Consider the following 237,704-nt stretch of genomic DNA (forward strand, 5'->3'; position numbering starts at 1 on the left):
CAAGAAGAGACATAGATCACGCCTTCAGTCAAACTAAACCAAAAATCTATAACACTCTAAGATCTTCAAATCATGATGACTGCCCTGTGGTTTATCTCTCTGCTCTGTTGTTTTAGCCCCTCCTTCCTCTCTCTGTCCTCTCATCAGTGTCCACTCCTTGACGCACACAAACATGGCTGAGTTGATTGTTGGCAGCGGCGGCCAACAAAGTCCTGTGTTAACACACTGGCTCGCACGCTGGCTCATCATGGGCTGTTAATTCATTGACTGATGGCGTCATTTAGCACCATCCATCCATCCACAAGCCATCCGTCACTGCTCTCTCCATCTGTCCTTACGTTCCCTCCATCCTTTTCCTCCCTCTGTACTCTGTCTTTTACTGCAGAGTGGAGGAACTACCAGGGCAGAGGTAACATTACCATCACAACAGCACCAGTATTTTTTTCACCTGCCACCCCCAACTCCTCCACGCGCTTTGCCACTATTATTCCCCTTTTCATTCTCAAGTATTTCTTTATCCTCCTCTGCTTTGACAATAGATCATTCACTCTCTCTCTCTCTTTTCACTCCTCCTGCTGTTGGCTGGGCATCTCGTAGACTTGTAGAGCCACTCTGGTGTCTGGCTGCATTGCTGTCTTTGTGTACAACAAGCCTTCACTACACTAATCTTTGGCTCGCACTCCATAGGGGCCCGTTAACAACACATGCCTGCTTGCATGCAATGCTGCTGTGAATAGAGGAGATTACACTCACATTAACACTGTGAGCTAAGACACTGGCTGGCTGGCAGGCTTTCAGCACTTAGCAAACACAGCCAGTTTCTATCCCACAGCTACAGTATTCATAAATGCTTTGTCTGAAAAAGTGCTTACTCTAGGTGAGACGGTGTGAAATGACAAGTGTTAAAAATGCTGAACACTGACTTGTTGGCATTAATGTTCGAAGACAGTTGAATATTCCTAACTTTGTTGTGTATATCAAGGAACTGAGCGGGGTAAAGATGTGAGGTCATTACCTCTGCCAAGGATATGTTTCCAGTTTTGTTAGATTGTCTGCAAGATATCTTAAAAAACTTTGATGGCTATGAAAATGTGAGAAAATGTAATAAAAATAGCTTTGGTAGAAAAATCTGTTGCAATCTAAACACTTTTTTACTAACTTGCACTGAGTCTTGAGCACAATCAGCAGCTTATTTGTAATTTTTCTCTTCAGTTTCCATTTGTAGAATTATTGCCTGAGAACCCCTGTTAATGTAATGTGGTGTTCAATGTCCTCTGGCAGCAGGAAACACAATTCTTCATTAAAAGTTTTAGATATAAAATGTGGGCGAAAACTGATTTGCTCATTTTATAATGTAATTTTTTTTTTGTGAAAATCTGTGAACTACAAAAATACCTTTGGCACCGGCTGAGGCACAAGTTATTAGTTTTGGTACAGATCTGCTTCAGCATGCAGATCCAGGAGTCCCCCTTTTCATATATGAATACTGATGTGTATCCAGATGAAGATACAGAGTTAAAATGTGCTTTTAAAATACATTTTCTGTTATTACAATTAGAGGTATACATGCCTTCACAGTTTATGCTTGGACAGGGCAGAGCCAAAAGGACAGGGTTTTTTCAATTTCTCCACAACATGAGCAAAATGTGACTATACAAAGATATTAACCTGCTAAGCCTTTGTCTGATTATTTTCAAAATGTACATGTCTCTCCCAGAAATTATGGTTTGGTCATTACATTTATTTTCTAATCCCACCTTATCCTATGAATGATCACGGGGAGTAAATACAGCATAAAGGTGGTGTATGTCTCAGACACGTGGCTGGTCTATCACAGGGCTGACATTAGTGTCTTAGTAGATGGTTACTCTATTCATATTTTTTCCAAGCCCAATCAGCAGATTGAGGACGTCCCTACTTTCCACTTCAGCCAGTCATTTTTTTCACAACCTCTTTGAGACAATTTTCTTGTTGCTGTCAAACTTTAGGAGTGCTTTTGCTTTTTGCTGCTGCCACTGCTTGACAGTGTTTAAAAAGAGGATCAAGCTCAATGCAGCAGAACCAGATATGTTGTCTTTTTTTATTCCATGCACTCGTCCTCCTTGTCAGTCGGATATTTGGCTGTGTTATGCTTTTAGCAGCTAATGTAGCCTTGCACCGCTAGCCTCAAGCAGAGATGAGTAGCAGGCTGCAGAGGTCTGGTGAGCTCACTTCTTTCTAACTCCACATCCCCGGGTTTTTATATAGTTTTTAAAATTTGTTGTCTTCAGTCCTTGAAACTTGAGGACGTTTAGCGGATTTCACACAGCATCATCTGGAGACATAAAAGACTTACATACACAATTTAAAATAAATATAACTATAATTAATTATAATTATAAATAAATAACTTCTAATCATCACATACTTTACTCAGATAAACTACCTTTCAACACACAGGTAATTTGGAACTGTGAGTTAACTTAACCGCCCTGTGTTTGGACTGTAGGAGGAAACGAACACAAAAAGTACCCTCTTGCTGTAGGGCTGCAGTGTTAACCACTGTCAAACATAATTGTTAGTGATACACACTCTGTTTACCGGGGTGATTTGGATGCTTTGATGACGTTAAATGCAGCGATTTTGTCTTAGATTGGAGTTAATGAACTCATGCACTTGATTAATTATTGAAGAGTAAAAAAAAAAATCTACTGAAAGATTTCAGTCTCAAGAGACAAACAGAAATCCTGCCGTCTTTTCATGGCCGTGGTACCAAAGCGAGGGCATGTCTGGAGCCCCCTCATGCGATCTTAATCCACCCTGGCACTTCTCATAATGGTTTTAATGTTTATGTTGTTCCACAGCAGACAGCCTCACTAACTTTGTTACAGCAGGACAATCCATTACAGGACAGAGCTGGGTGTGATTATTTATGCACACTTAAGCCTGAGTGTGTCGGTGTGTAATTCACTGTAAGCAGGCTTCATTGGAATTGCAAATCAATGCCCCAGCACGCTTTACCTCAACTCCCTTTGGAACTATCCCTCCATCTCTGAAACCACCCTTTTTTTTATCCCCTTCCCCTCCCACCATGCATCCCCCTCTCCATGTCTATCTGTTCCCAGCCTATATTGGGTAGTTTGTCTTCCAACTCCTGTCTGGCCTGAAAAACCAGCCAGCACTTGTTCCCGGGCACTGGGCCAAGGCCAGTCTGGACAGGGTGAGGAGAAAAAATGGAGGAAAAGAGGGATGGGGGGAGGTAAAAGGTCCACCACCCTGGAAGTTGATTCTGATCTTATGTTTTGTCTCTGCAACAGGTAGCACATAGCTACTTCTCTGATCTTTGCAGATGATCTGTCAGTGTCACTGCTAGTGACAAGAGGGGGTGGCATGATACAGTAAGTGGTGGGAGGAAGAATGGAGGTTCCTTTAAGTGCTCTACTGGTATGCGATCCCTTGTGGTTATGCATTGATGCAACATGGTTTACAGTTAAAATGTCCCTCTTTCTCCTCTCTTTGATCATTCTATTTTATTGAAAAGACATCTTGCTTTCAAGGTCTCTTTTCCCATTTCAATGAGTGTGCAGACTGCAGCAGAAAAAGCAAAATGCCAAAAATAAGGAGAAAGGGGAGAGGAAGAGGCGGAGGGTGATTTAAGGGCAGAAAGGGGAAAATGCAAAAAGGGATAAAAGAGGAATAAAAAGGGAAGATTTGGCATGTTTCAAACAAGGGAAGAGTAGGAGGAGACGCAAAGAAGTACCCGGGGAAAACTGTCTCCTCCTCCCCTCCATCACTTTTTCAACTCTGGATCTCTGTCACCCTCCTCCCTTCCTCTCATCCTCTTTTCCTCTCCTCTAACAGAGTGTATCCTTCAGGCTTCTTCGCTCCGATCTCCTCACCACCCGCTGTATTAGAGGAACCTTTTACTGCTGCCTGGGCCGAATCAGTCACACTCGCTTCCCTCGCTCTCTGCTTCTCACACACATTTCCTTCCCTCCTTCTCTTTCTCTCTCTCTCTCTCTCTTGCTCTCTCTCTCTCTCTCTCTCTCTCTCACATCCAGAGATTCTCCTCAGTCTTCCTCTTTTCTCAAACACTTTCTTCTCCCCCATTCTCCAATTCCCATCTCTTTCTTCACACTACATTCTCTCCGATCTTTTCCACATCATTCTTTTCCCCTCCTTTTTCGCTGTGACATGCCACTCTTTCGTTCACAATATGCCACATCTCTCTGTCTGTCCTCGCTATCTCTCCGTTTATCCCTCCTTAGCCTCTATTTACTCTTTCAATCCATCTTGGCCTGAAGATATGTCCAGACGATCCCACTCTTGTTATCACTCCCTTGCTTCCTCACTCTGTCTCATCTACCTTCATACCTCCCTCTCCTCCCTTCCTCCCTTTCAGATTTTTTCTGCAATTTCCTTCCATTTCTTCCCATTCGTTCTCTCTCTCCTTGTTGCGCTGAGCTCCACCATATCCCTGACACTCTTTTACCCTCGTTTTCGGTTCCGTTTTTACCTCCTCCGTCTTGTCACCTTCTTCCCCTCTCCTCTCTGCTGTTACTCACTTTTTTTTCCTATCAGCGAGTCAGGCCTCGGGTCCCAGAACCAAATGAGATTTGGAGGCCGAGGTCTGTATGCCCCCCACCCCCCCACCCTTCCCTCAGATTGGAGTTAGTTACTATAGGCTGCATGCAGGTATAAACCATTTACACTTCCTAGCACTTCTTACCCAGCTGCACACTCAAAGGAGGGAGGGAAGATTCTCTTTCTCTCATACTTTTCACCTCTCTCAATTGTTTCCCCTCAGTCATTCTCTCCTGCATTTCTCTCTTCTGCTTTGTGTTATTGTCTGCATCTCATCTCATCTCTCAGATGCTGAGAGAAACATTTTCACACCTAGTCATGTCAATGCAAAATTTCCATTTGTAGTTGATGCATTGATGATGCATCCTAATATTCACATATACTGGCCATTTCCACTTCAACATATTTTTTAAACTCCTCAGTAAGATATGAGATGTGGTCAATAATTTTGTATTCTGGAATTTTAGACAACACATATTCAGCTATGCTTCCACTGGATATCTGAATGGTTAAGGCATATAGCACAACCTCAAAGTCCCTGGTTTGACTCCATCCAAGGATGCTTGTTGCATGTCATACTCCTCCGTTTCCCCCATCATTTCCTTTCTGCCTCTGCTATCAAATAAAGGCAAAAATGCTCACAGGAAAAAAACTGTCTTATTCATTTATTTTATTTCTGAAATATTATCTTTCTACCTTAAAGCTGCATTCATTGTCTTCAGCTACACACAGAACAAGCTGAAAGCGCAAAACTGCCACATTACCGCCATGTGAAATTGTCCAACAAGTCCTCCAACCAAAGCAACGAAAGGTCACTTGTTTGTTCTCTCAGGTATGACCCATAGGAGTGTGCCGCAGCTTCGTTATCATGGTCACAATAATAAACCTGCTGTTAACACTGTGTCTCAGTTTGGTTAGGTTTAGGCATAAAAACTACATGGTTTTGTTAAGGAAAAGATCATGGTTTAGGTAAAATCATTGGTTGTAGACAGTTTAAGACGGTTCACCACTGGGTTCAAACAGGAGCTGATCAGCACTCACTCTCTGTCAAAGTCCTGAAGTTTGTTCATTCTGACCCCTTCATCTGCGCCAACCTCCTCCCAACACAGACTTTATTGCTCCTTATATTATGTCATCTACTTGTTCCCCTCATAATTTCTATGGCCATTAGATGTCACTTAATAACACAGTGTAACTATGAGTTGTATTAAGCTATGGGCTTGTTTTTTACAGGAGGACAGTCTCCAGCAAACAGTTGCTCATTTGCACATCCAACAGGCACCGATCAACATTATCATTCAAAGATGTCATCATCACTTACCTGCAATCTGATATTCACTTGGCTTTTAGCTCTGTTTTTGTCTTTGCCAGCTCCTGAGAAAAATATTTAGTCCTTTTGTTGCTAAAGGCCACACTGTTCACCAGCTAGCTGCTAACTTGTCAGCTGTTTCCACAAGCCATTTGTTTCAATGGATTTATCAGAGCATTTTCTGCTAAAGACAACTGCCTGCTGCAGCTGGAAAACAACTAGCTCAAAGATGCTAAAATCCTCCACAATGGAGGGTTAGGGCAGAGTCAGATGTTAATACTCTGTGGGTTTGTTACAAACAAGCAACATCTTTACACATGGTGACTTGATCCATTGTGAATATACATTAGCTACAGTATCTAGACCCCATCACTTTTGCATACTTTATTCAATTTTAAATGGATCCCCATTGCCATTTTTGCCCATAAATAAACACTAAATAACCCACAATGACAAAGTGAACATGTTTTTAGAAATGTTTGCAAATTTAAAAAAAAAAAACAAACAATTGTAAATGCGCTTTTGGGAGCAATTACAGCTTTGAGTCTTCTTGGGTTTCTACAGTTTCTACAAGTTTTGTGCACCTGAATTTGGCTAGCTTATCCCATTCATGATGGCTCTTTTTAATCTGTATCACATTGGATTGGAGTCTGAGAACTGCCATCTTCAGGTCTCTCCACAGATGTTCTATAGGGTATCAGTCTGAAATTTTGGCTGGGCCACTCAAGGACAATCAGAGGCTTGTCCTGACGGCACTTCGTTGTTGTCTTGACTGTATGTTTTGGATCATGATTGTGCTGAAAGCTGAAACGTCACCCAAGGTTCAGTTTGTGTGGACTCTGGACCAAATTTTCTTCAAGCACCCCTCTGTATTTGGCTGCATTCACCCTTCCTTCAGTTCTGATCAGTCTCCCTGTCCCTCTTGCTGAGAAACACCCCCATAAATATAATGTTGTTACCACCATGCTTCGCTATATGGATGGTTTTAGCCAGGTGCCAGTTAGCCAGGCATAGTGAAGGGTTCAGTATTTCTTATCAGACCAGAGAATCTTTCTCTCTCTCACAGCCCTTTAAATGCTGTTCGGTAAACTCCAAGAGGGTTGTCATATGCCCTTTACTCAGACGCTTTTTTTGCCCTAAAGGTCTGACTGATGGAGTCTGAGATTTTTCTCCTTCTGGCAAGTTTTCCCATCTCTGCAAATGACTTCTGAAGCTCTGTTAGCGTGACCATTGGGTTCTTGATCACCTCCCTGATGAAGGCCCTCTTACCGAGCTACAGAGTTCTGGTGGTTCCACATTTCTTCCATTTGGGAGCGCTCAAAGCTCTTTATGTAAATGGTTTATAACCTTGCCCTGATCTATACCTATAGCCGCAATCCTATTGGGGAGGTCTACAGAGAGCAAGAAGGATGCATGTGTCCAACATCCTTAGTGCTCAAGAGAGCAAAGCTATAAATGATATCTTGCGTATTTCAGGATACATTTTGTTGCCTCTGGTGTATTGGAAAACTGGTCCTCTTACCGTCACTGATGTTTTCAGTGCTTCTACAGTTGATTTCAGAAAAATTGAGAAAACATTTTTTACATATTTTAATTTACTTAAACATAAGCAATACACTTAAAGGGTTTTAGTGGCAGCCCCTTAAAGACAAGGGCTTCTTACTGTAGCTGCCATGCGGTCATAAGGATGAATCAAAGCTGAATTTGAGATACCAGTTTCACTAACAACAGTCTCAGTGGACCACAATTCAAAGCTTCCATCTTTGTGTCATGATAATAATGTTGTTGTAATGTTATTGTGTTTGCACATCAAAGCACAGAATACATTACCAATTTGTCCTCTAATATTAGCCTCAGTAGAATACAATGCACCGTATCCACACACCATGTTGGGTTTAATCTGTGGTCATTTGTCATTGCCACGCAGACGAGACCTAGATCTGTAGCTATAGCTGCATGCACATTACTGCTAACCAGGGTCGTTGCATGTCATTGCAAAACAATGTGATATTTACACTGTAGAGTCAACATTGCAGATGATCTGGTATCTGGTCATGCAGTCCTTTCTTTCAGTGACCTTGAAATTAAGAGATAATAAAATAGCTTATGTTCTAAAATCTTCCAAGCATCTGTGTGGCAAAGAAGTGGCTACAACTCCTGCTCACTCTTTTCTTTCCTACAGTGCTAGAGCTGTGTAAAACCCAGGAGGAATGCAAGGTCACAGAGCCAGGTCAGATGGCAAATACAGGTTTTTCCAAGCTCATGCTTCTGTGTAAAAGAGGTATTTGGGCAACTTGGGTGAATGTCAGAACAACAAAATGTGTACACACTTCTTTTTTGTGTATTTAATTGAACTATTTTGACCTCCTGGCCTATGATCTAGATTTTTAGTATCTGTATTTATTTGTGTGCATGGGGTTGGCTGTGTTGTAATGGTTGCTTTCTGAATGGCTCAGTAACTGCTCCTTTTGATCAGTGTTGGTGGCGCCAGTAAAATGGTAGCTCTCCACTGAGTGGAGTCTAAATTGGTGAAGGGGTAACAGCAGTTAGCTTCTGCCCTCTGCCTCCACCCAGAAGGATCCTTGAGCCAACTGAGTGCTAACCATGGATGACAGGCCATGGTGGAGGGGTGTTTGATGGGGAACAACTAAATCTGTATCCATATTGGCCTATTAAGGTCAGAAGGAATTCTGGGACGAGAAAGGCTTTTTTGCTCTGCTGGGTATTCATCCCTGTATTGAAAACAGCAATGCTTGCTGCATGTACCTGTAACAGCTAGAGGTGCATCAACAACTATTTTTAGTGGTGTGTAACCAGAGTGACACACTAACAGGGACATACAAAAGACACCTATCTCTCTCCATTGTGCTTTCACCACTCCTCAGTCCGTAGACGTTTTTTCTGTTGGCTAAATGTGAACATACACTGCAGTCATAGTTTATGAAAGCTTTTGTAAATACTAAGATTTACTAATGCACAGGAAATTATGCATTTCCTGTTGCCGCTTAGAATAAAGAGGGTGCTGGGTATTATGACTTTAAAAGGAATAGTCTAGCATGTTTTGTTGAGTGTTAGATAAGAGGCTCAATACTGATCTTGTATGTTTGTTGAACACGAGCCTGTAGCCAGCGGGCAGTTAGTTTAGAGTAAAGAGTGAAAGCAGGAGCCTGTCTCCATCCAAAAAAAATGCTTACCAGCATCTCTGAAACTCACAAATTAACAACTACCTTGCAGTGTCACAGTGAAGATAAGACTCAAGAGTCAGTGGCACAGGCAAGAAATTGTTCCATAAACTCAGAAATTATTGTTTTTATATTTCTGATTTCTACAGATTAAACAAAGGTACAGGTAGTTTTTTTTTATTTTTTATTTGGATTATTATTGTTTTGGCATTTTTGAAGAAGAGTGGGACAGGAGAGAAGGCAAGAAAGAGGAGTATGGGGGACATGCAACAAGGCTTCAGTCAGAATCAAAGCATGGAAAGCATGTGGCATGTGCTGTAACCGTTCAGTTACTAGGCGCTCCCAAGTGGATTTGTTTTAGACTTTTGACAACCAGGCTAGCTGTTTACCCTGGCTTCCAGTCTATATGCTATGCTAAACTAAGCTAACTGGCTGCTGGCTTTTCTGTAGCACCATAATGTACAGATATAAGAGTGGTCTCTCTTCTAACTTACAGCAAGAAAGCAAAGAGGCATATTTCCCAGGCTATTACCGTTTCATCTGTAATTTATATAGTTAGAAACCGTTATGAACAATAGCCATTATATCCTGTAGTTTATTTTATTGGGAGCTATTTACCTGGTTAAGAGAAATACATTGGGGGCTGAGAACAAAATACTACCACTACTTTGTCTGTTGTGCAGTATGTTTAAGCCAGTAAACATGGACATACACCACAAGTGATGAGATGAGTGATTTAAACTCCTACAGTACCAGAATATTTAAACACAGGTGTCCACCAAACAACTGCAGGCCTCACTCCTCTTCCAAGTTAACTTTTTCTCTTTGAGTTTATGTAGCATCAGTGGAAATTTTAAAAAGCCCATAGTACAGTTAAATATTCCCGTTGTCATCTGAAAAATTGTTTTGATGTTTTCCTGCATGAAGAGAAGTGAGAAGTTCCTCATCAGATTCTCATAAACTGGAGTTTAATGAATGGATTTTCTGTCATTCCAGGAAACGATTTTGTTTTAAATGAGACAGTCAAGACCCAAAATGGACAAGATGAAAAAAATAACCCTCTGGCTTTTTTCTTCTTAGCAAAGAAAACAAGCAGTTTTGCTGGTTCACTGTTAAATTATCATTGTTCAAATATAGTAAATGGGAGATTTGACAGCAGCCAGTATTCTCCCAGGTGCTCTCAGGTCCTCTGTGGCCTACACAACCAATTTATGAACATGAGTGGCTGTCCCTGAGACACTGAGGCAACAATATAGTCATACTTTACTACCAGCTATGAAAACTGTAGTGTTACCTTTACCTTGAGAGTCACTTTAGTTGTGAACATAGTGTGAACCTGTCAGTGGCAAAGTAGAGAGTGCATTAGCAGTAATCTGTCACATGTTGCTAGCAATTTCTATGCCACTATTGAGTGCTTTTTCTTTCCTTATCTGTCACTCTGTCCCCCACAATTTTTTTCTTTATTCATCTCTCTTTCTCTCTAAAAGAGAGGAAAGTTATTTGAAAATTATCACTGGGCTCCAGTGATTGAGTGTCAGTGATATTAGATATAAGATGAAGGCACAGTATTAATTCTTCTTGACAGATATTTCTCTATCTGTAATATTGTTTATATCTCTGTGTCTATCTGTCTCCACCTCCCCTGACTTGGCTTCACGCCGTCTCCATTTCCCACCTCTCTGTTGCTCAGCAGGAGGCTGATGCACTGAGCCGGACCCAGCGGGATGCCAACTTTGCCTATTGCCAGCATAACTCATGGCACAGCAGGCCGGCCCTGTGCCACCTCATGCCAGGAGAGCAGATTAGAGCCACTTCACCTCACCCTGCTGGTACGCCAGCTTTACTTCACCTCAGTCCTCTACCCGCGGGTGAAGAGGTGCCAGTCCAGCTGTGCCTAGTCCCCTTAAACACTTGGCTGTGTGCATGTGCAAGTGTGTGTGTGTGTTGGGTGGGGGGCTTGTTGTACTATATTTGCGGGGTCCAAAAACTGGGAGCCCATTATACTTGTGGGGTCCAAAGCTTTGTGGGGACCAAAATGCTGGACCCCACAAGTTTAAACTTCTATTTGAGGGTTGAGAGTTGGTTTTCAGGGTTATGGTTAGAAACGTGTACAAGTGTGTGTGTGTCAAACTTAGTGTATATAGGCAGTCACACTGTGTATCAGTGAGTTTATGAATTTAAGTGACAATTCAATGCAAAGATGTTGTCTCAGAGGCTTTTTGAGCATCGGCACTAATACTGGCTAAAACATCACTGTCAGCTGTCAAAAATCTGCATAGCATTGGCTGTAACCTCCTGTGTCACAGAAAATGTGCAAATGGAAAATCATTCAAGAGACACTTGAACTATCGCTTGATCCAGAAAAAACAAGGGATTTAACAGCCGCTTGAAGGAAAAGGCCCCAGGGTGCGCAATTTTCCACTGCATGCTACATCACCAAGCATTAGCCAGTAAAAACCTTTCAGAAGACCTCAATAACATCCTATCAACTGTTGTTAAAGTAAAAGCTCATCCTTCTAACAAGAGACTTAAACAGACTCAAACATTACTGATACACACGGAGGTACGGTGGTTGTCACGTGGACAGGTGCTTGTGCGTTATATTGGAAGTCAAAGGATGCACTGTTGCTCCCAGACTGGCCAAACACGCAGTAACAAGGGTTATTCTCCCTTTCAGCACTACATCGTTGTCTGAGACAACCTTCAGTGCCCTGTTAACAATAATAACAAAGCCCAAAACAGGCTCAATGTCCACCAGGACTTTAGAGGCTGTCACAACCATCACACCTGACATCGCACCCCTGGTCATAGGTATGTAAGCCCAAGATGATCATTAGTTTATGAATGAACAGACTGACACAGAGTAGGAAATTGTTGACATTGTTGACTTTGGCAAGTCGCAAATATGTTATTACTGAAAATATGTAAAATGTAAGTAAAATGTTCACAGACAATATCAGTTCTTGTAGAACAATATCAACTCTAGTGATGACAGCATTATTAAATTTGTTATTCTTATGTTTACTCTCACAGCAGTTTTTTAAGGTTAGAGAAAGGCTGTGGTCTGGTTTAATTCAGAAAAAGATCAGAGTGACATAATGTGTTTATTTACATTTAACAAAAAAAACAGTCTTTCCTGAACCTCATCCAAATTGCTGTTGCTACCTTAACCTCACCCACAGACATGGTTCAGAATGCAAACCCTGGTCTTTGGTGTGACTGTTGTGTGCTCCTCCTAGTTACTTTGCTGCTGTTAGTAAATGTAGCACTTCATTGCCTCTGGACATAATCCAGCTAGTGATTATTTCCTACATATTTGTCCTCGCAGTTTTGTAGTAAAGAAACATCATTTTCAGGAGACACGGGCTAACAATACAGAGAAGACTTAAAAGTGTGTTCCAGTTTCTCAGAACCACCCCCCGTACAGATGTTTTCAGTGGAAAAACAGCCTGCTCAGAAACACACCAGATTTTGCTTGATTACATCACACACTAATTACCTCAAAATTGAAGTTAAACTAAACTTATGAGACACTAACTTATGAGAGGCCCCAAGGGACATAATTCAGAATTACCATGCATATACATATATGAAACCCTTTTTACATACACAACTGGAACACTCTCACACAAACAACTGAAAACTGAACCTCAAACACACCATTGAAATGCTCTCACAAACACAACTGAAATGCTCTCATACACCCTAGTGAAACCCTAAACACCCTAGAGTGTTTCAGTTTTGTATGTAAGAACTTTTTACTTTTCAGTAAAGATTTTCAGTATATAATGTGAATGAGTTTGGTTTTGTATGTATACATGGTAATTCTGGTAATTATGTCCCTTGGGGCCCCCAATACTAATTAGCGTTACCTTTAGCTATTTTTATTTTTCAAGCTGCTGTCATTTCAGTAACATGCATCAAAATCTACAGAAAATTTCAAAAGCTCTTTCTGTCAGCTGTTGTATAGACTGTGAAACTTCAGTATTACTAAGGCTATAAGAAGATTGGTAACAGCCTGAAACTGAGCTACAGCATAGTGGCCAAGGTCATTGTCACTGACTACTCTAAGTTATATCCAAGCTTCATTTCTTTAGTATTGTCCCTTGAGAAGATATAATAAAATGGTTGCTGAAATGTGAGGGGTGTACTCACTATACTTTGAATAAACTACTTCTTGCAAACACTGTGTATTTTGTATTATGTAAAAAAGATGGTCCAACACTGGGCACAAGCTAATTTTATCTATAAAATCACCAGCTAACATGGCTAACATGTGAACATATTAACTAGCAGGCTGCTGTCACTTACAGCTGCCATGCAGAAGTTGTGGTGTAATTATGGGGTTTCTTAAATGTGTGTTCACATTAATGTGTTTCCAGAGGAGAAAACTGCCATCATGATGGCAGTATAACACATTTAACCACACTGTTTAAAGTAAGGGAATACAGATTCAGGTTTGTCATAAATATTGTTGAATATCAGCACAAAATATTAGAACATTCAGGGTAAATGTGGCAGTTTTGTTGACATATACATAGACACCTCATCATCTCTGTTATGGCTTGGTTAATAGTTTCTAATATATTAAAAAAGAGCACACCCCATTGGTGCTAGCCCAGTTTCACAGCTCAACACTGAGATAAGACCTAGTCCCTGCCCTTCCTGGAAAGAAACTGGTGAAACGTTCAATTACTGGACAAAAGCTGGGAAACAAACAGGAAATTGAGTGCTTACTGTTTTTCCATCCATTGGCAGTTTACTTAATCACACCTGGGACATTGGCTGACCAGCAGAGCAACATTATTAACAGTCACCAAACACCCCTCGTTTATTAAGTTATCCCCTTCCAAATACATTTCTGTTGCTTTATTTAGTTTCCCCTTTCTCCCTTTGTGTTTTATGAGCTGTAGAGAACAATAAAAGCGATGGACAGAGAGGGAGGGAGCTGCGTGCGGAAAGTGACAGAGATAGAACAGGTGAATAGAGGTGAGGAGATAAACAAATGGGGGGATACATTGAGAAAGACAGATACTGGGAGGTAGAAGCAAAGACGACAGCAAAGTGGGGGACGTGAGGATGAGAAGTGGAGATGGGCAGAGGGAGAGAGACTTATCCAGACTTTCACCTTCTGTTCAATGTACCGCTGGCACTCGGCTGGAAAGAAAGACGATGTAAAAACTAAAAAAGAAAATGAGAAAAACAAAGGAAGGGAAAATGAAAGCACAGATGCAGAAAAGACAGACAGCCACTGACTGAATGAAGAGAAGAGAGGAGACACCAGGTGACAGGTGAATTAGTGGTCAGATGGAGAGGTGGTAGATAAAGGAGGAGAGAGTGATAAAGGAGATGAGAGGTGTGAGGTTTATCAGAGCAGAGGGGAAATTATTCCTCACTAACAAGTAATGAGAGCTCAGGAGAGACAGAGGGATTGGGGAAAAAAAGAGAGAGAGAGCTAAAGAGAGGCTGAGAGGGGATTTAAGAGTTACAGTGTCCAGAGGATTATGATTTGTATCATGGAGGGAGATAAGACTTGAGAAAAAGAGACAGAAAGGGCAGTGAGTGACCAACACATACAAGAACACACAGTGCTTCCATCTTTGTTGATTCCCATGGTGTTTTGCTTGTTTGTTTGGCATGTTCATCAGTGTGTGCAGTTCTGTCACTCTGTTTTTTTTTTTTCTTTGTTGCTCTGTGGCTTTCATCGATAACTGCAGTTGTAGTTGCAGGGGTTTGCCACAAGGGGCAAATGTGAACAAGCTGTTCAAAGGTGAGATTTATGCTTTTTTGGGGGTGTGTTCAACATGTTCAGTTTTACTAAGCTTCAAGGATGAAGACCAAAGGCCAGGTTATGCTAAAAAACAACTAGTTCATGTGACAAGTTGTCCACCGTGTCAGAGGGCAAAAGTGTTTAAAGCTGTTCAGAACAGCTGCATTTCAAGGCAGGGTGAAAAGCCATGAAAATCATTTTAACATGGAAATAACAGCACATATTTTCAGGCATTTATAGTGGTGCACTAGTTTGTGCAGATCAAAAGTTATAGAACTAATGAAGTGAGGAATGAAAATGGAGAGAGAAGGTCAAACTGTGGTTCTTCTCACATTTCTACATACCGCTGTGTGAAGCGGGTGTGAATGTCAGATATTCAATTTCAGAACCAAAAGGTACAAAAATTGTCAGCCTCCCACTCCAACTTGACTCCATGTTTGCTGTGTAAATGTCTCAGGTTCTGATCCATCTGCTTTATTGGTCCATCGTAGCACTACCCCTCTCCTTGTTCTCCCCCTCTTTTTACCTCAACCTGCTTCCCTCCTTTACCTCTGCTCCATTTTATCATTTTCTTTTTTCACGCTGTTTCCATCTTCCCTATCATCCCTTCCCCTGCTCGGCCAGGCTCTGCTCTGCATTGTAAAAAGATTTAAAGACATGCACAGCCAGAGGTGAACGCACAGCACATGCACATAGACACATACACACACACACACACATTCGTTGTTGTTCTTCTGTCTTTCAATTACATTAGCAAATTCACAAAGAATCAGTGAGCATAAATGCACACACAAAAAGACACACACACACATACACACACACTTGAGCAGACCAACAGGCAGAAGTCCACACTGAACCAGTCTGACTAATGTTTTGAGTTTTTTTCCTCCATTATGTGGCCAGAGCCCAGCAAAGTTGTTCACTCATAGTAGCCAGTGCTTGTTTGTCAGTCTAAATTACTCCTCACAACAGTGTGCATTAAAAAAAACTGCACTCTAGTGACTCTTTGTGAACCACTGAAACATACAACTACTGGTCATGCACTATACAGTCTGATGGACACAACATGGATGCTCACACTTAACATAAAAACAGAATCCTCAGTTTTTATGGTTACCAGTGGTTACAACAATGAACAAGTGTTTAAAGTTGTTCAATGATCGTGCTTAAAACAACATTGCCTATTGACTGGAAACAGAATAAACAGTATATCCTGTTTTAAAATACTCTGCTGCACCTGACTTCTTCCTTTGCTCCCATTATAATTACTACTACCTCTGAAAAGACTGATGCTGTCTCACACATAGATGTCACTTAACAATAAAATGAAACTTTGGGTTATAATAAGATGTTTTGACAAACAACCTGTGGGGTTGGGGTTTTATGGGAGGACAGTTTCATTAATGGGGCATAATATTTATTTTTGGAATCCATGGGTTTTTCATGCGGGGGGCATGCATGTTTACTGATGTACTGAGGCTTATCTTGCAGAAATTGTCAATGTCAGTCCACTTAAGAACAGTTCAGAGAAATACTTTGAGATGAGTTACAGGAATTTTGATACATCACTCTAGAAATAAACGAGGTAAGTCGGCCAATCTAGTGGATATCGAGCCCAGTTCTAAAATGACTTGGGGTTGATCAATTCTCACTAAAATCAGGAGTAATCATACAGTGTCTGCCCAGACTTAAAGTCATCAATGCTTCTTTAGCAACCAGACTTCCACTTAAATGAGCTGTATTTCAGAAATGCTCCCAAGAGCTACAAAAACTAAATCAGAGTAAATTTTCCACCTGCACATCATCTCTCTTACTGTTTCCAGTGCATCTGTGAAGACAATGTAAATTACAAAGCATCCATTTTTGAATTTTTTTTTTCATACAATGATATTACAACAAATTTATCATATTGTTCTCAGAATTTAGTTTTTTGTTTTTACATTTTGCCTCTCTATCATCACTCACTCCTACTCCCTTTTGGTTTATTGGTTCTTAAGAAAAGTTCCCACATAGTTAAAGAGCTATTATAAAACCCCACAGCACCCAGTCTTAATGACTGGCTGACTGACATATGCATACAGTACATATACATCCCAGAGCAGTTATATATGTGTAGGCGTGTTTTCTTCAAAGTCACTGAGTACAGGTCTGAAGGATCTGCTTCTGTTTCAAAGTGTACATTTATGGTGTTGATCTACATTGTAAATCGCAAAGGGGGTTTGTCTTGTGTGTATCACATGCAGCTTGTGTTTACCGGGTGACAGAATGTGTAACTTTGTGTTGCGTTATTCAGAATTCCTCAATCCACATGCCTTTACATTCTCAGTTCATATTTACTCCAACATGTTTACACTGATCATCCCTGAAAATCTCTGAGGTAGGCCTCTGCAGATCCATTCTGACACCAGTGTTTTCATAGCATGTGCTGCTCTTGACACACCCATATCAGTAAGGAGAATGAATGAAGTCTCTCTCACGTCATTCTGCCTCTCTCACTCAGTCTCAGTCTAATCTGTTTTCAGTCATGCATGCATCTTCTCATTGTCTTCTAAGTGCACAGGAGCAGAATGACACTCCTCAAACTTCATAGCCAGTTGGCACTGAGTCGATTCCCATTCCAGCCGCATGAACAGCTGATTGCTTCGTGTGTGTTTTCACTTTCTCTCTCTCTCTCTCTCTTTCCCCTCCTCCCTTCCTCCCACTCCAATTTATCTCATTTCCACGCCTCTCTTTCTTTTTGACTCCTCTGTGAACCGTGAGGAAAACACTCGTCCTCATTGCTGGTGGGAATGACAACACTTTTCCCACCAGCCTTATCACTTTTTCTGACCATTAGTGGGAACTCTGCTTTTACTAGAGCAAACGTGTGCGCACACACACACACATACATGGATATGGTTCACTGCGCTTATTCAGACTCATTTTAATTGAAATCATTCAGTCTCATTTGAATAAGTGCACAGTTTGTTCTTTTAAATGAATTCACTCTCACATTTTGTGGAGAGAAAGCAGGTAAAACGTATACCAAAACATGTGCACACCAAATGCAGCCAGCCATCACACACATACACACACCAGTGCTGTTTTCTCTCCTCAGTCAGTCCTGTTTACAGAGAAACTGGTGTAATTATCGAGTTTTACGGCTGTGATTACCACTGGCAAGGACTTGAGGCTGTGATATTAGTACATCTATTCCCATCCTCTCCTCTTTTCTCGCTCTATGGGTCTCCTCTATTCTCCTCGATCGATCTTATTTGGGCCACAGTATGGGCCAAGGCCGGCTGTGAAGCTATATCAACTAAATGACTGGCCATTCTTATTTCTTACATTAGCCATGGTATCAGAGGCAACCCCCTGCTGTGTAAATGCGGTCAACACACATACACATCTGGACACACACACTTGTGCTTCGACAGAGTGGTCCAAACAGGACTGAACACAGTGGCAGTTAATACGCCATCCCACTGGGCGAGTGATACTGGAATTGACTGGGTGTGACAGGGCACTTGCCATCCTCTCTTTGTGTGTGTGTGTGTGTGTGTGTGTGTATGTGTGTGTGTGAGAGTATTTTCTGCTGGGCGTCCATTTTGCGTAAGTGTATCTTTTGAAGGGTTGTCAGTTTGTGTATTTTTATATATGTGATATGTGTCAGAGTGTGTGGCACAGGGATCTTCACACATGTTGATGAGCCTGTTTGTGTGTTCTCTCTGGTCAGCATGTGTGAGTGTGTGTGTGACAGGCGGGGTGTAGGGGGTGCCATTTTAATTTTAATGATGAAGTCAGTGGAGGAGAGATTGTTCTAATTTGCTGTGGCCTCCCCAGTGGCCCGGCATAATGGACTGAAAATGGGCTCCGAATTAATGTTAGGGTCTTCGAAACACAGCCAGGTGGACTGGTCTATAAAAGCCCTACACAACTCAAAACAACATGCACACAACGCACAGCACTCTTTAATCTGAACAGCGCTGCATGAGCTGAATCACTCCATCAGCAGGGATAGGTAAGATATATTTGCTGACATTGTGTTTTAGTTATCATCGTAATCTCAACCAGAACTGAAAACTATCAAAACACCTACTGTAGCTATGACTCAGTGAAGTGTTGCTTATATATATATATATATGTGTGTGTGTGTGTGTGTGTGTGTGTGTGTGTGTGTGTAGAATCCACCACTTATACAATACAATACACTGTGACACTTTCAATTGGAACTGTGTTTTATTAAGGAAATGTTCCTAAGCAACCCAACTTTGATTTCTGGAGGCCACATTTCTACTTAGGGTTTTTTGTTTTTTTCAAAAAATGTGTGTGTGTGTGTGTGTGTGTGTGTGTGTGTGTGTTTTTTTTTTTTTTTTTTTTTTTTTTTTCTTTCAGCAGAACAAAAGTCTCAGTCAATCTCCAATCTCAGTGGTGAATTTCCAGACTGTGACCAGTCTGCTTAAATATAGTTGCTAAGAAAATGTAATTTATGCAGTCTTCTCTTTGCAGGACTGAAATAACAGTTACATTTGGCCATCATAAAGATTTATAATGTAAAAAGTCTACTATTAACAGCCACAACAAAGGCATAGAGACATTGTTTACTTGAAGAGATGGAGAGATCCATCTGCTGAGATTGTCATGGTGAGTTTGTGAGTAAACTAAGCCTACACGAGACTAAAAAAATAAAATAAAACATTGATGCTTTGAAATGTTATTTTTTCAGCTACCGTCACAAATAACAAAATGACCTTTCCCAATAAGAAATGAGGAAGTGCCCCAGCACCCCCACACCACTGGAGTTTGGGTGGTAAACAGCAGGATGTTTCCTTTGTTCCTCACATCATGGTGTGTTTGTTTGCATAATTTCTCCACATTTGCAGGTCCAAGCCAAGATCACCTCAGACATGAAAGATATTTAGTGTGTGTGTGTGTGTGTGTTTGTACTACCAGCTCTCCATGCTTCTCTTCCACTAGCCCCTCACACATACACACACACACACACTCACCAATCTACATTTTGGTCATTTTAGCTGGTGAGTTTTCCCAAAGCAGCTTATTTTTTTCAAGGACACACTTGATCAGATTTTGACCAAACCTATGGGAATGTCACTGCTGGGTTTCAGGATTAGCAAAAATACTGAGTGGTTTAAATGAGGATATTAAATTGCAGGTGATAACAATATATTTGCCACTGATTGGCCCTGGGAGGGATTACATCATAAGACAGGTGAGATGAGCATATTCATGCTTATATTCAGCTGACCAAATTCAGTCAGGCACTTCGATTTCTTGTCTCAGGAAATCTGGTTTGAAGTCTTTAGATAGCAGGATTTCACCACATCTTAAAGTTTAGTGAATCGACTCCCCCGACTTCATCTTGTTGTAGCTCCTTGTTTGCTTCACTGCACCCTGAAAAACACTACAGGGCCCTGTGTCTCAAGGCAAATTAGACTTCTCTCACTTCTAGTCAAAGCAGAGGAACAAAAAGAGAGCAAAGAGACTGACAATGAGAGAGAAACAGCACTGGTGGAGGCGACAAGGATGAAACAGACAAAACAGATTCTACATGTTCTTTATTTTCTGTCTTCTTGTCAGTGGTCTACAGTGTCTTGTGCATCAGTGTACAATTAATCACTTTCACTGTAATTGCAGGGGCTGGATGGGTAGGTAGGTAGAAAAACTGACTCATGATTACTGCTCTCGAGTTAGGTTCACATTGCGATACATGCTACCTCGGAAGAATAGGTATGAAGATCAATGACTAGGAGAAAACAACAAAGATGCACTTACAGAAACACAGAGAAAGCTTCAAGGTTTCTAGTTTCCAGGATTGGGTTGCCCCAGTTAAGTTTGAGTGTAAGGTCCCTCCCAAGGTCATAAGTACTCGCTACTCACGTCACTAAACTGGGTTGCATCATTTACTTAATAAACATCTTAGCTAGTTAAAGCTTAAATAATGTGGAAATCAGTTTCTAAAACTGTTTTCTCATGTGAACTCCAGATAATGTCCAGAGAATCAGATATGGACATTCTCTGATGTTGTCCCGTCACACATACAGCACACAGTCAGAGGATGGGAAAGTGAGAGTGAGACTTAGACTGAGGTTTCAGCGAGGACTGGTGCCTGCAGGTAGAGCGTGCAGGAGACCAGTGCTGCAGGACATCGTACCAACTTGCTCGCTGTGAATTTCTCCAGACAATTACCTACTTCATTCACACATGGGTTCACTCGGACATTACACAGACTGTATACTAAGGATAAAGTTAGCTGGATAAAGTCTGTTTAAAGTCCACTTATACTGATGTGTACATTAGTGTTCACACTTCAGCTCTATCAGGTAATTTCTAGAAAAATTCAGGTTTGCAGTGCATGTGTGAACCATTAGCATTATCATTAACATTAGCCAGCCAATGTAGGCTTTGTCAGTAGTTTAGTTAGTTCTGCAACAGTTGCACTTGGATGTTAATATTCTAAACTACTAATCTATATGAAAACCATTTTCAGCAGTGGAACCCAATTTAACTAAATAAGGATGCATTACTAAATTTGCTAATTTAGTAGTGCACAAAGCTTCACTTACACACAGTTAACACTTACACACATTACACTTTAGATTTAACCATTTTCTCGTCCTTAAAACTTCCCTGTTTACTTGGCCAGAAAAATAATTTGTTTTAGCAGCAAATTCATTCATTCACTGATTCAGTTACCATTCCCAGTCTTTTAACCCACACTTTCCACAACTAACTAAGACAAACAAATATTTTCACAACTAATAAAAATGTGTTACAGCACTAAATAACAGAATATAGAAGCATGCTGTGTCATTTGCCTTTTTTGCCTTAAGAACCAGGCTTTTTAGTCTCCAAAGATAACATATTTGGTGATTTGCCCACAGCACCATCTTCCATCACGGAACAGTTTGTGTGTCTGTGTGTGTGTGAGTGAGGAGCAGTTGTTCTGAGACTCCAATGTCTGGTCTCAGTTCCAAACAGACTCGGCCAAGGAGTCTGCAAGCCAGAAATCTCAGCCTGTGGCCAAGTAATCAATGAACCATTTGTACTGATCATAAGTCCTATCAGGCCCTGCTGATATGCTGATTTCCTGCTATGAGACAAGAAAGACATGCTGGCTTAAAGGAAAGGGATGAAAGAATGATAACACTGCAGCTCAGCCATACTTATTTGATCTTGATTGTTCTGCAGTAACTCTAATTCAGTTTGTCAGTTTGACATTTAGGGCAGGAAATACACAGATACAGGAAGACATGTGGTTAGACAAACACACCACGACAGACAGCTTCATGGGGTGAATACAGCAACATGAGGACCTGTCCAGACTAATGCCATCTAAAGGCTAATGGTCAAAACTGATACAACAGAGGTTAAGCTATCCTGACTTTTAGATGAACATGAGATTATGACCAACCCATTATGCATAACTCATTAGCATCTTTCATTAGCCCCCCCACTTACAATGATTATGGTATTTCTTTTATATGAAAGAGGAACCCACAGAGAATTTGGTTCATTCTCACCGCTCTCACAAGCGTTACCAGTGGCAGTAGCCAGTTTTCAGTGAAGAAACTCTAAAAGCCTACTGTGCACTACCTGCCCAGCACTAAATGGCAAACAAAATTAACAACAACTACTAAACAACAACTAACAAAATTTTAAACTAGCCCGACTGTATCGTCCTCAGGAGTTAGTGAAGACCAAAACAGAGCTAAAAAATGACAGTGACTCCTGCACCTGCATTCACGGGATGAATTGCTAATGCTTTTGCCAAAGGTGATTCACCCATTATTATCACCTTATTAAGTTGATAAATTGCATGTTTCCATATCTAGAAGTTGGTCCCATTGTGATTAAAAGCTGGTAGTGCTAAGTCTCTAATCAGGAAACATTAAACCATTGCAGAAGAGGAGGGTTTAAGGAGAGTAATAGCTACAAGCAATGCAATGCAATGCCATTTTTCAATTATTCAAAGTTTTGTTGTTTCCACTACAGTTCTTTTTTTAATGTAAAATTTGAAAATGTGCTTAAAAACACTAACACTAACTAATAACATTTATAATGGCTCCATCCAGTTCAAGTTTCACAGTAAGCTGTCAGAAAGCATGCACAATACCAGGACCCTGAAACTGAAGCAGCTGTGTGGGATTCAGCCATCATTAATTCTTTTATTTACACCTGTGCTTCTGCTGTGACAAAATGTCCTCTGTGAAAAAGGCCTGTAAAGCAGCAAACACAAAGTACAGTGGGATAATAGACTTAAGCCAAGCCAACCCAACCTCAGAGGGAAAATAAGCAGAGATACAGTACAGAACAGAGTCAGATAGAGCCGGTAAGTGTAGAGGGTGAGGATCCTCAGTATGAAAATGGAAACAGACAGAATCAAAGGTCTGAGAATTTGCAATAAAGTCTTCAACTTCTCCACAGTCTGTTCCACTCCATTATCTGCTAGATCAGCTTTTTCCAGTCCTCAGTCTGCCACTGTGTCCCAATAAAGTAGAGTGGCTGCCTCGCCTGGACTGATCTGACAACACATGGACAGAATCAATCAACACTTCCAATCAAGCCTAATGGAAAACAGTGTTCAGTTAAAACACAACGTAAGGGTGTGGCTGTGTTGCTTCCTGAGTGAGTGTGTGTGTGTGTATTTGCAGGAGCCACAAAGAGAGCAAGACCTCCCTCATCTTGTAAATAGTAATTAACACAAACAGTAATGACCACACTTGCAAGAACTTGTTAACTGAGCAACATTTATTTTAAATTCATAATTTGGAGTGGAGTTTGCATGTTCTCCCTGTGTATGTGTGGGTTCTCTCCGGGTACTCCAGCTTCCTCCCACAGTCCAAAGACATGACATGTTAGGTTAGTTGGTGACACCCATAGGTGTGAATGTGAGTGTGAATAGTTGTTTGCCTGTATGTGTTGGCCCTGTGATGGACTGGTGATCTGTACAGGGTGTACCCCGCTTCTCGCCCAGTGTCTCGCCAGTCCATCACAGGGCCAACACATATAGACAAACAACCATTCACACTCACATTCACACCTACAGGCAATTTAGAGTCATCAATTAACCTAAGCTGCATTTCTTTGGTCTGTGGGAGGAAGCTGGGGTCCCCAGAGAGAACCCACACAAACACAGGGAGAACATGCTCCAGACAGAAGAGCCGGAACCTTCCTGCTGTGAGGCGACAGTGCTTAAACCTTATTTTTAACGTCATTGTATTATTTTGCTATTTGTTTATAATTTTGGTATTTTGATTTGTTTCTATGACTCACTGATAAAACTAAAATTAGCAGAGTTGTAGGACACATTATACACCACCTTTTATAACAGAAATATAGAGCACACTTGTTTCTTGTGCACAGTAAAATATAATTTGCAAATAGAATTCTAAATATACCACCCAAGGTTCACAACATTGTAAATGAACCTATTTATGATTCTTATGTTGATGTTTTTTGTGATTACTGTCCAGAAGCTGCATGTGCCTGGGTCTCAGTAGTGAACTGAAACATTCCATATTTGCAGTGATGTTAGGTAGATTACATGGCTGGTACACAGACAACACAAACAGGTCATTATTCTTTAATTAGCATCACAGTTACCGCCAGCTTCTGCCGACACAGCTGCTGTGTGTCAACAAGCATTTGCACTGCTGATAATGCTACTGCTGTCAAACTGGAGGCCTATTTGTTTCTGAGAAAGCTGACATTTAACTGTCTTGTGTATTTAGTGGTCTTTTTGAATCTCAGTCACTACAAGGTTTAGATTCTAATTTTCAGTTTCAAATTTTCTCATTTAATCCACTGAAATAAGACATAAAGTAAACTTTCAGGTTCTTCTCTTCTCTATGTCTCTGGAGCTCATTTGGTCGCTGTAAAGATATACATAATTGTTGATGCATAGTCAAAATCTTTCTCTCTCTCTCTCTCTCTCTCTCTCTCTCTCTCTCTCTTTTACACACACACACACACACACACACACACACAAACATCATGCCAGGTCTGCAGCTCTCTGCCAGGGCTGTTGTTCACCCCCACAATCAATAAATGTCAGAGAGAAACCTCAGCACTGGCCAGAGGGGCCTCATTCATTTTCACTCACTCACATTCACACATCCTCACTGGCCGTCTTTCTCTCCATCTATCTAAAATTCAAGTTAAGGTATCCTTTAGGACAAATAACATTACAATAAGCATTAAAATACTGCATGCAATGCCATAGCAAAAGTAGCCTAATAATAAACACATGGGAAAACAAGCAAACAAATGTATGGCTAATTTGTGACTCATAATACTACCATTATTATCATTGCTATAATATTAATCTTATCTGCTACTATGATACTAGGGGTCTAGGTTCCAAAGCTGTAACTAATAATTATTTGTCACTGTTACTTAATCTGCTGCTATTTTCTCAATTAAGCAGTTCATCTATAAGATGCCAGAAAATGGTGAAAAATGCTCATCACAATTTCCTAAATCCCAAAGTAAGATCTTCCATTATTTAATTACAGTCCTCAGACTATCATCAGGCAAATTTCATGCATTGAAAGCATAGCCTGCACTCTTTGAATAACATTTTGTAGTATCAGTTGATAATATCAGCTGATTCTGCCATGATGAATTTTATCATTTATTATCAAGAACCAAATAAGATTGAATTTTACCATTTCACCATCTTATTTTACTAGGTCACTTTATCTTGTTTTATTTCCACCATTTTACTTGAAAGAAAAATCCACCAAACATTTTTTCATGTTACTGAGTATTTAGTATTATTTACAGAATAATCTGTTGTATCAAAATTGAGATATTTTCTCGCTAATGTGAAATTGTATCTTATTATGGTTCATATCCACAACTTCATTAATAGCATGTAGTGTTTCATAATAACAAGATAATAGCTCCTAATTTTGAGAAAGTATTTCATAATTATTGGGAAAATTTATCATATTTCTGACTGAAAAACAATTTTTGCATAAACCATAGATTTCTGTTGCTGGGGGGTTATTATTACAGTAAGACAAAGTTTGTTGACAAATTAGATTCACCCATTTTTTGGAATGTGTTTAAAAACTGGTTTTGTCTCAATTCTACCCTACACTGTTTGAGTTAGAGTCTCAGTTGCTGTAGTTTTCAATAACTGATTGGGATATTTTGAGTCACACTATAATTGTGATGTCAGTATGTATTGATTTTTGATACCACTGAGGGTCTTTTGTGCTGTCTCTCCCCCTCAGTTCATTAGTTAAATAAAGGTTTCAGCTGGAGGAGGTCTTCTGCCCCGTATATGTCTGGTTTGTCTGGCTGCTGCACTGTTGAATTTGAGCTGCTCCCCAGGTGAAGCTCAGCTTCTTTCTATGACACCTAGGCCTTTGGAATATTAATATTTCAGTCTTTTGGAGGTTAAAATCCAGGGCAGAAGTGTGGCAGAACATGTCTAACAGAGGCAGGTACTGCTGTAGACATTCTGCTAGAGGAGTCACAACACTCAGAGATGAGTCATGTAGACAGACCGGGGGCTGGTTTTAGATAAATGTTGCACTGTTTTTGTTTGTTGGCCCAGATTACATGACAGATAATGCTGTCTTGCTAATTGGTTAGATTTCATTTTGAGCCTAGAACATGTTACATTTGCAGTACTAAACACTGTCAGTCTTGTCATCAAAAGTCATAAGTAAACCAAACTTTCCATGAAACACCACACTTTTCAAAGACTTGCTTTTCTATGCTATGACTTAATGTTTACTTCCATCCAGTATCAGTTTGTCTCTGTTACCTCTTCTTTGGATCGTTATCTGTATCATCTGGACCACATGTAAACAGCAGCCATCCACAAATTCTAATTCAGAAACAGACTTTTGGAAACAGTGAGGCAGACACCTGTGCTAACTTCTTGACTGGGCCAGTCATGACGAATCCTTCCCTGACTCGTCACAGTCTTATCATGTGACCTATTTCAGCCTCAACTACCAGCGGTTAATGACCATGAGTCTTTGCTAGCAGCTGCTGTTCGACTGCAGAGTAGACTATCTGCTTCCTTTTTATGTCAGCATGTGCATGCCTTGTGTAGGTGAATGGTAATGTGACCCTTAACAGATAAGCGGTACAGATAATGGATGGATAGTGTGGACAGAGATTATTTCTGATAGGATCGCTCATTTGAACTGACATTGCCTTTGTTTAAGATGCTGTTTTAAAATGAAAACATATTAGTGTGGACATAACCTAAGTGTGTTGTGGAAATGAATAATTTCAATTTTGTTTTCTTTAATATCACTACTTACGATGTATGTACTACAAATGTAAAGGTGATTCAGATAATATCTTTTATACAGTTTGTAACAGAATTATGTAGCATTGTGTTATTAACACACTGATCAAATTAGTTATTAGAGTAACAATGTAAGCCTACTGAGGCCCTCTAATAAGGGACTCAAGCATGGTGTATGATGCCTCTCTTTTTCACCCTGAAGTCAGGCAGGTACGTGCACTTAAGTCTCCACAAATCAACACTTTTCCCTGAGCATAGGAGTAGTTTGTCTTCACTCTGGCTCTTTTCTGGATGAAATAATAATTTCATGACAGCCTGAGGGACAGTGACTGACTGTTTCACTGACAGGTTTCTTCAGGAATGATTAAAGGAAATTTTTTATGCTTTGTTGGAATTCATGGAGTTTACCTTCTTAACCACACGAAAATGCAGAAATATGGAGATAAAAGGATGTGAAATATAGATATTGAACTTTTTAAAGGAACCATAAGAGGTAAACCACTTCAGAAGATCTCTTCCATTATTGCTACATACTGTAGCTGCTTAGTTTGCCGCTACAAAGCTGCCTTTTCTCCCAAGGTCATTCTTGATGCTGCTGGCAGATTCTTTCAATGCTGCCTCTGTCTTTTCTTTGATATGTGCCCCCCTCTCACTTCACCTCAGTAGCATCATCATGAACCAGAATCTATATTACTTAAATAATATATAATATACTGGATTTTTTTCTAAACATACAAATGCATGCTTTACCAATATACACATTCAAACATTACATCAATTTTGTCCTCTTTTCAGTTTCTTCATATCTTCTCAAACTGACGTTCATTAAACCCCTGCCCCCAAACAGAAACTGTCCAATCATAGTTTAGCAATAATAAATAGGCACAGAAATACTTGTCAAGCTATGTACATGTTAAAGTGGTACATATAAGGGTATAATAAGAGCAATACTTTGTGTAGTATGAGTAGTGTGTAGTATTTCACCACTGTATGGAAGCCAGTCCTGAACGCTGCTATATCAGGCTGTAGGCTACCATTAGCAGGTGGTTTCATGGACATATTCAGTTTGGTGCAAAAATAATACCTCAGTGGAAAATGCAACATAACCTGAAATGAATACACAGAAACACAAAGCTCATAGTACAATTATATAATTTTCCATGTTTTTTTGTTTTGTTTTGTTTTGCTTTGTTTTTCAGTCATTTGAGGTTTGACAGTTGCTCTTTTAGATACATTATCTAGTTGTGGCCTCTTCCTCTGCAGCAGTGTGATGGCACAATCTGAACCATCGCTAGCTGTTTATCTTGATGCACAAAATTCTTTATATTCACATTGGTGGATGGATGGATGTGTTTTCTGAAGATTTGAATTTGAACTTCAATTGGAGGAAAATTTCACCGTCACATTACTGTTATCTCACGTTAATACACATGCTGTGCAAGAACACAAAGCCTGACAGCTGTAGCAACAGCAACCAAAAGGAGAAAGGCTTCACAAATGTCAACTCTGGCTCTTTTTTCTTTCTTTTTCTTTTCTTTTTTTGGTAGTATTCATGATATTTATCCATTTTAGTTCTTTCTCCATAGTCTGGTTCTCTTCATATCCCTTCCCCCTGCATGAGTATGACACTATCACACTTTCTTAGTCGGTCTATCTCTCTTCCTTTTCCTCTCTTTGGGTCTTTATTGGCATCTCACTCACAGTGATGTTGCTGATACAGAGGACTGACACTACCACTAAAACACTACCACTGTTTTAAGAGACTGAAGGTAAAACAAGCTCATACTCCAACTCATAATCCATTACACCTGAAGTAAAAGCGTAACCTGGCTGCCATGTGTGCCCAGGTTTTGATGATGATGTCATATTCTGGCTGTGGCCACAGTAAGGTAACCCTGCCAGAACTATAAAAATGTCTGGGAAGGACACATCTGTGCAACCACTGCCAGAGGAGACTTCAAGTTATTTCTTTTCCCTCCTCCACTATTTGGAGAGCATACAGCACAGTGACACCAACATTAATTTCCAGATCACAGGAAAGGATGAGTGGATTTTGCAGGTTTCAGATCGACACCAACTTCCAACAGTCCAAATAAATGCCATGATGCACCAAAAGCCAAGTTCGACTGTGATGAACCAAGCTAAAGAAAATATTCATTTCAATTTATAACCCAGTAATCCAATCCACTGCATCATGTGTTTTATGTCCTTTATCTCTTCATTTTATTATTGCATTGTATTGTATATTTTTGTGTTCTCTGCTGCAGGTCAGTTTTCCCTCATGGACAATAAAGTCTTGAACCTTGAAAACCTGTTTTGTTGCTATGTTATTAAGGCACCTAGGCAACAACTCATGGCAGATATTTTCAGGACAGTGTGCTTCCATGTTGTCTTAAAAAATAGCTCTAATTTTCTCTGTATCTGCAATGGTGATTTTATAAGCGCTAAACCATTTACAGACATCAAAGAACAAAGCCACTGTCCCAGCTAACAAAATAATGTGCTGCAGGGCATCCACTGAATGCACCACAAGGATATGAAAATGATTTTTATCAATGTTTTCTTAAATGTGCCAAAACCAAAGGGTACACCACTGATTTAAAAGAACTGGTTCGATTTGACATCAACAGTGGTGGAAAGTAACTGAATATATTTCCTCAAGTGCCATATTTACAATATGTACAATTTTGAGATTCTTGTATTTGACTCATTGTTTCCATTTTATGCTACTTTTTAATTCTACTCCACTACATTTTTGATGGAAATGTTGTACTTAAAAAAACATATGATAAGCTTATAAAGTCCAAAGCAATGTTAAAGATCAGTGGTCTGTGTACATTTAAACCAATTTCACCAGTAGAATGAGAGTAGGGGAAATGAACAAATTCTTGTTTTGTTTGTTTTTTGTTTGTTTAACCAACAAAACACAGAAACAAGAACTTGAATTCTCCTTTCTCAGTTTATATTCAAAAACCAAATATAATGGGATTATTTATTGAGTGACATCCCACACTTAATCCATAGAGTTTAATATGATGTTGGCCCAGCCTTTGCAGCTATAACAGCTTCAACTCTTCTAGGAAGGCTTTCCACAAGGTCTAGGAGTGTCTGTGCAGGCCAGTCAAGTTCTTCCACACCAAACTCACTCATCCATGTCTTTATGGACCTTGCTTTGTGCACTGGTGCGCAGTCATGTTGGAACAGGAAGGGGCCATCCCCAAACTGTTCCCACAAAGTTGTCCAAAATGTCTTGGTATGCTGAAGTATTAAGAGTTCCTTTCACTGGAACTAAGGGGCCGAGCCCAACCTCCGAAAAACGACCCCACACCATATTCCCCCCTCCACCAAACTTTACACTTGGCACAATGCAGTCAGACAAGTACTGTTCTCCTGGCAACTGCCCAACCCAGACTTGTCCTTCAGATTGCCAGACAGAGAAGCATGATTCGTGGTGATGTAAGGCTTGGATGCAGCTGCTCGGCCATGGAAACCCATTCCATGAAACTCTCTACACACTGTTCCTGAGCTAATCTGAAGGCTACGTGAAGTTTGGAGGTCTGTAGCTATTGACTCTGCAGAAAGTTGGTGACCTCTGTGTACTATGCACATCCCAGAACGCTGACCCCGTTCTGGGATTTTACATGGATGGATCAGTGAATACTTTTGGCAATATAGTGTATATATGTGTAAATATAGAGAGAGAGCTGTACAAACTGAGAGATCAGACTAATCTGATATACAGATGCTATACATAATATGATAAATACAGAATCCTGGTGAACAGTCTGTCCTGTTACAAGGAAAACCTATTCTGTCACCAGTGGTCACCTTTCCCAACACAGAGGAGTATCTTTGTACAGTGTGATGGCAGCAGTGATTTCCTGTAGTGTTCTTTGTCACAGCTGAGCTGAGAAGTCTCTTACTGGAAGAGCTCTGCTGTTTGACCAGCAGGTCATGCAGGGGATAGGAGATGTTTTCTATGATGTTCAACAGTTTGTACAATGTCTTCCTCCCTACAATCCACTCCAACAGCTCCAGAAAGGTCTCCAGACAAATACAGCCTATAGGCCTACTTAAAAAAATCACATTAAATCAACAACAGATAAAGAGGCAGGGGGAGGTGGTGTCTGATGATGCTCTGTTCTGAGGCTCTTGAAGCCCGACACCATCAACAGCAGAGACCCAGTCTCTCTTTCCTCACCTGTACAAGCACGACTCCATTCAGCTCACCACTTATGCATTAGAGCTGTTAACAGTGGAATCCACCAGCAACATCTGGACAAAGACTTTGCCTCATGTTTTCAGCTGACCTGCATGATGGAGCCCTGCCAGAGCCCAGTCATCCCAACATCATCCTTCACTGCACACTACTGTAGACAGGCCTACTGTCCATTCATCATTATATTTTCTTATTGAGCATTCCAGGGTCTACTTGCCTCAATGTCTCACCTCTGAAGATAGCATCCCTAAATCTGTCCTCAGACACCCACTGCCCTACCCTGTATTCTTTAGATATGATTTTAAATGAGTTCCCAAAACTTGTCTTATTTTACAGATTTTACCGGTTTCCTAACTGTAAATCATAATGAAGGAAATCAGGTTGTATTCTTGTTTATATGTCTTCTTACATTTGTATTCTCATTTCTCCTGCTGTCAGCAGAAAACAGTATTTGATACCAGCTACGTGTACAAATCCCAAAATCCCATCATATTTTGCTTTTCGTTTTGTTTTTTGTTTTTTTGTTTTTTTCATTTTCTCAGGTATCACTCTAACTGTGAAATTAAGCTCAGACAATGACACGAGTGGTTCCCAAGTTTTTCAGCTTGTCACTCTTACAGAATAATCTAACCTTGCCAGATTTCCAATGTCTAAGAGTTATTAGCAGTTCAACCAGGGAGACATTTCCCCCCTTAACTTCTCAGATGGTTTCAGTGAAATAACTTGTAAGTAAGTTATCCAATGTGTCACAAAAAACAAGCAAACATTAGAGTAAGGTTCAAAAACCCTGGTGCAGAACTTAGTCTTATCCACTTTCTTCTCCCGTTATTTATTTCATCCAACCCAGGTGGGACTAAAATACCAAACACCGGTACATAAAGTAGGTAGTAGGTACAACTAGCTGCATCCTAAAATGTTGCTTACACAATGACACATTGGTATTAACATAATGTTGCAATATATAATAATTTAATGAAAGTTTAAGTCAGATATTATCATGAAATAAAACTTAGGTTTTGATAGAGTCTGCCAATCACGTGCTATTCAAGTTGTTGCACAAGGGATTCATGGGAAATGGCGCATTCTGTTGTATTTTTGAGGAGTGTTTTCTGCCCAAAGAATTTTGGGACCTGTAGTATTACACTGCAACACAGGTATCGCCAAATCAACCAGGACATCATAAGGATTATAACCTTGAGTGGAATGACTTTTCCTTCTATTAGAGGGTTTTTACATTGTTGTATTGATCCGAGTACTCCTGTCATCTCTTCATATTTGTGTTTCAAAGTGTGTGTTTACTCATGCACTCATCCATAAAGTGAATCAGAAAAGGGCCAGTGCAATTCCTGGATTAGATAAGCTTTTAGAGACATGAATTCCAACTCTTTAAAGTCAACTGAATATTTGAAACATCTAGAAGTGGCAACTAGTGGAAAATGACACAAACATAAGCACACACCAAGCAAAACGCCAATCCTCCACCATTCCTTACCCCATTCCTTACCCCATCATCTCACTTCAGCTCACACACAAATATACAGGCACATAATAAAACCCCCTACATACACATGCATCATTCATTTTACCATCAAATAAAAACACAGTCATTGACTTGGCAACAACTGACTCACATATACACACGCACATACACACACTTGCATCATTTCACTCTCAAATGTAAGCGCTCACATGCCACTGGCAGTGCTTCACTGTAAAAAACGCATGCATACTCAAACACACACACATGCACAGTCGCAGTCACACATACATATTGTGGGCAACTGTTGAGTCAGTCAGTGGATTCACTGGTCCGTAGTAATAACAGAGGGGCTGATGGGAAGGCAGCTGAATGTTTAGTGGCTGCAGCAGAGGGCAATCCCAGCATGGCTCCCACTGCCAGCAGCCCTCCACAAACACACTCATTTACACACACACACACACACACACGCTCACACTATCTGCCACCCTTTCCATCAACCCCTCCTGTCCTCCCAGTCCGCAGCGACTGGAACATGACTGTCCATTCTCATCAGGGGAGGGAGGAGGAGGAGGAGTGGACAGAGGAGGAGGAGGTGAGGAGAGACAACAGCTTGATATTCCCCAGAGGGAACATTCAATAGCAAGATTGAGGAACATGAGGAAATTGAAGACATGGATGGGGGAGAACAGGAAATATGATACAGAATGAAACTTCATTTATACTCTGGGATTAATAGCCTGTTAAGGTAATTCATGAGGTCAGAACAAGCAATAAGTATGAGCTACACAAGAGGAGTTCATGTACTATAGCACAATGCACACAGTGCAAACAGTACATCAGTGGGACTATACACAACACAAAATCACTGCCAAACAATTTTGTTTATTCCAAAGCAAACTAAGTACTAAATGACATTGAAAGACAAACTTACACAGGTGTCACCCATTTTGTTTTATTAGATCTCTGCTCAGGTTGAAGTCAGCTATGTTGGCAAGCCATGCTGGAACATAAAAAGTCTACGTAGTTCTGTCCTAACAGACGAAACTACAGGGAGAGTGAGTGAGCACAGTCAATAAAAAACAGTCTGCCCACACAGTCCTGTGAAGAGGTTCAAAATGTTCTAAATATAATATTAACCATGATGTTCATTCATCCAATTACAGATTACATTCCTTACTCTTGTGGTCATGCAAATAATGACTATGCTTTCCAGGTAGTGATGATGTAAGTATCATGGTGCTGTTAAGGATGAGTCACGGTGGATGTTTGAGACATGTCCTGTCCGTCATTGAATAATGTTTTTTTTTAACCACAGAGGAAACTTTAACCAAGTATTTTGGTTGCCTTAATTCAACCAGATAGTTGTTTTGAAACACACTGACAAATTAAAAGAGCAAGAAAATACAGGTCTGTGTTTTCAGATGTGTCAAATAGACAGTACTGGTTTGTGTAATCTAGTTGTTATCCAGCTACATTGTTCACATGGTTGGTTAGCCAGATACTGTAGCTAGTGGCAGGTAAAATAGAGTACCATTAGGCTAAAGTATCATTACTCACCATAACAGTAACTTACTAAGTTAGGCACATTTTAGATCAACCACTACTCTAAAATTTGCCTCTATGCCTCAACAGTATTATGTTTATTTCAGGAGGATATTTCAATAATGTAATTATTGCTCATGCTGATTGATCTTTGAATACTTAACAAACAGCTTATACAAGAAACCTTTTCTAGCCTGAGACTGAACATAGAACTAATGAAGATGTTTGAACTGATGAAGTCACACCTCCCTGCAGAAATGTCTACAGTCTCATAAACCACTGTAATCAAATCCAAAAATAAGATGAGTATAATATATAAATAATAAAATAGAATAAAAGCTAACTGAAACATTAAGTAGACTATGGAAATAAGGATCTCCTTCAAGAGGCAGGGCAGTGTGAATGAGATGAAAAGACAAAAAGAGGCAGAGAGTAAAACGAGGAGTTAAACTGAAGGAGGTGGAAATATAAAAACCTTGGGAGAGGAAAACAAAGGGTGTTGAAACAAATATGGAACATATTCTACTCTGAAAGGTGAGAAGAGTAAGAAAAAGAAACCAGTGGTGTGTGTGTGTGTGTGTGTGTGTGTGTGTGTATGAATGTGTGGGCATGAGTGTGGACATGGTTGTGTGTGTGTGGGTGGGTGTGTAATGAGTAACCATTCAACATCAACTGCATCCTTCAGGCAAAAACTGTATTGACAGGTGTCATCATCAGGGGGCCTAATCTTGTTTGGATTTTTCGCCAGTGGCGTTTGTACCTGTGTTTGTGTGGGGGAGGGGTGTGTGGTGGACAGTCAGACATCTGAGTTTATGGATGATTTTGTGTATGTGTGCATGTGTGGCTGTGCAGATGTTCACAAGTGAAGTTCACTGACTCTGTGTGTGTGTGTGTGTGTGTGTGTGTGTGTGTGTGTGTGTGATGCCTGTGGCGATTCTCCCTGGCTGTGCTAGCCCACAGAGTGCTGTATCTGGATGCGTTTGCATGCAGCAGCAGCAGAGCACTGGACAGTTAATTCTCTGCCTTGGCTCCAAACTAACAGGCGAGCTTCAACAGCAAATCACTAAAGTTCCTCTTTTTAACACTGCTTTCAACTCTTTATGTTGATTTCACACCCAATTAGTCATCAAGAACATTCAAATAATACCTGATCTGAGTTATTGACAAGGGGATCATCAGACAATTAAAAATCAACAGGGGAGCAGTGTAATTAATTATTGGCATTTTGGGATTAATTAAAGTCTGCGAGGGAGATTTTGATCATCGGCACTGACAGTTTGGGTGCTCCACAATCCCTCCTACTGATGCTCAATTTGAAGCCATAAAGACTCACGAAGCACAGCAGGAGGTAAGACTGCAGCCCCCCATGGTTTTGATTGCCTTTTTTCATTTGATTGGGTTGAACTGATATAAATGACAGACACAGAGGAATTCAGAGCAGAGGAAAACACACCCTCAATGAAGCAACACAAATCATAGCACAAACATTTAAACACAGATTACATATTGTGAACATAGACTGTGTACTGATTATGTGTGTATGATTTTAAGGGACTGTGGTATTAGTGCGTGACACTGAGTGCAGTTTGAGGTCTAACGTGACACAACAGCAGTGTTTCCCCTACCATTGTCTTGGCATGGTGGCCCGTGAAAGCGTCAACCGCAGAGGATACAACTCGCCAGGTTAAGTGCAAGCGTCTGTAAAATCATAGATGGACAGACCCCAACCCCAAACATTGGAAAAGTCCACATTAAACTTAGACCACAACATCTGTGTGTTTTTTTACACGCACTATCTGCCAATGGTGGCTTTGCTTTCATGGAGGCTAGTCCTAGTCCTCTCCCCAGTAGAGCTGTATACCGAGCAATGCCCCTGCTGTCAGATGTGTTTGCTCAGTTTTCTTCAAACACAGATCGTCAAACAGCGTCCTTGCACACTTTTCTGGTGTTGGAAATGACACTGTAACGAGTGCACCACCATGAACATCTATAAAGAAAGATTTTCCGAAAGTGTGTACCTTTACACCTCTACTATTACATGCAAAATAGTTCTCAACTCTCAAGTGTGACCATTTCAAACAGGTATAGGTACTTCTTGTTTTAGTCATGGTCAGACAACGCGTTGAAGACTTTTAGATTACCTTAACAGTGAGAGCTTGGAAACCTTAAAAGAGTACTTCACTGATTTTCACATTGCACTCCTGCAATATTGTCAGAATCACGATGGACAAATTCTTCTTCCTTGCCACAACCTGTTGCCAACATTACCCACAATGCAACATGATCACCAACAGTTTGGTCAAAGATTTTGGTGTTTTATGCTCATAGCAGCTAAATAAATAATAATAATGCCTCAAGCAGAGATGGGGAACACACCACAGAGGTCTGTTAAGCTCACTTCTTTCTAACTTTCATTTTCAAACTTGTAATCTCAAGTGACATCACTTGAGGCAAGACTTCACCTGCCTCCCTCTGGAGCCACAAAAGGCTTTATACAACTTTTCCACATTCCCAAGTTCCGCTATGTTAAGCAGGTTTGATGGAAAGTTATTCTAAACCTGAACCATTTATGTACAGACAAGAAAAATCAAAGCAATGTTTGAGAAAAATAATAAGTGGCAGAAAATAGGCAGATTATTTGAATGCACTCCAGTAAATATCAAGATTGAAAACTGGTTTTGCAAAAAAATAAATAAATAAATAAATCTACAGATTGTTGAATAAAAAATGTTACTAGGCCTACGGGCAATTGTAGCAAGCTTTCAGATTTTGGATAAGAACAACTTAAAGCTCTGGGTAGGCTATTAAGTAAAGATAGAATGAATTTGTAGTTATGATTTTAGATCATACTCACAGTGCAGATGTTCTTTGCAGGAATGTAAAGAACAACCTTTTGAAATAATCAAATTTTTAGTGCCAGCACAGGAAGTGCTGTGTAATGAGTCAAAAGGTAAGTAACCTTAACCGTGTTGTGTTTGGTTGCTTAATTCTAACCACACCTTAAACATTTGTTTGCCAAAACCACGATCTGTTGTTATGGCAAACATGGATATGAGCAGATGTTGTCTTTTGCCTTTTTAATTTTCACCATTTCTCTGTCAAACAGCTGCTCTTTCTTAATATAAGTTTGTCACGGTGTACTTTCTAATGGCACAGATGTTTTCATGACAGGTCTGTGGAGTGAGAGCAGGCAATCATTTAAGGTTCCATATACAAATATATACATCTAGGCATTCACTTAATGATAAATACGCTGCGTGTCCCTTCCCACACTCTGTCATACTGTCAGGAGGAAGTGTTACAGCAGGTGATGGGGAATTAGAGAAGCGAGAAAATTGAATACGAGTCTTGAAGGTGGCTCCTCATTATCGAAAAGGCAATTCCAATCCAGCATAATTAAGGCACAACAATGCAATAACTGTCAGCTCATTATGGAGAATAATAAAATTCACATCACAGTGTCACTCTCACAAATGCCAACTTCAGGCGCCAACTGTGATCATGCAGCCAATCCCTCCCTCTTTAACAGAGAAATTACAATGGAGCTTTGGGTGGAGGCCCATCTGCTTAGATTTCTCATCTCAGAGTCCTCTCTGTCACTCTGTGAGGATTGAGTTAGAGGAGAGGATGAAGAGTGTAATTAAAGGGTATTTTCCTAACTCAGAAGAGTACGAAAAAGGGGGAGAGCTTAATGTCATGTAAACTATGTATGCAGTTTATGTGTCTGCATCTACCTTTATCATCATTTATGAAAAGCCTGCAGAGCAAATCATTTTCAAAATGTCTTTTTCATATTCTCACTTTCACAGGTGAAGTAGATACGACAGTGTCAGTGTGACTTTTGACTACATCATTACACTGACTGTGTGTCTGTCTTTAGCCTGGGTATCTCTGTGTGCTTAGGTCTACTCTATGAAAATAAACTTATAAAAGGCTAATCACTTTTCACTTTTAAATACACAGATTTTTCAAAAGGCCTTTGGCTTAAATCATAAGTTCACAATAAGTCTGTCTTAAAGTAATTGTCAAATGTGAATATTTAACAATGTATTCCAAAGTTTATCTGAAGCTAATATGTGGCTTCAGCTGTTTGAGTTGAGTGACAAAATGTCCTCTTTGTTTCACCCAACAGAGTTTCCTGGCTGAGGTGAGGTGGAGGATAGTAACACAAAAATTGATTTTTGCTAAAAAAAGAATGTAACTTTGGAACACACTCACTCGATGCTGCTAACACAGACTGCTGAAGCCTCATGTTAAGTGGGATTTATACTCTGTCCAAACAGCATATTGAATGGTTGCATAGCATCAGAAACCCGGGCACCTTTAATTAGAACAAACGAGTGCAACATGAATGTCTTCCTGGAGGGACAGAGTGAAAATAGCCATTATTTCCATATTTAAATGATATCATGTCTCCCCTCTCTTTATCACAGCTGGGTTTTTTTTTTTATTTCTGTTATTGTGTTCAGAACAGCTACTTTTGATTTTGGATGTGATTAGACAGCACATCTTAAGAATAAGTTATGACAGACCATAAACCAGCCCTTTGCAGCAACTAAACTTTGGAATATATTTTTGCATAAAGCAAGTTCTCAGGACCAGGTCACCTGACCATTGTTTTGTGAACTTATAGTTCAAAGGATAAGTCTGTGATAAGATTAGGGATATTTTTTTTACTGCCATTAAATCCCATAAAAATGCAAAAATCAACAATGAATTGTTCCAACAAAATGGTATTGTGTATACAGCCAAAGCCTGATATATATTATTCCTCTGTGCCATAGAGCTCCACTATTCAAAACACATCAGTGAGCCACTCGTTACACTGGGTGACATGTTCTTTATCATGGTGAATACAAGCGCTGTAGTTTTTATTCCTGCTCTCATAAATACTCACTACAGAACCAAATGTGCATTAATCTGCAACTGAAAATGCCTCCCCACAAATGCACTGTTTACTCCTGTTTGAATAAAATTTGTTAACAGCTACAGCTCTTTACAATTATTTTGCCTCTTTGAAGGGTGAAAGTACAGTATACATCTGTGATCTGTTTTTAGAAAATTGGCTTGGGGCTAGGTGCCACAGACAGGGTGGGGAAGTCAGAAAGCATTGCCAGCCTTGTTCTTCAAACTGATTTTCAGGATTTTGTTTCCACCACACATCTGAAGCACAGTCCTCTTGCAGTGAGCACAGCTCAAGATATGTGTCAGATGACAGGAAATGGGTCCCACAGAAGTAAATATAAAATCAGTGAATGGTTAATAAGTGGTAAAAATATGAATATTTGTTTGCTCTGCAAATGTGTTTTTTTCTGATCTAATGGTCAGCTACATTTTTGTTCAATTGGGTTGCGTGCACTACCACAACGTGTAGCAGCAGTATGGTTTAAATGATTTTGTGTGTGTCCCAAATGAGAGAAATCTGTGCTCTGCAACATAACCATCATCTGCTTACTGTAAAACAGAGAGCGAGGGAGAGAGAGTGAGGGGCAGAGGGAGGGAGACATGATCTCTGGGAGCACATACAATTTAATTATAGCTGCAATCAATCTGATTTACAAGCACACACACACACACACACACACACACACACAATCACAAGTGCAACCAAGTCTGTCGTTTTCTTTAGCATGATTAGAATTTGGGGGGATTCCTCTGATTTCAGAGGTCATAAAAGCACAAACTGAAGCTGCACATACACCTATAAAGACAAGTAACACACACACACACACACACACACACACATACATACATGTACATACATCATATGTCTGCCTTAGGGGAGCAAAAGCAAATAAAATTTGATGGATTGATTGATCAACATACACACACACACACACACACACACACACACACACACACACACACACACAAGTATTGTTCTCAGCAGTAATATAATCTTGCCTCAGCTGCTGGCTTCATCAGACTGATGTAATAGGAAACTGGTATTTATGTTTTTTCAGAAAAGATGGATGGAGTGGAAGGCGAGAGGAGAGTGTGAGGAGGTTACAGCCCTGAACTAACTCTGCTCAGGCCTGAGAAGGGGGGAGAGGGGTGAGAGAAAGAGAGAGGCAGAGGGGGAGATTGGATCAGAAATGGAGGATGGGTAAAGAGTTGTTAAATGGGGGAACAGAGAGAGGGACAGATTATTTATAAAGGGAGAAAGATGGAGAGATTGCCTGAGGAGAGGTGGAAGAAGATGAAGGAAGAGATTGGACAAAGTATAGATTAAACAGATTAGTGAGTGAGGGATTGTTTTTTCTTTTTATTTCTTGTTAGTTTTAGTTGCTGAGAGGAACGGTCAAGTCAGTCTGTGTGTGTGTGTGTAGCCATGAGTGCTGTGTAGCACTGTGATATGGAGTAAGGCTATTACATCCCCCCTGGAGCGAAGTGTAATGTGTAAAGGAATGGAATATTATGTCAATAGGAGCAGAGTGAATGGGACTATTTGTGAAACAGAGACGCAATAATGATAATGAATACATAACGTGCACACTGCCATGATCAGCCAGCTGTGTGTGTGTGTGTGTGTGTGTGTCAGAGAGCTCGATAAAGGTTCTTTAGTCTAGGTAGTTGGCCAGTGGGCAGGAGGAATGATTCCAAGAGCTTTTTAATTTGTTCCAATTAAACAAACTGGCAAAGCACAATAGTAAAATCATTGTGGTTCTTTAAAAGTTCTTTTATTGCTGCTAATTTGGAGCATCTGATACTGCATTAAATGGTTATTATTGAGCTGTAAAAAATTGTTCTGTTCTTTACAGCATTAAAGCATAGGTTAGGATTTTTTGACATCCATCTTAATATAATCCTACCACTTCTGTTGGAAGACTTGTTGGAGGTTGCCATAATTATTCCTCCTGTGCATACTGGCTGTGAAGTGATGCCTTCCTGACACAACTCTAGCAGTCTGATTTAGTCAAATCAAGTGGGTGTCTTCCAAAGAATTTTTGGTAAAAAATTCCTTCCCTGTGTTTCTACTGAGAGTGTGTTCTTGCTAAACTGCCACTACTTATTCTTATCCCCTGTTCACATGTACAGATGTTCTTTGCCAGTAATTTACATATCCAAGTGTGCAGCTTTTTGTTTCCAAAGCCATGGTGCACAATAGTTGTTAACTAAAGTAGTTAACTCTAAATGTTAAGTGTTTCTAGGCATAGTTTTTCTTGTTGTCAGTGTATTATTTGAGATGTTAGATGTTATTTCAATGTTTAGTCCAAAATGAAAGCCATCCTGTGATACTCAAAGTGGTTTTTGTTCATGCAGGCTATAACAAGAATCAGAGAAGTGTTGACAAGCAGTTTGGAACAAAATGCCAGCAATATACCTAAACACAAATAACAAGACAAAAATGCCCATTTTATTTGTCAGACTCATTCAATTGAGGTCTAATATTAGCTTGGACTGACCTTCAAGATGCATTTTTGCAGAAGAAAAGCACCACAGCATTTTTCCCTCACTGCTTATGCGTAGCTGGGTCAGAAAGGGATTGTTTCCTGGTTTACTTTGTACAGTATGCTGTTCTCCTAATTTGCAACTGCAAATGTGATTTGCTAGAAATGTAGCACTGTCAAATTACATTTTTAGTTAACATAATTTAAAAACATTTTTAATAAACATATCTGTAAAACTACAAAATGTATATAATGAATGTACTTTCTATTGAGGTTGAGTTTGGAGAGTACAAATTATTTTCACAACCAGTAACTCTTGTGGCATGTATACTGAATTAAGACGGACGCTGTTCTTCAAAATTGATTTTGCTGAGCTGTCATTAAGGTAATAAAAGATGCTTCTTCCCAGTGGCGTCCACATACTCCCATTTTCTTTTCACCATAAGCATTTTCTCTTAAATAAATCAAAGTAAAGTTGAACATAGCCAGTTGGGATAATTTGCCTCTCTTTCTTGTCGCTGCCTTCTCAACAGCTGGGCTCCAGGGCTAATGCTACTTTAAATAGTTGTATCTTTGTTCAACACAGTCAGCATTTTCTTCTTTCTTGCTCTTATCTTTGGAGTTGCGCCCCTGGCCTTGTTTCATATAGTCTGTTCATTACACCATGTAGTGCTATCGACTGGCTGCCTAACACAACACTGGCAGGGGGAAACCCATTCAGCAAAATGTGGCAGCAAAAACCAGGTAGGTTGCCATGGACACTGTAACTGTCTGTTGTGCAAAACCAATGGAAGTAATTTTTCCAACCACCACAAGGAGGGGTGGTGATAAATCTGTTTTTTGAGATAAAGAGTCTTTAGGGTTTTTACAAAAGCATTATCTCTTTTATGCTGTTTAGTGTTTGACCAGCTTCACTCTCTTCCCCCAGTTCTCCCTCAGTTATAGTCATGGGAAACAAAAATTGCAGAGGCCATGATTTATAACATGGGTACATGATGCTTTGTGTGCCTACAAGGTTTTAATTGAAAAAAACAGATACGTGACTGCAATGTGCTGTTTTGTCACACTGACGTAGGCTTCGAATAAATGACTGAGCCTTATTACTGAAGTATTATTAATTAAGTTCAAGTTACCTGCAGTGAAAACGTAGTTATCGGCAGTATGACTCATTACAGTAACTGAGGAGATCACAAACGAATGATGGCTTGATTCTATTTAGTCATTCCACTGAGCCAGCATGCATAATACCAGGGCCCTGACCCAAACACCTAAATGAAGAGCATTCATTTTTAATGTTATTAATGTCAAACTGTCTGCAATGAGAAAGGTCAATAAAGGTTGATGAAAAGTTTTTTTTTGACAGGACAAATCATTTTTCTAGAAACACCAAAAGAGCTAGAAATCAACAAGCGAGTGAAATAAGTGCCACATCTTGTGTTGACTGGACAGATTTATATATTACTTTATATACATACGCTTTTGTCAACTTTTTGGAAATTAAGTTAAAGGTGCTGCATGTAAGTTTTTGCCATCCCCAACACTAGCATTAACAGCTGTTCACTCACCAAGCATTTCAACCATTGTTGCATTTACAAGACAAGAGGTTAGAATACACTCTCTGGTCAGTGCTACTTCTTCATCCTCTCATGTGTACTGGCTGGTTGGCATGCTAATTTCAGTAGAAGACAAGAAGTGATAGAAGTTGCACTAATGAATTGTTGTTGTTTTTTAATAGAATTTTAACAATGGATCAAATGAGTAATATGAAGGGTATCACTCATAGTTACAAACCCCTATGCACTAATACTTTCAGCACTTTGTTTAATTTCGGCATGCAAACCCCACTCTTGCCTGCCTCATTTTCAGAAATAGCAGACAGCTATTCTTGGTAAACCCAATATACACTACTTGCCCATCTCAAAACAGAAAAGTTAGCAACTAGTCGGGGAGGAAAGTGTTTAAAAAAGTGGAGACCGTCTTATATATTTAATAGATAATTATTGCCACGTGTTGAGTTGTTCTTTTTGAATTGCACCAATGTATAGTAAATGTAATGTTATGGGTTGTTTTGTAGGCTAATGTTGCCAGGATCATGAGTATTTTCATGTCTTCATAGTTAGCCAGGTGATAAAGTGTTAGGCTGCTTAAAGTTTCTAGAGGCTGGTGTAACATATTCTGCTGCCATGGAGAAAATAAATTCAAGACGAGTGAAAACAAGTTCATAGCATCTTCCAGTGTCTTTACTGCAGAAATGAACAATGAGGAAATTTGTCACATTGCCAAGAATTATGGTTGTCACAGATGATGAACTCAAAAATACAGTCCTCCCTCCCTCCACTTTCTTCCTTGCTAACTATAGTGTGTGGCTGTGGTGTAGAGTGGAGGTAGGTTAAGCCCTCGCTCTGGTTTCTCTACTTGTCCCAGCGGGCTCTTTAAGAAGCTCAAGGCTTACACAGCCACGAGCCAGAGAAGAAAACACACAAACTCTCACACACAGGCACACATACACAGGTGCTCAAGGTGGTGATAAGGAGCTACTTAAGGGTACTTGAGTTTTCCCACTTGAACACTTGTTTATAGGCTGTAAGCACACGTAGTCCGGCAGCTGGGTTTGCTGTGCATTCTTCAGAGCAAACAAAACCAACATGAGGGAAACAGAGAGGTGTAAATAAATACACATGTGACTGATTGTTACACACACATATGCTTACGCATGTTTTCGTAGAGAGAGAAATTCTTCTCCTGGCAGTACTTTTACCTCTTCTTTGTCTCCGTCCCTTAATGAAGCGGTGAGCAGCGATCTGGTTGGGCTTTTGTCAGCGGGTGGCTAGAGCTCCACAGACAAATTAAAACCCAATTATGTTTTCATTTCACGCTCTTTTATTGGACCTGATAATAAAAAATTTGGAATAGTGACTCAGGAGGGTAGAGAGAGAGAAAAGGAATGAGGACAGGCGAAGGAGCTGAAGGGAGGAGAATACAGAAAGGACTGTAACTGTTAACTCCTCCCTTATGATTTTCTTCTATATTATACTCTGTGTGTGTGTGTGTCATTTTCTCCTGAAAAATAGCCATAAAACCTGCAAGGACATTAAAATGAGATATTAAAGCCATACAGTCCTACACGCCTATAATGAAAATAATGTATAGTTGTACTTTTATGTGGCCTCCATTGGATGTCATCATTCATGTTGTATATCTGTGTTTCCCAACCTTTTTTGTCTGATGTGCCCTTAAGCTCAGTCAAATGAATTCAAGTACGCCTTCACACACACCACCTGTCTTTTTTTTCAGCTATTTTAACCATCAGCCACTACTTTTTACCCACGACTTAAAGCTACCTATTTCTATTTAATATTATCCTATTTATTCATTACTTTCAGCTATCTTGTTCAACTGTTTATCTAATCAGTTCTAGCTAACTGCTAACTACAACAGTTCCCATAAGAAATTGAAACCTTTGTGATTTTAACAAAGTTAAAACCAAAAAAACAACCATTACTCTATGGACAGAAAAAAAACAAAAGAATTATGAATGAGGAAACTACAACCACAGCAGCGTGGGTATTTCTGTCATCATAACTTGGTTTCGTCCATGTCCATAAAGTTCACTCTCTTCTACTTCATATTTGAACTTTCATATAGTCTTCTCTGTCCTGCTGTTATTACAAACATGTCTGAGCCAAGCTTCACTCACTCATAGATTCCTCCATCAAGCGGTGCTGTTATGGGGAATGGTGTTTGTTAAAGGCTGCAATAAATATTGAATAAACAAAAATACTAGATCACAACCGCTAAATTTCTTATTAGTGTAGTTACAAATATCAGTGGGATTTTTAATCCTGTTTTCTTACTTGTAGGACGGAACCTGGAAGTTTAAATGAATCAATGAACTTATTTGATGATTAAAAATCACACATAACACTACCCTGCAGTCATTATTAAAATCACTAAGGATAAACACACAATAAAGGGTTATATCCGTTGTAATGATAAATAACACTCACCACACTACATGATGAAAAATTTAAACAACAATACAGAGGATGAAGATAGAACAATCAACATATGAATAACAAATAAACAGAGCAGGCAGCAGGTAAGTATATCTTGGTCACAAACTTTAAAATCACTTCAGCTCTCTATTCCACAATCTTCCCACGTAGCCTACTCTCTAGCTACTGCAGACCACTGGTGTACAAGTGCCCCTGGGTTGGCTGTACATTACATGGATGACATGATAAAAAAATGTGCACGCACAAACACACACACACACAGTATAGCATACTCTGTATTGCCATTGTGCAATGTTGAGTGTCTTACGGGGAAAAGCCATCACACACACACACACACACTCACACACTCCTGTTCGCCCTCCAGTACACTATCTGTAGTAATTGATTGATTGGACAAGAGAACACAACAGACACAATTAGTTCAACCGGGTCATCTCGTTAGTAATTCCCTGGGGACCCTGTCAACATGTTAGACACCCACCTCTTCACACACACACACACACACACCATAATTTCTTTCCTTTCCTTCCCATTGCCCCATTTTCATTCCTCCTTCAAGTTCTCTTTTCCAATCAAACTCAAGGCTTTGACTTTTGCCCTTCCCCTGGTTTTGTCACATGCCGCCTCTACCCCCAATCCCCACCTTCGCCCTGTCCATCAATCAATCATCCTACACCTCATCACCCAGCACCTACCCATCCTTACCTCCCTCCCGCTGCTGTCGCTGTAACACTTTTAATTACGGCAAGTTAAAAATTACGAGCCCGGAACACTGAGTCGCTGGCAGGTTGGGTTTAATTGCCTCGTGTTGTAATTCCGGACAGAGGAAGGGGGAGGGCCGGGAGGGTTGGGGGATTGGGTCACACTTGGGTGGCAGAGAGAGGGAGAGCAAGAGCAAGACTGACTTTCAGATGACCTCCTTAATCAATCGACGGCCAATAGTGAAGTAGAGTGCTGCAGCTGTTTCCTCTCTCTCACTCAGTCTTCCCCACCCTATATCCACCAGTATCCCCCAACACACACACACTCCCACAATCCCTCATCTGAATATTGGCAATACAATATGAGGCCTGCATAGAATCTGGTGGAATTTCTCTCCAGCTGATGTGAGTAACCATGTGTCATACATTTCTCCAGTAAGCCCCCATCTTGTTGCTGGTTGACTTGTGCCTCACAGCTCGAAGCTAGTGTTATTATTAAAAAATCGTTAAGTATTTCCTTACTGGCACCTCTCTTGGTGGTCTGCTTAGTAATTAAAATGAAATCTTGGTGGCAGACGCCCTTGGCCACCTTCCCTTCTTGATTCAAGACACAGAAAATCAACACACACACACACACACACCACCTTCTGCTCTATGAACCAGGAATTTATCATGATTTGAGGTGATTTATAGCTCCACCCTCCCTCACGTGGATGGTCACCACTGGAACCACTCAAATATATTAAAATGGAGCACACCCCTCCACCATGGCCCTAAGTGGTATGGTTAGCTAACCTAAACAAGCTCCAGTAGATCTGAAACCACAGACTGCTGCAGCTGGATGACCACTCCACTGCGGCCTGTTCTCTGATGACTCCACCCATCTAATGCTACAGATATATTTTTGTCCTTTGCAGCAAATGTGCATTAAAATGTAGGTCACTGTGGGGCTAAGTGAATGTGTGTGTGCAGATGGGGACAGTGACAGAGATGTAAGTGACGATGGCATCTGACCAAAGGATCCATATAGAGATGACATCACCCTCTAAAGAAAAAAAGAGGAGGAGGAGAAGGAGGAGGAGGGGTTTTTAGCAAACTATGAGCTCAGAATATCAATGTAGGCTCCAACCCTCTCCATCCCTCCACCCTCCTAGCCCTCAGTGTCTATAACTCCTGTGTTGCCAGCCTTTTATCATGGAGCCGTGACACCTGTCCTTTTCCCACCCCTCCCTCATGTTCAGGCATCTTTCTCTCAGAATTCAGCTTGCCAGCTGCTAATCTGGTCTGTGCCTTTTCCAATCATAGCAGTGCCACTTTCCATTCAGCTCCAATCCTTGTTTCCCTTTTTTCCTCGTTTTTTTTTTGTCTGTTTTCTTGTTTCTTTTGCTTTCATTATGTGTGTTAAGCTGACAGAGAAGACATTTGGTCTATTTCACTCACACTCAGATAGGTGCACCTAGTCACATCAAGTCAAAACCGCTTGTTGAACTTGTTAGTTAAACATGAATTCGTCCATTATTTCAAACATTTGATTGTTTCATTTGATTGTTTGTTCCCCCCCTTGGGACAGTTATTTGTTACTTGACCCTATTTTATCTTCAGAGCTCAATAAACTCACCTATGACTGATTATAAAAGCCAAATTGAATGTATGCCCAATTTTCTTGTCATCTTTTTTGCCCAGTAAAATCAAATTGGGAAAGCTTCCACAAGGATAAACTTTACTTTTTATTGTGTGACTTTTCTCATCTCTTCAGTGTGAGAGGACAATAACTCAAGTTATTTAAAAATCAATCTAAAAGATTGACCATGCAAGTTGGGACTACTAAAAACATAGTTGTAATCTGTGTCATGTGAGATGGTGAGATGTGATGCAAGATCATCCACCTGCACCATTCACACACTGTAGCAAGCATCTACAAACCTCAAAAGATGAAAAGAGGGCAATGCTAATTCTGCAAAGTGAGTTTCAAGTTATTACGGCAGCTGTATAGTCTGCTGACATATAAATGACATACAGTATAGTCTGCATTATTTTATGTTGCATTCTGATTGGTTGGTTTGTGAATGTAGGTCGTAGCAGGAGCCACATTGAGGGATTTTGGTTCAAAATTTGAGACACTGTCAGAATTTTGATACAGCCCATCTTTGGTAACTGAAACTCTAAATCACCTGTCGCTCATCCCTTAAAATCATTAAATGAAATGTTATTCCTTGATGCTTCTCCACATCATCTTTGCTTCTTTTTTTTTCAGGTCTCCTTCCTCCACAAAGCTCCATCCCTCTATGAGTTTTCTTTGTCATTTCCTTTTACAACTTCAACTTCATATGAAAATGTGATGCTTTTTAAAACATTAAAATATCATTATCAAATTAATGATGATAGCTTTGTGTAATTACAAGTAAACAATTTAGACCATGATGGGTAGCTTAAATCACTTTAAGAGCTATTCGATGGAAAAATGAAGAATAGAGCAGTCAATGGTGTAAAGGTGTAGAGGCTGGTGGAGGCTGCCAGTCATCTGGAATATGGTCTCATTTGTTAATAGTAATTACAGCAACATCTCAAAGTTAATATGCTGCTGATTTACTGAAGTAAAATGGCTACATGCACATCTTAAAGTTGCTTCCTGTGTTTTTCTTGCCATGTTGTGAGGCATATTTGTTCTTCCTCTTCCTCCTCCACACTCTCATCCACCCCTTCATCTCTCCTTCTCTCCATCATCTCTCTCTGAAGCCGTTGAGCTCTTTCCATCCATCTCTTTCCTTCCAACCATATCTCTCCCCCTCCATGCCTCCCTCCCTCCCCGGCTGTTTGAAGGAGAGCTCTTTGAGGATCCACTGACTTAATTACTGTAATGGGGTTTCTGACACTTGAGACTAAAGAAGTAAAAAAGATGGAGAAGAGAAACTGGGGAGGGGGCAAACGAAGGGACATTATTATTAGTTTTATATAAAGGCCTTGGTCTGTGAGCGTAACAGAAAGTACTCAAAGGCCCACAGAGAGAGACATTCTTTTACAGCAGTTTCTTGGGCTTTTCATCAGTCCTTCATTATTGTGAAAGTTTAATTGCATGTTTGTGCGTGTATGAGTGTGTGTGTGTTTAGGAAAAGAATATACACCTGTGTGTGTAGCTGTGTATTTGTGAGCATTTGCATAGCGGTCCACAGTGTTCAGAAGTGTTCAGAAGAGTCTCTCAGAAAAATTGTTAATTAAGCAATTATTGAACATTGCAGCTGTGACTCATGGGAGATGTTATTTGAGGTTTTTGTTTCGCAGGTTGTTTATGGCTGCAGTTCTTATACTGCAGTTCAAGGATTTTCAAGAGTTCCTTGAGGGGATCAACGGGGATTTGTGCAAACAAGTTTTCTCATTTTAGTTACTTTAGCCAAAGTTAGTTTAACATTTTTGGGGTTCTCTGGGGGAAAAGAACAGATCCGTCAATCCCTAAGTTAATGATTTAATTTTGTCCTTTGCATGATAAAGTGTGAGACACCTGTAGTCAATTAAATGAATCAAAGACACTGACATCAACCAGAAATCTGGTTTGCTGTGTTTGACTGGAAAATAGAATTGACCTATGTTGTCAGCAGCTACACAAGCTGGGGCCTGGACTCAAATGACAGTAGGAGAAAAGGGAAAGCAGGAGGAAGAAAAGGATTTGCACAAGAAAAAAATAGGATAGGAAGAAGAAAGCTGAGAAGGAGGAGGAGGAGTATGGAAGGAATGAGAGCCAAGTTCTTGTCCATCTTCATTATGGTTCATTTCACTTTTTATCTGTCACAGAGACATCTCAGACGTCTGGCTCGATATACTGGCACACACACAAACATGGACGAGCACACAGCTATTTAAATGAGGCTCGATTCAGTTTCAATTTAATTAAACCAGAAAGTAAATTTTACTCTGTATTTTTAAAATGTACAAAACTTTCACCACAAAAAGCTTATTTTAATCTATAATTATACAACTAAGACTGCATTCACTGCCAGTATTAGAAAATGACATATTCTTTCAAACTGCGTTTAAAATTCAGTGAACTGAAGGCAACCTGGCTGCCCACACATACAGATATTTACAGTCACATTACATTTCAGGTGAATATGCTGACACGTGGGTAGAAAATAATTAATTTACTACTCATTAAAATCCCCTTAGGAGAAGATCTTGTGGTAATATGCCTATTAGATTATGCCATGTGTTGTATGAAAAGTTGACATTTAGGGGTGAAGGAGGAAAGCTCGTGGACTGTCTACAACATCAGGGGTTAATCCTCTGAGGAGCATAAATGCAATCAGTAAATATCTTGGGGAAACCACAATGATTTGTTGTGTATAAGAATTCATTTTAGCCTCATAGTGTTACAAGAAGCAAGGTCGCCAAAAATATTTTGATACATCCTCAGAAGAGCAAATATATCTATAGCATGGACTAACCAACAGACCAACTGAACAATCAACTTACCAGTGAGAAAGGATGAGGAAACTGACCTAATACACATGTGATATACATCTTTTTCATGGTGCATTTACTGCTAAAATGTCTGGAAGCAGTGCAGGTCATCATTTGAAATTTGGCGCAGCAGTAATAGTGGAAAACTGAATCTTTATACCTTGCTACTACATTAGGCAATGGAGATTTCAGATGGCAGGCAATGATGACATGTGCAGAACAGTGCAGACTACCAAGACTACAAGTTGTACTCATCAAAATCTAAGACAAATTACTACTTTAAATTGACTATGGACTATTAACATAAATATGCTCTAGCATAATAAGTCTGATATTTCTGACATTTGTGTGTTTGCTATTAACAAAGTTGAGAGGACTGACAAAAGACAGAATTTAATAAAGTAACACCATCCTAGGAGTACAAACCAAAATGCCTCAGAGTTTGAATTCCAGTTTGCATCATGAGGATTTTCAGATAAGCAGGAAATGTGGTTATATTTCACAAAACTATAGCATCAACATAGCATTGCTTTGTTATTTTTTATCAGCTGTTTGTTTGCCAAGAGCAATGCTTGTAATTTCTGTATCCAACATGAGCATGCAACATTGAGCACAAAGATGGTGTCCAAGTACTTTTTGAAGTGAAAAGACACAAAGAGTGATTTAATTTATGAAACAACAACATAAATCTGTTTTATGGCCAACCATTTATGATTGGTAGCTAGCTTACTTCGACAGTTAACTGGAGTTCATTAAATTAGTTGACTAACTTGATGATTCCAGCTACACAGCTGAGACAATATTTGTGTGTTATTTGTGTAGTTCCTTTAAAGACAAAGCAGAATTTGAACTTTCTCCCTAAATTTAATATCTAAATGTAATTTGTCAGCTAGCTGTGTAATACTTAACTCATGCTTTTACACATTATTTATTTCAACTTTGAAGGTACTAGTACTACTGAGTTGCTGAGAAGCTGTGAGAATTCATTTTTATTAAAGGGAATTATATTAATGATTGCAATAAACTGGCCAGTGTTCAGTTAGCTGACTAGCTCACTTAGCTGTTTCTTCTCTGGCAGAAGTTAGCTGGCTACCTACCAAATTAGCTAAGTTAAGGCTAACATTAAATTATTAATTAATAAAGTTATCTATCTATCTATCTATCTAGCTATCTAATAAAACTAGGTGTCCCATTCTCCCACTTCTCTTCTTCTTCTTCACTTCTAACTGATTGAGTACAAAATAGAGTTGTGTCAAATTAAATTATTTTTAGCATAATGCTTTATGTGCTTACTGTCCCATCAGATGCTCTGAATTTAGGCTTCAATAAGAGGCATCAGGATTTAAGGGAATTCTGGTCGTACATTGAAGAAACAATGATGCCAACACCACTAGCATAAAACAGAAGCAACTAGTCTAATATGTTTATGGTAATTACAACAGTTACTGTATATCATGGCTTGGCTGCTCCTCATAAGAACAGAATCACAAGAACACACTCACAAACAGACACACACATCTCTTTAACCCCTCCGGGGGGTAGAATTGGCCGGTCGGATAGCTGAGGTAGGGTGTCGGTGGGGAGGCGAGGAATATAAATGGTGCTCCCAGCTCCCCATTAGTCTGTCTGAGTGGAAGATGGAGGGGGTTGGACACATGGGGGTGGGGTCAGGCTCAGGTGCTGAGCAGACAGGAGAAAACACATCCCCCCATCCTCCTCCCCTCTCCTCTTATCTAAGTTGTTGCACCTTTTAGGCAAGCAACCTCCATCCATCTTCAGTTTGGCTAAACCTGAGAGCTACCTGGAGGCTACCTCTCTAATTCTATTACACCCATCCCCGAGGAGAGTGGAGTATATACCACTGGTCATGCCGGCTAATGTGTTCCTGTGAAATCAGCTCACTTTCTGCTGTATATAATTTAAGTACTATTATCTCTGTCTCTGGCTTAACTTCCTTTGTGAGACGTGTGCTTCATCAGGGACATTGATGAATCAAGTGAACCAGGACAAAAAGGATATTTTTAGACATTCAAAAATAGACTTGTAGTCTGCAGCTCATATAGACTTTTTGATTATTGTCAAGTGGAAGTGTTTGGGGAAGTTAGCACAGATGTGTGTGTTTGCTTGTAGTGCTGTTGTTTGTATATGTTTAAGAGACTGAGAGAGATGGAAAGAGAGTTTCCTTGCCTCTCACCATGGCAGCAGGTGTGCAAATAACCCTAATAAAAAAATGAGGCTGAATCAAAGTGCTCAGGGACCAGAATGCAACTCATCCATACACTCCCTCCCCTCCGACATTGATCCCGCCTCATCTGCTCATTGTCAGCGTCCCGCGGCTGCACAAGGCCCCCCTCCCTCCCTCTCTGGTCTGCTGGGGCACTCGTTATAATTCTGGGTCTGTAGGACGCCAGTGTTGTGGTATAATTTTGCCAAGTGTCCTGCTTCTGTGTGGGCTGACAGCTGAACCCAAATCCACTGCTTCACTGAGCCGGATTATAGGCCAGTGTGCCTAGTTTGCTTCGTTTCCCTCACTGTTGTTACCTGTTAGCAAAATGAGCCCAGGAACGGCTGGGGAAAGTGGGATAAAATGGCCCTGAGCTAAAGGTAAATTAACTGAAGAAGCCATCTATAAGAGGAGGGAATATAACACGCAAAGTGGTTTGCAGTCGAGGTAAATGAAAAGGCGGTCAGTCGGTGATCATTATGAAGCAATCAGTGAGTGAATATTCAAACAACTAACTTCAATTTGGTTAAATGTATGGTGGCATATATTGAAGCACTCTCAAAAGTGTGAGCCTGTAAAGGTGGTGAACTGTATCTGATTTCATTTCACTACATCTGTTATCTTTGTCCTTTAGCTACAACCCTACCACACCCTGTATGAAATGTTAACTGGATCACCTAACTGATGATAAATATCCCATTAGATTATCTAATCATCATCTATATTTTCATTGTCTATCCACTGACTTTGTCTGTCAACTGTTCAGTGCTGGGAAGGTAGAGTTTCACAGAAAACAGAAGAGGCTGATCAGAGCAATGAGACTGAACCAAAATCTGAACTGAACTGAACCAGTTGTAGGGTGTAAAACCAAAACTATGAGCTAAAAATGCTAAAATACTTCATAGAGCTGAGAGACCTTTTAGAGGTGAATGATACACATAATCATTTTTTAAAGTATTTTTTATATGAATAAAGATATTGATAAGTGAAGCTTCAGGTTTACCTCTATATATTCAGTAAAAAAACACATCAGTTAGCCAATAAATGTTATTCTAATTTTCTAACCATTAACCAAAAATTCACCATACTGATGAAGTCACTGCCCTGTCTCCCTTTCCAGACCTTGTCATTCCACACCTGTCCACTAGTTGCCCTCATAGAATTTCCCACCTGACCCTGCTCTTCCTCTAGATTTGGCCCTCATCACCCATAAGCCACTCAAAATGTTACAAGCCATTTTGGCTCTGTAAACCTACCTGTTGCCCAGTGCCTGTATTTTTGACTTGCTGCACCTCCGTCGCCTACTCACCTTCTTAAGCTTGTTGGATTTCTTGCCAATTGTAAAACTGTTGATTTACCACAGATGTCTGCAAACTAACTCTAATACAAACTGCTCATAAGACGTACCTGAACCCTATTATTTAGCTGCTTTTCTTCTGCATTTGTATTTAAAGTTACTTCTGTGTGCCATTATATTAAAACTTAAAATATGTTTCCTTGGCAATCAAGTGCAATTTTTAAAAAATTGGCACCTTCTGTTGAACAGTTTTCTTTTTCATTAATAAGTCAACAAACAAAAGGTCAAAAATAATATATTTATAGTTACTGACTCCAAAATCAGCCAACACTCTCCCTCATCAGTTCTTTCCTCCTCTCACTGAACAGTTGGGGTAATGAAATGGCCAGTTAGTTACTCAACTGATTTACATAATAATATTAGTTGACCTTTTGGTTTGATTAGTTTGGTTTGTGTGACTTTCATGCTACATGGAGATGAATGTTCTCTACAATTCTATAGCTAATGTTTAGGGGTTGTTTACACCACAAGATTTATTAAAATAGACTTTGTGATGTGGTAGAACTGTAAAATGTTGCAGCCGTGTAATATCAATCAGTACAACAGACTCACTCATTTGGGAATGAGTTGATGTTTACCCTCTGAGCTAGTGGGATTGTATGAATTCAATTCCAATCTACTTCCTCAACTCAATAAGAGAGAAACTTACTTTGCCATTAATATCATAAGTGGAATGAATGCACAGTATACCGTAAGCCTGCAGTTGCTTTTAGTTGATGTAGTGTTTTGTTTTGTTTTGTTTTTTTTACCACTGTAAGGATTGGATTTGGATTCGTTTTAATGTGGAGTTCTCTGTGAATGTGCATGAGTCAGCAATGGCTTGTTTTCTTATGAAGTGGGGTTATGTTTGTCAAAAAAGTCAAAAATTTCTAGTCAACATTCTTTCAAAGCAGAACTAACTCAATAACTCAACTAGCTAGAATAAACTGAGTCACTTACACCCACAAATATATTTTTAAATCGTTTAAAAATGTGTATTTGGCTTCATAATCACTCACGCAAATACCAATTAGCAGTACGGCAAATGAAAGTGAAATTAATGAAAATATTTTTAAAAAGCACAGCAAGTGGATGTAAGGATTAACGTCTATTTAACTTGGATGACTGTGTGTGTGTATGTGTGTGTGCTTTACCTTGTTAATGAAGGACCCCCTCCTCTCGCCCTCTCTCTTTCTCTCTCTCTCCTCCACACCACCCCACCCTCCCACCTCCCTCTCTCTCTCCCCTCCATACATCGGAGGCTGTGAGCTGCAGCGGCGGCAGAGAGCGGTGCGGATCCCTGTGTGTGCCGATCTCCGGAGGGGGAACCGGATAATCTGGTCGGACCTTCAGTGGAGTGGATTTCCTGCCATCTACACCCACACTGAGCACAGGCACTTTTACGTTCCCAACGGGGATCCCGATTTACACACCACAGGTAAGCTCTTTTTGCATAAGTTTTCCTGTCACTCTGGGGTTTGTCCACACCTCAAATGAGCGTACTGAACCCGGTCCTCCAACAGCCAGTGTGTTCTGTGGCACGTAGTATGGCACGATAGGCTAAGGGGTTGTAAATCATGATGTGTTTTTAATAATGGAGAGCGAAATAAAACAAGAACTACCACACTTAACTTGGGAGTCACGTCAGCAGCGGACGCTCTGAGGAGAGGTGTCCGCTCGTTTTTTACGCACATGGTCCCTCAGTTATTAGTTCTTTCTTCAGTGTGTCCACATGGACGGGTCTCGAAGTTTTGTCGGTCCATAATAAGATGCTGCTTGTGTTCCAGTTGTTAAAACGGTAAAAAGAGAAGAATGAGATGAGAAAGATTGGATGTGTGGATGCTCAGTCGGTCTGTCGGGCTGAAAATGACTTCAACTGATCATTGACTGCCTTTTTTACTAAATTCTGGATGATGTGTCTCAGTGTTGGGTAACGCTATGTGTTTATGTATTATCATATTCCATAGGTTTATACGTCTTTTTATAATGTGCGGCTCGTTTGAGTCCTTGGCGGTGATTCACCAGGTAAAGTTTATCCAACGTCATCTGAATACGCCATAAGCAAAAACTAAATATAGAAGTAAAAGTAAAAGTAGGGATAACTGATATCCCTGCTTACTTTCCTTCTTTGCGGAGCAGCAGCCTGCTTTGCATCTTTACGCACCACGAGCTTCGCGTCGCCCAAAAGTTTTAATTTACAATGTTCGCTCTCTTTATACCAGCCTCGACACCGCCACCCTGTCTCCCGCTCTTCACTTTCCCAGCTCTCTCCGCCGATGGAGACGCGCGTCTCTCTCCTATAGAGATTTCCATTTAAAATCACAGAAGCTGAATTTTGCTTTGCTCATTGGGAAACTGACACAGGCTGTAGAACATGGTTTAAGACCTTTACCAGGCAGTAAACGCACATATGCATAAAAAGTATGAACTTAGAATTTCTTTACCAAGTCCTCCTTCACAGAAATACTCTAAAGTGAGTAACCATTAAAGCAAAGTAGTTCTAATAAGTAGTTGAGTAAATATTCTAATAGTCTAATATTGCAGCTTTGCCTAAATGGACACGTAAACAGGCGGAAAAACTCAATATTTGACATGTGGCTTGGCATATGTCTCTACTCAGAGAAAGAGTTTTGGGAGTCATTAAGGTTAATAGAGTTACAGTATGTGAGTGCTTTATGCCTGCCAGTCAGTGTGGGTGTGTTTTGGTGTGTTGGTGTATGCAGTGGAGAGAAAGGAGTGAATGAATGAGGGAGTTTTTCGAAGGGTTCTTCTGGCTAATTGTTCTTCAGAGTGACTCCTCTGTTTTAATAATGAAATAAGAATAAAGAGCCCAGTGTGCTCTTTAAAAAGGTCTTTAATATTGCTTGTGTGGGATATTTAATACATACGCAAGAGTGCTTAAATAGTTTTTAATAGCACCACAAAGGGAGCTCTGCTCTGGTACAAGTCTAAGAAGTATCTTCTGGTACTATATAGGACCCTTGAGCTGTGTGTCCAAATCTGTTGCCCATACAAACGCACCATAGCACTCTACTGCAGCCTCTGGCGACTGGTGATAAGGCTCGAGGGGGCTGACTCCCACACTGAACCCTCAGAGTGCCATGAAGCTTTTGGGGCAGGCTCTGTGACCACTTTGATTAGGGGATAATAAACCCATTTATAGAGGGCTTTCAGGTGACGTAACTCGTCTGAGAGGAGATAAAAGTGGAGAGTTTCCCGCTAAGCTCTTATTTCTTGGTACCACCAAATATCATCACAAGCTGCAGTGGAGAAAAGAAGAGTTTGCTTTAAGCAAATTTATGTTAATGGTTGTAGTTTGGCTGTGATGTGATGGTAACATTCAAAGTGTAATCACTTTGGTGGTAGGTTTTGTGGGGAACCAAACTTATCAGTTGCTGAAGGCTTTATAAACTCTGAGAGATGCAGTGTGAGGGTTTAACAGGTTATATATTTGGTTACATACCAGAAGGTGGAATAGTTTTTTTGTTAGTCCTGATTCAGCAGAAAATTATACAGACAGAGTTAGTATTAACGGATATCTTTTATGGTCTTTGTAATGTGCCCTCTGGCAATCGTTGGCAATTTTGCAATTCTGTTGCTAGATGATGTTGACCCCAGGTGACTTTACTTCTCAGTAGCAACAAATCTGGCTGCTTTCTGAGGCCAAGGGGAACAATTTTAATTTGTTGATGTGTTAACTTCCAAAGTACTAAAGCCTGTCACTGCTAAAGCACTGCAAGTCTACAGCAATAATTCAGTACAGCTCATGATGATACTTACAGCTTATGTTTGTATTAAGTATTTAATATGCTCATTTCAGGTCATGTCTACACCAGTAAAATATTCAGTTTACATTTTGTATTATTAGTGAATTGATCATCTCGTACCTCAAATTCTTGGATTTGAAGAGCTGAAATCCACTGACACATTAATTCTTAGAGAAGTATGATCCATCTGCACAGGCTCCGTAACAGTGATGTGAACCTGACCCATCAGAGGCCTCCATTTATCAATGACCCATTGATCTTCACTGAGGATTTATTGTTAGTTGTTACAGAAGCAAGAGGAAGGTCCACCCAGTTTTCAAAGTGTGTAGTTTGCTTTAAGAACAATTTAAGAACTTGTTTTAGCTTGAACTTGCATTCCCTTCACAAATTCAAAAAATGCATTCCCTGAGATTCTCAGCTCCATCTCTGCGCTGTCAGACTGCTTCCAGTGTTTGTCTGTCTAAGACTTTGACGGACTTTATTGTCCGTCTAAGTCTCTCTAAAGCGACATATTTTGGACATGTTCAGACACCATAGCTACATACACAATGCTTGTTTTAACATCTATACAAGCCAGCAATGGTTCACATTTCACTCACAAAGTTTCTTTTTACCAGCTGAAGCTGAAATCTGTGACAGTGACTACAGCGACCCCAAGTCTGAACCTTCACTGACATTTAAGACTGTGGTCCAGAGCCAGTTGAGCTTCTAGCTTACCGTTAGCTTAGCAAGGCTCCAACAGAATCAGCAGGGGCAGAGAGTGACAAGACTGACAGATTTTTATGGGGTCAAGTGGACAGAGTTACTGAATTGTCTCTGGAAAAGGAAATTACTTCTGCCGTAATGAGCACTGGGAAAGAGGATGAGGATCAGATGACAGCTTAAGTGACTGTACAATAAGCTTACTTTCCTCCATTTGGTACTCTCTCTAGGACCCCTGAAGATCCATGGACCACTCTTTGAGAACCCCTACTATAAGTGAAAGTCACTGTCTGTTGCTCATGTGAGAAAATATATGGGAAATGCTTGACAACTGACAAGGCGCTATGCATCACCAGGTGTGTTGATGCAATTTAAGTGTGCATGCATGTGCTTTGTCTGCGTGTGTGTGTGAGAGAGAGAGAGAAAGCGAGAGAGAGTGCGCAGCAGTATTAATATAACTCTCAGATATTAGGCCCTGTCATGTTCGGTAAATAGCCATTCATCATGCATTCCTTTCTGTGTGATGGTACCCACAAGATCCAATCCATTAGCCATGCGCTGGTGTCCACTCTGAATGTGACAGTGTGTGTGTGTGTGTTTGTGTGTGAGTTCTTGCTTATCATAATTTACTATGATGCTTAGGGAGTTCTGACACAGGAGAAAGTGCATGTGCATTTGAAAGAGAGAAATGCATATATTTTGAGGAGTAATTCAATATTATTACATTATAATGACCAGATTTGGTTTCATAGATACAGCATGTTTCTGTCAGTGTGTGTGTGTGTGTGTGTGTGTGTGTGTGTGTAACAAGGCAGAGGATTGATGGATGATACGTTAGACTGATAATGACACTGTACAGAGACACACTATCCTTGACTTTCACCCACTTTTTCCCCTATTCTCTCCCATTTTGGAGCACCTACTCCCCTCTTCACTATACCTCTTATCAATGCACACTGTGTTGTTTGCATATGGAGAGTGTACACAGACATTTGCATGTTGTCACAAACTGCTTTTTTCCAGGTAGCACCCATGAGCCGCACTATGAGGGTGTAATGCAAGAGAGCTTCATGCTATCCCCTACAGTTCCACTATCCAATATGCAAGCACATCAGCCAACCAGTAGACGAGTGACAAGCTAGAGTGCAGGATTACATACAGCATTTTACTGATCATTGAATGCCAGAGTTTTTTATATTATTTATTTTTATTAGATTAATTAAGTCTGCGTTATGTTACTTCAAAACAATAATGTTACTTTGATAAAAATGAATGCAGACTTGTTGTTGATGTTCATTGCGATGGATTAAATAATTAAAACAAGTGTCAAGAGTCTGCTAAGAGAGCGATACCCTGTAGAACTACAAAAACTACTGTGAGTTTCTTTAAGTGACTCCTCATTTTGTTAATCTCTTGTGGTGATGCGATACACGGTCCTGCCAATAGTCTCACAATATTCCACTGATCAACAGGTATTGGTAATATGCCAAGATTTACAGCAATGCACAGGCAAAGACAGAATAAGAAGACTTGTAGCTAGTAAAGTTTTTAAAAAATGCATTCAGATTTCTAAAACACTGCAGGATGGTTAGTAAAATAGCCAGCTGTAACGTAAAGTATCCATGATTTGGAGTAAATGGGCTAAAACATGCAAAACCGCTGGTATGATCCTGATGTTTCTGATGTGCTCAAAACAGATACAGATATGGACAGCAAGGCAGATAATGGAAGCACAGCAGATGTCATGTGCAGATTTTCCATGTTATCATTCATTTTGGGCAGCACAGACCTTCACAGATACATTTTATGTCATGCAGACCCTTATGACTAATGGAAAGTTCAATTCAGGCTTTACTTTCTAAGTTGCTGTGAGATGTGATCAGTAAGAAGCAAAAAATCGTAGCTGGCTGCCATTCCCTTCGAAGTAGTGACTTACACTGCTCCAAGCATTCCTGCGTCACTTTGAACGATCCCTGGAAGTGCCGTTCTGTAAGTGCATCAAGCACCCTCTGCAGTGTGCACTAGATCTTCTCTGCTATGTCAAAATTGTGACACCCCCCAGCTTGAATGTCGTTTTGGGGAAGATAAAGAAGTTGAGAAGGGAGCCAAATCCAGCAAGTACAGTGGACGGGGAGCAATAGATTTGCAGCGAAAAAACTTGAATGTCACGATGCAGCGCCCGATTGCCAACGTGCCACAGTTCAGGTCATTTACACCAAATGTCCTTCCTCAAACACCTCAGAACAGTGCAGTAGAAATCACCCTGGAGGCATCTTCTTCAGTCTTTGAGATTGGGAACTCTTCCATGGTGAAGACTACTGCTTGGTCATAACCATAGACAAAACTATCATCACCAGTAATGATCATCTATATGTGAAGGTTGTGTCATCCCAGGCCTGTGGACGTAGATCCTTGCAGACTTCAACACAGTGCTGCTTCTGCTCTATCGTAAAATGCACAGGTGGTCTCAGAAACATGTGTAACACATGTTCAGTTCAGGTTGATGGCATTATGTAATGTGGAATGCTGACCGATGACAGTTATTTTGCACCTGTTACGTGTATATTACTGTGCCATGCTCCATTCATTTGCAACAGGAACAGTCTCTGAGTCTTTTTATCACACCTGGTCTGTGAAGGGCTCACTACTTCCTTCATTGGCAATCAACATAAATCATACACCTCTGAATGATTCCATATCAACATTAATCCTGGGGATACCAGGCTGTTAAAAGAAGAATCCCTTTCTGGCTTCCTACCAGTAAAAACACACCGTTATCATTAACCATGATTCAAACCCCAGACCTCTGTAGTTGTAAACAAGACTTTTATCTCTGTTCCACCCATGGACACCTTTCCCCTTTATTCTTCCTGTCATCCCCTTCCACCTGAAAACACAATACTTTAACCAATTCACCACCCATCTGCCACTCCCCCAAGATTTGTATTACCATCTCTCACAGGATGAGATACCCATTGTTCATCTCTATTTACCTGGAGAACTAAACTTCTTATTTCTGTCTTTAATTTTGTCTTTCTTTCCTTCTTATTTATTCTTTCTTTCTTCTTATCTACATAGAGCACTCCCATAAGGCGAGAGAAAGCTTGTTAAAGACGTCAGTGCTGAAGTTTGCTATTCTAAGAGATAACAGATCAATTTTCACAGATCGCTTTCGCAGCTTTCACCAAGTTCACTGTGCCTAGCCACTGAAAACACACACACACACACACATACAAACAAACACACACACACACACACACACACACACACACACACAGAAGGGCTTTCAAACTCACATTGGAACAGCATCCAAAACAATTTATCAGTCAGTCTCTCTGTCTAAAGGGTTGTGATATTGCCTACGGGCTACATGTAGAATGCATCAGCAGAGGCAAAGGAGAATGCAAGCAGCTATGAAATATTTTTCATCTGTCTGCAGTTGTCTGTGTGTTTGTGTTGTGTTATGCCAGTGCGTGTACATGCAGTCCAATACAGTGTTTTGTAGGGCTTACTCGAAAAAGTACTTATCAATGAAAACACTTTAGGATATATGTACACGTGATTTATGTTTTGGCAGCTGCTTATAATGTGATAACTTGTTATTCCTTTAAACTCCCCATAGAGGATCAGCTGATGCCCTCTGTGATGTAGTTGTGTGTGTCTTCAGTTTGCTGAGACAGAGAACATAACCCCCCCCTGTCCTTCTGTAATAATAAAAAGTTTTACATCAATTTGGACTGACACAGGCTAAATTATGGTGATTGCCACACCTTTCTATGTCCAGCTGATGCTTTTCTTCCTGTCTCCATTGATCCATCCAAAGCCATGAGTCACCCAGGGGCATCTTCTCTCTAAGGGATGACTATAACCAATCAATTCAACAGCTTTAGCCAACAAACACCAGAAGGAAACAAAGTGGGAAAATGTGCCAAAACAGATAATATTTTGTCATTCTCTTGACTTTGTAATTGTGGATTCAATTTCCTATCTCTCTCATGACTTACAGCCCTGCCTAGTCCTACCCTGTCTCATCTCTATTTTTATCAACAGGTGACCTGTAACCGGTTGGAGAGGGGAAGAGAGGAGAACAAATGGAAAGGGAGCAGAGAGAAAGAGGATGAGTGAGAGAGAGCAGGACCCAAGAGAGTTCTCTTGCACAATGGGAGCCCCTCGCTCTGCCAACTTTTGATTTAAAAAGAATAAAGGGGACTTTGCCTAAAGAGGCCCAACAGGATTTTGACTTCACTTTAGTGTTTTGCCCTGTAGTGAGAGTCCTCCCTTTTGTCTCAGGAGGAGTAGTCATGACATTGTTCTGAACATAGAAATACTTCCTTTCTTCGGCCATTTCTCCCTAAACCAATCTGCTACTGTTTATCTAGTGACAGTTGTTTGCCATGGAGAAGACGTACTCACTAACCGCCCACTACGATGAGTTCCAGGAAGTAAAATATGGCGGTCGCTTCAGCAGTGACATCCTCAGTAATGGAATGACCCTTCACCTGGGTGGCAGCCTGGACCGTCATATGGGGCGGGGCCGAGGAGGGGCTTGGTCCAACGGTCGAAATAGAGATCTAAGCAACACCAGCAGCAGTGGAGGGCTTCCTCGATGGAGCCGGAGGGAAATCTGCCTCCTCTCAGCACTGGTGTTTGCTGCAGGCATGTGCGTCATCTTGGGCAGCATGCTGGCGCTCAAGTACATTTCCCTGGATGCCCAGCAGGACCCACAGTGCCGACAAGACTGCCAGCGCAAACGCTCCCTGCTGCGCACGGCTCGCTTTGTTCAGGCCAATATTGACCCAACTATCCAGCCCTGTCAGGACTTCTACTCCTTTGCCTGTGGCGGTTGGCTGAGGCGCCATGGCATCCCCGAGGACAAGCTCAGCTATGGCATCATCACCGCTATTGGGGAGCACAATGAGGAGAAACTGCAGCGCCTCCTTCTGGAGCCAATACGGAGGCGTGGGCCCAACTCGGCAGAGCGCAAGGTCAAAGAGTTCTATAGATCCTGCGTCAACATCCAGGAGATCGACAAGCTGGGTTCTAACCCCATGACGGAGGTGATCGACAGCTGCGGCGGGTGGGACCTGGTGGGAGCTCCTCCTGGTGCTGCTGGGTGGGAGAGAGAGGGTGCCCCACAGAGGCCGGACTTCAATGAGCTGCTGTACAGGACCCAGGGGGTATATAGCACTGCCGTCTTCTTCTCCCTCACTGTCAATGTGGATGACAAGAACTCCTCCAGGAATGCCATCAGGGTGAGAATAAGGATGTTTGGAAGCTGCGTATATTTGTGAATTCATAATGTGTGTTTACGAGGCTGTGAATGAATTTGATTTTTATTCTTGTCAAGGTGGAAAATCCTCCGAAACAGCATGTCATGGACATTAAAGGTGTGTTCGGACTGAACACAAAGCAAATTTCCACCTCATGTTTTTCACATGAATTTGTCCGCTGGTGGCCTGCTTTTCTCTCCTGCCTCACTCTGGTCCCTGTAGCAAAAAAAGCTTTGCTTAATTTGAGACCTTAACACGACCTAGAACAAATGTCTTTATATGGTATCATGCCCATCATCCAAAATTCACATTACATTCATTCTGAGCACACCTTAATATCAGTAATATTCTTTTACGTGCATCAACAGCTTCATGTCATGTAATAGCTGATCTGATGCACAGTTTGACAAAAAAGTTTAAATAACAACAGAAAAGCTTCTGCTATGGCAGTATTAATAATATTTATAATGTTTGCAAATATAGATTTGATAAAAACACTTCAGTCCAACACACATAATATAGGCAGTGTTTAATTAATGTTATTAATGAATTATGTGTTAGCATATGTGTAATGGCTTATAAATCCTGGCATTATGACAGATTATTAAAATATTAACCAGTCCTTACAGAAAATACATCTGTTGTGCGCTTAGCATCACATATGTGACTACATACAAAAATGAGCTTTTGACTGTGTGTGTCTGTGTCTGTGTCTGTGTGTGTGTGTGTGTAGATTGATCAGGAGGGGCTTACACTCCCTGAGAGAAGCCTCTATCTGGGACAGGATGAGGACAGTGTGAAGGTAAACATGCTTCCCGTAATCTCCTCCTTTCTTTCTGTCCTCATACTTTTATCTATTTGTCCACATACAGTCCAGACCATAAGTATTTGGACAGTACATATTTTTTGTTCTTCAGGTTATGTGCTTCAGCACATTCAGTTTGAAATGAAATAATGGATACTACATCAAAGTGCCTAGTGTCAGCTTCAACGGTAGGTTTACATTAATATAGAAAGAACTGTGTGGAAGATATAGCTGAACACATACACGTGAGGTCAAACAAAATCGCCATAGTTTTTAATATTTTATTAAAAGTCCTTTGCAGTCAATGACTGCCTGAAGACCCATACATATCACCAGGCACTTTGTATCTACCCTGGTTATGCCCAGGCTTTCACTGCAGCCTCTGTAAGGTCTTGTTTTTTGTGAGGTCTCTGCCTTTAGACTGGTCTTCAGCCAGGAATGCAGCTCAGACTCAGACTCATACTGAGACTGAGACTGCTGACAGACTGCTCCACCCCAGTCTAAACTCTCAGCTCTCAATCAACTCTGAGCTCTTATGTTGGAACAACACCCCTCCTCCCTATCACCTCATTTTTTCTCCTACTGCCCCCTACATCATCTTTTCCTTCCTTTACCTCATATTTGACCTCTTTTCTCTCCTTCCTAACCTCCCCTCCCCCTGTCCTCTTTTCCTCTTTTTTTCCCTCAATCCTTCTTTTGCCTTCTTCACTCTCCTCCTCCTCCATCTGTCCCATTGAATCGTCTCTCTCTCCATCAATCCACCTGTTTTCCTCTGTCACCCGCTGAGCCTTTGTTGTCCTGTCCACTTTGCCACATGTCACCTCCGACACTGGCCATTACTGATGATGTCGCGCCTCCACCTGTCTATTATCGCTGATGTCACTGTGCTTCTCAGATCCTGGCGGCGTACAAGGCCCTGATGGAGCGCTTGCTGAGCATGCTGGGAGCTCACAACGCAACACAGAAGTCTAAGGAGATTATACAGCTGGAGACCCGTCTGGCCAATGTGAGCTGATTGCTCATGCATGTGTGCATGTGTGTGTTCATGTGCCTGCATGTGTGGCTGTGTGTGTATGCAGGGTTGAGTAAAATCTCCTCTCTCTCTAGATCACTGTGTCAGAGTATGATGACCAAAGAAAGGACATCAGCACCATGTATAACCGCATCACCCTGAAGCAGCTACAGCGCATTGCTCCCAGTGTGAGTACTGCACACACGCTGCACATATACATCATTTATAAGTATGTGTGTATACATGCATTTTGGACAGAAGCAAAAACACAGAGGTCTGAGTGACTCACAAAAGCTCTGCAGGGGTAGATGGGGTGGGGTGGGGTGGGGTGGGGGGGTGGGGGGGGGTGGAGGAGAGGGAGAGACAAGAGGGTGGAGACTCTCCTCTAAAGCAGCGGGAACACCAACAGAGAATCCTCAAGATGTTTCATGGTGGAGGATGAGGAAGGAGGGGAGATGGAAACTGGGAATGTGCTGAGAGGGAGATAAAGAGTTCGATTTTTTGCTTCTCAGCCAAAAAAAACTACACACAGAGGAGAGAAAGAGACAGCATGAACATGAGTGTGAATAAACAGGGAGAGGCTTTGACAAAGAAAAGAGGAAGCATAAAAAGAAGCAGATTAGAAGCTGAAGTTTCAACCAGAGCAGACAAATTGCTGCGAAAGGGCTTCTGTGTGTTGCTGCTATTTATTTGCTTTTACTTGGATCTAGAGTCCAAATGCAAATAAAACCCTGGAGCTCTGTCACTCAAAATGTGAACTCAATGTAAAAAAAAAAAAAAAAAAACTACAGTTACAAGGATGCTGATGTGCAACTAAAAAATCACAAATAAGAGAGTGATCTGATAGCTGAATGGTTAAGGTGCTTACCACATGGGCCTCAGTTCTCTGCGCAATGAGTTTGACTCCTGATCCGGCTGGACCTTTACTGGATATTACTCTCCTACTCTCTCTCCCCATTTCCTGTCTCTCTTCACTGTCCTAGCAATGTCAAAAAGCCCTAAAATGATTTAAAACAAATAAAAATGCTCCAAAGCTGTTGGTCCAAATCTTTCTGGCTTTTTGACCTTTAAAGCAAAGTGATTTCTGCACACAATATCTTTTCACATGCCTGGCATGTGTATAAACTACAAATACGTGATATTAAAATGATAATATTAAAAAAAATTAAAATCTTTAAGATCTAATAAACATAAGTCCATATGGTCCGTATGTCAATATGCAAAATACACTGTTGCCCATAAAGTTGGAATAAAATATTTTTTACCTCTTCTCATGAAATGATTGTGAAAACGTGATTCATTCTGGATAGATAAAGTGTGTATCTTCTCAAAACAAAATTGGTAACTGGGACTCAATATGTAATCATTGCACCTGATCAAAGGTTATTACTGATGTGTATCAATAGGAATAAAAAGAGGAATGTGTCTGAAAAAATTATTCCAACTTTATGGGCAACAGTGTATTACTCAAAAAAGCACTCACTATGTCAAAAGATTCAAATACATAAAGGTACAAGCTATTGACAAGAGGGATCATACTTTTCTTTCATTCTCAACATCACTGTGTTTGTGTCATTTATTCCCATAAATGTTGTACCTTGTGCTCCTATTTTGCCTACTGTAGGTCTACTGCCTGCAGCAAGCTCTGAGCCTGTTTGATTACAGACCGGGTCATAAGCAGACCCGTAGCCAGAGCAAATTTTTAAGTGAGGTACAGCGGCACCTTTGGGGGCTGCAAAGAGATTTCCTGCAGTAAAGAGTTGAAGTATACACCTTTTAAATGCACATTTAATCTGCCCAATTCTCTGCTGTCTGTATCATCATCCTCTGTCTCTGCATCTTCTGTCAGGTTGAATATATATTAAATTTGATTAAAAACGTCACACTAATCAATGTCAGGGCACAGTATTATTAGATTAATGTAGTAGTAATGAAATTATCATATTGTGTTCTGGGGTTTCATGGCTCTCAAATATTGAATCCTGTGGTCTCTTCCTGTGCATTTACAGCATTCACGTCAATGCGCACCGTGCATCTTTTACTGGGATAGATGCATACATTTTGACTTGCTCACTTTTCCCATTTTACAGCTGTCCCATGACTTGATATCCATAGGGGCTCTTAAAATTTTACCTAGGATCAAAAAATTGGGATAAAAAATATAGTCCTCACATTTTGAAACATGTTTCAAAATGTTTTCAGCAACATGTCCTGCTTTTTACCTCACAGCAGGGAGGATGGTTAATTGTGGGGTGTTGTACAGCTCAGTTGAGCTGGATGAGTGACTGATTTGGAAAGTATCATGGCCTGTGGCACAGGACTCCCGCTTTTCATGTAGTATTTTGCAGACTGGAAACATATTTTTCTTTTTTAGAGGGTAAGCAGTATGACTCTATCAGTTCTCCTCTCTCTGCAGCTTCACTGGAAACGCTTGCTGGACAGAATCTTCCACGACAACTTCTCAGAAGACGAGGAGATCGTGGTGCTCGCTACTGACTACATACAGAAAGTCTCCGACATCATCAAGACCACTTCAAAGAGGTAAAAAAAAGAGAGAGAGAGAGAGAGAGAAATCAGTGGCTGGGTGGGAGTTGAGGGTTGTTGTTGTGGAGCGGGGTGAGAACAATGAGGGCACTGAGGTGTATGGAAAATCGATGAAATTAGACGCATGCATTTTTGAGTCTGTACTTTTTGAGCATGAGTAAGCGCTTTTGTTTGAGGTTGTTTTATATGTGTGTGTGTGTGTGTTCATTGCCTTTGGTTTAGGGCTGTCACTATAATTTTGGCTACAACGCAGTGTCACGAGGTGTATGGATTGTTTTTTGAGTGCTACTATGCATGTATTTGTGTGCACATTTGTGTGTGTGTGTGTTTGGGTGAGTCACTCTTGGGTGAACTTCCACTTCTGCTGCAGCTGATTGTTATTGATCTGCACCCACACCTTTCTACCACCTGCAGACTCAGACAGACGCACATGGACGAACACACACACACAAACACTTTTTTTCCCCTTCCTCGTCTTGACAGACTCCAGGGGAGGCCTTAGAGGGCTGCTGCACGTCAGGATGTGTGTTACAGCCACTGACAGCTCGCCAATAGTCACTGTGCTCTACACAAATACACAACAGCTCTCAGCCCTCATGCATGGCTGATCGGCGGGATAACTGGCGGCTGGATTACTTGCTTGTCAATTATGCCTGAGACTGGATACATGTCTGTCTGTCTGTCTGTCTACAGCATAACCTATTCAGACATTTTGGCGATTTCATGACTCGCCAATTTGTCACATTATAGTAAGAGTCAGTGTTGGTATTTTTATTACCATCCACACCTGTTATTTTTCAAGTAAAAGCTGAATAAGAAGGGAGATTGTATCACAATTCTAATCTACCATGATTGAGCAACTGTTTGCCGAAACAACAGAAACATGCATCAACGGGCACAACACCAGACCTATTTTAATGTCTGAACAAATCTTAGTTGTAGGCAGTGGTTCAGTGGTCTGAACCCAGTTTATCTGCTATTTGTAATGACTTACATCATATTTTAGCCTCACTTGTTTAGGAAGAATTGTTGTGCTGCAAAGCAGACTCCCTTGTTGCTATAAAGCAATGAAGCAGATGGATGTAATGATACACAGTGTAGGTTTAGTTGCACTAAAATATCACCTTTACACTCCTGTGAGGTAAGGTGGAGGTGGCAAGTGCTTCACATGGACCCAGGTCACTGAACAGTCACTGTAACCTTCCACCTGTCCTTCAATCCTTCAGATTAATCAGTCTTAATCTATCCCTAACCCTCAAACACATTACACACCATACTAGAACTAACACACACCCAGAGAGAGACCCATAAATTCAAATGACCGGTCCCCAGTACCACTGAGCAACCATCCCGCCTACAGCCCTCAGTATCTCCCTGACATGACATTGCCCCAGTGGTAAGCATAGAACCAGAGAAAGATCAGGACACATTCAGTAGATAGACCCAGATGAACATGACAATGCACCAAGACAAACTTTTCACAAAGCAGCACTGCAACCATTCTTAATATAACTATTTCATACACACACACACACAAAAACCGGACTCCAGGGGAACCTTGTGCGTAGGCACAGGGGTATATTAGCACCACTTTGTACTGTAGAAAGAACTGCTGCAAGAGTTTTTCTATGTAACATCAGTCCATCCTAAATGTCCACTGTAGCATCATGCAACATGCAGAGTGGCTTTTGTTATAAATATATATTTTTGAATTATTGCCTGCTTTTGCTCTTTTTCTTCCTCCAGTCACATTTTTGCAGGACACATAGTAAATAAAGGTAATTTCTTACTTCTTATTGTTATATCTGCCATCCTGTTTCATGTAACTTACTTTCATCAGCCACAACAAAAGATCAGATCTATTTTCAGTGATTTAGCTAAGCTCCTATCAGTGTAAACATATCTTCTATATCAGATTTTCTAATATCCCTTATACTTTTTTCCTTCTTTTTTGTGGAAACAGTTCCTGATCTCTTTTATCTGGTCTCCTGCTGCTATCCCTTCTTTGTGAAATGTAGTTTTTAATCACAAGACTCCAGCTTTCACACACATTGAGTCGTGGTCAGATCATTAAGGGAACCGTAATCCCCTTTTAAAAGTACAGTTACTTTCAACACTGTCCCATCCATTAGCCCAGGTTCACTTCTCCTCAGGTTGCAGAAGCCAGGTTTGTCTTCTCTTGTTGTTTACCAATCTTCTCTTTGAGTTGTGTGTCCATCCATCCTCCCTGATGGCTTTAGTAATAGACTACACTATGCTTCAATCATTCTCTCTCCCTGTCTTTTGTTCCCTCCATCTGACATCCTGTCTTCTCTCCCTTTTATCATTTGTTCACTCAGCTACAATTTTTGGCTGATATGGGCTTCAGTGTCGAGCAACACACAATACTTTTACTTAATTGTGGCATCAAGTGACATGTTGTAATGATTGAAGAGGTTAATCTTTTACATGGAACTAGCAGATTTTCCATGTTGGTGACCATGAATGTATGGAAGCCCATGTGTGGAAAAGGGCAAAATAATGATGAAAAGTTAGGACTGAATAACACACTGAATAACAAATATTTGAAGTGATTCAAAAATTGTGACGAGCCCAAATTTTTAACTTTGAAAGACAAATTGTTCGCATTTTTTACTACTAATGTCAAAGCCATGATATTCTAAATCAAAATCTTTTTAATAACATCTTTTGCTTGACTTTCCCTGCTTGGTCCCTGCCCACATCTTTCAAAAGCTGCTCCCCCATTGAGCTTTCCAAGTCCAATCTAAAATAGACCTTTTGGTCATCATCATGGTAATTTTATCAGATGTACCAAAGCTTCCTTCAGAGCCTCAGAGGACATTCTAAATGTGTTTTCACACACTGAAAAGTAAATTCTTATTTATATGTAAAAATTTAAAGAGGGCCTCTTTAAGAAATCATAATTTTGATTTACTATCATAATGTTGACTTTGTAGCTCATAATCCTGAGTTAAAAGTCAACATGTTAACCTCCATACAATGACAGTGAGCAGTACCAGTATGAACTTTTATGACTCCCCCCCCCTGACTATCTCTAACTTTCTGAGTCAGTGTCTTTCTTGCTCTCACCCTCCCCTCACCAAACTCTTTTCTCTCCAGTTCCCTGCTCCCTGAGCTCTCTCCATCTGTCTGTCTCTCCTCTTCTCCCCTTTGCTTCTCAACTTTGCATGATCACCCTCTCATTCCCCTAATTCTACCTCGATCTCCCAACATCTCTATGCTCTCTGTTCTCTCCATCTGCCCCTCTTCCATTGTTTCCCATCTATCTCTGCTTCTATCACTTCTCTACCTCCTGTCATCCTCCTACTCACCTGTTCCTACTCGCTCTCCTCTTCTCTGTTGCCATTCTCTCTTTTTAATCTCTTTCTTTCTCTTACTCATTCTCCACCTCCAGTCCGTCTCTAGGTTCTGTCTCCCAGGAAGTTTATTATCAGGCTTTAAACAAAGGTTGGCATTGCCAGTTCAACACACATGCATGCATGCATGCATACACAGCCATACACATACAAATGGTGGAATAGAGCTATTCTGTTTCCTGAGAGGTGTTGCTCATTAGCATAGCTTATGAGTACTCGGTTAAAAATGCCCCGCTTCCTCACATCAAGGGGTCCTCTCCACTGCTGCCTGTTACTAGCCAGTCACACAGCTTGTTGCAAGAAAAAACACATGCACACATATAGCTACAGACACCAGGAAACTGTAGTTAGTTCTCACATGGGGATAACACCAGGAATTTGAATCTGATTTCTGTGCACAGAAAACATTTGAAAAAAATCCACTTCCTTTTACTGTTTCATGTTAGGGAGTTATCTGTTACAGTAATATGTTTACTATCCCTAGTAATTAACACTGTTTCAGTATCAGTTAGGATATTAGATGGAAAATGAAAACAAATTGTTACTGTTGGCATTCTGTCTATTAGCAAGGCCATGGCACTGATGTTGCAGCAGCCAAAACAGCAAAAATATTAACCGAGTAATATTATAATAGTCTACCACAATGCAAGTTGCTTTATGAGGCTATACTTCCCACAATTATGCTAACATCAGCATGCTAACATACTGACAGTGACATGCTGATATTTATTCTGCATTCATGCCATGTTAGCAGAATGGGAGGAACAGGATAAATACCCCTTATTCTTATCTAAGAGGGTAGTTAGCCCTATACTGCAAGGCATGTAGCAACACCAGGTATTACATATTATTAGTCTTAGGTAATAAAAAGTTTATACAACTCATCTCGAGATGAACATTAATGTGTGCACCAAATTTCCCGACAATCCATCCTTTATTTACTGAGATAGTTCACTCACAAAACCACAAACGTCAAAGTCATGGTCATTTGGATTCATCTGCCGGGGACAATTAATGTCTGTAGAAAATGTTATGGCAATGCATTCTGTAGTTGTTGAGATATTTGAGTCTGGATCAATGTGGTAAACCGACAGACCAGCTGACCATATTTCCATCCCTAGTGCCATGATGCTAACTAGGCTAAAAATAGAATGACATAATGGCAACTAAAAATAAACATAAATTTGATAATTGTATTCAAGGAAATTTCAATTTCCATAAAGACAACTCTCTCTATTCTGACAATACAACTTGAACTTCTGATTGAATCTTTTTTTAATGTGGGATATAGACTTGATATCTATTGCAGTATCAGTAAATTAGTTTGATAAAGCGAGAATAATTAACCAACTTCCATGATTTCCCATTTCCTTATCAAGAGCAAAGCAGTCACCATGGGATGTGGAAAAAATATACCAAAAAATTCCATTTGTATGTTCACATGAAGCTCCTGCACATCTAATGTACAGAGGTATGAGTAATGTACACACACACACACACACATTCACAGTTCCATTGTTTAGCTTCGTCTAGTTGGAGTCAGGGGTTGTGGTAGAGGTGTTGACCCGTTGTATCATTGTCCAGTAGAGCAGATGGTGAGGTGGTTTTGTTCCTCTCAAGGCCACTAATGGAGCACAGAAAAACTCTTTTGTACTCTTTCCTACTCTGCTGGACTCTGTCACTCACTCGCGTGTACACACTCACCCACAGATACACACACACACAGTCCAAGAGCACACTTGAAGATATAACACAGTTGAAGGGGTTGGTACAGGCTGACAGTCGTATAAATACAGAAAAACAGAGGAGGAAAGTTTGGATTCTTGTTAAATTGGAGGAACAGTTTGAAGTTGCACTCTGAGAGGTGAAAAGGTGTGAGATGTGTACACACAGACAGGTGCTTCATCTGCTGTCGGACAGTTGTGTGTTTCAGGATGACAGGATGGATGGTTAAAAATGAATGGATCAGCCTCCCTTCTACCATCTTACTCTCTCTCTTCCATTTCATACTTTTTCTTACCTCCTTTCCTTCTTTTGACCCCCTATTTCTTTCATTACTATCTTGTTTCCCTCATCCATTCTTGTTTTTTCATGTCCATCCTTCATTCTTTTTCCTTCCTCCTCCTTGCAGCATTTTTTGGCCCTTTTCCTCCAGTCTTCCTCATATCTTTCTTTTCATACTTTTCCCACCCTATTTTTTGTTAGCCTCTTTGTCTTTCACTCGTTTTTTACCCTCTTTGCTAAATCCCCTGTTGTTTTTCTTCATCCATCCGCCCATCCATCCATGCATCTTTCAAACTCCACCCTACTCTTTCCTTTTACTACCCATCATTTTTGCTTCTATGCACCATTTCTTTTCTTCTCTCTCTTCATCTTCACTGGTTTGAGGTTGCTATTGACAACTCCATCTATCCATCGTACTCTCATTTTTTCTCTGTCCATTTCTAAATCTCTCCATCACTGACAATACAAGTTCTCCATCTTTACAGGCATCTATTGACCGACTCCTTCTCTCCATTGTTCCCTCTCTCCATCCCTCCCATCTTCTCACATTGATGGCTTTGCCATCATACAAGGCAACTGACAAGAGAAGTCACACCTCCATCTCCTTATCCTTCATCCATCTTTCTTTTCATCTTTCTCCCTCCAGTGTGTATATGTGTGTGCGGTCCCTATGCACTGCGGTGACTGCAGCCAATCCCATTAGCCAGATGAGCAGGCCTCCAATGAAGGGGAAAGCATAATGACAACACCAGAGTCTCTCTCACATTCTCCCCCCTCAACGCCGCAGTTCTCCCTCTCTCTCTCCGTCTGCTCCCTCTGTTCATCCGTCACTCTCGAGGGTGTGTGTATGGGAAGCTGGTGTGTGTGTTTGGGCAGGCTTTGTGTGGGAGAGTCTATCATTTCATGTGTGTTTATATAGGTGTGTTTAAGCGTACAATTTATAGGTGTTCATTAGTAATCCAAGGAAGTGAAACAGCCATAGTGGAGGGTTTGTTTCCTGCTGGGTCCACCACTTTGAGAAATATACACTCAAGGTAGTTGTAAAGCATTTTCAGATGAAGCTGTTCACCAAACGGTGGATTTCATGGCTTTATGGCTTTCAGCAGTTGAGGTTTGATTCCCAGCAGGGTCTCCTGGGCTGAAAATATATGCAGTCATGCTACTATAAGGTGCTTTGGATAAAAGTCTCCAGCATAAATAAAGCATAAATGTGTGTGATTTTCAGTCTCTGTAGCGTGTGGGTTAGCAGTTTGAGAGCTTGTGTGAGGTTTTTTTCTATTTTTATGTCTCATTATTCCACTTTCATTTTATTATTTAACAGATAAACTCTAGAAATTTTGCCTTGCCCTCTGTCTGAATATACAGAAGTGAAGTCTAGAATAGAAGAGGTCCTCTCTCCTCCATTACCTACAGGGTCATTACCTGTGGCAACATGTTGATGCAGTGCATGGGAGCAGTATCTTTTCATCTCCCTAAATAGCCCCATTAAAAACCATTCAGCTAATGAGCCTTCACTCAGTCCTCCAGTGATTAAGGTCTACTTCTTGATCTGTACACCACTCTCACCGATAGGTCTTCTGCTTTCATTTAGCTTGGCTGTGACTCCATTACTGCGAAAAGCATACACCAACACATACATGTGTGACCATGCAGGGGAGAGTGGGCTGATTTGACCCTGTAGAGAAGTTTCTGCTGAGCCAAAGACAAATTGATATTGGTTGGTGGGACAATGAATTTGTCACATTTTACATATGTCCTTTTTAATCCACCTGTGATGCAAAATATCACAAAATTTTGAAGGAAATTTGTTTCCATTCTAAATAAAGTTGAGGGATGCTGATGTTGAGGGAGACATGGCTGGGTTTACCAATTACCCATCAGTAAGAGCAATTAGTTACATTACACTGTACATTACTTTGTTACTCAGCACAGCTTCATTAACTTTTTAATAACTCCAAATTGCTACACCATCAAACTCTGAACAAAAATCAGCTGATTTTTGTTACAGGCTACACACTTCTAGCTCCTGCACCAACCTAAAAGATCTCTGACTGGTCTCTCCCTGAATATGTAAAAACAAAACGGATATAAACCCTCCATCAAACTCCCAGCAATAGAGCAAACAGGTAACAGCATTCCCAGCATTACTGGGATAGGTAAGTGGAATGTAATTACTGATTTTTAAAATAAATTGTTATATATAAATAACAATTTATAACATATATATGTCATATTACTTGTTACTGAAAAAGGTAACTGTATTATGTGTCACCAAGTACCTCCAAGTATCTATATGACAAATAATACTCCTAATTAGTTGGTACTACAATTTGAAGTCACAGTGCTAGCGTGACCATAGCCATATATTGTTTTTATTGGCTGATTCAAATCCTTTTTTAATATACTGATGGTTTCCACTAAGGGCATGCAACATATTCAAATAAACACAGCATTGTCATCAATGCTCTAAATCAGTACAATAAAAAAAATTTGATGCCCTGATCTACAACTTGTTTTGGATCTAACATCATCATGTTACTTTTGCTATTGCTTTTGACAGACTGTATACAGAAAAACATAAGAGGTTTGTTTGTCAGGAGAAGCATAAACGCATGTCATTTTAAGTGATGACTGGTATTGTCCACTTTTCTGGTGAGGACAGTCTTGTATAATCCACTACAATACTCAACTATGCAGTCATGAAAGACAACACACTCTGCTGAGGCAAACCATGGGTACAAATTTAATTAGCATTGTGAGTCTGGTTTTGAGCAAACGCACAGCTCATTGTGGATTATTCCCCTTTACTCTTTGAGATTACTGTCATTACTTCTCTTCAAAGATGCCTCAAGTAAAATGTTAGTCATCTCACCATCTCTCCCACACACCAACAGAGAAATGCTGTAGTTTTACCATTACCATATAGATGACTTCCATGCATGTAGCTGCACCTTTGGGCGAACAAATGATCTGCAACTAACAGGTGATGACAAAATTACACAAACCAGCTAATCAAGCAAAGCAGCCACACCTGTAACACATGTTGATTAGCTGATGGCACTGATGATCAAGGACACCACCTGAGTCTCTCATTCATTTATTTACCCTCCCTCCACCCCACCTTCTGCCTTCCGTTCCCTTTTCCCGTCAATTAAATTCACTTCACAAGTGCTTTGTTGGCGGGACCTCGGGGTGCTGTTGCCAAGGCGCTTTTGATTTAATATCTGTCATGCATAGGGAAAATTTAAAAAACGGGGGAAAACAACAACAACATGCCTCGAGGTTTGCATGGAGCCTCACAGTAGGAAGGGGGAATGGGGGGGGCATTTGTCCCCGCAGGGCAGAGTAGATGTGTGAACCCAGTGGGGGCATGAGGACACACCAGCACTCTATCGTCTGGGGGAGAAGACACAGCTTGAATACATAAATGAATGATCCATTTTCTTGCCTCCCGCTCGACGTTTTCCTCACCCCTCTGCTGCCTCTCTGCTGTGAGTCACTCTGGATTGGAGGGAGCTGTTCTTTAACTGTTGGGCCCTCTTGACTCCTCACTATTCGCTCTCGATCACTGTCTCCCTCTTGTTTTCTCTCTAACTTTTCTGACTCTTAAGGGGCACACAGGGCAAATGGAAAAACAAAAACTTTGGGCCGGATGGAAGAAGATTAGTTAGACACAATAGATGTCACTTTGCAAAGACACAGGAATGTGTTATAGTCTTAGTGTTATAAATAAGATAGTCCCCTTCTCACAAGTGAGATAAATTCAGAAGAAATAAAAATGTGTTCAGTTTCAAGGGATTTCGCTGCTATAGCTTTACTTGGTCTGGTATGACCAGTAGATTATTGTAGCTAAACTCAACAGAAGTTACAGTGTTACTTGAAGAGTTCTGTGTTGAATGAGAATGGGGTCTTTCAGTTCACATCATAGCAGAGGCCATTTCTGATGCTTCTGGTGCTTTCTGTGGGTATATTTACTTTTGAGGCAGCCCAAATATTATACATATGAGAACAGAGATATCAAAATGTATTACTTTCACTGCCTCTAGTTGTTGATCCAAAAACATTTGTCTCATATAACTTTTGTTAAGCTGTTACAGTGTTTTCAGAGATGAATTTAATCTGAACCAAATCTATGATACTGTAAGTGATCCACCCTTCTTGTGTCTGCCATCTTAGGGTTCTCCATAACTACATGCTGTGGCGCATTGTGGCAGCACTAAGTGAACACCTGTCCACAGCCTTCCGCAGCACCATCCACGAGTTTTCTCGGGAGATAGATGGCACCGAGCAGCAGCTGGAGCTGGGCAGGCTCTGCCTCACCCAGGCCAACAAACACTTTGGCATGGCCCTGGGAGCTCTGTTCGTCCAGCAGCACTTCTCCTCACAGAGCAAGGCCAAGGTATGGGGGAGGGACAGATTGGTGGTACTGTAGATGGATGGATGGATGGATAGACAATTTTCGATTGATTTTTTGTTTAATTGAATGATCTGTGAACTTATTTCCTGATTCTGCAAAGCAGTAAGTTATTGAGTTTATTAATTGTTTTACTGTTAACTTCTTGTACTAACTTCAAAACCAGTATGCTACAAAAATTACTACAGAGTAATACTATATGCATTTAATATGTAGTACAAAAGTGGGATAACACCATTGCTCTCTTTCCTTCTTCCTACTGGGTATAGCCCATCGAAATTTTGGTGTAAATTTAATTTGAAAATAATTAAACCAAACCCAGTTCAAGTCCAAAACTTAATGCCAAGAAACTGCTCAAACCCAGCCCAATACTTCAGGCTGGTAAGCAGTACTTAAATTGCATCTAACTCCAGTGTATGCACTGATGCAAATAAACTGGCTTCCTGAAGATGTGACTACATTTTTTGGTAACCATTGTTTTTATTAACATGCACAGTCTAAGAATCACTGAGACTCTTAGACTGGGTTTGGACTTAAACTACGACTTGGAGGTTATAGTGGGCAGATATTTCAGACATGTCAGGCTTTTAAAGAGACAGTTTAGAGCAGTAGTTTTGAGATTGAACAGTGTGTCAAACTGTAACTGCCAGATGTATCATTATTTATTTAATGAGGTGTTTCTAGCACTACATAGATTAAAATGTATGCAGAATTTGTCTGAAATCCCAGTTGCCTGTGTAAAAAATACTTTGATGGGAATCTCACTAATGTGAACCTACAGGACATTCAAAGGCAGCAAGAGGAGAATCCATCTAACTGACAATGGCCTTGAATTGAATTTTATCACTGAAATTTAACAAACAATATTTTACAATCATTTGAAACATTTAATTTCAAAACATTTCAAAACAAATGTTCAAACTTCATAGCTTTTTCCACAATTTCCAAGATTGTGATAGTGTATCTATATATTTCTTTTCTACTTCATCATTCTCTTTAGCTCCACAGGGGCAAAGTAAGGGGTTCCCTCAATGTCTTTTTTTTCACACCTAGATGATTTTGATGGATTCCTAAACTGGGAACTGGAAATACCAGCCATGCCAATCATAGCTGTCTCTAGTCTCAACCTTTCAGTCACTGCTTTTTTGTTTCTATTTTACTCTCTGCCTAGGTCAGTCATTTCTAATCCCCCACCTCTGCCATTTGGTCCCCTTTTCTTTCACCTTAATCCTCCCCCATATGTATTCTCATCTAGTCTCATGTCTGTTCTAGGACATGGGGATATGGTTCCCAATTGGATTTCTAACCTTTGTAACCCCAGACTCTTTCTGTAAGCCCTCCATCATCTCCCTTTCACCTTGTTCTTATACTCTCACTGTCCACCCCACATGCTGTATCTTACTTTGAGCCACCTTTCTTCTTCTCTTGCAAACTTTTAAATCTCTGCCAAGCTCAGGACTATAAAGCATAAAGCAAGTCTGACACAACTGGATAAGTTCTGGGCATTAATTACTTTCTATGTACTGTACCTTAATTGAAATTTAAGTTCCCAAGCTCCCAATGTTCTGTTCAAGATTCTAATAAGATACTAAGTGTAAATTTCAATGATGATTCAAGCTAGTGGAGCCTTTCTGATTAATAGAGGAACAAAAAAGAGGGATTTGTTTTAAAGATCAAGCCTATAGTATAGTTTGCCTGGTGAGGAGGGTGGTAATCCCTTAAGTACCTAAACATCATTCAAACCTTCAACACTATTTGTCCTTGTATGTATGTATGTGGGCTCAGGTCTAGTCTCATGCTAGGTAATTACATTTTTGGTGTTGTCCACGTTCACACCGATCATTTCACATTGCTCATAGACATCACTCTGTACAGTGTTGGCATGTCCAGCACAGGTTGGAGACTTCATTATCAACATGAGAGCTACCAGACCTGAGGGCAGTGGCGATGTGTGTAGCACTGACTGACTCACTGATGCTGCCTACCTCAGCATGACCAGGAATTAATGAGTCTCAGGAGCTGAGGATCTGAAATACAGGAGACAGAGTGGGATCCTGAATCACCAATGTGGAATGATCGTGGAGTGATTGAGGGACACAACATGTCCTGGTGTCTTTTAGCAGTAGCATTTCTGCTTACAGTGGTGTTAGAAAGCACCAGTATAACTCCTTAAAAGTAACTTGAAATTTGGATAGCAGATGATCCTCAACCCTATCACCAGAAAGGACCATTGATATTGGACAATATTGAAAACCCCCAGATGATGTCCACTACCAGTATTTTAAAATTCTTATTTACACAATATCTTGCCTGTGGCAACTACAGCATAGTTATGGTTAGGGAAAGATCATGGATTCTAACAGCTGGACTCTTACACAACATGACCTCTCATCTCCCATACAAAAGTCAGATGGCCAAAATGCCCATCCACCACTTCTACCTTCACACCCTGACACTGTGCTTTGCTACATAAAGGGCATGCAACTTTTTCCATGGACACTGAATGTCGGCGCTGGATGTCAATCCTTGGTTCCAATACACAGATCAGCCACAACATTACAACCACCTGCCTAATACTGTGAAGGTCCCCCTTGTGCCACCATAACAGCTCTGACCTGTTGGGGTATGGACAGGGGACCTCTGGGGGTGTCCTGTGGTCTCTTGTACTAGGCCATTGGCAGTGGATCCTTAGGGTCTTGTAGGTTGCAGAGTGGGGCTTCTATGGGTCTGGCTTACTCTGCTTGTTCAGATTGGGATCCGGATAGTAGTTCGGAGGCCAGGTCAACACCTTGGGCTCTTTGGCGTGTTCCTTGACCCAGTTTTTGTGGTGTGGAGAGGAACATTGTCCCACTGGGGGAGGCCACTGCCTTTGGGGAGTGCTGCTGCCATGCTTGGTCTACAACAACACCAACAGGGGGGTGGTACTACTATTTGCTACTTACTCAAAGTAACATCCAGATGAATGTCTGGACCCAACGTTTCCCAGCAGGACACTGTATTGTAATGAGATAATCAATGTGATTAACTTCTCCTGTCAGTGATTTTAAGGTTGTGGCTGATCAGTGTACAAGTGATAACTACAGATACTGACCAATGCCTAAAGCTCTGTGTTTGACAAAAATCTTCAGTCAGCATCTTGTTTGTTGTTGTTTGTTCTGAAGACTACGAGTTTGAAAATGAAAAAAATCTGGAGATGTGTAGAAAAAAAGTTTACTAGACCTCTGTAGCCCACTCCTCATCCCTGCTTGAGGCTAGAGGCTCAAGCGACTTATAGCGTAACAAATGTGAATCTCCAACCAAACAATTTGCAGTCAATGTGCATCATGGGTAATATTATATGGCAGGTTTTGACAAGAATGAAGAATATGAGGAATAAAAAAGACAACATCTCAGATTCTGCTGCATCGATTTTGGAATTTTCAGATTTTTACAGCTGAAGCCAGTCCACTTAAAACCAGTAAGAGACGCAAATTTCTCATGTGAGAACTAGAATGTTAGAATGTTAGCAGAAAATGTTGTGCTCATGTAGGGCCCCATAACTTTTAACACTTCTTCCAATATGATGTAATCTCGCTCCAGGTACAAGAACTGGTGGAGGACATAAAACACTCCCTGGACCTCCGTCTACAAGAACTGGACTGGATGGATGAAGCCACCAAAGAGGCTGCCAGAGCAAAGGTTCAGAGCCTAACTCAGCTTCTGCATCAGAAACACAGCTCCCTGCCAGATCCAATTAGTATTTGAAAAGGATTTAATTATTTCTTTGCAATTCTTTTCTTTCCGGGGGTTTGATTGATTGCTTGGTTAGATGGAAGTGTGTGATAGAATACATCAAGGGCTTGACATTGAGAAGTGAGGATCGCCTAATCCGGATCTCTCTGTGGTGCTGATTTAGGGTCTGCACTGCAAGATATCCCTTCTAATACTTTTACAATCTGAAGTTATAATCCTTTTAGAGGGCCATGCTGAATATAAAGAGCTTCCCTGTAATCCTATTACATTGGGTTTGCTTGATTAGTTGATGCATATGTGTGTGTGTGTGTGTGTGTGTGTGTGTGTGTGTGTGTGTGTGTGTGTGTGAATGGTTGTGTGCCTTAGTCCAAAAACGAGTGTGCATGAGTGGTTATAAGATACTGCGAGTGGATGTGAGGTGATGTTGGACCAGTTGTTTCTCCTCCACTTTCTCCTTCTCTCCATCATCCTCTCTTCCTCTTCCCTGGTAGCTGAAGCACATGATGGTGATGACAGGATACCCAGACTTCCTGCTCAAACCTGAGCTCATAGATCAAGAATATGGGGTGAGTCATGAGCTTCTTATTTCACACACTGTCCGGTCATCCTCACCATGCAAAAGCACCGACACACCAATCCCAGTTTTTTTCCATTAGGCATTACAGTGCATCCTAGGTGATTGTATTCAGGTGGAGCAAAAATAGATCATGCACAGGAGTAAATGAACCCAACACACACTGATGAGACTGTTCAAATAAATAATATACTTCGAGTCTGTAGATCTAACCAGGGACTGCATGTAAAACCTGGCAGCAGGCAGCTCAGCTGTCAAAAATATGCAATCAAGAGTGTCTTGATGGAAAACCTCTGGGGACAGCTGCATAAACAGAGGTGTATACACTTGACACCTGGGGACAACTGGGATGAGTTTTTGCTTAAATGAGGGTGGAAAGAATGAAAGTGTGAAACCGAACGAGTGCATCAACGAGTGCTCAAAGATGATTCAAACGTTATACTGCCACCGTGCTCTTCAGCGTCCTCCTGACTACAAGTCTGAGCAGTTTTGAGGTTCTTTACTTTAGTTTTTCTAATTAATTATTAATTATTATTTCACGGAGGGCCGTTTGAAATGAATGAATTTACTGCACTATTCATTTTATATTTTAAAATAAAATAAGTGAACATGTATCACATTTATATCACAAAACTTTTGCTTAACCCAACTAGACTCTAGCCATATGGACTGCTGTTGGGAGAGTGTAATAGGTGACAGCATAGCTACTTGAGGAGTCCTTTGCCTTTCACATTTGCTACAGTATAGCCTCATTAAATTTGATGTGGAAAAAAACTGTCAGCTTTTGGAGAATTATGTTACATTAAAGGAGTAGTGGAACATTTTGGAAAAAGCACAAATGTTTTAGAAGATCTGGATCAGTCTCATGTCTGTACCCTAAATATGAAGCTACCTCCAGCAGATGTAAGCTTAGCTTAGAATAAAGACCGGAAACAGGAGAAACAGTTAGTCGGCTCCATCCAAAGTTAACACAATTATTGTATCTTGGTTTATAAATGGATTAAACAAACTAAATATATTGCAATTATTGAGCTGCTAAGCTAATCTAACTGTTTGCTGGTGGCAGAGGAAAGTGAATCAGCATATTTTCCAAAATGCCAAACTTCTCCTTAAATAGAAAATTTACTTAGAAGTAAAGTATTGCTCCCCCTGTGTTATTGCTTTTACTACTCATGTTAAAAGTGCTCGGACTCAAGGCAGCGAGGTAGTTGTGGAAGTTTCATCTCCATCTGCTACCACAATTTCAGTGGAGGGTGTTATGTGTATTTTTGTCTCAAACTGACAGAAGCACATCTGGCCCTGTGAGACTAAACAAGTAAAAAAGCAAACAAGAGAGATTATGTGTTTACTGTCAGTTTAAAGGATGGAGATGTTATAAAAACAAGTTACATTAAATTCCTTTGTGAACAACATCAGTTTTCAATCTATGTACAATAAACTACTGCAAGTGCATTTTAATGTTAGGCACTAGCACTATAACGGGGGAAAGGCTTTCATACTTATTGAATGATAAATACGTTCTGTCACAGTCACTACTATTACCACTATTTACAATGTAACAACTAATTAGTAGCTGACTTAATGCCCAACCACAAGCACCCAATCAAAGGAATAGCTCAACATTTTAGGGAAAACCTCATTGGTTTTCTTACCAAGACTTAAAGAAAGAGAGTGATGCCACTCAAATGTCCATCAGTTAAATTTTTAACTATAGCCACCAACTAGTTTGCTTACTGTGGCCTTAAGACTAAAAACAGGGGGAAACAGCTGGCCTGGCTCACCGTTTTCCCTATTTCCAGTCTTAATGCTTAACTAAGTTGACCGGCTGCCGTTGTTAGTTTCATGTTTAGCATAGAGACATGAGAGTGGTTTCAAACTTCTCATCTACTATAGCTCTCAGAAAGAAAGTGAATAAGTGCATTTCTCAAAATGTCAGACTATTCCTTTAATACACTTGGTACAGTAAAGGTCTTCACACTCCCTTCCAATGTGTTGTTTTACAGTTTGACGTGGATGAGAAAACCTACTTCAAGAACATCCTCAACAGCATCAAGTTCAACATTAAGCTGTCAGTCAAGAAGATCCATGAAGAAGTGGACAAGACGGCGTGAGTCATCTCCTCATACTACACAAACTCAGCTCACTGCCATGCAGTACAAAGCAATTAGGGAAGGTTAATATATTTGAAATCTAGTCCAAGTTCATGCAGCTGAGGCTCACACTGGACGCTGTTTGTCTCTGTAATATGTTTGACATGCCTAACATGTGTCCCTGTGAATCCCTTTATGCTTTGACATGTTTGTTGATGCGCCTCTAAATTAAACCAACAGATATCAAATTGACATACACAACTGGAGAAAATCCATTTGATTTACTTATCTATAGCAGCCAGGCAGCAGAAAAGTGCTGTGGGACATGCGGTTCATTTTTCTAAAATGGAGCCATGTACGCCTGGATTGAGTGCCTCTCTGCTATGACAACACATTACAGTCACATTAGTATTCCAAGGTGCTCAAAACAACTGTATCATTAGCCCACACTCAATGCCCTGAAGAGTTAAATCACATACTCCCCCTTTATCACCAAATAGTGAACCTTCCATCACTCACTCTGTCTTGTCGCTAGGAAATAAATAAAGAAAGAATCACTTCTCCTCCTCTCTGTGTTTGTCTCCTCTCCATCTCTCTGCAATCCACACAGAGCCATCAGTCTTTCACTCCTAGAACAAGGGCATCTCACACTTTCAGAGTTAGTCATTTGGGGGATTTTGTGCCAATCGATTAGTCTGGCTTTAAGTGGATTACCATAAAGGAACTGTCCGCAGTTTCATATGCAGAGAGGAACTTTGGCCGTGGGACCACACACACCAAACATTTCTCACCCCAGGGGGTTTAGAGAGGGAGAAAGACAGAAGTGTTTGAGATTCAGTTCAGGATCTGGGAGTGTTTCGAGTAGGTAGATTGGTGATTTGAGTGTGTCTGTGTGTATTTGTGTGCGTGTGTGTGAGGGATCCCATCTTTAATACCCTGTTTGTTTGACATTGTTTTTCTCCTCAGGTGGCTTCTCCCCCCTCAGGCCCTTAATGCCTACTACCTCCCTAACAAGAACCAAATGGGTGAGTGAGTGAGTCTTCATTGTACGTACTGATATTTGTGTTCTCTCTGTCATCTGTCTGCACACACACACACACACACACACATACACACAGTCCTACCCTATTGCCATTCTGTACCACAACATGGACCGCGCATTAGTTACACGCAATTACACCATGTTGCCGCCTGTTTTCCACAAGTCAAACACGATGGCTGCTTAGAAAAAAAGTATCCGCGTCCACTTCCTCATATCATATTTCCTCTCATCGCTCACTTTCTACTTCGATCTCCACCTCACATACTTAATACCCCCCTGGAGGAAAAACAAGCAGTAACACCTTCCCGAGTTTTAACAAATCTAGCCTTGTGATGTCACCCCCTCCCTCCCTCCTCTCCCCATCCTCTCCCAGGCTCGGCCTGCTGTCTGTGTCTGCCTGCCTGCTGGATTAAATCTCTCACAGAAAAATCAATGCTGTGCTCGCGAGCTGATGCTAGAGGACAGGAGGAGTCAGACAAACACAGTCATCAGTGCCCCTTGGGTCATTTTTTTTTAAATCACACACATTATTTCTCTCACTTAACCTAGCCATTTCAGTTCTCAGCTCTTCCTCTTTTTTCTGGTGTATTCATTTTCTATTCTCTTTTTTATTTAATCACATTAATACTGACCACTTAACTTAATCCCATCTCTTTGACTTCCTTTATTTCATGTCTAGAATCAAGTATTTGATTCAGGTTTTATTGAGGATAAAGATACAAGGATAGAGGTTTAATTAAAAGTTACACACATATATAATGGATTGTTCTCTCTTCAGGGGGAGCTGATACAGCGTGAGTTTTTACTCAGAAAATGGCTGATTTTGCCAACATTAGTGATGTTAAGTCTCTTACAGAATGAAGATCTAGAAAGAAGATCTGATCTAGGATCTGTGTGAGATGGTGCTTTGAGCTAAATCCCAATGTCAGCATGCTCAGGTGCATATATCGTTTACATGCTAATGATTAACAGAAATAAATGTGAGACCATTTTAGTTTAGTGTTTTAGCATACTAACATTTGCTAATTAGACAAAGTACAGCCAAGGCCGATGGGATGTCATTGGTTTTTCATGTATTTGGTCATAACTTGATGGTGCTAACTAGTGTAGCCAAAACTGGCTCACAAAGTTAGCCCAAAGTGAAACATTGGAATTACTTGTTTTGTCCAACCAACAGTCCAAACACATTGACAACAACATAAAACAAAAAAGTGGCAAATCCTCACATCAGAAACAGGAAATTCATAGACCTCTTTGTATTTTCCTACTTCACTGAACTCACTTTAAACCTAAAGTCCCTAAAATTCCTCCAAATTTTAAGTTTGAAAATGTTCATGACTAAATAAGCAATCACAAAACAATCACAGTTGCAGATTTCAAGAAAAAAAAACTTTAAAAGGGGGATTAAACAGATTTTACACATGAAGTGCTGTTTACTTACCACAGGGAAAATGAAATGAAATGAAAACATAATGATGTCTTATAGCTCAGGAAGAACTTTCCAGTTTGGAAATATAACCCTGATGATGTTACCAGCATACTGAAACTGTATGTAATACTAAAACACTGATGAACCTCTAACAGTCAAAACCTCAGCTGATTCATCGGGACTGTGTGAGAGTGGTTTGATCAGTGGTGATTAACAGTGGTCTGGTAACAAAGCAAATAACCCAACAACTCTCAAGTATTAGTGCACAGAAGTGCATGACATCATCTTTTTTCCATTTGTACTATTGTCAGTGCAGTGTAGGGACCCTATAGCTCATAGTGAGAATTTGACCGATGGTGTTATGTGTCTTTAAAGCCATTAACACAGACAACATGCAGCTGACATGCTGTTAACAATGCTTCAGTGATAACACGTATATCTAATTATTTCAGGCTGTATGAACTTCAGAGACTTACAGCGTCAAGGGGTTTGAGTTTTGAGGACTTCATTACCCAGAAATAGGGATGATTTCTTTAAACTAAATGTCTCCTTCACAGTGTATGATGATGTAGATGAGGTAAGAGGTTTAGCCATCACTGCTAAATCTAGTTTTGTTTGGATGAATTGAGACTATGCTGCTGTTTAGGAAACTGATTTGTAATTTCCTCTCACTGTGTACTGATATAAATACAAATGGGGCAAATAGAGATACTTTCTGTCACTGTCCTCTAAAGCAGCTGCACAGAGTATGGATGTACAGATTTTACATAAATATCCCCTCAAACTGTCAGTTTCTCTATAAAGGAGGCTGTATCAATGTGTTAACTTTGATATAATCAATAAATAAACATTTAAAAAACAATTAATTTGTACTGAAACCAGATATTGTGTGATATTATCTGAACATTTGCATTTCCCTCATATTGTTTCTTTATCTCTCTTCTAGTCTTTCCTGCTGGCATCCTTCAGCCCACTCTCTACAACCCTGAGTTCCCACAGTAAGTAGCCCTCCTCCTGTCCCTGCCTCTCCCTGCTGCTGTCCATAGGGAGGCAGCAACATCTCCATGGCCACAACAACAAAGGTCATTAAAAGCTATGTTAGTCTGGCAAGCCTCTGCTTCCCTTACGTCCCAATACACCTGATGAAACCAATTTAACTACCCACCAAGAGCTCAATTACCAAACTAGGTCCTGCTAAAAGAACAGGTGTCATTGAGAGGTCGCCTCCCTAAATTTCAGTCCTTTGAGTTATTTGATGATGTATGAAAGCAGATAGCTTCCTGACTGTCTCTATCACTTCTGTTTATCTCAGTTGTTCCCATTTCTGGCTCTCAGGTGAATTGTTTTTGATGAGAAATTTATGAATTAGTGTCACAGCAATACTGGACAAAACTATTCATAACTTAAAATTGATGATATATTTCAATTGGAGCACAAATTACTTCTTCTTCAGTCATGCATTTTAGATAAAAGCTTGTTGTATTTTTAACAAAGGTCTGACAGGTACAGGGTTATGGCCAATGGCAGCATTTAAGAATACACTAGCAGACAATGTCTTTTTTTTTAATGACAAAATAGATTTAAAATATATTGTCTTTATGCCAAACAAGAACCAAGCACACTCCCTGGACACTTAATTAGACCTGTAACATCAAATGCAATCCATTACAACAGCTCAACCATAAATTCTACTTTTATGTTCAGTTCTGACTGACACTGTCAGAGATATTAATTTGACAAAATTATGGAAGTTATCATTTGCAGTGGTGTTGACTGCTTTATATTGAGAATTGTTTCTGATGTTTTTTTCACTCCGTTCACAAATATGAGGGGGGAAGAATATCAGAAAGATTTCAAATATAATCCAGTCCAATGTAATACCACCACAAACTAACTATGCCCTCAGTAAAAATCAAATAATAGGATTACCCTCACAGAGGTTTTTAAAAAAACTGACCATTATAAGCTTTGTAAAAGAAGAGTATGTGACAGAGCTGAGTGTGTTACATTAGATTGTATAGGTATGCGATGCTTATAAAGAGGCCCAGTTTTATTCTTTTCATGGTGGAAAAGCCTTTGAATTAAGATTTCAAGCAACATACTATTAGGCAATAAAGCTCTCTCCTGAAACCCAAAATAATGAACACTTCTAAGGTGCAGGAGCTAGGCTGAAATGTTTTGATAGTAGTGCTTATTTTGAGAAATGTAAACATGTGTTTCTAAAAAAAATTATAATAATAATTTAACAAAGAGGCCAAACTTCAAAAATATATATAATCTGATTTTCATACAAGCAGCCATACAAGCAGTTTGCCGGAATAAACAGACTAAAATTGGCAAAACCTTCATTACAACTTACCATACACTTGATGTCAGCTGTTAGTACTGGACAGCTTGTAATTCTTTGCATAGACTACCTACACATTTGGTCTGTACCAGAAATGTATTGAGGTTCGATATTCAGCCATAAGTATATAACAACGGTAATAATCATGATAAGCTTAACTGATACATTTGAGTGTAGAAACTCATCAAACTGTCTAAAACATTTAGGTTTGGGCTGCCCACAGACACCCATTGTAACCCAGTAAAACTGATGTCTGATGGTGATAAATAAAAGGTTTCTGGTTGGCCCACCACATCAGCAAATCAATTAGTACACATCTATACTCTGTAGCCTATATAATGTTTGAATTAAATAATAAAAAATTAACATTCTTTCTTTTACAAATTAAAAGAATATTAAAATAAAAGTTTTTAGCCACAAAACACACCCTTGCTCAACTCAGTACAGTAAGGGGTTTTGCTGCTACAGCCGTACTTGGTCTGGTATGACCAGAAGATTGCAATGGCGTATGTCAACTAATGTTACTTACTTATTGTTTCCTAGTGAGTTTATGACTCCTCTCTACCTGTGTTACTGTTACACTACATTTTAGGTTGTCACTTATAAACATTTCAATGGTTTAAAAGAAGGAAAACTCATCGTGCCTCACCAGGAGACATGTTTGTTGTTTCCTGCTTATAGTCACGTTCCACTTACTCTCAGTCAGAGTGTGTAATGATGACATCGTTAAAGCACCTTGCTCAAGAGAATCTTTTGGGAAATGAAGGGAAATTAAATGTACCATTATCCTGTAATTACCACTTACAACATAGTCTCACTTCAGAGGATCATGCACTTTTACATGTTGCCATTATATACCATTAATTACAACCTGATTTAGAATTAATGATTTACACCTGCTTATAATTAATATTATTACAAGCCATTTATCAAAACATACTATGTGTTTATAGATCGCCTTTCCACCACCAGACCACTTTACCATTTATTTGTTCAGTCAAGTATGAAAATCCACTTGAGACTTGACTGAAGAGAGGTAATAGAACGCATTGAATGTTATGTAATGTTACGTGTTATCAACACAAGTTAGTGCATTAGAACAAGGACTGTTTTGAGAAGTTATTGATCATATGTTTAAGAATTCGAATTACAATCACAATACAATAAACAAACATGTAAAAAAAAAAAAAAAGATAACTTTAATTGCAGTCCATGTTAAAATGATCAGCATGTTGGAGTTTCCCTGAACACACAAACAAGAGCAACTTTTTGAATAAAGACATTTAATTGTTCACTGTGATGGAATGCCTGTCGCAAGGAAGTTTCAACTCTCAGTGGTTCGGAAAATGGTCAGTAAAAGAGCGATGCAGTGCAGCACTGAGGAATATGCAGGTAAACAACAATTTTTCCACTCAACATAGCCTTTGTTAACCAAAGCTATTCACTGAGGAGCAAGCCCACTGCTACCAGTACTGAGTATTATTTTAAGTCAATACATACAATACAGTCCAAGCTGCATCTGCTGAATTCATAAGAACAACTCCCCAGATCAAACACACACACACTCACAGATATAAGGTAATTAGACTTAGCAGCTTGTGCATTCAACATTAGCTAGCACTTCTGTGTCTTCATTAGGGGTGATCACCACTACTTCCAGTATTCGCTGCCATGCCTGTTAATCAATATTAATTAATTATTGTGGTAAAGTGTGTGTATATGTGCGTGTGTTTCTACCTGTCCCCTTGAAGTTATTACTGCAGTAGCCCTAACCTCCCATAAACTCTCGCTCTCTTACTCCCTCTCTCTCCCACACACACACACACACACACACACACATACACCTCCACTATCACGTCGAGTATAATGAAGCTTCAATCAGCCAGTTAGTTTAGCGAGGGAGTCGGGCCCAGTGTGAGGCAGCATATCGACTAGCTGTCAGAAAGTCATTTTCAGACGTAGCCATGTGAATAGCCCTGAGCCTGCCCTCTCATCGCTCTCTATATCTGCATGTGCGGCAAAGACAGCACTCTAGATCGGCGCAGGGTCAAGGAGAGGTGGAGCAACCCACAGGTTTTTGGAAGCAGGGAGCACGGAGATGGACACATGCAGATTGTTAGCTAGTGGGTGCTTATGCAGGGTCTAGATCAGCAACATGGGAAATTAAGATTTATGTTCACACTGCAACTGAAAGGTCCCAGAGCTGATTTTTCCCTCACATGTGAAACAGATATCTGATGTTTTCTAATCAGTGTGAACAGGAAAATGTGGCATTGAACTGCTTTTTATTCAATACCAATCTGAACCACGTGGATCCAAAATTAGATCCCAAGTGCCACTTGTGTTTTATCTGGCTTTGCTGAGTAGAATCAGCAATGAGGACACTGGGACAAAACAAGGGAAAGAAAGCCAAAGTAATGTAATGAGATACCTCAATCAGTCAAAAGGCATATTGTTTAGTTCCAAAGTGTTGTTAGTGGATAGCCTAAGTACCTAGACCTAACTTTGATATTACTCCGTAATATCAGTTACACAGCAAAATCTATCTGCAGTTTGCTAACATTAGCTAACAAATCTGAGTGTACTGAACTGATTGAGGGTGTGTTTTGTTTCTTATGAATTCATCTTTTCATTACGAAAATGAACATGTTGTCTTCTATAAAAAGTTCAAAGTTTTGTCAAGACCTTTTAAAACACCTGTAGGTACCAAGAAAGTGTCTGTCATATCTAATGTATGACTGTATTTCTCGTTCCTTCTGCCAGGTCTCTGAACTATGGAGGAATAGGAGCTATCATTGGCCATGAGCTAACACATGGATATGACGACTGGGGTAAGAATGACCACCATCACCCATTTCAATAAAACCTACACATCCCCAACTGTCACCATTTTGAGTTGCACCACCATCATTGCATTAAACTATTCCATTTCACAGAAAGAGCAAAGCTTCCCTGATGATTTGTGTAATTTTCTGACATTTTTAGGATGCCTGCAACTGCGCAGCAAAGACTATTTTGAGCCACAATCTCTAACTTTCATTTCCAGTTTAAAGTGCTGCCCTTTGAGACACATGAAAAGAATTTAATGATGAGAGATTCAAAAATGGAATAACTTTGAATGTGACTCGTAGGTTTGTGTACTACCTGCTTATTTGCCAGATAGACAACCACTGTTTGAAAAATTCCATTGGCTCGTAACTTGGGTATATCAGTCAAGATCAGCCCTGGATTTTGTATCATTTGACTGCAGCAGCTACCAAAAAGTATAAAAGATGACGTGCTGGGCAGCTCTTTGGATTGTGAAGAAAAGTTGCAGGTTGTGTTGTCTCCATGCTAATACCCCTACCCTTTTGCCCCTCATCTTAGTGATGCAATGGTTCATGTCCCTAGGGGGCCAGTACGACCGCCATGGCAACCTCAAGCAGTGGTGGACAGAGGAGTCCTACAGGAAGTTCCAAAAGAAAGCTGAGTGTATCGTCAAGCTCTACGATAACTTCACTGTTTATAACCAGAGGGTGGGTTTGTACACACTGCACATGCACATATCATTTTATGATAGTATTACATACAGAAGATGAATAGGTTCACTGATTTTTTTGAACTGATATTAGGTTCATATTGAAAACCATATGTCAGCAAGTCAGTGTCCACCTCTAAAATGATGCTGTGTTATTTATTATTGTACCTGAGTACACTCTGGTTATCTATGGAAGACTTGTGCAATATTTAGCTCCGAAGCATGATTGATGTATATGTTCCTTTAAAGGAGCAATCCACCAAATTTACAGATCAGTGTACTTAAGAGTGTTATTCAACCTTTGAACAGCTGTATAGATCAGTGTATTTAAGAGTGCTATTCAACCTGTATAATGTCTTCTTTGGCTGTGGAGGAGTTTTTCAAGCCTGGTCTATCTCAGATTGTGTTTGAAGACAAATTACAAATTTAGAGCAGAAAGCCACATTACAGACCGGAAAAGTGAACTTTGGAAAATGAGAGCATTTACCCTTGCAGGGAGGTTCTAATTAAAGATGCTAATGAGAAGTATCCATGGTTTTAGAGCTTGATCACTACAAGGACAAGGGCAAGATACTGAACCCCAAATTGCCTCTGATGTGTCATCGGTGTGTGAATGTGTGTGTATGTGTTAGAAAGCACTTACATATAGAACAAGTGCTATATGAATGTGTGTGAATGTGATCTGTAGTGTGAAGCGCTTTGAGTGGTCGAAAAGACTAGAAAAGCGCTATATAAGTACAGTCCATTTACCATTTATGAATATCGCAGTCTCTGCTGCTTCAATTTTGACCATTCTGATTTTAATCTGTGTCTCACAAGTCCAACACATTTTAAAGAAGTGCAATACTAAATCACTGTGTTAGTTTTAAATCATTGAAGAGTTTTATGGCCTGGTGGTATTTTGGCAGCTTTACCACCTTTGCAAAACTCTAAATATTCATAATGTTCCTTACACTTAAATAGACAGATGTGAAGGCAAATTTTGACATTTCGAAAAATATACTTATTCACTTTCTTGCCAAGAGTTAGGTAAGTAGATTTATACCACTCTCACATCTGTGTGGTAAATACGAATCTAGAACCAGAAGGGGATTATTTTAGATAGGTTAACTTAGCATAAAGACCAGAAGCAAGAGGAAACATCAACCTGCTCTGTCTGGAGTCTCCACTCATTCCTGACAAACTCACAGAGAGGAAATCACTGCTTTAACTTGGTGTTTTTACTCTTTGAGTTTAATACAGACTAAACAAAACAGACATAGTGTGTTATTAGATGATAATTTTCTTTGTTTTTTTACCTTTTTACAAAGTACTCTAGTTATGTCTGTCAGTTTCCAGTATTTATGCTAAGCCAAGGTAGACTGAAGTAAATCCATTTAGTACATGTAGATACAAGCATAAAAGTATAAGCACAGAGCTGCTGAGACCCTGTCAGTGTTTCAGAGGTTTCCTTTCTGTGTGTCTAGGTGAATGGTCGCCTGACTCTGGGGGAGAATATAGCAGACATGGGAGGTCTGAAGCTGTCATACTATGTAAGTAATATCTGATAACATGTTTAAATACTGCAGCTATGTGTAAAATTCTCAAAACCTAAATATTAGAGTTCACTGTATCAGTATGCAAATGCCTCTGTCCATTCTGTCTGAAAAATCCCTTTCTTTATTCTTCTTAACCACTGTTTTATTTGCATGAAAGTTAAGAGCAGAAGTGCTCCTGAATCAAGATAAAATATAAACATTTTAGTTTGAATTCCCCCTCTTGTATCAGTGTGTGTGTGTGTTTGCCTGGACAGCAGAGGATCCGGGATTCTGCATAATTCAATTCCATATTGATTGTGTCAGTGGTCTATATTGAAGACAGGAGTGGAGACAAAAGTACAAAGGGAATAAATGAATGATTTTTAAACAAATCATAAGCCTCTTTTAAAAATACGTTCCATTACATGGCAGTTTGGTTATACTGAACCAAACAAAGTCAGCATAAGCCACTGTAGCCATGAGGTGAGGGATCATAATTTCAGCATTCATTTTGTATCTCCTGTCTCTCTGTGTCCAGGCGTATCTGAAGTGGGTGAGGGAACATGGTCCAGAGAGGCCCCTGCCTGGGCTCAAATACACTCATGAACAGCTGCTCTTCATTGCCTTTGCACAGGTACAGAAGCCTCACAATTGATTCCCACTACTGTCTTTCATTACATTTATATGTTAAATCATTTAAGCAGCCGCTCTCAGTTGGAGTGACTGATCATAGAGAGCAGGTAGGAGTTATATATTATCCCAACATTAGCTGATGGATGCATTAACCATTGGAGGGTTCAAAAAAGCAGAGTGTTGATGACAGCAGTGTCTCTAAGCACTAGACCACCCCTGCTCCTTGTAACTATTACGACTCATCATTGAAATTCAATGGTTTCATTGAAATTCATGGCTTAATATAACAGTGGCAAAATCTAGACACGCTTTTTAATGCAGTTTACAGTGTTTTATCCCATTTTTTAAAACTCTTGCCCCAAGGAGATGATATGAAAATCACGTCTGTGTGTTAACGTTCATTTTAAAATTTCACGTGTGTGTCCAAGGTGAATAAAAAAGCATAATTTTCAGCACTGAGGTAATTCAACCACCTTTGTGTTTGCATAAACTGAAGTCTGTAAATCTGCAGAAGGCCAGCAGACATGCTTTTTGAACTTAATGATTTCATACACTGTATCTAGTAACAAACATAGAGGTAAAATAATGATTATTTTAATTATCTGTTAATCTACTGATTGTTTTCTCAATAGCTGTTTGTAAAGGAAAATGACCTGAAAATAACAGAAAATGCCCATCAGTTTCCCAGAGTCTAGAGATGTCCTCCAATGTCCTGTTTCGTCCAATCCAATCCAAAACCAAAAGATACTCAACTGTCAACAGTACTATCATAGGGGTAATGGTAAAAGTCCCGCTGCCAAAAACCTTAAAGTACTTGAAGTTTAAAAAGTAGAAGTACTTGTTTTGCAGAAAAATGACCCATGACTGACATAATATTGTGTGCTGCTTTGTATCCAGGTTGTGTCACTGTTGTGTTAATGCTGTCTTTTCAGAACTGGTGTATGAAGAGAAGATCTCAGTCCATCTACTTGCAGCTGCTGACTGACAAACATGCACCAGAGCACTATAGGTACAGCATACATACTCATATTAAAACACCCAGAAAGCCATTGATATGTTAAATTTATGCACATTGCTTTTACATTTTAAGAATAATCTTCAATTCCAATATATCTAAAAAACAAAACTACACTGAGGTCATGGTTGGAGTGCTCCCATTTTCCTTGTCATAAATTTATTAATGCTAGTTATTACATAACTGTATGCACTTGTAAAAAGTATAGTACTCACATACACAGACAAATGTTTCACTATCTCCATACTACCATATTGAATGTTCCTGTGCTTCCTCCCCCTGTAGAGTGATCGGCAGTGTTTCCCAGTTTGATGAGTTTGCCCGTGTTTTCCACTGTCCAAAGGGTTCCCCAATGAACCCTGTGGACAAATGCTCCGTATGGTGACCTCTCCGCCTGTCCTATTGACCTTGGGATGACCTTCATCTTCATAGCCAACACACACCAACACACACAACCTGTCCTACATCACACATTCATCAAAGCTGACAGGATACTACACAGAGCATAAAGCCTATTCTTTCCCATAAAGGATACAGGAAGGAAATGTATCTTTTCAACATTAAAAGTACACATTTTCAGTTCAGAAAGTTTATACAGTTGTCCATTGTCTGTACTAACCAAACTAAAGCATGGGTCACATGACCATTGATCATGTACATATATATTATTTGATTACATATATTTTTCTATGTTTGAATTTATTTTCAAATCATCTATTTTTGTATTTTAGCAAATATATCACACACATTATGTGTAGAATTCACAAGCTATTTGGTTTTTGATTAAGCAACACGTTTCGTCATTTCTCTTCTTTGTAGCATCAAGTAGAAAAACTTCAGCATATCAGACAATTAAAGTTTGGCAACAACAGTGATTTCAGTCCCCAATGTAAACTGGACAAGGACCAATTTAAAATGAACTGGGATCAGCAGCATCCTCGTGCCTGCCAAAATGTTGGTGTTCTTTCAGTTTGGTATTGGAGTTTCATTTGTGTCGCAGTGCTGCGCTCTTGTGGCTGCAGAGAGCAATGGTCAGTGTTCAACTGTCATGACTGTTGTATCGTTTGCCTGCACTGGTTTCTTGTTACTGTGAGTGTTTGTACGGTTTTTCAAGATTTGTCAACTTTTTTTAAAAAAAGAAAAAAGAAGGTGGACTCATGGTGGATGTTCTTCTCAGGATTTGTAGCAAAGTGCAGCGTCAAACAGGGGCTCTATCTGCATTCAACTCTGAAGTCTACAGTGTAGTCACAAAGGAGCTGGTATATTTATCAAACACTGGATGAAAGATGAGAGGAGATTGATTTTCTGTGCTGGAATTCACTGCATGGGCAACAACTTGACCCTATTGTGCAAGAGAGCCCTCTCTATTGGAAGTGGATGAGCCTCTGCTATTGGATTATTCATATCTCGTGTTTACTGATGAAATCTGGATTATCTTTGAGGACCTGGGAATCAAGTGGGAGGGAGAGTGTGAGGTCACATCATATATTAACTCACCAAATAACAGAAGCCAACTCTGCGTAATAAAGTGCAACTACGGTAGATGGAGAATCATACATTTGTACACAGAGAATCATACATTTGTATTCCCAGTGTATGCTGGGAAACTAGACTGGGAGCCAGAAAATTACTTTTGTATAAAGAATCTGTTGGTACAAAAAATAAGAATCTTTGTACAGTGAAGAAGTATATCAGATGTTATGGTTGTACAGTTGTTTTGATGAGAGTGCATGTTTTCTCTCTGACCAACATAAAATTCTGATTGATATATATGGAGGACGTCATACGCACACAGACACACCCAGACACACACATCTGACGCTACAGCTGCTAGTTCTCATGTGGCTGCTATCTCTTCCTCTCTGTTGGTCACTGTTTAATGTTTGAATAAATACAAAGGATCACTGTGTTCAGGTGTGTGTGTCAGATACACTATTGTATGTGTTGGTCATTATCAGTGTTAATGTGTTTTCAGCTGTGTCCTCACAGGCTTGTACCCTTCAGTGATGTGAGCCAGCTCTCTCTTGGCCTCCCAGCGTTGGATGGTAGAGGTCCACCTCTCCTCTGCCTCCCATTTGCTTAAATCCTGCAGCAGGAATCAAACAACACATTTAAAATAAACCAGCTACAATCAATCTGCTGGAGTGAAACAGTGTCTTTCCAGGGATCCTCAATAAAGGTTCCTCTTTACTGCTGCACTATAAACAAAGATCAATTTACAGCATGGGCTGCACTTGTGTACCTGTGCATAGTATTTCAAGCAACATGTGCTTTCAAATGTGCTTCAATCAAAACAAACTAACACATGATTTTACCCATAACAGAAGCCTCATAGTATTTTTTACAGTGGTTTCACAGTATGGAACCTGTTATTATGTCACTTACACAAGCTGACAGAGAACTGTAGTTTCCAGAGAATGATCGTCATTCTCTTGCCCTGAAATACAGCACATGACCTGACGGGGTGGTATTTGATAGAACACAAAGGCAATGCTCAGTAATAACAATGGACTTGAATCCACAATGAAATGATTAACAAAGAGCGCAGCAACAGAGCAAAGAGAGTCTGGCAGGGCTGAACTCAACTGTAACTGGCAAAGCCATGCTGCATTCACTGCTGGTCTACAACATGCTGCTGAAAGTGCCTTTTTCCTGGCAGTGTTATTGTTTGATTTTACTGTGATGTTGATTTGTTGAGAGTTAGGTAAGTGGCCACAAAAATCACAGCTTTTCCTGCCATCCTCAGTGTGAGCTGACATGAAGTCTCAAGTCTGTGTTTCAAAGTCAAGAATGAGCATCTTTTAAACCAGACTTAAATTAGCCTTTATTTAACCGCTTAATCCTGGTACTTGTTTAATGGCCAGCTTTTAATAGAATGAGTGTACCCCTGGAACTTTCTGTGGTGCAGTTCGCACCAGGTATTTCAGAAGAATCCAGTTCTCTTCATTTCATTTTGATCTGTCTGGATGGACAGGAAAAAGACAGTGCTGAGAGAGATCTGTTTGTTTAGCAATGGAGTCTCCCCCTGTACAGCTCTATGGACTATTCCTGCTTTAATAACCTCTTTATCCTGCTGGAGTAAAGCAACTTCATCACAGCTGCAGTGTTGAAACTGATAAGCAGAGAATATTTCAACTGATTTTAACTGTTTTCAGTGGATCAGTACAACATCTTCCTCTATAAACCATGTTTTTCAAGCTCTGTTAGTCTTCTACAAGCAAAAACTAAAATTTCAGCCTTTCAGAAAGCTTGCTGACATTTCATTTTTCAATCCACAGTCATAACAAGCACAAAAGAAATTACAATTTCGTAAAGCCACTGATGGACATACAATTCTTCATTTGAATTCAATCTGAAATGAAAAGCCACATTTGACTGTTTTAAACAAATCAATAGAATATATTATTGATTTTGATCATGAGTAAACAATTTGAGTCTCAGTTCGATTGAGGACACCAGTAGCTCTGAAAGTCTGTGGTCGATTTAAATATTGAAAAAGTGAGAAATGAACTTGAAGGCTTTTTCCTACACATCAGATGAGGGACGGAACACAACTGTTTTGAAGTGCAAAAACTGGTGAATATGTTTTACTGATGATCCATAAGGTTTCATTTGTTTCAAAGAACAACATCACTTATTCAACAAAGGTTGAAGCTTCACTTTGAACCAAAAAACCAAGATAAGAGAAAAGGATAAACAATAGAAAAACTCTTCTGAGTGAACAGTTTTAATTTTTTAATTTTTTAGCTAAAAGTTAAGAAATAGGAAAAAAGAGAGAAAAATAATGTGGGATTAGTTTAAAGACATTCACCTGTTTGGAGGTTGTCCTGACCTCCTGATGCTCTCCTCTGACCTCTGTTGATACAGCAGACTGAATATTTATACAGGCTCACAGTGACAAAAACATTACCTGAACTCAAATGAACTCAAATTTAAGATTCTTGCATTGTGAATTGCATGTACCTGTCCTGGCTTCAAACATGCTCCCAACCTTCTCTGGTGTCTCTGAACTTAACAAGAAAGGCTTTTTAAAGACAATACAAACAACAATATTGTAAAAAAAAATGAAATAAAAGTAAATAAAAGTAGAAAAATAAAAAAGCTGTTATTTTGTGCCAATATCAACAACTTCTACTCAGAACTGGTTGATGATTTCAAAAACAATCTGACCCACATTAAATCATTTATCATATTTCAGAACTCAACAGTAGTTGAAGAAGGAAGGAAGCAAGCTAAATATTTACTACCTTTACAACCTGTTACTTCGACATCTAAACTGTGTTAGGTAAATGGAGTTTACCTCCATTTTCTGTGAGTTGTCCTGTAAACCTCTGCTCCTCCATTGCTCCCTCAGATGGCTCCTCTGCTCTCTGATACAAGCTTTCTGTTTGGAAACCAGCCTCTCCAGTTCAGATACTCGTCGACGCAGTCCCTGATTGGCCTTGGATAGGTCACCTGACCTGGTTGATGAATCTTTAACTGTCATTTTTAGCTAGGAAAGGAAACAGGGAATTCATAAAAACATACACATACATTAATGACTCATTGGCTAGTTAATGCTGAGGAAAGCATATATGCAGTAAACAAAAAACAAACAAAAGGGGGCTGGCAGTCTCTGCCATTTTATACACTGCAAGGAGCCAGTCACAGCACAGTCAGAGGTAAGGACTTTCAATAGGGATTATGTATATCCGCTGATATTTACACACCAGTAAATCTCTAAACAATAAAGTTTGAGATTGAGATGCTGTTTAACCTGGGTCACCACAAGATAATGTACTTTGTGGTGGAATATTTTTTAAATGGTAAATGGACTGCACTTACATAGCGCTTTTCTAGTCATATTGACCAATCAAAGTGCTTTACACTACAGGTCACATTCACACATTCATACAGCACTTGTTCTAGACACACAAACATGCGTTAATACACAGGAGGTAGAGCGGGTCATCCACTAATCGGAAGGTCAGTGGTTCAATCCCCGGCTCCTCCAGTCCATGCTGAAGTATCCTTGGGCAAGATACTGAACCCCACGTTGCCCCCGATGTTTGCAACATCAGTGTACAGTGCAAGCACTGTGTGATTGGGTGAATGTGATGGGTAGTGCAATGCGCTTTGAGTGGTCGATACGACTAGAAAAGCGCTATATAAGTACAGTCCATTTACCATTTACATGACAATCTGGAGTTCAGTATCTTGCCCAAGGATACTTCAGCACACTAACTGGAGGGGCTGGGGATCAAACCAATTCAATTCAATTCAGTTTTATTTATATAGTGCCGAATCACAACAAAAGGCAGACTTAAGGCACACAGAGCAGGTCTAGACCATACTCTAAACATACACATACACCTTCCTGGTGGACGACTGCTCTACCTGAGCCACAGCCGCCCCCAGGTACATGCACAGAAATTATAGCTAGTATCGGTGTCATTTTCTTTAAAAAAAAAAAAAAAAACTCTCTACATAGAATAAAAATATATGCAATTTGGTACCTCTGAGATTTCTCGATGCAACATCTTCATGGAAGATTCATAGTCTTCCCTACGTTGTTGCTTTACAGCACTCAGCTCTTCAGACAAATGATTTATCTTTGTCTGAGCCTCATATAGCTCCACGTCTCTGAAATTTATAGTGATAACGCACAAATATATAATTAATTCATGCCGTATAAGATGTCTTGTTCACATACAGTATACATACAGTATTTATTAACAAACTGTTGCCAAGCTGTGTACCTCAGTGAGATGATGGCCTGGTACTGGTTTCTGCTCTGTTCCAGTTTCCTGTGTAAACTGCTGTTGGTCAACACAGCCTGCTTCAGACTCTGAGCCAGTCTTTTGTTGTCAACTTTGACTGTATCCAAAGCCTTCTGCAAGGACTCCAGCTGGAAGGTTTGGACACACACACGCAGAGTATATACATAGTTAATAACACAAAATGTTGTGAACATAACTGCATAAACCCACCCAATGGCAAAATTGAGCTGTGGACCCCTATTGATCACTTACCCTGTGCACTATGTACATACTCTTTGAGTTCCCACAAGGAGCACAGTAGACTATACATGGCACTTTCATTACATTTTGTTCAGAACCCAGTACTCCTAGGCCACAATAATATATGCCCCCAATGTTGTTGGAATTTAATTAATCAGAAACTCAGTGAGAAGTATAAGCCATGTAAACATAAATATCTACTTAAATACTACAGGTCTTGAAACTAGATTTTGTTGAGGGCCTCTGAGGACAACAATACAGCATTAGGTCATAATGCATGCTGCCCTGTGGATCAGTTCAACGTTTTTCACTTTCTTGTTGAGAGTTAGCTACAACCAGCAACTGGTTAACAAAGACAGAGCTAGCTGAGCTCTGTCTGAAGGAAAACAACATTTATTTACCAGCACCTCTATTCCTAAAATAAGCACATTTAACAAATTTTCAAACTACTTATTGTTTTAGTGGATGTGCATAATTTATGCATGTCCTCTGACACATCTGTATTTAATTAAAACAAACCCACTAAGATGTAGTGAACCTGTGGATTTCAGGGCCAGAGGGGTTTTGTGTCCCTTTCGGCTAGTCAATATTCAAGTCTTGGAAGTAGAAACACTTTGGAAACAGAAATAATTTGCTTTGTCTTGTGAATTTGCTCACTTCTATTTCACCAACATCAAAAGGCACTAAAATGACAATCTACTTTACACTTATCCAGTATAACTGGATTCCAGCATAACTGCACAGCTAGACCAACTGTGTTTCATCCTTACTTGTTCTGACTGCTGTTAAGAGACTGAGGTGAGATGGAAAACTTAAAGTAAAATGTAAACGCTTTACATTCAGGTCTGTGAAAAGACAAACTTCAGAAGGGTAGAGGTAAAAGACTACAGTACACTATCTCCATAATATTTTTGGCATGTAACACATCTGGAAGATAGAGTCTTTGTTTTCTTAGTGTCACTTCTTGGTTCATTTACCACCGCAACATCTGTTTACAATTAATAGCATGACAGACAGTACCTCTACTGCTGACTGAAAAAAGCAACTTGGCTGTAGCTATAAATACTGGTTATTTATCCCCCTTGAAAGTCATATGAAGAAAGTGAAGATAGGTAATTTCTTGATGACATTTATAAAAATACATGTATAACTGCATTTTATAAATATTAAAGCACATATGTGTAAATTTCTTCTCAGCCTCACTAGTAAAAAGAGTGTGATTTCTTACAGCTCTGTTATTCTTGGAGTGAGTAGATGTCAGGAGTTGCTGGAGTTTCTCCACCTCTACTTGGTGATTCCTAATTTCTGTCTGAGCCTGCAGCCTGGCACAGAGGAAAGTAACATGTAATATCAACAGTTACACAGCTTAATATGTACATATGCACACGCACCCCCTTTATAACATGTGCTCACATACACTCACTGAGTACTTTATTAGGATCATCATACTAAATACTTCGTAGGGCCTCCTTTTTCTCTCAAAAAAGCCTCAGTTTTTCACTGTTCCAAGATGTTGGAAACATTTTTTTAGGATTCTGGTCCATGATGACATGACTGCATCACAGTATCTCTGCAGATTTATCAACAAATTCATGCTGTGAATCTCCCATTCTACCACATCCCAAATGTGTTCTATTGATATTCAGAACTGGTGGCTGAGGAGGCCACTCAGGTACACTGAGCTCAACGTCATGTTAATGAAACCAGTTAAAGACGGCTTCTGCTTTGTGACGTGGTGCATGATCATGTTGGAAGTAGCCATTAGAAGATGGTAAATTGTAACCATAAAAAAACAGGCTGTGGCATTCAAGTGATGATTGATTGGTATTCCCACACACTATTAACACCAGAAGCAGCAGCCAAACTTGTTGGCACGTTGGACCCATGGACTCACATTGTTGATGCCAAATTCTGACACTACCATCTTCATACTTCGGGAGAAATTGAGATCCATCAGACCAGGCTAGGTTTGTCCAGTCTTCAGCTACCCAGTTTTGGTGAGCATGTGCCCACTGCCTCAGATTTCTGTTCTTGGCTGACAGGAGTGGAACCCATTGTGGTCTTTCCTGTTGTAGCCCATCTGCCTCAAAGTTGGACATGTTGGGTATTCCACAATTATAAAGAGTGGTTATCTGAGTCACCATAGCCTTTCAGTCAGCTCCAACCAGTCTGGTCAACCTCCTATGATCTCTCTCATCAACAAAACATTTCTGTCTGCAGACCTGCTGCTCACTGGATGTTTTTGGTTTGTTGCACCATTCTGAATAAATGTGTGAAAATTCCAGCAGATCAGCAGTGTCAGAAATACCCAGATCAGCCAGTTGGGCACCAACAATCATGTAATGGTCAAAGTCACTGAGAGGCCATATGATTGGCTGATTGGATAATTGCAGCAAGTGGAATTACAGCTGCAAATATTTATATCACATTAACAGACATGTCATTGACTTAATAGTATTTATAACCTTCACATCTAGTCATTGCAGTGTCTGTAAACTGACACAGTTCTGACCTGTCCTTCTTGAGTGTGGTCAGCTCCTGCTCTCGCCCCCCCAGCTCCTGATGCAGGGTCTGGCTGTTGACTTGGAGTCTGGTGTGGGAGGCCAGGATGCTTTCAAGTGTTTGACTGACAACATCCCTTGCAGGACCGCAGACATGCTGCAAGGCCTCCAGCTCACTCATCTACAGCATAAAACAGGGTATTTTTTGCAATAATGCTCACACCTAACCAACATGCATCTTGAATACATTTTAAAGACAGAAGTTCTCTGAGGAGATGGACTGTTCTGTCTGTACCATTCATGGAAAAACACAAAATCACCATATTTGTACTTAACGCTTTATCAAGGGCAGATTTCAGTTTTAAAATCTAAGACACTATATCTGATATCAGTTAGTTGTTACATAAAACATTTAGTCTACACATTGTGCCAAAAACACTGATATCGGAAAAGAAAGCTCTTAACAATGGACATAATAAAACCATCATATAACTAATGGATTAAATGACAGTAGACGAAAGTGATTTTATCCTGTCGTTCCCTTAATTACTATGGAGCATTTTAACATCTTTTAACTCAATGATTTGGTTTCACTGCCCACAACTTTTGTTTTGGTTTCCACCACACTCATCAGTCTTTTTTCCAATCACAGCAGGAAGCAGTTTTCAACAAAAAAGGTCAAAAAACCTGAAGGTAGCAACTAGCTGGTGGAAACAGTGGGCCATTTATCAGCTAAAAGAGCCAGATAGTTTTTCTTAGCAGTTGCTGTAGACCAAACCAGAGCCCAAAGGAGAGTGAATATTAGAGTTACATTAATCACTTCCAAAGAAATGCTGATGTTGCTCCATAGCTCTATTATTTATCCATTATTGGTGATAGTATGCACAAGCCTATAATAATTAACAGTATACAATTGTGTCTACAGCACCTTGTCATAAAGCAAGTAATGCAGTTTAATACATTCAAATTCAAATTCAAATTCAAATTCAGTTCAATATGTTTCACCTTGAGCTTTCCTATCCCATAAGCTGTCTTGTCTCTCTCAGTTAGGTCCTTCAGCATCTGGTCCGCCTGCTGCTCACACACACATAATTCTGTCAGGCAGGATTTGGACACCATTATCTGACCCATATACTGTGCATAAAATACTTTAGGTCTCTCACCATTTGCTGCTCTAAAGCAGTCACCTTTCTCATGAGCCTCCTGTTCTCATCTTGTTGACTCTGCAAGGCTGAGCTCAGAGATCCTACTTCCTGCTGCCAATCGCAGGTTCACAGACCACCAAAATGAAAAGAAGGCAGTATCATGACCAACTGGTGATTGTATAGTGTGATTGTAAGAACTATATCAGGTGGGATGGTATTCTAGCCAAACCTACCTTGGCCTCGCTAAGATGGGTCTCCAGACTGCTCTTCTCACCCTCCAACTTAGTAACAACACTACATAACTGATGGCAAAGGAGAGAGGGAACAGAGAGACACAAAAGCAGAATTGTTTCACCTCTTGGTACAACACTACCCATGATGCAAAAACAGTAAAATATTTGCTGCACATACCATTTGTTTTGAATTCTCAAGGTCTTTCCTTATTGCCTCCTCCTCTTTATGGGCTGTGCTCAGCTCCCTCTGCTGCCTCTCAATGGTTCGCTCAAGTATCTCTTTCTGAGTACCAGCCATTTCTTGTGCAATGGAGGAGCTCTGATAGAGATGAGCATGTTCTTCTTTAAGCTTCTCTCTGAGGAAAGACAGGTTTGTTATATCTAAAAACGTGCTTCCAAAAACCATACATTTTTCTTTTTATTCAACCATTTCCAAAAATTCTAATTGCATCACTACCATCTGTGTTTCTGGCAACATCCTCTGAAGAAAAGTCTCTGAAATAGCATTTAAACCATCAGATGGATATGTTCTGTGAATCCTAGACATAGGCCATTATTTTAGTTCATTGGGTTTACAGCACAGTGAGGCAGATTTCATTAAATAATGACACCAAGGAAGAGTCAAAAAAAAAATCATTTACGAGATGGATGGCAGTGAATTCTCATTTTTAATAAAGGACAACTATCAAATATCAGTCTGAGACATTGCAAACCAATATATCTGTCTAACCGCGCTGTTCTCAAATGTTAATATTTTCTCCTCTCCCAACTAACATGTACTTGTCTCTCTATGACAGTGAACTTGGGGAATAAAGAGGGAAAAAAGAGATAGAGATGGGGAAACAGACGCATGCATCTCATACATGGCTCAATTTGCTGCTGTTCCATCTGTCTGTGAGTTTATATTTAAAATCTAATTTATTGCTGGTACATGCAGTATTTGTCCTACATCTGTAAATTATTTTGAATGTCTAGTAGTGTAGTTCAGTGTGTGACAAAAAAATCGTGTGACCAGCTTACCCAACATCATACACTGGAGATCTAGCTGACTGGACATAAGAAGAGTCCAAGTGAGGTACACCAGAACTTGTGATGCCATTGAGAACAATAGTAGAACTCCAGTGATTTTCATTGCAGGCTACAGTAGAAGTATTAATTTCATTGTGAGCTACATTAGCGCTCTTTTGATGCCAATGTGAGCCACGACAAAACTATAGTGATGTCACTGAAAGCCACAGGAGAACTCTATTAATGTCAGAGTGAGCTTCAGTAACAGTCTAGTAATATTACTGTTACTAGTTAGAGCAAAACTCTACTGATGTCATTATGACTTATAGCAGAACACTGTTTGTAGTGATGGTATAACAAAATTATAGATGTAATCTTTCAATACTACACACTAAAAGTGACAGAACAGTGAATTGCAGTGTAACACTAACATTGTCATTGACAGGTAAAGTAGAAATCTAGTTTTGACATTTTCCCACCGTTTGTGTTTGGGAAAAATCTCAAACAAGTCAGTGATACCACTCTAGTGATGTAACTATAAGCTAAGAAGAACACTTGTGATGTCATAACTCTAGTTTTGATACTATGAGCTATGCCATGTACAGTCATTGACAGTCATGACATGTCATTGTGAGCTACAACAGAACACCAGAGATGTCACTGTAATCTACACTAAAATGTTATGCCATAATTCTAGTGATGACATTCTGAGTCCCAATACAACAGTTGTGATGTCACACTTCTAGTCATATCTCTGTGAGGTACAGTAGAACGGCATCATTAGTGCACTGCCACAGTGGTACATTAATGATATCAGCACACTAATGATATTAGCACAACCTACAGTAGAACTTTAATGATGTCACTGTGAGCTACAGGATTCTATTGATGCTATCAAGAGGAACTCTTGTCAGGTCAGGTCATTGTGAGCTTCACTGATGTCATAATAATAGTGATGACATTGTGAGCTACAGTGAGCTCTAGTAGAGCACAACAGTGGAACACTAGTGATGTCATTGCAAGCTACAGTAGAGCTCTAGTGATGTCACCTTGAGCTACAGTGAAATTACAATGATGTTAGTGTGACTTACAATAGAACACTAGTGATGTCATTGTGAGCTACAGTAGAAAGTATGTCATAACTCTAGTGATGACATTCTGAGCCACAATACAACAGTTGAGCTGAGCTGATCACTGTGAGCTAAAATAAAACTGTAGTGATGTCACTGAGAGTTACAGTAGAACTCTACTGGTGTCATTGTAACCTATAGTAGAACATTAGTGATGCTATTGAAAGGAACTCTGGTCAGGTCATTGTGAGCTAAACTGCTGTCATAATGATAGTGATGACATTGTGAGCTACAGTGAGCTCTAGTAGAGCACAACAGTGGAACACTAGTGATGTCACTGCAAGCTACAGTAGAGTTCTTGTGATGTCAGTGAGTTAAAGGAGGACTCTAGTACTGCTATTGAGAGCAATAGTAGAACACTACAAGTGAGCTACTGTAGAACACCAGAGATGTCATAGTAAGATACACTTGAGCTATGTCATAACTCTAGTGATGACATTCTGAGTCACAATACAACAGCTGTGCGCTAAAATAGAACTGTAGTGATGTCACTGAGAGTTACAGTACAACTCTACTGATGTTGTTTTAAACTAGAAATGAATATCTGATTTCTTTAAAACATCTTTCCTAGATTCCTCTCTCCTCACATCTTTCCCATGCATTCTCTCAATTAAGAGAACTGGGATGTAGCAAATGTAACTCAAGAAGCCAGCAATGCAGCACCATCTGCTGTTCAAATCAAAAAATCACAACTTAAATAATTAAATGCTAATCAGAGTGGAAAATAGCAGTGTATTTTTTGCATACATTTACCATATCTCATGCAATCTAATACAGTCTAATCAGTCCTGCAATAAACCCTACTTTTATGAAAGTTATAACACTAAGCTTTTTTGAAAAAATATTCTCCAGAATTATTGTACGGTCTAATCAGCCCTTCTCTAAATCAATTTCAATAAAACTGAATATTAAAACCTCCATGAAGGCAGGAATTATTGCAGGGCTGTTGTATTACACTGTATTAGTTTCAGCGCAATGTATCATATAAACTGGCAACTGGTTTCATATCAATTATAGATAAAACCTACTAATAAAGAGTTGTAGCTTATAGGAGGCTAGAGGTATTTTGAGCATTAATATATAATGCCACCTGTTCATTTTCTATGCCATTTGTATCACAACATTAAGATGATGGGGAAAAGCATCAGCAAACTCAACTGGGTGTCAAAAACTAAGACTCACAGCTCCCTCTGCAGGTTAACTTTGTCTGTTAGTGCCACCTTCAGCTCAGTCTGAATGTTGCATCTGGCTGCCTTCAGAAGCCGGTCTTGCTCTTGCAGTTGTTTGACCACACGACTCTTCTCTGCCTGAAAGACATGGAGTGAAGCAAAGGGTCACATATTGTGTGGTTATGTCTGTGCATACGTGTGTGTTGCTCTGCTCAGAACTGAGCTGAGGGCACTGACTTTGCAACTGTATAGAGTATGTATGTATATATTATATTCATATACATTGATTATGATTACACTGGTTTAAAAAAATGACATGAAGAAATATTCCTTTTAGGCCCCTTACCTGCAGTATGTCAGCAGCAGCTCTCATCTCCCTGCCCTCTTTCTGCAGTTTGTTGTTCTCTGTCTGCTGTCTCTGTAGGACCAGACCAACGCAAAACACACACATACTCACCACCAACAAATAATATCATATGCATCACTGATCATACATTTTACAGAAGAGAATTCATAAATGGTATTCTTCCAGTCACTCATCACTTTCTCGCTCTCTACTTACTTTCAGTTCAGTTTTTAACTCAAACACAAGGGAGTCCTTTACCGCTGTGAAAGCCACGGAAAAATGTAGTTTAACATCCAACATGAAGCAATGAGAAACAGAAAGAATATAAATGATTTCTGTAATTCCTGACTGTGTTTATACTGTAGCTAGAAAGGGTTTCATTCAATAAAAAAGCATACAAACAGATAAGTAAATGACACAAATTTCAGCCTTTCCTGAGACACATTAAAACATCAAGGCAGGCTTAAAGGGATAGAAGGAATAGAGGGAGGAACAGCTTCCAACAACCTTTGAAAACTCAGAAACCATGTAACATGACATGAGTTAAGTGAATGACTTCATGTTAGATTATGCTGGAGTTTGACCTATCAGTGCTGGGTCCAGCTTTGTCAGTGCTTTGAGAAATTTGAGCACAGATTGGGAAAGTGCGGTGTCTCAGTTCAGTGTTGTAAATTTTGGGGCTATGTACTGTTGCTCGTACAAAACAAGCAACTTTACAGACATCATCTTGGGTTCTTGTTGAGAAATTGTGATAGGCATTTCACTATTTTCTAGTTGTCACCTTAGGCTTTGTGATTCATTTTTACATGAAAATCTTGGCTCTCACAGCTTTCAGAGCAGGGCTTAGAAGAACTATCAGGCCTGTGAGTGAAGACCTGACCGTGCAATACCTTGCAGGTGAACAAAATAACTGAATCAGTTCCAAACTTGACAGGCAGCTGGCGAAATATACTGTAATTTGTATGACCGACACCCACATTTTTCCTCAAGAGTCTTATAGCAGCATTCTGCAATGGTTGTAGCACAGCCACAGCAGACAGCTTTTGTGCCTCTTGATACTCCTAACCTGTCTGCTCTTTGAGCTGCCGACAGTACTCCTCCAGGTGTCTGCCTCTGTCTTTTTCTTCCTCTAGCTGCTGCCGACTGGTCTGTGCCTCAACACACAAAACCTGGCACTCCGACTGCAGCTGCAGACGCTGCGGGGCCAGAAGACAGCATGTTAACTGCTGTTTACACATGTCCATCTCTCTGTGAGCTGTCTTAAGACGTACCTGTCGTCTCTCCATCTTCACCACCCTCTCCATCTCCTCAACGCACTGGAGGAGCTTGCTGTGAGATTTCATGGCTTCAGCAGAGCAGGTGGACTCCTGCCTCATCTGTTCTCTCATCTGACCATTAGAGAGGTTTGGAATGAATTGGCTCATTTTCAGTCAGTCAGAACTAATACAATAAATGTTTGACAGTGGAGGAAAAATAAAAAGGGCTAAGGCTAAATAAATGAAAGGAATTAGCCACTCACCTCCATAATTTTCTGACTCATCTCTGATTTCACAATCTTCAGCTCCTCAGCAGCCAAAGCCACATCCATCTAGAAGAAAAAATATATAGAATATGTACAACCCATATACAATGACCACTACAGGGTTCACTGTGACCACTTGTACTTTTTACATTCTTTCGGCTATCATTCTTATCACAATATTTTACACACCAGGATCATTATAAAGGCACACTAACAGAGAGAGATGATTTTACATCAAAAACATGATCCCATCCAGCAGTTCTGATGCTTCTCTGTGTCTATATGAGAATGGTGAGTAAAATGTCACCATAACCAATAAAAAAGTATCAAATATAGTTACCTTTGCAGCAGTGGCTGCCTCCACTGTCTCCCTCAGCCTCTGTACCTCTGTGTGAGCTTCATCTCTCTCCTGGTAAGCCTGCTGAAGTTGGTCCCTGAGCTTCATCACCTCCCTCCTGCAGGCCTGCTGCTCCTCCTCACTCTCCTGCTGCAGCTCTGCCAGCTGCTGCTTCAGACGAGCTGCATCAGGAAAAATATTCTCTAACATTTTCCACACAATTCATGTATTCATATCTTGTGTATTGTATTTATGAAGTGTGTTATGTTTAAGTTGCCCCCCTCCTTGTCCTTGTTTCGATTCCACTGCATAGCTGCACCCTGACTGTCTCTGCCACTGCAACATTCCAATACACTTACTGATATCACTAATGTTTTCCTTATTTAACAGAATTACATACAAGCCGTTACCTGTATGAGAGGGATCGAGTTCTCTCTCAGTCTCCAGACAGAAGATGGTCAGTTTGAGGGTCTGTAGCAGACTTTCCATGCGACACACACGGTTCCCTACAGAGTCCCACTGTTGCCACAGCGTGTTCTCATCCCCCTGGAACCACTGCATCGTCAGGGGACTTTGAGTGGTGTCCATCGTCTTTCCAGATCCCAGAATTTGATCCCTGGACACTCCCAGTGCACCCATATCTCGAATGAGACCTTCAGCCTCCTCCTCAGCCAGCAGCAGGCGCTGGTGCAGAAGGCACAGAGCCTCTGGGGCTGTGGCCCGGGCACTGAGGGGCAGAGTGGCTGAGCAAGACATTGGTGGTTGGTGAGGGCAGACAGGTCTTGTAGATGCACCTGTTCCCCTCCTAAGCTCTGTATGTGATTACTTCTCAATCTTCCTGGAAAATAAAAAAAAAAAGCTGTTAATTGAGACAAATTGCAGAATGTAGTCTGTTAAATATTCCGTAACCTCATATGTAAACGTAGTTGTAGTGTTCTTGTAACTGTAGCTGAGCAAAATCAATTTATTGTAAAAACCAAACTGCACATATAGTTATAATATCGGGCAAAAAATCTTATACTATACGCTGTTGTGTTAGTTAGTGTTAGCCTCAGTCATAGCAAATTCGCCACACACAATACAAGCATGTTGAACTGGCTGTGTCTGTCAAAACAAGTTCACTTTATCCACTCTTCGTTTAACTCGGGATAACATACAGACGTTTAACGACACTGTAAATGTCTTCTCATTAAAGTCAAAGACCAACTACAGTGAACAAGTCGTTACAAGTTTCATATTTTACTATGAATGAACAGAAAGGCGCGCTAACAAATCACAGCAACCGTGTATTTCAAATCTCGTGCACGTAGCCAAAACAACACGAAACAAACAACACTTTAATATTTCTGAGACTAAAGGATGTAAGCTCGTAAAACCTCACTTTAGTCTGTTTTACAACAACAAAGTAGTGCCTCAAACCTCAGCTGTTCTCACCATCGACACTTCCGGCATCTCTGTCTCCATAGCGACGCGTCGTAGTGCTTCTTTTCAAACAGTTTTCGTGCTGTATTCCAGAACTGTCGGAAAAATCTTAACCCACAACAATGAGATGCATGAGTTGGCAAATACTGTAATTGCCGAATATCATGCGATGTGGTATGTAAATATAGATCTCTGTGGTATTTTGGGGCACAAAAAGAGCACCAGCGTTGTATCAAGTTATGATGAAGACTGTTTTGCTATTCTTTTTGGGGGGGAAAGTAGCCCATCATTTGTTTGGAATATTAGGTTTTGCAATTTAGAATTGTTTATAACGACTAGACTGGATTGAATATTTTAACGAAATACAAGTCAACAGCACTGGAGACGACCATTTTCATAATGGGCATAAAGTTGAAACAGTTTGAACAAAAACTTTATAACTTACATGGAAATTAGGTTAAGTGAAAATACTAAACACAGTTTAAGAAAGCAGTATTTGAGCTGTTTGCAGTTGTGTGCTGTTCACGGTCAAGCTGTCAGTAAACTGACTTCTTAAGACCCACCACAGAAGTCATAGGGATCTTTTGCGACACCCTGTGGTAGATGCACAAACCAACCGCCTGTGGTGGAGCCATAAGGCGGAACAGATGATTTCACTTTCTGTTTTGGAGAAGTGAGACGTAAAGTGTCAGAAAGGCAGACTACAAGTTCTGATTAATCTTCTCCTGTTTGTGTATCTTTATTCGAAGATTTCTGTCGATGGATAACAAAGAGGCAACACGCACCTGCAGTCAGTGGTGAGAGTTAACATCTGAGTTATTTTGTTCATGTTATATGTTATATGTAAACACGGTGTTTACAGGTCATGTTATATGTAAACACGGTGTCTACAGGTCTGTTTGTTTACGGTTGTTTTGATCAGTGGCAGGTGAATAGAGAATATGTAGGACGTAAAGCAGATTGGACCTTTTACAAATAAATTGGATTCACTCTCAATGCAGTGTTTGTTAGTAGCCTATTGCTCGGGCAGCAAACAATCACCTCACAAGGCAGCGAGCAGCACTGAGATAAAGTCCTTCTGGGTGGATTATATAAAACGATATTTGTAAGATTTTTTTTTAAAGAAAAGACAAGAAAAAAGGAAATCCTAACACTGTACCAGTGACTATCTAAGACCATATAAAGAGGAGTTTTCTACAAGTATTTATGTAAGAAACCATTAAGATTCTTTGAGAGACTCAAGTCGCCTTTCACTTTCAGATAGCTTCTATCGACATTTCACAACAGGCACCAAAGTGCAAATTACAAGCGAAATTAACAATATGCTAATTGGCAAACATAAAATATTAAAAATTCTGGCCATTCTCTATTTTCGCATACAAAGATACTGAATAAAAGGCCTGGTGTAAATTATACTACAGAGAAACTTTATGAAACACATTTCACTTTAAACGTTCTGTTATGACGCAGACTGAGGTCAAGGTGTCACATGTATTTTGTATTTATCATAATGGACATACCAGTCCCACAAGACTGTGATAGAACATATAAAGCTGTGTACAAACAGGATTAGTACACTCTGCATTGGACAAATTTAGTGTCCTTTATCTTTCAACTATCCTCCCCTCAGCAAAAAAACGTTTTCCTGCCTCATTTCTGATCACACATCAGTAAAAAATTCTGTAAAATCTCTTATAGACACTATATATGCAATACACAGAGCGCGGTACTTTGCTTTAATAAAATATATCTCCAAATAAAAAAGATAGCAGATGACTGTCTCCTCTCTCTCAAAGCAACAAAGAGGTGGCAGAGGCAAACTTTGCTCTACATGAAACACACTGCCGTCGCTTCTTATGTGTCTGTCCTGACTGTGATGAAGCAGTTCCCAGAGAGCAACTGGACAAACACAGAGAGGAACAGCACACACAGGTATGTGCGCGCACACACACACACACACACACACAATCTCTACCACATGATAGTGTATTCTCTATAGGGTTTACAACTCTCTTTCCTTGCAGGTGAGATGCTCCAAGTGTAACCAGAAGATGGAGCGTCGTCACCTAATGGATCATGAGGTCAGTTGCAGTATAATATTGCACAATAGAGGAAATATTTCTCATAGAATCCACATTATTATTTGCTTCTCATTATGTATTTTTGTCATGTGAATGCTTTTTCTATTTCTTTTCCCCTTTATTCCCCCCTGTCCACTCCTCATTGGCGTCACTGGTGGCTAAAAAGGTCAAGCTATTAACCAGCATGTAAATAAAAACATTTGACCATTCATAGAAAAAAAGGACCCTAGTGATGTCATACTGATGTCAATAAGGTTATCTCACTACTTTTTTTGGAAAGTCTGAATCACAAACAGGGGACATAGGGTTTGAAATATGTTCACCAGCCTGGGAGGGTGTAAAGAAAGATGGATCTTGTTGCATTATGGGATATGTAGGATGCAGTATCAGTGGAGATTAGGACACACTAAGGACTTTAAAGTTGGGATATCTCTGGATGTTCCTAGATTGAAACTCTAGATCTTGTTATTTCCACCTTCATACCTACAAATCCCAGAACGTACATTTTCAGTTTTACTTCTTGCCATTGTAGAAAAGCCTCTGAAAGAGCAGCACTGACTGGCTGATACCAGATTTGTAGTAAAAGATTAACTGCAGTGCATCTATTTATCTGTCTGACTCTGCTCTGCTTTGTCTCTCAGTCTGATGAGTGCGTGGAGCGTCCGCAGACATGTCAGTTTTGCGAGCTGGTGCTGCCATGGAAGGAGCTGGACGAACACTGTCTGGTCTGTGGGAGTCGCACTGAGCTGTGCAGGGACTGCAACCGCTACGTCAAACTGAGGGACCAGCCAGAGCACGGCTTGACCTGCTCTGCCTCTAACAACGGCTCGAGTCCACCTCAAACTACCAGCACTCCATCAAACAAGAGTAAGAGGATGCAGGATTCAGCAAAAATGTCAAACCTCCACAGTATTTTTATTTGCTCTGATTAACTCTTGCTTTGCCCATTCTCTTTATGCAGCAAAAGTGACTGTTACCTGTAAGGGATGTACGGCATTGATTGCAGCTGAGGATATTGAGAAACATGAGGTATACATTTTTTTTCCCACAGCATTTCTCTTAAGGGTTCCTCAAGTTAAACATAGGCAGCATAAAAAAAACGTAAAGATCTGAAAAATGAAAGCAAGTTGTTTGAAGTTGTGTGATATGATAACCTGCATCAACAATTAGATATTGTACATACATATTTGGCTAAAATTAAGATTGACGATGTGTGATGTCATCAATTGCAGCTAATATCTTTTTGTTATTATATATGCTGTATATTATATACTCATATACTGTTTTTTTTGTTTGTTATAGCAGCAACTGAGGCTACAAATGACAGTTATGAGATAATGGTAGCAATTGTTCAAAATGCTAAGATATTACAGCAATAGCACAAGTGGATAAGAATAATAAATTACTAAGTTAGCGAACAGCACAAGTTTACTACCATTAGCTGAATTTAGCAACCACAAGTTACTGGTCATACCATACCAAGTAAGACTGTGGCAGTAAACCCCAGTAGTGTATTACATTGAGCAAGGGTGCATCTCTCTGCTTAAATGTAACCTCTGATTTGCAAGAGAGCAAACTGCTGTTTCTAACACACAGTCATTAAAGAAATATCTTTGTATCTCCACAAACTAGCTGGAGTGTGTCCCAGCAATCAGGTGGGACTACTACAAAGAGGCTAAGCCAGAGGAGGAAGAGAGCAAGAATGGGGATGATTTCTACGGACAGGTGATCACTCGGCTAAGTAGCACCTATAAGGCAAGCACCCTGTCAGGCAACGGCCCCTGGGGTGACGGAGGAGATCCAGACAAGATCAGCACCTGCCCTCACTGTCACCTGGCCCTGCCTAGCCTCACACTACGTTGGCATCAGGTAACATTCCTGCATCACTCAAGATTTGTTTTAACATTGCAGAAAGGTTCCAATGATAACACTGATAAGAGGTTTTCCCCCCTCTCCTGTGTGTTTTTAGGTCAAGTGTCAAGTCTACATCGTCTTAAAATGAAGACAGAACTCCTCAGAGGGGATATGCTGCCTCAGAAATATTTGATCAAGAAGTCATTATTAAAAGTAGTGTGTGGATTGTTATAATGTAACTTTATTATTTCCCTACATTAGAATAGATTTTCTTATGGGTGGCACAGTGGTGCAGTGGGAAGCACTGTTGCCTCAAAGCAAGAAGGTTCCGGGATTCAAACCTGGATTCACCCAGGTCTTCTCTGGAGTTTACATGTGCCTGCATGGGTTCTCTCCAGCTTCTCCTACAGTCCAGGTTAGGTTAATTGGTGACTCTAAAAAATCCCTGTAGGTGTGAATGTGACTGGTGAATGGTTGTTTGTTTCTATATGTCAGCCCTGTGATACACAGGTGATCAGGGTGTACCCTGCCTCTCGCCCAGTCACTCCAGCCCCCCTGCAACCCTGAAGGATAAGAGGTATAAAGAATGTATTGATGGATGGATTTTCTCATGTATGAAGGGTTACATTCTGTTTAAAATTTTTGTGATCTTTAGTTTTTGCTAGTGTTTGCATGTCTTAAAGAAGGTGAAGGTAGAGAAGGTGGCTCAGAGTATAATATGCTGTATCTAAGCAAACTTGACACTCCTGATAATTATGTATTTTCTGTTAAATACAAATACAGATACTCGTATAATGTAATGCTACCTGCCTCTGTCTAAACATCATGTATACATATATACGTGGCATAATGTTTTGTTAGTTGAGGTATATTGTACAATTTTGTGAAACATAACCTCTGCAAACTTTTAACTTTGACAAGTTGACAGTTTTGATCCAGGGTCAGGTCAGATACTGCACATCAACCATATTCCATATCACCTCTTGTGCTCTTCAGTCTAGTAAGATAGGGCATGTGTTAGTAAACTAACATTAGTTTTGTCATTTGGTTTAGTTTGCTACACAATAGTAACAGCCAACAGTTGCATGGTGCAATTATTTATTAATAACTAATAACTCATTTTAATTTCTCTCAGTTAACACTGACCTTACACACACCTTGTGTAACCAGCTCTTGGTCTCCTTTTTTCACAAGTTACTTATTGCAGGTTCTGGCCCAATACAAAACATTGTGTTATAATTTGCTTATCTCATATGTTGAACAACATGGATAAAAATAGTGAATTTTTAAGCATAAAAAAATGATTCAAAGGTTTTGTATATGTAAGGTTTTCTTTTTGGGGGTCAAATTAATAGGATTGGAACCAATATAATCGTAACAGAATTTTCCAGTCAAGACAAAAAATGTAGTCACACCACCCTCACAGTGAAGACCGTAGAATAATCTGAATCCCTGTGTAGACCATACTAAAGAGAAATAAACTCACACATATTTTTAACTGAATTTTATATAACTGCATTTTGAATAGACCTTTCTTGTTGCTGACCGCTCAGAAGTTATGTATGATGATGGGCTCCCTGTGGTGGGCGCAGATGACCTCATCAATGTAGACAGAGCTGGCCTTGATCTCAATGTTTTCCTGCAGCTCCAGCTGGCAGCGAACAAGAGCCCTCTGCTCCTCCTCTGACTGGGCCACTGCCTCATGCAGTCTGAGAGTACAGAGATAAATAGATGACACATAATTAACCATCCTAAATGGGTAGATCTCTAAACAGTACATCAGCCAAATGGGATGAACAGTGGTAGAAGGTCATGACATCAACACAGTCAATCAAAACCAAACATTAAAGACATGGTAGGTCATTTTTGTCAATAATATATAATTAAGTAATAAATTGGTTTTATTTTTTGACTACTAAAAGTATTGAACATACTTTGTTGCACTTTTAAACTTGTCAGTATCACCATTTTAGTATAATGTTTTAACACCATTTCATATCATTTTAGCTTATCTAAACTAATAGCTATAACAGCTGTGTGTCCACACAGGCATCATTAAACATTTTTTTAATGCATTTGTTACATTGTCTCTTCACATCAGAGGTGAGTGTGTTCTGGCCTTACTTGTTGATGTGAGTGGTGAGCTGCTGGACCTCCACAAGGAGCTGGGTCTGTGCTGGATCGTGGCATTGCTCTTTTGAAGGTCTCAGGCGACGTAAATCCAGCCGGGCCTGGGCCAACCTCAGGAACTGCTCATTCTCTGTGATGGCCACTTGGAGATCCTCTCTGATCCTCTGCTGGCTGGCAAACTCAGACAGAATCTAGAGAGTAGAGACGTGTCACACCAGGGTCAACAAGTATTTATACTCAGTAGTAAATTAGTAGCAACATTATATCAAGCTATTGCTACTATGAGACAAAAACTACAAAAACATTTGAAAAAAATGGCACCATCTCATTGTAAGTAATTTCCTGGGGCTATGAAATGTATGTAACTTTTGAAAGAATAAATGATACGTTCCTGTTACAAATAAAAAGTTTAATTTATTAGCCACAAACCACATCCTTGCTAAATTCAGTACACTCAGGGTTTCCACAGTAGCTTCACCATTTGCAATTAGAGTTTTGAAGCCAGAGATTGATTTCACTTGTTTTGAATTTCTTGTTAGTCACCAAAGTTTTGTTCAACATTGTGTTCATACAATGTCAAGGCACAAGAGACATTAACATTATATCATGTGTATTGATTATGCTAATGCAATACAGAAATGTTTTTATGCTATAAAAAGCAGGAGTGTTTGTGTCTCTTGGCAGAATGGAAAGACTTCTGAAATGAGGTTTAAATCATGTGCTATGAATCAGTCACATTATTTTCCAACACTGGCTGACTGATATCTATTTTTAATAAAAACACATTATTGACACCTCACTCTCTCTGCTGAATTCAGTTTATACTCTTCCCTCATCTGCTGTACCTTGCTCAGTTGATCCTCCATCTGGCTCTTGGCAGACTTGATTTCCTGGACGTTGAGCTGTAAGGCTGTTGTGGTGGCCTGGACCTGCTTCTGTATGTCAGTGGCCGTCTGCTCCAGGAGAGACTCCACGAGGGCCCGCAGGTACAGAGAGTTGGTCTTCTGCTGCTCTGCTTTGGCTATGTTGATGTCTGAGATGTTTTCCCACTGCTTTGGAGTCACTGTCAAGCTGAGAGACAGAGACATTTCAAAAACTTAGAAAGACCTGAAGCAAACTAAATATCTGTTTTTGTATGTTTCCAACACTGAGGAGAATATGACAGACCCCTCCTAGACATACACTGACAATGATTTCAAATTATTAAAAAAAAGGTTAAAGATCAGGAGAATCATAGCTTACCTCTGCAAAACATTGTTTTCGGACTTCGGTTGGTTGTTGATGGAATGGGTGGTCATTAAGGCACAGGAGTTGTCAATGCACTGAGCCTTAAATTTTTCCTTCAGATCCTGCTCTAAATGGTACTTGGCAGATCGGTTCAGTCTGGAACACAAAACAGTAAGTTTTGTCTTGGTTTTACTGTCAAGAGATGTGATTTTCCTTCCAGGTTTCAAGACAATAAAAATTAGAAAATCCAAAAGGTTGGCATACATACAGTATAAGATCCCCTTCATAGAGCCCATATAATCTCACCTCATCCATCTTTCTTACCTTATCTGTTCAGTGATCTGCTCTACTACACGCTGCAGAAGGGTTGCTACCCCCTCAATAACCTCCCTCTCCTTCAGCAGCTCACGGTCCACATCGTCATGCAGCCTCTCAGAGGGAGGACGTTTCATTCTGCAGTCCACAGAACAAACACAAAGAGCTTTACTCATCTGCTCATTCGTCATTACGTTTTCATAAGAACTTTCTTGTCATGTAAACCCAAAATAGTATAGTAGACCTCATTCTGCTGGTGTACAGAGATAAATGTATATAAAACCTAAAGACTTTGTTTACAATATATGGCTGCAGTCTTCTTTTTTCCATGACAGACATTTTGACTTGTGATAGTATAAAACACACAGGTAAAACTAATAGTAATGATGACTTTGTTCCATTTAGTTACAACTGCAAGCCTCACATTTAGTTGCACCTGTGTCAGACAAACCAAAATAAACACCTATTGAACAGGATAAAATGATGGATGTGACATAAAAACTTCAAAGTGAGAGTGGGGTAAGAAGTTCTTAGTTCAAGTGGCTTGCGTTATTGACAACCAAAGATAGCTGCCAAATCTATAAGACAGAAGACATGTAACTTGCAATGGTTTCTGATGTAGCAAAGCACAAAAATATGTTTTGTCTCATCAAGATCCTCTTTTGTCCATCATTTTCCAGCCTCACCTCTCTTCCAGACAGAGAACAGTGACTCTCAGAGGCTCTTTGCAGGCCTCCAGGGCCTTCACCACTCTGCTCTGCAATGCTATGAGGACGTCGATTTCCACAATAATCTCTTCCAACTTCAGCTCCAGCTCCTTCTTCAGGAACTGGATGTCTCTGACTCGCTGATCTGAAAACCAGAGGAAAAAACACTGCAGTACAACTCTGAAGCCTTTGTAATGTGTGCTAAACACAGATTAGGTGATTCTTATTCCTCTACTTACCTAACCGCTTGTTGTCATCATCTTTCATGCGTTGGCATGCTTTATCAGTTTCTAGGATCAGCTTCATACATTCTGCTCTGAAGAGTTCTGAGTGGTTCCTCAAAACCTCAATACTCAGTAGATTAGGTCCACCATTTTGCTGTGGATTTCGGTCCATGGCAGACATTGTTCTCCAGTGGGGGTCAGTCACTGACAGGGTAGGCAGGTAAGAAGAACATAAATTGCGCTCATAGTGCAAGAGGAATAGTTAACACAACATACTACTAATAAAAAACACATACACAGGAACATTTAACACACAAAGTACCATAAATGTAAAGCATAACAACTATATACATTAAATAGTGGATTTATTTAATGTTACTAGTAGTGTCATTATTAATAGGCATTATGTAATTTAATATTTTAATGTCAGTAAAGAACATATTTCATAAGACGTTCATATTTTACAGTATGACTAAATAGTCATGTAATGAATTATCCCCGAGCTGTTTTCTTATTTGCTTTGGAATGTATGTAGCCAAGCTTATTTTCCTTAATGAAATAAAAGCTTAATAAAAATAAAATACAAAACATGAGCTTTAACATCCGTAAAAGATTTGTAAAAGTTGTATTCCTATGAAAACAGAGCGCATTACTTCGACTGGATAGCTACAGTTAACACCACAGAAAACAAGACAGCGTTAACTTTAGCCCATAGTTTAACTAGTTACTGAAACTGAAACTTGTGGTTTGACGCGTTATAACATTAACAAAAAATACATTATAGGGAAAAACAGGTATTGTCTTTGATCATACCTTGTTCCGTAAGGTTAAAAAACCACCAAAATGAATGTTTCCTGCCTCTCACCGGAGTCAAGATGAAACTAAACAAATGGTTACTATGACAACAAATGACGCGTCATGGACGGTCCATTTCACTGGGGCTGCCGTCATCGACACGTGACTGGTGAGTAAAAGCGCTAATTGCTAAATAAATAGACCACACAAAGAATAAAGTGAGACGTATTTAATATCTGCATTTGCAAGGCTACACAGTACATTAAATTTTGTTACTAGCTGAGAAAATAAGTCACTCTTCAGTTAAAAAAAAAATATCAGTGACATAAATTGGCTAATATAATTGATTCCAGCAAGCCAATAACAACATTCAGTAAAAGAGATCTTCTTCATGGAGCTTAAAGTTTAGAGGAGCGATATTTGAAATCAAATCTCATCGCAAGAAAAGGCCATGAAAACCATGCCATGTTGCGATAAATAATCTAATGAATATTAATGATACATACTGTATCAAAATTGAGCAGCATAGTACAGTACAGTAAATGTAAAGCAACAATCATTTCAAAGGCACTTACTGAATCCATATTGTTGTCTAAAAATAAGATATACATATTCTTTCTTAGTACACACTAATAATAACACAACAGGCTGTAAATACTTTTTCATTACAATAAACAGTGCAACATATCTTCTCCATTTCACTGTAACACCATAGACAGTACTAAAAGGGAATGATTAATATTAAGAAAAACTGCTGGTGGGTTAATGAAACAGCAAGCTGAAAATGAGTCATAAGTAATCTGCTCCCCAAAAAAGAAAAAGTTCCATTATATAAAAATCTATGTTTTCAAGTTCTCCAGGAACAACTGAAGTAAAATACTATGAGGAGAAAATCAAAACTTCTTATCTTCCTACAGCAGTCCATTCACACACCAAGGTAAGATATTCTGTGAGCCCTATTTGTATTTCAAATAACATACATTTAAACATTAAAACAATGAACAGATCCAGCACAGCAATGCTTTTAGGACAGTACACAGATTAAGATCAGCCCTGCAGGACTAACAATTATCCTCATATTTCAGAATGAAGAATTCCTTTTTAATAAATACTGCATGTTGTTTTTGTAAGATAAAAGAGTAGAAACTGAAACTGAATACTTCACCTAAATCTGGATTTCTCTTGAGTCATTATCAGTATACTGATAATATACAGCTTTTATTTGACTACAGCCTCTACAGGTATGAACTTATGACACTTTTTATTTCAAAACTTTAAGACAGCTCCAGCATCATATTGGCTTTCTGGGTCACACAAATTAGTTGTGTATAACTAGAGTGGCTGCAAGGACAGCCATCTCTTTATGTTTGTGAGTAAGCAGTGAATGTTTCCCACAACAGTGGACCACAACCCTGTGTATATAAATGTGATTACAGTGTCACATAAACAAAAAATGGTGAAATGGTGAAATTGTTAATTTTGCAATTCCCTTTTCTTTTTCATAATTGTAGCAGGTTTGTTCTACACTTCCTTAAGAGTCCCAGCTTTTCTTTTAGCGACACCGAGAGCAACTTCAGCATTTGGAGATTTTTTTAAACTATTTTGATGCATTAACACAGCCTTAAACTAAAAACTATCAACACATATTGGACTGATCACACAGAGCAGCAGGTTTTTCACAGATCTTACAACATACTTAATTTACTATTTTATCCATATGTTAACCCAGGGCTTTTCAAACTGACACAGCCAGAAATCTGATGCAAACTGCGGAAATCAAGCGCAGATGCTTTTAATAGCCTCAATGAGCTGCGTGACACAGCCTGTGCTGAAGCTCTATCTGCTGATCGTACTGATATGCTGGTCAAACATGTAGGCAGACCTACGTTAAATAACCCACATGCACCTATCTCTTTCACCTCACGCAGTATCTTTACCTCATGCCTCTCTCCACATACTCATTGGGAAGTGTGCCTCAGTTTGAAAACCTCTGGTTGAACCCTAACCCCCCCATTCCTCACCAGCCAAACACATAACATCCAATCAGTGTTTCATCATATCGAATGCTCATGCTATATGCATGCAACTATAGAACCATCAAAATCAATGGCATTCACTGCTGTACCTGCAATTCTGAATTTGAGTTCTAATCTATCCCTTCTCAGGTTTTAAGTCAGCTGATAAAGGATTAACATTTTCTGGTTTTGATTTTAGTCAGACCTTAAACTCTGGTTAACATATATATAGAAAATGTGAGCATAGAGACCAGCTGTGAAAAAGTGTACTGACCACAGTGATGTAAGTTAAGAGCCACAACAGCAGCATCAGAGAGGTCAGTGGGGATGTGTAAAAGCATGAACAGGCAGCGTTTCCTAATCTGTTCTTTCAGTGGCAGGTTAAGAAGTACAGTTATGAAAGCTTGGTTGTTGTTCAGAGATTCATCTCCACATCATACCACAGTTGTGACTCCTGCCAGATCAGTTCCAAGGGTCTTCACTCGCTACAGTTTTATCTAGTCCGTTAATCCTCTCAGGCACCAAGCCTTCCTCAATGGCTACCTTGGACTCATGGACCTAAAAGAGAGAGTGAAAGATCAGCCTGGTCCTTACTTACATGACCAGGAACTCTGCTCAAAGTGCTTGAAGATGAAGGGAAAAATTAACATCCATAATTGGACTGATCTGGGCATACAATATATGTGTTCCTACAGTATTACCCACCTTGAATGGTTCACTGATTCCAACAATGCACCTCAGAACACTGCTGTAGTAGCACAGCACACAATCTCCTCCTCGCACAGGGATTTCCTCTTTACTAACATACACCTACAAAAACAGAGGCACATTTATAGAACCTGTGGGGGTGTTCTAGTACTTTTACTCACTGGTGCACAAGCTACTACCTGTATGACTTCCTCACTAAAGGCCACCTCATCGTCTTTCACCCATGTGTAGGTGAGGTAGTCTGTCATACTGGTGAATCCAACCTGAATTTCATACAAAGATTCAAGACTCTCACACTGAAATATCACAATTAAACTGACAACGGTAAACAGATGTTGTTTAGCTGACCTTATAGAGTCCAATCCAGTCCCATGTACTGGAGGGGAATGGCTGCAGAGGAGTGTAGTGAACCATGGCATCAATGTCTGCGCTCCAGTCGCCCTCTGCCTGCAGACGCACCAGAGGTATCTCGAAGATCTTCCTCAGCTGGATGCAAGGACAAATGAATTTCAGAATTTAACATGTCTTGGCTTTTGATGGTAAATTATTATACAAATGAATCTGTAAGCGAAAGATCCTTTGTAAATATTAAAAGGATAAATCCTGTTATCACAACGTGTATTTTCTTTTCATAGGTTTGGCCACAGTTTCTATCAGTTATGATACTTAACCAAGTGAGGGATCTGAGAACAAGTTGACATTACTAAAAATAAGTCCGACAGGGGAAGAAACAGCAGCAGTCAGGCAGTTACATCAGTTTTAAACACAAAAATGCCAAGCCAAGTTGTAATCTCATGCTTTTCCACCAAAGTCTCACAACAGGGATAACCACGTCCTGTTTGGTAGCAGGGTCGACCCTTCAACAGTGTCCTCAGCAGCTTATCTCATGTGTGTCTGTGCTGGAGACCAGAGAGGAAGCTCTGTTTAAAAAAAAAATCTCTCTTTTAGCTCTAGCTTCGACCTGAATCTCTGTGGCTCTGCGTTTTGTTTCACTCCTGTGTTCCTGTTTGTACTTTCACAAATCATCCTGATTTACTGTTCACCAGTCTTTTTGTCCAAACTGGAGCAGTGTTACAGTTACTGATGATGACACAGATCTCAGCACAACAATCTCAAAACCGGTAGAAACAATGGCCAGAGGCAATACCATAATAAGACCCAAAGATGTGATACTGAGCATTCCTTCCTAATGAAGACATAAGTCTTTTAAAACATTTATTTTTAGAGTGCCCTGGTTAGAAGGGTTAGAACACACACACAAGCTTTAGTCAGGAGTGTGTCGTTCAATTCTGGCATGAGACCTCTATCTTTCTCTCCCCATGCTTCCTGTCTGCCTCTTTATTATCTACTGAAAAGTTAAAAATAACCTTTATACAAATATTTTTTTAAAAAGCTCAGTAACTCCCTTACACAACTTTATAGCAAGGAGACTGTAGGACTCACAATTAATTACAATGTGTGTGTTCATGGTAAGGAACATGTTGCCCAGTGCAACACTGTGGTTACACTTAATAGATTAAAATCAGAAAGAAGAGAATAAAGGGTATATGAGTGAGATAAGTAAAGCAAAAGTGGCTTAAGGATGTTTAATTGTTCTAGAGAGCACAGTGTTTTTTACCTCCAGTGTGAAGGTGCCAATGACTGGCTTGTGGTCACTGATGCCATACTCCATGTTGCTAGTGTACGAGTCCTGCCTGATCTTCAGAGGGTACTTTTCATCCTCTTCCAGCTGTTTAACCTGCTTTGCATCCACAGTGTCTTCACCTTGCTCATCAGGGGTTGAGGATTTGGGTCTGAGCCGCCACAGAATCCTGTCCGTCCAGGCAGGTTTACGCTTCTTTCCGCTAGACAGGTGGTTACAGATGATGATGAACAGACAGAGAGCAGAGAGGAGGGGGCTTTAGTCCGGTGACAAAAGTAAACAATTTAGAGCAAGATTCAACACTGTTGTGTGATCCAGGACTGAGGGTGATGGATGAGAAGGTGGGAAAAAACAAAAAAATGTCAAACTATATAATGTTAAGGCAATAACTCTACACTACATGACCATGTCATACCAGGCAGGGCCTTGAGACACACAAATTCAAGGAAAAAGTAAAAAATTAAAAGTTACAGTCTCTGCCAAGATAGTGGTGGTCTTAATGATGGGGTCACCTGAAAGCATTCTGCAAATAGCAGAATATTACCACACCAAGCAATGTTGACATTTCTTTCAGTGATTTGTAGTTATAACCATTCTTTGTGTTGTGGGTCTAGAGAATACATTTATATGTCACGTTAACAGATTATTACAACTGAAATTAAAGATGGCAGGTCAAGTTTTTGTATGTAATTCCTGATTCTTGTCATATCTCCAGTTTCTAAAGACACAGAAACTTAATTGTATATATGTTGATCATACAACTGCCACTGCTGTCTACAAATATCCATCGTAAGTAATACCATGTCCAAGTTATACACATTTATAAACAGACATGTATTGAATTAACCAGTAATAACTCCAGCACTGCTTAAACATTTATTTCTGGCAATGCATGTTAGCTGTTATGTAGCAGCTGTTGAGGGACCCACAGAGGTTTACATTGGCTTTTATATAAACAACTGTGGGTTAAATGTGTATTAATAGAAACCACAGATACTCTGCTATTTAAAGGTACTCTGTAGAGTCTTTTGTAAATCAGTTTCTTTCACTGTGTGTGTGTTTCTAACAAAATCCATGAAAAGCATCCCAGAGGCCTAATGAATGTGTTGAATGTCTATTCTTTTTCATAAAACGTCTGTGAAGCTGATTTTTAAATATTTCAAAATCTTTTCAATCCTTGAACGTTGCTATGCATTACTGCCACCACATGTCAATCAGTTAAATAGTGTAAAATAGTCAGTAGGAATGTGAACCCTCATGGAATTGCCTGTGATATGAACAAAACAGGGACCCACTCATAAAAAACACTGTTCCATAGTTCCACTAGTGGTCATAAACTCCACAGGGTACCTTTAACAACAGTATTATCTCCTGAAACAACAGGCATGTAGCTCAGGCAGTATTCTGTCAAATAAACAAGCATTTCATTTCTTTTCTTTCCAGAGACAACCTGATAGGATTATCTGCTTGTTTATTTTGCAGAGTATTAAAGGTGAAGATAATCTTCATTAAGTCTTAAAAAACATGGTTAAAAGTTACAACATAAAAAAGAGGAAACAACTTTTAGTGGTTTGTTAAAAGTTGTGTGTACACCCATACTGAAGTGCAGTTAGGTGAGTTAATAAAGAGGTAACCTGACATATTAAAGGAGATTTGGACACAAATGTACTTTGCTCTCTTACTTAAAGCCAAACCATGTCCTGTAGAGCCTGTGAAGTTGAAGAGAGGTGCATATAAAATATATACAAATTAATATATTACTATATTCTAAGGGGCATGTACTGTCAAGTATAATTAGGATTCATTAGGGTTGATTATGTTGTTTTTTGTATGTTACTTGGAAATAGTTACCTGCTGTCGTAAGTATCAGAGTTTAAGTCAAACTTGTATGTGGGTTGAAAGTCCAGAGGCCCTTCCTCAAACTCCTGAAGTATCTGTTCTTTTTTCTTCATCATGATCAACTGCAAATGGTAACACACACACATTTCACAACCTCCAAAATGAGGCAGGAATAATAATAGCACCAACCATTCAAGTGTTGTGTTGAAACCCTGCTATTATATTAGAGTATGAGTAGGAATTAGTTATCCTGTAAACAGCTAGATAAATTCTCAAACCTGGTCTTTGCTCCACAGCAGGTTGTATGTTTGATTGTTGATACAGGTGCGGACAAAGTGCATGCCGTGGTCCTGAATTCGGAAGTTGAGATCTCCAAACCAAAAGACCAGTCTGGAGAAACAATGACGTAAACAAAGCTTTACATTCATTACAACATAAACTGGAGTTTGTGCATTTTGTGCAGCTACTCACCTGTGGTCAGCAATTCTTGGAGCCTTTTCACATTCAAAAGTCTGCGTGTCCATGATGTACTCAAACTCATCCACCCTCTCAGTGGCATATTTCATATGAGCAGTCAAGTGACAGTTGAGGAAACACAGCATGTGGCCATAGAAAGACAGGTGGATAGACACTCCACCTTTGTTTCCCTGAGAGACAAACAGACAGCGATAAGAAAGAAGACAAACCACAATTTCTGTTCAACTACTCTGCACTTTTCATTGAGGTTTAAGCTACATAAGAAGGGCACCAATGTATTGTTACGGCTATATGTTTGTGGTGCTCTGTCCTCTTCCTTTCTTCCCACTAGCTCCACCAAGGTGATACCTGATGCCATCAATGAGCTGCGCCTGGCATTAGTGAAGTGCCTAAAAGCTCCTTTGCCAGTGTCAGAAGGCAGAGGCTCCTAGTGTGGGACTGCTGAACATGTTGCCTCTCAGCTTGTTTCTTTTTGTGTTGCTGTTGTGTTTTGACTTTGTGTCTTTTATAGTCTTGGTTTCCTCTTCGTTGTTTGATATGTTTGCTTTTATGTTAATAAATGCCATGAATTTGGCTGTTTGTTAGATGGTTGGTCTGTGGCTGATTTGGGTCAATGGTGGAGTGTGGTGTGCCCCATAAGGCCACCCAAGGGTGGGGCGTAACGATATTAATAAGTAAGACAGAGACAAAAGACAAAACTCTCAACATACAACAACAACAAGTGCAACAAGACCAGCTCATTAACTATTTTTGATATTTTGGAAAACAAATAAATAAATAGATGAGGCAAAATAAGATGTTAAATGTGTAGTTCTGCTTCTGTGGTATAGTTCATCAATATGACACACAGTGAGATGTGTTTTGACACATTAAACAAAGATTTTATTCTATTCCTTATTGAAAGGGGAAGTGAGCAAATTTTACACATCACAAAACCTTTTGTGACTCCAAAGGGAGCTGTGTGAAGTCTGATAAATGTCCTCATTTGAGTCAGGGTCAGCTGAAGATAATTTGAAAATGAAAAAAATCTGAGTTGGAGAGAAATGAGTTTTCCAGACCTCTGCAGTCTGCTCATCATCTCTGCTTTAGGCTAGTAACTCAAGGCAACATTAACCATCATTGGCATAACAAATCTAAATCTCTGACCACACTGTCAGCAGTTGGGCTGCATTGTGGGTAGTGTAGGCACCAGGTTTTGACTTGGCTCAGGGAATGTATGGAACAGAATCTGCAATATTATAGAAGTGCAATGCTCAATGGGTCATGTACTCTTTTTTGTGTGTATCTCTCACCCAATAACCAAAAATGCCTGTACGTGTGTATGTGGCCTGGATATCTCTGATGAAGGGGACATGCTCCAACTTGGAGAAGAAGAGCAGCAGCAGACCCTGCATTCTGATGGATGACATCTGAAACACACACAGAGGAGATACAGCAGCAAATTCATTAATGTGGACATCTCATGTAAATCTAGGTGCTGTTAATATCTCATCACACAAGACTAGAATTGTAGCAATTAAATTGTCTCACTTGACTTGTTTACTGGTAAAAAAAAAAAAAACTGAAAAGACTGTTACTTATAATGTGTATTTATGTGTGTAAGTGTTTTGAGAAGATCTGTACCTTAACATATTTCCGTGGCGCTAAGGTAGACATAAACAGATGACTCCATGGGTCGTCGAATACGATGTCCGACACAAATCTCAGTGGCCCTGAGTAAACCTCTTGCAGACTATCACACACACACACACACATACACACACAGTTTTAATTGTCAGTCACTCCGCCCCATATCCAGTTATATAATCAAACTACCGACCCCCGCCACAACCCACCCAATGACGTAAAGGTCTGGGCTCTTTTGGGAGTTCAGATGGAGAAGTGAGGTTACATCGTCTGGAGGATCAGCTGTGGCCACATTCCACGTCACCATGTGTAGCCTGTGGGCATGGAAGAAGGAAAAAACAGTCATTTTGTACAGCAATTCACATCAAAATATATCAAAATATATACATTCTTCATCAACAATAGACAATGTTCAGCAGTGAGCAAGCTATTAGGAATGGCAATATACCTAAATTAAGTATCCCCTCATGACTGAAAAACTTGAAATTGAGATTTTAAATCAAAGAGCTTCATTCGGTGCAGCAAAGATGAGCACATCATCTGAGTTACAGTAAGCTAAAAGCTGTTACAGTGTAAGCACTGTGCTGCTACCAAAAGCAGGTCAGGCTGCTACAATTAACACATAGTGAGAAATGTCATCTGTAATAATTACATTTTCTCAGCTTAGTAACACAGTAAAATGTATGACTGAAACTCAAAAGGACAAAGTTCTACTAGAGGATTTCAATTACCAAGAATCAAGAGTGTCTTTTGTTAGCCGGTAATAATGCAGTTCATCAGACCCACAGGAGAAAAATCCATAAAAGAATGTTAAAGAGAAAAGTAAAAATAAATTAATAAAAGGAGAGAGTGACATATATGCTGTACATAAACACCAACTATCTTCAGGATACAAAAAAGACAAGTGAAGAGGAGCGATTTGCTCTCCACCTGAAACTGTCTTTCTTTGGCTCGTTGGATCTTTTGCCACAGACGAGGAAGGCGTTATCCAGAGTCTTAACCACTTTCTCATGCAACTCGTCATTAGGATCCAAGTCATCAATGCAGGTTATCAGCTGGTTGACCCGATGGTGCAAAACCAGTTTGCTGCCCGTTGACTGAGTAGCATCACTGGAGACGCTGTCAGAGCGGACGCGCTCTACGGTGCTCAACAGCTGACTGATTTCATCCATTCTGGTTAAAAAGTGTGAAATGCTGCTGTCTTGAGAGGCCGAGAGTCGAAGTTACAATTTACAGAAGCAAAAAATATCTGCTAAAAGGTCCAAAAATTGTTGTATGAAGGGAATTAAATGAGCAAGACACTGAAGAAATCGTGGCCTCTGTAGAATCAAACCAGTGAGTGAAATGAGGAAAGTCCTGGCTCAAGGATTTGGGCACTCCACAGTTGGACTGAGTGATTAGTGAATTGTTTCATTTGTCTACAAGTTTCCTTTGTGCACCACACGTCTAATCTCACTGTAAAATGTCTCAACATAGGCCTATTAAAAAATTAGGAATTAGGAAACCAGCTTGCATACGTGAACATAAAAGCCCCTTCCCTTTGAAAACTGTTGGGCACCCGGCTGCTCTTTCATCAGACTGGATGGCAACACATTGTTTTTTTCTTCAAATCCGCATTTACATGTTATTGGGAAATGTAATCCAGTGTGCCGCTAGCTAGGCAGACTGGCATTGTACAGTGTTTAGTCTTGAAGCACATACAATATTAAACGAGACAGACAATTCTGCTTTCAGGAAAGCCTTGGGGTTCTGGGGGACAGCAGCAGACATTGACGTGTGTTAGTTAACAAATTCAAATCAAATAACACAAATACTTTGATGCTGTAAATAATGTCACAATCAAATGCAAGACAGTAAGATAAAAGGAGTAAAGAACGACGTTGACATTGAAAACCCTGTCTTTCTAACTGACTGACTTTAAACTTGGGCAAACTTGGACAAGAACCACACAAAATAGTGTCTATAAGGGGTAAGGGTATATCGGCTGCTCTAAGATGAACCAAGCTAAATCCAAATTTAGATACAAATAAGGAGACGTGTGAGGAAAAGACTGGTGATTTGAAAGCTGTTGAAATCACAAAGGACTGACCCAAACAATATTAAAGCAAAATGAACCACCTTAGAAAATCACTCCAAAATCTTTTAAGTTACGCAGTTTTTTTTAATTGTGTGACATACACAAGCTGGGCTCCATTCCACATCATCATCGCCCATCACACTGATCCCCTATTCACAGTACAGTAATGGCATTCTTTACAGTTCTCTAGAAAATGGGCATTTGTTTCACAAAAAAATATTTCCCCTGGACTACAAGGCAAGAAAGCATGAAAGGCATAAAATATCCCGATATACCACAAGAACTTTTGATAAAGCAGCCAGTAAGTCTGTCTTCTCCACCTCCACCTCAATTATCTGGATAGAATATGCAACTGCACAACAAACAAGAAAATACTACAATAGTGCTATCTACAATCAGGATTGACAATTCAAAATATCTCAGACCAACCTCCATTCCCAGATCCAGCACCTGGTGGTACTGTTCATTGACTACATGTCTGACGCTCCGTGACTTAACGCCTTTTTAAACTATGGTAGAGCCACAGATATGTTCAAGTAAAACTTAGAGCACCACCATATTCTCCAGCACCACGTAATCAAGCAATTTGCTAAATATATTGGGCTGGTAGTTAAATTAATTATCTTCCTCGTGTATACCATAAAAAGCAATGACTCCCAGTGATTGCGTGCAACCCCTTAGACACTGATGAATATACTCAACAGTGTATGTTTACATAGGGTTATATGATATAATAGGGTTGGTACGTTTGCCGATAGGCATGGACTTTTCGGCAAACGCGGATGCAACAGTGGTAGGGCAGAGTCCAACCTGAAACTGTCTTTCTCGGAGTTTCCCTTCTTCAAACTGACGTCTGACTGCTCCTCAGTCTCCTCCATCTCCACACCTGGAAGGCAAATAGGCAAAGCCGCTAAAACAAAATGATAAATGCAATAATAAAGCTTTTGTTCCGTAACACTAATTGTTAGCAAATAATGCTAACAACTAAGTCACTACTCAGAGGATATAACTGCCGAGGGTTACCTACACAGTGTTTCTGACATATTTCATCTTCGGTTTGTGCAGACTCGGTTATTATAAAGCAGGTATCATAACTTGCGTCGAGCTTCACTGGCTAACTTCACAGTAACATCACGCCCCGCTCTCGTAATGTTGTCATCTGTTAATCTACACGTTAGTTGAGATAACGCTAGCTTCACTGCGCAGCTAGCTAAACCATGCTTTTTTCAACAACAAAAAATCAACATTCGAACTAACACCCTGCATTAGTTATGATGTTATATCGTACAGTACCTGGTATGCTTTGGTCGTACTTGTTTTCGCTGTTTATCTAGGGGCAAAGAGGCGTACAGTAGCCTAACATCAGCAGCCTGCGTACAGTAGCTAGTGATGTCCACCCCTTACCCGGAAGGCAGATTATTTGCCTTCGGAATAAAAGCGGTATATTAGATGAGGTTAAAACTCGACTGTTATTACGTCATTTACCGCAAATTTCTTTTCCAGTGCATTGTTTATCCATTTATCTCCACTGCATTAATTTTATCGACTATCGACATAATTTTTGATAACAAAAGGTAACTTCTGTGATACATGGAGTTCGCATTTGCAACACGTAGGTCTCAAAATCTCATGATTATGTAGTATGCTGACCTGATGTTTCTCTGCAACACTGCTACGGATGAGTTCTACTTTGAGGATTATGTACAAGTAAGTATTTAGATATCTATGACTCCTTATCTGCCGGATTTAGTGTTTTGAGTCATGTTATGTTTCTGGGGGATGCTTTTATTCTGAAGGATGCAGGCTTAAAGTTTTATTGTAGCTGCAGGTGGTGGATGAGATCTTTGCGCATAAACTACGTTTACCAGCTAAGTACTAAGTACAAATATACAAAAAGCAAGGAACAATAACATTGTCTTTAATGATATGTCTCAGTACATTAAAATCCAGGTTATTACATTGAACACAGAACAAAACTGACAATGACAACCTAGGCCAAACCTTTGAACAGTTATCAAGACAGAACTGTATCATGTGTCAGACATTTTGAAGTCTGCTCAGAGTTCAGGTTTTTCTTAAATATTTTCATCAGAAACACTCAAAAACCCAACCCAAAGCTATAATAAAACACAGCAGCTGGCATCTTTTGATGAAGTTAAACCACCTGACCAAGAGATGGTGCAGTCACACCAGGATTACCAGACTATTCTGTCTTTTCAATGTAAATATCTCCCACAGCTTTACCTCCAGCCACCATGTCATGATAAATTTCCAGTCTGACAAAACAGAACAGTCAGTGTACTTGTCAAAAGCACTGATCTCGATTTTATTTCAGTTAATTATTTAAAAATTATTTTAACTGGATCTTTTGTAAGTGGTCAGAAGACTTGTGGAGCAACTGTCTTGCTCTGGTCAATAAATCAGAAATCACAGAGGACAGGAAAATACAAAATCAAAAAAAAAGAACAAAACCCAAATAATTGTCATTAAAAAAGGATAACAGTATTCATAAATGCTGCTTCAGAGACAACCCACACCGGTTCCCTAATTTAGGGGATTTAAGAGAACCAAATAGACATAAGCAAGAATATTTCATCTCCAAAACTAATTACCTAAATCACAAAATTGTCTCAAAAAACTAAAAACTGCTGTAGTTGTATTCAAATGCAGTACATAAATACACACACGCTTTTCAATAATGAGCTCTTATTAAGAGCAAATTTTATTAGGATATAAATGTGGTATTCTTGATTATGCCTATGATGCTGTTCTAGGTCTAGTGTCCAAAACAAGGAGTCTGAGCTGGCTGAAGGAAGTGAAATCCTCCTGTATCAGAGAGGGACCTGAAGAGGAAAACAAGACTGATTAATTAAATGTTCAAAATCCTAAATGTGAAATATTGACAAAACAATAGTTTAATACTCACTCATTCAGCTGCCATGCCTTTAACTTCATCATTCTGCCTCATCTGTGACACAGAGAGAGACATATATTAGAAGTGTGCTAAAGTGTTAGGTTTCTTTTCACAAGCGCTGCTGTTGGGAGCAAAACAATGAAGGAAACCTGTGTAAAGACTGTTCTACAGAGGAAATATTTCTTGTTATGATGACATATAATTTAATCTTTTTATTCTACATATTGTGTATTTTTCTTTGTCACTGTCACTGGCTGTTCAAACTGGGAAAATGGAGAAAAAAAATGAAATCAGTCCATGGCCACACAACATGCCAGGTCTACATCAGTTATATTATGTGATTGATATTGCATTGACAGTATCTTTTTCATGTTATACCAACATACCAACTTCTCGTGTTATAATAGGAAAAGTTTCTTGTATTAATGAGCGGTGTGGTGTACAGTATACTACGCTCAGTCACCTCATCCAGCTCTTTCTTTGTCTCTTCCTCCATGCGTCGTATGTCATCCATCGTCAGATGCACCCAATTGTCAATCGTGCAGAAAAGCTGTCTGTGGAAGAGGGTGAACAAACGCTGCTCCACCTGGACAGAGTGGGTGTGTGAAGAAAGACAGCATGAGGACACAACAGAGAAACAGAGGGAGAAGAAGAAGAGAAAGGACAATAGTACAGAGAGATATAAAGATCATCTCAATAGAGTACATTTTCCTCTGCACATTAATTCATACATCTCATGTTCAAATATAAAGAAATAAACAACAATTTTGTACCTTTTGAATGAAGCTTTCTATCTTGCCCTGTACTAACATCTGCTTGAATTCAACAGTGACAAGCTTATAGGCACACATGTGTGGACAGTCGGGGTTGTTTGCAAGTTCTTTCTGCAACACACAGATGCACAGATAAGATAAAAACACAATATCTCAACATGTTTAAACTCATTTCATTTCTTTAAGTGAAGAGAGATACCTTCCAGTCAGGTCCCAGAGGGCCTCTACCTGTCCTCTCTGACTTAAAGATGGCTGGATCATACTCTGCTTTGTAGTCCTAAAGAATGAATGCAACCAGTACAGTGAAATACAGTATAACTGTGTTTATCCTGAATGTACTACTGTGCTTGTTTCTAAAACACCAGCAATTTTTTTTTCTTACCTTTTGATTTACGCAACTTCTATCACCAATGTCAATGTTAACTATTTCAGTTGCATCCCATGTGCTTTTGTCTAGTCCATGTACCTGCAGCAAGGCAAAAATCAAACCACAATATTCGGTCATTTGCTTGGTAAAGACTTCATATTTATGTTTATGTGTCCACTTCAATCTCTCATTTCCAAACTACAATTACCTCACGGTACATTACAGTGGCTCTGACTGCTAACACGTTAACAGCTCTAGTGCTAACATAGCATAGTCAGAGTAACAATGCTAACATGCTGATGTATAATGTTTGGTTACTATCTTAGTTAAGCTTGAAAGATCCATTCTGCTAGCATGGCTAAAAACTTTTCTGAAACACGACTGCAACTTGTACCAACTGACCCACATCTTAATAGACCCAGTCCATGAATTAAATGCAAACAAAATGGTCGCCCCCTCACCGATACTGAAAACACTGGATTAGAACTATCTATGACTTCCAAAATGATTAACAGCTCTCTTAATACACAGTCTAACAGTAGAAACACCACTAGTACAAGCTCTACTGTTTTATGATGCTACATATGTTGTATTTGCATTGGTTCTGTTACTTCTGTAAAAACAACAGTACCATAATTTACAAACATAGAGCCAATTTTGCATCATTAAGTCCAACTCATTCATTGCTCAGTGTAATGGTGGGTAAAGTATGACCACAACTAGCCATGACATGACTTACATTCTCCTGTTCCCCCATATCAGGCTTGTGCCATGTCTCGATTTTAATCATGAACCTGTCATTCATGTAGGTATTCTGTAAGCACAGGAGAGATACATAACAGGGTCAGTCAGCAATCATATTGTCACATGCACACATACAGATCGCATTAAAGTTTGTAAAAAGACACAGTGCATCAATGTTCCATTTCACTGGACACTGTATTATAGTCATTAGAATGGCCCCATATTTAAAACAAAAAAAGAAACGCAAGAATGTGTCGAAGGTTTAACTTAATTTTACTTTTAACTTCTATATGGAAATTCAAAAAGAAAGAATACTTACTGTGAGGACTGCATCAGAGGAAAAGGTGGGTCGCGATAGATAGGGGATGGATCAGAGAGAGAGGGAGACACAAGATTTTAGATAACACAAGCATCAAGATTTTCAGCTGAGAAATTCCACAACACACACTGTAACTATGCACCATCACCCAACAGCTGGTCTGTGCTATTCAATGGTGCCACAAAGACACTGACTGAGATCTGGTTGCTAACCTATATCCAGTGATAAATTATTAACTGTCACCCAACATGTTGTGTGTATGTGGGGGGGGACTCACTGGTTCGACAGTAAGGATATGCGTTCCAGGCCTTCTCATGAATCTCCAGAGAACCCTTTGGAGCGATCATACGGATGATACCTGGTACTTTACTGCAGAGATAAAAGTGGGAATTAATGCAGTCACACATGTATGCAAAATCAAAAGCACCAACTCCTGTAACAATATATTCAGACACAGAAAAACATTAGGTACAATTTTTGAGTTACAACTTAGGAAGCCTTTATCAGGGCTGCCTTTTCAGAAAGTGGTGCAATATTTTCTGTGTACTACTTAAACTTCCTATGCAGAGTGAGATATGAAGCATGTAGCAGTGCTGAGCAGCAGCCAACCTCTGCAGGTGGTAGATCTTGTGGGTGTACTGTCCCTTCTCTCCATCCTTCTCATAGGGCTCATTGACCAACACCTCCACACCTTCTCCTCCACCCGTCTCATTCTTACTGGCTTCTGCTACTGTGTATAGCTGACCCACTTGGTACTGGAGAAACAAAAGAAGAAAGCATGGTTATTGTTCACAGATAATTTTATACAGTAATGAATTTAATCAGTTTTCTCATCCTATGCATTGGTGCCTGGGCCGCAAAGACTTAACTACCTATTAATTCATGTGGTGGATAAAAGGACATTTAAAAAGAAAAGCTGATAAATTCTGAGATTTGGGAATTAACTTCCTCCTGGTGATATGCTTCTCGCTTCTCTCTCTCTCTGTCTTTCTTTTAATTAGTGACCCCTTATTCGCACACATTTTAACTTTTCACAGCAAGAAAAAAAACAGGACATCACAGCTACACTAACCAACATCTTTATATTAACTTTGGATCGAATTAAATGTGGTTTCTCCAAGTGACAAAAGAATTATAACCAACTCTCCCGTGTCCTTCAGCTATGTGGAGCATTTTAGCACCTTTAGACTCATTGTTTCAGTTAAATGGCCCACAGCCTCCGCCCATTGAAAAATAGGATTTAGATGATGATAGATGACGTTAAACTACTGTATAACTTGCACAAAAGAAAAAAAACTATAAAAAATAACCAAAGGGAGACACGAGGGAATGGGCAGACTCTCCCTTGTGAGAATCCCTCTGTCATGACCTCTGTTAACCATTCATGTAAATGACCGCATGTTAACTATATTCCTTTATCCTAGACGGCTTTGTACGTGAAAAAAACAGCAGAGTAAGCTTTTTCTTGACCTCTTTCCCCTCTCTTCCTCTTCTCCTTCCTCCTCCAACCCCCACAGTTCAAACCCTTCCTGAGTCAGGCAGAAGTGTTGTGACACTGGAAAGAGTGACTCACGTCGCTGGTGCTGTCAGCCAGGCCAACACACTCCTACTTCACACACACACACACACGAAACTTTCTGACAAATCTAAGTTGTCCATTAGGTGTTTTATCCGATGCTGAAACATCTGTTTGCCTTACATTTTGGTTCACTGCTAGTTGACGAATAGGTAATTTTATCCCCCCTACTGTGTAATTAATAAATGTTTGAGGATTTGAGTGACAGTTGATGAGACACTGACACTTCTGCTGCTATTTGCAGCTGGAAAAAAACTGTGGTTGAAACAAGCCACGCCCTCCTCTCCCCAGAGACAGAGCACTGCTACAGGGTAGTAACCTATTTTGGTAGCTGTGGACACTCAGCCTTGCCACTGTGAGTAGGAACTCAGGAATGTGACTTGTCGTGTATAACCAGTACATCTCCTCATTGTCAAGGACAGTCAGATGTAATGCAGACCTTAACTGGCAGTGCAGAGGAGGGAAGAGACTCATCGGTTGCAAACAACAAACAGGCTGAACCTGAATGGAGGTGGTCATAAGTACTGGACAAAACACGTTGAGGCAAAGTTTGTCAGCAAAAATCACATTAACTGACAAAAACTAGGTGTGGATTATGAAAGAACATTTTATTGGTTTAAAGTGAGAACAGAAATCACTGGGTTAAAATCTTGTGTTGCGTTTCAGTCACATGTTAATAACCATCAGTATGACTTGGCTGCTCCAAGAAACAACATCGCCAAAGTGTTTGGTTGTTGCAACTTGTTTGAAGCCATAATTGCCCACCAACTTTTCCACACAGTGCTGTATAATGACAAAACACTTTGTATTTCAAATATATTATGCCATTAACTGGAGCAATCCACTGATTTTACACATCACGTTTAGTATACCCATCATCAGTGCATGAGTACAAACTCAACCTGAAAACAGGTGAGTGATACATTCTGAGGTTCTGGAGATGCTTTGCCGAGTTTAAAAAAAATTTACCCAGATGATGTTGTAATGATGTCATCAGGGCAATCATGGTCTAAGCTTCGAAGAGACACTGACCAACAACGAGGCTGCTGTGTTACACATCACAGCTCTAATTTCACGATGCTGGCATACTATATAAACCTTTCATGTGGTTCTGTGTAAACAACCAAAGGCGGCATAGTCAAGGGAATTCTTAACACCAGTACTGCATGATCTCTGTGTAAAAAGGGCTTTAGAAAACAAGCAAATATTGACATTCACGAAGCTAAAACCTTATGCAATGAAGGGATTACCTTAACTATATAGCTAATTTTTTTTTTTTGTGAGAGTTTGATGAGAAGATCGACGCCACTCTCACGTCTAGTAAAGTAAATATGTAGCTACAACCAGCAACTGGCTAGCCTCATTTAGCTTAGCATAAAAACTGGAAACCGATAGCTTGACTCTGCCTGAAGAAAGCAAAATAGTTTCCCAAACTGTCAAATTACTCCTTTAGTTATTTTAATTTTTGAGTAATCTACAAATTGTTTCAGTTCTGTAAAATATTACACACATGAAGAGATTTGCTTCTCAACCTAAATTTCCATATTCTCATATTTTGAAAAGCACCTTTGGTAATAGCAATGCAAAACTGAGTAATCCCACAGCTCACAGTCTGAACTGTAGTTCATATATACATTTTTTTAGTTCATATACACCCACCCTACCTTGTCTCTACACACACGTGACAGCACATATCGATTAGATACACAGATCACAGAGCACACACCTATTTCATTCACATTTAATCAAGCTCAAGCTCGACTGCCACAATCACACTTACTTATGCAACCTACACACAAAGCCAGAAAATGCTTTACACTGAACTGGATCAGAGGAAAAGCCGGTCATTCAGCCAACTGTGATTACGTAGCTTAGTGAAATACTGACTACTCCTTTGAGTGAAGCAATGGAAAAACAAAGAGTACAGTGTTGTATGGAACATTTAAATGTAGAATGATCATTAGGTAAGAAAACAGTAAGTTCACATACAGGTGCAGTGAGGGGGTTAAAAAACACTGAAGGTTCTCCCATAAATGTAATGAGGGGGAAAAGTGAAGAGGCTGAACCTGCTCTCACACATGTAGGTAGCAGCCACTGGTGTGGTAGATTAAATACAGCTAAATAAATTTTGAACCTGATATGACGCTACAGCTAAGTGCTTCAACTACAAGGGCATCTAAAGGCAGCCTAAAGTGACAGTCCTGAGAGCAGCTAACTCCAACAACACCACACATCTAAACACATACTGTGCTGAGTGTCAGCCTCTTAGTGTGGTATGTGTAAAATCCTATCTGCTCTGTTATGCCTTCAACTGTCTCTAAAGGCAGTAAAATCAGATGCATAGTTGTAACTGAACTATGTTGATCAGCAGCCTGGAGAATTTTTAACAGCATTCATGTGAGGAGAACTCAGTGAGTAGTTACTGTCACTGAGAGAAAAATAATAAATATTTATCAACCAACACCAGAGAGACAGGAGACAGGAACTGAAAATGAGAAAATGTCCAAAGGAAACTTGTGATTTAGAGGAGATGCTGACAAAACATTGTGAAATTTAGACTTCATTTTATAAAATGCTATAAAAACTCAACTTTTTAATAGCAATTCTATTAGTTAATTAGTAATTCTATCAACAGAACAGCCCTAATCTGCTTTTATCAAACATTTGTCAAATGTTGAATTGTTTGCCAAGACAACATCTCCTGAGTATCGGATGCAACTAGAATATTTACATTACATCAATATCAATTATCATGTACTGTCCCTGATAAAGCAAAAGTAAACAAATGACTCCTTACCTCCTCCACTGAAATGGGCAGGACAATTCGGCTACAGGAGAGAGAAGAAAAACAAGGAGGTATTAAGGAACGAATATACTAGTCAGCATTAAAACAGAAAATACAACAGTGACAATGTTGTCATAGGTAAATATATCATAGGCCTAATTTACAATCAATCAAAATCTGGAATCAAAAGGAACTTGAATACAAAAACCGTATGAAGTATGAAATGGACAATTCACTATTTTCACTGGGAGCAGTGCCAGATGGTTCCTTGGTTAGTTACCTTTGGATGGAGTCAGTCATTTCCTGTCTTTACGTTAAGCTAAGCTAACCCGCCAATGACTCCAACTAACAGTGCATATTTACCATACATGCATATTGGTGTCGATCTTGGTCATTTAACTCTCAGCATGACAGTGAAAAGCATATATATTGAACTACTGTTTATGCTCAATGAGAGCCTCTTAAGTAATGCCACTGAGTTATTTTCATTTCCTTTTATCTAATTAATACTTGGTGCCTTGCAATATTAAAGACCTACTCCAGCAATTTAGTATTGCACGCCCAATAACTAACTCCCAAGAGACAGATTTAGGTTAAAATTGAAGCAGCAGAGGCTGTGATACCCTGACTTTTATTACCTGCGATGAGTCAAGCTCCAAAAACACAACCTACATTTCCCATGATGCAACAAGTCCTTTATTAGCTGTTCCTATGACAGAAACACATGCCTTCCAAACCTATACTTTCAGTTCACCCTGCAGGCTCTGTTATAAAGTCTCAAGCCCAATCTCTGAGCTATTTTTTAACATTTTGGAAAGTTCTTCCAGGCCCACACAAGGCATTGTCCAACTGTTTTCACAAGCTGTATAGCACTCCTTGTAATGAACTAACTGAATTTCATTTGAAAAATCAGAGGAGTGCTCCTGTTGGAGCCAGTTGGACCTGTGGACACACCTGCGCATTAATTTAGAGGGTGTGGGTGTGGGGTGTTCAACAAATGTAGGGAAATGTAACTACTACATAAAGGTGACATGGATAACACAAGCTTGCAGTGACAAACGGAAATGACTAATGTCTCTCAGCATTCAGCACCTGCAGATGAGGCCATAAAAGTAGCAAAGATAACAATATCTGTTGTTCCCTTTCCCCAGTGTACCAGTCTTTTCAAACCTTGCACAATAACATCATGAGTCAGGTTTTCAGAGAGTAAAGTTATATACATTGAACAGTGGGAAGTGGTAACATGGTTGGTTCTCTGCTAGTTCCCACTATCACAGGAACCTTACCAAGAGGAAGAGGAAATTATAAAACTGAAATCAAGACTGGCACTGTGAGAGAACGAATAAGCCTGGCACTTTTGGTGGAAACCCTGCATGTGTGAGTTGATACAATAGCCAATTAATTGCCACCTGTTGCCAGTCTAGCAGGGCCTGAATATTTCATTACAACAGATCAGCGTGGAGGGAGAACCTTCCAGGCATGAACTTGATGGCTAGTGTGATGAAAAGATATACGTTACCCTGCATTCATACACTGACAGAAACACTGTTCAGTCTGGCCATAATGTCTAGCTAAACAAGCCCATTTATTTTATCTTACAAGCAGCTTTTCTTGGGTCATTATAATTGAACATGGCCCAGCCTTATAATGCACTTTGCACCATGATCATATGACAGCCAGCTACTGGATGATGTTCCAGTAATGATGTGCATATGACATGACAGTCATAAAACCGCCAGGCTCAGGAGTTACAAGAATGTAGAATTAAAAAGGATCATTAGTTCATTCATCCCCTTCAGTCAAGCTCTTTGAGGCACGTTTTTGATTTATTTGGCTTTGTGAGAAAAACTAACTCAACTCCCATAAGACCCAGTAACCGCCAAGCTCAAAAACCCGAAACTCTGTGCAACATTTTCAACTTTAGATGACTTTCCCTCTACATTCAAGGGAATGATTTGAGAAATGCAAATTCACATCTTTTCTGAACATATGAGATAAATTCTCTGGTGCAGCATATAACCATAAATATATTTAGTCAATGGAAAATTAAACTTGCAAAGTTGTCTGGCTGCACCCATGGCATTCCCCGTCGTGCTAAATTACAATGTAATGTCAACTTCAGTCATTAGCGAGCAGTTTAAACCCAAGGGTTTAGTTGATTTACACCCCTATTTCAAATACAAAGTTCAACGTATCTATGCCGAAATTACTATCATTCTCATATAATCAAATAACTCATTTACTTTAAACTCTACCATGTAGGCACTTTTGCTAACAACCAAATGAGCTTTAAATTGCCAGAACTTCGTATGGAGTTCTGAGATGTCCACATCAGAGAGCAAACAGTTCCAACAAGCTAAGGTGGTGAAACACAGGGAGACAAAACAGCTTAGCGAGATATGGATACATTTTTGAACGACGACAGCGGTATCCAGACCTGCTTTCTTATGTAGTTAATAATAAAAGAAACGTTGGCAAAGCAAGCGGTCGTAAAAATACCCGTTTCTGTCTGCTATGTCATAGCAACAGCGCCGTTTCAGAAAGTTACGGTACTCACAATTCTTTGATCAGCATGATGACTGTGCCTCCGCGCAAACTGAAGCATATGACAAAGTTGAAACCCCAGAAAAACTTCGTCAAAGCTGACAACAGCCGCTCATTCACTCCGTTTTACCTCGGAGTTCCTTCCTGGAAGATGCCGTGCGTGTTGGCGACGGGGCGCGGCGTCGAAAGAGGAGGAGACACCCACCTTTAGTTTCAGGTAACCTCATGTTACGTTCACGTGCAATTGGTAAACCATTATCAAGTCTTAACCAACGTGACCTTTATTTTGTGATAATGACTTCATGTGCATCACAGTGCCCCTAATCCACTAGAATGGTATGAGGAAGCATCCAGACCCCACAGGTCAGTTTCACTCAGTGTTCCTAAAATCAAAACCAAGTAAGGTGAAGTACATTTTAGTTTCTATGCTCCTCAACACCTGAGGTCTGCTGAAAACGGTCAGCTCATTTAAATCAGGGCCTAAAACGTGTGCTGTAGCTTTCCAATAAATTAAATATGTATTCTTTTTAATCTTTAACCATTTATTTGCTTGTTTTTGCTTTTGTTTCTATTTTCATTGTCTTTTAAATGCAGTTTTAATGTATTTCTCTGCCTATGTGAAGCAATTTTATTACTGTCCACTAAGATCTTACTGCTGTCAGCAGTCTCACTATTGACATTTGACTCTTGTAGAGTGGACTTTACTGCATTTTCAAGCTCACACGTCACTAATATCCTGGTGAGCCTAACTGTGATTGACTGTGATATCAAACAAATGGAGTTATAGTCATACATGAGGTTAGAGGTCATAGCGAGTGTTGTAAAGTTACCACACTAACTGTGACTATAGCTCAGTGAGCATCAGTTGTTGCACAAGGATAGCGCCAGGCTCCTTGTCTTCCCAGAGGGTGGAGTAGTCCACTGAACCTTCTGTGTGTGTGTGTGTGTGTGAGAGAGAGAGAGAGAGAGAGAGAGTGAGAGAAAACGCCCCAGTGTGATCAAACCAGTACAGGGAGAAACCGTCAACTCTGGCTCAACCTGTTTATCTGAGACGAGTTATTTATTTGAGAGCTTTTGCCCATGAAGGATGTTCCTCTGTAAAACAATGCTGGGGAAACTCTGGTTTCTGTTGCCCAAGTAGGTTTGCCTATAAAGTTGCATGTATCACTTTTGTATCAAACAGATATTTGTATTCTGTTACACTCCAGATACAGAGAGTATAAGTGTTACAATAACAGTCTGACCCCTGCTGCTCTGAAAAAGTACTGTCCTGCCTTTACCAGAACACAGAGATGTGCAGTAATTATTTGAAATAAGAGACACATTTATACAAATTACTGTGTTTATTTTGCTTCATATATTGATCTGTCTTTTTTTTCTTTCTGTTGAAACATGACTTGAAATGTCAGTGACAATGGCTATACTGTGGTGCAAGACAAAAGAAAACCAAATATACAATATAGAACCATGAAAATACACATTCTCGTAAACATCAAAGAAAAAAAAAACAGAATGAAAGACAATGAAACTAAACGGAAACATGGCAGGTAGAAAAAATACAAAACGTACAAGCCAGGGGAGAGAAAAACAAGGTGTCAGTGTTTCAGCTAAAATCCCCATTTTCTATCGTCACACATGGCCATAAAAACACCCGCAAGCAATTCATCAATACATCAATCAATGAACAAAACTACTGTAATGCAGAATCCCTATTCTAGGAAATTGGGATGAGACCGGGAAGATGATGGTATTGAGGACAGGGTGAGTTGTTTAAGGTATGGCAGTGATGGAAAGTGCTGTTCAGTTTCCCATTTTGAGGGAATGAAGATTTCACCTGATAACTCATCAGTCATTCACCCGGGCTTAATTATCATTAGGTTACCTGTAATTACAATGCACAGAAGTTTGTGGCTTAAGACAAACTGTCTGTAAATTAGGTAATTACCTGTTAAGCCAGAGAGTGAGTTCAGGATGGATTACCAAGCAAATGAAAAATCCATTTTCATCATAACCCACATTCATAGAACTGGAGTTAAGTACCTGTCTGTTACGTCCAGTCTTACCAGTATCTGACAGGACACACTAACAGATACTTTCTATGGAGTTAAATTAGTGCCATAATTACTTTACTGTGTTTTTTTTTTTTTTTTGAAGGACAGATGTACATAAGGTTTCATGAGGTGAAAACAAAAATTTGCAAACTTGTAACTGAAAACCTGTGTACAGCAAATACATTTAAATTTCTATGTGTAAATTCACATTGTTGTATCTCTCTCAAGAACAAAAATACAGATGACAGCAACAACACAAATCTTGTGAATGTCAAACACAGTGGTGAGCATTTGAAGTATATGAAAAGTTTTCCCACCTTTCCAAGGAGTACTGGTACAAAAATGATCAATGTCTCTGTGGTTTTGTATCTACAACGTGCGAAGATTGACAGAAGAAGTCACATCTGTTTTCGGGGACAAAAACATGTGAGACAATGTGGTGGAAAATAGATGGACTGATTGAGATCTGTGATACAACAATGTAAATTTCAGGACAAATAAAGGCAAAATAATGTACTGAATTCCTGCATACTGTTTATGCAAAACCAATGTTTTTGTCATAGACCTTGGTCAGCAATTTGATGCCTGACAAAGATCTACATCCGAAAAGTTACTTTTTAAATAAATGCAGTGTTGACATTGTGTAAGGATTCATTACTTTCCTCTGCATGATTTCATTTTCTTATGTACCTAACAAGATTCAATATGACATGCATAAAAATGTATAAATGTGAATTTAGTTTTCTTACAAAATTTGCAAATTTCTTCCACTTTACAAAAGTTCCTTCACATTTGTGATCTAAGTAAACACAACTTTGATTTCTGCACCAATTTTACTCCATAGAATCCTCTCTGATCCTTCACAGATAATTAACTCATGCAGTTTAATGAGGATGAATGTGCAGGTCTAATTGGTGAGTCCACACTTATGAAAGTTCCTGAACTGAGAGACAAGACTCTGTTGCACTGTCCATGCACATAAAGGCAATATCATGAACATGTGAAGCAATATTTTTTTTCTGAGTATAAAAAATAACAGCATCTTTCCATTCCCATGTTCTGAACAAATCTACATCCGAAGCTCTGAGTATACATTCTTGCATCATGCGCCACTATTAAGCAGCCATGCACTGTGTGTACGATACAGTGTGGGCAGGCCATTCAGAAATACACGACTGAGGTCCATTTTAGAGGTCTAAAGTGCATTATGTGCCATTCATTTCTCACTTAGTCATTCATTGGGAGCCTCTGATGGCAGTGGAGTCTTGTCTCTCAGCTCTGTCGTCAGTAAACATTTCAAGATGTGTTTGCAGACTGATGGGTGGATGAAAGCAAGAGATAAACAGATAGAGGAGAGAGGGACTGGGTGTGCCACATCCTGTCTGAATCCACTCCTCCCATCATGTAGAGAGGCACTCTGAGGATCATGGCTGTCTTTGGAAGTGCCTCTGTGAGTTACTGCCAGGCAGAAAATATCTGAGGAGCTTCACACTACGGCATTTTAAGACAGCGAACTGAATCGAATTGAAAATATTATCTCCCTGCATCATTCTCTACACGCTCCATGCTTCTGTTCTGGGCTTTTTTTTTTTTTTTTCAAAGACAAGGACTCCTTATTGTCCATGTTGTCTCATCATGCACAGCTTTTCTTAGAAGCTGGAGGGGTGTGTCTCTATCAGTCTGCTACTTTCAAGCTAATGTCCCTTTATGAGGTGAATTCAAGTTTTCCAGAGCTGCTGCTGTGGTTGCACTTTGTGTTGTGGTGCAGTAATATCACAAAACTGATTAAAGTAAACAAAAACAAAGAGCAGTAGTAATTTAAAATGGTAACTTGATTGGTTCTTTGGAAAGCTGCTGAAGAAGCAGGTGTTAGTAATTTGATGGCGAGTCGTTGCCTTTGTGGTAAAATGACTTCAACTGCCCCTGAAAGCTAAATACACACAACACATTTCTGTAATTAACTAGCACCCTTTGTGATTTAGCAATACCATAAAATATATTGTTTGTGTGTGATTGTGTGTCAACATGTTGCCCAGCACCCCACAGAAGCACTTATTGCTATAACGAATGGAAACTCCAAACTCATGTGTTTAACAAGTAGAACAACAAGGGGCTCCACCTCTACACCACTCCTTTAAAAACATGCTCTATCTAATATTACTGTCCCATCTACCTACTCTAAACACATTTCCTCCTCCACATCTTAAGATGATGTATAGCAAAAAAAAAAAAAAAAGATTTAACAGCACATCTGCGATCATATTGCAATAAATACATTTGCAAAACACAACAAACGGTTACATATTCCAAACATATATGAGGAATTCATGACTTAGAAAATGAAAACTAGACCGACATGACAAGTTGAGTGTCTTCCTGCACTGGTTACTGAATGAAACTGTAATATAGGGCTAGCACTGTGGTCACTGGCATCATGCGGTGAAGTTCATCTAAAATCAGAGACCTGCATTATGTAACACACACGCAGAGATGCTGCAGTGTTTTTTTCTGTCTTATCTGTGCATCATGTGCTATCATACTGTGTGTTTCAATCTGAGCTGCTACCAATACTGCTGTCTGTGGATTCTTAGTCAGTTAATGCCCTGAAGCGCAAGAGGAAGCAGAGATGTCATGACCAAAGGAGACACTTCTGTGTGTGTGCGTGTACTGTTTTTTTCTCCCAGAGGATGTTTAAGTCCTCACAAATAAACCAGACACCAAGCAGCCATATTAAACACTGGCTCGTGCTGTCTGAGAGAGATGAGTGTTTAGAGACAAACCTAGACCAATCAGAAAGCGAAGGCTGTCATGGTTACTCCACGGTTATAACATGGTCAGGACACACCAGTTTTTGTTAGGTGGTTAAGTTGGGTGCCTCAAAAGCACAATACTATCACTGAGACTTTGCCTCCTCCAAAGTCTCCTCACTTTCCATTGGCTGGCATCTTCTTCTTCCTCTATGTTTTTTAAGGAGGGATGGCAGAGACTAAACCAGAGTGAAATAAAAATGACAAGAGTGAAGAAGAGGAGTAATTTGGGCAGAAATAAAAAGTCCTTGGTCACTTCTTCTCTCTCCCATTAGTCTATTTTCTCCTCATTTTGGAGATGCAGTCGAAGGGATGGGTGGGGGTAGGGGTGGGGACGGTGAGGCCCCTTCACACACATCTCCTCTTGGCTGGAGAGGATGTGTATGTGTGTGTCAGGTTTCTCACAGTGCGTACTCAACAGATGAGGGAGGGTGAACCTGGGTGTCACAGTGGTGTGCAGTCCTGTTTGGCCAGATGGCAATATGGCAGTATAATGTGTGAAAGTGTGTTTGTGTGTGTGTGTGTGTGTGTGTGCATGGGGAATGTAGAGGATTTGTGAGTCATCAGACGAACTGAGAAAGGTGCTGGAGGACAGACAAGTTTTATCTTTCTCTTCTTCTCTCAGTCCTTCTCTTTTTAGTATGGAACTCTTCATTCTTTGTCCCGGTCTAGACGATGGCGTCGGGCTTGCTACCATTGTTGATCTTGACATAGATCTTGGGATCCTCGTCACGCTCGTCTCTGAGGCGCTGGAGGTAACGGCTGTGGCACAGCAGGTAGAGGGGCAGGCAGAATCCCAACATGCTCAGTGCCAACAGGCCCACGTTCACCTGAAGACAGCATTAGAGTCATGATGTGAGCCTTTGATTAAAACTCTCCTGCTGTACTTGCTCTTTTGCTTATAAATAACCAGATATTTGTAACATCTTACCCATAGAGGGTCTCCCTCCAGGGGTCCCACCATGGCCATGAAGAGAGGCTGCTGGAGTAGGGCGAACAGAGCGCTGATCAGAGACTGCATGCCTGTCAGGCTGCCAAACTGAGAGGACGGGTACCTGCAGCGGACAAACATGTTACATGTCTCAGATGGTAAATTCAGAAGAGGTGTCATCACTAAACTGGGGTCATACGTCATCGTTTTTGGATAGCAAAGGATGTACCATGAATATGAATATCAACTCCTGGGTGAGCTAAAGGTTTGACTCCAACTGAAGCCAGATAAATTAAAAATATACTGCACACACTTAGGTGATTGTACACTATTGCCAGAAGTATGTGGACACAAGTGATACCACTTTTGATATAGGTCTGTTTATCCTGGTTTGGGCTAGGTCACTTCATTCCAATTAAAGCAAGACTATCTAGCTCAGCAGCAGTCATAACTGACGATTACTGGATAATGCTAAATGCTAAAACCTACTCTAACAATAGCACAAGTCAAGAATGATATGGTCCGTGACCTGACTCTGGTTCTTAAGACTGACATCAACCCCTTCAAATCCTTTACATTTATTCCACAGTCAAATAATGGTGTAATGTTCAGGTGTCATGTGGTTAATCTAGTCAATGGTATATTCTATGGTATCAAAGTGTGTTTTTATCACTAGGTAGACTTACACAGCAGCATAGAGGCCTCCGACAGCAGAGTGGATGAAACCTCTGACAATAGTGTGCAGGATAAAGGACAGAATCTGAGGAGGAGATGAAAAGAGAAAAAAAGAGAAATTTTCCATTAAGCACCTGGTCATTTTGCAGCTGTCCTGTCCTCACTGAGAAATGGTTTTCATCTTTGATAAATGAGATCTGGAATGGGTAAATAACATGCTATGACTTTTTTTGACCAGTAGGTGTCGCTAAAGTACTTAGAAATATCAGTAGCTGCATTGCCATGTGAATATCTCCTGAACATCATGTACATCTCTCAGTCTCTCCCTCTCTGCAGTGTTAATGCTCTGTGTGAGGAGACTTGGGGCCACAGCAGCACATGCTGGGAAATGTGCATACTCAAAATTTTCTAAGAAATAAAACAGCTCTCTATCCACTGGTGTGTGTGTGTGTGTGTGTGTTTGTGTACCTGAAGGGGCAGGTTGGGGATAATGCAGGTGATTCCAAAGCCAACCAGGAGCAGGTTGGTGAAAATGAAAGCTCTGGTGGCATTGATGATCTTCTGGATCTGTTTGTTGGGGCGACGGGGCTGACCAGGCTCCCTAATGGAACAGAACAGAAGAAAACAGAGTCAGGCATTTTCTCATTTTTTTTTCCGACAGCTGCTTTTTCTTCTTCTTTTGTGCTCTCGGTCTAAGTGTGTGTGTTTATGTGTGCAGCCTCACCTCTTGGTGCTCTTGTCATTCTCGTCCTCGCATTCTTTGAGTCTCCAGTCCATGACGTAGCCAATCACAGGAGAGGTGACCAGACACAAAAGCTGGAGCACGCCAAATATGGACGTGTAAACACTCACTGAGAGACAGACGACAGGACAGACAGAGTTATTATCATGTTTATAAGTTATATTTTGAGGTTTGAACATGAAATGAATGATATGAAGAGTTAAGTAGGAAATGCACAGGCAACAACACACTGTACACTGACAGGTCTGTGAATGTTACAGGGCTTTTTTTGGGTCATGACCACACATTATACGCAAACTTCATGCTCTCACAAGACAGATAAAGCAGACAGACAGCTGAGGAGAGAAAGTGAGGAGTGTAGCTGGTCAGATCTTTCTAACTTTGGCCTGAGGTCTCTTACCCACTTGCATCCTCTCCACTGCAACAGCAGCAGGAAGCCAGCATGACAGGAAAAGAGAAAGAGCAAGAGAGACGAACGGAAAAGGAAAGATGGAGCTGAGTTAACAACGAGCAATTTTAGCGGTTTTAGCTGAGCAGAAAGCAACAGCGAGAGGATTGTTAGGTGTCACAGGGCAGGCAGAGAAGTAGTAAAAATAGCCTTGAGAAGAGGTAAACACTCACTGCAGCACAGTTAAATCTTTGTGCTCAGATGTTAAAGATAAAAAAGTAACTATTCGCAGACTCCACTGGTGTTTTCATGTACAGTTTAATCCACCACATGCTCACAGCAACACACACCTGTGCTAAGATCTCCCTCTGTCAGGGACTCCAAGATGGTGTTCATGGCTCCCATGTAGAAGATGAGACGCAGTTGAGTCACACACATGGTGATGAGGCTCAGTAAGAAGATGGGACTGAAGATACTTTTCATGAAGGACTGGGCTGCAGAGGAAATGAGAGAGAGAAAAGAGGTCATTAGAGTCAGGGCTAGATCAAACCAGTTCGCTAATATACCAGATACACAGTGGCTTACCATGAAATATCAGAAATATTATCCACAATAGTTTTGTTAACATTTATTAGATGGATGTGTTTCCTGCACAGAGCTGCATTTCAGACTTTTCCCTACTGCTTTTATAAAATACAGTGACTGTACATTTCAAAGCAGTAAGGTATCCCAAGGTTTCCTACACACTGAAAAGTTGGGGATTACCAGGCCCAATATGTGACTTCAGCACTGTGTGTGTTACTTTGTTATTCACTTACATAATGTTCCCTATGCAGATAGGGTATTTATATGATCACAGAGATATCCATGGTCTCCTCAGGAAGATAAAATGTTTGCAAAACCAACATTTTCACATTATTTTTCTGGGTAGACAGTAGGTATCTGTCAGATCATGGGATGAACTTCACCCTTGGACAATGTGTAAAAGATTAAATTGTAAAGGGGTGCCACAGAGGTGGAAGTTGGAGGACTCCAAGAGACAAATTAAAACAGCATGTTTTAATATTCTTGTCCAGATAGAAACCAGCCTTAAAAACAGTATTTCTAGACTCTTTGTCTAAATCCATAGCCTGCATAATCTGTAAAACAGAATGTTTTAATTTCCGTGAGGTAGACAAATAGTCCCTGTTTTGCATTTCAGTGCACAACCTTAATGATGTCCTCTAAACCTCTGCAGTCTGCAGGTAAAGCACCAACAGTGAACTTCCATGCACAGTATAGATGTCTGCAAGCCCACGCACGCCTCTTACCCTACATGAGATTCTCTGTCTCTTTTCACTTTCTAAACTCTCTTCATAAGATGGAAAACTACACCAATGTTCTTCCTCCCCAGGGTAAGTCTACTGTTATGGTGGAGGGGAGAGATTGTCATCTAAATATTCCCACCTGCCCCTGGGTGCCATGGTAACATGTCTTAACCTGCATGAGAGACCATGTGGCTGGGGGACTCAAAGAAAGGTGGGTTCTAGGAAAAGTTGATCATTAATCAAAGTTGTGAATATAAATGGAAAATGGACACAACTGCCCATATGGCGAAGCACTGGACAAACCAATTAATGGTGGGTGCACAGATGGAGCAGATGGGTTTATTACCCAGAACAACAGGTATCCACCCAAGCCTTAATAAAGGGAATTGCTCAGTAACAGGTCATGCTTGTAAGGCATTATCATGTTTTATAAGCACTTCTACTCTCACATTACTTCGTAATTGTTAAAATCAGATCATTATATATTAAACTCAATGTGCATTAACATTAACAACCTGTCTCTATTTCTGCCTATGATCAAAACATAATGTAAAATGAGTCTACGGCCATGCTACCAGCTCAGTGAGGCTGCAGATATGCTAGCTAAATGCTAACATAACCATGCTAACAAGCTCACAATGACATTGTTAACATGTTGATGTTTAGCAGGTGTAATATTTATGATGACCACCATCTTAGCTTAGTGTGTCAGCATGCTAACATCTGACACATAAAGTACAACAACAAACAAGAATTTCTGTAAAAGATTCTTTTCTCATTTTTTATCCGAACCACTACAGTGGCAAAAACCCTTTTATTGTATTGCTTTGATCAAGGCAGCCATATAAAGCAGCCTGTAAACTATCATATCAGTTCCATAAGATGACAAATGAGACATAAAAATCTAAACAATCAATTTGAAAAAAGACTTTCACTGACTTTACTGCTGGCTCAAAATGTAGTTTACATACCAAACTAGTACACTGTGGCTACAAATGTAAGAACTATGTAAGTACACTGAAACCTTCACAGCTGCCATCAAATTAGAGCAAAATGAGCGGGGAACAGATTTGTGTGCAAGGGCGTAATATGGGCCTCTTTAAAGCTCCTGACAGACGGAACATGTCCAGCTGTTATGAAACCAACCATGAGCATCCTGACTGCACTCAAAACACATACACACAAGAGCACACACACACACTTGGACTGGCTGAAACTTCAACCCACAACAATGCTCCTCCACAGCTCCCTGCCAGCATGCCACGCACCTGCTGAGCGGCTTTTCTAGGAACGGGGTCTGAACCGATTGCACGGTCCGTTTGGTACCAAAGAGGCCGAGAGTCGAACAACCAGATCCCCTACATGTGGGAGTCCCTGACCCCAGTGTGAGAGCCAGGAGGGCCTGAGGAGGCCTGGGGGTGTAGGGGTAACAAAGGTTAGCTTAATATGGATGTAGGGCAGAGGTAAAGGGGCAATTTAGTGGCACCACTGGGATGTAAGGGGTGCTTGGGTGTACAGATGTAGGTCAGGCCTAAGGTTTGATGTTTTTCAGAGCTAAGGGGTGATGCTGCTGACTTTCCTATCATACATTACATAGATTTACATACAACTTAGTACCCTGAGAGGTATCTGTTTTAGGGGAACTGTTCAGGACATTGATGAAGTCTGTATTTCTTATGGGAATGTGAGAGGTTCGTTAATGTTCTGAGGAGGAGTTTATGTTCTTTAATTACACAAAACAAAACTCATGGTGGATTTCAAGGCATGTCCTCTTTAGGCTCAACATCTTTAGATGTGTCTGTGTTTAGGAAAAACAATTAACTTGATGCTGCGTTAATTGATGGTTTTGGCCTGATGGAGGAAACAGTGCAAGATAAAACACAACACTGACATATCCCCTTTAATGTCGTCCTTACAAACAGGTTAGAAAAGGGGTGTTGGCCAGATACACATACAGACACATTAGCTACTTTAACATTTATTTGGAGTCATATTTCTGAATGTTATGTCCAATTCACTGTCTTTTTATCCTTCTGAAAAAAATATTTGACTTTTTAAATGATGTCAAACGTGTATGTAAGAAAAAGGTTAGAGTTTACTAACTCTGTCCTCAGTGGACAACTTCAAAAAGTGCTTATATCACTTATACATCTTATATATATTCCACCCGAGGGCCGTGGGATGGACTGTTGTCTGGAGAGCTTTTAGACAAATTTATCACACGGAGCAGCTCTCCTGCTCAGTTCATTCACAATGCCGACTCAACGAGCAGATTGGCTTTTGAGATGCTCGGATGAATATTCATAAGTTGGCAAAGGGGACACAACAAATAGTGGGACCGACTTTGCTCAAGACTGAATCATTTGAGCACAAGGGGCACTTATGTTGACTTATCTGTGTTTTTGAAAGGCTCTGTTTCACCATTTGGAGTCATTTTTCTCACACACACACACACAGAAGTGACATTCTCTCAGCAGCAACTTGGGAACTCCAGTTTTGATGATCAGATGGCAACAAAAGCCACTGAAAAAAACTGTGAATGGGCAACACCAGAAAGAACACACATTCAATTAAACTTCAACACTCTTACTTTGACCTCCACCTTACAACGGATTTCTAAGTTAGATCTTGTGTTCCTGACTTACTCTCTTCCTCAGTCTTGCATTTCACCTCCAGGTCGACGGTGGACAGGCACAGCTTGTTGGCCTCCTGCGTGGCCAGGTCTTTGGGTGGCTGGTGCTGCTGTTTAATTGAGTTGCCTACACTGAGGCGCCGTCCCACTGTGGTCACCTGCCGATAAAACTGCTTCCCTGTGATCTTGTGGTCAAAGCCCAGCCAGCTGAACTTGATTTTCACCCTAAAGAAACAGTGGAAGAAGACAACATGAGGGAAGGAAAAAAAACTCCAGTGTAGAGAGAGGAGAAGGGAAAAGACAGGAGAAGACGAAAGATCCAGGTGAATGAGAACAAAGCCAACTGATCATCTGGCTTTATGGTCTTTCCTGTCTTTGGGGCTCACTTGGCCTCTGCTGCATTACACTGGGATTTAATGTGCATCAGTGTGTGAGCATGCATGTTTATGTAGTCTTGTACGTGTGTGTGGTAATACACTGATCTCTGTGGAGAATGCAGGCTGTCTGGGCTCAGTCAGAATCCATTTGCAGCAAGTATAAGGTTAGCTAATAGCATTTCAATGGCTGCTTAACAATGATCGCTGGAGGCTACAGAAATGTTAAGATGCCTTTGTATGTATGCCAGAATGAGTCCATGTCTATTCATCTTACGTGAAATCCATGTCCTCTGGGCCGGGGAAGGGCTCCAGAGGCCAGTTGACGAAGCAGTTGAGGAAGACGAGGCAGGCACAGCCAGCCCAAACCAGCAGGATGGAGATGAAGGTGGCACCCAGATCATAGATCACCTACAGGCGGGCAGACGGCACCCAAACAAATACATCACAATGAAGAATCAGTAACACATTCTGTTATCGCAGCGTAATTCTTCCTGAGCTAATGCTAGAGCACCGCCTCTGCGGAGGACTCTTTGTGATGGATGAGGACAGATGAACTGTAAATGACTGCAGAATTACCTTAATGCCAGGGAAGGTGACAGCAGAGGAGGCGTAGGATCCAATCATCAGGGCGATGAAGGTCGACCTCAGGTCTCCAAACATGTTGGGGAGCTAGGGAGACAACAGAAAGCAGAAAATAAATAACTTAACAATCTTAAAGATCATATACAGCAAGTTCATATAAACACACAGTAAACTAAAGATGTCTAATAAGTTGTTGAAAATATCTTGACCTCTTTATGATCTGAATATGATTTACATTACTGTGAAACACTACCAGCCTGAGGCTTAAAGGAGAAAAATCAATTATCCACTTTCCAACACAACACGCAGAGGCACAGACTGATCTTGGGCATCTCAAATTTCACTGTGGAAGTAGAGAATAGCTTTCTGAAGTGTATCACCTCAGTGCTTCAGTGATGGAACTTTAAGGACCAAAAGTGGTTCAGGCACTGCAAAGTCTGCTGCAGCATTTTCTACTGACTTAAAGTGAAACTATCCAACTTCTAAAAGAACCTGTGAGCTTCACTATGCAGGTGAAAGCCTGTCGACCTTCTGTTAGCTCAAATCATACCTGTGACTGGATCTAGTTAACTACAGGAGATTAATTACTTTGGTTTGTCTCTGTGGACAGTGTGTTAGCTTACACACTAATCCTTACCATATTTGTCTTTATACAATCAACTAAAATCTGCAAAATAGCACATTGCACACATGCAAGCAAATACTTCACCCTGCTCAGCATTATTGGCTATTGATAGGCTTGTCCCCACAAAGTACACCCAGTGCTGCTTGCAGCAGGGTGCTTCTAGCACTGTTTTCATTCCAGGATCTGAAGCAGTGCAGAGACAGCACAGCCAGATAGTCGTCTTGCATAATGACGCTCAACCCACAACTCGAGACAAGAGCACATGCTGTTCTTAACTTCAACTTCAAACTGTAAACAGCCTTCTTCAGGAAGTTGAAAACAAAGTGCAACAGAGTGCGAGAGAGCAACATGGGGCTTGGAGATTTATCATCTTTGTCAGTGTGATGTTTAATTTATGAACAATATAGTTTTAACATGGAGGAAAGAAATCAGAGTCCAAATCAACAACAGTGAGTGAAGGGATTTCCTGGTGAAAGAGTTGGGGGGGGGAGTTAAAAATTAGAGTATAACATTATTGTGGTTCATAAGCTGCAATACTGCGCTCTCTCATTGTCCTCATCTGTCCATCCACCCGTCCATCCAGCCACTGTGCTCCCCACAGGGGTGCAGCTTGTTAGTTAGAAGGTTGAACCCTCTCACCCCACACAAACATCAACACCCCCCCACACCACCCACCCCTCACCCAACACACACACACACACACACACACACACAAATTGGACCAAAGGTGAACTACAGAAATTACTACTGCTCCCGTTTCTCAGAAGCTGCAGTCGACTGCAGTTATGACACTTGACAAGAGAGCTGTGACTGACATGACTGGGGGGGTAAGATGGGTGACCTTTGGCCCAGTTGGAGGGAGAGGAGAGGACAGAAGAGGAGAGGAAAAGAGACGAGACACAAATGACCAGCTCAGCTTGTGACTAACTCAGCAGACTTGATGCGGTTGCGACGAATCAAGGCCAACTCATGATAGTAATGCAGAGTCAACAGGTTCACATTTCCCCACTGGTGCTCTGTCACTTCCTCATCTTTTAGTCTGTGACGATGGACGTCATTTTTTATGTCCAGTCTGCTGCAAGAGCTCTATTAATAGCACAAATCTTGGAAAGAAATAGGTAACCTTTGTAAGGGACTGTATGAAAATTATGAGGTAAGCAGGGGGCTCAGAAAAGGTGGAAAATGTTGTATTTTTTCTTTTTTTTCCATGAGGAGTGTTCAAAAGAAATATTAATAACCATGGATTGAAGCTTGCTTTTTAACAAAGTGAAACATGCCACCCCAGTAACTTTTCATCAGTCCCCAGGTCATAAATTCAAATGCACATTTACCCATTCAGAACTCTGGGTATTCAGTGGATGTAAAAAGTAATAAGGTCACTGCCATGTGGACAGTCAACTCTCTGGTGTCTCTCCTTCTGATACACCCGGGCCTGTTTATTTGCTTTGAGAACAGGTTCATTTGGGAGAAGCACTGTTGTCACTGGCGATAACTTCTACAAGTGCACGGGTGAGTGGGAGAAAACGACAAAATCATGTGAGCAAACAGCGCAGCACCAGAGCAAAAACCACAAACCAAATCCACAGCCCATCACTGTGATGCTGCCTGCTGAAGCACTTCACACGTCACATTGGGAGTTTCTCTGGGTTACTAGGCCTGAGTCATGGTCAGCTGCCGAGACCACTGTTTCCCAAAAACATGTCACAAACCAGTTTGGTCTACTCATTGTGAAAGAAGAAGCAGGGATTAATGGGCTCAGCAGCGTGAGCACAAAGAGTGAGAGAGTGCGTTGATGGGAGGAGCAGCTGTCAGGCTTGATGAGCGGAAGATAACAGTGTTTCTGTCGCTGGAGTCAATAACACATCAGTCAAGCAGACAGGTAAGTTTGTGACTGTTAAACACTGGAAGACAAAGAATCTGCTATGGCCTCGTGCCAACAAACACACAACGAGAAACTGACTGCATAGTAACTGTACACAGTCACAAGATAACAGACATGACTGATGTTACCTCCATGAATATGTCTGAAATGGTCTAAACATACATTTGGCCCAAACAAAAATATCTTTTCCATCATATTCTCACTCACAAATGCCAGTAAAAAGTACCTGAATTCTAAAAATGCGTTATGACTCTGCAATCCTGTACTTAAGCATAGCTGTACTTTGAACTGTGGGCCTGTTCTCTCTTTGTTTCTCAGAACTAGTTCAGAAGACATAAGATGAAAAGTCAGAGGATGATGAGTTATTACTATACCTCCTGAGGGGAAGATGGCAGCCTGTTTTTGTGATGTTCTCATGGTAAAAGTATTGTATTGCCTGTATTTGAGCAGATGTTAAGGTATGGTATGTGATTGTGCAGTTCTTACTTTGAGGATTTTTACATTGTTTGTTTTGGACATGTAGCCTCATTTCCTCATCTATCCTTTTCTATCTCATTAAACGCAGGCTTTACTAATCCCTAACTACTTCTACTAGTCTCCTGATATCAATTATATCATAGATATCACAATCAGTTCATCTCTAGTGTGAAGACGGAGCACGCTCCTGTGAAGAAACCTCTCTGAGACAATAGTGCCCACCATCTACTTTGTTGTTGCTTCTTCCCTCAATAGCTCTTTTGTTGGCTCTGTGGTCAGTGTATCCATGCAGAGAATGGCAAGGTACACACACACAGATGGGCTCAGTGTTTGGACAGCCACTGAAGGTCTATTTTAGCCTCAGAGCAGTCACCTGGAGATAAGAGCTCAGGGTTCAGCTGGTGGCAGGTGCCGGGGCGGAGGGGTGAGGGGTGGAGGGGTTGTGCGCTGGTATTTATTGTGATTTAATCATGTCAAATAGTACTCATCTCCTAGGACACAAAGATGCTCAAAATGAAGAAAGAATTGATCAATGAACTGATCTATTTATTTATTTGTTTGAACAGTATCCAGGTAACTCTGTGTATTAATACAAGCATCACTGATTGTCATGAGTCAGCGTGACATTTTATGGAGTGACTTGCATGGTGTGAGGGAGTTACATATAAACACACTGTCAACTGAACTAAAATATATGTATATATGAAGGTTCTAAAATCTCTTTGGCATTGGTTATGTAGACAAATGAAGCTAAATCTAATCTAAAGACATTCAGAAAGACTCCAACAACGTCCTTGGATTTGAAAGGGCTTTACAAAGAGCAGCAGCGCAGTGAAGGTTAAACCCACCTGGTCGACCATGGTAAACACTGCACTTGCTAAACATCGCCATGTTCATTTAGAGCATGTTAGCATGTTGATCTCAGCATATAGCTCAAAGAGCCAAACGGAGCTGCTAGCACGTCTGTAGGCTTTTGTCAGTACTGTAGAACGTGTTTTGAGCAATGTGGCAGGTTGAAACCTGTTCAGCTGTGATTTGATCGTGTTTGGGTGAGAGTGCCGAATGTTATCAGGGCAGGCAGATATGAATGCTCTGTACACTGTACACTATTTGGCCCACTTCTCTATAATGACCATATTTGTTTGCTGATTATATTTTAGCGGGCCTTCAGGCAAGACTGGTATCCTTTCTAGTCTGGTCAGTCCTGTTTTAATCCTTATCTCTTTCTTGGGGACATATTCTGAATGTAATGAGATGTGTACATATTCAACAGGACATAAGGTAAGTCTGGAGTCATACAAGGACTCGAATATATCTCCTCTCTAACCAGTTTAGATTACTTTAAACTTTCCCCTGTGACTGCAAACTTTTTTGCTGCCCTGCACCTTCTCACAGAGCTAGTCACTCGGGATAAGTCTGTGTGCTGAGTGTTGAAAATGTCAAAGGAAAAGGCAGAGTGTGAGGTGACAAAGAGGCCTAGGGAGTGAGAAAAACATGCTGAGACTGAACTCAGGCGGGTGGGGAAAAGAGGAAACTGGACCAAGCCATCTGAGAGGAAAGAACAGAGAAATGAAATAAGGAAGAGCGTTTGCTGCAGCAAGTGGAAACTTCAGCTGCCTGCTGCTGGATCATTGAGAACCAGCTCTGACCGGTCCTGTCCTGATGCACAGGATAGGACTCCATCCGTCAGAGCAGCCAAGTGAGGCTGTAAGATTAGCAAACACCAGCTGTATAGCTTCATTGACCTGACGTCATGTGCTGCTCCTTTTTATTAGAAGTCTTATATTTTAAAGGCTCATGTATTTTGGAGTGAAACCAGTGGACTTTACACCAAAAAACAGAAATGTGCTGTTCCTGTTTTCTTGTTTTCCAATTCCAATAAATTGTGGAAATTAGGGAGGAGATGTCTCTGAACCAGTGTTGACCCCTCTGTGTCTGGAAGGGACTTACAGCCATTCCAGCTACAGGGAAAACCTTAAAAACAAGATCCAGCCACCACCTAGAGGAGCCTGCTGCCAGATTCACACCACTACACAAAGCCACATCCACATGAGCTTGAATCAGCGACTGCTGCTGCATCTGGCCAGCTCCAATCTCACATTACTGAGCAACTCTTGACCTTAAGCATTCATTCATCTTTTTTTTTCCCCCACTTCCTCCCCTCGGTCCCGTCATTTCATGTGGTCATATGGAGTAAACAGAGCATATACTGTCCCTCCTCCATCTCACCCTGCCATCTCCTGCATGGTAAAAATAGTCCACAGCCTGATCTCACCACCTCATCCCAGGAGAAATTACTCCTTGTTTCTCTTGAACCTCATTCATTAAGGAGAACGTGTCCAGAAAATTTTGATTTCTCAAGTAAAAACCAAATCGATGGGCAGTTTGTTGGCAGTTTCAGGCAGAGAATCAGTCAGACGATCAGTCAACCAGCTAACAGGCGTATAAGAATGTTACCAGATGGTCCAGTGACATGGGAAAAAGGGAATGGGAATACAGGAAACATACATTTTAAGACATCCGACAGAAAGTAGATTAGAGAAGTGAGCTGAGCTCTGGACGCAGAGACCAAACCCAGGAAGCAGAGGGAGCAACAAACGACACAAAGAACAAGAGGAGGAGCTTCATGTTTGCCTGTGGGTGTGGATATATGTATATGTGCGTAGAGAGGGGGTCCGTCGTTACATTTTCTGAGGCTGTTTACAAGCTCAGAATCAGAGGAATGAAGAGGAGAGAGGAAATTAATCATCCCTCCACCACCTTTTCCTCCTCTCCTTCACTTCACTCCCTGTTTTCCATCGTTGAGACAGTGAATGCTGAGTGTGCATCCACAGGAGAAAATGAGGAAGTGAAGCAAAGAAAAGATAAAGAGAAGAAATAACACAGAAACAGGGAAAGGAGCCAAACAGTCTGGTTTAGGCTCATTAGAAGGAGCAAGGAAGGAGCTGGCACAAAGAAAGAAAGCATAGCAGTGGAAGAGCAAGATGAAAGAAATCTCTTATTATAGTCCCATGTAACTAAACACACACACACATACACACACACACACACACACACACACACACACACAAAGCGAGCTGGGTGGGTCACCTTGACCTGAGGAGTTTCTCTGATCCACAATGGCCAAGATGCTGCATCAGAGCTTCCCCCTCTCCTTCTGAGAAATAAAGGTTACAGGTTTCTTAAAATAGTTGTTTTCCTCAGTAACAACCCTTAACCCAGAGATTCAGGAAAAGACTGTTTTGATCTCTCTCTCAAACACACACACACACACATACACCAAGGCAGCAGCATAAATGAAACATTTGTTGGAGGCCTGCAGGGAGCTGTAACTCAGCTTACTGTGGGTTAGAGGCTCTCCACAGCTAAAACAACACAGCGTCAGACACACACACACACACACACACACACAGTCTGACATACAGTAACATACAGTCCTCCTGCATGCACATGAGATGGCAGTTATGGCAGCTGTGCGGCAGGCCTGGCCTTGCTGCGCGAGAGCAGCTGAAACTGGAGACGACAAAAACAACCAGGCTGAGACTAAAGACTGGAGAGCTGTGGGCGGGGGTTGAGGTGGTGGTGGGGGGTGGGGGGTTGAGGTTGTCAGTCAGGGTCCCAGTAGGCAACTGTGAAGCATGGGTGGGGAGACGCGCAAATACATACACACACACACACTTGGTTCCCCTGTTGCAGCTTCCTGTTTGTCTCCTCAGTGACGGTCTTTTCTCTGCTCTCACTGTGTTTTGTGATAAGTAACAGACGGCTCAGGCTGCAGGCAGCACTCGTCCACCATTCAGAAACTATGTAACATATATATTGAACAACTGAACATATGATCAAGTTTGTTGCAGAAACTATTTCCGGACTCGTGTAACACAAACCCAACTTCAATAAAAACTCTGTTGTGCTGTTAGAACAAATACACATCTGAACACACACCAAACACACTGGAAATCCATGTGTCCTCGTGTGGATTAAATAGTAATGAGGAGAGGTCTTTTTCTGGCTCCCAGCCAGAGCAGCAGAGCACAGTGAATAATAAATTACTAATACAGACTTACTCTTAACCACTCTCTCTCTCTCTCTCTCTCTGTATGTCTCTCTCTCTCTCTCACGTGGCCCCCTCTCTTGTGATGCAGCACTTTCTCTGACAGATGAGATCATCCTGACCACCGGCTTTCCTTATCCTCTCCATCCATCCATCCCTCCCTCTTCTCCTGTCTACAAGTCAATGTTCATCACTTTCTCCCAGTAGTCTTTTGCCATCCGCCCAGCCGTCTTTCACTTTACCTCCTCCTCCATCCACCTTTTCAAATCTTCCCACTCTCTAATGCATCTGCCTCTCTGTCTATCTCTTTGTCCACTGACCCTCTTGCTTCTACTTCTCTCCACTAGTGTCTGATTTTATCACTTCAGCTGTGCTGTAATCTACTCTCCTGCCTTTCCTTCCTCTTGTTCCCTCCTCCACTCTTCCCATGTCCTGCTTTTTACTCATTTCCCCTGATATCACATCTAGGTATTATGCCTAAAACAAGCTGTGTAAACCAGTTTTATTTCCTCCAGCTGATGGGGTTTAATTTTCTTTTGCGAACCTTCATTGTTTGCACCAGAAAGTGTTGTAGCTAAATTCAGTCATGTATCCTCATTTAATTGGTTCCAGTTAGTCTTGCAGTTGAAGGTCTGCAGTTGAAATTAGCCATCTGGACAACACCAGCACATTTCAAATGTGTGTGTTGGCCTTACAAATAAATACATGAAATGAAATAGACAAAAACAAGCTGGGTAATTTGTACAGACTACTTGCATGGCTAGAAAAAAGATTTATTTGCCTCTGAAATCTTGGTGTTACAAACCCTAATCGGACTTGGTCCTGAGTGTCTCCTGATGGTTGAGATGCTACCTTGACAAAATTAATAAGTTGACCATTTGAAAAGAAAAATGATCCGCTATAAGCATCTTCAGTCTGTGAATATAAGTATTGTAATTTTAATAAAAATTTCCCACTCACCGTCAGAGAGGTGAAGGTCATGCACATGCCTCCAAACCCATTCAACGCCAAAGCAAAGAAGATGAGTATGGACAGATCTGCAGGAAAAAGAGCAGATTAGCAACATAAACAGATGTGGCTACTCTGCTGACTCAAGACAAACTCCCACTCATCCCATCTGTTTGATTTAAGTGCTACCTCTACGTCAATACACTGTATGCGCCTCTGTGTAAATGTGCTGAATGACACTGCTCACCTACAAAAGCACTATGATTGAGCAGAGTGTGAGGCAGCATGGTCCCCTGAGTGGACACATGATGCCGTTAAAGTGATGTATGAGAGATGACGTGAGGAAAGATACATACTGTTGGGATCACTGGCTCCATAGGCGATGAGGAGGCAGGAAAAGGCAAAGCAGGCACTGGGAACACACAAAGTGAGGGTTTAAACAAGAGGAACCCAAATAAACCAAACAGTCCATAACCGTCCAACACATATTATCTCAGATTTTCTCGTCCAGCCTCACCTGCCCAGGAGTCTCAGCTTCCGTGGTCCATATTTGTCCATGACGATGCCCATGGGCAGAGTTATGGCCGACAGCAGGAAGGAGCCCACGGTAAAGGCCAGGTTCAGCATCTCATCCTGATCCTTGCAGATGGGCCAACCATTCATCTCTAGGTACTCTTCTGCTGGACTGTCAGAGGTGGACGTGTGGGATAGGTTGACGCTGGAGCTGTTATCTAAGAAGTGAGAGAAATAAGTGAGCAGAGAGGGAAAGATATCAGATCTGATCTGTCAGAGGCAGAAACGCTGTTTTTAACTGGATGATCTTGACAACATGTCTGATCTGTGATATTATATACCCAGAAGTGGAAAGTAATTAAGTACATTTACATAGGTACAATTCTGAGGCAGGTACTTGTACTTTTACTGCAGTATTACTACATTTCAGAGAGAAATGTTGTGTATATTTTGTTGATAATACTTCTGTATTTCTCATTTCTTTACAAATAATTTCAAATTGTTTTACTTTGTTGTTTCACTTCACCAATTCTCTGTGTACTAGAAGTTGTACTGCATTACGAAACAACATCCTGCTGAACCTGTTGATTATGGAGCTTTCCCTATGATCTCAAATAAATACCTACTTGGTATTTGAGGGGAGCTCATTGCTAATGTTACTCTTTGAGGAGTGAGCCTCTACATTTCCCCCCTCCCACTCTGAGAGCTGAGTTGATGGAAAAGCCAGTAAACTTATTAAAGGTCAAGTAAACACTCTGGAGCGAAAACAACACAATACAGGGTAAACAACCACCAGAAATAGGCACAACTGAACCCCTGCGAGGTCTGGGGGGGGGGGGGGGTTCTCTGTAACAGTTTCACTCAGACTAAGTGGGACTCAGTCTGCCTCCAGCTGGATGACTGGTAAACACAGTCCACTGAGTTCATGTGGAGTCTATTTTTGTCTATCTGTTCTAGTCGACTGTTGCCTCTGGTGAAACTCTGCTGATATTAACAGACAGAGAGGCAGACAGAGGACAAAGAGGAGGGCCGAAGGAGGAAAACAACTCCTCACTCACCTTGACTTGTTTTTGGTTAAACTGCCAGGAAAACAATAGAGAGATACTCAGCAGTTACCACATGTTTTGTATCTGGAGGAGGGAGGGAGCTGTAAAGTACTTAGTCATCAGTGTTTTCTTCATTTCAGTCCTGGGGGCAAGTTGACAACAGCAGCTTAAGTCCCTGCTGCATCTAATAAACAAGAGAACTGAAAATCTGCTTTCCTTCGTATTTAAAGGGCTGTGACGTGATATTGCTTTTAGCCTCTACTGGGCCAGCTCAAGGTAAAAGGGAGGAGGGATGAGGTGCTGACACTGGTCTCTTGGTTATGGCTAAGGGGAGAACTTAGAGGAACAACAGGATGCAATTTTGTCATATTAAATCCATCCTACTGCAGAAAACTGGCCGTGCCCTGAGAGAATGTAAGTGGGTGAAAGGTATCATGGCTTAGTAAACATCTGATGACTGCAGTGCTGTTTTAATGCTGGTACATGAATTCACTGAAGTATGTGGGGACACTTGAGCATTAAAAAACAAGCTGCTGAGAGGACTAGTTTGATTTAACATGAGCTGTGATGATCTGTGGGCTTTCAATAAAATTCATCTGCCTCTGCTGTGATCATCCTGTGAGGACCACGAATGTCGGCACCAGTATGAGAGGACATAATGAGAAATTTCAATTCATCCTCTGGGGACCATGAATGTCTATGAAATTTTATGCCAATCCATTGCTGAGATATTCATTCTGCCCCAAAGATGTCAGCTAATGATATCTAGCATGGCTAAAAAGTCCAAAATGAGGGCACTGATATCAGATTTCAGAGGCCCTTTGTGATCAATTCTCTCTGTCAATAGGTGGATTATGTGCTCTACCTCCCAGGCTGGTATTTGAGGTGTATTGGATCATTAAGTACAGACTAACAGAAGGTAGCAGCATCTGTCCCACAGCGGCCCCAACAACTGCTGACTAATCAAATGGCCGCAGCAACCCCAAGTCAACACACATAGAGCTCTGACTAAACACACACATGTACAGGCGAACACACCTGGGGGTATGAAGGCTGACTTGATCTTCTCTGAAAAGTTCTTCCTGATGAATCACACTGGGTTCACTGTACACCTGCTCTCCCTCAGAGCCTGTTTCTCTTTCATGTCAACACTTTTCTGTGTATGTTTTACTAAATTCCTTTTTTTCATGCCACTCCCTCTCTTTTATAAGTGTCTCCTATACATACAGCTGACGTCAAACAGACCCACCTTATACAGTCTTACGCTGTTTTGTTTTCTTAGCTTAAGAGTATCCCTTCATTTGCCTGTCGATAGCACTTGGACACACAACTTCACCTGACTATCAGCGTATTAAAGGAACACACCAACAGAAGACCAACAGAAGATGTTACGGGGAATGACACACAAACCTCATCCATATAACAGTGGCTGCATCAATAAACAATTAGCAGGCTGCTCCTCGTGATTAGAGGCTTCTTGTATAAAGATGCAGTTATTATTGTGCTATTGTGTATTGGATGTGTATGGATAGAAGGTTGTATAAATATGTAGTAGCCTTCAAGGCAACATGAAACTCTCAAGTGAATACAAAGAAAGAGGGACAATCTGAATACCTCTGCTTTTCTAATCTTCTACTGTACATCTTCTTTCCTTTATCAACAATGTACCTGAAACACTGACCTGGAACTGGATTTTCTAGTTTAGTAGTTCGAGTTTATCTCTCAAAATCAACCTAGAGTCCCAGTGAAAGGAGCGCCCTGACAGACCGAGTCATGAGATAAACAGCGAGACAAAGGGAGGTGAGAGCAGCTGTTGAGGTACAGTTCTCTCTTGCTCCTGTGTGACGAACACGTACGCACTCACACTTCACACCACCAGGCAAACCACAAGCTAACCGTGGGAGAGCAGGCTGCACTGAACTCACGAACAATACCAGAGTTTCACAAACACTTAGAGGAACATGTTCTTCAAAATAGATCCACAGTGTAGAAAGTTCAGAGACTGTGTAAGGCCAAATTACACATACAGCTGATTCAAAGAGGCTGTGTGCAGGATAACATTAGCACATATGCATATCCTTACTGTGATTTAATATGCAATGTCTCCAAAACACTAATTTAACAATAAAATGCCTGGTCCTTGTCTAATTTGACTGTCACTGTAAATCATCAGACGTGCTGCTGCAGTCATTCCACTTACTGAAATTCTTCAGCTCACCTCTGGAGCTTTGATTTGATTCCTCAACCAAACACTGTGACAGACAATGTGCTGAACCACTGTAGTGTGGCCAGCTCAGCTCTCTGTATGCCCTGACCTGCTGCCATGTTAACCTGCTCTGTTCTGCTGAGTGTGTGCCCAGTTGTTAACAGCTGTTAAAGGGGAACTGTTTACAGGTGTTGGCGCAAACTACCTATGCAGAAAAAGTCTGATGAATCGGCTCGAGTGATGTCACTTTGGGAGCTGAAGACTGCAAGTTTGAATATCAAAAGAATTTCCAGGATAACACACCCCAATCTGAGACCAGTTTTTGATAAGCATGGAATTAAAAACAGGCAATATCGCTGATTCTGCTGCATTCACTCTAATCCTTTTATAAACTGTCTGCATCAGTTGAACAATATCAGAAGTGAAAAATCAGCAGTGTACTCATTTAAGACTTTAACATCTTCATAATTCTGCAGCAAGAGCTTTTCATGTACAGGTGGTTAACAATTAAAGGAAAAACTTTAATAAATGAGTGAGGAAACACAATGAATGTAGCTGTTTCCACTGGTTACACTGCCTGTGTGGTCACTGACTGATTTGATGTCTATGAAAATGACTTAACATTATCAAAACACTGAGTATCTTTCACTATCTCTTGTGAGAATTGGGTTTCTTTGCTCCAGTAGATTTCCACAGATGTTGAGAATCTATGACATGGAGCAATGAAGCAGTTACATACATGTGTCCACTTGACATGTATGCCCACCTGCTGTATTCTTATCTACCCCCAAAAAATATCTTCCCTTTAACAGTGAACAACAAATGACTCACTAACCATCACAAACTACCAGCTTGCATTGTGCGTTGTCTGTAGTGTGTTGTATTGTTTTGTGTTTAAAGTGACATAGTGTTCAGTTTTTTCCATACACTTGGAGAATAATTTCAAAAGCAGCACAGTATTTAGAAAAGTTACTGCTGCCAAATATCTGCAAAGAGAATAACTTTTAAATAACAACTCAATGATTAAAGGACAGACTTAGGATTTGTTTAACTATAACAATTGAAGTTTCATATTACTATCTTTTATTGACTGTGGATTTACTTACTAGAAACGCATTTTTTTCCTGTTCGTATGGAGGCCTAGTAACAGCTCCTTAACAGGACTAGTAGGACAATACTACATGTCTGCACATTTTTTGCCCTGAGGATACACAAACACACTGACTACACTCCAGGTAAATAAATACACAACACCAGTGTGCATTGTACCTTCTTGACCTGATTACAGATCCTTGCAGCTACAGGTAAATACCAGAACTGCGGATTTAACACCATTTAGCAGGTCAGAGAATGGGGACAAGAAAGTGGAAACCTGTAGTGATGGTGCTGTGGTTAGGTGACTGTGGGAGCAGCTGAGTCAGTATCAGCAGATACCTACATCTAATCCAATCAAATAAGCAGGCTGCCTTCAGTAAAACATCAGTGCATTCTCAGCTTTCATCCATACATACAGACCCACAGTAATGTTTTGCACTGTGGAAACATACAGTGACAACGGCATTGCCCTCAGACGGGGTCGTGTGATGGCGCGAGTGAATGTGTGAGAGTGAATGAACCACTGAAAGGATTCATATGCGCAAATTAACCCTGCGAGGCTTTCATCGCTGTTCCTTTGTGGGATACAAAGAGAGAAATACAGACGGAGACAAGATCAGAGGATCAAAGAGACAGATACAGAAAACAGCCTGTGTGATGATCACTGTGGAGAATGAAAGGATGAATGGTCTCATTCACACATCGATCTGCTCCCTGGCAATGGAGACGACTCAAACACCCACTGATGACGATGACAGTGATGATGAACTGGACTCTTGTTGTTGTTATGTTTTACCTTGCCTACATTTGCTACTGTGACGAGGATCAGTTACCACATATTGGCAAAGTTCTCATCTGATTTTGATTTTCCAAGGTGAAGCAATATTCTGACATTAAAACAGAAACTAATAATAAGCTACTGAGTGCGTCAGCTCCCTGCACCACCTTTGATCACAGAGGACAGATAATAATAATAATAATAATAATAATAATAATAATAATAATAATAATATGAGCTGATCTGATCCATCTGTTGGTTTGCTGTATAAGAGCACTTTATAGCTGCCTTTGAAGCTTGTTTACAGTCTGCCTGCCACTTGATTTCCACAAGGAAATCCCAGCTGTTTGGACCAGTATGAATCCAGTGTGTTTTCTAGTATACAGGTAGCTGCTTCTTTCAAAGGTCACTCTCCTCGCTGAGGAAATGACACCTCAGTGATAACAATGAGGGCTGTAGAATATGGAGAGGATTGGGCTGTTTTTAAAGTGAAACCTGTGTCACGCCCTCCCAGCATTAAGTATCCCTGAGTGTCTGTTGAAAGCTTTTGGTTTCTGTGCAGCTCAGGGATACTCAGGGTGTTGTCATGCACTGTTGCTAACACCCCATACAAACTTACATTTAAAAAGACCTTAACAAGGCTCTTTTTGCAAAACAGGCCCATTAGCTCTTAAATTGAGCCATTACGTAGCTTCTTTGCATGACAAATACAGTATACTCATGCTAGCTGCTAGAGCAGTAGTAAAAAGTGTGGCAATAATATTCATCATCAATCAAAAATGTATGTAATTTATCTCTAGTTTATCACATGAAGGCATTCAGCTGTGTTAATACATATAATAAGTTCCTGTCTGTGATAACTGGGGTCTAGTGTTGGGGAACTCCACTGATTTTACACATCAAAGTCTGATAAATTGCCTCCAGTGATGTCACTCACTGACTCAGGTGACACTCTTAAACTCTGCATTCCTCACTCCTCATTGGTTAGATATAATAACCCATGTAAAGCTGACTCACGTGGTCCTTCACACATGTAGGAGTAGAAACCCTCAGACTTCAGCATGATGAGCAGGGATCCCCAGCCGAGCAGCACGGCGGAGAAAAGCAAGTTCTCGATGACCGCCGTCACCGCCATCCACCAGCGGCGGGAGAAGGCTGTGGCCAGGGTGGGAGCCATCTCAGCTGAGGGGGAGGTAGCAGTGCGCTGACCTGACTGGGGGTGAAGGAGGGTGCTGGGGCCTTGAAGACAAGAGGAGCAGAGACAAGATGATGGTCAGAGGTGGTTCATGCCTCATTGCTTGTTTAGATACTCAAAATGTATTAGCTCTGCATGTAATTATTTAGAAAAATGATCTCTTGATTTCACAATAAATTGTTTGGAATGACTCATTGGGTCGGGACCATATGGCCTAATGATGATGATGGTAGAGATATAGAAAAAGACTACTAACAGAAAACAGCTGAGGCCTTTGAGGTGCACAAACCCCTCCCATAAATATTAAACACTCCCGCCCCCTGACATATCTGATTGGTTTGAGGGCTTAACAGGTCTTCTCCTATTGGCTGTTAGTGACATAGCTCGTGCAGCTGCTACACGTGAGTTTGATGTTGCATTCAGTCCCTGTGGGGGTAGAGACTGTAAAGTGGTGTTTATTGCTTGACAATGTCGTTGCGATTAGATTTTACATTAAAATTTCAACTTAAAGGTTCTGAGTTAGACGACACTATACAACCCAAGTCAAGCTTTTAAAAAATCCTCAACAAATAACCTTTTTAAAAAGGCCTGTGGTCTGTCTTAATCTGGTGATAAAACTACTTCAACAGGACACGACTACTTGCTGGGTTTTTCCTTTCTTTGTATGAAAACATAAAGGGAAACGTTTATCTCTTCAAGTGGGTGTGTCGAGTGTGACAAAGCTACTTTGGTGAAAACAACTCTGAGTTTACAGAGAACTCCAGCGCACGTGAATGCAGCGCGAGCTCCAGCCGGTTCGAACCAGTGCGGCGCGCGATTCTCGGTGTGATATGTCTGCGCTCGCGCTACTGTCTGCTTTTATACGCTGTATTGTATTTACACAATAAAGAACTGCATTCATTTTGCAATCAGATTTAATCACATTTAACGTGACAAAATGAAAAAAACGCAAACACAAAAATACACATATAAATAATCAAAACAGCACCGAAACATAGACACATATAAATGTCGTCTAATTGAAATAATTCATGAATATTTAAGACATTACACATTACACAAAATAATTAACCTTTAACGAGTGAAGGAATAAGCTGTTTACTGTGTGCTGTGGGAGCTGTGAAGCTTCAGATTTTACATAGCCTATATGACACGACTTGAATCCATAACAGAAATTATGGCGCCCGCAGGCGTTTCTGTTGCCTTCCAGTGTGTTACGTAGGTCTACTGGAAATATCTGTTGAAAACTTAGTGCCGTTTATTTCACATGACAGACAGAACACGTTTCTACCAGAACATGAACTTGGTGAGCTCATCGCCCCCACCAGCATAAGGACCGTGGTAAATAAGGGCTGCAGGAGATCCAGGACCAGCACAGTCCGGACATCACTTTGACCTGACGTGTTTTCAGCAGCGCCTTCACATCACCGCACTGAGAACAATAAGACAAAGTATATTGCGGTGAAGGAAGAGCAGCGCTGGAACTGGTCTGAACTGGACTGAAATCATCTGCACAATAACCCCCCCCCCCCCCCCCCCCCCCCGACCCCAATCTGCATCTCCAGCCCCCCGCACAGTCAAGTTCAGCACAACAAAACACCGGTCTTCCGGCTGCAGCTTTCAAAATAAAAGTCTTGCGGCTTTAAGGCCACTACTTCGCAAGGTTTTATAAGAGATAGATACTGCTAACCTTTAACGACGTTGACGTTTATATCACTGTAATAAAATAAAGTAAAATGGACTTCGTTAGTAACTTCATCAGTTTATCAGATCATTACTTGCACTTCAGTAACGTGACGACAGTAGTCCAGGCTTCGTACCTATACATGCAAACTAATAAAAGTGACCGCTGTAACTAACTCTTGCCACTATTTGAATGAGCGACACAGAGAAATCAGACAAGGCGAGCTCCCTCTCAAACCAGGTAACTGTCCCGCCCTTTTCGCCCCCGAATGAATTTGTGCTGCTTTTATTTTGAAGAGAATATCGCTCGTTTTCCGGAGCGCATTTCAGCGACTTGACGCACCTCTACGCAAGTGGCGCTCAGCTGTTCAGTATCAACAACAGTACAGGGAATTACCATCACGCTGCTGAAACAAAGACAGTTAACTAGAGTGACAACAAAAAGCCTCCAGACACAGGAGCCTCTGCTGTTATTCTGAGGACACCTGAGCTGTTTGTGTTTGACCAGGCGGGTTTTTCATTCACAGATTAAATCTTAACTTTAATGCAGCGCTGATACACACTGGATTGTCGTCATCACACCCAAGCAAAAATAAAGGGAAACAGAAGAAGTGGTCGGTCAATGAAATAAACAGCTGTAACAAATTCAGCTGACGTTCATATCTGATCTAATCACACGTGAGTGTTTTGCAGCGGATTTATAGGATCACTCACCGCAGTGAGAGTGAAAGACTTAGTTATAAACACAGTGGATGTGAAGTTGATAACAGTGTTACAGACTGTTGCAGCTTCAGTTTCCTCTGCGCGGCCATTAAACAAAGGAAACCACAGACAGGAAAAGGCTCTAAGTGAAGGACACTGTGCCGCAAAAACATCTGCTGTGATGGACCAATGTCACCGTGAGACGGTTATTCCTTTATGTGAGGCACGCCAGGAATATGAGTCAGCCTGTCCTCCTGTGAGCAGCAATGTGTCAGCGCTCCTGTGTGGAGCATCCTTGATGCGGACAGCCTTACCTGCGTCTGTGGCTTCAGGAACAACTGAGCCGCTCCGTCCTCAATCAGATCAGAATTTGCGGGTCCAGATAGCCCCCGATGACAAACACAGAGAGCAGCGGTGCTGATGACTCACATGTACGATGTCCTTGTCATTTCTTTAACTCACTATTTCTCCTCTCATCCCTCATTGCTGCCTCTTTATAGCAGCGCGAGAGCTGTGCACAAACAACCCCGCCTCCCTATTGGTCCGTGGCTGAGCTAGAGACCAGCCGGAGCCAATCAAAGAGCTCCAATATTACATGTGCGTTGTTTCTCAATACTGAAAATTTGTTGGGAAAACAGTTCTCCTAAGTGTGTTTGGACACAGACTGAACAGCTGATAATTATGGGACAAAGACGCTTTTATTTTGAATAAAAACAATGTGGTAAATATAACAATTCAGAACTACATTTAATTATGTAGCAATTAGAAAAACGTCAGTACAAGCCAATAAAACTACTACAACTTTGACAAAGGGCAGAATAACGGTCATTTTGATATTATTCGATGTATTCATGAATACAGCAGAAGAAAATACTTTTTAGACTCTCTTAGAAGAAAACCCTCTTGGTGCAACAGAACAATTTTGTGAAGTTGTTCTGTGTTTAAATAATCCCATTGTGCTCTGAAGCATGTTTGAACAAGAGAAAAACTCTGAATCTGGATTAAAAGTCTCAAAACCTCAGCAGATTCTTTGTTCTGATTGGACTGTTGAGGAAGAAACTGTTGAGCCATAACTCCTGTCGTCTGTGTAGCAAATGTCTGTAGGATTCATACAAACACTGCTGCCACACCTACAGAATATGTAGCTTATGAATTCTCTCAACAGCATGTAATGTGACTCACTGTTTACCTCCAACTACAAGCCAAACTTGTGATTCCTAGAAGTACAGCAGAGGAAGGTTCACATGGTCTGGTGGAAAGACCACTTGAAAACAAAAGGAATAATTCAGACCGAGGGCGACACCTGCTGGCTGAATGTGGACCCTGTACCTGACTGAGACCACTGTCAATGGTGGACAGCAGCAAAGTAATCTACAAAATAAAATAATAATATTCAAGTATAAATATCAAAGATCTCAAAATGATGCTTGTGTAAATGTACTTAGTGACCGTGTACCTTTGTTGGTGGATTATTGCACATGATTACCAGGTTCAGGGCCCCAGGCATCAGGAGGCCCCTAAGCCAGAGGCTCTTTATGAAGCGACTGTTGTTAAAATTTCTCCTAGCAGGGACGATGACACCTAACATTCTTTCTGGAGAACAATGACTTACCTAACACATACAGAGTATTTGACTTTCTAGAAGGAATCCAAGCAGGTTTTTACTCTCATTTACTTTGTTTGTCTCAAGAGTCAAGGACTGACTTATTGTCATGTTGTAGCTTTGTATGTTTTATTTTACTCTGTGTGTTTGGCTTAGTGAAACAAAAAACATTTAAAAGTAAATTTAAAGTAGTACTTCAAGGACTTCTTACTTTTGTTGACTTGAAGATGACGACACAAAGGACACAAATGTTGCAAACACAATGACCCACACACAGAGGTGTGAGCAGGAGGAAAAGGAATAAACACCCAACAGCCATTCATCAGTCTGCATTTACTTTTCAAATTTATTTTTTCAAATCTTTAGTATCTTATTTTTTAGTGTGTTGCCGTAATTATACATTGGTTTGGTGCATACAGTAAGTCAGGACTGATAATAGGAGTGCATCTGTAAATCAACAGACAAACTTGGGATTTGGTTTGAATAAAGCTTATACACGCGGGGAAAGCGAACCTTTAGGTGCTGCTGGGAAATTTCTAGAAACAGCCAGACAACTGTCGTCAGCCAACGTCTAGACTCTGTCAAGGAGGTATTTCTTTTATTTCCACATGGATCAGTTGTATTGCTATCCAACAAGGCACGTGAACATGTCAACAGACAATACTAAAAGCTTCTTCTCTCCGAATGTTTCATATCATCAAACCTCACTTGGTTTGAATCTCTCATTTACAACACAGAACACAAACTGTACAAATACATCTCCCTCCTGAAAGAAAAACAACATAACATTCATAATAATATCATATAAATCATACACAGAATCAGTATAAATCAACACGGTCTTTGGCTAGTATAGTTTAAGTGCAGTAGCACAGTCTTGCCTCGGCATATTGCACCGCCTCGCCACCCAGAGCCGTGCACAGAAAAAGTTCTGTCTTTGAGCGAGGTCTGGGGGAAAAAAAAACATTTTGGAGCTCCTCTCAAAAGTTTTCAAGGACACAACTTTTTCACCGTCAGTCTTTGGTCTCACCTGAAGGCTTGAAGAAGAGTTAGGGGTGAAGGGTCAGAGTCAGGTTTATACAGAGAGATGCCTGTAGTAGAACTGGTCTATAGGAGGCTTTGGACTTGAACTGGTGTGATATTTTGATAAAGGTGCATAATGTTTTACTGCTGTCGTGTTTTTACTAAGATTTTTTTTAGTGTTGCTTGATAATTCAGATGCTGCTTCAGGAGATTTCTACTCCAGAGGACTTATATTTTCTGGCATTAAAAGAATAGTTTGACATTTTGGGAAACTTGCTTCTGAACTTCTTGAAGACTGTTACCACTGCTATGGATGTGTTCAATATGAAGCTACAGCCAGGAGTCGATCAGCTAGGTTTAGCATCAAGACTACAAACAGTGAGCCTGGCTGTTTCTACGGTAATAAAGATCAATAATTAATGTTTTATTACACATCATGGCTCTAACTGCTTAAACAAACAAAATATCTTATATCTTGTTTGTTTAACGTGTATAAAGACCTAAATTATGTGGGTGTCTTTTTAACCTGTGGACAACTCAAAGAAAGCAGTCTCCCTCAAAGCTGAGAGGCATCTCCTGACTATTTCTCCATACTTGGCTCATAGACATGAGAGTGGCATCAGTCTTCTCCAACTCTCAGCAAGAAAGCCAAGAAAAGTATTTCTCAAAATGTAAATTAATTAATCAATAATTAAAGGAAAAGTTCAATCAAAAACCTCTGCTTTTGGCCTTCATGAGCATTTGAGCTAAATCCAGGTTTAACATGGCTTCAAACGGTGAGTTTTAGTCTCACATCATGGTCTCAGTTCTGTCTCACAGCTACACAGTTGTAGAAATGGAGAGATATATTCTATAATAACAAAAGAATTAATTCAAAAATATTGGTCAGAACAAGTCAGAGGTAGCCATCACACCAGTTCAGCTGAAGAATGACAGAAGCTAATCTTCTCTGAGACAGAAAACAGGAAGGTCAGGTAGTTAGCTGGAGACGCAGAGAGGAGAACGGGAAGAGTGAGGGAAATGTAGCCGACTGCAGAGAGAGACACTGGGGCTTTCTACCAAGTCAGAGAACATCATTTGGTTCTGAACAAGGGAAGTCTAGCTGTGCAGGCAGCTGCAGCTGGTACAACACTCAGTCAGAGGATGATGGATTTCTATCTACAGCTTAACTCGACTCATTCTTGTGTTGAGCGTCATGGTTTTCATACATCAATATACAGCTCTTAAACTTAGTCAAGAATAAATTAGTCAAGGAGAAAGGCACAAGCACCTGGTGTCGAGGCAAACGACTGCTGCTCTCTTTCATCTCTCTTTTCACCTTTCTCTTTCCCTTTCCTCACACACCTCCTCACTTACTTTGTTCACTTTTGCAGTGTTTACAGGACATGCTGATTATTTCATGTAGTGAATCCCACAGTCAGCTTCCTACTCATTCAAACACTGTACAAACACAGAAATCTACTCAGTAGTATATCCAACTATTACTTTTGATTTAGTGGGCCAGTCTGACCGACAGTCTTCAGCCTTTTTGTGCCAAAGCATCACCATTTGATTTCAAAGTTATTCTGCCTCATCCCTGAACCTCTCAACAGCTACCCTACATACTATCAGCCTTGTTCTACACACCTTTATGCTTCAATGACAAGTCATTCGCCCCAATTAGAAAAGCAGGGTCAGCAAGACAATCAAGTCTTTTAATCAAGCAGAGAAGATAAACAGAGAGAAAGGAGGCAACAAGCAACAACCAACCCTGATTTTCATTAACAACAATCTTCTTCTCATTGTTGTCTCTAATTCTGACTCTTCCCTCGTCCTGTTCTTGGTCATGATCTCAAATAAAGCACAATAAACACGCATGGTGCAGAAAATGCACCAAAATATTTGTTATTCCTTGGCCTCATATATAAAATCAGAATATTCAAACAGCAACAGTATTAATCCCAAAAATATAATATATAAACATAAATATATCAATTAGTTTTGCTGGATTTTTTTTAATTGGAAGCACATGCCACCTGTGTAGTGACAGCTGGCATCTGATTGGTTTAGGCAGAGACAGGGTCTGCAGTCATGTGATTGGAGGATGGGAGAGGTCAGGAGTACGTAGGTCCTGGTGTGTGTGTTTGTGCGCATGTGTGGCCATCATCTGGAGTTCAGTCTGGGAGCCGTCTAGAAGAGATCCAGAGGAAATACTGTGACTTTTAGACAGATGTAGAATGTAACATCACTACAACAGTAACTTCAGTAAAATATGCATGAATCCAATCTCTGCAGTGCATCTCATTCCAAATAACATGACACCGATGTCTTGACTGATAAGGCTCTTTTATTAGAGTTAATATAAACCAAACAGCTCTAACATGCAGGTTCCACACAGACAAAGGCCTAATAAGTTTTTATTATCAGATGTTGGCTAAAGAAATGAGCCACTGTGATGTGACAAGGTTTTACAGTCCTTCACTGTAACTGTCAATCAAATCTGATCACACCACACCCACACAGTCCTGATGAAGCTGATTAGCTGAGAACTAGCTGAGTGCTAAACTTAAATAATAACTAATAATGTGTTTTTCTCTCTCACATTTCATAGTCATATGATACATTTTTGGATTTAATCCTGAATCTGATGTTCAGTCAGTTAGAAGTGAATAACACGAAATAAAATCTGCTTTATTTAGATACTATTGGAAATCTCTGCAAGCTGACTGAATGAAGCTGAGGATGACTGAGCCCACTCACCACAGACAAGTGTCCATTCTTTGCCTTGGCCACCAGTAGTTCTGATCCAGGTGTGAAGTCTATGATCCCCTCCTTCCCCTGACCCACTGTAAACTTTATACTGGAGAAGTAACAGAGGAACAGTTACAGTCGTTTTCTGGTGTTCCTGCTTTTAACCACTTTCTACCTTTACATAGAACAGAGTGCAGGGGTGGATAAATATTTTTAAGTAGAGTATGACACGGCTGCAGTTATTAGCATTATATAAGAACACAAAGAAAGGCTCTGCTTTAAGATCATCAAGGCAATGTAATACACATCCACTCACAAAGTAGATCTTCATGTTTGTGTTCTGCTTCTCACCTGCCCTGGTTGATGTTGATGCTGTTGATTTTGTCAGCACAGATTGCGATCTTGGTCAAGGTCTCAATCACATGGTCACTCTGCAGAACTACATCTCCCTGACAGGAGCACAGGCACACAGTGAAAACTCACACACTGACACAAAACTACCTGAACTTTGCTGAGATTCTGTAGCAGCAACATTCATGATTAATTTATAACAAGTCCTTGGCTTCACCTTCTGTTTGTTGTCATCACTGGGCACGTGCAGAACAAACAGGCCGTCACTGAGAGAACTGACTGAGATCCCTGCAGTTGAAGAACAGTTTAAGCTTTGATGAGTTCAACACAATCAAAGTCTAAAGAACTTAATACCCTTAGCAAATGATGACTGTGGCTGTTGACCTCTGACCTTTCAGAGCTGCGTAGTCGATGCGCTGCTTGAGTTTGGCCTCCTCTACAATAACGGCACTGCTGCTGGTGAGGAGCAGCTGGCGGGGCCGAGCTTTGTAGCCCTTCCTGTCGTACTTGGTGACTGGCACTGCATACTGGGAGCAGACAGACGATGGTCAAAAAACTGGTGATGAAGAAATACATAGACAGCTGACTGACTGCCCACAGTTTAAAGACTTTGCTCCACTAACCTTCATCTTCTCAGTGCCCAGAGCCTGCAGCACCTTGGGGTTGATGTCCTCACCATCTGAACAAGAGGAAACATGCTGTTAGTATGCTTTTCATCGTGTACAATATGAAGCCTGTGAAGTCTCAGTTTTGGTAGAATCTTACTGAGTCTTGTGCTGACAAACAGTTTGGGCACGCTCTGTGGGTAGTTGTCCTTCTTGTCCTTGAAGATCTCACTGGCGATCATCTTCTGCTCCATCTATTCACACAAAAGTGATGACAGTTAAGTAAATGAAGGGAGCAGCAAACAAGAGACCTGGCAGCCACAGTATAAAGAGCATGTCTTGACTGGTGATGGGATAATATTCACCTGGTGTTTCCACTCAGGACTGATCTTCTTGCAGTAGCTCCATACCATGTTCTGCATGCACAGCTTACGCAAATGTTCTGATGCCTGAGGCCACAGAGACATTTCACAAGTGTGAAGTGTGAGTGGGGTCATCATAACATACTGGATATATGATTAGTCACTGTAGCAACTCTAGATAGTAGTTTGTTTTTGTCTCTGTGTGTTGTATTGTTGTATACCTCAGTGAGAGCTGCTGGAGGTGTCGGCCAGCTCTTGTCCAGGACGTTCTTGGGCAGGTTCCTGTGCAGCTTCATGAGGAAGGAGTAGCGAACGTAATCCAGGAAATACTCGTTCTCTGGACAGCGCTCCTTGTGGCGGTAGATGAAGCCCTTGATGAACCTGAAGGTGAGACAAGGTAATAAGAAGAGTTTAAAAAGAAATTTTAAAGAGTCACAATCAACACAACAGGTGACAGCAGCTGTTCTGATCATGGCAATCTACTGGATTAATACATTTGTTTTCTGAGTAAGGTGGTCTGGTCTGTTCCTGTCTGGTCTGTACCTGCGGATAGTATCAGCAGCCTGACGCCTGCGCTGGGCCCTCCTCCGGGCCAGGATTCCCCTCCACCACGCCTGGATGGCAATTGCTGCAAGGTACATTACAGACACTATAACTCACAAACAAATACTATAACTGGTTGGATTCTCTGCAGACATACTGTAGTCGTTAAGTAAACTCTAAACAAAAGGAAATGCACAATGATCCCAGTGAAGATACCACTAAATCGAAGTTTCCTCACCTGCAGTTCTGAGTTTTTGGTATTTGGACTTCTGGCTGTAGCCTCTCCATCCTGCCTGTAGCTTGGTGGCTGTGGGGTCGAAAAAGAGTGACAAGAGAAATAGTTCAAATCTTTGGCACAACAGTTGTTGAAAACATGGTATTGGTAATCAGCCATGCCATATCTCACTAACTCTTACCAAGACTGTGTTTCCTGGTCTCTAGTGCATCCTCAGTGGCAAATAAGGTCTTTGGGAAACGGATGAAGATTTTGGATCTATAAAGACAACAATTTACATCAAACTAATTTTACACTTGTAATTGAACAACTCAGAGTGCTTTACAATCATAGCTAGGTGCATTTCAGGGTCAAGAAAAAGCAGAAAGAAGATGACAAAATTTTTTTCTTTATCTGTATGTGTGTGTGTGTCTGTGTGTTGCTGACCTGCCCAGTTTGTATTCCTCTGGCTTGTATCCCAGGTGTTTGACCAGAGTAGCCACTCCATCGGCCAGTTTCCCCTGCCAGTTAGGCCACGTGTCTGGACACAGGGACTTATATCTTCACAGACACAAGTCAAACAGACACAAACACAAGTAAATACTACAATACTGGTTTAGGAATAAAACCTAATGGTTACAGAGAACATCCTTTAACTAAAAGACTTGGGTTCAACTCTTCGCCACCCCCACAGTTCACTGATCAGCCAGTGAAAGGTTCTTTCCCAGCATCATATAAACACTTCATGACAAGGAGCAGTGAGATGAGGTAGTGGGTAGTCCTGGGAACACACGTTTAGAGCCAAAACTTTTATGTCAGTTAGTCAACTGACTGAAAAATTATCATTATGTTTGGGATTATATCCAACACTTCTATTCAGAGCTATAAATGAGCTAAAAAGAAATCTCTTACTAGGTTCAAATGAAGCGTTCCTTGTAGAAAAGTGTTTCAGTTACAACTGAGTGTAACGTTACTGTAAACGTTTGTTTTTGTGTTTTACCTATCAAACATGTCCATGACTCTGGTGACTACAATGATTAAAGTGGTGTTTTTACAGTTAAGGTACTCAGTATGCAGTGATTGCTCATGTACTGAATAAAAATTATGTCTTCTTGTGTGTCCCTCAGCTATGTACATCTAATCTGAACAATCTGATTACAAATTCATATTGGTTGTGTAGTGAAAACACAAGGAAGTATGGACATTAGGTATTTGTCATTATGTTTTTGACTGTGAGACATAGTAAGCTATGGCACATGTAGTACACATAATATGGTAAAATTAAATGTCAAGTGTTGACATGTGACTTTGCCATACTAGTGGAAAAAAGAAAAGTATCGGATCACCTCTGCAGGAAGACCTCGTAGCGTCGTCTGTAAGCAAAGCCAGCTCTCCTCACCCTCAGATTCTCCATCAGTCCCAGATACTTGACCTGGTGACGGATCAACACCTCATCAAACCGACCTGGGGACATGGAGGAGAGTGAGAGGGAGAAAGAGAGTAGGGTCAGATCAGTCTGAGAAAAATGTAACGTCTGTTGGACAAAATGAACCAGAGAAAACCAGCAAATGCTAAACAGCAGGAGTAGGAGTGACAAAGGACAGAGAAACAGTGTGAAATAAACAAAAGGCCGACTGTGGAGGGAAACAAAGGCCAGTCCGATATACTGACGACCACACGGAGAGTTACACTGCAGTCACTGATGCAGCTGAAAACAAACTGCTTTGGTTGGAATTAGTGAAAGCACACGATTACGTGGTATTTCTGAGACATTACTAGCTTGTTGTAGCTGTTAAGCTGATTCTCCTCTGTTTACAAGAACTGTTACATAAACCAGGCATAAACCACTGATAACTGTTGGTGTATGAAGGCAAATAACAGCCATGATAGTTTGAATCAATTGAATACCTAGGTGTGAAATTTAACAAATACTGATTATGTTGAAATTTTAAATGAGTTATTTTCAGCAGATCATATCATGTTGGGCATGTATTTAAAGTAAAACATTCCAACAATCAATTTAGTGACATTTAAATTTCAAATTAAAGTATCCAGTAGTGATTCAACTTAAATTAGGATTTCAGTTGCTTGGAAGATTCATATCATTACACCTATATTTCTTGCTTCCCTGTAGGCATCAGACCTGCTATATTGTCCTGTAAGTTCTGTTATGTGAAATGTAGACCTAAAATATGTGGAAAAGTCAAACCGTGGGTTAGCACAAAATGGCAGAGTGCTCCAAATTCCACCATATCACACCACAAAAACCACCTCCTCCCTCCCAGTGTCAAGTCCAGTCACTGTCACTGAACAATATCAATGTTAGCCCATACATTTTTCTTCTAGTGTGAAAATGGAAAACAACTGTGTTTGGATAAATTATTCAATAAGAAATGCCGCTGGGTTCAGATACACAGAAGAGTCTTATGAAACTAAATAATAATAAAGCACAGAATCCTGATGTACTGAAGTAGCTTTCTGTCAACTGTCACAACGACTTAATGGTTTTGGGATAACTAAATCTCTCCTCTCTAAATTGAGATGTTTTGGGTTTGAGTTCCACATGATAGTATTTATACACTCATTTGCTACTTCATACCTCATACGACAATATGTGACTTGTATGTAAGCTTTTCAGCATACCTAACCTGCTCCATACTAAGCAAAAAACAAGACTGGGCTTCATACCTGCTTGCTTGGAGTCATTGGGCTTGATGCAGCGGACGTACGACGGCTCCTTGGACATGAGGATCTCCATGAGTTTCGCCAGACTGGCTTTGAACTGGGTGGCTGCCTGGAAGGGCAGACACAGACAGATGACAGGAAAAAAGTGGTTAGGAAGAGATGGAGATGAAAATAAGAGGATGGGAAAGGATGCTAATCAGTAACTGAGGGAGAGACTTAAAGCATAGAAACTGAAGAGGTGAGCAGTGAATGGATGCAAATGGAAGCCTGCAGACAGAGACGATGACCTAAGAGGAGCTACGCAAACAGAGGAGTGGCTAATGTGACTGGCAGTCCAGTAGAGACTGAACACTGGGCCCAGTGTGGAGGACTGGGACTTGCCAGGCTGCGACAGTACCCTGTTCAAGTGTGTGTCTGTGTGAGCGTGCATGAAGGGCATACAAGTGTCAGGGCATTCCTCAGTGAGTGGGAGGCTGCAGAGAATCCCCATCAGACCGCCCACTCAACACTGAAGAGGGGAAACACACCACTGTTTGTTTAGCTGTGGGAAAGTATGTTGGGATGCATGAGAATATGATTTATAACAGTGTGGAAAACAGGCAGGAAAAACCTCAGGACACAAAGAGGGCACACACACACACACACACACACACACGCAATAAGGTATCTTACTGTGTCTGGGCGTTTCTTGTCACTCAGCTCCTCCCTGTCAAAACACTGGGTCAGGATCTTGTTCTCTGACATACACATAACCTGCAGACACACACAAAGGACATTTTAAACTCAAAATCAGATACAACTATCCGTTACCAGTACGCCCCAATTTCTTCCTGTTCATTCGAAACTCAGTCTCACCTCTTTTAAGTTTCTGAAGAGCAGGTCGTTGTTCTTATCCAAAAATCCTGAAGAGGAGAAAATGAAATTTAACTTTCTTTACATGTTGACCTTCACTGAGCGTGGATCAGGATTACTTTTCACTGGCTAAATATATCGAAGTCTAATCCCATTACTGGATATATTACAATATTTCGTGTTTAAATTTGGCTCAACAAAGTGTAAAGCATTAAACCATATGTCATCAGAATACAAACACCCCACAGTAGCACTAGTTTAAATATTTATTACTCAATGTACAAATCACTAAGTTTGGAACCACAGTTCCCACAATTTAGAGACTGAGAGATATAAACAGGAAGTATAATGTTACAATGGAGTCAGTTAGTTAGCTCTGAGCTTCAACTTAAGACCCGTTATTTTTAGACTATGTTTGTTTACACCTCAGCAAATTGGCACCATTAACAGAATAAATTGCTGAATTAACTATTAGCAGCCCCTGTCTGCAATCTACCCATGGATGTACAAATCACTGGGTTACTGTCATACTAAGTTATAGGATTGCAAGGACCATTGTATGTTGCAAGTGGTTTAATGGAGATTTATTTGTATGGACATCAGAGATAATAACATCTTCAGGAAGTGTAAGTCACTCCATCATGTCTATATGTTCATATCTGACAGAGGTATGATGAAGTATGATGTTTGATACAAATTGTGGCAATTGGGTTCCAAGAGGTTTTACAGTACTTTCATTACTGACATGAATCGTCACAGCCACTGCTGATGGTGTTATTAAGCTTGCAAAATCAATGGCCTAACTACAATGAATGACTTTCAGTCTGCAGCATGCAGAGTTTCTTTGACTTCTGCATAAATTGCCCAGTATCTATCTTCTTCTATCTGTTTGTTAATCTTGAGCAAATGTCCACTGCAGGCTCTGTTTTGATGAAAATTAGAATTATTAGAATTATTTGATATGACCATTTTATTTTGAAAATGCAAATGCCTGATCTCTATGCAAAATGAGGTCATACTGGTCTTGATGCTGTGCTTCATCTGTGTGTTTCCAGCTACAAAAAGAGCAGGACAGTTTTGATATAGACACTGTGTTTACAGCAGCACACACACCCACCGTTGACATTGTAGTTGACTTCTCCAGCATAATGCAGCAGTCTGAATTCATCACGGCCCATTACCTTACGGGTCTTTCCATCAGCCAGCTTGTGACTGCAGGGAAACAGACACACACAGCATGGATCTTATCAGTAAACAGACCGGACACATATTCAATTGTTCACAGTCTGGTACAACACGCAAACAGCTAAAGTACTGTGAGAACAATCTGAACATATTTGTGATATTGCAGGAGCTACAGATGACAACAGCATCAACTAAATCAATCAAACTAACGTGACAAAGTGTGGGTGTCCTCCCACAGTGTCCTCCAGCTTCTCTAGGAAGGTGGTATCACTGGCGTCTCCAGGCCTCAGACACTCCTCATCCTGAGACAAAGAGCAGTAACCAGACATGATCTCACACAAGGAGAAAACATTTCAAAGATAATGCTGCTCTATCATTTACAAACATTTAACAGTAATCTATCTATTCATACATGCTGTGTTTTTATGGGGGTTATGTGCTGAACTATTTCTTGGCCGTGTAACATGACTTCCTATAATTTCCCAAAATGGTTAATTATTATTTTAATATAAGACTTTAATTTAGACAAAATTCAGCTCCAAAATGAATTTAATAAATGAACTCTGCTTTATTTTGAAAAGTGAAATCTTGTTTTCAAATCCTCTGTAGTAGAGACAGAGAGCAGCACATCTCCTCACCAGAATGGAGATGATGCCTTTGAACTTTTCTTCCACCAGGTCACAGATGATCTTGTTGTTGAAGTACTGCACCGGCTCCCACTGAAAAGACAAAATCAATATCTTGGTTGTAAATTATGAGAAAATAAATTGTATCATGGCATTAGCTGGCCTTTTCTGGTGTTATTCATCTATAATAAAAGTGTATCTTTAAAGCCTGTCAAAACCTGATACAATGACATCTGTTCTGAGCTATTAAATGACTATAAAGTCAATCATCTGCAGAATTACGGGAATCCTGGCATGCATACACACCGCTCACCCACTATTATGTGAACACACACATGAACACAGAGGTCCACAGGCTGAGTGTAGCACTATCAAGTTATGTTAGGAGTAACAGCCACATAATTTCCAGAGATGACAGAGAGTGCAGCCCACAGTCCTGATGTCAGATGATAATGGGCTCTTTGAGAGGTGAATCCAAGTTTCTCCCACAACCTGTTTGTTCTTTGACCAGTGCATTTATATTAGACTGAACACAAAAGGCCCTTGTTCCAAAGAAGCGAAACTAAACAAAAAAAACCAATGAATCTAAATGAAGACAAAGACAAAGGGGAGCAAATGGGGAGAAAATCCATGAGAGATGTTGACTTGGATATTATCTTTCAGTGCAGGCCTGTTCAAACATGTAATCTCCTTAAGAGGCATTATTTAAGACTTTAACTGAGAATAAATAAAACAACAATATCAGAGTGAAGGGCTTAATTTCTAATAGGGCAGCATCTTCTAAAAATATGTGCACTTACTGTGAATTACTTTGAGTAAAGGCATCAGTAAAACAGCAGGGTGATAAATTAAATTATCAGTTCCACTTTGGAAAACACAACTACAACCACAATCATATTAGGAGCTCTTTGGAAAGCCCAAACCCTGGCTGAGGGAGGGAGATGGTGTGATGATGGAGGGTGAAAACAAAATGTGAAAAGAGCTAAGGACAGAGGTGTATAGAGAGGTGCAAGACTAAAGAAGAAATCTCTCTGCCTCTATATTTACCCTGCACAAAAAAATCCAAATCAAGGTGTCAGTGCAAAAGGAATGCATTTGTACAAATTAAAGATATGCAATTTTTCCCATTTTGGATTTAACAATAGAGTGGGGTGAAGGAAGGGAGTCTGACCGTGATGCCTTCAGCCTCGTACTCCTCTTGCTCAGACTTGAGGGTGAGCTCAATGAAGAGCTGCTGCAGTTTCTCATTACAGTAGTTGATGCAGAACTGCTCAAAACTGCAACACACAATACAAACACCTTAGCTCAAGGAAAAAATAACAAGGATGTATCTTAAATCCGACGTCAGAGATGCACGAGTAAAGCATACTGGTGCCTTAGCACTGGTGGTTTTACGTAGTCATACCATATTCAGGGTGTTCATTCATTCATTTGCTTTAAACTGCCTCTCACATTTTAGAGAACTAAGGTTTAATGTCATCGTTGATGTCAAAATGAATGCAAACTAACAACACATTATTTATTATGCAAAATCATTAATAATAGAGGCAGAAGAAATAAACATTGTGCTAAACCAAAAACAAAACAAGTCAGCTGGGGTTGCAGTCTAAAAAGTCTTTAAAAAGGTTCACACATCTAAATCAATCATACTGCGCCAGCGTTTACTACAGGAGTAAAAAAAACAACTTTTAATTTAATCCCCCAGAGAACAGAATTAAGAAACGGATTGATCAGGGAATGCAAAGCTTTGTACTTCAGTCAGTAATACTAACTGTACCTGTTGTGTTGGAAGACCTCAAAGCCATAGATGTCCAACAAGCCAATGACAGAGTAGTGCTTGTAGGAATCATCCTATCAGAGAAACAGAACAAATCTCATACGTCTATGTGAAAGGGAACACTCTAATATACATTGGGCCTTTAAATACATTAAAATGTACATAATAATATATTAAGGATATTTAATTCAAAAGTCGTAATGTATGAATTGAACAGAGATATAAAATGTGAATTGTATTTAAATTACATTTTATTGCAGGCTTTACAGACTGAAAATATATTTTTTCATTACATTTTTACAGAATATATTAGACTAATGTAATAAAGAAAACAGAAATGAAACTCCTTTTATTATTATTATTATTATTATTTATTATTATTATTATTATCATCATCAGATAATGTTGAGTTATGTTCACCTTGTGGACTAGTAAATGTCCACAAGGTGGAGCTGTGCTGTAACAGAATAAGCAGGAGATGCCACCAAGCTCATAGAGGAAAGCTGTGGTATGAATATCAAGTCATGTTCAAAGTAGCCAGTGAGTTTTGTGCGTGTGTACCGTGTATGCCAGTGAGGCATTGATCTTGTTAACCAGCCAGGTGAAGGTGCGTCCATACACTGCCTTGGACAAAGCATCCCGAGCAGAAGATGCCTGTTCCAGGTTCAACGGACTCATCAGCTGATGAAGAAAAACACACACACATACACACACACACACACACACACACACACACAGAAAGAGAGAGAGAGAGAGAAGAAGGTGAGAGCCAGAGTAGAGACGTCATAGACAGACAGTAACAGAGTTATACAGAGTTCAGCAGGGACACTTAAACAAGTTACAATATAATTACACTGCACCAGACATAACACAGAGAGGAAAGCTTTGTATACAAATGCTTATCACACACTGGCTCTACAATGACAGTGTATCCAAACCTACCTCCTCTCCCTTGGCAATTATCTTCTTGTGTGTGAGTGCCTCAGTCAGCACTGTTCCATTCACTCCTAACAACTGGAAAAGCACAACAAAATTAGCACACACCACAGCTCCACTAGTGACAAATAACTGATCTCCAAGCATGTAAACAGACAGACATCATGCCACTCAGCAGCACTGACATCCTGGATATGGTATCTGCTGATTAAGCCAACATTAGGTATAACTGTAAGACTGAGGCAACAATGAATGGAGGCTTTTTCCAGGGCAAAGTCATATATATGTGACTGGATTACTTGCAGTGCTATGAATTTCAAACACATCTTTGATCAGTGAAGCTCTCTCAGCTAACGTTCACAAGGGCTCCAGAGGTTTTAAACCATATTTCAGAAGACTTTACACCCCACAAATGGAGCAATGCAAATGGAGACTTGGTAAATATTATGAGATTTAATCTATGTAATAATTTTGGCATCATATTTTTGCATATTCAAAATTAGTTAAATTAGTTGCCTAGGTCAGTGATTCTCAACCAGGCGTACCTTTGCACTTGTAACACCTGAGCACCAGATGTAGCAACTGAGAGTGCATGAAAACTAGTTAACAAGTGAACAGACAAATGTTAAAATTAACTTCAATTTAATTGTATCAGTTCTAATAGTATTAAATAAAATGAGCTACAGTTGTTCAAAGAAACACATTTGGACATAATGGATGTTCTCTATGAAGGGGCACCTGAGTTCATGTGACAGAGCTGTGCGGGTACATTAGACAAAAAAGGCTGGGAGTGTCCTAAAACAGCAACATCACACTCACTCCTAAAAGTAGTCCCTCTCCTCGCTCAAAGTCAGTGTAGAAAGTTTCATTTAAACACTTCCTTCTGACTCTGAGGTAGGAGTGTCTTCTATCCTTAGTCAGTGCAATTCCTAAGAGGGATTCTGTGCTTGGTAAATACAGGCCCAGGCCTTTGTGTTTTTTTTTTTTTTTAAATCTCATTCCCCCCTGGCCTGTTAAGAGTGTTTATGAACCTGCTTGGTGCAGCGCCTTACCCTGGCCAGATACTTTATCTGTGTGTCAGAGGTGATGCAGGCATTGCCCTCCTCTCCGCCATACTGCACGTTTCCCAGGTGGAGCACGCTGGCAATTATGTTCAACAACTCCTACACGTAGAAAACACAGAGAGCGAGGGAATGGGAGTGAAAAAGAGGAATGAGAGGGTGGTGTTAAAGATGAAGGAGATAGAGGAGAGAGAGTCAAAGTGGGCAGGAGAGAACAAAGGTAAAGAGACCAGAGGCCACAGCACAGTAAGATTTAACTTTAGCTATCTTTACGAGCGACTTGGAAGATAGGCATGGCTTTGATTAAACTTTTGAACAGGATAGGAATGTAGCAATCTGTTCACCATGTTTCTTAGTAGAGCTGCACACACACACACACACACACACACACACACACACACACACACACACACACACACACACACACACACACACACAAACACGCACACACCTGCTCTTCACTGTGTAAGCAGTGTGAGATCTAAAATGCTTTGGAAGCAAGCCCAGACTCATGAGCATGTAGGACGACTCCCACGCTGAGCACAAATAAGTTCTCATCATATAATAAAACAGCCACACACACTTGTTGCGCCTCACACAAACACACACACTCACAGAGCTCTGTACTACAAATGCTTCCAAATACAAACATCCACACTGTGAGACTGAACAGAAACAGCCTCATCCCCCTCAGACACAGGAGCATTTTACTGTTTATAGTGTTAACCCTTAAATCCATTAATGTTTATTAAAGATTGTCCAGGGTAAACCTCAACTTTTTTGTTTCAAAAGTTAAGTAAAAAATGAACAGAAGAAGTGAACATGTGTGCCAAAATATGTTCTGTGTGATATGTTTCGCTTCTTAAAGCCTTTAGGGGAAAGGGATCATAGCTTCCACCTGCTCTGTCTACATTATGGAAAAAGACTGCTGCTGATATTTTTACGAGTTTGCACCTCTCACACTACTTTGGGTGACAAAACAAATTTGTCAGACATAATTACAGCTTGGACTTGGTCCTTACCTCCACCTCATCCTCGTTGAAGCCAATCACAGTCAAGGCTTTCCTCACCACCTTCCAGTCACTGCGGTCATTAATGGAGCTCACTTTGGGACAGTTACCCTATGAATAACACACACAAAAAAAACACTGGTAAACAAGCTTAAGTACTCTGAACAGACTCTTTATTAACCTTGTCTAGTTAAACTTTTTTTTCCTTTGCAAAGTTATAAACATGTCCAGCAAAATCAGTAGGTGATATGTAACTTGGCATTTACCTGTAAAGTAAACACCCATTCATATGTAATATAAACACCTATTTACACAAGCACACACACAAGGTGTTTTTGCTCAGTAGCTGTTGGTGCGTGTGTGTTCATTGAGGGGAGGGTTCAGGTAGTGCCTTAAGGCAGATTTCTCCCCCGAGGAAAGCTGCTCTCATTGCACTGACTCCCTGACTGAGAGCCTATTAAGCAGAACTCCCACTGGGTCACAAACACAGTACAGACCAATGGCTTCTGACAGGAGAGAGGGAGGGAGAGCAAGAGCAAGTGGGAGAAAGATGTCTTGCAACTTCACTGCAATATAGATGATTTATATTCTTCTACAGGTTTTTCTCTAAGGCCACAGGTGTGGCTGCAGAGGACAACTAACTTTATTGCTTGTTTTCCCATGAACAAACATGACAGATTTATACATATATCTAAAATAAACCACACATTTACCAGATACTGATACCAGTTCCACTCTATGCAATTAAAGATTTTCCATCAACTAAATCTGCAGGAATGATTTTTTTAGTTTGTTTTTCTGTATTTTTTCTTATTGCCTTTATTGACAGAGGACAGTGAGGAGCTGACAGGAAATGAAGGATGAGACAAAGAATGGGAATGACATGCAACAAAGCTTTCTGGACAGAACTGAACCAGGGACCTTGTGGTTACAGTATACAGTAACTATCTTAACCTCTGGACCACATGGACGCCCCCAGCCTGTCTTTTTCTTCAAGAACCATCACCATTTAATTTATCCTTACTGTAACATGAAATACAAAGTCCAGAAATGCACAGCTTACATTTCCACACAAAAGATTTAACCATTGAAAGACAAGGCACTGAACACACTGAACCTCATTACTTTTTATGATGATATATTTTTATCAGACACAAATTTGATATGCCATTATAAATAAAAGACAGAGTGGGGTGTTTTAATCTTTAATTCAGCAGCACTGCCATTCATTTATTGTCGGTGGTTGATATTGATATTGATATTGAGGGTTGTTACCAAATAAATGTAGCTAGTAAATACTAAAACTCAAAACAGTAACACTGATTGAACGCTTTCACTATGATTGACATTACTTCATAGACAGAGAAACCAAAGCACTAGATGCTTACTTTGACCAGGTACTGGTACTGCTGTGGGTTCCTCTCCAGGCCCAGGCGTCTCAGCAGGTCTTCCTCCCCTCCCTCAATCAGCTGATAGAAAATGTGGAAGTTTCTCTCTCCGTGGTTCTGGTGGACCACGCGGGACTTCTCCAGCAGGTAGTTGATGATGTGGCCTCCCACCGGGGCACCCTGCCGATGGGACAAAGACCAGGGAGAGAAAGGGGAAGAGGAAGAGGAGGAGTGGGTAAGGTTGGGGTACTGAGGAGGTGTTGTAGGGTTGATGCAACATGCAGGTCCGAAAGTAAAAAAAATATTTTGTGTACACTCAATAACAGAGATACAGGAGGAAGCAGTAATGTTATTAATTATAAAAGAAAATCCAACTTCAATTCAATATATTTGCTACAAAAACACAGAGTTTACATTGTTTAGACTGTTAATATTACCAGACCGAACAACAGAGCCTGGATCCGGTTTTCAATCTGTTGAGGCAACAATATTTTTTGGTTCTTGCAAGAATCTGCTTCCCATCTAAAAGAAGATTTATTGGTCAATGTTCACTCATGCTTAAAGGTAAATTGGACTGTCTTGCTCACCTTGAAGTCAAACTGAATGTCCATGTACTTGCCAAAGCGGCTTGAGTTGTCGTTACGCAACGTCTTGGCATTGCCAAAGGCCTGAAGAGAGGATAAAGAGGGATAAGGAGAGGAATGATGATTGACAGATTAAGAGGTAGAGAGATAACAGGGGAAATAAGAGAAAAGTTGTGTTGAAGACAGGATGGCAGACAACACTGGAACAGTGAAGCCACAGGTGTTCGAATCCCTGCAGTGTTGGTCCAGGACAGTAGCACAGATTAGAGGGCATAGTGTACACACGCATGTTAACATCTGGACAGCATCTGGCTGAGACATGCCAGACATCAAAACAAGCACTGTGGTAAACTTTAGCATCGCCCTCATTCGCCAAAACACTGGCGGTCAAATAAACACAGAAACAATCACCGCTCTACTCTTCACAGTTTATCATAAATTTCACCAAACTATTTTCAGCTCTATTTGTGAGCTAAGAAATATCCATGATGCTTTCATGTGCATCTGTCAAAATATGTGTGTTTGAATGTACCTGTGTTAAACCAGTGTGGGTCATTGAAACGCATGACAATGCGACTTTTACTCTTGGTTTTGATAACGTTCCTGTAAACTCTGGATTAAATAAACTCATGATTTAAAATAAATCAAATAAAGTCTATAATATTAATCACAGTAGAGTTGAACAAATATTATTCATGCATGACATCCTTAAAATACTTCTCTCAGTCTGAAGCTTATCAACTCCTCATTTCAAACAGTGCTGACAGGTTGATATATATATATATATATATATATATTTTTTTTTTTACAAAAAACAAATCAGCCACATATTTATCAAGAAACCAACACCTCTATCTAACCACAGTCATCAACACTACGTCAGCTTTATTCATAATCAGTTACTTAACATCATGATAATTCTCACTGGACAGGAAATCCAGCACGCTGACAAGCTCCAGATTTCTCCAGATTACTGAAATGCCGTGGCGTCTCACCTCCAGCACAGGGTTGGACTGCAGCAGGCGGTCTTTGACGGTCTGCACCTGCTCGCTGGCTGGACAAGTGACGGCATAGTACTGCAGGATCTTCTTGGATGCCTCCGTCTTCCCGGCTCCACTCTCCCCAGAGATCAGGATGCACTGGTCCTTCCTCTCTGTCCTCATGGAACGGTATGAGTTGTCTGCCACTGCATAGCTGGAGGAGTGAAACATGAGACACGGTCAGGCAGACAGTCAGCAGGATGTTTGGAAGAGTTACAGACAAATGGACAACAAACGTTTTATTGAAGCAGACCTTGGATGGCAAACAGGAAAACACATTAAGATGCTTGATGTAAGAACATTTCATGCTTAAGGTCTTAAGAGAGGAAAGAAAGAAAAATGATCACCATCTGTCCAAGACTATAGATGAAAAATAGTCACTTCATTAACTCTGGAACATCTACAGCAATATTTACATACTCAATACATAGTTCATCAATAATGAACTTGTCTTAAAACTTAACTAACTTCAGCTTAACTTATGTCTGTACTTTAATATATGAATTTAATTCTAATTTTTGGACACTTATGAGCACAACACACCACATAATACCAACATATTATCACCTTAAATGGTTGATATGGTAAACAGTTACACATTTAGCAGATATGGAGCAACATTAGCATTCGTTTAGTGCTGTGTTTCAAGCTACCTGACAAATATAAGTCTAATACACACTCTCCTTTTAGCTTTGTTTGTGAATCCCTACCAAACAGAAAAATATCTGGCACTTTGGCTGCTAAATGCTTCATATTTTCACTAGGTGATTAATAACTGCTGTCTGCTGGTTGGTGCTGGGCAAGTGGTTTATACCAACTTTTCCACTATGAAGTACTTTATGTTGCTGACAGAGGTGAGACTAAACCAAGACAGTAGTGCAGTGGGCTGTAAAAACAAAACGATTACCTAAAAGAGGGTAATATTCTTTGTGGATCTGAGGGGAACTGCAGAGTTGGGTGATATTTCTTTGTGGGTTTGTCACTACAAGCAACACTTTTCCCTTTACACACAGTCATTTCACATCCAGTGTTAATTTGAACATATCAATTAGAGCTGCTTTAAGAATCAGCAAAAGTGTTTTCCATTGACAGTTTTAAACCAAAATTCAGTTGAATGCATACAGGAACACCTATAACACTTTTAAAATATTAGACACTGAGGTTTATACTCAACATACTAAATGGAACTGAGTGAAATGGAAATCACTAACACATATTAGAACTACAGAATGATTGCAAAATAGACAATTATTATTAATCAGTCATGATGATGTGATGTAATGTTTAGAAAAAACAGCACACTTAAGTTCTTGGAAAACTTGCCTGGAATGTGACACATGATAGCATCTCATGGTGTGTGAACATGGAAAGATACTGGACTACTGGTATGAATCATAAAATCCAGAGTGGAATGCAGCCTGTTCTACTTGTGGTATCATTTGTCAGTCCTGTGCTGCTATCAGCACTGCTATGTTGTTTCAGCCTGTTCGGACACATTTCTGGCATCAGACTAATTGCTGGAAGATAAAAACAGCAACTTGGCCACAACTGCATCATACTGTACATTTGTGTTGTCCATGGGTGTGATATTGGGGAGAGCTGGGGGCTGGGGGTCACGTTCAGTTCAGAGGAATTCCCTCTCAAGGGAGGAAATCTCTTGCCTGGTACCATCATTTGCTTACTTTTCTTTCCATCTCTCCCTCCTGTTTTTTCTCTCCAGCCCCCACCCCACCCCACCCCCCCACCTCTCTTTGCCAAAGCACATCTTTCTTTCCACTCAGAGGGAGAAAAAACATTGGCCTTACACTCAAGTGTTGAAGTAAAGAGAGAAAAAAACTACCAGCGACAAGAGCAAAGAGAGAAAGAGCTAGTGAGAGATTCTGAAATGTTTCGATGACGCCACTCTGAGTCTCTATAATGCACACAATTGTTAGTGGACTGATGGGGTTTAGGAGAATTTAACAGGGAATTCCCTGACCAGTCCGTGGCAACCTTTCAAACAAACACTCTGCCTCATGACCTGACGTCTTGCCGTATGATTGAAAAGGACAGTCAGACTATTAGAGCATTACGTAGCTGGTCGACTATGAGAGTGAGTCTTTGGCTACTTTTGACATATTCCCACGCACCAAACATACACACTCTGACAACATTTAGAATACTGGTGCAACAAACGTTATGTCATTCTGGGGGGCAAAACGTAGGGGCAAAAACATGGAAACAAAAAACACTAAACATGCTGTACACTATTAATGTTTCTCCTGTGGTAAGTTCTCCAAGATGCTTGGAACAACCTACCTGCCGAATATCTTGAAAAACTCTGCACAAGTTTACCTGTGAGAATTGGTGCTGTTAAAGGCAGAGGTTTGGTTGAGTTTTTTCCTGTTTAGAGAGCCTTTTAGTGGATGTATGCAATTAGTTGATGATGAAAAACTTTTTTGAAAGGATCCTCACTTTACTTTTTCTGTTTGACAGCTTTGCACAGTATTGTAGGTAATCCTGCATTTACAGACAGACACAAAAACACACACTTTCCATATGAAATCACCAAAAAAGAGGAACAAGTCAGATTGTTTTTAAAGATTCTAAGCCCTGCTGAAGGATTATTTGTTTTCCATTTGATTATTGTGTCTTTCACAATCTTTAAGTTGGTAACTTCACTGTAAGTGCCAGTTAAAATGCTAAAAAGTAAAGTTAATGCATAGCCAAGCTGCATACTGTGAGGTGTGTTTGTGTACTTACATATGTGGTGAGACCTCGTAGAAGTTGACCCCACGGTATCGCTCCATGTGGTTCTTGGTGTAGATCTCTAGCTCTTTGTATGGGTTAACTGACACCAGCACTGAACCAATGTAAGTCTGATGGAGAGGGAACATACAGTCACATTACATGACAAAAACTTGTACTGTACTGTTACAAGACATTAGGACTGGGACCATTAATATAGTATCAATATCAAAGACAACTACACATTGTCTTGTGGATCACCATTTTTCTTGTCCACATTACTTGTGTCAGTGTGGTTGTGCTTGTAGCAAGCATGATGAATTACACTTAAACTTTATCCCTCTTCTCTGTTTAGTAACTTTGCAGTGAGGACAAATTCAGGTCAGAACAAATAACTGCCTTTGTCCTCCAAGTGAAAAATAATACTATACAATCCTAATCAACACCAGGAAACCACCCCAACAGTTAAGGCTACACTGCAACAGCAAGATGATTGTTGGACATCCATCATGCTTGGATCAGACACAAGACTTAAACACACACATACGCACTGGGGCCTGTATGATCACAGCTATACTGACATTAGCACATATGCTGGCTACTAAATAGTCTGCAGTAGAAGAAACTGCAGTAGAAATACATATCAGATCTCAATCTCAGATCTCAAATCTATCAGATTTCAATACATATCTTGGTCATAAATCTTTGATAGCCAAATTTAAAGGATTCTTTAGTAAAAATGTTTAATTTATGTGTTCTTTTGTATAAAATGAATATATGCCATTCTATTGTCAAACCCTCCTCACTACATCCACTCACATAAATAAGGTTCTCTTTGAAGCGCTTGCGCAGGTTCTCTATGAAGGCGGCTTCGCTGGTGTAGTTCTCCAGCAGGACAAAGTCCTGCACGCCCACTCGGTCTCTGGCTGTCAGGGCCGACTCCATCATAGCCCGCACCCCGTCACTAGCCACCACCTAGAGGAGGAAAAAGAGGGGGTAGGTGGGGTTAGTGATTGAATATAACAACATAAGCTATGCAGTTTAACACTTCATTAATCACATTCTGCCTGTCCAATGCGAGGAGAAATTAGAAAAAGGAGAAAGGGAGGGACCAAAAAACATCAGACAGCCAACATCACACACACATAATCCATCCTCATTAGGGTTAGGGTTAGGAATGAGGGAACCAGCAATCAAAATCAAAGGCAAATTACTAAAAAAAAAGCAGCGTGAGCAGTGTTGTTTAATACACCACCAATATAAGACACAGAGGCTGGTAAAAATATGTATAAGTAATTAAGAGATGGGTGTCGAATTCAATCTGCGATGCAGGGCGGCCAGACTGAACAGCCACTCGGTGACCTGTGATACTACAATAGATGATGAACAAACTGAACATAGCTGGATGCATAATGATTGTGAGAAATTCTAAAATATTACATCTTGTTAAAAATCAAACATATTATATGCTTGGTCTGGTGTGACCAGTCGCTTATAGTGACCAAGGTTAACAAACCTTAAATAGATATTGCTGTATAAGTGACAATAAGCTACCACTGTCTGACTGCCTCTTTTCTACTTGTGCTGCTGTTACGCCTTGTGCTATCATTTACCCTTATCCATTAATTGTCACCTCTGGTCTCACTTTAAATGTTAGCTTAAGTGTTTTAAAAATCTACAGTTGATATTATGTTTGTTTCTGGCCTTGTTGACATAAATATTAAATACCAAAATGTAAAGATAATGAATGCAAACAGGCCCAAAATATTTATTATTCATTAATTAAATAATTTTTTGCACAAATAAATCTCAAAAGGTTCATTAAGACCTTCCTGTCCCTAGGAACATCCTAAACCCCCCTCACAGCTTTCAACCTACAATAGAGCACATTCAGACCAATGCCAAGAAGCACTGTTTGAAGCCATTCACAGACCTCACATTCATTCAAACACATACAACAAAACAAAGATTTCTGTTTGAACATTTTCTGTTTGTCTTCTTCTGACCAGCCTTGTGATCTCACCACCTCTGAAAACTGAGACGAGGCAAAGCCTAGATGTGGAGAAAAGTTATCACTTCAACCAAAGTGCGATAAACCCCACCCAGGCTGCACATATTTCAAAATAAGCAGCACAACAATTTTGCCTAGGAAATGAAGTTAAATTGCAACACTTACATGTTTAAGCTCATCAATGCGTGTGTCTAGGAGGCCGTTTTCTAAAATAGAGGCTTGAGTTTTACGCATAAGATTGCGAATGTTAGCCACATCCATGTTTAAGATGTACTGAGCTGGACAGAACTCCAACCAATATACAACTTTTGCTGGATGGTAAGGTGGTAGGGGCAGGGACAGCCAGCACAGGGACAGACAACACACACACACACACACACACACACACACACACAAAGTACAGCAGGTGTTGTTGTTGTGTTATGCAGTACAGTAGTCTTCATCCCTCAGGAGACCAGAAGAACAAGATAGAGTAAGAGAGAGAAGAGAAATCTTGAGGGAAGAGAGCACATATTAATTAGAGCTGTGAGACAAGGGGAACAAATACATGGTAGAGAGATGTAAAAAGCAGGAGGAAAAAAGTGAAGAAGAAAGAGTAGATGATGGATGCGAGGTTATGACTCCAGTCCTGCTCCATGGCCCCATTTAAACTGAACTGGAAAGTTAACAATACTCCCTGAAATTCCACAGAGCAGCACCCTCAACAACATACAACACAGCCCATTAAATCACTGCATCGCCTGTCTTTTCACCACAGAACAGACACAGGCGTGCACACATCTTGATTGAATTTCACACAAGCATGCACGAATATGTTTGATCCTGTGTTTCAAAGGAGAGTTGCAGTGTCCCATGGTGCTTCACACATTGGCAGAAAGCATGGGACACTGGTGTCACCCTACGTCTTTAGGTCCACAATACAAGAGGGAAAACACAACTGATTCCACAGCAAGTTCCTATAAACTAAAAACATTCAATAGCACTGCTGGTTATGTTTATGCACTTTCATTAACTGAACCATTCCTACAGTTTATTTTTACAGCTTTTCATAGGGGCAAGTGGCCTGACTAGGAAGGAAGCTGTTAGAGTTGGCTCACTTCTCGTCTTTATGATCTGATGATGACTCAAACTTTCATCAGTGCCCCTCTTTTACTTCCTAATCCAGACTGTAAAATGTCTTTGTGTGCATATGTCCTCACAAGGACACAATAATGGCAAAAATCCAAAGTCTAGACAATTTGATTTAATCTCTTTAGAGGCCAGGACCTTTACTGTTAGATTTTATAGGACCCCACAATATACATGTACTACATTAAAGCAACTCATGCAGTGAACATCAGCATTGCCTTTTTATCACATATGGATTACATTCACAGTAGGCTTTTCAGCACCAGCTGAGTGGCTTTACTGATGTCTCCGTCTCAGACTACAATAAACGCAGCTTCAAGGCAAATCACACATCAAGAAGAGTGACATGTACCTCCAGCTCCTCAGCAACATAACCAACTCCTCTCGCTGTGTCCTACTGTTATGTGTGAACTCTCTGTGAATTAACCTGAGTTGCACTGTGCCAGGGTAAACTGTAAACAGATACATCAATCTCTCCTCTGCTGTATTTCTGACAAATGTGCTGTTCAACAAAAAATTTTACTTTGCTATAGCATTAAGCCACACTTTGTGTTACTGCTAGACTGAAATCTCGAGAGAGAAGAGCAAGAAGCTTTGGAATGTTCTGCATCAGTGTGGTGGTGATACAAGCACAACAGTTCATATGTGTAGTAACTCTATCCCATACATCCCTGTTCCACTCACCCCTGGACGTCATGATCTCTGGTGACCTATTGTTTCACACATTTCCTCAGAAAGCAAAGCAACTGCAGCTGTGTGTCTGTGTGTGTGTGTGTGTGTGTGTGGACCCTGAGAGCTGAGTGTGTGACTAATATTCTTTGTTATCAGTCATTGCTGTCACATTATTGCGCTATAATTCTCACCTGAATGGGCAGTATTCTGACCTCTCTACTTTGGATTTTCTGATGACGAACACTTTCTGTGGTCATCTGCGCAGGCACTTCAACTATTGCTGCTCATATTAACTATCCAGTTCTATTGCTTCTGTTGCTGCAGCTGGAAACATATGAAACATATGACTTCCTGTGTAGCAGAGGATTTTTCCTGGGAAAGAATGACCAGACAGCAGGTGTTTAGACCAAATGTAAAGGAATTCATCATCTGGGACCAGGTTAAATCACTGTTGGGAGTAGCAAAGCTGACATTCATTTACATAAACGTGTCATGGTTTATAACAAAACTCTCCAAATATTATGGCGCCTGGGAGGAAAGAAACCAGAGCCGTACTTCCTCATCTATTCCCTCCTCTTCCTTCTCTATACATTCTATGTCTCATTCACTTTTCCTCCTCGCTTCAGTCTCTCACCTTCTCTCTCCATTACTTCATTGTTTTCCAATACTGCTTTCACTGTTTGGCTTTCCTGCATGTAATGCCACACACCGGACCTCCACCCGGTCTCAGGAACACACCATGTACGTGCCTACCCAGCTCCTACATGTCGTCATGTTTTCCGAATCCTGTACAGCAAACAAGTCATCTTGGAGCCAGGTTAGCAGGAGGGGAACTGAGGAGGCAGAACTCTCTGCTAAGATGACTATGCCTACTGGTAATACCTGAGACACTAATCAAATTACCATCAACCTCAGCTGTACTTTGTGTTTAGTGCTATTAGTAAATGTTAGCATGCTAACACACTAAACTAAAATGGTTGGTCAGCATTACACCTGCTAAAGATCCATAAGTTAATTTTGTCTAAGCATTTCTGTGCTTAAGTGCAGCCTCACAGAGCTATTAGTATTGCTGTAGACTATTTACCTTAACTTTGAAGAATATAAACATATTTTTCTACTAAATCTTGTCTTTTATTTAACAAGAGAAGCTACACTTTTGAGGAACATTGCCTCAATAAAATACAGTCTAAACTTTTCAGAACTCTGATTTAAATCAGAAATTGACTACGAACCTGATATTCACTGCCAACTTTTGCTACTTGACAGTTTTTGATACTTAAACACGATTTTAAAACATTTTGGTTGATATCAAAATAGTATTGAGGTTCTGATAAGTATCAATGCTAAAACCTTAGTATGTGTCAAAACTGAGATTAAAAGTGCACTCAGAGAGCTTTGTGCTATGTGGTATTGAACTGTACCTCATTTTAATCATTGTTATCTTGAATTTCACTTCTTCTTACTAAGTTTTTTCTACTGATTCTTCGGAATTTCATATTTTTTGTTCCTATGTGCTTTTTCCTCCTTTTAGTCTCCTGTCCCCTGTCAAAAGATGATTGAACATGCAACCACATCTGAGAGAAGCAGAGAAAGAGGGAGAAAGCAGAGGGATTTGATCATCTAGCCGGCCTGTGAACAATAGCAGCTCTCTCCTTGACCTTTACATCGCTCCGGGCGAGCTCATAGAGCTCAGATGTCACACTGTTTATATAAACCTCATGTAACCTGCTGCTTTCAATGCACCACACAGTGCACATGATGGGAGTCCGGATAGTTAATAAGGAGAATTTTAAGACATAACAGTCCTCTAACCTGCATTGCCAGGCTTGATAAATTTGACAGTGTTTCCACATCACTGTGCTGCTTTATCATTGCTGATACTAGTGCACTCATATATTGGTCAATATCAAGTCCCAATCTTACCCTATCCATTAGCTTTATTGGGTTTTATGCCTACCTGTCAACAGAGAGCATTAGTTTTTGGTTGGTGTCCAAAAAAATCCTTGTTCTAGTACAACTCTGATATTATAGTTCTGGCAAGTCTTCCTATATGAGTAATGTATATGTATAAATAATTTTAAATAATTTTAACTATGTTAAAATATAGCATATTTGTTTCACTTTTAACATTTACAGTAATTCAGATCTTAAACATTTTTAAAATCTTTTTTTTTTATCAAAGATTTTGATAATCAATTAACTTTAACTGCTGATTCAAGCTGCACAAGTGTTGGACAGAAGAAAAAAAAAAAATCTGTAGTTGTCGAAATCTGAATAGCTTTTCCAGATCCACAGACAACAGTATGCAACTGTTTTCACAATCAGTGTAGTACAGTGTGAGTATGCAAGTAAATGTTTTGTGTAAAATTGGTGGTGTGCCCCTTTAAGAACTGCATTAAACCATAGACACTACGCAAGAACCAATACAAAGTCTCATATGGATATCAGGGTTCAAACATTTTAACATTGTAAAATAGGATTATTTTCCTTTTTGAATGACTCATGGCCACATCCAGCAGGTCTCTCTCTGATAGATGGATCAAAGAGCTAATAAGCAAATCATGTCCCAGAGTTCTTAAACCAGCTGGAGTTAAATATTTGTGCATGTAAAATATCCAGGTTAAATATGTAAAGAGGAGAACAGAGTGGTGTATCAGTCACCCTTGTTTGACTTCCGTTTCAGATGATTTGTTAAAAGTTCTATAATGATTGCCAAATGAGTGAGGCGTGTGGCTCTGAAGAAGAATCGGTCTAGCTACCCACAGAATGTTTTGCTCTTTTTCTACATTTTTCCACTATGAATCAGTTGCTGGTACTGATTTCTCCTCTCCACTCATCCATTCTAACTGGTAGAAAGAAAGAGGCATGAAATGAAGAAATACTGATTCATTTTCTGAGACATGAATGTTGCCCTTGTGAAAATAAAGCAAAGCCATGACGATGCCAAGTGTGAAATCAGAAACCACGCAAGAACTGACAGTGCCCTGTAACCACAAGTCAACCACAGACTTCATTCAACGAGGAAGTGGCAAATCACAACAAACACCCTGCTAGGTAGCTTCCTGTCAAAATCTGACTTTAACTGAGATTTGAAGACAGTGAAATATACCCACACTAAAAATATGTCTAAATGGTGGTGAGCTATACTGTATTGAAAGTAGGGATCGACCGATATGTTTTTTTCAGGGCCAATACCGATTATTAATAGTCAAGGAGGCGGATAACCGATATTTGGAGCCGATATTCATTTGCAGTAAAAATGGCATAAAAATTTTGAATAATACAAACTCTGGCACTTAACTTTGTTTAAATGCCTTCAAAAATATGTTTATTAAACAGCTTTTCAGATTTGCAACATGTTAAAGGTTTTTTTTTTTATATCTTAGACAATAGACAGCTTTGTTTTTTAAATTCTAACAAAAACTGCAGGGAGCTCCCAGGCTCAGCAGCAAGTCTTATAAAGTTAAATTAAAACTTAAACAAATAAATATCTCCCTAAAGTTTTCTACAGCAAATAAAGTTTACCAAAATTTCAATATAACTGAAATGTTATTTTGTCTTTCACTTATCTTTGTTTTAAGTCCAAACAAAAACAAAAAGTGCAGGGAGCTCCCAGGGTCAGCAGCATCTCTTATAAAGTTAACTGAAATTTTAATTAAATAAATAAATAGCTTCCTGAAGTTTTATAAAGTCAATAAAACAAAGTTAAATAAAATTTTCACAGAAATGTGAATCTCAAATCAATTAGTAGTCCCAATTGAGCAGCACCAGATTGTGGTGCAAAAAGCAGAGTTGTTCTGTGTGTGAGCACTGTGCATGCACAGCTTTCACTGCTGATTGGCTGTTGCCATGGCTCTGTGTGTAACCAATCAGATGGTGCTGTGGGCGGGACAATGCTGGAGACAGAGTAGTGACTACAGAGAGAGAGGCGCGGTTGCATCAGCGCCAAAATAACCGCGTTTTAAATTGATCTCTTATCGGCGGATTAAAAAAAACGGCCGGTGCCGATATGCGTCAAAATGCCGAATATCGGCGCCGATAATCGGCCCGGCCGATAATCGGTCGATCCCTAATTGAAAGAGATTGAAAACTAGCGTGACTTATCAACACTGAAGGATTTACCCCATTCCACACCTACAGGAACCAAGCTTACTGACGCTTTGATTACGATTACCATGGAAACACCCCTCCAGGCTCAGAGGTAAACACATTTCAATCCCAAGAGACAGTGAAATCACTCTGCAGAGCAGTCAGACAGGTGGGACGAGCAAGCTAGAGTGATGAACCTGCCTACCTAAGTACATGTGGGTCAAAACAACAGAAGCAGAACATTGGGTTCAATGTCTTACTCAGTCACTTCTGCCACAGTAAAGACCCACCATGGTTAAATCCTAAGCAAGTCACTACGTATTCCAGTCAGCTCCAGGTGTGCCACTCTATAGCTTACACTGAAGTCTGATCTCCATGAAGGGGCCAGGGAGCAAGAAAAAAGACAACGTCCCTACTGTGGATTCATTTAAGTATCACATCTTTATTACAACTATCATTTTGTTTCACTTATACTAACCATTAAAAAATAAAGGTGACAAACATGCCTTTGTTTAGGACTGATATGCTGCTGTTGGTGCCAAAATCAACTACAAATTGCTGCATTATCCAAAATATACAATTCTAACACCAGAAGTACTGGTATAAAAAAATCTCACAATAGTAGAGCAAGCTCTAACTACAAGAGTAAAAGAGATGTCATTCATCTATATTGGACAGACAGCGGAGTTTCACCTTGGTTTCACTAAGCATAACAGTTTTTGCAGCAGGCTGGTTAACACTGAAACTCTAAAACTTTAGCTCAACAATGAACTAACATGGATCCTTAACACTGTCACCTTTACTTTTAACCTTGAAATGAATCATTACTTATGAAACATTTTTGAGTTAGTCAGTCTGTCGACTCTGTAGCAACTCTGTAGCTTACCCGATTCCAATGATACTCCATTGAGAAAAAGCTCTGAGGTTTTCAAGTCATTAAGTTTGTATTCCAAGTAAATTAAACTGCTTTATTGAGCCATTCAGAAGCTTTTCACAATTCATTGCAACTTAGTCCTGATGCAGTGTACGTGACTTGAATGGATAGGCTGGAGAGAGTGAGGAGAGTCCAACATAAACTACTTATTGAACTAAAGTCAGATGTCCAGAGGGCAGTAATGACAGCTGTGTCAGGAATCTCTGAGTGCATTGTACCCTGTACCCTGACATATCTGTCAGTCCTCCATCTCCCATGCACACACTGTTGTAGAAGCAGAGGTAGTTTGCAAAATTGATCAGATCCTAGATTGTTCTGCTGAACAGTGAGTTCAGGCATATTGTATTCATTATCAATAGTGAATACAGTACTCTTATTTTTTCATTAACATGCTCACTCTTACTGTTGATGAATGCCAAAGAATGCTGCCCAACCACACAACACCACCATGTGATTGCCTCGCCCTGGGGTAGTACAAACACACACAGCAAGGACACACCTTATCAGATATTAAATAGATGCAAATACAAATAGATCTAACATCACTCTGACAAATACAGAGTCAAGGTGAAAAGGGATGCTGAAGTAAAGGAGGGGATTGACTTAAAAACAGCTAAGGTGTGCGAAAAAAAAAAGTCAGGTGAGGAACAAACACACAACACTGCCGGCTGCTCTGGCTCTCTTTCACCTGTGTGTCTTACCTGTGTCCTTGAAGTTCAAGAGCGCTCTGTCAAAGTTGTTACGCAGCTCAAATACCATTGTAGGTACTCAGTACTAATAAAGCAGCTCCTAAAAACTTCCTCTTCCAGTCCAATGAACTCCATCCCCCACTTCAATAGCCTGGACAGAAGCAAATCCATCTCACACGGAACTCCTTACCTTTCACACTCCTGAATGCAAACATGCATGTATAGACAAGTAATTCCTGACTGACACTAAACCATAAAAAGTGTCCTGATTTCCCCACGTCCTGGCCGACTTTTTCTGCAAGACAAATGCCTGGCTGGGTGTCTTACCAAAGGTCTGTACTTCATGGCTCCTGTCCTGCTCTGGAGTGATCTGGACAGGGTTTTTCGTTTCCACAGAGCCGATAGTCCAGCTATAAGAATATGGCCTCCAGCGCCGCGTCACGACCACTATTTAGCCGAGAGTTTGTTTTTAGAAGCTCTCCCCTCCGTCCTGAGAGCCAGCTGCCATAGCTTCTCCTCTTACTGCTGCTCACACATGCTTAACACACACCTCACTCTCTTTCTCTCTCTTGCTCACCACTCGTTCACCCACTTTTCTTCTCTTTCCCTCCCTCCAGAGGAAATAGTCCCCATGTTGGGTGACACAACCCCCCCCTTCTCTGTGTCTGTGCTTTTTACCCTGCCGCCCTCTCCTCAATCCTGCTAGAATTTCCTCTTTTCTTCCTCTACTTTAAAAGAAGGGAGAAGGTATAAGAAAGCTAACACATCTATCATACACATGCCTAACCCTAACCACCCTTGCAGAACAAAAAGGATGGGAATGAAAAATGAATCCTGATGCCAAAGGGGTAAAGAATGTGTATGCATCCATCCATGGTTATGTGAAAAGGGAAACTCTTAAGTAGTAAATGTAGCATGAGCCAATAAATAATCATTTATTTGAGCCAAAACAGTTTCCCTTTGCTTCCCTCCTCCAGCTTTTCTCCTCCTTCACTCCCTGCTTCCCCTTTCTGAGATTTACAAGCTGAAGCAGAAACCAGACAGCAGTCCCATTGTCATAAATATGGGTCCTGAAGCTTGCTGCATCTAACTCACACACATAACATACAATGAAGCCACACCCACATGTATACAATGATGCACGCATGCATGGACAAGGACTTACCATCATTAGTCCAATATCATTACAGAGAATGTAATTACTCCAGACCAGAGTTGTACACACATACACACACCCTCTCGCTGCAGATCAAAGGCCTCAGCAGTCTAATGCATCTGCTTGTTAACACTAATAACAACTGACATCTTACAGGCAACAGGCGTGTGTTTTCTAGAACAAAAAGGAAGACAAGTTTCCACTACAGTTGCTGGATTAATACTCAGACATTAATGAGGCCTTGTTTGAAGTGTGTGTGAGAAGGCGTAGTCACCTGTTAGTAAGCTTACAGCAAGTTTTTTTTTACTGAGCATCTGCCTAAGACTTGGTTGAGGTGAGAAAATCGCAAGAACCCAGGCAGCCCAAAATTGAAGAAAGAGTTTGTTATTTTCAGAAATAAACTTTTTCACTTCCTCCACAGTTAGATGAGAATATCTATACCACACTCATAACTGTCTGAAGTAGTTGAAGCTGGAGTTGGAGACAATTAGCTTAGCTTAGCATAAAGAATGGAAGCAAGGGGTAAGAGCTAGCTTGATTCTATCCAAAGAAGAAAAAAAAATCTATCTACTACTTTATCTTAATTGTTTAATTCATCCAAGAACCAAAAAAGTAAAAATAAATAAATAAATCCAAGCTGTAGTTTCACAGGGGTTATGTGTTAGGCTAATTACATACATAACCACAAAATTTGATGTGGCTTTTGTATGGGTTTTTTAAACCTTAGGACAAAGCCAGGCTAGCTGTTCCTCCCTGTTTCCATTCTTTATGCTATGCTAAGCAAATCATCTTTGGTTGCATGAAAAGTCACTCACATTGCTTTTCAGCAAGTTCAGTATGTGTTTCATTAAAATACAAAATAGAAGCATTATGAAATTTTAAAAAAAGTTTATGGAAAAATGTGAAACCAAAGGACATATTTTAGGCAAAGTGGGGCATTATGGTCAAAGAGGCTACAAGCTACAGCTTCAAAGAGCAGAGCAACGGCAGGAAAGCCAGGTTTTATAGGCCTCATTAGAATGACTTGCTCCTTCCTGCAGATCTAAGAGAATAGGCCCATAAATCCAGTGAAATAGTGGTTGCTGGAACCCTATATTTCATGTCTCTAGGTCCATCTTAGCTATCTTCATCTTCTGTCTATACCAACCTGTAGAAGATTTAATACCAGTACTGTGTGTGTCCACTTATGTTTTAATATGATGGGAGATGTAATGAGAGGAACAAGACAGAGAAGCTGGGAATGAAGGAGAAAAGATAAAGTAAACAAAAGAGACAAAGAATGAGTTTAATTTCTCTTGTTTCAGAAATCTGAACTGCTGTCACCTTCCTTGTTATCTCAATTTCCCTCAGTCAGCTCTGAGGCTTACACTGGTCAGGTTAGGTCTTGGCCAAGATCATGGTAGTCATACTTTTAGTCACACACCTCATGCTCCTCTACTTAGACAAAAAGATTGTTCAAGGGTCTTTTCAATAAGGCAACTGGTCAATTGAGCAAAAGAACCAAGTTTTCATTTACTGTTAAAGTTACAAACAGCAGCACAAACCACCAAGCAATCATTATAAGTGGATAGCTAAAGCAGCAAAACGGTTAAATATGCTCACTCATAGACAGAGCATGCAACTTCCATCTCTTTTCAAAGGGGACTATATGAACAATATAGGAGAACACGCCCTGGGAAAGCATGGACAAGTGAATATATTCACACACAGTTTCTCTTCCACACTGCCCTCTTCTGGCCACCCCCAACTAACTGAAACTCAATAAGGAGCTATTAGGTTTTTGCTGAGGCAGACATCAAAATGCATGAAAATAACTCCCTCCTCATCTCCCTGTGTTCTGGAGCAAGCAAAAAAAAACAAAAACACACACACATACTTTCTACCAGGCTAAGCAGAGCTAAGCGGAGTCTGTGTGTGTCAGAGATGAAACTTTGCACACCTCGTTTGATGCCCCCCCCCCACACACACACTTCTCTCACTCGTCTTTCTCCCTTTTCATTGCCAGTATAATCAGAGCCCCTGCTGCAGGAATCTGAGTAATGTTTTCCAGACGCTCTCTCTCTCTTTCTGTGTGTGTCTCTCTGTCACTAGTGTGAGAATACACTGGTCAGACGGCAGGAAACAGACAAAGATGCAGGAGAAGATAGAGGCTTGCAGTTGTTTAACACCCAACGTATCAACTAGATTCATTTGTTTATTCAAGTGCGTTAATGTCTCTGGATGAAAGTGAGCAAGTGAGCAGACTGTAAAGGTGTGTGCCTTGGTGTGTGTTTCTGCAGGCTCATGCTGAGGCAGCATATTTGTGCTGAGTTGGAGGGAGGAGGGGCTGTATCTGACCACCAGTATCTCCCTCAGCTGTCAGACTTTAACCCTTTCTTATCCAAACTGCCACATCCAATTCCATTCAAAGCTTGAGCTGAAGTAGACATTGCATAGATTGGAATAGCATTTACTGCAAGTAATACATATGTTTGACAGAATAACAGGTTATTTGCTGGCTGGGTCCTGATGCAACATCTGTCTCTCCTCCCACATAATGCCTTACAGCCCCTCTTGTTTACACACACTAGCTGAGGACACAATGCAGCATATTCAGTCTATCCTTTATAACTCTGAGGCAATAGATGATACTATACAAAAGTACTATGAGGGCCATAAAGCCATGGAAACAATACTAATATTGTGTCATATCTGCCATTTGGCCATCGGTGAGATAAATGGCAGTGTTTTATTTATATGGTCTAGGTCTGAGGTCACTGAGTGGTTAATGATTGCAGTATTTACCAGATATTCTATGTGTGTGTCTAAGTGTGTTTTAGGCCATTAAAAGCAGTCAAAAAAGTTCAGCTCAATAGCCCTTGTTCCTTCTTATTCAAAGCACAGCCTCTCTGTAACACACACACACACACAAACACACAAACACACCACTTTGGGGGAAAACACCAAATTAAACATCATGTTGTTTTGATTGAGGGTAGTGAAAAAAAAAGCTCAAATCCCACTGACCACTTTCAGGAAAATGCATGTGACCTTGACTCCGTGGGAAATCAGAAATGGGAACTCAACTTTCGCCTCCTGCTCTTTCTTTCTCTTTCTTTCTTTCTCTCTCTCTCTCTCTCTCTCTCTCTCTTCTCTTTTCTTCTCTCCTCTGTACCCCTCCCCTTAAATTCCTCTTTCCTCTCTCACTTCCTCTCCAGAAAAGTTTGTTCAGAATTATCTTGGATATATATAGTAATTTTCCACTCTCCCTCCATTGCGCATACAGTTCAGAAATAAGGCTTGGGAACATGTCGTCATGTAACATGCCACATTAATTGCTCATATTTTTTGGTATGACACAGCCTGTAGAAGGCATTATTGTCCTCTCTTGCTTAAAGCTTTAGCAAGTACAGCTACAGACTGTCATGTTGTAATGTTGTAATGTTGTGTAATCTTTCCTTTCCGACATTACTCCGTGCCATCTTGTCTTTGGCTCATTCATTCATCATATGGGGGGAAATCACAATGCAGTTCAACTAATGTGTAACTCAATGTGATGTCTGCAGCAGCTGCTCCATGTATACAGCAGACAACTGTTAATGCACATGGCTCCTTGCCCTTTGCAGTACCCGCAATGCAGCATGCCACTATACAATTCACATACTACTACTCAATTCCCAAGCCTCACCACAGCATCCTGGAAGTATTAAAATTGATTTGGTCAAATTCTGTGCACATATTAATGACTCTTTTGCATCAAATATTGCTTGATAAAATTGTGTTGTAAGACGTGCCAGTGAATACAAAGGATTTCCCCATTTCAACTTGTGCAACACACCCTGGGTGGACATACTAATGCTAAATATGTTGTGCATGTTAAACATGTTCATTTAACAAACTGTGGGTCTAGCATTATCTGAGGATACTACAGAGGCATGAACATCCACTTAAGAGGGGAACTGCTGACTTCATAAAGTTAGAGTTTTCCAAACTAGCATAAGGCCATTGTAGTGTCTGCTCATAAATTAGTCAGATACTGGTCTTCCAGTAAACATTAGCAATGCAATAATCTGATACACAAATGTCAATGTCATCTAAAAATATAGTATTTACTTACATTCATTGCGTCACAGCAAGACACTGACTCAGGTTTTAGCACCACAGCAAAGTTTTGCCAGAATCTGACCAGTATACTGAATTCTTGGGAAAAAGAGAACCTGGCGACACTTGTGATCAAGGTTAGTAATGGGAATTGGGAATTGGAAACAGGAGAGAGAATCAGTATTGTCAGATAAAAAGATAATAAAGCTGGATTGTTGCATTCCTACCCTTACCCTCCATACCCTTTAGAGTTTTTGACCACTGTATCATACAGCCATACTCCACTGATCAACAGTTGGTGGCAACATAGCAATGCACTGACAAAAGTAGTGAGGACAACTGCAAGTAAGCAAACATGGATGTAAACAATGCACAATTAAAAAAAAATAAAAAAAACAACTTTGTAAATACTTTAATGAGAAAAGAAATGAACTCAACTAATTCGTTAGCCGTCAAGGATTCACATCATTGTTGTGAGTAAAACTCAAAGTGTTTTTGTAGGTGTGTACGAATGATAAAAAGTTTAAGACACTGAACATAAAGTCAGCACGACAAGTCTAGCATTGCTTAGAAGCATTTGGGATGTGCTCTCTGCCAGTGCTGCACTGTTGCATCACTGAGAGAACACCCTTAATCACAAGCTTGGAAGGGTTCATTTTCAGCCTCTGCTAATGGTTTCATCAGACTGACAAAGCCCAAGTGCTAAGGATAATGATATATGCTAGGCTATGACATCAGTATTACAGCATGGAACCAGTCCTCATTGCTAAATAGCACTTTAAACCAAGATCATCTCTGCCACCAGAAAGATTAGCCTGGGACTGAACAATAATGTCAACGTAGAAGATAAAATGCTGAAGAAACACAAACAGTCCGCTATAATAATATCATAGATTATATGGTCCATATGATGACCCCACCCTATTACAATATCCTGAAGAAACACTTTACATGTCATCTAAAGCTTCATTCCCAATTGGCTGAATTACGCTATAGCCGGCTTTCAGCCAAAAGCAATATGTCTCCTCCTCTGAGCTGAGTTATAAGTTATGTTAAAGGAACACACCTAATTTGGGGGAATTTGGCTTGTTGGTCTACCAAGAGCACCCTGTTCCTGCGTGTTGGCTTAGGGGTCTTGACAGCAACACATAAGCTTATTAAATAAATACTCAAAGGCAGGAGCATTAACTAAAACAGAAAATAAGACATGGCATCTGCTCTAAAACTGAGTGGGAAGTAAGATGAATGATTTGCAATCAGGTTAGTCAGTTTTGTGTATAACTCTACATTACATTAACATTATAAAGCAACATGAGCATGTTCTGCAATCTCCTCCTTGCATGTCTTTCTCTGTGTATTGTTACTATCCAGCAGGCCTGGCTTTCTTCCTGATACTCCACAGGTTCTTTGACCATAACAAAGCCACTCTTGTAATTGGTACTAATACAAGTCATTAAAATAGCTTTAACAATAAATATTACATGAACTTTTGGCCTTTCTTTGCTGTGGAGTACAACCGTCAATGCGAGCTGTGAGACAAAAGCCAGAGGAGGATCCAACCTTAACCCACTGACTACAAATCAGAGAATGGAAAAAAAAAAAAACACAAAGTGCCCCTTTGAACCATTAAATGTCTGCTTTAAGCCGCTATAAATCTGCATGTGTCTCCCCAAACTAAAACACATTCACTCAAACACAATCCTGACATTAGCCAGACTGACATTCCCTCATCATCTCCTTCCCTTACCTTTAACTTTCCTTCTCCCACACTATTTCTTCCATCTTTCTCACTCTCTCAATCTTATCAAATTTTCTTTGTCTTTCAAACTCAAAATGTAATTTTCAATTACACACACTGAATAATGGTGCATAATATCAGCTATTTCAAACGAAGTCTTGCATCAGCCATCAATGGAAATATCACCCAGTCCTTGGATGGTTCCTTATCAATATTTTAAAAACAAAAGAATGTCAAGAGGGAGAGGAGGGGGGGGATCCAAGACTGGCAAATGAGGCAAGAGACCAAAGAGGGTGAGACACCAAAAAAAAAAAAAAGAGAGAGAGAGAGAGAAAAAAAAAATGGCAGTGCAGGGCGGCTGTGATGTCAGAGTGAAAGAATGTGAGCCATGTGGGCGGCAAACAAGTCTGGAAACAGAGACGAGAGGGCAGAAGAGAGAGAGAAATACGATGAAAGAGAAGTATCAAAAAAGATGATGAGAAGCAGGAAGTCGGTGACAGATGGTGAAAGTGTCACTGCAAGGAGATATTAAATAAGGGTGAATGTGTGAGTGTGTGTGCGCTTCCTGACTTAACCAGTGGTGTGTCAGTTTATGATGGTCCAGCACTGTACTGACACAAGGGGTTTCCCAGGGGCCAAATATAGTCCATCAAACTATTCCAGTTTCTCCCAACCTACTTAGTGTGCCTCTCTCTTGATGCCCTCACTGTGCTGGGTTAAATGAATCACCATAGTGTGTGTGTGTGTGTGTGTGTGTGTGCGCAATGACTACTTTTTTTTCAGACTAAAGACCACTTAATTGTGGAGGGCTTGTCCAACTGGGGACAAACGTTGTGTCCCCAATTGGGAAAAAATGATTTTGGGTCAGAAGTGAAGGTTAGGGTTATAGTTAGGTTAAGGTTATGATAAGGGTTAGAGTTAGTCAGGAGGTGGTTAGGGTTAGGATTAGGGTATGACTCCATGAAATTTATTTAATGTCATTAAAAGTGACCTAGATCAACATGTATGTGTGTGTGTGTGTGTGTGTGTGTGTGTGTTCATGTGTACCAGACCATAGCAGAGTGAGATGTTTCCACTGTGAACAGATGTGACACCAAGAGACTAAAGAGTAAAGCAGCAGGCTTGAAATCATGTCAATAAGGGAAGCTGAGCTGAAGTTTTTCAGCTCTTTCACACACACACACACACACACACACACACACACACACAATATGGAGACACTCCCTGTCCTTCACACACACATACACACCCATGTTTCCACTGTGGCAGCACTTTGGTCATGCAGGCATTTCCTAAGGAGTCTAGCATCTTCCATAAAGGCATAAATGTAGGCTGACTTGAGAAAGCAGTTGAATCAGAAGAGATTTCTGTGAGGATGAATGGAGGCTGGCTGTACGTCCATTTAAGTCATCACTGAGAGGCTGCAACTTACTGCTTCCTCTACAGATTTGACTAATAATAAGCTCTGACATGAGGCACTAACCACAAAACCATGCTCTAAATGAACACCTCTTTTATACAGTGTTTTTACAGCGGATGTTGGCAGCGTGATACTGGTACAGTACAAGGTCATCAAGAAGTAGTTCTTTATAGTCATACAGTGGCTTCAGAAAGTATTCAGACCCCTTCATTTGTTGCACATTTAGTTTAGAGTGGATAAAACTGACTTTTCTGCCTGTCAATCCATTTTACTTTAACTATCTATACTAAAATCAAAAACTTTAAGCTCTCATTTACAAAGTTATTCAGACTCTTTGCCGTGTCAGGTGCATAATGTTTAATTATTCTTGATGTGATGTGTAAAACTTGACTGGAGTGGCAAAATGTAATGAATTGAAAAGCTTAGAAATGATTAGAAAGGCACACCTGCGTATAGAGGATACGACAATTCACACTGCATGTCATGACAAAAACCAAGCTATGAAGTCCAATCAATTCTCTTGATACATCTGTGATAAAACTGTGGCTAGGTATAGATCAGGGGAAGGGTATAAAACCATCAGCTCCAAGTGTTCCCAGGAGCACAGTGGCTACAATAATTGTGAAACAGAAAAAGTTTGAAACCACCAGGACTATTCCTAGAGTTGGCCATCCAGCCAAACTGAGTAACCGGACAAGAAGGGACTTGGTCAGGGAGGTGGCCCAAGAAACCAAGCAGCACACTAGAAAAAGATTCTTGAAGAAGAAACTCACTCTAATTCTCTTAACTCCGAACACTATGTCGGGCAAACACACTTATTTTAAATACTGACAATTCATATATGAAAATAAATGAATATGACCTAGTGAATATTTTTGGTCTGATACATGCCTTTGTAGGTATTTCCACTGGGGGGACTAATGTTGTAACTTTTCAAATCTAGCATATGAGGTCCTAAATTATTATTTACAGCAACAGAGAAGGTCACACTAGAGCTTTAGCAGGAGTAGTAGTGATGTTTCCTGGTACAAAACTGTACAAACAAAAGTGCAAAATATGTGTTAGTTACAGTGTAGTTGGTAGAAAAACACAGACACACACTCAACACTCTGTAAACTCAAGGATATTTTCATCAACAACTTAATAATTCTAAACCCAAATCAGAGAGTGGGAAATGACAAAATGTCTTTATTTTCAAATGCTCACAACTGGCCCTTATACAGATATAGAGGTAAAAGAAAACACACACACACACACACACACACTCCACTCTCCCACAGTCCTCTCCAGTCAACAGGGCAAGTGGTGACTTGCTGAGGGAAGGAACTCAGAACATTCTGCCACTCCAACCCCCATTCCACCCTTTTCTACCTAAGGTGGTAGAAAAGGGTGGGAATGTTGCTGCTCTGGTCCCTTGCTTGTCTTTCACTGCCTCTTTGTCCATTAATCTCCACCTATCTCTATCACTTATCACTTAACACTTTTCCTTCCTCTACTCTGTATCTGTGTCTCTCTACTATCCTTTTTCCACCCCTCTTCATCTTTTCTTATTCTGTCTCCTCTACATCTCTCCTCCTCCCTCTCCTCCCCTATGGATGGAGGGCCTCTTGGTCTTATTTTATCTGCAGCAGGCCTTATATGGAGAGAAGCTTTGGCTGTAGATTAAAACAATGGTAGCATGACTGCACCCTTCAGCCCAGCCCATGCTACAGACCACCGGAATAGGCTCAGGGACCAACAGAGGCTTATTATACCACTGCTAACAAATAGCCTGAACTTTTAACAGCTGATACTTGGTCTATTTGCTTTTAAATGTATGTGTGTACTGAAACCTAACTCACCCTGCCTTATAAAACTGATGACACCCCTTCAACATTTGAAATAATCTGGCTCTCAATGGAGAATTATTGTCTCCTGATAGACTATTTCACAAGCTTTCTAATACCAATAAAAATGATCTTATAATGTGCAATATATCTGTTTTCTGCAACCTCAAATCAAAAGTTGGGATACAGGTCAGCACTTCATCTAAATACAGCTATTCCGTCAACCTCTTCCTAGTCCTACCTTGTACACTGATTAGTTAAACCAGTGATAGACATGAGGTGGGCTGAAAGCTCAAGCACTAAGACAACACATGCAAATAGACAAAAGACAAGCAAATGAAGAAAACATCAATCAATTTGACAGCACATGCACAACATTTAGGAAAAATAGGCTACAAAGTGAGAAAACAACCAAATACAGAAACATGCTGCAAATAGGACAACAGGGGGAAATCTAAATGCTGCGTGTCGCCAAATTAATGACAGTGTTTTCTTCCTTTGCTTGTGTTTTGTCTTTTTGCATGTGTTTTCTTAAGTTGCAGTGCATTGAGCTTTGACTGCCACTCTGCAGATAACAATATACAGCCACAATGTTTAGAGTTCACAAAGTAAATAAGGAAGTATTTAATCAGAACTGACTGACTGCAAGAAATTTGGGCCCATCAACACGTATCCAGTCGACAGTTGAATGTACAGCGTTGTAACAGCTTGAACTTAGTTGCTAAATTTCCAAACAGTGAATTTCCTGTTTACTCCAAGCAACTTCCTCTTTGCTAATTAGACATTAATAACAGCTGGGCCGTGGGACAAAACAAAACTGGACCATTAGAACAAACAGATACATTCTTCTAAATACTTCACACTGCTTCCTTTCCCTCTTCATATCATTTTGGAGCCATTTTTTTTCTTCTATCTATGCTTCTAATTTTTCTTTCCCTTCCCTTTTGCCCATATTTGGAAAGATATGAAAAAGAAAGTGAAGATTTAATAGGAAGTATGATAATTTGAAAAGATGGCTCCTCAGGCTCCTCCTCCTCAGCCATCAGTTTCTCATTAAAGAGCTGCTGACAACCACCTACATTAAATCTGACAAATTTATATGTGAACTGCCTGAACCCTGAGAGGAATCTCTGGAAAAAGTAACTTAACACAGACCCTCTCCCAACACAAGAGGATAGCTCAGCAATTTGGTCACACACACATTTCTTTGCAACATCTCTGGAATCTTCTCCTTAGAGATTTATTACCAAGGGTTGGGCTGCTGAGATATACACAACTGCTCCAAAGGAACGAACACACATACAGACACACACGTTGCATGCTGTACTGAGAGGATTTTCAATGACTTCACTCACCTCCAAACATGCAACCTCCAGCAACATCCATGCTCTAAATTTAACCCCAATTTTACTTCTCATTTTCATCTACTTACACAGAGACACATACACACAGGTTATGGTGAAACAAACCTGTGTCTGGATCAAACCGGAGAAAAGTATGACCCTGCAGCGCACACACACCATTGTTCAGGAAGTTGCAGGTCATTTGTTTACAGACAGCTAGCAGTGATCAGACTGCTACACATCCCTTACAACACATACATACTCACCATGCTCCTAGCATAGTTTGAGTGATAGTGTAGAGGATGCTGCCATCCTTCACACTGATGTCATCAGTTGTTTACAGTAATTATACCAACTTGGCATTCGTATGGTCAATACATATTGATGTTAATAAAGAGAGCACCTTGAAATATTACTACCAATTGCAAGAGCAGATATGTGCTGGTGAATTTTAGGTCAAAAAGTTAAGCTACACACTATATACTGATGAATAAGTGTACCAACTAACCAATAACTTCTTAAGAATGTCCTCTGTGAAGTTGATACCAGTGCTACACCCGCAACAATTTAATCCCACTGAGGCTGAATCTAAATGAACAGTTGTTCCAGCTGAAGATTCTTTCACACTCACACAGTCTCGCTCGCTCGCTCGCTCTCTCTCTCTCTCTCTCTCTCTCTCTCTCTCTCTCTCTCTTTCTCTCTCTCTCTCTCCCTCACACACACACACACTAACCACTTTTCATAGTCAGACTGGGCAGGGCCATTGGGGTATGTTATCTGTGTTACGGAGGTATGCAGCTCACAGCTGTGTTGAAGATAAAAATACATCAATTAAGAAACAACTGGGAAATCAATCCTGGTTGGCTGGGGGTTTAACATGCTGACCATGTCATAGCATTATTCACAGTTTGAGTCCAGTTAACTAGCAAAAAGTACTCTTAAAACGTCACAATATTTACAATTCTGACAAAGATTTTTTTACGAGGAAACAAGAGTAAGAGCCTATAGCAATGCTAACAGCTCTCTGAGGCAGTGCTTAGGCTGTGTGTTGAAGTCAGCATGCTGACATGTTCACAATCAAAATGCTAACATCAACAGACTTGTTTCTGTACTAATCTTGTTAGATCTCAGTGCTGCTTTTGATATGATTGACTATCACATCCTTTTACAGAGACTGGAGCATTTTATTGGCATTAAAGGTTCCACACTAAACTGGTTTAAGTCCTATCTATTTGGTAGGCTTCCGTTTGTACATGTTAATGGCAACTCCTCCATATACACAAAAGTTAGACACTGAGTTCCACAAGGGTCAGTGCTTGGTCCATTTCTCTTCACCTTGTATATGCTTCCCTTGGGCAACATTATCAGGAATCACTCCATAAACTTCCATTGGTATGCAGATGATACACAACTTTATCTGTCAATGAAACCTAATGAAACCAATCAGTTAGCCAAACTTCCAGCATGCCTTAGGGACATTAAAACTTGGATGACAAGCAACTTTTTAATATTGAACTCAGACAAAACCGAAGTTATTGTACTTGGTCCCAAACAGCTCAGAAATACATTTTCCAATTACAAAATTACATTAGATGGCATTGCCCTGGCCTCCAGCTCCACTGTAAAGAATCTTGGAGTTAACTTTGACCAGGACATGTTCTTTAGCTCACACATAAAACAAACTTCAAGTACTGCCTTCTTTCACTTGTGTAATATCGGCAAAATTAGACATTTCCAGGCTGGACTACTGTAATTCATTATTATCAGGCTGCCCCAACAAGTCTCTGAAGATTCTGCAGTTGATCCAAAATGCTGCAACACAATTAACTGTCAGGGACTAGAAAAAGAGACCATATTTCTCTACATTGGCTCCCAGTCAAATCCAGAATAGAGAGCCTTCAGCTATCAAGCTCTTCTACTCTGGAACCTTCTTCCAGTTTTGGCCCAGGAGGCAAATACCCTCTGCACTTTTAAGAGTAGGCTTAAAACTTTCCTTTTTGATAAAGCTTATAGTTAGGGTTGGCTCAGGCTTGAACCATCCCTTAGTTATGCTGCAATAGGCCTAGACTGCTGGACTCTCTCTCTCTCTCAATCAGTATGGATTCATATCCCATATTATATGCACATACTTCTGCCTCTGGAGCTGTAGAGTCTGACCTGTGATGACAAGCTTCCTGCTGCTCCTACAACACCCACTGTTATAATTAGAAATTACTAGTACTGCTTCTAGTATTATTGATACTTTTGCAATCACTATTATCATTACTACTACTGTATTATGGGTATCTCTATACTCTCTATACTCTTTTACACTTTTAAACTGATCGCAAGTTTATCAATCATAGACACATGAGAGCAAACTACACATACTGTATTTTTTGACATCAAGATAAGAGGAGACTGGAAGACTGTTTTCATTAAGACTTGAGGAAACCCTGTACACTCAGACGCTGTTAGGCTTTTACTGCCCACACTGGACCTGTAACCATGGAAAAGATTGCAAAACAGGTGAACATTAACCTCCTAACCCAGAGAGTAAACCAACCTGGTTTTCACAGGAGGGTAATGCAATATAAAAATAGATACAAGTGAGAAAGGTGTGATAAGGACTTCACTTAGCACCACGACAGTCTCTCTTTTACATTATTACAATCTTTGTCAACTTTGTCATGTACTGCTCACTAGTCAAAGGTGTTACCTGCTTTACAATTCATGCATGCTGACAATTGCAATGAGCTGGTGAAGACATGGAATGAACTAATATTGCTTGAATATCAGTATCAGACATCAGAAGCCCATGTAAGCCTTATTTGTACCAGCCATTATAATCTCACTCATCAACTGCGTTTGCATTCCTTCAGGCTCTACAAGCTGCTTTATTTCCTCCTTTCTTTGTGCTAGTATGTGGTAATGCTTTCATGCCACGTTTAGTTTTTCTTTTCTCAACCTCACAACATCCATCGAAGTTGGTTACACACTTCTTTTTCTGCCATTTCTCACATTCTACCTCCTACTCCACCAACTCACACTCTTATTTCATATCACTACTCCTCCTCTCAATCCTTCGCCCTCTTTCTCTCTCTCCGGGTTCAAGGCCACACCTGCCTGTACTATGCTAATATTATCAAAGTTGCATGGAAAGACTAAGTTAAAGGTTAACAAAAGGTATTGAGTGAGAGAGGAAGCTTTGACAGTCTTAACAAAAGATGCCGATGTTCACTGTATTGTCACCAGAGTCAAGACTACACACACAGACGCACACACACAGTTTTAACCCTTTCCAGTTAGAGTATAAACTGATCCATAAAAGAATTAAGTCAAGACAGTAATGGGCAGGAGTTGTTGGAAGCGTATAGATAACATCTCTTGAAGAAACTGTGAGAGCTATTGTCCTGGTAGCAAATCAGCTAACTAGTGTGTGAACTGAGAGTTGGAAAGCTAGCTAGCTCTGAGAGCTGTTCCCCCTCTTCTATTAATTGTATGAAATGATATTCAACCCTGAGAACAGAGTAAAAGGCTCAGTAAACTATCCTTTACGAGCACTAGCGTGTTCTCTGCTTGCTAGCATGTTAGCAGTTAGCTCACCAGATACAGTAGTTTATTAACTAGCCCCACTAGTAACCTTCACCAAGTCTGCAGCACCGCTTAAAAGATGTGTAAATCAATTAGATGTGGCTATATGCACTATAATGTAATACAACATTGTATGGGTATTGATCATGGGTGCCACAGGGAAAAATAAATTGTGTTTGAGTGGAATTTAAATCAAGCCATCACGCTCATTCTGTGCTATTTATCAGAGCACAAGTTTCTTTCCCATGTCTTTTCCCCAGATTCCAGTTTCTCCTGTGAACATGCCTCATTCTCTCCACCTCATTCTTACTCTTTCAATTTGAACCCATCTAACCTGAATATGAGATAGATCTTAGCTCTAGTAAAACTAGAGCTTATCTAAGTTGAAAAGGGGCTGGGTATGGGGCACTAAAGAGAATTTTTTTTTTTGGTGATTATTTCATGTTTGTTGAATTCTGGTTGAGGAGCAGCTGTAAAATGTTCCACTGTCAATCCAGCAAAACACACACAAAGACCAACACGTCCTATGAACCCTGGTTTCAACAAACACTGAGATTTGCCTTTGCCGTCATAGCACAACAAACATGGAGTGGTTAGGTGTGTGTCAACATTAACACTATAGTTGGGAAGGAGTTGGACAGGTGCATACACAGGAGAGGAGCAGACATAATTACAGGTATGATATCATACAGGATCCAGGAGGCTCAGTTCACTTTGTCATGATAACAAGGATGAGTGGAGAGAGAGGAGGGATGATTACACACTGAGTGTATAAAGCACTAACAAAAATCAAAAGATTCTGAACAGGTGAAGTCACGAACAGGTAAAACTGGAAGTTATACCCAAAATTTTGTCCACTATGGGCACACGTACAGGTGTCATAGTTCTATTTTCAGATGTCCTACACGGTTCATCTAACACACTATGGGGGTAAAGAGAGAGGTTTATAATCCCCTGACCACTTACCTTCTCCATGTGTGGGAGGCAGGCTGCAAAACAGTGACTCACATTAACAGGTATTCAAATAAACATCATAGTCTATTGTTGTACATGGATTATTTTTGTAACTAACATGGGACTAAGTGCTTGAGTAACATCCATTAGGTTTCTGGAAAAACTAAATGGTGGTGCTCTAATGTCCCAGTGAAAAAGCCAAAATGAGGACAGGATTAAACAAAGCTGTTGAACAGAATATCTCCAAAACAGATCCAAAGCACACATAAGCACCCACACAGTTCCTTTTCTTCTGGTCTGGCAGTGTACACGGAAGATGTGCAAGACCAGTTGAAATAAAATGATATGATACTTGAACGGGAAGGAATCTAAACCAAAGCAAAAAAAAAAAAAAAATGCAGTAGTGTATTAGCTGTTTCTGGAGGCTCTGTCATAAGCATTTATATTCATGTGTGAGGACTTCCCATCTTCTGCAGTCACACTGGATGTACAAAAATGGCAGTGAAGCTGGCGAGGATTTTGACTCATTTCCAGGGTGGTTTCCAGTCCCACAGCAGTCAAGGCTGTAATACTGAGGAGAAGCAGTACTCAGTCACTAACATTTATTCCCAGCAGGGCGGGGCTGGCTCTACTGCTGGGCTAGCTTTGAGATGTGGGAAAGAATTGCATGGAAAAGCTAAAACTGCTGCCCACAGCAGTAGGCTAAAACTAACCAGGCACACACATACTGTACATACACACCCTCCAAGACCTGTGAGTCACCAACACACAGGTAACACATATTCTGACTCACTGCCAGACACGTACCCTCATTACTTCCATTCTCCTCAATCCTCTTTTTCCTTATAAAGTGTTTTTGTACAATTTCCAACACTCCGTGCATGTTTGCCTGCACTAGGTAAGATCCTTATTGAAGAACACCTACACTACAAAGTGGTGCTACAACAATAAGAGAGAAATACTACTTGCATACATTAATCCTGATTAACACACACTTCAGCTGCCACTTCAAACCCTTTTTGGTCTCAGATCCTTACCTTTAAAACACCACAAAAACCTTAAGCTCATCTAATTCCCACACTTTTCACTGTTCATACACACAATTTACACACTGGAACCAGCACTTACTTCTGTCAGGACTTCCACTGTAACTGACACTTTCACGTCACTTTATCAACAATATTGTAACTGATAGTTCAACTCCTTTCAGTGCTTTAATGCAAATGAATCTTGCACAATCCCTCATTAAATCTTAAATCAGCCACAATTCAAAGTTGTCATCTGCAGCTTTACAGTAAGTGTGCAACTTCCATGATACTGTACCACTACTGAACATCCACTGAAGACGTGAAAGCTAAAATATGCTTTAGAAAGATGGATGCACACTGATTAACAAAATGAGTGAGTGAGCTGATTTAATCTAAACCGCCACTAGATCTCTGCTTAAGACAAACATATGGTCAAATGCTCTAATGCTACTTCTCATCCTATATCTATATAACTGTCTCCTACTGTCTGTCTGACAGAGCCTTGAATCAATAGCCATTCCCATCCAGTGTCTCCAGCACATTCCCATCTGAATGTCTGACTCAACTTCCCATATACTCACAGTCAGTATCAGCAGTAGTCATCATCTAAACAACCACCCACACACACCACCAACATGACAACTAAAGCTAATTTTACTGACTCAAAACATAGCTTCTTTGTCATACAATTAGGGATGCACCGATATGTCAGCCAAACATCGGTACTGACTGATATTCACCTCATTGACTGCCATCGATATCTCGGCAAATAAGACGACTTTCACCGATGGCAGCGACCGATGTTTATCTGTTGTGTCACATCTCTTTTGTGTTGGCCAGATGTGTTGGTTATTTGCCTTGTGACAACTCGTACAACAGTGTTATACCCAGCTTTGGATTCAGAGAAGATCCAGTATAACCACCCATAACAGGCACTGTTTGTACAACTGAATTTGTGCTCATTCAAACATCACTATCAGCATCATCCCAGAATTTCACAATCAGTGCATCCCAGCATACAACCAAGGAGCATAGTCTAGAAAACCACTGAGCAAAACAACAAATTCACTCACTCTTGTTCTCCAACTAGAAAATTTGATGATCCTGAATATCTTCTATCACCAGCCTTAGACATAAAATCTGATTTGGCCCCTCTATAACCCATATTGGCCAAACCTTTCCTTGTCTTAAGAAATGAGTACAAAGGCCATGAATCTGCTTTGAACTGGAAACTGCTCTTGCATTAGGACTTTATCAGTGCTATTCCTGGCTTAGCCTAGTGAAATATCTGCGCTTAATGTTATCAGAGCAACATGTCCAAAGCCCTGACTTTATCTCAATGCTTGGATTCAGACTGTAGTCACAGATGCCAGATCTTAAACTATGCATGGCTGGCATGGAACAGCTGTATAACCCATTAGTGAACTTATACATGAGGTTGTACAAGTTAGCAGTAAGCCTTTTCTTATATTACTGCCTCTCACACTTCTTCCATTAAAAGGTAAATAAAATAAAAAATTAATAGGAATAGTTTGACATTTTGGGAACTACACATATTCATTTCTTTACATTAATTTCTCTTCATTGATTAACACATTATATTGTGTTTTAGAGATGAAAAAACAAGCTAAGCAAACCTGCAAATAAGCATATTGCCTAAGATGTCAAACTATCCCTGTGACATCTTTTAACAATTTTCATATTATGGAATTAGTGCAAAATCTTTTAATTGGCATTGTACAGGGTGCTGTTTTTCAAGTGCAAAATAATGCTCAAACAAAAGTTAAGGCTAAAGCTTTTCAGCTCAAAGTTTTCAGCATCTATTGCAATGGTGGATGATGAAGAGATGGTAAAATTCCTTATTATTAAAAAAGCTATGCAATCAAACCCCTCTAAATGCAGGTGGTCCAGTCAAAAAGGGGGACTGACTTGTGCAGTGACAAGGTCATATTCCCACTGGCTTCCCACCCACAAATCCTGCCAGGGTTTTGCCCATTTCTTTCATTTGTATGTGGTGTAAACTTCCTTCAGCAGGACGACTGTATCTTTAGCAGCCATGCCATTTGTTGATGTCCACAAATTTGATATGACAATAAAAAGGTCATAGATGGGGAAACAAATCCCCCGGTGAGCAGTTCATATAACACAGGTCAAGTACATACATCTGTGTGAGTGTCTTTCCTGTTGTAGAGATAATGGTGGAGATCTGGCTAAGAGTCAGGCTGTCAGGTGTATCCTATGGGTTCCTCCCAGGATCCGCCCGACATGTAGCTGAGAGACTACATGACCAGGAAAACCTTCACCCTGTCAACAGCAGTTCCTATATCCAACAAAATAAAGAGCTGTGGTTCTCATAGTAAGTTCCAGGAACAGTTAGTGGTCCATGGGATTCTAGCAGCACATTCATTAGAATTTCCAATTCACTACATTAGCATGTGCATACTTGACCTATGGAGTTGTAAAGATAGCAATCTGCCATGAAGGAATCCACCAACTACCGTAACAATTGGGGCAAAGGCAGACTGGTTTTTGATCAGATAAATAGTCAGACAGCAGGGCAGATGCAATAAATCTAATTTCCCCTAATTGTGTGAAACTTAAGACTCCTAGAATAAAATGAAAATGTGTTCAAAAGAGACTCATAAGCCTTTACTTGATCATTTCAACATTATTTTAATCATCTAAATACATATAAAACCATCTGACAAGCACTTTTATTTTATTTATGCTTACATAGGTACTCAAAGCCAAAGGGAGAATGCCTCACCATGTAGAGGCAAGCAGACATTTAGGGTAAACGCTCTTTCTAATCTCAAACTACCCAACACCACTCTGACCAAAACTCTGCCTTAAAGCATCTGCATCACATCAGTCCAATGGAAACAGCAGCTAAATGAATGTCACCAGGGAGTATACAACACATGGATCTGCTTTGGAAACATGTATTGATGACAGTGCATTGATGTGTGTTTTGTGCCGAGCTGGAAAATGGTGAAGACCATGCATGCTGAATATTCTGTGCATGTAGTTCAAACACAAGTGTAGACCTACACATTATAGGTGAAAATGAACATGCAGGCCAATGTAATACAGCTGTCTGTACAACTCTGCAGTCCTGCTTCAAAGCCAATCATCTCCAATAACAAGCTGTCATCTAAAGGAGCTTACAGCAGAGTAACAGGCAGCTGTAGGCAACCAGTGAGTGCTGGGAAATCCTGCCCTCCAGGTGACCTTCAAGCAACAGGTCAGCTTGTTCTAAGCAGCTTGACCCCTGAGGGACATCCCACCTTTGCTGGGTCATTTCTTCACACACCTCTCTGCATCTTCCTAATGTACAAGTCCTGTCCTTCTCTGCTGGATGAGTAATAACTCTCATTCATTATAAGTAGATTTTAAGCCTAAAAAGGACACTTTACCAGATTAAACTGTAGTGAGCAAAACAGGGTTCGAAATAATTGCAATGTCCAATCACAGACCATTCTGACCATTGAGCTATTGTTCATGTACATTTCTATTTACATTGTAGAGTGTATACTGTCATTTACATATGTTACAGCCTTTAACTTACTTTATTTATTATTTTTATGTCAACATTTACAGCTATAGAATCCAACAAGGATAATTTCAGATTTTTATACCACATGTTCATATGTTTTGACATTAACAGGCTGGATTGTATGCCAGGTGCTTCCCTTGTGTTTACATCATGTACAAACCACACACAAATTGACAGGTGGCAAAGCCTTTGTCAACCACAGAGAGACTTTCTCAGCCAGAGCCAGACAGCTGAAATCCAGCCAGCTAGTACTGGCAGTGTTACACAGGGTCTTTTAAAGTTGCAATAAGGGATGGGATGTAGTTCATTTAGCTGCCTTTCCATTTGTAGAATCAGGTTTACCTGCATGTTTAGACCATCTGACCATTGCTGAATGACGGTTGGGTATTTCAGGTAAAACAGCAAATATGTTAGTGGTTGATATACCTATGATGGACATGGTTAACCATTTATCACAACAACACTGATGGTGGCTTATGTTGCACTAATAACAAATGCTCCACTCCCTCCTGACCAGCAAGTTTACAATAGTTTTGTACTCACAGGTCACAGGTGTGATAGGCTGTGAGATTAGCTATTTAGTGAACTGTCTTAATCTGTCTGTCTGGCGTCCATAAAAAGACTACTCCCAACCTCAAGGATTTGTTGTTGTAGGCTACATGGCAAATCAGGACGTGGCTGAAAGTTCACAGCCCTGCAGTCAGTGAACGTCAGCAAACCAAGTCACAGGCGTAGGTTGATTCAAATTTCATTCAAAACTATGCCTCAAATTTGATTTATCCTTCTTTGCTTACTGTCCTACATCCTAAACGGAACACACATGCAGAAAACGGCATAAACCAAATACATGCAACGGCGTTTTTAAATGAAGTTTTCAACTTCTGGACTTAGCTAAGTTTGTTCACAATACCCTCGAAGTTATCGTACCGCAATTCTACGTTGTAGCAGAGGGAAACCGTGGAGTAACGGTAGCTAGGTCGAGTGTAAACGCTTTAATGTCGTCAAAGCAACACAAATTTTAATACTGAACATACAGAACTTATCAATGGCTTTCACTGATTTGCTGCAGGTCTTAACCTACTGTTTTACCAAGTAAATCAGTTGCCAACAGACTGTACAACGTTTAATTGTCACATTTTTGAATGGCATTCGGCATAGCGTTTTCGCCATATGGCACGCATCAAGGCTTTCAGCCCACTCACTCAAGCATGCTGCCATGTCACAAATTACACAGCAGAAACTTTCCAAATGTAACAACTGTAACAAACCCAACAACCTTATCAGTAAAAGTAAACGAAAGTAAACGGTTAGCAACGGCATAGTAAAGCTAAAACAATTCGCAGTAAACAGGCAGTTGCTAAGTCAGGTGTTTGTACTAACAGAAAACATACCTTAAAACAGCCGAGGTCAAAAACGGTGTGGTAGTCTCTCCTCTCTGAATGAGTTCTTATCGTCCAGATAGTCTGGTGGATATTTAGACCAGTGTCTTCGCTCTGAGTGTGTCAGCCCAGTCAGTCAGTGACTGGTGACTGTCTGACAGAGGGTAACGTACAGTACTGCGTGTGAGAGCTGCGGGGTTTCTCCTGACCCTCCCACCACTCCCTGCCCAGACCAGCGTTCACACTGTGGGTTCTCTCACAACTGTGGTTTCCTCAAGACGGCAGCCTCAGCACAGGACTTCACCTCGCCACCGGTGTAGTCATAATGCCGGGCACTTAGTCATATTAATACCTCAGTGGTGAAGTGGTGTATAATGCTATTAATAAGAGAAACACTGTCAATGTGCGGTTTTACTGGGACTCGGATTCCCCTAAACCCCCTAGGGGAGTGGTGTGGTAATTTCCACCTTCCTTTTCTTTCACTGAAGGGCTGCTCAGCCCTGTATTACCAGGAAGTTCACCAAGAACCCATCCCACAACTCTTGCATGAGTGACATGGTTTCTTTTAGCCAAGCCACGCACCATGCCGTCATTGCTATCTACAAACACTTAAGAGCAAGTAAAGTCCTGTTGTCCTCTTGTCTAACGGACCAAAAAATCAGGCAACCCGGCCAAGAGTGCCAGGTGTCATTGCCCCTTTTCGTGTCGTGCCGGGCAAACACGTTTCAGGAGTGGGAGGGAATAATAAATTGATTTTTTTGAGATGAATCCGCACACTGACACCTGACTGAGCGTAAATTAAAACTCTGACCAAACCAGAAAGAGTCAGAGGGAAGAACGGCATCCATCAGCATTAAAAAGACAATCATTCAACTTTTAAAACTGCTATATTTGACTGATTAACTACAGGCAGTGAACGGTATACAAATATGTAAAACATCCTAAAATAACCAAATAGTTGAACGTCGCTACAAATGTATCGTTCTCTTCCACAGACGGAATTAATTCAGCAGCAAATTACAACACACTTGCAGAAAAAAGTGCCAAGGTTGCATCAAACTGCTGTGATGACTGTCTGTTCCAAAGAGTTCTCGTACCCTCTACTGTTAATAACGACGCCACTGCACCTTCACACTGTCACTGCAGACTGTGCAGAGCTCCTCCCTCAGCTGAGGCCACTTACCAGTAATGTGAGGCTGAGGCAATGGAGTGCAACAGTAAGCTGAAAAATGTGTATGATTTATGAATTACCACGTTTATACTCTTAAAGGGTCTGTAAAGCAGTAATGGAGTCTGGATTTTGAAAGGCGTCTCTGTTGTCCCATTATTTCACCCAGAGAATTGTCAGTGGCAGAAATAATGAGGTCATAATTCAACACTGTCTAATCTCCCTTTTTTTAATTTATAGGAATTTTGATATTTTGTTTAGTCATTTAATAGCTGAATTATGTTTTCCTGTAAATTTCAGTTCCCTTTTATTTCTAATTAATTATTTATTCATATTTATATTGCCCATAAGAACCATGTGTCATGTCCACAGTCATGACCTCAGTATGTGTGAATGTGTGTGAGTGAGGGAATGTGACCTGTAGTGTAAAGCATTTTGAGTGGTTGACAGGACTAGAAAAGTGCAATATAAATGCAGTCTATTTAATTTAATGTTGGTTTGTGGGTCCCTACAATGCCAAAGTTTGGAAGTCCAGTGATCATGTATATGGCCTGTCAAGACCAAAAAGAAGAAAATACTTCACAACAGACCGTCTGTCATCTCAGACATTATTGCAGAGTTACACAACATGTGTCGTGCCCGTGTGAAGGTGACCTCAACCAGCTGGTCAGCTGGATGTCAGTGCCCAAGCTGAACTGTAATAGGTCTGCACTGCCGGAGGGGGGAGTGATCGATTCAACAACCCACAACCAATGCCCTTCACAGACACACACACATGCACTGACACACTCACTCACTCACACACACACACACACACACACACACACACACAGAGCTTTTTTTCCCCCTAATTGGACAAGTTGTCCCCAATTAAATGGTCTTTAGTCTAAAAACACACACACTTACAAGCACACACACATATACAGACACACACACACACACACACACACACACACACACACACACACACACACACACACACAGGTTGTATCCTGTTGACAAAATTAGACAGACAGAGTGTACTGGACGGAAAGGCCGGTCATGACACTGACCCCCCACCTCCACTCCCAACCCTTTACCCTTCCTTCTCTGCTTCTGAGGAACCAAAACCAGGAAACACCGCCAAAACTCACCATTTATTTTTGAGCCAGTTAACTCCACCATATTCTCCTTACTTAACTTACCAGAACTTCACCTGATTTCAGTGTTTACAACATATCTGTGAATTCAGTAATATATAGTGCAGGGTGAAGATTTGTCAAAACTTGTCAGAAATAAATATTTGGATGCTAAAATGTTCATATGAGTCATATGAAGAATGGATGACCCTGACACACACACGTCTCACACACATCCAGATACGCAGGGTGATTTGACCTTGGAGGAATGTGGGAAGAGGGAAAAAAAAGTACTGGCTGTGTACTGGAATGTCTTTGTCGCTTCCTCCCATCCAGGCTACAGTACATTCCACACCTCCCTGATCATCACTGACCAGCAAACAGCAGGCTGCATTAACCACACCACATTCCTCTTACTATACAATCTGGTGTCAGCCCACGCTAAATGTACCAAATGGTACCTTATACCATGGGAGGATTGATTTTAAAAAGCCCACTCCCTTCATTCCTTAAATACTGCTTTAAAGATATTAGACATCAGCTGTCTTTATTTCTACCCTCCTTGCATGAGACAAGACCATACTGTATGCAACACATGTAATGAGTTATGGCTTTCTCTTCTAATCCCTACATGGAATCATCACTAAGTCAACACTCCAGAAGCTACAGGCAGTAAAGCACTTGGATGCAGCGGAAACAAGCTGTAAACATAACGTGATTATCTCTCAAGTTTTGGCAAGGCTGTTGGTGAACAGTTGCATGTCTGGCAGACATGGAGCAACATTCATTTGGAGTTGTGTTGGCTACCTGATAAGTGTTAAGCCCAATATTTACTCTCCTTTTAATTGTGTTAGAAATATCAAGCTCTGTAGCTTCTAAATGCTCCACAATGTTAATGAGCTAATTGCTAACTTTGCAGCCCACAGTTTTGTGCTGGACAGTTGTGTAAATTGGTTTTCTAGAGCTTTTTAAAAAGCTGAAAGCACCTGCTTGTTGCTGGACATGACACTGATGACAGTGGTGAGGACAGTAATGTTGGGGGCCTTGCATCCAAACAAATGTAAAAGTGTTAAAACACTCTGTAGAGCTCAGAGGAACTGTATATAATTCTCTGTGGGTTCACCAGTACGAGGTATCCTGTCCACATACATGCTATTTGATTCATTGTTGATATTGAAATATTGATTATAGCAGCTTTAAAATGCAGCAATCTGCTGGGCTGCATTCTAGTTTTATAAGATAAGATAATCCTTTATTAGTCCCACAATGGTGCAGTAATCAGTATCTCTGCTTTTTCTACATAGCTGCAGATCCAAAATGTCATCTCTGTAATTTATAGTGTGGGACTGACACATACTCTGACTTCCACAGCTGATGTTTTGACTTTTCTGCAATCAAATTCAATTGTACATGTGCTGAAAATATCATGCTGTGACAGTAAGTTGTCTGTGTTTGTTCAGTTTGCAGTGTGAATAAGGAAAACCACCACAGACTAACAGTGTAGGCATGTAAGTTCATCATGCAAGGTATGTTTCAAGGCAGGCATCTTTAATGTGGAATCTATATTTTTAAGTACTGTGAACTTTGACCTTGTTTAGAAAGGGATCTTATTTGCTCTATTCAGCATTTGTCAGTATGATTCTCGGTATGTTACACAGTTTGATGTCTATAATAAATCTAGCTATGCTGCATGGATTCTGACTTTGCATTAATTCTATCCTACTCATGTAAATAAAGTGTTTATTTTACATCCTCTAGTAGTAGTCCACAGAGATAGCATATATTTACATGAATAATTAACTTTGTGAGCACTGCTCACAAGAGCCAGATTAGATTTAAACTTATTTACTAACCACATCTTGCTCGATTCATCAGTTCAATTGGCATAGTAGGCAGTATAATCTGAAGCAATTCACACTTCTTAAAATATATCAATATTTCTCATCATCATCCCTGTGGGTGCTGAGCTCTATAATCTCACTTGCCTGCATCAATTTCTACCCACTGAGCTACGTAAAAATCCAGTAGAATTAAGGATGGGTGTGAACACGACGTGGTCACAGTGTGTGAACTGACCTTGCAGTTGTGGCAGTAGTTTTCGCCATTTTTCCCCGGAGAAAGGATGATTTCCCCTGTTGGGATTAGTTGGATCGTCAGTTCCATCATTCTTCCCTTTTTCTCTTCTTTTCCCGTCCCTTTTTTAAAAGTGATTTTGTCTTGTTTTGTGCTTTCTGTTCCTTTCCCACTTTGTCAGGAGAGACAGAGGAAAAATATTACACCTCTCTCGTCAGGTCCGTTGGCAAATCCTTAGCTCAGGCAGGGTGGAATGTGCCTAGAATACTATCCCAAGAGATACCTGAAAAGCAAAAACACAGCAGTCAGAGACTTTTAATCTCATCAGATATGCAAGCAATTAAATCATAAGTCTCTCTCCTACATGCATATGAAGAGATGAAGAGAAACACCTTATCTTTCATGCAGTAGCTCTTACTGGACAGAGAAATCTTACTTCCTGACAAGAGGATCCAAAAGTGGAAAGCAGTGATTGGAGATTTTGAGCATTGGCACAGAGGTTTGGAGTTGGGGTGTTACCTGTTGCAGAGTAGAGAGTTTCAGTGAGGCCAGTTTCCCCTCGCTTGAGCCAGAGGATGTTGCCTCTCTGGCTCAGGGATCATGGGGAGGATATGGAGCTCAGCCTGGCTCGAGATGGATGTCACATGCAGAGGATATGTGTCTTTTGTCTTGGAGTGTGTGTGCATGAGAGGATAAAAGTGTGTGCTCATAGGGAGTGGTAAACACATTTGTTTTTGAATGAAATTATTATATCATGCTGTGGTTTTTATGCAAAGTCTTCACTCTTTTTAATAAAATCTTTACTTCAATATAATAAAGGATGTATTCTAGGTCAGTGGTTCACAGCCATTTTTAAAAAGTATCAAGTACTCCTACAGCCCTGTCAGATGCATTCAAGTGCCCCTTCATCAACACCACCTTTTATGTCAACCATTACCATCCACTACATTCATCTAAATATATCAGCTATCATTAGTTCATTTCCACGTCACTTTCATTTTTTTTCACCATATATCCTCAATCTTTACGCTAGCTATCTACTGGATTTAAACTGTTATATTTTTTTAGGTATTTTGATCATTTATCAAAAATTATCACTTTAAATTATCTATTTCAGCCATTTACCTATTAGGCTACTTACACTATCTGTCCATTTACAAGCTAGCAGTCTAGTTCAAATGTTAGCTAACAACATTTTCTTCACATTTTCTTTTCACAGTACTTTATTTATTTATTTTTACCAGTTATCTATTATCTTTAAGCTAGCTATGTATTTCAATATTTATTCATTACTTTTGGCTTACAATTTTGAGCATTTATTAATGTTATTACCATAAGCTATCTAATTCAACCACTAGCATTTACCTTGGAGGAATATGGGAAGCTAGCATTTAAGCTACTTATCTGTTAGCTAAATATTTCAGCCATTTATCCACTACTTCTAGCTTTAGTACCATCATTATCAGTGACAATTTGAATGATGTAACCATTGTTGTTGTTTGTTTGTTTGTTTTTAGCTAGATTTAGACCTCTTTGTGTGCTTGTTGACTTGTTTTCATATATTGTCACTTAGTAGCAACCCCTCAGGTAGTTGGCCCAGGTTGGAATCACTGGTCTAGTTCATCTGTTTAATTCCCTTCGGCTCCTATTAGATAATTTATGGCACCGTTTAAGTGTGCACACACACATATGCACACACACACACACACACACACAGGGCTGGTCTGAGCAGAGTTTCCTCCCAGACCCAGCATCCTGCTTGAGACATTCCCAGTACCCACCCAGCAGATTTAGTGTGTGTGTAAGGTGTTTTTTTTTTATGTGTTCTTGACGGAACCCACTTGTGCTTCCCTTAGGATGTACAAGCAAGAGACACGCGTATGCACCACACGCTTTCTAAAAACAAACAAGGGACTTGTGCTCTCATAGCAGTGTGCTTCCTGTCCCCAACGACTAGGGCCTTGACACTTGACATATAGTGCACACTGACACAATGAACACACACCATACTGATAGAGGTATGGTTTTGAGGGTGAAGGGGTAAAAATGTGACACTGAAACCGTACAGGTCTGTCTTTGTGTCTGACAAATATAAACAGCTTTATTCTGGTGGATAAACATATGTCATTTGGATGAACTCCCTGACCCACCTGATGATTCCAGACCCCTCCCTACATTCCTGTTGGCTAAATGTCAGCATACATCCAGTTACTTGTACTGTGTTATCGTGCAATAAGGGAACTAAAGAAAAAAAAAAATCTTTAGAGCAGTAGCTCCCAGCCAAGAGGTGAGGACCTCTTAGAGGGTTCATGAGATACATCTGAGGGATTTAAAGATGAACAACAGGACAGGAAAGCAGAGAAGCACATTAATGCAAAAAATAAAATTGTTACTCAAATTTACTTTATATGAAAATCACCTGATAAAATCATCTGTTTGGCTGCTAACTCTTTCTTTTTCTATTTTTGTCACTCTAGTCTCTTGCTGCTGTAAATTTCCCAAGTGGGATGAATAAAGTCTATCTTATCTTATCTTATCTTAACATTATATATGTAATATGCAGTGAGGAGTCCCAAGTAAACATGGCTTTGTGTTAATGACAATTCGTCCAATCCTATCTCTGATTAACCTCCCTGATGTTGCCAGATGTGGTTGCTGTGAGAATGCTTATATCTGTCTCAATGCTGTTTTCTTAGGGCAGATTGTACTAAAATCTTAAATAAGAAGCAGTATTTAAAGAAGATACATGTCTTCTATGAATGAATATCTGTCAGTGTGAGCGTGGCACAGGATTTCTGCATGGTGTGTTTTGTGTGGAGCAGCGGGCTGCTGGTAAGAGAAGGGAAGTGGCAGTGACACACATCCTTTGACCTCTGACTCCAGCTGGAGGCATTCCTGACAGCCTGGCATCAACAGGAAACCTGTGGCCTTGACACACACACACACACACACACACACACACACACACACACACACACACACACACACACTCTGCAGCCTTGGAGCAGCCACGACTCAGCCCAGTTCTATTTTAAAATAAACACATAGTTTGGAGATGATTGACTTCCAAGATAAGTGCATATTTTTTCTTACTGCAGAATGAAAGTGAGATGAAACAAAGCAGTGGCCACAAGCACACACCATTAGTAGTGAAGGAAGAAGGGAAGAATATTTTTACAAAATTCTAGTCCATTTTGAGGGTTTGCAATTACAACTGTGACTGAATACACAAATTGTTGTTGTTGCTTTAGCTGTAAATTCATATTCACAGTTGCAGACATTCATGCTAATGCATTTGGTGGTTAATATTATAGTTTATTATGCAAAATTAATATCATCTACCTGATCTTAGTGGTGAGGAATTTGAATGCTGATCAAGTTGGAAACTACACTTCCTTACCTCACTCTAACTGTGGAGAAACACACTGTATGTCAGAGGTTACAGTAGTGGATTACAGTTCAAATGTTACTTTTTGTGAGTGTGTGTCTTTGTGTTTCCTTTAATGGACTGAAAATGAGTCATGATAAGATGATGGATGTAGCTCCTGCCAAAGACTCGAGAACAACTTGACACAGTGTCACTCACTTAAACACACACACACACACACACACACACACACACACACACACACACACACTGATGATTAAAATGAATAAAAATGAAATTAAATAATGTGGTTTAACATATTTTTCTGCATCAAACCAGTGTCCAAACCTCCCAGGATTAACTACCCATTTAATCTTTTTTTTTGTTTGTTTGTTTTTCCAAATGTCTTTGTATTTAGTCGCGGTGGCTGTATTTTGACATACATTTCTGATTATGTTTTAATTTAAAATTCATCCATCCATTCATTATCTATACTGCTTAAGAGTCGCAGGGTGGCTGGAGCCTATCCCAGCTGTCCACCGCAGGGCCAATATATATATAGATGATTCAGTCACACCTACGGACAATTTAGAGTCACCAATTAAC

The 237,704-nt window shown here is 40.3% G+C and overlaps 8 protein-coding genes across 22 annotated transcripts; 2 read left to right on the plus strand and 6 right to left on the minus strand.

Annotated features, from left to right (window-relative positions):
- Nucleotides 1-55,693: 55,693 nt before the first annotated feature.
- Nucleotides 55,694-98,159, plus strand: LOC108888183 (endothelin-converting enzyme-like 1). Of its 2 annotated transcripts, none has more exons than XM_018684046.1 (18): nt 55,694-55,897; nt 62,979-64,180; nt 64,932-65,000; nt 65,899-66,009; nt 66,111-66,203; nt 68,432-68,556; nt 78,117-78,339; nt 81,934-82,032; nt 82,578-82,652; nt 84,664-84,767; nt 85,717-85,775; nt 88,168-88,219; nt 92,332-92,399; nt 92,935-93,083; nt 94,552-94,617; nt 95,141-95,236; nt 96,168-96,244; nt 96,536-98,159. In XM_018684046.1, exons 2-18 carry the CDS (start codon nt 63,323-63,325, stop codon nt 96,633-96,635), a joined length of 2,424 nt encoding a protein of 807 aa, XP_018539562.1. In that variant the 5' UTR covers nt 55,694-55,897; nt 62,979-63,322; the 3' UTR covers nt 96,636-98,159. The 2 variants fall into 2 exon arrangements, with proteins under 2 accessions (XP_018539562.1, XP_018539563.1); XM_018684047.2 differs by having other exon boundaries at nt 55,695-55,897; nt 92,959-93,083.
- Nucleotides 98,160-98,197: 38 nt separating this feature from the next.
- On the minus strand, nt 98,198-113,623 carry ccdc150 (coiled-coil domain containing 150). Of its 5 annotated transcripts, none has more exons than XM_018684044.2 (21): nt 113,060-113,623; nt 112,051-112,478; nt 111,644-111,822; nt 111,301-111,369; nt 111,053-111,169; nt 110,848-110,977; nt 109,998-110,041; nt 109,782-109,853; nt 109,449-109,573; nt 106,307-106,484; nt 106,129-106,197; nt 105,914-106,006; nt 105,756-105,824; nt 104,762-104,931; nt 103,478-103,571; nt 101,989-102,137; nt 101,746-101,872; nt 100,551-100,742; nt 100,214-100,255; nt 100,062-100,105; nt 98,198-98,336 (listed from the first exon to the last, which is right to left on the minus strand). In XM_018684044.2, the coding sequence occupies exons 2-21, from the start codon at nt 112,394-112,396 to the stop codon at nt 98,330-98,332; spliced, it is 2,316 nt and encodes a 771-aa protein (XP_018539560.1). In that variant the 5' UTR covers nt 112,397-112,478; nt 113,060-113,623; the 3' UTR covers nt 98,198-98,329. The 5 variants fall into 5 exon arrangements, 4 of the variants coding, with proteins under 4 accessions (XP_018539560.1, XP_018539557.1, XP_018539559.1 ...); XM_018684041.2 differs by having other exon boundaries at nt 98,200-98,336; nt 100,214-100,274; nt 113,075-113,623; XM_018684043.2 differs by having other exon boundaries at nt 98,200-98,336; nt 100,214-100,274; nt 105,914-106,003.
- A 71-nt stretch (nt 113,624-113,694) lies between these two features.
- xaf1 (XIAP associated factor 1) lies at nt 113,695-117,797 on the plus strand. Its single transcript, XM_018684056.2, has 7 exons — nt 113,695-113,859; nt 114,859-114,994; nt 115,087-115,143; nt 115,785-116,010; nt 116,105-116,172; nt 116,776-117,012; nt 117,113-117,797. Exons 1-7 carry the CDS (start codon nt 113,822-113,824, stop codon nt 117,143-117,145), a joined length of 795 nt encoding a protein of 264 aa, XP_018539572.1. The 5' UTR covers nt 113,695-113,821; the 3' UTR covers nt 117,146-117,797.
- A 689-nt stretch (nt 117,798-118,486) lies between these two features.
- Nucleotides 118,487-122,519, minus strand: tekt1 (tektin 1). Its single transcript, XM_018684054.2, has 8 exons — nt 122,414-122,519; nt 121,616-121,804; nt 121,356-121,521; nt 120,679-120,807; nt 120,370-120,510; nt 119,973-120,198; nt 119,122-119,318; nt 118,487-118,706 (listed from the first exon to the last, which is right to left on the minus strand). The coding sequence occupies exons 2-8, from the start codon at nt 121,779-121,781 to the stop codon at nt 118,547-118,549; spliced, it is 1,185 nt and encodes a 394-aa protein (XP_018539570.1). The 5' UTR covers nt 121,782-121,804; nt 122,414-122,519; the 3' UTR covers nt 118,487-118,546.
- A 90-nt stretch (nt 122,520-122,609) lies between these two features.
- inpp5ka (inositol polyphosphate-5-phosphatase Ka) lies at nt 122,610-134,217 on the minus strand. 6 transcript variants are annotated; one of them, XM_018684052.2, is made up of 15 exons: nt 134,073-134,202; nt 133,590-133,665; nt 131,434-131,449; nt 130,912-131,016; nt 130,700-130,808; nt 130,369-130,485; nt 129,071-129,246; nt 128,878-128,989; nt 128,612-128,721; nt 128,443-128,469; nt 126,737-126,962; nt 125,467-125,604; nt 125,298-125,381; nt 125,116-125,220; nt 122,610-124,968 (listed from the first exon to the last, which is right to left on the minus strand). In XM_018684052.2, the coding sequence occupies exons 4-15, from the start codon at nt 131,007-131,009 to the stop codon at nt 124,873-124,875; spliced, it is 1,398 nt and encodes a 465-aa protein (XP_018539568.1). In that variant the 5' UTR covers nt 131,010-131,016; nt 131,434-131,449; nt 133,590-133,665; nt 134,073-134,202; the 3' UTR covers nt 122,610-124,872. The 6 variants fall into 6 exon arrangements, with proteins under 6 accessions (XP_018539568.1, XP_018539565.1, XP_018539564.1 ...); XM_018684049.2 differs by lacking the exon at nt 131,434-131,449 and having other exon boundaries at nt 134,073-134,217; XM_018684048.2 differs by lacking the exons at nt 131,434-131,449; nt 134,073-134,202 and adding an exon at nt 133,807-134,038.
- Nucleotides 134,218-134,676: 459 nt separating this feature from the next.
- Nucleotides 134,677-144,993, minus strand: LOC108888187 (phosphatidylinositol transfer protein alpha isoform). The gene is made up of 12 exons (XM_018684055.2): nt 144,815-144,993; nt 142,270-142,300; nt 138,506-138,651; nt 138,174-138,265; nt 137,897-137,904; nt 137,573-137,647; nt 136,849-136,932; nt 136,666-136,743; nt 136,467-136,577; nt 136,157-136,279; nt 135,706-135,747; nt 134,677-135,622 (listed from the first exon to the last, which is right to left on the minus strand). The coding sequence occupies exons 1-11, from the start codon at nt 144,829-144,831 to the stop codon at nt 135,706-135,708; spliced, it is 807 nt and encodes a 268-aa protein (XP_018539571.1). The 5' UTR covers nt 144,832-144,993; the 3' UTR covers nt 134,677-135,622.
- A 1,132-nt stretch (nt 144,994-146,125) lies between these two features.
- Nucleotides 146,126-174,979, minus strand: LOC108888180 (large neutral amino acids transporter small subunit 4). The gene is made up of 14 exons (XM_018684039.2): nt 174,809-174,979; nt 171,932-172,153; nt 165,794-166,007; nt 165,633-165,688; nt 165,289-165,365; nt 157,288-157,380; nt 156,986-157,119; nt 156,348-156,559; nt 152,746-152,889; nt 151,990-152,116; nt 151,734-151,866; nt 151,277-151,350; nt 150,591-150,714; nt 146,126-150,489 (listed from the first exon to the last, which is right to left on the minus strand). The coding sequence occupies exons 2-14, from the start codon at nt 172,089-172,091 to the stop codon at nt 150,328-150,330; spliced, it is 1,710 nt and encodes a 569-aa protein (XP_018539555.1). The 5' UTR covers nt 172,092-172,153; nt 174,809-174,979; the 3' UTR covers nt 146,126-150,327.
- A 1,440-nt stretch (nt 174,980-176,419) lies between these two features.
- Nucleotides 176,420-234,396, minus strand: LOC108888179 (unconventional myosin-Ic). 5 transcript variants are annotated; one of them, XM_018684034.2, is made up of 33 exons: nt 234,251-234,396; nt 233,735-234,014; nt 198,616-198,771; nt 197,812-197,927; nt 195,025-195,223; nt 194,033-194,113; nt 193,446-193,625; nt 192,070-192,168; nt 191,039-191,149; nt 189,993-190,064; nt 189,612-189,731; nt 189,051-189,124; nt 188,445-188,550; nt 187,286-187,366; nt 186,858-186,949; nt 186,580-186,674; nt 185,466-185,512; nt 185,283-185,363; nt 184,614-184,719; nt 183,272-183,389; nt 182,373-182,486; nt 182,128-182,204; nt 181,950-182,018; nt 181,712-181,796; nt 181,390-181,549; nt 181,172-181,255; nt 180,967-181,060; nt 180,825-180,880; nt 180,593-180,728; nt 180,419-180,489; nt 180,202-180,299; nt 179,860-179,959; nt 176,420-179,289 (listed from the first exon to the last, which is right to left on the minus strand). In XM_018684034.2, exons 2-33 carry the CDS (start codon nt 233,822-233,824, stop codon nt 179,263-179,265), a joined length of 3,195 nt encoding a protein of 1,064 aa, XP_018539550.1. In that variant the 5' UTR covers nt 233,825-234,014; nt 234,251-234,396; the 3' UTR covers nt 176,420-179,262. The 5 variants fall into 5 exon arrangements, with proteins under 5 accessions (XP_018539550.1, XP_018539549.1, XP_018539551.1 ...); XM_018684033.2 differs by having other exon boundaries at nt 234,168-234,316; XM_018684035.2 differs by lacking the exon at nt 234,251-234,396 and adding an exon at nt 234,124-234,225.
- Between the last annotated feature and the right edge of the window lie 3,308 nt (nt 234,397-237,704).

This window comes from Lates calcarifer, linkage group LG21 (assembly GCF_001640805.2).
Source record: "Lates calcarifer isolate ASB-BC8 linkage group LG21, TLL_Latcal_v3, whole genome shotgun sequence".
NCBI lineage: Eukaryota > Metazoa > Chordata > Actinopteri > Centropomidae > Lates > Lates calcarifer.

What these genes read in the sequence shown, in the direction of transcription:
- inpp5ka (XM_051065685.1), bottom strand. Translation starts at nt 131,874, where the DNA reads ATGGATGAAATCAGTCAGCTGTTGAGCACCGTAGAGCGCGTCCGCTCT. An exon ending in CCAGACCTTTACGTCATTGG is followed by an intron (nt 130,809 to 130,911) that starts GTGGGTTGTGGC and finishes TGTGTGTGATAG; the next exon opens with TCTGCAAGAGGTTTACTCAG. An exon ending in TTGGCACCTTCACACTGGAG is followed by an intron (nt 125,605 to 126,736) that starts GTAAAAAACACT and finishes CCTTGCATCCAG; the next exon opens with CTGAGGAAGATCTTCGAGAT.
- ccdc150 (XM_018684041.2), bottom strand. Translation starts at nt 112,396, where the DNA reads ATGTCTTGCTCAGCCACTCTGCCCCTCAGTGCCCGGGCCACAGCCCCA. An exon ending in CAGGCCATCATCTCACTGAG is followed by an intron (nt 101,873 to 101,988) that starts GTACACAGCTTG and finishes TATAAATTTCAG; the next exon opens with AGACGTGGAGCTATATGAGG. An exon ending in TGCATCGAGAAATCTCAGAG is followed by an intron (nt 100,743 to 101,745) that starts GTACCAAATTGC and finishes TTCCTTTCCTAG; the next exon opens with CTAAAAATGACAGTTAAAGA.
- LOC108888180 (XM_018684039.2), bottom strand. Translation starts at nt 172,091, where the DNA reads ATGGCTCCCACCCTGGCCACAGCCTTCTCCCGCCGCTGGTGGATGGCG. An exon ending in ATGCAAGACTGAGGAAGAGA is followed by an intron (nt 152,890 to 156,347) that starts GTAAGTCAGGAA and finishes TTTCCTCTGCAG; the next exon opens with CCCAGTCCTTCATGAAAAGT. An exon ending in TGGAGGGAGACCCTCTATGG is followed by an intron (nt 150,490 to 150,590) that starts GTAAGATGTTAC and finishes TGCTGTCTTCAG; the next exon opens with GTGAACGTGGGCCTGTTGGC.
- LOC108888179 (XM_018684034.2), bottom strand. Translation starts at nt 233,824, where the DNA reads ATGATGGAACTGACGATCCAACTAATCCCAACAGGGGAAATCATCCTT. An exon ending in GTCCTGAGTGGAAACACCAG is followed by an intron (nt 181,061 to 181,171) that starts GTGAATATTATC and finishes TTGTGTGAATAG; the next exon opens with ATGGAGCAGAAGATGATCGC. An exon ending in CGACTACGCAGCTCTGAAAG is followed by an intron (nt 180,490 to 180,592) that starts GTCAGAGGTCAA and finishes CTTCAACTGCAG; the next exon opens with GGATCTCAGTCAGTTCTCTC.
- LOC108888183 (XM_018684046.1), top strand. Translation starts at nt 63,323, where the DNA reads ATGGAGAAGACGTACTCACTAACCGCCCACTACGATGAGTTCCAGGAA. An exon ending in CCTCCAGGAATGCCATCAGG is followed by an intron (nt 64,181 to 64,931) that starts GTGAGAATAAGG and finishes GTGTGTGTGTAG; the next exon opens with ATTGATCAGGAGGGGCTTAC. An exon ending in CATGCACCAGAGCACTATAG is followed by an intron (nt 96,245 to 96,535) that starts GTACAGCATACA and finishes CTCCCCCTGTAG; the next exon opens with AGTGATCGGCAGTGTTTCCC.
- tekt1 (XM_018684054.2), bottom strand. Translation starts at nt 121,781, where the DNA reads ATGTCTGCCATGGACCGAAATCCACAGCAAAATGGTGGACCTAATCTA. An exon ending in TGATGACAACAAGCGGTTAG is followed by an intron (nt 121,522 to 121,615) that starts GTAAGTAGAGGA and finishes TCTGGTTTTCAG; the next exon opens with ATCAGCGAGTCAGAGACATC. An exon ending in GAAAACAATGTTTTGCAGAG is followed by an intron (nt 120,199 to 120,369) that starts GTAAGCTATGAT and finishes TCTGTCTCTCAG; the next exon opens with CTTGACAGTGACTCCAAAGC.
- xaf1 (XM_018684056.2), top strand. Translation starts at nt 113,822, where the DNA reads ATGGATAACAAAGAGGCAACACGCACCTGCAGTCAGTG. An exon ending in ACACGCACCTGCAGTCAGTG is followed by an intron (nt 113,860 to 114,858) that starts GTGAGAGTTAAC and finishes TCTCTCTCAAAG; the next exon opens with CAACAAAGAGGTGGCAGAGG. An exon ending in GAGAGGAACAGCACACACAG is followed by an intron (nt 114,995 to 115,086) that starts GTATGTGCGCGC and finishes CTTTCCTTGCAG; the next exon opens with GTGAGATGCTCCAAGTGTAA.
- LOC108888187 (XM_018684055.2), bottom strand. An exon ending in ATATGGGGGAACAGGAGAAT is followed by an intron (nt 136,933 to 137,572) that starts GTAAGTCATGTC and finishes GCCTTGCTGCAG; the next exon opens with GTACATGGACTAGACAAAAG. An exon ending in TAGAAAGCTTCATTCAAAAG is followed by an intron (nt 136,280 to 136,466) that starts GTACAAAATTGT and finishes CACTCTGTCCAG; the next exon opens with GTGGAGCAGCGTTTGTTCAC.